Source organism: Macaca fascicularis, chromosome 4 (assembly GCF_037993035.2).
Source record: "Macaca fascicularis isolate 582-1 chromosome 4, T2T-MFA8v1.1".
Classification (NCBI taxonomy): Eukaryota; Metazoa; Chordata; class Mammalia; order Primates; family Cercopithecidae; genus Macaca; species Macaca fascicularis.
The window spans coordinates 135,935,089-136,174,303 of NC_088378.1; the positions used below are offsets into that span (position 1 = coordinate 135,935,089).

Genomic DNA, 239,215 nt, shown 5'->3' on the forward strand with positions numbered 1-239,215 from the left:
TCCTGTATCCTGTTGATTATCTTTGGCTTCAATCCCCAAGCCTGCCTTCTTCCAACCCCCTGAAAGCAATGGCTCCACACTGATTTGAAAAGCAGCAAGAGCCAGCCTGGCCAACATGCTGAAACCCCATCTCTACTAAAAATACAAAAATTAACTGGGCGTGGTGGTGGGCGCCTGTAGTCCCAGCTACTCAGGAGGCTGAGGCAGGAGAATGGTGTGAACCCAGGAGGCGGAGGTTGCAGTGAGCCAAGATTGTGCCATTGCACTCCAGCCTGGGCAACAGAGCAAGACTCCATCGAAAGAAAAAGAAAGAAGAAAGAGAGAGAGAGAGAGAGGAAGGGAGGGAGGAGAGGGGAGCCAGTCCCCCAAACATCGAAGCGGGGATGTGCTTTGGGAGATAAGCCCATGCTGTGCCACACTCTGGAGCAGAAGTTATGCTGAATGAAATCTCCATCCAGCCCTGGAAGGCCACCGACAGACAATCAAACTTCAGGAAACTTCAAGTTTCTATCCCATACTCATTTATTGGCTCTCCTTAATTTTATTCCGTGTTTTTAAAGTATGAACGACTGGGCTGGCAGGAGGAGGGCCGGGATCTCAAGTCCTGGGGATACTGCAGGCTGACAATGACCTTGCATGCCTGGATCTGAACATCCTCCTCAGGGTGGATGACCAGGGCAAGCAGTCGGTCTGCCAGTCGCGACTCTTCCCCAAAGAGGGATTCATGCAGGGACTGTTCGTTGTAATGCCATTTCACCGCGCGGTAGTGGGGTGCGTTCCGGCCCTCACTCAGCCGCTCAGCAAACACCAGTACCTCATACAGGAGACTCCCTGGCTGTGTGGGCTGGAACAGGTTTAGGAAGTTGGAGTGAACCTGTGATGGGAATAGAGAAAAAATGAGAATAAACTCCTAGGCAAGTTATAAAATTCTTGTTCTTGTATACTCCTATTGCCTAAACTCCCAAACATGCCTAAATTTCAGACTCAGGTATGTAGTAATATTTTAGTTTTTCTTTCATTATTATCCTCTAACTTAATTGCCTTGTGATAAAAAAAAAAAAGATATGATAATATTCATTCTGGAAAATTTGTTGAGACAAACTTTAAGGCTTAGTGTGTAACTTCTTAAATATTGTGTGTGCGCTTGAGAGGGCTGTGCATTTAATCCTTGTAGACTGTTCTGGGTATGTCTAATGGCTCAAGCTTATTTGTGTTATTCACTAAGAGTATATCCTCACTAGTTTTGGTTTTTTAATCTATCAGTTGCTGCCAGAGTGGTAAAAATATTCCAAATCTCCCACTGTAGTGGTATATTTGTCAATTTCTCCTTTCAATTTTTTTTTTTTTTTTTTTTTTTTTTTGAGACAGAGTCTCGCTCTGTCGCCCAGGCTGGAGTGCAGTGGCGCAATCTCGGCTCACTGCAAGCTCCGCCTCCCGGGTTCACGCCATTCTCCTGCCTCAGCCTCCTGAGTAGCTGGGACTACAGGCGCCCGCCACCGCGCCCGGCTAATTTTTTGTATTTTTAGTAGAAACGGGGTTTCACCGTGGTCTCGATCTCCTGACCTTGTGATCCGCCCGCCTCGGCCTCCCAAAGTGCTGGGATTACAGGTGTGAGCCACCGCGCCCGGCCTCAATTTTTGTCATATATATTTTGAGGCTATGTTATTAGGTGCATACAAGTTTCGAGTTGCCCTACTGTTCTGGTGAACTGAACCACTGATTATCACAGAGTAACTTTTTCTATCCCTAATAAGGCTCTTTACCATAGTAATTTCCCCCCAATATTAAAATACCTACATTAACTTTTGTTTTGTCTCCTGTGTCCCTAACTCTCAGAGTTCAGGAAACTCCTCAAAGGGGAATCCCAGCCAGGCGCAGTGGTCCACGCCTGTAATCCCAGCACTTTGGGAGGCCGAGGTGGGCAGATCATGAGGTCTGGAGATCGAGACCATCTTGGCTAACACGGTGAAACCCCATCTCTACTAAAAATACAAAAAATTAGCTGGGCGTGCTGATGGGCGCCTGTAGTCCCAGCTACTCGGGAGGCTGAGGCAGGAGAATGGCACAAACCCGGGAGGCGGAGCTTGCAGTGAGCTGAGATCGCGCCACTGCACTCCAGCCTGGGCGACAGAGTAAGACTCGGTCTCAAAAAAAAAAAAAAAAAAAAAAAAAGGGAATCCCTCTCCCAACAAAATGGCATCTCCTTCTACTGCAGGGAACAGAACAGGGATGATTTTCAATGCATTTAGTGCAGAGGCAGGAAGATAACTAAAACAACTCATCAGGGGTAAATCTGTCTGGAGATGCTATGATTCTTCCCTCCCCCTATACCTGAGTTGCCATTCATCAGCCCCTCTTCAATTTCTTTCTCACCTGGCAGTTGAGAATGTCATAGAGAAGGTCATTCTTCTGTGCCAGGTAGCTCAGCAGTCGTACGGCTTGCACCTGAATAAAGGAAAGAGTAAAGCATGAGAAGGCAGGTGAGTCTGAGCCTGAGCAAGGAAGACATGAACCTCTGCTCCTCTCTCTAAGTGCTGTGCTAGGGCTGGTCAGCAAGGCAGGGCCTTGGCCATGGTCCTCAGGCACCTGTGCCAGGATGTAGTCTGACTGCAGGATCTCCATCAAGGCAGGCATCACCCGTCGCAGCTGTGGATGCACATAGTCGGGCAGCGGAAGGTTGTTGAGGAGTCTGAGGCCCGCAATGTGCAATTCTGTGTCCCAGATGGTGGAGATCAGTTCGAGTACTTTGATGGAGTGTTCCTGGGGTGGGGGAGAACAAAAGGGCTTACTTTTACAGGTGATCACCACTATCCCAGTATCTGACTTTACTCTTCACTCTCCCCATGGATGTCCCCTGGGCCAAACTCAATAGACAATTCTCCCTAACTCTCAACATCATTTGACCCAGTGACCCACTCCCACACCTTGAAATTCTTTATTTGGCTTTTTTTTTTTTTTTTTTTTTTTAACAGACTTCTTTCCTAGCTCTTCTGCCCAACCTCCTCTTTTCTACCTTCCTCACTCCTGTACCGGTATCATCCAGACTCACAGTGTTAAATACAATCCACATGCTAGTGATTCTCCCCTTTATGTCTCTAGCTCCAGCTATGTTACCCCTCCCCTGAACTCCAGACTCATATATGCAGCTGCCAATTCCACTTTTCTCCCTGAATGTCTAACAGAGTTCTCAGAGTTAACATGCTCCCCCATCCCCAGACCTGCTCCTTCTATAGCTTTCCCTGTCTCAGCTATGGGTTACACTTTCCTTCCAGTGGCTCGTGCCAAAAATTGTTGGATTCAACTCCTTTCTTTCTCTCACACTCCTTTTCCAATCCTTCAGAAAATCCTGTAGGCACTACCTTCAAAATCTATCAAAATTCAAGCCACTTCTCCTCACCCCAACTTCTACCACCCTCTTTCAAGCCACTGGCATCTCACTGGGATTTCTGCAATAGCCTCCTGTCTCCCTGCTTCCATTCTGCATCTACTTTCAGAGCAGCTGACATGTTAGACATGTCACTCCTCTGCTCAAGAGCCCCCATTTCATTCAGCGTAAAAGCTAAAGTCCTTACAGTGGCATACGGTCCAATGTGATCTGCCCTGCTCTCCCTACTATTTCTTGGACTCCATCTTCTCTTCTCTCCCTCATGACCAAGGTTCCCATCACAATGGCCTCTTACACATTCTGTGAGCATGCCAGGTACACACCTGTCTTAGGGTGTTTGCGTAGGCTGTGCTCTCTGCTTAGCACACTCTATCCCCAGAGACTCACAACTCACTCTCACACCTCCTTTAAGACTTCATTAAAATGTTACCTTCTCAGTAAGGCCTTCTCTAACCACCCCCATCCCAGCCTTCCTTACCACCCCCCACTGTTATTTTATTTTTCTCTATAGCATTGTCATGTGTAACACACATTTTCGTTTTTTAAATTTTGTTTTTTATTATTTATTTATTTTGAGACAGTCTCACTCTGTTGCCCAGGCTGGAGTGCAGTGGTGCCATCTCGGGTCACTGCAACCTCCGCCTTCCGGGTAGAAGCGATTCTCCTGCCTCAGCCTCCTGAGTAGCTGGGATTACAGGTGTACACCACCTTGCTCAACTAATTTTTGTATTTTTAGTAGAGACGGGGTTTCGCCATGTTGGCCAGGCTAGTCTTGGACTCCTGACCTCAGGTAATACGCCCACCTCGGTCTCCCAAAGTGCTGGGATTACAAGGCATGAGCCACTGCGCCCGGCCTTTATTTTGAAATGATTATAAATTTACAGGAAGTTGCAAAAATAGTACAGCGAGGTCCCAGTGCTCTTCACCCAGTTCCCCTCTATGGTCATATCTTGCATTATAGTACAATTTCAAAACTAAGAAATTGGTGTTGGTGCAATATGTGTGCATAGTTCTATGTCATTTCAGCACATGCATATATTTGTGTAACCACAACTGCAGCCAACAGATTATCCCACCAGAACTGTCCCATTGCCACAAAGATCTCTGTCAAGAGACCCCTTTAGAGTCACTCCCACCTGCTCCCCCAGCCCAAAGCCCAAGCAACCACTTGTGTTTTCCATCTCTATATATGACCCTTTAAGTTTGAGGATATTATATAAATGAAATCACACTTTATGTGATCATTTGAGATCGGCTTTTTTCACTCAGCATAATGCCCTTGAGAGCCATCCAAGTTGTTGTGCATATCAATATTACGTTTTTATTTTTATTACTAAGTAGCATTCCATGGTAATGGCTATACCAGTTTGTTTATTCACCTATTGACAGACATTTTTGGTTGTTTCCAGTTTGGGTCTATTCCACATAAAACTGCTATCAACAATCGTGTACTGGTTTTTGTGCAGATGTAAGTTTTCATTTCTCTAGGATAAATGCTCAAGATTTCAACTGCTGGTTGGTAAATGTATGTTTAGTTCTGAAAGAAACTGCCAAACTATTTTCCAGAGTGGCTGCTCTACCATTTTATATTCCCACCAGCAATATAGGAAAGATCCAGTTTTTCTATATCTTTGCCAGCATTTGGTATTGTCACTAATTTTGATTTTAGATCTTCTAATAGGTGCACAGTAATATCTCAGCGTGGTCTTCACTGCATTTCCCTAATGGCTGGTGATATTACACATGGTTTCATGTGCTTATTTGCCATCCATATATTCTCTTCAGTGAAATATCTGTTCATGTCTTTTGCCCATTTCCTAATTGGACTGCTTGTTTTAACATTCAGGGTTGTTTTTGTTTTTGTTTTTAGACGTAGTCTCACTCTGTCACCCAGGCTCGAATGCAGTGGCGTGATCTCAGTTCACTGCAACCTCCACCTCCTAGGTTCAAGTGATTCTCCTATCTCAGTCCCCTGAGTAACTGGGATTACAGGTGCCCACCATCACACCTGGCTAGTTTTTGTATTTTTAGTAGAGACGGGGTTTCACCATGCTGGCCAGGCTGGTCTCAAACCCCTGACCTCATGATACACCATGCCCAGCCTAATATTCAGTTTTGAAAGGACTTGATATAATTTAGCTGAGTCCTTTATCAGATATGCGATTTTCAAATCTACTCCCCCAGCCAGGCACGGTGGCTCAAACCTCTAATCCCAGCACTTTGGGAGGTCAAGGCAGGCAGATCATGAGGTCAAGAGACTGAGACTATCCTGGCCAACATGGTGAAACCCCATCTCTACTAAAAATACAAAAATTAGCCAGGCGTGGTGGTGCATGGCTGTAGTCCCAGCTACTCAGGAGGCTGAGGCAGGAGAATGGTGTGAACCCAGGAGGCGGAGGTTGCAGTGAGCCGAAATCACTCCACTGCACTCCAGCCTGGGTGACAGAGCAAGACTCCATCTCAAACAAACAAAAAAACAACAAAAAAACAAATATACTCTCCCAGTCTGCAGCTTTTTTCATCCTCTTAACAGGATCTTTCATGGAGCAAATGTTTTTAATTTTAATAAAGTCCAATGTATTGAGTTTCCTTTTATAAATCATGCTTTTGGTGTCATGAACTCTTCACCAAGCCCAACATCCCAAGAGATTTTCTTCTCCCTTTTTTTTTTTTTTTGAGATGGAATCTCACTCCCATCACACAGGCTGGAATGCAGTGTCGTGATCTCGGCTCACTGCAACCTCTACCTCCTGGGTTCAAGTGATTCTCCTTCCTCAGCCTCCTGAGTAGCTGGGATTACAGGCCTCCTGGATTCAAGATTTTCTTCTTGAAAACTACATCACCCCTACCCAGTCTCCTTTATCCACTCCCCAACTTTTATTTTACTCCATGGCACTTACCACATGAAACACACTATATATTTTACTTATTTGTGTATTGCTTGCCTTGCCATGTTAGAATATAAATTCCACAAGCACAGGGATCTTCCCTGTTCTGTTTACTGCTTTCTCTCCTGTACTTAGAGAGCGTGTTGGCACAAAGTGTTCAATATTACATTTATTGAGTGAATAAAGGGATCTTGGGTCCTAGGATGCAAGATGCGTGCAGGACGCGGTGGCTCACGCCTTTAATCCCAGCACTTTGCGAGGCCGAGGCAGGCAGATCACCTGAGCTTGGGAGTTTGGGATCAGCCTGACCAACTTGGAGAAACCCTACCTCTACTACAAATACAAAAAATTAGCCGGGTGTGGTGGCGCATGCCTGTAATCCCAGCTACTTGGGAGGCTGAGGCAGGAGAATCGCTTGAATCCAGGAGGCGGAGGTTGCGGTGAGCCGAGATCGCGCCATTGCACTCCAGCCTGGGCAACAAGAGCGAAACTCCGTCTCAAAAAAAAGTAAGATGCTTAGACCTAGAGGTATTACCAAAGACAGGTAACCTCACGAGCTGCACCTTTATGAGCCATGTAAGAAGTAAGCAGAGTTCTGGAGTGGAAGTGAGCACTCCCATCAGTACCCTGCTCTTCCCTTCCCCTACCCCTCAAAAACCGTGGAGACCTGCAGGACAGGCGGGAGTCAGCAAGTCTGGGACAGGGTTTTAGAATGAGGGAACAGCAGCAGGGGAGCATGTGAGAGCGCAAAGCATGCATTGTACATTGCTGGGGTTAGGGCAAGGAGGTGCAGCCCATCGCCAATCATGCACTTTATGCTGAGAGCCTTGAGGCAGACCCAAAGAGCCTGATGGTCCAAGAGCCCCCTAGAGAGAGTGGGCTGATTTAGGGAATGGGGTGAGCTCCATTTTGGATATGTTGGGTTAGAGAACTTGGAGGGCATCTAAGTGGATATGCCTAGTAGCAGCTGGCCATGGGGAAGGCAGGGGAGCCCACAGGCTGCAGAGATCCAGAAGGGCACAGCTAGATGGAAATTTAGACCAAGGAGTAACTACTTTCACCTGAAAAGAAACCAGGGGTCAGGCCCTCAGGAAAAACACACTGGAGAAAAGGAAGAAAGGGGCTCAGGCTGCCTGCATCAGAATTTCCTGGGGGATTTGTGAAAAAGTTCTCCTGTTGAACTGAACTCTCTGGGCATGCAGTCCCAAAATCTTTGTTTTGTTTTTTGTTTTTTGTTTTTTGAGATGGAGTCTCGTTCTGTGGCCCAGGCTAGAGTGCAACGGTGCTATCTTGGCTCACTGTAAGCCTCCGTCTCCCGGGTTCAAGTGATTCTCCTCCCTCAGTCTCCCGGGTAGCTGGGATTACAGGCACCCGCCACCACGCCTGGCTAATTTTTGTATTTTTAGTAGAGACAGTTTCACCACGTTGGCCAGGCTGGTCTCGAACTCCTGACCTCAGGTGATCTGCCCAACTCAGCCTCCCAAAGTGCTGGGATTACAGGCTTGAACCACCATGCCCAGCCAAAATATTTGCTTTTAACAAGCTCTCCAGGTGATTATAATATGCTTGAGAATCACAACCTGACCAGGCGTGGTGGCTCACACCTGCAATCCCAGCACTTTGCGAGGCTGAGGCGGGTGGATCACTTGAGCTCAGGAGTTTGAGACCAGCCTGAACAACATGGCAAAACCCCACCTCTACAAAAAGTACAAAAATTAGCCGGGGTATTGATGCATGCCTGTAATCCCAGCTACTAGGGAGGTTGAGGTGGGAGGATCACTTGAGTCCTGGAGGTGGAGGTTGCAGTGAGCCAAGATCGCACCACTGCACTTGAGAAGGCTGAGGGATAAGGCAGCAAGCAGAGATCTCTCCAGGTATATTTTTCTGTTTGTTTCTCAATCTGTTTTTATTCTTTTGTGTGTTTGCTTTTATTGATATATCATAGTTGTGCATATTTTGAGGATACATGTAAAGAGAAGTTTTTCCCCAAAAAAGTTTGATACCAAAAAGTAAAATGTGGATCACACACGGTGGCTCATATCTGTAATCCCAGCAGTTTGGGAGGCCCAGACAGGCAGATCACTTGAGGCCAGGAGTTTGAGACCAGCCCGGTCAACATGGTGAAACCCTGTCTTTACTAAAATACAAAAAAATTAGCCAGGCGTGGTGGTGCACGCCTGTGATTCCAGCTACTCTGGAAGCTGAGGCACAAGAATTGCTTGAACCTGGGAGGCAGAGGTTGTAGTGAGCCGGGATCATGCCACTGCACTCCAGCCTGGGCAACAGAGCAAGACTCTGTCTTAAAAAAAAAAAAAAACGCGAAATTATCAAATGTTAGTGAGGTTATGACACAACAGAAAACTCGTGCAGGGCTGGTGGGGTGAAAATGGATACCACCCTCCTGGAAAAGTTGGGCATACCCTTTGACCAAACCATTCCACTCCTGCGTACACACCCTGTAATCCTCTCAGGCACACAGGGAAATGAACACAAGAATGTTCACAGCATAATGTGAGTGTGACAAGCACCTGGAAACAATGCAAATGTCTACCAACGGGCAAGTGGCAGAGTGTCACGAAAGAGACTGCCACAGAGCGGTGAAAGAGACCCAGGCGGGAGGATCCCTTGAGCCCAGGAGTTCAGGGCCAGCCTGAGAAACATAGTGAGGCCCCGTCTCTACAGAAAATACAAAAATTAGCCAGGCATGGTGGTGCACACCTGTAATCGTAGCTACTAGTGGGGCTGAGGTGGAGGATTGCTTGAGCCCAGGAAGTCAAGGCTGCAGTGAGCCAACATCGCGCCACTACACTCTAGCCTGAGCAACAGAATGAGACCTGCCTCAAAAAAAAAAAAAAAAAAAAAAGAAGGAGGCAGAGCTGCCCAACCACAGAACAGAAACCATCTACTTGCATGTACATGAAGCTTAAAAACATACCAGACTATATTTTACCTCTTTATTATCTGCTGTGCCCTGCTAGAATGTGCAAGGATACATACATATATGGTAAAACTACAAAGAAAATTCGGAACTGCTAAACAAAATGCAGGGCAATGACTGCCTCTGGTGGGGGCAGCTGAGATGGGGGAGGGGGCTGTGCTCTATTTCTTGGCCTGGGCATGTTCTGTTTTATTGTTATTCCTTCTACCTTACACATATACGATATTTGCGAGTTTTACGTATTTCATTTGTTTTTAATTTGGGAGAGACAGACTATTTGCCAGGAAGAGATGTGGAGGTCAAGGAAGAGGTTTTTTGGTTTATGCTTTGTAAGATGGGAGGGGTTGGAGCCTACTGCGTGCTGACGGGGAGCATAAGCAATCAGAGAGGCCCTTAAGGAAGGGGTGGGAGGCAGGATTGAGACTATCACTGGCCACAGACCAGGAGAAAGCCATTTTTTCATGGCAGCAGCAGGAAAGCAGGGAGGATGGGTGTGGATACTATAAGTTTGGGGGTATAATAGCAGGGAAAGGGGGAAGTGACATGTGGTATTTTACATTTTCTCTATGGAGAAATGGAGAAGGTATCCGTGGCCCTGACACCAACCTCCGATTAACACAGCCACAGGGGATGGAGTATAAAAAATACATCTGATCTTTGTCCCTAGTTCCAGGAACAGAGCTCCTGAAACCTTTGGAATTTCCTGAGTGACAGCAGTGTCCTTTGTTACTGCAAACCAACCCTTTTTGGTCACAACAGAGCTTATGCTAATGAAGTGACTCCAGGCAGGGCCCTTGGATAGCTTCTGGTTACCAGAAAGACCAAGGCATGATTAGAAGGTTGGGATTTTCAGCTTCGCTCCCAACTTCTGGGGAGGGGTGAGCAGCTGGACATGATTTAATTCATCAAGACTACATAATAAAAACCTCTAATCAATGGAGTTCAAAGAGCTTCCTGGTTGTTGAACACGTGGAGGTACTGGGAACAGCAGGGCGCTCCTGAAGTGGGCCTGTGGCAGGCCTCCATAACAACTGTTTCAGTGCTGACTGCGTGGTTAAGTTAAATGTTAAAAGCCAGTACCGTTACACAAAGGCTGGGATGTAACAAAAGCCCACCAAGAGTTTTGCTTAGGCCTTTCCTGGACCTTAAAGCATGACAAAATAATGAAGGAATTCTTAATGGGACCCATTCAGGATTAAACAAGTTTTACTGGGGGTCTGAGGAAGCTCCCCAGGCCTCCACAAACAAGTTTATTGGGGGTCTGAAGGAATTCCTCAAAACTCCTTCATTTAGCAGGAAACAAAATAAGGGTAATCACCTCAGCACCTGGACCCATTTAGATTAAGTAAATTTACTGAGGCTTCAGAGGAAGGTCTTTAGGACTCAGACCTTAGTTATAGATTAAAAGAAGTTAATCACTTATGTCTTTAGATAAATGCACACTTACACATAGACATATAGCTTAGAAGGTAACAAGCTCTGAAAAACTTTGTAATTTTGAGTTGGTCTGGCGATAATGTCCAGGCCTTCTCCCTGTAACCGGTTACAGAAATAAAAACTCTCTTCCTCCCCAGTTCATCTGCATCTCGTTATTGGGCCACGAGCAATAGCAGCCCGACCCTCAGTTTGGTCTGGGAACAGGCCTGGAAGCTCCGTCCCTGACACCCTGCCCTATGTGTCTCCTCCATTTGGCTGTTCCTGAGTTGTGTCCTTTATTGAAAAACAGTAGCGGCCGGGCGCGGTGGCTCAAGCCTGTAATCCCAGCACTTTGGGAGGCCGAGACGGGCGGATCACGAGTTCAGATCGAGACCATCCTGGCTAACACGGTGAAACCCCGTCTCTACTAAAATACAAAAAAAAATTAGCCGGGCGAGGTGGCGGGCGCCTGTACTCCCAGCTACTCGGGAGGCTGAGGCAGGAGAATGGCGTGAACCCGGGAGGCGGAGCTTGCAGTGAGCTGAGATCCGGCCACTGCACTCCAGCCTGGGCAACAGAGCTAGACTCCGTCTCAAAAAAAAAAAAAAAAAAAAAAAAAAAGAAAAACAGTAGCAGTAAGTAAAGTACTTTCCTGAGTTCTGGGAGCCATTTTAGCAAATTACTAAATCTAAAAAGGGAGTTGTGGGAACCCCCGAATTCACAGTGGGCCAGTCGGAAGTCAGACCTATGACTGGTACCTGAAGTTGGGGGGAAGTCTTGGGGGACTCAGCACTTAACCTGTGAGGTCTGCTCTAACTATGGATAGTGTCTGAACTGAATTGAATTGTTGAACACCCAGCCAGTGTTGGGAATTGGTTGGTGTCAGAAAAACGTGGCAGTGGCAGTAGCAGGGAGCTTGTGGGGTAGCGGGGGTCCTTCTATTTGGGGTGGAGAGATACCACTAGTGCCTCAATTCAGTTTCATCCTGAAATTCAAAGGCCTTCATGACCCTGCTGGGAATCTGACCACCGTTTTCCCACCTATTTCTGGGTTACAAATTCACACCCAAACAAACTTCTGGAACATGCCCATTTATCCTATGGCAATTAAAGGACTTAAGGACTATAGGCATCCTGCGAGCCCCACCACTCATCCCTAGGCTCACCTGGATTTTAAGCCTGAATTTTCTGATGCCAGAGAAAGCTTTAAGTGTATTCAGAGCTTGGGTTTTGACACTGTTGTCCTTGTCATCCAGCATGTAGCCCAGCAACACGATGTCATCCGTAGTACAAGCAGAGGCCTGGAGTACGTGGGGAGAGATGGAAGACGCAGGAGAAGCGGGTGTTCTGGGCCCACTGACCCCCACGTCACCAAGATCCCTCAGCATACCCCTCCCACTCTCAGCCAGAGAGAGGTCCCAGGATACAGTCTGGCCATTCCAGGGGCAGGGATCGGCCGTAACCCCCAGGGGCCGGGCCGGCTAGGGGGGACCTCCTGCTTCCCTTCCCTCACCTCAGCCTCCAGCAAGTACACACAGCGAGTGATACTGTGCAGGATCATGCTCTTGGCGTACTCATCCTGTTTGCACTCCAAAGAGTTGAGGAGCCTCCGGAGCTCACCCGAGTCCCGCCCGTGCCGCTCTCGTTCGACTGCCAGGCCTAGACAGCCACCCCAGCCCAGTTCAGGCTGTGGACTCAGAAGTGATGAAAGAATGGGGTTGGGAAGTGGGGGACAGGGACCTGGGGACAAGGCTGTCTTGCCTTTTCTTTCTTTTTTTTTTTTTTTTTTGAGACAGAGTCTCATTCCGTCACCCAGGCTGGAGTACAGTGGCGCGATCTCGGCTCACTGCAAGCTCTGCCTCCTGGGTTCATGCCATTCTCCTGCCTCAGCCTCCTGAGTAGCTGGGACTTCAAGTGCCTGCCACCACGCCCAGCTAATTTTTTTGTATTTTTTAGTAGAGACGGGGTTTCACCGTGTTAGCCAGGATGGTCTCGAGCTCCTGGTCTCAAGCTCCTGACCTCATGATTCGCCCACTTCGGCCTCCCAAAGTGCTAGGATTACAGGCGTGAGCCACCGCGCCCGGCCTGGCCTTGCCTTGCCTTTTCGGAGAAGCCTTCTCGCCATATGCAGGACCACCATGTACAGTTGAACGAATGTTTACTGCACAAGGGCACCCTATCTAATGTGGTATTGTCCATAACGTACCATCATAGATTTGTCCATTTACTCTAACAACTGTCTGGCATTTGGCGGTAACAAGTAGTATTTTATCATAACCCGTATATGGTAATGATCTTCCAGTAGATGGCAATAAAGAGTCTTGCAGAAGGGGCTCATTTTCCTACTCTGCACAAAAGAACATGTGGACTAGTGGAAGCTCTGGGCCTATAGTAAGTCCTCCAATTTTCCCTTTCCTTAAAGCCTCAAGTTCCTGGGGCAGAAAATGCGGGGAGCTGCTGACACCAAGTTTCCGAGAAGTGGAATCCTGCGAGCCAGAGGAAATGTAGCATTTGGAGACCTGCGAGATGAGTCTGAGGATCCACTTGAGTGAGATCCAGGGACCCTGAGCTAGCATCTCTAGCAGGGCCTTGCCTAGGACGCTGCAGGGTGGGCTTGAGGAAGGTGGAGAAGAGAAAGACAAAGGAAAGAGGAACTTGGAGGTGTCACCTTTGGGCCCTCCCACAGCAGAGGCCTCGGGAGCAGGTGCCTCCTGGGGCAGAGCCCTCTCCCCAGGGCCCGGACACTCACGGGCGATGCAGATGGGTGAGTTGGTACAGAGGGGCGGTTTGCATTTTATGCCGGCCTTGATGGCCTTGTAGAGCAGGTAGATCGCCCCGGCGCCTGTGGCCAGGCTCACTACACTTTTGCGGATGTCCAGTTGCCCCAGGTATTGGGGGATGCTCTTGCCCATGACTTCAGTGTTGCCCTGGGCCCGGGTGAGAGCTAGGCCCAAGGCACCTATGGGGGACCTTCCGGAACCAGAACTCTGGCAGGGTCAGGAACCAGGGTACCAGAATTGGAACCCAGGCAACAAAGGAAACTGGGGAGATGATGGGATGGAGGGTAGTGGTCAGGAAATGGGGCAGCCAGGGGTGCTTGAGAACAGATGGAGCCAGTCACAGTGGCCCACACCTGTAATCCCAGCACTTTGGGAGGCCGAGGTGGGCGGATCACTTGAGGTCAGGAGTTCGAGACCAGCCTGGCCAATATGGTGAAACCTTGTCTTTACTAAAAATACAAAAAAATTAGCCAGGCGTCATGGCATACACATGTAATCCCAGCTACTCAGGGGACTGAGGCAGGAGAATCACTTGAGCGTGGGAGGTTGAGGTTGCAGTGAGCCGACATGCCACTGTACTCCAGCCTAAGCAACAGAGCAAGACTCCATTTCAAAAAAAAAGAGAAGATTCTGCTTTAGAGACCACAGGAGATGAAACATAAGACGGAAGGGGAATAAAAGGGGAGAGGGCAGAAAGGTCCTTCACATCCCCTCTTCCTTAAGGTGGGGCCCCAGTAGGTAGTGCCAGAGGCTGCCCTTCTGCCATTAGAGGGCAGCAGAGGTCCATTTCTGGGCTGAGCCCTTAGGGCATTTCTGGGAGGGGTGTTTGGGGTATGCCTATTGACAACCCTGTTCCTTTTCTTTCCGGGCCTTCCCATCTGTGATCGCTCCACCCGAGATCTACTGCTGGGCCTTAGGGTGTTTCTTCAGGTAGGGTTCCTTCCCTGCATCAGAGGATGAAAAGGAGGGGAGCATCTTAGAAAGCATGCACAGACTCTGAGGCAAATCCACCCTTTTCCAGCATCTGCGCGTTGCCCTAAAGTTTACCTGTTTGATAAAAAGCTCTTGAGGACAGCAACCTTTGCATCTCCAGCCTAGAATCTTGTACTTAGCAGGTGGTTTAAGTCATGTTCTATCATTCTTTAAGGACTTGGGGGCAGAACAATGACAGTGTCTAGTAACTGGGGCTCCAGACCCATCTAACCAGAGTGACCTTGGAGGAGAAAGGATTGCCTTTGCCTTAGTCTGTTTCTGCATTTGTAACCTAAAGGGATTCAGATTTACCATTGTAAAACTCAAAGATTAAAATGTGAGTAAGTCTGTGCCTTTCAGCTAAATCTGGAAGTACCAACTCTCAGCCTCCCCAGAAGTACAATGAGGCTGGAGTCAGAAGATGCCACCACCCCAGAGGATGTGAGCCTACCTGTGGAGGCCTTGATCCCCACCACTAGGATGGGGCAGGTGAGACCAGACCCTTCCCTCTTCCCCACCATGGTCTCCCTACACCCTCTGACCCCACTCTCTGTCACAGAACAGGCAAGTGGCCAGCTCCAAACTAGGGTGACGCCCACGGCCAGTGCTGAGCATGCTGCACCAGAACAGGTGTTCACCCACCTGGCCCTGAGCCCTTTTCTGGGAGAACGGGGACAGATGGCTCTGAGTCCTGGGCTGCACCCAGGATGGAAGGAGGTAGAGAAACAGGCAAACAGCATATCCAATGATGCCATGGCCAGCCAGGCCTGCCCACTCAGAGCCTTGGCCCAGTACACCCTAGGCGGCAGGCGGGGAACAAGCAACACTCCTGGGTGGCCATTCTCTTCCTGTCCTCATCCTCCTCAAGGGTCATTCCTGGCACTCCACTCAGCCCCAAGGTGGATGACTGCATGAACTCCCTAGGGTGAGGGGTGAGTAGAAGCCCACGAAGCCCCCCTACTGCCATGCAACCCCATCGCATCTCCACTGAACTCTGGGCAGAAAACGGCTGCCTGATGGGAGCTGTTATTTAGGTTCCAAGACTACTTTGGTGGCTCTGAGAATAAATTCTTCAAGGCAATGTCCTTGCTCTGCCCTTCTCCAGGGTGGGACCCAGAGTTACTGGCCCCTCCATCCCATGGAGCTGATTCTGCAACCCTCACTTCCTAAGCACATGTAAGGCTCACCTGTTCTTTAAAGACCTGCAAAAAGTGTTCTTTCTTGGCTGCAACCTAACTCCCTCCTGCCACACCTAAGGCCCATTTCTTCTGGTTCTGCCCTCAAATGATTCAGAGAGATTAGAGGCAGAGTTATTCCTAGAGTGACATTTTTACTAGTCCACAGTACAACAAAAAAAGACAATGGAATATCTATTTGTTGGCATAAAGTCCATTGACCATCTTTTCTTGGGAATAATTGTTTTCCTTCTTCTTCTTTTTTTTTTTTTTTCTCTTTTTTGAGACGGGGTCTCACTCTCTCACCCAGGTTGGAGCTCAGTGGTGTGATATTGGTTCACTGCAACCTCTGCCTCCCAGACTCAAGCAATCCTCTCGCCTCAGCCTTCCAAGTAGCTGGGACTACAGGCATGCGCCACCACACCGGGCTAATTTTTTGTATTTTTGGTAGAGACAGGGTTTTGCCATGTTGCCCAGTCTGGTCTCGAACACCTGAGCTCAGGCAATCCATCCGCCTTGGCCTCCCAAAGTGCTGGAATTACAGGCATGAGCCACCGTGCCTGGCTGGGACTAACAGATTCAGATGATGTCATTCCTATTTTGAGAATTAAAATGTATTTATTAGGTCAGGCGTGGTGGCTCACACTTGTAGTCTCAGCACTTTGGGAGGCTGAGGTGAGTGGATCTCTTGAGCCCAGGAGTTTCGAGCCTGGCCTGGGCTCAAGCAAAACCCCCACTCTACAAAAAATACAAAAATTAGTTCAGCATGGTGGTGCATCTCTGTAGTCCCAGCTACTCTGGAGGCTGAGGCGGTAGGACTGCCTGAACCTGGGAGGCAGAGGTTGCAGTGAGTTGAGATCACACTACTGCACTCCAGCCTGGGTGACAGAGCCAGACTCTGTCTCAAAAAAACAGAAGTCTTTTCTTTAATGATGGTGATAATAGATGGTAGGTACGTTCTGTGTGCTCTTAGGGAGCATAAATTAAAAGCTGCAGCTCTTTATGGGAACCTGGCTTTCACTTGTTTTCTTGCTTTTTCTGTCAAATCCAGAAATCTGGAACCACTGGTTAAAGAGAAGTCTGACAGCCAAAATACACACAGCCAGCTGTGAGTTACTTACCTGCCTTACCCAGGAAAAGGACATGGGCTGCTCAAGCACACACCTCTTTGCCATCTATGCCAGCATTTTTACCTTCAAGGCCGATGTTCTCATCATGTTAAGTACATTTGAGTTTAGTAAATAAGTACGGGTTCTAGCCAGGGTTCAAAACCAGTTCAGGGCAGGGCGCGGTGGCTCAAGCCTGTAATCCCAGCACTTTGGGAGTCGGAGACAGGCAGATCACAAGGTCAGAGTGGCCAGCCTGGCCAACATGGGGAAACCGCGTCTCTACTAAAAAATACAAAAATTAGCTGGTGATGTGTACCTGTAATCCCAGCTACTCAGGAGGCTGAGGCAGAACTGCTTGAACCCACGAGGCGGAGGTTGCAGTGAATCGAGATCGCACCACTGCACTCCATCCTGGCAACAGAGGGAGACTCCGTCTCAAAACCAGTTTAGTCACGGATCTAGCTTTGTGGTCTCCTTGTGCCTCATTTTCCCCACCTGTAAAATAGAAACAATAAGACTTACTTCATGGGATTGTGAGGATTAAGTAAAGCACTTGGAACAGTGCCCAGCACACAGAGCTCAACAAATGTTGACTATAATCCTAATTATCTCCGCAGGTTTCACCTGGACAACATGTGGGGTGTGGGCAGGCAGTGAGAACACAGACGGTAGCCCTCAATGCATCCCAGCCTGAAAAGCACATGAGTCAGCCCTTCCTTCCACTTACCCACTACCTCTCACGCTAGTCGTTGTCTTTTTTTTTTTTTTCTGATACGAGTCTGGCTCTGTCTCCCAGGTTGCAGTGCAGTGGCGCCATCTCGGCTCACTGCAAACTCGGCCTCCCAGGTTCGAGCAATTCTTGTGCCTCAGCTTGCCGAGTAGCTGGAACTACAGGCGTGCACCACCGCGCCTGGTTAATTTTTGTATTTTTAGTGGATTGGATTTCACCATTTCGGCCAGGCTGGTCCCGAACTCCTGCTCTCAGGTGATCTGCCTGCCTCGGCCTCTCAAAGTGCTGGGATTACAGGCGTAAACAACCACACCAGACCTCCCTGGTCTTCTTAAAGTGAATCAATCCGAATTCCTGTAATCCATGTAACTGCTTTGAGTGACTCTGGAACCCTCTTTGAAGCCCCCACAAATACCTAAAAGAGGAGCAGGAGCGCTACAACACATTCCCCTAAACTGTGTTTCTAAGAACCATCCAACTACTGTGGAACCCTAAGGCCCCTTCCTCATCTCTTTACCAATATCCTGGCAATGGTTGTTTGAGCCTAGTTAATGACAGAAGCTCCAGCCAGATGCTGTTGGGGGTCCTCTACGAAAAGACACCGCCATTCCCGAGGGTGATACTGCAGCGGCCCAGTACTTGTGCGCATAGAAGCTAAGGGGAAATTGCCCTACCCTAAACTCCAGTGAAAAGCCCTTTGCAGTCCGACAGGCTTGCATTCACATCCCAGCAGTGTGGGGTTTGGACAAATTCCATAATCTGAGTCTGTTTCCTCTTCTAGAACGCGAGTCTATGAATTCCTGTCTACTGCCTGGAAGTGCCGCTGTCAGGACTGACTAAGATAATGTGTGTACTTTCGGTGCACAGGGGACGCTCAACACGTGCGAGCTTCCCTTGCAGAAAACCAAGAGATGAAAGGCTGGGGGCCGTCCCTGCCTTGACGTGCATCCCATACTCTCCGAGATCATCTCTCCCCAGCTAGCGCTTACTCCTGCCCAGGAACCAGATCCTGGGGCCTCCGGGTAGCTCCGGCTAAGGCGCGGGAAGCAGAGGGGGCCAGCGCCCCCAGAGGAGGAGGTTGGGGGGGAAGGAGGCCGCGCCTTTCCCCGCCCCGGGCCTCCCCCCGTCTTGCTCTCCCTCCCCGGACTACCTCCTCCCCCCGCGCGCATCCGGCGACGGGCACAGGATGTTCTTTCGCTCCCGTCCCCGCTCCGCCCCCGCTCTCACTTTCTCTTCGCTCCCCTCCCCCACTCGCGCCGCGCCCGGCGCCGGCACCTAATTTAACTCTTTCTCTCCCGCGCTCGTTGGCGCCTGTGCGCCTCCTGGGCGGGGGTCCCATCCTTCCCGCCCGCCCCCCAGGACGTGGGGCGAGGGGGCTGCCCGGGAAGGGGCGGGCCTGAGCTGAGCGCTGGGCCCAGGTTCTCAGGATCCTTTAGCCCGCAGCTGGTGGAGAGGGCTCACCGGGATCCGGCACTCTAGAACCCCCGCTAGTTCACCCGGGTAAGGGTGGGGGTGGAGATGGGTACCCACACTCGAGACAGCTGCGCGCCCAAGAAAGGCGGCCAGGCGGGCTTAGATGCTGGCCCGGCGGGGGGCGAGTAGGGTCAAGGGCCACCAACCTCATCCTCCCCCCAGGTTCGGATGCGGAGGGGCCCAGGGCACCAGCAGAGGATGGAGAGAGGCCACGCCCCTCGGCGACGTCACTGATGTCAAGGCAACCGGGGGCGGGACGGTGGGCTACTGAAGGGCAGACCTCAGGGAATTGAGGCTGCCGGTGGCTCTGGGACGGGGTGGGGGTGGGGGCGCAGCAGGGGCGGGCTTTTCAATTTGCTTCAGTCAATGATGTCCAAAAAACGGAGTGAGGGTCAGCTTCTGTTCGCTCTTTGATTCAACAGGCATTTATTGAGCGTTATGCTTGGGGCTGTGCTTAGGCACTGGGATATTGCGTGCCATCCGAACCCTGCAGTTGTTGTGAACTACGGTAGGGTGGCTCTGCGTCCCTGGAACGGACGTAATTATTAACAGTGCCCCTTTTCAAGTTTAAAGTGTCCCAGTATGGGCAGTAGTTAAGGAACACCTTTCTCCCAATTCAGAAAAGGCTCCAACCATACGGGGAAGGAATATAAACTATTGGGTACAACAGGCACTTTCCTGGTGCTTTGTATTCTCTGTAATTTTTGCCCCTCATTCTGCAAAACGAGTGTCACTAGCGGTTTTTACAGACGAAGAAACTGGCTCAGAGAGGTTAAGAGACTTACCCAGGGCCAAACAGCTAAGTGTTGGAACCAGGATCCAGACCCAAGTTTTATGTGCCCTCCAAAGTATTTCGTGCCTGCTTCTCAAAATAAGTAGATGATGTCAAATAAATAAAAGACACTGTCCCTGCCATTAAAAAGCCTACAGCCTATGGGAGAAGAGGTTTAAAATACTGCAGGACATAACTAAGCAATAAAACATAAAAAAGATTAGGTGGGGCACGGTAGCTCACTCCTGTAATCCCAGCACTTTGGGAGGCTGAGGCGGGTGGATCACCTGAGGTCAGGAGTTTGAGACCAGCCTGACCAATATGGTGAAACCCCGTCTCTGCTAAAAATGCAAATATTAGCTGGGCGTGGTGGTGTTCAACTGAAGTCCCAGCTACTCGGGAGGCTCAGATAGGAGAATTGCTTGAACTGGGGAGGCAGAGGTTGCAATGAGCCGAGATCGCCCCACTGCACTCCACCCTGGGCGACAGAGCAAGACTCAATCTCAAAAAAAGAAAAAAAAAGGAAAAGATTAAAGGCAGCTCACAGGCTCAGAGGGAAGCCACTAGTTATGCCACTCTCCTTTCCACATTCTGCCCTCCTCTGTGGTTTTGTCTCTTACTGAACAGGGACTCCTAGCAGGCATCTGCCCTCATTCTGCTCTGCACCCAAGGTTTTGCAGTTGGTATTTGCCACAACCTTCCTGATATTAACTTGGATGTCGGCCTCTCCCTTCCCCACCAGCTCCCCACCTCCAGCCACCTAAGATTTTGGGGAAATGAAAAACAGTGGCCCTTCAAAACAAAAGGGCCCCAGTGAGCATTGGGAAGCCAATAGGCTTGATGGGACTGGGGAGACCAAGGCAGGAGAGAGAATTGGAACGGTGGAAAGGGAACACCACCAAATGGATGGGTCACTTGAGGAACATTTGCTGCCCTCCTGCTGTGCAGGAGGCACTGCACTCAACCCTGTGGCCTGGACATGCCATGAGTGAATTCAGGTCCCATCTCACAGAGAATACACAGCTTAGCTAGTGTACTCACTGTGCTTGGTTGAGGAGTCTGAAGTTGATAACATACACAATAAATGATGTTTGAGAAAGATTATTCCAGCAGGGTGTGTAGGAGGAAGGAAAAAGAAAGGACAGTGTAGCAGCTGCTGTGAGAATTTGGGCCAAAGGTGGAATCTATGGGGCTGGAGGGGAGAGGGTGAAGGAGAAAAGTAATGAACAAACAATATATTTTGAAATAAAAGCAACAAAGGGAAGAATTTGATAAGATATCAGACATAAGGATGATGAAGGAGAGAAAGTAGTTAAACATTAATCTACCTTTGCAGTGAGTTTCAGGACTGGGAGGGTCATGGTGGGCAATGGGGAGGAGCTGGTGTGAGGGACATGAATATGAGTTCAGTCACTTCTAGGCCATGTAAGGGCAGGTGTCCCGTAGGTGAGTGGACTTGGAGATAGGGAAGTCCAGAAGAGCAGTGGGCTGCTGTCTGAGAGTGTCCCTGTCATAGCCTCGAGCAATCACTGACCTGGGATCACGGACAGATTTCAAGCATCAGGAAGAAGGTGGGAGTAGATGGCAGTGAAGGTGCCTCCCAACTGGGAGATGCAGTGTGCATTGGCTGGGTGAGAGCCTGTGTGGGAAGTGTGATGTATGTATGGGAAGGGGGTCCACGGCTCAGGCCTGTGTTGGCATCTTTAGCCACAGAGGGTGCCAGAGATGCCATCAGATGGCAGGAGGCCCAGGTAAGGCACTTCAGCAGCCTGAGGTCCCTCCCCTAGGCCCACCCTCAAAGGCCCTGGAGCCCAGGCCTATGCTGCCTGCCAGGGCCTTTCCCGGAACCACTCCTCCCCGCCTGCCCTGGCACTCTCCAGGCACAAAGCATCCCTCAGGGCACTGCGCAGCACCCCAGGAAGCTGGGACGTGGGGCAGGTCCCCATCCCCAGGAAGAGCCCTGCTCTGGGCTGCTGTCATCATCACAATGGCCCCACAAGATGCCAGGAGACAGCATAGGGACAGCATAAGTCCCCAGTGGGGACCCCAAATGGGACCCCATTTCCCCTGCATAGAGGTGGAAGGAGGAGGTTTGTGGCTAGGTGGCAGGATTCCTGGGTCTTTATTGTGGTTTGGGGGTGGGGGCAGAAAAGCAGGGTCTCAGGCTTCAAAACACCACACCACCTGCCTGTTCCTCCCTCCGAGGAGGAAATCTTCAGGGGCCTTGTGGTTTTGAGGGGAGGGGGCAGGAAGAGACTCTGAACTCTGGGTCAGCTGAGGACAGAGATAGGGGAGATCCTCTTGCCCTATGTCCCACTTTTCTTCTAGGATCCTCTTCCTCGGCTCCCTACTCCGCCACTACCCCAGAACAAACTCCTACCTCTGTTTGCAACTAAGAGTTACATCCCCCATGCCAAGACCTTCCGAGGCGTCCCAGAGGGGTGAGGTTTGGGGAAAACAGAACATGTACACAGCAGCTGTGTGCCTGGCCACACCTGTCGGGTGGGGTGAGGAGAGTGCTCCTCCCAGGTGGGCAGAGCCTGCTGCGCTCAGGCTGGGGGCTGGGAGACGCTTTAATACAGGGGCTAGATGGCAGAGAGATGCGCGAACCGGCCACGTGGAGGTCCAGCGCGGTAGGCTCGGGCGCAAGCAGAGGAGCGGGCCGTACGCTCGCCCCTCCCGTTCCAGGGAGCCGCCGAGTGCCGGGTCGTCGCTGACCGCAGGCTGCAAGAGCGGTTGATCTGGTGAGCGAGCACACCCACTTACCCAGCTGCTGAGTCAGGCTGTTCTCGCTCGCGCTCGCCCGCCCGCCCGCCCGCTCGGGACATTGTGTTCCAGCCCCGGCGCGCTGGCAGCGGGCCCAGGCGCTCACACCAGCCTCCTCGCCCTGTTTGTGCTCGCGGCTTGCGCTCGGCGCGCAGCCTCCCGGCCGCCGCAACCATGCGATTGCACGCTGGGGCAGGGGCTGGCCAGCAACCTCCGGGGTGCGCGTGGGCCCCGCAGCCCTGCCCACTCACCGGCCTTGGAGCACCCAGGCCTAGCCATCCCCCATTTGCCCCTGGTTGGGTACCCCAGGCTTGGGTGGCGCCTGGATTAGCACAGCTGGGGGAGGGAGCAGGTGTGGGGAGCTCTACGAGCAGAAGGAGCCACCCAGGCTGCCGCCAGCGCTCTCCAGCGCTCAGTCCGTGCCTCTCCAGCGCTCAGTCCAGGAGGCAAGAGGAGGATAGCTGGAGCTCGCCAGCCCCAGACTTGCGAGACCTGGGACGCAGTCATGTGACAACGGAAGCCCGTGTTGAGGGGGCCAATTCAAGCAATCCCCAGGAGGAGCCTCCCCTTTCCTAGCCTCCCTTCCCTGATCCTTCACAGCAGCCTGGAACACGGAGACTCCAGGGATTCCCGGGGCTGGCAAACCAAGCCCAGCCCTTTTGGACGGTTTGGGAAATCCCTGGCAGGACGCCGGGAGTAGGGAGAGCCCAGACACTGGCGGGTGGGTGTGGACGACAGGGTGGAAGAAGGGCAAGGCCAAGGAAGACGACCCCAAGCTGACCCTGGAATCTGACCCTTCCCTGTGTTTAGCTCCAAACCCCCGGTTTATTCAGAGCCACGTTTTCTCCTTACCCATCCTTCTGTGGAAAGACATCACTAAGTGCTGGTCCTAAAGATCCCACTGTCTCCAAACCAGGGAGGGGACAAAACATTTATATAGCACGTCTGCCATGAGGAAGGCTCTGTGTTGGGTCCTGCTAGAGAATGTCACTATGAGGTTAAGACACAGTCCTGAAGTCCTTTGTTCTCTCTCCTTCCCACCTTCACAGTTTGCTGTGCCATTTCTCATGCCAGGAGTGCCCGTCCTCCCTGTCTACCCATCTCTGCTGCTCCAGTTCATAAAGCTTCCTTGAAACAGTGCCAGCCAAATCTGATTCCCGTCTCCTCTGAACGCCCAGCACACTCAGTTTGTACCTTTCTCACGGCACAGCGTGTGGCCTGTCTCATATTCTAGCGATCTGTTTACTAATCCTGTTCTTCTAACCAGATTAGAAAGTCCTTGAGGCAGAAACAAAGTCTGCTTCTTCTTTGAGCCCTCTCCTCTACTGCCCCCGCCTCCCGCCACCATTCCAACTCATCCCCCACAGGCCAGGCTCGGCACCGGAGTTCATGTTCAATAAATATTGGGTGTATTGAAATGATATCCTCCCCTTGGGCAATTGAAGAGACAAACACACTGCATGTTAGGTTAAATAATAACCCAAGCCAGCAGGTGGTGAGTACCAAATGTGTGTAATAGCTATAGGGACTCAGAAGAAAGAAGGTGGTGATATGGGAGAAAGATCCCAGGAGGTTCTAGGCCTTGAGCTGTGTGTGTGTGTGTGGAGGAGGAGGAGAGGGGAGGGGTGGATGTGACTCATTCTGGTTGACATCACCACAAAACAACCTCCACGCTAGGCACTTCACATGCATTATCTCTAATATTTAAGGTTGGGGGGATAGGATTGGGAGGCTTGGAGGGCACGGTGCCCAAGCCAGGCCCGCCTTCCCAAAGCCAACCAGAGCACAGAGGCAGCCTTGGATCTGGGCTCCCCACCCTCAGTCCCTGGGCCCTGTCTGTTCTCTGGCCTGTCACTCCTACATACTACACCCAAGAGAGCTGCCCAGCACTGCCTAGTTCTGGATGCACTTTGGTCCCACCCTGGTGAACAACTGCCTGTGTGACCTTGGACAAGGCACTTCCTCACCGTCATCTGTGCCTCTCTTGCAGCCCTTACAGGCTGTGACTTCCAGCCAGTATCCAAGTGATGTTTGCCGCCTTTCCGGGTGTCACCTAGGCTGCTGTGGCTGTCTGCACCCCACATTCCCCCAAACACCCCATGCATACACACTTATTGCTCCTTCCCAGTCTGGAGCTGCTGAGAGGAACAGGGTACAGAGTGTGAGCAGGGATGGTAGGTTTCCTGTGGTTGCAAAAGGAACATCAGGACTTTCCCTGCGGTGCCCCGAGCTGTGGGAGAAGTGGGGGAGGAGGAGGCAGGGCCAACCTCGAAGGAACCTCTGCTCTCTTCCCTCCCCTTTTTAGTGCTCACAGCTCTCAAAAAGGCTGGTACAGTTTGTTACGCTGGGGCCGGAATGTACCGTGTGTTTCATATGGCCTCTGTCCAGTCCTACACTGGCCGCTTTATATTTATACTTCCTTCTTTAGCTGTGGCATCCTGCTGTCAGTTACCCCTACTCTCATCTCCCCATCTTCCACTTGGGCTCCCCAACCCCCCATGGATCAAGAAATGAGTCTCCTGCTTCCCACTCCCAGTCTTTAGGTTCTAAACTCTTGCTGGGGGTGAAAGGGTGAGGTGCAGAGAGACCCTGTAGAAGTTAAGACTCCAGAAGGGTGAAGTCCCCAGTCCTTTCTCCCATTACCCAGCCTTGAAACTGCCTCTGAAGCTGTGGAATCTCCACACCAGGTCTGGAGTTTCTCTGGACCCTTGAGGCTGATCCCTCTCCCCTTGCTAGCCTTGTTTCCCAAGCATTTTAGCAATATTCCCGAGCCCAGCTAGACAAGCCCAGTGACAGCACTATGTAAGTTGCCTCCAAAAGCTTGGCAGACCTGGTAATCACAGATCCTTCCTTGTCAGTCACAGAGAACAGAGGCAGAGGTGGGGGCCTGGCGGCAGGGAGGGGAATCTACCTATACTGTCACCGGCAGGAGTCACACATTCCTAATGGAATTTGACGCTTGATGATTTCTCAATGATTTTCTGAGTTGTGACCAGTTTAATCTCCTCAAAGTGGCTTAGATATTGAGAGACTAATATGTTTATGATCTGGCCTTCCTCCCACAGGAGCATGGGATATTATTATTCACATCGATGGCTAATCTTGATTGCTTATATGGAGAATTATCTCTGCACAGCAACCCCCACCAGTGTTTGGAACGCAAAGACTGTGGCGCAGGAGACTCACTACTAGACCCATGGTTGAGGTTCAGGTCTTTATTTACAGGATCTCATTTACTCCTCAGAACAATTCTGGGGTGTGGACGCTATGGTTAGCCCTCTTTGACAGTTAAGGAAACTGAGGCTCAGAAAAACAACAGAGCTCAGCTGAGATTCACACTCAGGTCTGTCTGACACCAAAGCCAGCCCTGTTTTTTTTTTTTTTTTTTTTGAGACAGAGTCTCGCTCTGTCGCCCAGGCTGGAGTGCAGTGGCGCAATCTCGGCTCACTGCAAGCTCCGCCTCCCGGGTTCACACCATTCTCCTGCCTCAGCCTCCCGAGTAGCTGGGACTACAGGCGCCCGCCCCTGCGCCCGGCTAATTTTTTCTATTTTTAGTAGAGACGGGGTTTCACCATGGTCTCGATCTCCTGACCTCGTGATCCGCCCACCTCGGCCTCCCAAAGTGCTGGGATTACAGGCGTGAGCCACCACGCCCGGCCTTTTTTTGTTTTTTTGAGACAAGGTCTCACCCTGTTGCCCAAGCTGGAGTACAGTGGGGAGATCATGGCTCACTGCAGCCTCAACCTCTGGGGCTCAAGCAATCCTCCCACCTCAGCCTCCTGAGTAAATGTCCCAAGTAGCTGGGATCACAGGTGTGTACCATCACACCTGGCCAAAGCCCGCACTTCAAAATAGTCTTTGAGTTTGCTCAGATTATGTACCTAAAATGCAAATCCTCCATTTCTCAAGCCTCCAGTCTTACTCCCTCCTCCCTTCAAATGAAGGAGAACTCTGCCTCCTTGGAGCTCCTACATGCCTTGAGGTGTGATCTGACAGCTAGAAAATTGTTTTTAGCCCATTTGACAGGCAGCAATCTGGATGCTAGCAAGGCCCCAGAAGACAGTCTCAGCAGTGGAGTTGGACAGACAGACCTGCTGGCTGTGGGCTCCGTGTGTCTCTTGGCTGCTTGGCATGCCTGCTGCCCCTCACCCTTCACCCAGGAATAAACTGCCTGGTTGTATTGATTTGGCTCTGGGATCCAGAAACCATGGCTGAGCCTGGTTTCCGGGGCTCTGAAGTCAGGTCTATCTGTGGCACCCAGTGACAGTGACACAGCCTCTCTTAGGACCTGTTCACAGCAGACCTTTGGGAGAAAGCACCACCATTATGTCAATCCCTGGCATTTGTATCAGGCTGTGTACATTTAATGTACCTGCCTTAACTCAGTATGATCTTAATATGCCTCTAAAGTAAGAATCAGACCCACTTTCCTGCTGGGAAAACTGAGGCAAGAGCAGCTAAGTTGCATGCCTAAGGGCAAGAAACTAGGTTTGTAGTTGCTGTCTGGGGTGCTTTGTTTCCTATCACAGGGCCTCTCCTGAGCTAAGAGAGGAAAAGTTTTCCAAGATGTCCTGATGATGTGTGGGCTTTCACTCAGCCCTATCACCCAAGGAAGGGACCACAGCACCACGCTGCCCATGCCAACCTTATCTGCCTACCCCCAGGGGATGAAGCAGGAACACCAGACATAATGTATTTAGTTGGCCTGTTCTGGTCTCTGGCAATCTGTCCTCTATGGCTTTCATGGGCACATTTTGTCTTTCTGAACTTCTTCTTTCTCTGAGTTCATTTTTCTTTGTTTATCTTTCCTTCTGAATTTCTCTCTCCTTGTTCACTGAGAGTCCTGTTTGCCTCCATCTATCTGTGTTTACTTTTTATTTTTGCTTTTTATATTTCCAGTCTTCTGGGAATTTTCCCAAGATCCCTTCTGCCTTCTTCCCTCCGACACCATCTTGTTTCCCAGAAAGCATCTTCCATTTGTTCCTACCCCCATGCCCTATGCCTCACCTTGTCCCAAGCTTCTTCCAGTGTCAGATTGCTCAGCCTTGTTAATCCAGTGGGTACTTATGGAGCACCTACTGTGTGTCCCAGGAATTGAGTTAATGCCCTAGGAACCAAAGTCTAACACCTGTGCCTGAGCATTTCTTTATTTCTTTTTATTTTTATTTATTTTTTGAGACAGAGTCTCTCTCTGTTGCCCAGGCTGGAGTGCAGTGGTGTGATCTCAGCTCACTGCAACCTCCGCCTCCTGGATTCAAGCAATTCTCCTGCCTCAGCCTCCCAAGTAGCTGGGATTACAGGCGCCCGCCATCACGCCCAGCTAATTTTTTGTATTTTTAGTAGAGACAGCATTTCACCTTGTTGGCCAGGATGGTCTCGATCTCCTGATCTCATGATTCACCCACCTTGGCCTCCCAAAGTGCTAGGATTACAAGTGTGAGCCACCACGCCTGGCCATGCCTGAGCATTTATTAAGCACCTACTGTGTGTGTGCCAAGTATTGTGCTACAAACTGGGGATACAAAACCTGGTCGCTGCCCTCCTATGGGCTACTTGGGAAGTCTGAGTCCCTAGTTTACTTAAAAACAGATCATGGCCGGGCGCGGTGGCTCAAGCCTGTAATCCCAGCACTTTGGGAGGCCGAGACGGGCGGATCACTAGGTCAGGAGATCGAGACCATCCTGGCTAACACGGTGAAACCCCGTCTCTACTAAAAAATACAAAAAACTAGCCGGGCGAGGTGGCGGGCGCCTGTAGTCCCAGCTACTCAGGAGGCTGAGACAGGAGAATGGCCCGAACCCGGGAGGCGGAGCTTGCAGTGAGCTGAGATCCGGCCACTGCACTCCAGCCTGGGCGACAGAGCGAGACTCCGTCTCAAAAAAAAAAAAAAAAAAAAAAAAAAAAAAAAAAAAAAAACAGATCATTATAATGTCTTGGGAAGTTGGGGACTGGGTGTGACCAGAGCAGAAGGTTCAGGGAGAGAGGAACTGGCCAGGCAGAGCAAGGGTGCAGGGCGTTCCAGGTAGAAGGAATAGTGTGTATAAAAGCATACAGGCGTGAAGCAGCCCGGTGTTCTCTGGTGGGCACTGGGAGTTGTTTGGTCTGGCGGGACATGGAGTGCAGGTTGGAGAGCCCGGGGAGATGAGGCCAGAGGCAGGCAAGCCCAGATGGTGCAGAACCTTGTGTTCCAACAAGAGTTGACCTTTATCCTGGAGCAGCCGAAAGCCCAGGCAGCCTCATGGTTCCCTGCAGCCCGGGAGCTTCAGAGCTGAGTCTGGGTCAGAGCCAGGCCCAAAGCACTCTCCTCTGATCCCCCATTAGCCCACATTCACAGCCCTCATCAAGGCCTGTGAGAGTTAGTCACTTAAATATAATGCTATTTCCAAAGCTCATTCATTCATTCATAAATGTTTAGCAAGCTCTGATGTTTGCCAGGTGCTGCTCTGAGCACCATGAATGGGTCATTAAACCCCACAGAGGTTCCAGCTTTCAAGAAACATATATCCTTGGCAGTTGGGAAGGGGACAGACCATAAAAAACCAAACAGAACAAAGAAAGAAAATTTCAGATCACGATATGTGCAAATAAGAAAATGAAACAGGGATGCAATGGAGTGTGATGGGCGTCTGCTGAGTAGTCAGGGAAGGCTGCTCTGAGGAAGGTTATGTTTGAGCTGAGACCTGGTTGACAAGAACAAACCAGTCATGTGAACATCTGCAGGCTGAGGGTTTCAGGCACAGGAAACAGCACAGCACATGCAAAGTCCTCAAGGCATGAAAGAGCTTTGTGTTTTCCAGGTTTAGAAAAAAGGCTGGGTTCAAATCCACCACTCTTCAGTAATCCTCTGCAAGGATTATTATACCCATTTTGTAGAGATGGAAACTGAGGCTTGGTCAGGAAGGTTAGTTTGTTGATCAGAATCACAACTGGGAGTACACATTTTGGCTGTAAAGCCACTATTGTCGGCTGGGCATGGTGGCTCACGTCTGTAATCCCAGCACTTTGGGAGGCCGAGGCAGGCAAATCACCTGAGGTCAGGAGTTCGAGACCAGCCTGACCAACATGGAGAAACCCCGTCTCTACTAAAAATACAAAATTAGCCGGGTGTGGTAGCACATGGCTGTGGTCCCAGCTACTCGGGAGGCTGAGGCAGGAGAATCATTTGAACCTAGGAGGCGGAGATTGTGGTGAGCCGAGAGCATGCCATTGCACTCCAGCCTGGGCAACAAGAGCGAAACTCCATCAAAAAAAAAAAAGCCACTATTTTTGGGGTATTTTGGGGTGTGTGCACGTATGTGTGTGTGTTTTTTTTAAATAAAAGCATCAAGTTCAGCAACCATGTGTCCTAAATTATCTAGAATGGTCAAATTTCTAAAATTCTTTTTTTTTTTTTTTAGAGACAGAGTCTCACTCTGTTTCCCATGTTTCCCAGGCTGGAGTGCAGTGGCACGATCTCAGCTCGCTACAACCTCCACCTCTCAGGTTCAAGCAATTTTCCTGCCTCAGCCTCCCAAGCAGCTGAGATTACAGGCACCTGCCACCACGCCTGCCTAATTTTTGTATTTTTAATAGAGACGGGGTTTCACCATGTTGGCCAGCCTGGTCTCAAACTCCTGACCTCAGATGATCCACCCACCTCAACCTCCTAAAGTGCTGGGATGAAAGGCGTGAGCCACCGTACCCGGCCCTAAAATTCTTACTGTCTCCTGGACAGTCATCTTGGACATGCTCTGTGTTCCATAACATGACTTCAAGCCTTGTCTTTGTCATGTACTACCAGTGGGATCCTAGACTAGCATTTCAGCACTTTAAGCCTCAGTTTCCTAATTTGTAAATAGGGAGGCATTGTAATCATTCCAATATCACAGGCTTGCTGGGAGGATTAAATGAGATCATCCACATCAGGGTTAGCACAGTGCCCGGAATGGCATACCTGTGAAATTAATGGCGATTCTTCTTTATTGTTACCTTGGGAAGTGGAGGCCAACTGCAGGATGATGGTAGCTCCAAGCAGCTGGGGACCCAAAACATGCACAGAGAAAGAGAGACCAACAATGTGAGGCCTCTGATGCATGAGACAGGCAGGGGAGTGGTGGGAGGAGAGAGCAAGAGTGAGCAGCCAGGAGGGCCTCTTCCCTTCCCTTTACCCAGCCTCTCACTCCTCTGCTAGGATCCTACATTGACACATCTTGTACTTCCTGTTTCCAGGGAAATTCCTCACTGCCAGACTGCACCCACCCTTGAGGACCTCACAATCTCTTTGGGCAGAGCAGAAGCCAGACAGAGACAGGGACTACGAAGCGACAATCCCCAGCCCTGTGTGTTCAAGGAGCCCCCCGAGGGGCAGGCAGCCACGCTGCAGAAGGCTAGCCTCACCGACCCCCAGGGAGCCCGGCGTGGGCTGCAGGGACAGAACGCTTCTCAGAGGAGGTAGGGACCCCATGGAGTACGTGACACCGGGCCCTCCAGCTGCATGCTCCAGTTAGCAGGATAGAGACCCCTCCCCACCCATTCCCAGCCTTCCCTGGCTTCCTGCTGTGCTGCTGGGAGGCCCTGTCACCACACATGCGCGTGCACGCGCTAACACACACACCCCTCCCGGGCACCCCCGGAAGACCAGCTGCAGCTGGGGGTGGGGGTGCACAGAGCACAGCCAGGGTTCTCAGATCCCTAGTCTGCTCTCCCACCCCGCCCTAGCCCCCAACTGCCGAGCTGCTTCTAGGTTTAAAGCAAAACATGACTCTGTCCTTCCTGCTGCTCAGTGGCAGCAACACTGCCTCGGGTTATTTTTAGCAGGGATGCAGGGAAGGCACAGTTCTCCTTGACTTTAACTAGGGACAACCCCCAACCCCCAGCCAAGACTCACTGGAGGAGGCCGGGTACGGAAACCCCCCTCCCAGAAAGGGGAAATGGTGTGTTTTCTGTTCCTTCAATTCACTAGAATGGGAGTTGCAGTCAAGCTTGGGGTTGAACTGATGGGAAATTCTAGGTTCCAAAGCCTATGTGTGGGCTCTGCCCCATTCCTGGTCTCTGTGTTTCCATGAATCCGGGAAGCGAGAGGCACACGGTGTCTGGAGTGCCCCGTCTGTGGGTGTTGATGGGATCCCTGGGAAACTGTTTGGTTATAGCCAGGCTCTGTGGACTACACAGGGGCACCAGGCATTGTGGGTGGTGTTTCACAGGCGCTGGCTAAATAATTCATTAAACTGAGCATGTCCATTCCTTGTATTTTTCCCTATGTGTATCTTTTAGATGCTAGCAGTGCTTTATGAGGTATAATGTACATACATTCCACATACAGTAAAATGCACAAATCTTAAGTGTACAGCTTGATGAATTTTGACAGATATATCTGCCCATGTAACCATCACCTAGATCAAGATTTCAGACATTTTCACCACCTCCAAATTCCTTTGTGCCCTCTTCCAGTCAGTCTCCACCGCAGAGGCAACTGATTCTGATTTCTATCTATCACCATAGATCATGTGTGTGTTTTACAAAGTTAAAAGAAATACAGCTGCTGTCATAGAAGAGGGAAATGAGCAATAAAGTTCTTAACATGAAAGGGAGGCCTCAAAAAAGGGGGTTACTGGAACTGGAAAAAAATGAAGGTATCATTGGCCTGGGAAACAGGAGGTTTCAGACTCAGCCCAACCCCTCAGGGTTGGGACCAGAGGGCTTGGGACACTTCTTGGAGCAGAGAGGCTGTGAGTTGGGAGGGGGCAAGGGGAGGGCCAGCCGTGGCTCAGGCCCAGCTGCCTCCTGTTCTGCTAGAGGTCCCTGCCCCTCCTCCCGGCCCTCCCCACTGCACAGTTTCAGCAAGGCCAAGGCTGCAAGGAAAGGTTCTCTCAGGGGCATCCCCCCAGAGGGAGAGTTTAGGGCCCCTGTGTAGTTAGGTTATTTGTTTTTCTTGCCTTCCTCTTCAAGGTCTGGGACTCCTACATCCTTTGTCCTGCCTGGGAAAGGGAGAGGCTGAGGCTGTCAAAGTACAGTGCTAGGGAAGAGTCACGATGCTTTTCATTCTGTCCTTCCTTTCTTCATTCAGAAACAGTTATTTGAGCACCTATGTCGTGCCGTAGATTCTGCCAGGTGCTGGGGATGGGAGGATAACTAAGCCACATTTTAGCTTGCTATGGAGTCCCAGTTGGCATTCCCAGGTGAGGCCAGGCCTTATACCTCCTTCATATTGGAGATGAGGGGCCCAGAGAGGGGAAGTGACTTATTCAGAATCACACAACTAGCTGCAGGCAGAGGAAGGCAAAGAACAGGGATCCCTGATTCAGCCCTAGATGGGGACAAGAAAGCAAAGGAAACCAAACCAACAGCCGACTCCCCGGTGTTCCCTCCTGCAAGCTTTTTAGGATAACAAAAAGCACTGACCTGGAGTAAGAGGACCTCATTTCTACTGCTAGGTCTTAGAAACACTTCCTCTCTGTGGGGGTCTCAGCTTTCTTCCATGAACACGCGGGAGGCAGCTTGCAGAGGACCTCTGACTCTCGCAAGCACACCCTGCATTTTCCTGCCTCTGTGCCTTTGCTCGGGTTGTTTCTGCCGCCTGGAATGCCCCCTTTCCCCTCCCACTTCCTTCCTCTGACATTCTCCTAATCATTTATGGCCTAATTCAAATGCCACCCCCAGAGGCCCCCCAGTCCTTGGGCATCTGGGGAGTGGTGTCACCCAGGTCTCCACTACCAGAACAGACAGAGCCTCCTCCATTTTGCAACCCTCCCATCCTAGGGCACAGCCTTCCAGGGAGATGGGGTCAGTCACTTTTGGAGGAATTTAAGGGATTTATTCCTCCCTTCCTACACTTTCACATGCCCCTTTTCAACATTCAGAGACTGATGTCGTCCTTCTGCTGGGCCTCCAAGACATTGTGCTTTCTGCTGGCCATGCCAGCCCAGGCTGGAGCATCAAACTTGGACACTTCTGGCAAAGGTGGCTGCCCTGGGAGGTGACCCCAGGAAGGACAGCGGGGCCTCAGCCAGAAGCACAGCTGCCCCACCTCAGTTGTCCATCCTCATTCACAAACACCCGAGCAGAAATCCTCCTTCCACCACAAACACATGACTCCTGTTCCCACAACCATATCCAGACCCACTCCTACCTGCCTGCCCACAACAGCAAGTTTGTGAAAATGTCCCCCACTGCTCCCACAGCTCCCCTGCCCCTCCCGTGGGTGGGCATTGTCACGGGTGCACATTCATTGCACATACACACAGGGCACACACAGACATGCACATGGGCGCATAATGGGCAACACAGATGTGGACACATGCATGCATACACACAGATGCATACATGGGCACATAGCCCCACAAACACATGTGCACATGGAGCACACACTCACACATACATGAACACACGGGCACACAGGCACATGTATGCACACACGGGCGCACAGGCACACACACTCACACGCTGTCTCATGATAGGGGGCTCCTCTCCACCCTCAGCTCTCAGGCGAGCCTAGCTCACACGCCTCGAGCTGAGGACGCTGTAGGGGAAATGTGGGCTCAGTTGCTGGTTCCCAGCTGCCTCTGGCTTTATATCCAACTGGAGTCTTTTCTATTAATTTTTCCTCCTGATGGCTCTATGGGAATGAGAGAATGCACAAGAGCTGTGGGTTTACTCTGAGACAGCACCTTGTTTGGGTGCCTGGCAGGAATGGGGATGGTGGGGCGGGGTAAGGATTCCATCACTTCTAGGAACAAAGGTCTCCAAGGAGCTGAGGTTTGGTGAGACCAGTAAACACAAGGCTGGTCTTTCCTCTCACTGCCACACTCCTCCCTCCAGCCCATCCATTCTTCCCACTGCTGCAGATGCCCCAGGCCCATGCTCTCCCCTGTGGGGAGGTGGGAAGGCTTGGAAGAGGGCTCAGTCCCAAGGTTGATGTGGCAGCTTTGGGACTGGCAGCAGGGTTCCAAGCTGTCTAGACCCCTTCAACAGAAGGGTGGCTTCTCTCAGACTCCTCCAGGGCAGCACAGCAGAAATCCAGAGACCAGCCAGTTAGGGGAAAATGTTTGCGACCCAGTTACCAGATCTCGAGAGTTGGGCAGGGAGGAAGCTTGGATTCAAGTAAACCCGATTCAGCTGCAGTCACTGAGTACAGAGCATGTACCTGGGATGGGTTGGGGCAGGTAGGAAGGGTGAGGGGTGGCACAGAAATCACAAGACACAGTAACTGTCTTCTAAGGGTGCGTGTGTCTTGGTGTGAGAGACTGGGGAACATCACATAGGCAGAAGAACTCCCGAGAACGGAACTCAAACACAACGTGCTGCACACAGGCCATCGCCTCTGCCCACCCCTCCCAGAGCATACAGACACTGCCACTTGCCTGATCTTACTGTTATCTTCCCTATTTTGTTTTTCTTTTAGAGTCAGGGTTTCTGTTGCCCAGACTGGAGTGCAGTGGCACAATCATAGCTCACTGCAACCTTGGACTCTTGGGCTCAAGTGGTTCTCCCACCTTGGACTCTCGAGTACCTAGGACTATAGGTGTGTGTGTGCCACCACACCCAGCTAATTTTTTTTTTTTTTTGAAACTGAGTCTCACTCTGTTGCCAGACTGGAGTGCAGTGGCGCGGTCTTTGCTCACTGCAACCTCCACCTCCTGGGTTCAGGTGATTCTCCTGCCTCAGCCTCCCAAGTAGCTGGGATTACAGGCATGCGCCACCATGCCCAGCTAATTTTTGTATTTTTAGTAGAGATGGGGTTTCTCCATGTTGGTCAGGCCGGTCTTGAACTCCCGACCTCAGATGATCCACCCGCCTTGGCCTCCCAAAGTACTGAGATTACAGGCTTGAGCCACTGCGCCCTGCCCTCACCCAGCTTATTTTTTATTTATTTTTTTTTTTTTGAGGCGGAGTCTCGCTCTGTCGCCCAGGCTGGAGTGCAGTGGCGCGATCTCGGCTCACTGCAAGCTCCGCCTCCCGGGTTCCCGCCATTCTCCTGCCTCAGCCTCCCGAGTAGCTGGGACTACAGGTGCCGCCACCACGCCCGGCTAATTTTTTTGTATTTTTAGTGGAGACGGGGTTTCATTGTGTTAGCCAGGATGGTCTCGATCTCCTGACCTCGTGATCCGCCCGCCTCGGCCTCCCAAAGTGCTGGGATTACAGGTTTGAGCCACCGCGCCCGGCCAGCCCAGCTTATTTTTTAAAATGTTTTTAGAGACGAGGTCTCCCTACCTTGTGCCCAGGCTGGGCTCGAACTCCTGGCCTCCAGCAATCTTCCTACCTCGGCCTCTTGAGTTGCTGGGATTACAGATTCGAGCCATTGCCCCCAGCTGTCTCCCCTATCTTGGTAACTAATGTCACATGGCAGCCCAGGACAGAAACTTCTGGGCCACCCTAGATTCTGCCCTCCCCTACCCCATCCAATCAGTCCTCACATCCCATGGGTTATTCTTGTCCCATCCTTTCCATCCAACCCCTCTTTCAGGCCTCACCACCACTGCCTTGGCATTTCTCACCACTTCCCTCCCAGGGCTTCTAATAGCACAGGGGCTAGAAGGATCTCACCTTCAGGTTTATACCATCCTCTCTCTCCGTTCTCCACACGGATGCCAGAATGATCTCAAACTCCTGAACTCAGGTGATCTGCCCACCTTGGCCTCCCAAAGTGTTGTGATTACAGGCATGAGCCACCACGCCCAGCAGAACACAGAGTATTTTTGAAGAAAATACATTTTGAGAGTAAAATGCTATACATCTTTTTTTTTTTTTTGAGACAGAGTTTCGCTCTTGTCACCCAGGCTGGAGTGCAATGTCTCCATCTCAGCTCACTGCAACCTCTGCCTCCCGGGTTCAAGCAATTCTCCTGCCTCCCGGGTTCAAGCAGGCACCTGCCACCACACCCTGCTAATTTTTGTATTTTTAGTAGAGGCGGGGTTTCACCATGTTGGCCAGGCTAGTCTCAATCCCCTGACCTCAGGTGATCTGCTCACCTCAATCTCCCAAAGTGCTGGGATTAGAAGCATGAGGCACCGTGTCTGGCCTTATTTTTTGTTTTTTTGTTTTGTTTTGTTTTTTTCTGAGTCTCACTCCGTTGCCCAGGTGGGAGCGTGGTGGCATGATCACAGTTCACTGCAGCCTGGACCTTCTGGGCTCAAGCAATCCTCCCGCCTCAGCCTCCCAAATCATTGGAATTACAGGTGTGAGCCACCTTGCCCAGCCCATCTTGCTTTTTAAATAGAATTTATGTGAATCTCCAAGCCTAAGATTTTTCTTTTCTTTTCTTTGAGACTGAGTCTTGCTCTGTCACCCAGGCGGGAGTGCAGGGGCGCGACCTCTGCTCCTGTGTTCAAGTGATTCTGCCTTAGCCTCCTGAGTAGCTGGGATTCAGGATTACCCTGAAACCCTGTCTCTACTAAAAATACAAAAATTAGCAGGGTGTGGTGGCAGGCGCCTGTAATCCCAGCTGCTCAGGAGGTTGAGGTAGGAGAATTGCTTGAACCCGGGAGGCAGGCACCATCATGCCCAGCTAATTTTTGCATTTTTATTAGAGATGGGGTTTCACCATGTTGGCCAGGCTGGTCTTGAACTCCTGACCTGAAGTGATCCACCCACCTCAGCCTCCCAAAATGCTGGGATTACAGGTGTGAGCCACCACGCTCGGCCGCCTAAGATTTTTCAAGTCAGTGAAGAGAGATGTCCTCATAACCCCCTAAGGACCTGCTTAACCATGGATGGGTGTCAGCCCCTTACTTAGCAAGCCTTGTGGTTTTATGCCCCCAGGAGACAGACCCACTGAGAAGTGGCCCCAGGCCTCAGTTGAAAGAGCCTCACATCTCAGTGGATGGACTGGGGACAGATTGTTCCAATCAGGGATGTCTGTGAGGGATTTCTGGAAGAGGTGAGATTTGGGCTGAGTCTTGACAGATTTTGACAGTCAGAAGGAAGGGAGAAGGGCAGGAAGTCAAGAAAATATTTGGACCCCGAGGCTTAGTAGTTGGACAGGCAGGGCAGGGACGCAGGGGAGACAGGATGTGAGGGTGTGAGTCCAGAGAGGCAGGTCACAGCCCTCCTGGGTGGCTGCACAGTTTTGGACAAGTGGTTGCTTTTTACATTCTCTGCTACCGTTTATGCAAATTGAGCACTTAAGTCTGGGAAAAAGCTCACATGAGAATCCCCAGGGCAGGAGCGTTTGCTGATCCCTGGGTCCCCACCCTCCAGCTAAGCTGCTTCAGCCTGGTACACTGACTTCTGAGAGGTGTTGTGGCTTAGAGTATATGTCACAGCTCCGCTGCTTGCTAGAAGGGCAGGTCTTTTAAAACCTCTGTGCCTCCATTTCCTTAACTGTCAAAGGGTGGTAGTGTCTATCTCATAAGGTTGTTGTTGGAGACTAAATTAGTTAAGGCACCTTAGACCATCTAGACCACCAGCTTCATTAAGGGCTTAGTAGACATTAGCTAATATTGTCACTGGATCCAACTGTCTTCATAATGAGGCAAAATTCCATTGGACTGTCCCTCTTCTAGGCCACAGGATTTGGCCTTGGCTGCTGCCTCATTCTAGTCCTAGGGTTCCCTCAACAAGTGTGGCTCCCGTTGACCTGAGCCACATCCTTCTCACTCACCACATGCCCCAAGGAGTCACTCCCCTCTTTTTGCCCCTGCCCACTTATGCCCACTCTACTGATACTGGCTTCTTGTTATAAGATTTTTTCTTTCTTTCTTCTTCTTCTTTTTTTTGGGGGGCAGGAACCAGATCTTGCATTGTCACCTGGGCTGGAGTGCAGTAGGGTGATCATGGCTCACTGCAGCCTTAACCTCCTGGGCTCAAGTGATCCTCCCACCTCAGCCTCCCGAGTAGCTGGGACTACAGGCACCCACCACCACACCCGGCTTTGGGATAAAATTAGTTTTGCTTTGTGCCCACGGGACCTGGACAGGACAGCAAAACTGTGATGAGAGTTTACTAAATAGTTTTGGGGAGTGACCAGGCCACACGGCCAGCTTCAGTTCTAGGGTCGGCCCAGTTCCTGCCGTCAGAAGTGAGTCTCAGAAGGCGAGGCACTGGTGCCTCAGCATTTCCCTGAGGGGAGCCATCTTGCCGCCCTGCACGTTGCCAGGCTTGGGAGATACCTGTTGGTGGTTTGCATGCCAGGGTGAAAGCAGCATCTGGCTATGCAATGGCAACCCTCAGATCTCTGGGAACTAGGCTGGGATGGTAGACACATCTGGCTCCTTGTTGTGAAGGGGCAGGTAGTGAGGGGATTGGCTTACAAAACGGAGCCTGGGCCCTTTCCTAGTGCCAGGCCCTACGAGCTGTTCCTGAGCAAACCATGAGGGCCTCCATGCTTCTCTTTGAACTTCCAGGTGTATCTCCCTGCAAGATAACTACCACCTTACCATACTTACCCTCCTTACCCACTTCTGGGGCTTTCTCCTGACACCTCCCATTCTACAAAAGCCTCCTCTAAGATTCCGCTGTAAAATGGAAACAAGCATCTCTGTGGCGAGGGCTGAGAGGATGGAGTTGGCCTTAATAGTTAGAAATTCCAGGTGACGGGCTTAATTCACTTTGGTGCAGGGGATAAAGGGAAAATAGAGAGCGGGTAACAAACAATTATTTGCAAGCTATTTTCTAGAAAATACAGAGAGGCCCCGTGTGGTGGCTCATGCCTATAATCCCAGCACTTTGGGAGGCTGAAGTGGGAGGATTGCTTGAGCCCAGAAGTTTGAGGCCAGCCTGGGCAACATAGGGACATGCTGTTTCTACAATTTTTTTTTTTTTAATTAGCCCAGTGTGATTGTATGCACCTGTAGTCCCAGCAACTTGGGAGGCTTAAGTAGGAGGATCATGAGCCAGGAGTTCAAGGTTACAGTGAACTGTGATTGCACCACTGCACTCTAGCCTGGGCGATAGAGCGAGACTGTCTCAAAAAACAAAAAAACAGACAGAAGTAGAAACATAATGTACCAGACTAGTAAGTACACACACACACCGTGTGTTTTAAATCAACTTTACAGGGGCATAATTTACATACAATAAAATGCACCTGTTTAAGTATACAGTTTGATGAGTTTTGACAAATGTTTACCTATGTAATGTCTATCACAATGTAGATTAGTTCCTCCACTCTAAAAGTTTCCCCATTTCTTTTTCTTATCTTTCTTTCTTTTCCTTTCCTCCCCTCCTCTCCCCTTCCCTCCACTCCCCTCCCTTCTTCTCCTTTCCTCTCCTTTTCTTTCCTTTCCTCTCCTTTCGTTTTTTTGAAGTGGAGTCTTGCTCTCTTGCCCAGGCTGGAGCACAGTGGCACAGCCTCTGCTCACTGTAGCCTCCACCTCCCGGGTTCAAGCAATTCTTCTGCCTCGGAACCTGAGTAGCTGGGATTACAGGCACCTGCCACCACGCCCTGCTAATTTTTGTATTTTTAGTAGAGACAGGGTTTCACCATGTTGGCCAGGCTGGTCTTGAACTCCTGACCTTAGGTGATGCACCCACCTTGGCCTCCCAAACTGTTGGGACTACAGGCATGACCCACAGCTCCCGGCCTTCTTTTTTTTCTTTTGAGACAGGGACTTACTCTGGCCGGCCCAGGCTGGAGTGCAGTGGTGATATCACAGCTCAGGGAAGCCTCCACTTCCCAGACTCAAGTGATCATCTCACTTCAGCCTCCCAAGTAGCTCGGACTACAGGTGCGAGCCACCATACCTGGCTTTTTTTTTTTTTTTTTTTTCTTTTTGTAGAAACAGAGTTTCGCCATGTTGCCCAAGCTGGTCTTGACTTCCTGGACTCAAGTCATCTGCCTACCTCAGCCTCCCAAAGTGATGGGATTATGGGCATGAGACACTGCACCGGCTGTCTTTGTTTCTTTTTGCAATCAATCCCTACCTGGTCCAAGCAAGGGCCCATCCCTACCTGGTCCAGTCTGCTTTTTATCAGTATGGATTAGATTTATATTTCCTAGAATTTTACATAAATGGAGTCATACAGTATGTACTCTTTTGTATCTGGCTTCTTTTGCTCCACATAATGTTTTTGAGATTTGTTCATGTTTTTGCACATATTAAGTAGTTTGCTCCCTTTTATGGCTGTATTGTATTCCACTAGATGGTTATACTACAGTTTATTTATTCATTCTTCTGTTGATGGACATTATGGTTGTTTGTTGTTTCGGGCTATTATGAAAAAGTTGCTGTGAACACTCTTGTACAACTCCTTTTGTGGACACATGTTTTTATTTGTCTTGGGAGCAGAATTGCTGAGTCGTATGGCAAATGTGTGTATGCTTAACTTCAAAATAAACTGCTAAACTGTGTTCCAAAGTGACTGTATGTTCTCACCAGCAAAGTATGACAGTTCCAACTGTTCCACATTTTGGCCAGCTCTTGGTATCATTGGCTTTTTATTTTTCACACTTTTTTTTTCTTCTTTTTTTGAGACAAGATCTCACTCTATCACCCAGGTTGGAGTGTAGTTGTGCAATCATGACTCACTATAGCCTCAACCTCTCTGGGCTCAGGTGATCCTCCCCCTCAGCCTCCTGAGTAGCTGGAACTATGGGCACACACCACCATGCCCAGTTAATTGTTTTATGTTTCGTAGAGACCAGGTTTCCTAAGTTGCCCAGGCTGGTCTTGAATTCAAGCGATCCTCCTACTTCAGCCTCTCAAAGAGCTGAGATTACAGGCATGAACCACTGCACCCAGCCCTGTGTTTTGCACTTCTGGTTAGGTGCGGAGTATCTCTCGCTGAAGCACACAGATGCTGCCCTGCTACCTTTTCTGAAGCTACTCTTCCTGCCCCTTGGTCTTCCGCAACTGCTCTGAGCATCCTTCTGCTTCTGCATGTGCTAGGATCATTTCCTGGAATTCTCATCATTTGGGCCTTAGCCCAGATGTTACCTCCTCAGAGGTCTTCCCTCACTACCCTCTCTAATGGAATTCTCAACACTTTTTATCACATTACCCTGTTTGTCCCGTGAGAACATAAGCTCCATGAACAAACATATCTTGTCTGTTTTGTTTACCTAAAAGCTGTGCCTTAAAGATCACAGATGCTCAATATATATTGCTGAATGGACTTGCAAGTTTAAAATGTATGTTCAACATATTGACCTTTGGGGTCCTGGGAATGAAAGCGTTTGCATAACATCACATCAGAAATATTTAAAGCCTAAGTTATTTTTATTGTCTGGGACTGTTCTCTTTTGCATGTAAATATCTTAAAATCCTACAAATATATGAAACAAGAAAGAAAAGAAAAAACAACCATAGTTTCATCAAACTATGTTGATTTCTAAAAAATCAAATTGTTATGGTTTAGAAATACAAATCATTTTTTAATTAGTTTAAAACTGATTTTTTAAAGTTCACTTTTGAATAAGTTATATTTGCACATGGTGAAAAATTCAAACAGTATATACTTCTGGAAAATGCTGCCCATATGCAAACATAGTTATATCTTTCTGCACTTTTTTCCAAAAATAGTATCATACTGTATGCATTGCTTGCACCTTGCTTTTGCATTTAACAATTTATCTTAGAAATCATTCCACGTCATTATATGTGATATGGTTTGGACCCGGTGGGAGGTAATTGAATCATGGGGGCAGGTTTTTCCCATGCTGTTCTCATAATAGTGAATAAGTCTCATGAGATCCGATGGTTCTTTAAGGGGGAGTTTTCCTGCACAAGCTCTCTTCGCCTGCCGACATCCACGTAAGATGTGATTTGCTCCTCCTTGCCTTCCATCATGATTGTGAAGCCTCGCCAGCTATGCGGAACTGTAAGTCCAATTAAACCTCTTTCTTTAGTAACTTGCCCAGTCTCAGGTATGTCTTTATCAGCAGCGTGAAAACAGACAAATATAATATGTATCAGTTAAGATTAGATCTGGCTGCTGGTGAAAGAAAATTAAAAACATCAATGCCTTGCAAAATTAGACATTGATTTGTCTCTCTAATGAAGTCCAAAGGTAAGTGGCCAGGCAATACTAAGATTCCATAATTATCAGGGACCTAGGATCCTTCTATCGTTTTTATGCCATCTTCAACATGGGGCTTCTACCTCATGTTCCAACATGACTGTCTGAGCTCCTGCCATTACATCTGCATCTATCTAGAAAAAAACAACAACAACAACAAAAAAAACTTTAACAAGAACACAGGGGCCCACCTACCAGCAAATGAGGCTGGAAAATTTATTCTTTATTTCAAATAGCCATGTACCCAGCTCAAAAATCAGAGGGGAAGAGGAGGATGGATAGTGGGACACAACTAACAATCTCTGTTATAAGTATACATAGATTTGCCTCATTTAAAAAAACGCTATATAGAATTCCATTGTACAAGGCCAGGTGCGATGGCTCATGCCTGTAATCCCAGCACTTTGGGAGGCCAAGGTAGGCGGATCATCTGAGGTCAGGAGTTTGAGACCAGCCTGGCCAACATGGTGAAACCCCACCTCTACTACATATACAAAAATTAGCCAGGCATGGTGGTGCACACCTGTCCCAGCTACTCAGGAGGCTGAGACAGGAGAATCTCTTGAAGCTGGGAGGCGGAGGTTGCAGTGAGCCAAGATCACACCACTGCACTCCAGCCTAGGCGACAGAGGGAGACTCTGTCTCAAGAAAAAGAATTCCATTGTACGAATGTACCATTATTTATTTAACCAGTTGGCAGGCCTTAAGTTATTTATACTCAGCACAAATGATGCTGCAAGGAACTAGATCTTTATACCTACCTACTTCCTTGGCATATATGGGAATATTTCTGCAGGCAAAATTCCTAGGAGTGGAATTATTAGGTCAAAGACTGTGTTAGTTATTGCCAAATTTCCCTCTGAAGAAGTTTCATCAACCTTTGCTCTTACCAATAATATTTTCCCACACCTTGACCAACCTACTGTATTACAAAACTGTAGCAATCTTCTGGGGAGAAAATGATGTATCCTTCTGACAGGTATAACATGGTCTTGGTTTACATTTCTCTTATCACAAGTTAGGTCAGAAGTCATGAGATCATGTCCTTTGCCAGAACATGGAGCTGGAGGCCATTATCCTTAGCAAACTAATGCAAGAACAGAAAACCAAATACCGCACGTTCTCACTTGTAAGTAGGAGCTAAATGATGAGAACACATGGACACAAAGAAGGGAACAACAGATACTGGGGCTTACTTGAGGGTGGAGGGTGGGAGGAGAGAGAAGGGAGAGGATCAGAAAAAATAACTATTGGGTACTAACTTAGTACCTGGGTAACAAAATAATCTGTACAACAAACTCCCTTAACATGAGTTCACCTGTATTACAAACCTGCACATGTATCTCTGAACCTAAAATAAAAGTTAAAAAAACAAGTTAGGTCAAAAGTCTTTTCATACTTACCAGTGATCTAAATTATGAAAGTAGTTCAAGTATCTGGTAATACACTTAAAACAATCTAAAGAGAAATACAATAAAAACTAGACCTTTTTCCTACCCTAGATTCCCAGTCCCATCCCCTTAGGCATAACCACCATTAAGAGTTTCTTGCATATCTTTCCGTAAAGTTCCACCGGAACTTTAATTACATTTAACTATACATATAACTTTTTTTTTTTTTTTTTTTTTGAGACAGAGTCTTGCTCTGTCACCCAGGCTGGAGTGCAGTGGCCGGATCTCAGCTCACTGCAAGCTCCGCCTCCCGGGTTCACGCCATTCTCCTGCCTCAGCCTCCCGAGTAGCTGGGACTACAGGCGCCTGCCACCTCGCCCGGCTAAGTTTTTGTATTTTTAGTAGAGACGGGGTTTCACTGTGTTACCCAGGATGGTCTCGATCTCCTGACCTCGTGATCCGCCCGTCTCGGCCTCCCAAAGTGCTGGGATTACAGGCTTGAGCCACCGCGCCCGGCCCATATAACATTTTTAAAAAGTAGAAGTGGGAGTATCCATTATATTCTGTTCTATGCTTTGCTTTTTCACCTAATATATTTTATAGATCTTTTTATGTAAGTACATAGATACATATTATATTCTTTTAAATTGTTGCATATGTTGAATGGCAAAGCCATAATTTAGTAAAACAATCTCCTACTACTGATGATCAAATTATCTTTAGTTTCTTGCTGTTACAAATACCGCAAAGAACATCATTGTATATACAGTTTGGCCAACATGTAGGAGTACAGCTATAGAATGAATTCCTGGAAGTGGAATATTAGGTCATTGAGTATGTGGGTTTTAAAATTTGATAAACATTGCTAAATTATCTGCCAAAGAGGTTACACAATCTTCACTCTCACAAATGAAAATGGCTTTGCCCTATTTCCCACATCCTTACCTATATTGTATATTATCAAACTTTTAAATCAAGTAGATACAAATGGCATATCATTATATTAAATTGCATAATTTTCATTATGAGTGAGGTTCAGTATCCTCTTATGTATTTCTTTTTTTCTTTTTCTTTTTTTTTTTGAGACAGAGTTTCGCTCTTGTTGCCCAGGCTAGAGTGCAATGGCACGACCTTGGCTCACTACAACCTCCGCCTCCCAGGTTCAAGTGATTCTCCTGCCTCAGCCTACTGAGTAGCTGGGATTACAGGTGCATGCCACCACACCTGGATAATTTTTGTATTTTTTGTAGAGACGGGGTTTTGCCACATTGGCAAGGCTGGTGTCTAACTCCTGGCCTCAAGTGATCCACGTGCCTGGGCCTCCCAAAGTGTTGGGATTACAGGCGTGAGCCACTGCATCCAGCCAGTGTTTTCTCTTATATTATCTTTATAGTTTCATCTTTTACCTTCAGATCTTTGATTCATCTGGAGCATTTTTGTTGTAAGAAATGAGGTAAGGACCTAGTTCCCCTCACCCTCCTCACCCCCAGATAGCTAATCAGTTTTTCCACCATTGTTGTTGAATACTTAAATGTTTCCTCACTGCTCTGAAACGTCCATAGGTAGTTAGAACTATTTCTATGTTTTATATTATTTCATTTGTATGATTTCATTAAAATAAATTTGCAGGCCGGGCACGGTGGCTCACGCCTGTAATCGCAGCACTTTGGGAGGCCGAAGCAGGTGGATCATGAGGTCAGGAGTTTGAGACCAGCCTGCCCAACATGGTGAAACCCTGTCTCTACTAAAAATACAAAAATTAGCTGGGTGCATTGGTGTGTGCCTGTAATCCCAGCTACTCAGGAGGCTGAGGCAGGAGAATCGCTTGAACCTGGTAGGCGGAGGTTGCAGTGAGCCGAGATCACGCCATTGCACTCCAGCCTGGGTGACAGAGTGAGACACTGTCTAAATATATATATTTATGTGTGTGTGTATATATATATATATGTACACACACACATATATATATATATTTGCATTTCACATGGCAGAATCAAATTGTTTTAGTGACAGTTTTGTACTATGTTTTCATCTCTGGTGGGGCTATAATTCTTTTTCAGAATTTTCATAGCAATCTTTACATGCATATTTTTCCAAGTGAATTTTAGAATCAGTTTGTCAAGGCAAAAAAAATATATTGTCATTGGGATTGCAAACAGTAAGTATTTTTGTACCTCAGTCTACAAAAATATACAATTTATAAACAAAGGCCTATAAGTGATATATGGTATCTATAAATCCCACAAAACATGTTGACAAGCTATTAGGCCTTCTCCTGAGGCTCCCAGTGATCTTGGTGTCTCAAAGCAGCTTCTGCAACTGGGAAATTGCCTCAGGAGCTAAATCCAGCCACCCAGATATATTCCTAGTTTTCTGAGCAATAAAGATGGAAAACCATTCTTTCCTCTTGAGGTGTCACTGGTACAACCAAGTGAAGGCAGTAGGTGCTGCATTGGAGTTCAGCACCTTAGGAAGAACAAAAAGAAGCAGCTTCAGATCTGGCAGTGGTCATCCTGGAAATACAGCGGGCAACAGGCTTCTCTGGGCTCTCAATTACTTGTCTGTGACTCTGTAGGCCTGGAGCTCCTTTCTAGATACCTGACCCCACTTCTCTATAGAAGTAGAAACTGCAGCATGGAGGGGAGAGAAATTTCTCAAGTTTGCACAACTATTTAGTGAAAGATCAGAGCCCAGAGACCAGGTGTATCATTAGTGGATCTTAGTTACAAACAACAGAGTCCTATCTGACTAGAATGAGCAGAAAGGGGACTTATTTCAGGTTGTTAGGTAACTCACAGAATCATTGGGAGGGAGGAGAGAGACAGATTCCAGGCTAAGCTTCCAGGGGTAATGCCTAAAATCACATCGCAGAGAAAATGATTGCTACCACCATTGCTGAACACTGATGCTGAGAACTTAATGTTAGCACAGCCACTCCTGCCTCCAGCACCAATGCCAAATTCGACTTCAGGAACTTGACCTTACAACCCTGCGAAACCACTTCTGTTGCCATTGTGATCACCAAGCCTCCTTCTGTGCACTTCAGAATTGAAGCCTTTCTTGGGTGTGTGATTAGTAGAACTGAGTCACATGTCAATGTTCTAGCTGCAAGGGAGGCTGGGAATCTGAGTTCTGACTTCTAGTTTGAGAGGCAAAACCCATAATAGAGGAATTTCCCCAGTACAGAAAGGTCAATTCGAATTGGACCAATACTCCAAAGACAACTACATATGCTAGACAAATATCTTTAAATCTTTTATAAAATAGATAAATAATATTAGTACATATTTATGGGGTACATGTGATATTTTGTTACATGCATGAACGTGTAATGATCAAATCAGGGTATTTAGGGTATCAATCACCTTGAATATCATTTCTATGTGTTGGGATTTAACTTTTATTTTTTATTTTTTTTTGAGACAGAGTCTTGTTCTGTCGCCCAGGCTAGACAGTGGCTTGATCTTGGCTCACTACAACCTCTGCCTCCCAGGTTCAAGTGATTCTCGTGCCTCAGCCTCCCGAGTAGCTGGGATTACAGGTGCCCAGTACCACACCTGGCTAATCTTTTTTTTTTTTTTTTTTTTGAGATACAGTCTCGCTCTTGTTGCCCAGGCTGGAGTGCAGTGGCATGATCTCGGCTCATTGCAACCTCCGCCTCCCAGGCTCAAGCAATTCTCCTGCCTCAGCTTCCCAAGTAACTGGGATTACAGGTGCCTGCTATCACACCCAGTTAATTTTTGTATTTTTTTTTTTTTTTTTTTTTTTTTTTTTGAGACGGAGTCTCGCTCTGTCGCCGGGGCTGGAGCGCAGTGGCCGGATCTCAGCTCACTGCAAGCTCCGCCTCCCGGGTTTACGCCGTTCTCCTGCCTCAGCCTCCTGTGTAGCTGGGACTACAGGCGCCCGCCACCTCGCCCGGCTAGTTTTTTTTTGTATTTTTTTTTTTAGTGGAGACGGGGTTTCACCGTGTTTGCCAGGATGGTCTCGATCTCCTGACCTCGTGATCCGCCCGTCTCGGCCTCCCAAAGTGCTGGGATTACAGGCTTGAGCCACCGCGCCCGGCCAATTTTTGTATTTTTAATAGAGATGGGGTTTCATCATGTTGGCCAGGCTGGTCTTGAATCCTGACCTCAGGTGATCTGCCCACCTCGACCTCCCAAAGTGCTGAAATTACAGGCATGAGTCACGGCGCCCAGCCTGAATTTAACTTTGAAAAAAACTTTTTTTTTTATAAAATACAATTTGTTAATGTATTATTCCTTTAGTTTCATATCAAATAAATGTTTGTTTAACGCAAAGTCACAGAGATTTTCTATGTGTTCTAGAAATGTTAGTGCTTTTGGTTTTGCATTTAGGTCCAGGATCCATTTTTAGTTAATTTTTCTATATGGTGTAAAATGTAAATCAAAGTTTATATTTTGCATGCCATTATCCAGTTGTTCCAGCACCATTTGTCAAAAGACTGTCTTTTCTTTTCTTTTCTTTTTTTAATTTTATTGTAGGTTTGGGGTACATGTGAAGGTTTATTACATAGGTAAACTCATGTCACAGGGGTTTGTTGTAGAGATTATTTAATCACTCAGGAATTATGATTTAAATCTTAAATGCATCAAAAACCTAATGAGACAGTGAGAAATTATTGGACCAAGATAGAAGAAAATGTAAGAGTTAGGTTAGGGTTGCCAGATAAAAATACAACATTCCTGGCTGGATGCAGTGGCTCACGCCTGTAATCCCAGCACTTTAGGAGGCCAGGATGGGTGGATCACTTGAGGTCTGGAGTTCCAGACCAGCCAGGCCAACAAGGTGAAACCCCATCTCTACTGAAAATACAAAAATTAGCTGGGTGTGGTGGCACACGCTTGTAATCCCAGCTACTCGGGAGGCTGAGGCATGAGAATCGCTTGAGCCTGGGAGGCAGAGGTTGCAATGAGCCGAGATCATGCCATTGCACTCCAGCCTGGGTGACAGAGTGAGACTCCGACTAAAAAAAAAAAAATACAGCGTTCCTGGCCAAGTGTGGTGGCTCACGCCTATAATGCCAACACTTTGGGAAGCTGAGGTGGGAGGTGTGCTTGAGCCCAAGAGTTCGAGACCAGCCTGGGCAACATAGTGAGACCCTGTCTCTACCAAAAATAAACAAAATTAGTAGGGCATGGTGGTGCACATCTGTAGTCCCAGGTACTCAGGAGGCTGAGGTGGGAGGATTGCCTGAGCATGGGAGGTTGAAGCTGCAATGAGCTGAGATTGCACCACTGCATTCCAGCCTTGCAACAGAGTGAGACCCTGTCTCAAAAAACAAACAAACAAACAAACAAAAACCCAGCACTCCCAGTTAAATTCTTATCTGAATTTCAGTTAATGGACAACTTTTCAGTGTGTGTCCCAATTAAATTCAAATTTCAGATAAACACTGAATACTTTTTTCATGTGCAAATTATGTTGCTGCAATATTTGGGATACACTTAACATTAAAAAAAGTATTTGTTGCTATCTGAAATTAAAATTTAACTGGACATTCTATTTTTAAATTTTTATTTATTTATTTTTAAATTTATTTTTTAGATGGAGTTTTGGTCTGTTGCTCAGGCTGGAGTGCAGTGGCCAGATCTCAGCTCACTGCAAGCTCCGCCTCCAGGGTTTATGCCATTCTCCTGCCTCAGCCTCCCGAGTAGCTGGACTACAGGCGCCCGCCACCTCGCCCGGCTAGTTTTTTGTATTTTTTAGTAGAGACGGAGTTTCACCGTGTTAGCCAGGATGGTCTCGATCTCCTGACCTCATGATCCGCCCGTCTCGGCCTCCCAAAGTGCTGGGATTACAGGCTTGAGCCACCGCACCCGGCCATTATTATTATTATTATTATTATTATTTTTTAAGACAGAGTCTCTGTCACCCAGACTGGAGTGCAGTGGTGCAATTTCAGCTCACTACAGTCTCTGCCTCCTCGGTTCAATAGATTCTCCTGCCTCAGCCTCCTGAGTAGCTGGGATTACAGGCATGCGCCAACACCCCTGGCTAATTTTTGTATTTTTTTTGGTAGAGACAGGGTTTCACCATGTTGGCCAGGCTGGTCTTGAACTCCTGACCTCAGGTGATCCACCTGCATTGGCCTCCCAAAGTGATAAGATTACAGGCGTGAGCCACCATGCCCGGCCATTTCCTCCTTTTTAGTGAGTGTCAATTATGATTTTACCTTCCTTGCCTCACCACTGTGTGTGGGGAGTGGATAACCTGAAGTTCAAAGGTCTTCAGACCGAAAGCAGCATCAATTGAAATTGAAGACTCATTCGTACCTGGCCTTGATTTAGATGAGGAAAGTATGGACGTCAAGCTCAATACTAGCACATTAATGGGGTGAGAACTTGGGGGGAATTAAGGGGCAGTGAGTGTATTGTACATGTAAGAGCAAGTGAATCATTAGGAGACAGAAGATAGACTGGGATAGAGAGTAAACTTAGTGGTCCCCAGAGAACCATATATCTGAATATTCACACCATTGTTAGTTCCCTCCCATTGAAACTGGACTGGGCTGTAACCTGTTTTAACCAAGAGAATGTGGTAGAAGCGATGCCGTGTCAGTTACAGGCGTAAACCTTAAGAAGGCCTGACAATTTCCATGCCTTCCATGTAAGACCAGTTTGAAAGTGGATCATTCAGCCCTGTTCAAGCTGCCTCAACCCTTGCCACATAGACTAGAGACCAGCTGTCCCTGCTGAATTCTGTTCAAATTGTAGAATCATGAGCAAATGATGTGGTTTGGATTTGTGTCCCCACCAAATCTCATGTTGAATTGTAATCCCCAGTGTTTACAGGTGGGGCCTAGTGGGAGGTGATTAGATCACAGGGGTGGATTTCTTATGCGTGGTTTAGCACTATCCCCTTGGTGCTGTTCTTGTGATAGTGAGTGAGTTCTCGTGAGATCTGGTTGTTTAAAAATGTGTGGCACTGCCCCGCTCCCTCTCTTGCTCCTGCCATGTGAGAGGCCTCGATCCCCTTTTGCCTTCTGCCATGATTGGAAGCAGAAGCAGAAATCGTTATGTTTCCTGTATAGCCTGCAGAGTCACGAGCCAATTAAACTTCTTTTATTATTTATTTATTTACTTATTTATTATTTTTTGAGATGGAGTCTTGCTCTGTCTCCCAGGCTGGAATGCAGTGGCACAATCTTGGCTCACTGCAACCTCTGCCTCCCAGGTTCAAGCGATTCTCCTGCCTCAGCCACCCGAGTAGCTGGGATTACAGGCTTCTGCCACCAAGCCCAGCTAGTTTTTGCATTTTTAGTAGAGACAGGGTTTCACCATATTGGCCAGGCTGGTCTCGAACTCCTGACCTCAGGTGATCCGCTGCCTCAGCCTCCCAAAGTTGGGAATACAGGCGTGAGCCACCGTGCCCGGCCTTATTATTACTATATATATATATATTTTTTGGAGTTTCGCTCTTGTTGCCCAGGCTGGAGTGTAATGGCGTGACTTCCACTCACTGCAACCTCCGCCTCCCAGCTTCAAGCGATTCTCCTGTCTCAGCCTCCTGAGTAGCTAGGATTACAGGCATGCACCACCATGCCCGGCTAATTTTGTATTTTCAGTAGAGATGGGGTTTCACCATGTTGGTCAGGTTGGTCTTGAACTCCTGATATTAGGTGATTCACCCACCTTGTCGTCCCAAAGTGCTGAGATTATAGGCATAAGCCAACGCACCCGGCCGCCTCTTTTCTTTATAAATTACCCAGTCTCAAGTATTTCTTTATAGCAATGTGAGAATGGACAAGTAACAGTGAGTAAATATGACAGCTGTTGTTTTAAGCCAGGAGTAGGCAAACTATGACCCATGGCTGGTTATTTGTTCTTTTATTTTTATTAACAACTTTTTTGAGATATAATTCACATACCATACAGTTCACCCACTTAAAGTATACAGCACAATGGTTTTTAGTATATTCACATATGTGTGCAACCATTACCATGGTCAACTTTATAATAATTTCTCAAAAAGAAATTCTGTATCCTTTACCTATCACCTTCCCATCCTCCCTTCTTTTACACCCCCAGCCCTAAGAAATCTATGTATTGTCTCTTTTCTTCCCTGTTCTGGACATTCCATGTGAATGTAATCATATAATATGAGATCTTTTGTGACTGACTGCTTTCATTTATTATGTTTTCAAGGTTCATATATGTTGTAGCATCTATTAGTACTTCGTTCTTTTTTTTTTTTTTGAGACAGAGTTTCACTCTTGTTGCCCAGGCTGGAGTGCAATGGTGCAATCTCGGCTCACTGCAACCTCTGCCTCCCGGATTCAAACGATTCTCCTGCCTCAGCCTCCTGAGTAGCTGGGATTACAAGGCATGTGGCACCATGCCTGGCTAATTTTGTATTTTTAGTAGAGACAGGGTTTCTCCATGTTGGTCAGACTGGTTTCAAACTCCCAACCTCAGGTGATCCGTCTACCTTGGCCTCCCAAAGTGTTGGGATTACAGGTATGAGCCACTGAGCCTAGTCCTACTTCATTCTTTTTTTATGGCCAAATAGTGTTCCATTGTGCAGATATATCACATTTTGTTTATCCATTCATTAACTGTTAGACATTTGAGTTGGACCCACCTTCTGGCTATCATGAATAATGCTGATATATATACATTGGTATCCAAGTATCTGTTTGAGTTCCTGCTTTTAATTCCTTTGGATAAATACCTATGAGTGGAATTACTGGAATATATGGTAATTCCATATTGAACATTTTAGGATTGCCAAACTGTTTTCCACAGCCATACCATTTTACTTTCCCATCACTAATGCATGGAAATTCCAGTTTCTCCATATTCTCCCCAATGCTTGGCACCTTTGTCAAAAATCAGTTGACCATAGATGAGTGAGATTATTTCTGGACTTTCAATTGTGTTCCATTTCTCTATAAGTCTATCCTTGTGCCAGTACCACATTGCATTGATTATTGCTGCTTTGCAGTAAGTTTCAGAAATCAGGAAATATGAACCCTCCTACTTTGTTTTTCTTCTTAAAAGTTGTTTTGGCTATTCTTGGTCCATATGAATTTTAAAATCACCTTGTCAATTGCTATAAAATAGTCATCTCAGATTCTGATGGGGATCGCATTATATCAAAAGATCAATTTGGGAAAAATTGGCATTTTAAACAATGTTAAGTCTTACAATCCATAAACATAGGATGTTTTTCCAATTTTTTTTTTTTTTTTTTGAGACAGAGTTTGGCTCTGTTGCCCAGGCTGGAGTGCAGTGGCATCATCTCAATTTATTGCAGCCTCCAACATCTGGTCTCAAGCGATCTTCCCACCTCAGCCTCCCGAGTAGCTGGGACAACAGGTGCATGCCACCATGCTGGGCTAATTTTTTGTAGAGCCAGGGTCTTGTCATGTTGTCCAGGCTGGTCTTGAACTCCTGGGCTCAAGCACTCCTCCCACCTGTCTCCCAAAGTGCTGGGATTACAGGCAGGAGCCACCATGCCTGGCCAGTTTTTCCAATTATTTAGATGGTCTTTAATTTCTTTTTTTAAAAAGCTCTGCATACATTCCACTAAAAATTGTCTTTTTTTTTTTTTTTTTTTTTGAGATGAGTCTCGCTCTGTCGCCCAGGCTGGAGTGCAGTGGCATAATCTCAGTTCACTGCAAGCTCCACCTCCTGGGTTCATGCCATTCTCCTGCCTCAGCCTCCCAAGGAGCTGGGACTACAGGTGCCCGCCACCACGCCCGCTACATTTTTGTATTTTTAGTAGAGACAGGGTTTCACCGTGTTAGCCAAGATGGTCTCCATTTCCTGACCTCCTGATCCACCTGCCTCAGCCTCCTAAAGTGCTGGGATTACAGGTGTGAGCCACCACACCTGGCCTAAAGACCATCTTTAATTTCTTTCAACAATGTTTGTTGTTTTCTAAGTTTACACTTCTTTCATTCAATGTACTCCAATAAAATGTATTTTATTCTTTTTGATGCTATCATAAATGAAATTGTTTTCTTAATTTCATTTTTGGATTGCTCATTGCAAGTATGTAGAAATACAATTGATTTTTGTTAATTTTTCTTGTATCCTGCAACCTTGTTGAATTTGTTTGTTAATTCTAATAGTTTTTTAGTAGATTCCTTAAGATTTTCCATATACAAGATTGTGTGTCCGTGAAGAGATAGTTTTATGTCTTCCTTTCTACTTGGATTCCTTTAATTTGTATTTCTTGCCTAATTGCCCTGGATACAACCTCCAGTATAATGTTAAATAGAAGTGTTTGGAATGGTTGCATGTGGTGGCTCATGCCTGTAATCCCAGCACTTTGGGAGGTCAAGGCAGGTGGATCACTTGAGGTCAAGAGTTTGAGACCAGCCTGGCCAACATGGTGAAACCCAGTCTCTACTAAAAAAATACAAAAAATTAACCAGGTGTTGTGGCGTGCACCTGTAATTCCAGTTACTTGGGAGGCTGAGGCATGAGAATCCCTTGAACCCAGGTGGCAGAGGTTGCAGTGAGCTGAGATCAAGCCACTGCACTCCAGCCTGGGTGACAGAGCGAGACTCTGTCTCAAAAAAACAAAACAAAAATAAGTAGAAGTGGTTGGAATAGACATTCTTCTCTTATCGTTGTCTTATTTCCTGGGGAAAGCATCCATTCTCTCACTGTTAAGTGTGATATTGGCTGTAGGTTTCTCACAGATGCCCTTCATCAGGTTGAAGACAGCTGCCTGTTTTTGTAAATAAAGTTTTGTTGGGACACAGACATGCCATTTGTTTATCTATTATATATGACTGCTTTTTGCTATAATGACAGAGTTGAGTTGTGACAAAGACTGTATTGCTTGCAAGTCTAAACTATATACTATCTGGTCCTTAAAAAAAAAAAAAGTTGGCTGGACATCTGTTTTAAGCCACTAAATTTTGGAGTAGTTTGCTATGAAGCAATACATAACTTAAAAATCTACCAATCTGGCCGGGCGCGGTGGCTCAAGCCTGTAATCCCAGCACTTTGGGAGGCCGAGACGGGCGGATCACAAGGTCAGGAGATCGAGACCATCCTGGCTAACAAGGTGAAACCCCATCTCTACTAAAAAATACAAAAAAAACTAGCCGGGCGAGGTGGCTGGTGTCTGTGGTCCCAGCTACTCAGGAGACTGAGGCAGGAGAATGGCGTGAACCCGGGAGGTGGAGCTTGCAGTGAGCTGAGATCCGGCCACTGCACTCCAGCCTGGGCGACAGAGCGAGACTCTGTCTCAAAAAAAAAAAAAAATCTACCAATCTTAGACTGGGACCCCAAAGAACTGCACAATTGAGTAAAGGGGAACTGTAAAACACACACACACACAAAAGAAAACAAAACAAAAACCCTTCCATAAACATAGTCCAGCTTTGAGTCATCAGGTGACTCAGAAAATCTGGAGCCCTGAAATTGAGTTAAGATGATCCCAGACTGCCAGTGCCCCTAGATGCCTGGTAGAAGCAAATGGAAATCTTTCCCAGAGGAAGATATTATTATTGTTACTTAAAATGATTTTTAAAAGTACAATGTCCAAAACATAACCAGGTATATGGTGACATGAGAATGAATCAGTAAAAACTGATAATGGGGCAAGGAGTGGTGGCTCACACTTATAATTCCAGCACTTTGGAAGGCCAAGGCAAGAAGATCACTTGAAGCCAGGAGGTGGAGACCAGCCTGGTCTCTGCAAATAGTGAGACCCTGTGTCTACAAATAAAAAAAATTAACCAGACATGTTGGCACACACCTGTAGTCCCAGTTACTTGGGGGCTGAAGTGGGATAATCGCTTGAGCCTAGGTGGTCAAGACTGCAGTGAGCCATGATCACACCCTTGCACTCCAGCCTACGTGACAGAGTGAGACCCTGTCTTGAAAATGAAAACACAAATAGAAACTGGTTGGTTGCAGTGGCTCATGCCTGTAATCCCAACACTCTGGGAGGCCAAGAGAGTAAGATGCTTTGAGCCCTGGAGTTTGAGACCAGCCTGGGCAACATAGAGAGACTCTGTTTTTCTCTCTCTCTCTTTTTTTTTTTTTTTTTTTTTTTGGTAAAAAGCAAAAACAATATCTGACAATGGAAGCAGACTCACAGGAACTCCAGATTGGAATGATCAGTTATAGACCATAAAACAACAATACTATGTTTAAGGATGGAAAAGATAAGCCTGAAAATTATAGCAGGGCACTGGGAGATACATGAAGTGGCATAGCAGATTTGAAAAAGAACCACATAGAGGCCGGGCACAGTGGCTCACACCTGTAATCCCAGCACTTTGGGAGGTCGAGGCGGGTGGATCACCTGATGTCAGGAGTTCAAGACCAGCCTGGCCAACATGCCGAAACCCTGTTTCTACTAAAAATATAAAAACTAGCTGGGCATGGTGGCATGTGCCTTGTAATCCCAGCTACTTGGGAGGCTGAGGCAGGAGAATTGCTTGAACCTGGGAAGTGGAGGTTGCAGTGAGCCGAGATTGTGCCACTGCACTCCAGCCTGGGCGACAGAGCAAGACTCTGTCAAAGAAAGAAAAGAAAAAAAGAAAAGAAAAGAAGGAAGAAGGAAGAAGGAAGGAAGAAAGGAAGGAAGGAGAAAGAGAGAAAGAACCAAATAGAAATTATAGACTTAAATAATAGAATAAACAAATGGAGCTCAATAGTTGGGGTTTAAGAAGAGTTTTTTTTTTTTTTTTTTTTTCTGAAAAGAGACTAAGTGAGCTGAAAATAGAAGAAACTTATTAGGACAAAGCATAGAAGGATAAAAGACAGAAAATACAGAAGAAAGGGATGAAGTAAGAAGGTTGAGTGTGTTTCAATTGGAGCCCCAGAAAGAAAGAAGAAAAAGGACAGAAACCGTATTTGAACACATAATGGCTGAAAATTGTTCAAAACTGAACTATTCAAAAGGCGATAGGCAGCTGTGAAATGACAGATATCTACTCTACCATGTAGTCTCTCTTTTTTTTTTTGAGACAGAGTCTCACTCTGTCACCCAGGCTGGAGTGTAATGGCGCAATCTCGGCTCACTGCAACTTCTACCGCCTGGGTTCAGGCAATTCTTATGCCTCAGCCTCCCGAGTAGCTGGGACTACAGGCGCACGCCACTATGCCTGGCTAATTTTTGTATTTTTAGTAGAGACAGGGTTTCACCATGTCGGCCAAGCTGGTCTTGAACTCCTGACCTCAGGTGATCCGCCCACCTCGGCCTCCCAAAGTGCTGGGATATGAACTACTACGCCTGGCATATTTTGACTCTTAAAAACCTTAATGTACAAAGCTGCCTTTAAAAGGATTCTGAAACCAAGATGAAGGTAGCTCGGTAGTAGGTGGAGCAGGGCTTGCCTGGGCTGAGTTCAAGTACAAGCTCTGCTACTTCCTAGCTGTGCCACCTGGAGAAAGTTGCCAAACGTCAATTTTCTCAAGTAATAAATGAGAATAAAGAGTAACACCGGCCTACCCTATTGTGTAAATCAAATGATAAGTCCGGGCAAAGTGGTTCACACCTGTAATCTTGACAGTTTAGGAGGCCAAGGTGGGAGGATCTCTTGAGCCCAGGGGTTTGAGACCAGCCTGAGCAATAGAGTGAGCCCTCGTCTCTAAAAGAAACAGAAAAAGAGAATCAAACGATAAAATGCATGTGAATGAGTCTAGTGAATTCCAAGTGCTTTTAAAATGAGATGTGGTTTGAGCAGTTCCACAAGCATGCCCAGGGTCACTACCAGTGACAGGCAGGACTGGCCACATAATTTGCAGGGCCTAGTGAAAAATGAGAGTGCAGGGCCCTTTGTGAAGAAAGTACTAAGAATTTCAAGACAGCGGCAGTAGAGCATTAAACCCAGCACAGGGCTCTTCTAAGTACAGGGCCCTGTATTCTGCACAGGTCACATACCCATGGAGCTGGCTTTAGTGACAGACCCTGCAAAGAACCATACTGTGCCTTAGGAAAGGGCTGCTCACCCCACACCCAGGTATCTGCAGCCATAGCCCATGTCATCTTTGAATTCTGAAGGGCAGCAATGTTTTGGGAAAATGCAAGCACATATGTTTCCAAACGCCAAGGAAGGCAAGTGCAGTGACCGGAGTGGTTTTCTGGGAGAGTGGGTGGGGCTAGCAAGGCTGCCATCGGAACTGTGGAACTGACTGTTCTCCACAGACTCTGGCCTAGAAAAAAAAGAACCCTGTAGCTGTATCTACAGGGCCTGTTGTTGTTGCTGCGGTGTATTACAACACAGTCTGGCAGCCTCCCCTGCCTTTCTGTCTTCCTCCTGGAAGAGCCTGGTCCCAGACATGTGACACGTCCACACAGCCCTCTGCAGATTTGCCCACACTGCTCCTCACTGTTCCCTCAATTATTAGGCTTTTCCAGGTCTGCATGCTTTTTGCTCATGCTGTCCCCTCCTGCCTGGGAATCCCTTTCCTCCTTGTCTACACTCCTCTGTCTGGCAAACACCTACTTCATCTTCTAAGATTCAGCTCTACTGTCAGGTGACCTCTTCAATGAAGCCTTCCCTGCCTCTCGTAGGAAGAGCTGATTCCTCTTTCCTTGGCGCCTTCTACTGTGCTCTATGCAGACATCTGTCACAACCCCTGTAACATGAAGAGGAGAACTGACATGTTACGTGTATGTCACTGTCTCCTAGACTGAAGCCCTTGAGGGATGGGACATATATACCCTGATAGCATAGAGCTTAATATGTGGTGTTATTTTATTTTATTTTTATTTTTATTTTATTTTTTTGAGACAGAGTTTTGCTCTTGTTGCCCAGGCTGGAGTGCAATGGTACCATCTCAGCTCACTGCAACCTCCGCCTCCCAGGTTCAAGCGATTCTCTTGCTTCAGCCTCCCAAGCAACTGGGATTACAGGCATGTGCCACCACACTGGGCTAATTTTGTATTTTTAGTAGAGATGGGGTTTCTCCATGTTGGTCAGGCTGGTCTCGAACTCCCAACCTCAGGTGATCTGCCCACCTCAGTCTCCCAAAGTGCTAGGATTACAGGTGTGAACCACCGTGCCCAGCCTAATATGTGCTGTTATTAAGCATAGTAGATGCTTAATCAATTGGTATTAGTATACAGAGGAATTTTGATCAACTTTGTCTTTCTGTGTTAATGAATGAATAAGTTGTTTCAGTGACTCTCCCTGGCAACTGGTAAACGGGGAAGCTTCTAGGCATTGAGAATAGACAAATGACTGGGACAGAACCCCTGCCCTTGAGGTGGTTTCAGTCTTGCCTTTATTTGTCTTTTCTGCAGACACCATCTCGCTCTCTTTTTTTTTTTTATCTTTTTTTTTTGAGATGGAGTGTCGCTCTTGTTGCCCAGGCTGGAGTGCAACGGCGCGATCTGGGCTGACTGCAACCTCTGTTCAAGTGATTCTCTTGCCTCAGCCTCCTGAGTGGCTGGGATTACAGGCATGCACTACCACATCCAGCTATTTTTTTATTATTATTATTTTTAGTAGAGACAGGGTTTCTCCATGTTGGTCAGGCTGGTCTCGAACTCCCAACCTCAGGTGATCTGCCCACCTCAGCCTCCCAAAGTGCTGAGATTACAGGTGTGTGAGCCGCTGCACCCAGCCCCCAGACATCATCTCGTCAAGGCAGCATGTTGATTTGTAGACGAGGTTCTTCATAAATATTTGAATGCAATATAGTGCAAAGAGAGCAGGTTTGGAGCCAGGAGACATGTTCTAATCTGGGTATGGGACATTAGGTTTCCATAGGTAACTATTAGGTCCCACGGGTAACTAGCTATGGGACATCAGGTTTCTGTTTCCTCAAAAATGAGGGCGTTAAGAGATTCCCTAAGGCCCAGGTGCAGCTCCTGCATCTCTATGGGAGCGACTCAGAGGTAGCCATCTGGTTGGAGGAAGGTAGGTTCATCCTGAACCTGCTTTTGCTCAGTAGTTTACCCTTTGGAGTTGGCGGAAGAAGTCAGCCATTTTGTTTTTGTTTTTGTTTTGAGACGGAGTCTTGCTCTGTCACCAGGCTGGAGTGCAGTGGCATGACCTCAACTCACCGCAACCTCTGCCTCCCAGGTTCAAGCGATTCTCCTGCCTCAGCCTCCGGTAGCTGGGACAGTGCACGCCACCACGCCCAGCTAAGTTTTGTATTTTTAGTAGAGACGGGGTTTCACCATATGGCCAGGATGGTCTCCATTTCTTGACCTCGTGATGCGCCCACCTCTGCCTTCCAAAGTGCTGGGATTACAGGTGTGAGCCACCCCACCCGGCCGAACTCAGCCATAAGGCCTCTTCGTGTTTTAATCTCCTGGGCTCCTGCTTGAAAGGTAACAAGCCAAGAGAAAGTATGGTCTTTACAGTTACTGGGTGTCCAGAGGGAGGTGATATCTGCTAAATTGGTTCTCGAGGTGGGATTTCCCCGGTCCCGACTGGGCGTCTTAGACTTCATGGGGTTGCTTCCTAGGGCGAACCCGGCCAGCTGACCTAACAGCCTGGCCTGCCCCTCTCCAGCCTCTGGGTAGGCCCGGTGGACAGATAGGAGGGGCAGTGCCTTCAGAGAGACGATACAGATGGGAAGTCAACTAGCTTGCTTAGGCATTAATTTCTCGGGAGGTAAGAGATGTTGTGAGGGGGTGTCAGTTTCCACCATCCCTTCTCTATGGCCCCCACAAAGGGCAAGGGCCAGACACGTGGGCTGGCGTGGAGAGGCGGAGAAGCCAATGAATGGGGGCGGGGCCTCATTTGCATGGACGGCGAGCGGCCACCAATCCGGACAGGCGGATCGACAGCCCGCGCGGCTTTTGGGGGCGGACTGACAGCCCCGGGGCCCTATGGAAGGCGGGTCCTGCGGCCGGCGGGGGCGGGACGGCGCCGGGCGCTGCCCCGGGGATTCGAGCCGGCTCGCGGGCGCTGCCAGTCTCGGGCGGCGGTGTCCGGCGCGCGGGCGGCCTGCTGGGCGTAGCGGAGCGCGGGCGAGGCGGAGAGTGACGGAGTCGGCGAGCCCCCGCGGCGACAGGTACAGGCGCCATGGCCGCGGAGATGGGGCGGCCGGCCGCGGCGCCCCGGGAGCCGAACGCCCTCCTTTCAGGTCCCGCCGCGGCCGCACTCGCTGCCTCAACTCCCACCCCCACGCGGCTTCGCAGTCCAGGAGCCGCGTGTTGCGGGGGAGCGGGGTCCGGAAGCCTCGAGGGGAGCGCGCGGGAGGCCTCAGCCCCACTGCGGCGCCCCTCGCCGCGCCCCGGGGGCTGCGGGGCCGGTGCTCCCCGCGGGAGGCGCAGAGCCGAGTGGCCACGGGCGCCGCTCCCCGCCCCCGCCCCCGCCGGCCTCTCCCGGCAGAGGCGAGGCGGGTCGCGCCCGCCCGTCCTCACTGGGCTTTTGTTTCCCGCCCGGGATGACAGGTCCCGCGCCGCCTCCGGTCTCTGGCCGCCGGTTCGTCCCGGACAGGCGGCGGGACCCTAAGTCGGCACCGCTGCAGGCGGGAGCCAAACTTCGCTTTCGGGTCCGGGCGCCGGGACGACCGTACCCCAGGGCGAGCCGAGCGCCGGGACGCCGCGGGCGCGGGGCGGATTCGCCCACCTGGCGAGGCCGTGGAGGGGAGGGTGGCGGGGTGGCCGCACTCCGGGTGTGGACGGGCGGTCCCCGCCTTCACCTGCCGCCTCGGGACAAGCGTTGGGGAACCGCATCGCCGCCGTCGGCCGCTTGTGGAGGAGTCCGCGCAGCGCCGTCTAACAGGTGATCCGCGTCACTCCCAGGCCATACCGAAGCGGCTGAACGCTGTGCCAGAGCTCCTTATGCTCTTCAGTTCTGGGACGTTAAAACGCCTTCCGCCTTATTGAGCGTCCAAAAAGGTGTACAGGTCACAGTATAAGAGTCAAAAACCGGTATTACCAAAAAGACACTTCGAGCGTCAGGGTGCAGAGTGACTTTCTTCGATCAGCGAACCGGCAGGAACATCGTAGTCACTAAAATCGGGTTCTGCAGTGGTGGCGAAAGCGTAGTAAGGTTCAAGTTGTAAGCGGAGATGCAGAACTCTAGATACCCTTCAGTGTGGTTCAGGACAGTGTGTTCAGCGTTTGGCCGCCGTTCAGTAAATTCTGCATGAAGCAGTTTGAGCTCGTGGTTTTGGATTTACTTTTCAGGAGTATGTTTTCCAGTGGAATAAGGCTTACTACTGAATGGGAGCTTTCTTTGCCTCTCTGAGGGTAGACAGGAGTGTTTATTTTCATTGTCTTCCCATTTTGTTAGATTGTGGACAAGGGAAAAGTTAAAGCATGTTTTGGTTAAGTATTTTTAATAGTCTGGGATTTTATCCACCTCCCCTATAAGGGTTTTTACTTTAAAGAATTATAAAGTAATTCTCTAAAGGGAGCTGCTTCTCTTGGTGTTTGAATCAAGAGCCAAGAATCGACTTGAAAAAATTCTTATTCTGGTGGGAAATTTTTATTGTCATACTTTCACTTCACCATTTTCTATTTATCTCTCCCCCAACTGACCTCTGCCTGACAATCTGCAATTATGGCCCTGACCAATTTAGAGATTCCATACAAATAACATTTTTAAAACGAGGGTTATTAATACTCATCATTTGTGAGAAACACTTGATTTAGTTACCAAGTTTTTTTCTCCTAATGTGTCTTGGTTGATATCTGTATTAGGTATGATTTATACTTCAGATTAAGTTAAGAACAAAGTTGCTAATCTTGATTTAATTATGCTAGCTTATTATTCATTGAATGGTCATTTTACTTATTTGCCTAGGTAATTAAAGTTAGCTGATGACTGATAAGAGTTGCCACTGAACCATCAACTCTTTAATCATTAATTGTGACTATTTTAGATTTTAAAAAAAATGGTCTTTATTGTTTTATTTCTCCAAAACAAGCTATGAGGTCTTTGTATGTTTCTGAATCTTTAATTCTTTTAGTTATGGGAATTTTGGGTGAATTTCTTTTTTAAAACATAATTTTAATCAGTTCAACATGAAAAACTTAAAATATTGCATTAGGCAACTAATTAAATCTTTAGTTTTCTGTTTATTCTTGGAAAATAATGCATATTTTGGGTTCAGTTTAGTTTCCTAAAAGCTTCTCTGCTTAGGATGAATTAGTCCGGAGAAGAAAGAACATCCTGTTTGTATACCTGTAGAAGAAGTTACTACTGTTAAAAGCTAAGTTGGCTTTTTGATGCTTAGTGTGGATAGATAGGTTGAACAATGATTCATCCTCACGTACGGAAGGCTTATTCTGTGTAAATAGTTGTAAGGAGCTGGGTAAGACTGTAGCTTCCATTATTTTTTATCATTTATATAATTGCTCTTTAGTGTACTTGAATATTTAAATACTATTCATAATTAGTTGTTTATCCTTATTCTATGATGATGTATGTATATATACCACATACAATAAAGTTGTATTTCATATTTATTTACATATAAGTACATTTTAGTATTTTAACTGTAAAAGTTAGTTTTATTAACTTTAAGTTTAATTAAAAGCCCATTTTAAAATTCAGTTTTTAGATATTTTAATTACTGACTGTTGTCTACTTTAACTTGTAATAGATGATATCATAAAATTATCAACCACAATTTCAGTTTCAAAATTAAGCATAAGTTGAATTCTCAAATCCACACAATAAACATTGGGAATGTTTTTAAAGCCATTTACCCTCAGGTTTAACTCCTTTTGTGTTTGGAGGTGATAGTAAGTATTTTTAAGTAAATAAAGCTACAGAAAACAGGGACTTAATATTAAAACAGCTAACTTTGAGGATAGATCAAATGGCACTATTATACACATTAGTATTCCCTTTTTTTTTTGAGATGGAGTTTCGCTCTTGTTGCCCGGGTTGGAGTGCAAGGGTGCAGTCTCGGCTCATTGCAACCTCTGCCTCCTGGGTTCAAGTGATTTTCCTGCCTCAGCCTCCTGAGTAGCTGGCACTACAGGCCCCTGCCACCACGTCCAGCTAATTTTTGTACTTTTAGTAGAGACGGGGTTTTGCCATGTTGGCCAGGCTGGTCTTGAACTCCTGACCTTAGGTGATCGACTCGCCTTGGCCTCCCAAAGTGCTGGTATTACAGTCGTGAGCCACTGCGCCTTGCCTAGTATTGCTTTATTTAACGGTAATATGCTTGCTGTACCTGGCATGAAGAATTCCTCTAAAGACCGTTAATTAAAATAAGTTTTCATAATTCCTAAAGAATAATCTATATTATACATATTTGACAGAGTAAATTTTGTAATTCATGTTTAACAATTAAATATCTGCATTTTATAATAATGAAACTATTTGAACTTTACAACCTAGCTGATTAATAGATTTTGTTTTTTCAGTATTTTATATTTCTAAATTTTTCTGCAGTACATTTTAGTGCATTTTAAAATTCTGACATCATATCCCCAAAAGTATAAAGAAAATTAAATCTACATTCAGTAGCGACTGGGTGGATGGTGGTATGTATGTCACAGAACTATTGATTTAAAACAATAACCACTTAAGTGTGATTTAATTTGCAAATGAGATGTTTATTTACTATGTAAAAGACAGTACTGCCAAATGAGACTGGTTAAAATAATTTACAGTACGGCCATATGTACTACCAGGTTACCAACAGATTAATAAGGATATTTTAACAATATTTAGAACACTAAAATTCCACTACTCAAAATAATTTGTACTTCTTATAGCAGTTTGAGAACCTACATTTTATGCTTAATTTAGTATTCTAGTCTTTTTTTTTTTTTTTTTTTTTTTTTTGAGTTGGGGTCTTGCTTATTGCCCAGGCTGGAGTGCTGTGGTGTGATCATGGCTCACTGCAGACTTCCCAGGCTCAGAAGATCCTCCTGCCCAACCTCCCGGTCTCAAGTGATCTTCCCACCTCAGCCTCCCAAGTAGCTGGGGTTACAGGCACACACCACCACGCCCGGCTAATCTTTAAAACCATTTTTAGTAGAGACAAGGTCTCACTATGTTGCACAGGCTGATGTCCAACTCCTGAGCTCAAGTGATCCTGCCTTGGCCTCCCAAAGTGCTGGGATTATAGGTGTGAGCCACAGTGCTAGGCCTACTTATGGCCTTTTGGAAAACATTTGGTTAATGAGAGTGAAGGTCCACCAGAGGGAGTGTGGGGTCTATATATTTGTTGTATTTGTTTTTTACCCTTGGTCTGGAATCAAAACATTTAAAAAATAAGAATAAAATTTTATTTTAGTTCTCTAAAGCAATCAGGCAAAAGGTACTGAAAATTGTGATTGTAGTTGTTTGGAGTTGCTGTCATTTTTGTGATCAAAATCAAGGCTTAATCAAGGCTGTTTTTCTTCTTAGAAAATTTCTAGGTGGCGAAGTGCAGTGACTCACGCCTGTAATGCCAGCACTTTGGGAGGACAAGGCGGGTGGATTGCTTGAGCCTAGGAGCTCAAGACCAGCCTGGGAAATGTGGTGAAACCCCCTCTCTACAAAAATACAAAAATTTCCCAGCACTTTGGGAGGCCGAGGCGGGCGGATCACAAGGTCAGGAGATCTAGACCACAGTGAAACCCCGTCTCTACTAAAAATACAAAAAATTAGCCGGGCGCGGTGGCGGGCTCCTGTAGTCCCAGCTACTCAGGAGGCTGAGGCAGGAGAATGGCGGGAACCCGGGAGGCGGAGCTTGCAGTGAGCCGAGATCGCGCCACTGCACTCCAGCCTGGGCAGCAGCGTGAGACTCCGTCTCAAAAAAAAAAAAAAAAAAAAAAAAAAAAATACAAAAATTAGCCAGGTGTGGTGGAGTGCACCTGAAGTCCCAGCTATTTGGGAGGGTGAGATGGGAGCATCACTTGAGCCTGGGAGGTTGAGGCTGCAGTGAGCCGTGATTAAGCCATTGTACTCCAGCCTGGGCAACAGAATGAGATTCTACCTTTAAAAAAAAAAAAAAAAGTACAATTACTGGAAAAATGAAAATGATGTATTTTCAAAGTGAAATAATGGGTTAAGTAAACAGTCACACATCTGTGAAAGCTAAGAAATGTCCAAATTCTTTATTTTATTATTATTATTTTTTGAGACAGGGTCTTGCTCTGTTGCTCAGGCTGGCATGCAGCGGCACAGTCTCAGCTCACTGCAACCTCCGTCAGTTCAAGTGATTCTTCCTGCCTCAGCCTCCTGAGTAGCGGGGATTACAGGTGCGTGCCACCACGCCCAGCTACTTTTTGTATTTTTGGTAGAGATGAGGTTTTGCCATGTTGGCCAGGGCCAGGCTGGTCTTGAACTCCTGATCTCAGGTGATCTGCCCGCCTTGACCTCCCAAAGTGCTGGGATTACAGGTGTGACCCACCACACCCAGCCTAGGAATGGCGAAATTCTAATAATGTTTTTTAAGATTAAAAATGTAGGCCAGGCCAGGAGGTCAAGAGTTGGAGGCCAGCCTGGCCAACATGGCAAAACCCCATCTCTACTAAAAAAAAAAAAAAATTTGCCACTCATGGCAGTGCATGCCCTTAGTCCCAGCTACTCAAGAGGCTGAGGCAGGTGAATTACTTGAACCTGGGAGGTGGAGGTTGGAATGAGCTGAGATTGCACCTCTACACTCCAGCTTGGGCAACACAGTGAGACTCCATCTCAATTTAAAAAAAAAAGTTATATATATGTATATATACCAGGCATGATGTCTCACACCTGTAATCTCAGCACCTCAACACTTTGGGCAGGCAAAGCGGGAGGGTTGCTTGAACCCAGGAGTTGAAGACCAGCCTGGGCAACATAGTAAGACCCCATTTCTACAAAAAATACAAAGTTCTCTAGGTGTGGTAGCTTGTGTCTGATCCCAGCACTTTGGGGAGGTATATATATATATATATACACACATATATATATACACATACACACACACACCTTTTTTTTTTTTTTAAAAGAAAGAGCTTGGGATATGTATTTTTATACTTTTTTTAAGGAAGATTGGGAGAGAGATATATATACACATACATACTTGTAAAGAGATTGGGTTATGTATGTTTTTAAACTTTTTTTAAAGAAATTGGGATATATGTGTGTATATATATATACACACACGCACACACATATAGCTTTTTTTTTTTTTTTTTTTTTTTTAAGAAGAGATTGTGTCTTGCTCTGTCACCCAGGCTGAAGTGTGGTGGCTAATTGCAGCCTTAACACAAACTCCTGGGCTCAAGCGATCCTCTTTTCTCAGCCTCCCAAAGTGCTGGGATCCCAGGCTCAAGCCACCATGCCTGGCTTAAAAATGTACGTTTGAATTGTATCTTTTTGAAATTGTTCATTTTTGGGAAAGAAGAATAAGAGATGAAGAAAAATCAGACTGGAAGAGGGTTGTTTTTTCCCTTTTGTAGTTGCAAATCCTAAATGGGCAGTGGTAAATTTCTAGAATCATTTGTAGCATTCTGTTTTAATCTTGGCAATTTAAAGATGTTATAAATGAGTGGTCCCCAGAAAATGGTCCTTTCATTGTCAAAAGCAGGGTTGCAAATTTCAGATTGATCTTTTCAAAAGTTAGATTTGTACTTGTTTCTCAGTGTTCCTATCTCTGAAAACTAAAGAACTTCCTCCATTGTTAGCTGAAAATTGCACAGTGAATTTGAAAGTCAAGATGTCCCAGGCACAGACATAGTGCTGCGATAGGTTACTTTTTGGAATGGAGAAGACATCCTAGAGATTGAGTCTGCATCAGAATATATTCTGAATGAGCATGGAATGTTCTTTACCCATGTTAGATATTAACCAATTAAGTTTTTCCATGTTTAACTTTTTTAAAAAAGCAAGACAATAAAAACAGTCTTGTAATCTGAACACATATTTTGGGTTTTGTTGGTTAGCATAAAAATTATTACCTAGTGGATGGTAACACTGTGTTGAAATTCTAGCTTGGAGGAGATGTTTGCTACAAGAGAAAAGGTGTTTCACTGAAACGTAACATGGCAATTTACAGGGAGAGATACTTGTTTCTCTTTTGAATTATTGTTAGGTTAAAACATAAACTTAGAAAAATTGAGATGCTCATCTTTCCCATCTTAGATTTACTTTCACTATGAACTTTATAAATTCTTTTTTTTGAGACGGAGTCTCACTCTGTCGCCCAGACTGGAGTGCAGTGGCATGATCAGAATTATTCAAGCTTATGTGTATGTGTGTATTACACATATGTTACACATATGTATAAATATCAAATATCTTTTTTACATTATATATAACAGTATATATAGTTGCTGTATGTTTTATGTGTATGTAGCAGTATCTATACTGCCTCATTTCCTAGGCATATTTATATGCAAAACTTTTTTTCAGTGAAATCTTATTGTACCAAGAGGAATAAGTGTATGTCCACAAAAAGACTGGGTCATAGCAGCTTTTTTCACAGTAGGAATAAACTAGTGATTCACATAGCAACATAGATGAATCTCAGAAATACTGTTCATAGCAAAAAGAACCTCGGCACAGATGAGTATGTGTAAGTGTTTATGATGCCATTTATGAAAAATACAAGAACAGGCAAAACTAAGGTATGGTGATAGAAATCAGGACAGTGGTTGCCTCTGGGTAGGGGTTGTGGTTGACTGGAAAGGAGCACAAGGAAACTTTCTGACATGATGGAAATATTCTGTAGCTTGACTTGGGTGATGGTAATTCAATTATATACTTTTTTGGTAACTTTGTTTTCATATAATTTTTAACTTACAGAAAAGTTGCAAGACTGGTATAAAGAACTTCCATATACCTTTATCCAGTTTTGTCAATTGTTATATACATTACTCAAACATACTGATTCAAACAAGATTTTATAGTACATAAATTTTACTTTAATAAAGGAAAGAAAGCTAAAAAAATTTGTTGAAAATGAGGATGATCTTGTTATCTAAAAAACATGAAATACCTCACTTAGGAATTAACCAGTGGTTTAATAATGATGAGAAAAATAATCGTTGACTATCTTTTGTCTTCATGTAAATGTATACTGCTTTTCACTAAAGACTCATGACATGTTTCTGTTAGAAGAAACAGGATCCTCGAAATGATTCAAGGTAGAACTGCCTGCAAGGAAAACCTGCTTTATTTTGTTATCCTACACATGTCACCTAGGGAATGCGACAAACCCAGCAATAACTTTCTGGGAATTGGAAGTTGTGACTGTTTCTGTTAAAAGAGTTGTATACCTACAGTGTGCTAGCTGTTGCACAGACATGAACAGTTTTTACTACCCTAGAACTTAACCAAAGAAGAGGAGGCATACAAATCTGGTTGTTGTTTTTGGGTGGTGCTATTTTTCATAGGCAGGAAAGACATTGGTGTTCGTAAACTATTCTTGATCATTGGTAAGTGGTAAATCTAAGTGGTGAATCTGTCACTGTCTACTAGTTTTAATGTTCCTACAGCCTCAATAGTATGATTTGATTTAGATTAAATCAACTTAAATCATAGCTTAACCAATAATGACTAAAAAAATTCAACTTTCCCATTCTGCTTATTATTTTATATAATTTTTAGTATGTGTTCATAACAATTTAGTATTAGGCATAATTAATGGATATTGGTTCTTTTTTTTTTTTTTTTTTTTTTCTTTTGAAACAGGGTCTAATTCTGTTGCCCAGTCTGGAGTACAGTAGTGTGATCATAGCTTACTGCAGTCTGGAACTCCTGGGCTCAAATGATTCTCCTGCCTCAGCCTCCTGAGTGGCTGGTACTATAGGTATGCACCACCATGTCTGGCTAGTTAAAGAAAAATTGTAGAGACGGAGTTTTGCTGGTTGCTCAGGCTGGTCTTGAACTCCTGGCCTCAAGTGATCCTCCCGCCTTGGCCTCCCAAAGTGTTAGGACTGCAGGTATGAGCCACTATGCCTGGCCTGTTTCAGTTTTTTTAATCTTTTTTTTTTTCCATCTACATCAGAAAGTTGTTTATTTGGTTATATAGTAGAGTAGAAGATGTTTGAAGTAACTGGTGGGCTAACCAGATGCTTCAACAAATTGATCATTGATATTCAAGATAAACATTTATTTTGCCTTTACTCATGAAAATAATAAAGTTATATGCCCTATATATTTTTATTTATAAGTTTTTAAATTTAATATATTTTTTATTTCAATAGCTTTTGGAGTACAAGTGGTTTTTGGTTACATGGATGAATTATATCATGGTGAATTCTGAGATTTTAGTGCATCTGTTACCTGAGTAATACACATTTTACCCAATATGTAGTTTTTTATCCCTTTCCCCTGCCCTCTTCTGAGTTTCCAGAGTCCATTATATCACTCTGTATGCCAGTTGTACTCATAGTGTATCTCCTCACTCATATAGGTAAGAACATACAGTGTTTGGTTTTCCATTCCTGAGTTAGTTCACTTAGAATAATGGCCTCCAGCTGTATCAACACTGTTGTAAAAGACATGATTTCATTCCTTTTTATGGCTGAGTAGTATTCCATTGTGTATGTATACCACGTTTTCTTTACTCATTTAACCTATATATTTTTCAACAAAAACATAATTCTTTGAAGATTGACATGTCTGATATCAGTCAACATGGATAAAAGGACTAACTTCTTCCATGTAATAAACATGTTCATGTTTCTCTGAAATGACAGACTAGGCCTTTTCCCCTTTTATGGTCCATTTCACTATGGTGTTTAATTGATCTATCAAGAATGAAGAAAACATTTGAAAAGTATCTGCCAGAATTTTGTTTAGAATGGTCAGCCTTACCTGAAGATAGGATTTAAAAAGTATCTGTAAGTAGACCTTGTTAGACTTTTTATTATGAAAGTTGCACACATACACAGAACTGTAGAGAATTGTCTAATGAAGTTCCATATACCCCACTCCAGATTCTTTAATGAACCTCCATGTACCCATTCCCCAGATTCGTTAATTACTGACATTTTGGTTATTTTTATTTTATATATGTGTGTGTGTGTGTGTGTGTATATATATATATATATTTTTTTTTTTTTTTTTTCTGCGACGGAATCTCACTCTGTTTCCCAGGCTGGAGTGCAGTGGCCGAATCTCAGCTCACTGCAAGCTCCGCCTCCCAGGTTTACGCCATTCTCCTGCCTCAGCCTCCCGAGTAGCTGGGACTACAGAAGCCCGCCACCTCGCCCGGCTAGTTTTTTGTATTTTTTTTTTTAGTAGAGACGGGGTTTCACCGTGTTAACCAGGATAGTCTTGATCTCTTGACCTCGTGATCCGCCCGTCTTGGCCTCCCAAAGTACTGGGATTACAGGCTTGAGCCACCGCGCCCAGCCTATTTTATATATTTTTTTGAAACAGGGTCCTACTTGTTGCTCAGGTTGAAGTGCAGTGGTAAAATCATAGCACGCTGCAGCCTTGACCTCCTAAGCACAGTCCTCTCACCTCAGCCTCCACAGTAGCTGAGACTGCAGGCATGCATCACCATGACCGGCTAATTTTGAAGTTTTTTTGTAGAGCCAGAGTCTCACTGTATTGCCCAGGCTGGTCTTAAAATCCTGGGCTCAAGCTGTCCTCTTGTCTTGGCCTCCCAGAGTGTTGGGATTACAAGCGTGAGCCACTGTGTCCAGTCATGTGCTATTTTAAACTGTTAAATTCTCACAGAGATCATAAAACAGTGGTAGTATTGGTGTACCCATTTTTTCTGAGTTTTTGCCCAAAATTTTGTTATAAGTAGAGAAACGTAAAAAACATTGTGTTTTAGCTCAGAGATTGACTTTGGACAAATGGTAATTATGAAACTGTTTTTGTCTTTAGCTTCTTTTTGTCAATTCATAGCCTGGAAAAGATAAAGAAAGATTAATTTTTATGCTTTTCATTAGAATAAATCAGTTTAAGTACTTGTATCTGTAGAATAAGGTACTGTTTATCTGGAAAGTTAGGTTAGTGTAATATCTTAGGAATGCAATTGTCTAAATGTTCTTCTGTTGCCTTTTCTTTCTCTAAAACCTTAATCATTGTAGTGCTTTAACTGCCACCCCTTTTTTAGGCCCCAAACCTACATCACTGTCTAACCTTGAGGTCTAAATATTTATTCACCTATGTCTTGAAATGAAATGCATTTAAATACCATCTCTGTAGCAGCTGTATGCCAACATGACCCCTCCCCACTCCCTCTAGCCAAAACACTTATCTTCCCGACTTCCCTCTTTAGCTGTTAATGACTCCATTATTCTTATTGGTCATTTTGACTTTTCCTTCTTAAACTCAGTGAGTCACTAAATTCTTTTGTTTCTAACTTATGTCTCTTTATCTTTTTGTCCTTTTGATTTTCACTACACTTGTCCTAATTTGGTTAAAGCAGGATGTTATCCTGAATCTATAATGAACTTCATACATATCAAAATTAAGATATGCCCCCGATGTAAAATAGGACGTTTTCTTCCCTTCCAGAGAAGGCCTCAGTGTGGGGGCACATGCCTGTAGTCCCAGCTACTCGAGAGGTTGACGTGGGAGGGTCACTTGAACGCAGGAGGTTGAGGCTGCAATGAGCCGTGATCGCGCCACTGCACTCCAGTCTGGATGACAGAGAGAGCCTCTGTTTTAAAAAATCAAATTACAAAAAAAAAAAAAAAAAAGGCTTCAGTCAGCCTTTAGGCAGACACATCATTTTTAAGGACTAGGTAATAATTATATTTAAACCAAGGTGATATGGAAGATTGCCAAATCACTCAGCTCAAATAACCTGGTGAATAGTGGTGACTGGCAATGCCCATGATTTTTCAAGGAGTTTGAGCAGCAGACTTTCTTAGACCACAGATTGCGGCCCAGGATGACTTCCTCCCAGCCCAGAATATCTGCAAGTGCTTTGTAGTAGGGGAAATGCTGAACTGAGTATATATAACACATTTTCAGGACTTTCTAATGTTTTTATGGGAGAAAGTACAGGTCTTTGGTTTTACTTGAAGACTCTTTTCTTATCCCATGTCTCATATTTCCTGACCAAGATAGTGCCCTTTAAAAATCCACCTTTTCTGGGCTGGGTGCGGTGGCTAACACCTGTAATCCCAGCACTTTGGGAGGCCGAGGCGGGCGGATCACGAGGTCAGGAGATCGAGACCATCCTGGCTAACACGGTGAAACCCTGTCTCTACTAAAAATACAAAAAAATTAGCTGGCTGTGTTGGCAGGCACCTATAGTCCCAGCTACTTGGGAGGTTGAGGCAGAAGAATGGTGTGAACCTGGGAGGCAGAGCTAGTAGTGAACTGAGATTGCACCATTGCACTCCAGCCTGGGCTACAGAGTGAGACTCCGTCTTAAAAAAAAAAAAAAAAATCCACCTTTGCTGAAAATGACATGACACTCTATTTCATTACTCTGCCTTCTCTTTGCAGGCTTCTGGAATTGGTTTGTCAGAAAGAGAGGAGCTTGAGCTTAGTTGGGAGGAGATAAAATAGAAATGAGATTTTAAGTGATCTCCTTTGTTCTTCCCACTAGCAGTTGTCTAGCTTCCAGGGGTCTTGGGCCTGATTCCTTTCCAGATGGTCAGCAGTTTTGACTTGTTTTTGGTCAGTTTATGGAGATTTCTTTCTTATTTCTGCCCTTTGGGGAAATGTTAAAATTTCCTCCTGGTACGAACCAAGACCCAGTTTAAGTAATTACTGACTTTGGGGATAAGAGAATGAAATACTATATTACCCTGGATAATTCAGAGTATCTGATTATTTTCTTCTGGCGGAACTACAGATAATATAGGGATTTGGAAATGCTTATGCAGAAATTAATTTAATGATTATTAAGGGTGGAAAAAGGAGAAAAATAAACCATCCCTAGGAAGCCTGGTATGGTAGGAATAGACACTGGAATGAGATTCAGGACTGTTGCCACTAAATTGCTGTATGATCTTGGGCGTGTTAAAATTACGTAACCATTCCGAGCCTTTATTTATAAAATGAGCGGGTTGGATTTTAGGTAGTGTCTTAAGGACCCTCTGCAGTTCTGAAATTCTAAGACGAGTGGTTTCTCAGGAAAAAAACTCCTAATTTATAATATGTTCCTAGTTAATGATTTTTCAGGGGCTGTTTCACATACATATTTTTTTGTTTCCATTAGCAGTTAGGAAAAGAAATAATTAAAGGAGTCAGCATTTGTAAAGTGGATTTAGATTTATCTATGTTTCTCCACTGAATTTATCCTGGACCCTTACTTTCACCTTCTATTAATATTGGTATCCACTTTCCTGCTTTTCTTGCCTTTTCTTTTTCTATTTGCTTTACAGTATGATGTCAAATCCCTCTTTTCTCTTCTTGCTGCTGCTTTTTTCCAGCTATCCTTTATTACTCATATTTCATTATGACTGGAATTTATCAGATAGATCCTTGAATCTAAGCTATTACTGATTTAATCCAGGTGTCCCAATAGTTGTTAGGATTAATAGGACCCTTCTACTGTGTTACACAGCATTTGGAGAGATGAGTCCTAGGGTTAGAGGGGGTGGGCAAGCCTGAGGGTAGAAGGAATGGTGTAAAAGAGAATTCCAAGGATTGTTTTGATTTTGCCCCTAAAATATAAGTTAAAGTCCTAAGTTTTGATGATGATGACTTTTGTAATGATAAAAGTTTGATCCTGAAGTCATAATGGACTGTGAGTTTCTTGAAGGCAGAGCTGAACTTCTAATTCTAAATCCACAGCATTCAGTAATGCTAAAGTATTGCTGCTGCTAAGTGCAAGTTGAATTGAATTGTTAGGATTGATGCTTTCTTCCCTCGAGGTGTTATGTGGTAGGCTGGGGATTAAGAGTATGGTATAGACTCTTTTTTTTTTTTTGAGATGGAGTGTTTCTCTGTCACGCAGGCTGGAGTGCAGTGGTGTGATCTTGGCTTAGTGCAACCTCTGCCTCCCAGGTTCAAGCAGTTCTTTTGCCTCAGCCTCCTGAGTAGCTGGGATTATAGGCACGTGCCACCATGCCCGGCTAATTTTTGTATTTTTAGTAGAGACGGGGTTTCACCATGTTGGTCAGGCTGGTCTCAAACTCCTGACTTTGTGATCCGCCTGCCTCGGCCTCCCAAAGTGCTGGGATTACAGGCTTGAGCCACCAGCCTATAGTATGGTATAGACTCCTATAAGACTTCAGTGAATCTTATCACTACCACTTTGTGATATGGGATAAAATACTTATTTTCTCCAAGTCTCAGTTTCCTCATCTATAACATGCGAGAGAGACAAAAATGAGCACTTATCTCAAGGTTGTTGTGAGGATTAAATGAGACAATACGTGTAAAGCGCTTAGCTCAGCTCCTAGTATGTCTTCAGTAAATATTAAATACTATTGTAGTTTCATTAATAAGTACTGCTCTGTTGCAGATATTGATTAAGTTCTGGTAGGTTCTAAGTAGGGTTAACAAAATGAACAGGACATGATCCTGCTCTCAGAAAAGACAGAACATACATGCAAAAGATAATTAACAACCTAGATCCAATGGTAAGTGGCAAAGGAGTGGTTTACTTAAGGGTTCAAGAGGCAGGAATAATTGCTCAGCAAATGAGAACTTTAGGAAGGTGACAGAGCTTGATCTCAGCTTTGAAGGACTAATTAGCAAGTTGACAGTCTCCTTGGAGCCAGACTGCTTGTGTTTGAATCCTAGTTCTGCTACTGTGTCATCTTAAGCAAGTGATATGATCTCACTCCTAGGATTGTTGAGAGAATTAAATGAGTTAATACATGTAAAACACTTAGAATAGTTCTGCAAACATTGTTAGGGCTTGATAAATTATTATTAATAAGTTGAGAGAAGGGAGAATGCATTTCAGATAGAACATTGAGTAATAATGGAGGGTTTGTTTGAAATGATGAAGCCAAATTGGCCAGAGGGATAGCTTGTGGGAAAATAGTGGATGAATACGTCGGGGCAGAGTTATGAATGATTAAGCCAAGAAGTGTGACATCTTTTCCATACGTGCTGAGGGAACTTGGAAAGATTCTTGGGTTATTTGTCAACTCTTATGTGTTACAGATAATTTCTAAGTCTGTATCTCCAGCATCTCTACCTTTCTTGATTTCAAAATAACTGAAACTTCTATTCAAGCTAATGTTGATAGTAAAGCTCATAATCTTCTAAATTGAGCCATTATGCTTCTTTATTTGTTCATTTATTTTTGTAAATGTGTTTGCCTTTCTCTGTTTCTCCGTATTCTAGTTGTTTACATAATCCTTACTTCTTTTCTTCAAAGTTTAGTGGGTTTCTGCTAGTGTTTCTTCTCTGTCCTCAAAACCCCAGTCTAGATCCTAAATCATCAAGCCATGAAGTGGAAAGGACTGAAGAGAGGGAGAAGGGGAAGAAGGAAGGGAACTATCCTCTAGTCCAGCCATCTTGTTTTACAGATGAGGAAATTGAGGTTCAGAGGAAGTAGAGACACATGCTCAAGATCCACAGCTAATGAATGAGCAGGGCTGCCCCTTTCAGGGCTAGACGAAGGCTGTTTTTTTACTATCATCTCAGTGTGATTCTCAGCCATCTGGGTGGGAATTATACTAGTACAATAAATAAATTTTTTGTTACTACTATTAAGCACCAAGACAAAAAATAATTTTACTACCAGAAACTGTAAGATAATAATTTAACCTTATTAATAAGCCCATGATTGTATTCCTCAGATGAGCCTCACTATTCTTAATGCTTAAAACCAAGACTCAAAAATCTGCTTTGAAAAGAAGAGGGTTTCTTGCTTTCATTTTTGGAGTTGTAAATTATAAATATAATAGTATTATAAACATAAATAGTATTCTCAAAAGAGTGGACTTTTGTTCCTTTTTCTTTTTTTTTTTTTTTGAGACAGGGTCTTGTTCTGTTGCCCAGGCTGGAGTGCAGTGGCACAATCAAAGTTCCTTCCCAGGCTCAAGCGTTTTTCCCACCTCAGCCTCCCAAGTAGTTGGGACTAAAGGTGCACACCACTGCACCTGGCTAATTTTTAAATTTTCTATAGAGTTGGAGTCTCACTCTGTTGCCCAGGCTGGTCTCAAACTCCTGGCCTCAAGTGATCTGCCTGCCCTGGCCTCCCAAAGTGCTGGGATTACAGGCAGGAGCCACTACACCCAGCCAGTCTCTCAGATTTTAATATATGCCACACACAACACATAATGGTATGTTATGTATTCAAGCATTTTCTTCTACATTGTTTTTCTACCTAGATGTAATGTGATAGAATGTATATATAAAGCCCTAAGCTTAGTGTCTGGTCATACCAGTTGCTCAATAAATACCATCTTCCCTTTTTACAGGGCTGGTAATTTTTTCTCATATATATTAATTCCCAATCACCAATTCACTATCATGTCACTTCCTTTTCTTCCCTCGAAGCGTATGTTTAAATACATTTGCCCTCTCTGCATTTTGAACATTTGCATATTGCCCAGGCTGAAGTGTAGTGGCACGATCTCGGCTCACTGCAAGCTCCGCCTCTCGGGTTCATGCCATTCTCCTGCCTCAGCCCACCAGTAGCAAGGACTACAGACGCCCGCCACTACGCCAGCTAATTTTTTGTATTTTTTTTTTTAGTACAGACGGGGTTTCACCGTGTTGGTCAGATGGTCTCGATCTCCTGACCTCGTGATCCACCCACCTTGGACTCCCAAAGTGCTGGGATTACAGGCGTGAGCCACCGTGCCCCGCCACAGATACTTTTTAGTTGCCATAAGCATAATCAAAATCATTTTGCAAATGGTAAACTTTTCATGTTCTGTATACTTTCCCATGATTAAAGAAGTAAAAATTGGCCTGGGTTACTAAAGATGTCCTAAACCTCTGCAATCTGCCACATTATTTCTAAAAAAAAAAAAAAAGAAAAGAAAAAAACAAGCTTCTGGACTAGATTGCTTTTTACTGAAATACTGATTTTTCTTCATTATTTTTAAACACTGTGAAGTTGAATTGTATAATTCACAAATGCCTGTACAAAACTTTTTTCCATGTCCTCAATACCTTGTATCAGATTATTTATTTATGTTTCTCATGGTTTAGTTTCTTTTTCTTGTCTTCATTTTTCTGAAGGTAAAAGGGGATTTTTTCACCCTTTTCTGATCTGTAACTTGTTTTGTATTTGGATGATTGCCCTTCACAACAAATTTTATCTTCTAATTATTCTATTAAGTGAGAAGATAGCGGCCGGGCGCGGTGGCTCACACCTGTAATCCCAGCGCTTTGGGAGGCTGAGGCCGGCGGATCACGAGGTCAGGAGATCGCGACCATCCTGGCTAACACAGTGAAACCTAGCCTCTACTAAAAATACAAAAAATTAGCTGGGCATGGTGGCGGGCGCCTGTAGTCCCAGCTTACTTGGAGGCTGAGGCAGGAGAATGGCGTGAACCCGGGAGGCGGAGCTTGCAGTGAGCCGAGAACGCGCCGCTGCACTCCAGCCTGGGCGACAGGGCGAGACTCCATCTCAAAAAAAAAGAAAAAGAAAAAGATAAATACTTCAAAATTAGATTTTAGGGTTCTTTTGAGGGCTGAGCTTGTGTGTGTGGGTTTCTCTTAGCCCCTTCATATAATGTGTTGGAACTTCTGTTTCTTTTTTTTAAATGTTTTCTTATGTTGAATTATTTTATTGCTGTTTGAAAAAAATTTGTTAAACTATGTTTATGGGTGTACTACCAATTTACATAGTAATACATTTTGCTGTTAACTTCATTCTTAGAATATGAAGTTTTTTGTAATTTAACTTCTTTAGGTATTTACCCTGCAATTCTGATAACTTGAGAGAGAGAGAGGGATAATTGACGTTTTCACTTTCATTTTATAGTTACGATTTGGCTACCTTGTTCCTTCCCTTTATTATTATTTTATTTGTGTCTCCTAAAAGTGGGGACCTTTAATATAATGGTAGGTGCTTTATAGGCTGTCTTTTCCGTTATAAAATATGTTCATTTCACTTTTCCATTTTTAATATGACTAGATTTTCTTTAATTCATTTTTTTATATATATATATATATATATATATATATTTTTTTTTTTTTTAGACGGAATCTCGCTCTGTCACCCAGGCTGGAGTGCAGTGGCCGGATCTCAGCTCACTGCAAGCTCTGCCTCCCGGGTTTACGCCATTCTCCTGCCTCAGCCTCCCGAGTAGCTGGGACTACCGGCGTCCGCCACCTCGCCCGGCTAGTTTTTTGTATTTTTTAGTAGAGACAGGGTTTCACCGTGTTAACCAGGATGGTCTCGATCTCCTGACCTCGTGATCCGCCCGTCTCGGCCTCCCAAAGTGCTGGGATTACAGGCTTGAGCCACCGCGCCCGGCCAATTCATGATACATTTTTTAAGATTTTGGCCAGATTTGTCATTTTGGATTGTAGTTTCTTTTAACCTAACTGTTTTTGTTTGTTTGTTTATTTATTTATTTTTTGAGACAGGGTTGCACTGTGTTACCCAGGCTGGAGTGCAGTGATGCTATCTCAGCTCACTGCATCCTCTGCCTCCCAGGCTCAAGCAATCCTTCCACCTCAGCCACCCAAGTAGGTGGGACTACAGGTGCACACCACCATGCCCAACTAACTTTTCTATTTTTTGTGGAGACAGAGTTTGGTTTTACCATTTTGCCCAGGCTGGTCTCAAACTCCTGGGCTCAGTGGATCGTCTCACTTTGGCCTGGGAAGGTGCTGGGATTACAGGCATGAACCACTGCAGCTGGCTTATTAATTTCATTAATACCTTGCTTTTATCTCCATTCAACAAACTTTGGTATTACCATATATGAAATATTTTCGTGTGTATGTGTGCGTTTATATTTTTTAAATATGTGACTTTTTCCCCTTTTTCTTAGATTCCTAGACTGTTTCAATATTTTTTATACCTGTTGTCTACTCTGCAGCTAATGACACAGATAGCAGTATATGAGTTTTTCTTTTCTTTTCTTTTTTTAGACGGAGTCTCGCTTTGTTGCCCAGGCTGGAGTGCAGTGGCATGATCTTTTCTCACTGCAACCTCCACCTCCCAAGGTTCAAGCGATTCTTGTGCCTCAGCCTCCCGAGTAGCTGGGATTACAGGTGCCCACCAGTACATTCGGCTAATATTTTTTTGGATTTTTAGTAGAGACGGGGTTTCGCCATATTGGCCAGGCTGGTTTTGAACTCCTAACCTCAAGTGATCCACCCACCTCGGCCTCCCAAAGTGTTAGGATCACAGGCATGAGCCACTGTGCCTGCTGATAATTTAATACACTTTATGTAAGTTAATTTTTTATGATAGTTATCTAGCTTTGCCGGACCAATTTTGTCAGTAAATTTAAAACATTAAAAAATTTTCAATCCTCCTAATTCAGTGTCTCTAATTTAGTAATTTAAGTTTTGATCCTTGTTTCATTCTGTCATTCTTTTATTTAAAAAATTGTCATTGGCTTTTCTAAAAGTGAATCATGAATTGTGAAATAATTAACTTTAAAACAGCAAAGATACCTTTTAGAACCTCCATTTTTTATAAATTGCATTAACAAGTTATGCAGTGATGTGAAGATACAAACTAAGGTCATTAAGTTTTGCTTAATTTATAATTTATATTAACCTATTCATTGAAAAGGATTTGATAGTTTGTGATTAAAGCAAAACAGGCAAAGACCATTAAAAACAAAGACAGAAAATGAGCATAAATCACTTGAGAAATAATGAGCAGAATGAGGGAATGGGAAGAAATCTTTACACCAGTAATCTGAGGCAAGATAGTTTCTGTGTTTGAATATTAAATTTAGCTCTGAGCTTCCTGGCAAGCAAGAGAAAAAAGGAAACAGGGTGGGTTTTATAGTTATTGTCCAATAAAGAAAGCTTTTTCAGTTTTTCAGAAGAGAGAAACTTTTTCTGAGTCATAAGTTAGAAGAGGTTTGTTATGTGAATTCTTACATATGGAACATAATTTATATTTCCAATTTTGAAAATTATTGAATTTCTTCTGTTGCTCTCTTAGCCATCAGGTACCATTCTATGCAGTGTAATTATATTGGTCATATTAAGTTCATGTCCACTGTTGTCAAAAGTGGAAATACCATGGCTGGGGTGTGTTTATGTATTGCCTCTAGAGCTGTAGCCACTGACGAACAGGAAACTGAAAGCTAAAAGTTCAGGAAATGTATTGTATTTAGACTGTGGAAAAAATGTATATGATACTTTACTGAAAGCCGTGCTCTTTTGAAAACTGAAAAATTTATATATGTATTTAATTAGAGATGAATATTAAGGATTCTTATAATAATGCTGTCAGATGCTTAAATGTGATAATAGATACAATATGTGCATTGTAGGCCAGGAACATTGTGCAATGCTAGAAAAAAAGGCAACAGATTATTGTATGTATTCAGCTATATTCTTTCAAGAAACAAAACAGCTGGCACATCAATTGAATTCCTCAAGGATGTCTTATTTCCAGAGAATTCCAGAGTTTTAGTTTTAGCTTAGTTCCAAGGAAGAGGAGGTCCCTGTTTTACAGGATAGCCTATTTCAGTCTTAAGGAGTTCTAATGGTTAACTTCTGTTTTCATACACTGAATTTAACTTTGTTTTCCTGTGATTTATTATTATATTCTATAGCTTTCTTAGAGTTGAGAAGAAAATGATTAATTGATCACACTTTTTTTGGAAAGTTAATTGCATCTCAAATGTTTTCTTAGGTATTGTTGCATTTTAGGTTCCTTATAAAATCCTTCCTACAGGAGTCTTTAGTTTTGAAGTTATAAAAAAAATTGTCAGAGGAAATGTGACTAATGTATATGCCTGTTTGAGCTGCATTTTCTTACTGTTTCTATACTTAGTATTTTAACAGGATGTGATTATAAGAATTGAACATTCCAATTCTTTAAGACAATCATGAAGTTCTAATAGCTTCTTAGAAATGGAAATTGTGTCATTATATATTGTTGTGTTATTGTTGTGCATTTTAACAAAAGAAATTATAGTCACACAAAATATTTAGGGGCCACATTAAGTGAAAATTCCATTTATTACAAAGGTTTTTAAAAGGATTTTTAGGTGTATTGCATGTCACTTACTTATAATCAATTTAATAGTTTCATTAAAATTAGTCTCTTTTCAAGATTGATTTTGGTTTTGGTCTGTTAGGGTCGTGTGTTTACCCCTGAACTGTTGTGGTAACCAAAGGGATAAAAAGCACTGACGGACAAAAAATGGGCACTGGGCCTAGCCTAAGAGGTGAGGAGCAGGGCTTCCCAGAGGAAAGTCCCAGGATGCTGTTTCGCATAAAGGGGAATGGGCTCTGGGCTGACACAAGGAGTCTCAGCAAGGCCAGACCATAAAGGGCCAGGTATAGTGGGAAGAAGAGTTGGATTTTATGCAGTAGCTGATCTGTTGTTGCCATAGGGGATTCTTTTTGAATAATAACTGTTACTTTCTTACTGTGTTACATACTCATTGTAGAAAAATTAAATTAGTGAAGAAAATAAAATAAAAATGTCCTATAATTTTTTTCCCTTTTTGAATGTTCTTAGCTAATTTTTGAATGTTCTTCCCTTAAACTTCATTTAACATTTAGGTTACTTTCTTTTCAAAACAGAGTCTTACTCTGTCACCCAGGCAGGAGTGCAGTGGCGGGATCTCAGCTCACTGCAACATCTGCCTCCTGAGTTCAAGTGATTCTCCTGCCTCAGCCTCCTGAGTAGCTGGAATTACAGGCGCCCGCCACCATGCCTGACTGATTTTTATGTTTTTAGTAGAGATGGGGTTTCACCATGTTGGCCAGGCTGATCTCAAATTCTTGACCTCAGGTGATCCACCTGCCTCGGCCTCCCAAAGTGTTGGGATTATAGGCATGAGCCACTGTGCCCAGCCAACTAGGTTACTTCTTGTTTATTTGAAAGAGTGCTTGTTGAGTTGTTCTTTCCACAGATTATGCTTCTAATAACTTTAAAAATTAATTATGGAGGAAATGGGTTAATCATTTTAAGGATTCTTTTTTGTTGATATAATGATTCTATTAATTAATATTTGTCTTATGGGAGCCATAAGCATAATAGGCATAATGAGAGCACACACTTGTAAGTCAGAGTGGTTCTTACAGGGGAGACAGGAAAAATGGAGTCCAAAAGGCCTTTCTGTAAGTTCCTTGGGAGCAGGGACTAGGTCTTTCTTGTTCACCATTGTGTCAGGCACAATGCTTGACGCATAGTAAGTGTTCCATAAATAGTTGAATGAATGGATGAGTTTCTCATTAAGCACTTTTAGTAGCTCATATTTCTTGTACTATGGATAATCAAGTTCAATTATATTCATCTAAGGTTAAGAGCCTTTGCTGTACTCAGTTTTCTTTATTAATGTAAATTTAATAAACTGATTATTTTTTTAAAAGGCATGCATGTATGTATGCACACACACACACACACACAAAACAAGCGAAAATTTATTGTTTCTTCCCCTGAGCCCCATTCTCCAGAATTAGCTACTATTAATGGCTTACTATATTTTTTTCTAGGTATTTTCTCTTCATATACATTTTCTTTTCTTTTTTCATTTTCTTTTTCTTTTTCTTTGAGACAGAGTCTCGCTCTGTCTCCCAGGCTGGAGTGCAGTGGTGCGATCTCGGCTTACTGCAACCTCCGCCTCCTGAGTTCAAGGGATTCTCCTGCCTCAGCCTCCCGAGTAGCTGGGATTATAGGCGCCCGCCACCATGCCCAGCTAATTTTTGTATTTGTAGCAGAGACGGGGTTTCACTGTGTTGGCCAGGATGGTCTTGATCTCTTGACCTCGTGATCCATCTGCTTCAGCCTCCCAAAGTGTTGGGATTACAGGCGTGAGCCACCGCGCCCAGCCTTCATATACATTTTCTTTACACAAATAGAATATTTATATTCTGTTCTATAAATAGCTTTTTTTTCCCCCTTCATGGCATTCTTAAACTTTCCATATCAGTTTATTTGTAACTGTGTCTTAATTTTTAATTGTATAATATTCCATTGTAGAGATGTATAATAGAAGTCTATTAAGGAAATCCACTCCCTCCCCCCACCTTTTTTTAAAACTATAATAGTAGTGTTTCTGCATGTATTTTTGCTTGCTTCTGTGAGAATATCTGCAGGTTATTTCCTGGAAGTGGTATTGCTGGGCTAAAGGATATTTGCACATAAACTTTCAGTAGATATTGGGAAATTTGCCCTTAAAAATATTCTACTAATTTGTACTCTTACTAAAGATATGAAGTGTTATTTTTCTGATAACTGTACACACTTTCATTTTGTGGATTAGAAGGAATAAACTTCTGAAAATGAATCCTTGTCATGGTAACTTGAGATGTTCAGAAGATGATAGATTAGGTAATATATATGTTCCTTGGCTTATGGTGGTTTTACCTCCTGATAAACTCATTGTAAATAGAAAATATCACAAGTTGAAAATGCATTTAATGTACCTAACCTACTGAACATCATAACCTACCTTACACGTGCTCAGAACACTTAAAAATTAGCCTACAGTTGGGCAAAACCATCTAATAGAATGCCTATTTTATAATGTGTTGAATGTCTCACATAATTTATTGAAAACTGAAAGGGAAAAACAGAATAGTCGTGTGGGTGCTTGGAGTACTGTTTCTACTGAATGTGTATCGCCTTCTCACCATCATAAAGTTGAAACTCGTAACCCAAACCATAAGTTGGGGACTATCTATAGTTCCATTGCCTTATGTGATCTGTTGAAGTTAGGTGGAAGATGTTGTACTATGACCTCCACAGACCCATAGTGTGCTTTGTACAGATTCAGATGTGGAAGATCAGAATGTTGGGTTTCTAGGTTTTTATCTTTTTAGAATGTTTAAGATAAACATTTACAGCCGGTGCGGTGGCTGATGCTTATAATCCCAGCACTTTGGGAGGCTGAGGGGGACGGATCATGAAGTCAAGAGATTGAGACCATTCTGGCGAACATGGTGAAACCCCATCTCTACTAAAAATACAAAAAAAAATTAGCTGGGCATGGTGGCTCGCGCCTGTAGTCCCAGCTACTTGGGAGGCTGAGACAGGAGAATTGCTTGAACCTGGGAGGCGGAGGTTGCAGTAAGCTGAGGTTGCACCGCTGCACTCCAGCTTGGTGACAGAGCGAGACTCCTCTAAAAAAAAAAAAAGATGGGCGGGCGCGGTGGCTCAAGCCTGTAATCCCAGCACTTTGGGAGGCCAAGACGGGCGGATCACGAGGTCGGGAGATCGAGACCACCCTGGCTAACACGGTGAAACCCCGTCTCTACTAAAAAAATACAAAAAACTAGCCGGGCGAGGTGGCGAGCGCCTGTAGTCCCAGCTACTCGGGAGGCTGAGGCAGGAGAATGGCGTGAACCCGGGAGGCGGAGCTTGCAGTGAGCCGAGATCCGGCCACTGCACTCCAGCCTGGGAGACAGAGCGAGACTCCGTCTCAAAAAAAAAAAAAAAAAAAAAAAAGATGAACATTTACTAGTAACGTTCTAAAGGAGTGGAAGACCCTGAGTGCTGGTTTGAGAAGTTTAGATTTGTTGTGCTGGGGCACTATTTAAGGTCTGCAAATTAGTGAGTAATATGGTGGGTGTGCTGTCAGAAAGCCTTCACTAGCAGTGTATACAGAATGAGTGGGAGTGAGTGAGCCGTCTGGAGGTAGGCAGGTCCTCTGGAGAACTATAGTAATTCACGAAGGAAAGGAAGAAAACGCAAAATGTGGTGATAGCTATGGAGCCGAAAGTAAGATAAGAAACACAGTGAATAGTTGGCAGGTCCTATTGATTAAGTGGAGAAAAATTATACTGAAGTTGCAAACCTAGGAGAATGGCCAGATAATACAGATTATGAAGTAAATGGACAAGGGACCAATTTTGAAAAAGTTAATTTTCCTTAAAAACATCAGGAAATAAAAGGGTCCTGAAGTGAGAGAAATCAAAGATTGGAGAAGGAAAGAGGGAGAAATTATGCCACTTTTAATTTCAGCTACTACCTCTATTAGGATTTGGGAGTTATACTAATAGAGGTAGTAGTTGAAATTAAGAGTGGATGAGTTCTGGTATGAAGTGGTTGATGGGAACAGCTGTTGATTGAGAACTACATTTTAAGGAGAGGATATTGATAGTAATGGGAGATGGGATGAAAGAATGCCCAGGCAGAGAGGAAATTTAATAATTTCAGGAGTGGGGAAAGAATAAAGAGAAATGTTACTGCGGCCTACCTTTCATTCTTTTACTGTGCATATGATATTATATTTGCTGGATGTTTTCCTGTAGATACCACCTTGTTCTTCCTCCGGGAGTGGCATGTCAGAAAATTTTGATGATTATTTTAAAGATGTTGAGTTTTATTCCTGAAATTGAATGTGGTACCTGAAAAAGGGTCTTGGGAAAGTAGTTTTTGGTGTCATATGCTGTGTTCCTTTTAGTTCATAAAATATTTTCATCTTGTTTGAATATCTGTGGGTCTAAAAAAAAATGGCTAATTTTTGGGTAGGTAAAAGTCCAGATACTTTGTACATTTTAATTGATTATTTAAAAAATATTCCCGGCATTTAAAACCTGGCAAATACAAATTATAAGAATCACCATCTTTTTAGAAGGACATACTATGAATTCAGAGTTTTTGCTGGCTTAGTGCTTGTCAGCATGGAGCCTGTTCACAGGAAATGCTTTAGAATCAGAGTCAGGGACCTGTGACACTACGGGGGAGTCAGTATGTAAAATAGTTAGAGTGCAAGCTCCGGAGTCATTCTCCCTGGTTCCACTGTTCACTAGCAGTATATCCATGGATAGATTTACTGAGCTCGTCCCTTCGATTTGCTGTCCGGACGTGGCAGTAATAACAATCTCAATGTCACATTTTTATTGAAGGGATCCATCATAGAGCTTATATTCTAGTAAGGAGAAACAGGCAGTATACAAATACTATAAATACACTGGAGGAAAACATAGTGGGGCTGATTATAGTCGATTTTTGCTTTTTTATTTCTGGTAACAGTAAAAGCAACTCTGATGAGAAAAGGTTTGAACATGAAGGCAGACCTGAAGGGAGTAAGGGGCGAGCTCTGCAGCTATCCAGGGAAGAGTTCCAGGTAGAGGGGAGAGCAAGTGCAAAGGCCCTGAGGAAAGGGCACATGGGAGGAGGCAGCAAGAAGGCCACTGTAGCCAGAGCAGTGAGTGAGGGGAGAAGGAGAAATAATTTCAGAGATAGCCAATGATCAGCATATATAGGGTATTAAGCATAAGAAGGACTTTGGGTTTTACCTGTGTAAGATGGGAAACTATTGGAGTTCCAGAGTAATTTTTTTCTTAAAGCTAGTCTGCTTGTCACTTCTTTTCTTAAAAATGCCTCAGTTCCCTGTTGCCTTTGGAATAATGTTCACATACTTTATTTTGGCACACAAGGTCCTTCACAGTCAGGCCTCTGCCTGTTTATTTAGCATCATCTGCTTCTTTCCCACATGTACCCTTCACTTCAGCCAAATGGGATCACATGAAGCTCCCTGGATGGGTCATGATGCTTTGTGTCTTCGTGTCTTTCTGTACAGTTTGCCCTGTGAGAAGCCCTCCCCCTCAGCTCATATGGTCACTGGCTCTGTTTTAGACGGTCCTCTTTGTGCTCTTGCTCTCTCATCACTTCTGCCCCGAGCCACTTTGTACTTAAGCTGCTTAGGCTTGAAGCGTGCTGTGTTCTTTTACCAGCCTTGATTTTACTCTTGCCACACCCTTGCCGGTTGAAAGTATGCCCATCCTTTGAGGACCAGCTCAGACACTGCCATCTTCTGCCTCCTTTGGACCCTCAGAAACACTTTGTAGCTCTCTTCTACTTAATCATAATTATTTGGAATTAAAATGTTTCTTTGCCTTCACAAAAAATCCTTGGGCTAACTTATTTCAGTTTTCTGTGTAGCCTCTAGAAGAGGGTCTTACAGACATTTCATATTCAGTAGGTATTCATGGTGTGTAGGATTCACAGGATAATTAGAAAACTATTGGCTTTTAAACAACTAAGGGCCAAAAGCAGCAAAAATGAATGCACAGTTGAAATGAGATTCCTATTAACAAAACAAATTTACTGTAATTATGATAGCTAGGTAATCCTTGTTCTCTTATATATTTCTATATACTTACTAGTGGCACCAAATATTAGTATACCCAGTTTGAGATATAGTTTGTTGAAATATATTTGGACACAGCCAGGTGTGATGGCTCACACCTGTAATCCCAGCACTTTGGGAGGCTGAGGTGGGAGGATCACTTGAGCCCAGGAGTTCAGGAACAGCCTGGGCAACATAGTGCAACCTCGTCTCTACAAAAAAAAATAAAATAAAAAATTAACTGGGTGTGGTTGTGCATGTCTCTAATCCCAGCTACTCAGAAGGCTGAGGTGGGAGGATCATTTGAGCCTGGGAGATTGAGGCTGTAGTGAGCCTTGACTGTGACACTGTACTCCAGCCTGAGCAACAGAGCGAAACTCTGTCTCAAAAAAAAAAAAAAAATCAGACGTGTAAATGCTCATGGTTTCTGACGAGGTCATACCACTTCTGGAAATCTTCTCAAGAAAATAATACAAACTAGCCAGCCACAGTGGCTTTTGCATGTAAATCTCAGCAACTTAGGAGACTGAGGCAGGAGGATCACTTGAGCCCAAGAATTTGAGATCAGCCTGGGCAACATAGCAAGACCTTGTCTCTCTTAAAAAAAAAAAAAAATTAAAAAAAAGAGAAAGTAACACAAACTAAATGATAATTACAACATCTACTGCTACTAATGTTGAAAGTTTACCATGTAACAGGCACTGTAAAAAGTCCTTTATGTGCATTACTTTAGTCCTCACAATCCCAAGAGACGTTGGTAAATGATAGCCTTGTGTTTTAGACAGGGAAACCGTGGCACAGAGAAGGTGAGTGGCTTGCACAACACCATACCGCTGCCGTGTTGTCAAGCTGACATTCTCTCACTCAAGCAGACTGTGTTCAAGAAGCCATACTTTTTTTTTTTTTTTTTTGAGACGGAGTTTTGCTCTTGTTGCCCAGGCTGGAGTGTGCAATGGCTCGATCTCTGCTCACTGCAACTGCCACCCGGTTTCAAGAGATTCTCCTGCCTTAGCCTCCTGAGTAGCTGGGATTACAGACATCTGCCACCATGCCCAGCTAATTTTTGTATTTTTAGTAGAGACGGGGTTTCACCATGTTGGTCGGGCTAGTCTTGAACTCGTGACCTCAGGTGATCTGCCTGCTTCAGCCTCCCAAAGTGCCTGGGATCAGGCATGAGTCACCACGCCCAGCCAAGAAGCCATACTTTCAGTTACGTATGATAAAAGCTTAGGCACAAAAATGTTCATAGCAGTGTTACAGAGAGAATTTGCCTATTCTGAACCTTTCGTATAAATGGGATCGTATAATGTATGGCCTTTCATGATTGGCTGCTTTCAAGTGAAATTAATAGTTGTAAATATGCACCTAATAACAGAGCTTCAAGATATATGAATCAGAAACTGACAGAACTGAAAGGACAAATAGATCTAAAATTATAGTTGGAGATTTCAATACCTCGCCTCTCTCAATAATTGATAGAACAAGTAGACAAAAAATAATTTAGAAGATCTGAACTACATTATCAACTAACCTAATTGACATTTACATAGTATTCTACCCAATACAAGCAGAATACACATTCCTTTCAGTTACACACAGGACATTTACTAAGATAGATCGTATTTTTGTTCGCAAAATAGTGTCAGTGTTAGCCAGGTGCGGTGGCTCACGCCTGTAATCCCAGCACTTTAGAAGGCCGAGGCAGGCGGATCACCTGAGGTTGGGCGTTTGAGACCAGTCTGACCAACATGGAGAAACCCCGTCTCTACTAAAAATACAAAATCAGCTGGGCGTGGTGGTGCATGCCTATAATCCCAGCTACTTGGGAGGCTGAGGCAGGAGAATCGCTTGAACCTGGGAGACAGAGGTTGGGGTGAGCCGAGATTGCTTCATTGCACTCCAGCCTGGGCAACAAGAGCAAAACTTGGTCTCAAAAAAACCAAAAAACCGTCAATGCGTTTAAAGTGACTTAGATCATAAAGTACGTATGCTGACCAAAAGGGAATTAAAAGTCAATAACAGAAAGATACTTGGAAAATTACTAAATATTTAGAAACTAATATGTTCCTAAGAAGCCCACAGGTCAAAGAAGAATATCAAAGATGAATTTAGAAAGTATTTTGTACTTAATGAAAATCATATCAGAATATGTGGGTTGTGTTTAATTCTAATGTTACAGGAGAATTCATAGCTCTAAATGCCTGTATTGGGTAAGAAGTAAAATCACAAATCGGTGTTCTCAGCTTTCACCTTAAGAAATTAGAAAAAGAAGAGAAAATTAAACTCAAAGTAAACAGAGGAAAAGAGTTAAGGATAAAAGCCAAAATTAGTGGAATAGAAAAAAAGAAAACTGGTAAGACAAAGTCAGTGAAATCAAAAGCTGTTCTTTAACAACAATGAAATTAATAAAACTCTAACCTGACTAATCAGGAAACAGAGAGAAGATGTCAATTACCAATATCAAGAATGAAAGAATTGCTAACAAAGCTCAGATTCTATAATTATTAAAAGGATACATAAGAGAATAATATGAATTACTTTATAGCAATACATTAGACAGCTAGATGAAATGTGCAAATTCCTTGAAAGATACAAAATACCTAAGCTCACTGAAGAAGAAACAACCTGAAGGCCGGGGGCGATGGCTCAAGCCTCTAATCCCAGCACTTTGGGAGGCCGAGACGGGCGGATCACGAGGTCAGGAGATCGAGACCATCCTGGCTAACACAGTGAAACTCCGTCTCTACTAAAAAATACAAAAAACTAGCTGGGCGAGTTGGCGGGCACCTGTAGTCCCAGCTACTCGGGAGGCTGAGGCAGGAGAATGGCGTGAACCCGGGAGGCGGAGCTTGCAGTGAGCTGAGATCGCGCCACTGCACTCCAGCCTGGGCGACAGAGCGAGACTCCGTCTCAAAAAAAAACAAAACAAAACAAATAAACAACCTGAAAAGTCCTATATCTATGAAAGAAATTGAATTAGGCCGGGCGTGGTAGCTCACGCCTGTAATCCCAGCACTTTGGGAGGCTGAGGCGGGCGGATCACCTGAAGTTGGGAGTTCGAGACCAGCCTGACCAACATGGAGAAACCCTGTCTCTACTAAAAGTACAAAATTAGCTGAGTGTGGTGGCGTATGCCTGTAATCCCAGCTACTCCAGAGGCTGAGGCAGGAGAATCGCTTGAACCCAGGAGGCGGAGGTTGCAGTAAGCCAAGATTGCGCCACTGCACTCCAACCTAGGCAACAGGAGTGAAACTCAGTCTTGAAAAAAAAAAAAATTGAATTCCCACAAAGAAAACTGTAGGCCTACGTGGTATTCCTGATTCTACCAAACATTTTAGGAAGTCATAATACCAATTTTACACAAACTCCTCCATAAAATTGATAGAGACTGAATATTTCATAAGTCAGTCTGTGATACTGGTACTACCAAATGGCAAACTAGACAAATCTAATCTAACAAAATTAGACAAATCATTACAAGGAAAGAAAATTATAGATCAATATCCCTCATGAACATAGTTGCAATTTTTATTTATGTATTTATGTATTTATTTATCATTTATTTATTTATTTTTTCCTGCGTCTCGCTCTGTTGCCCAGGCTGGAGTGTGGTGGTGTGATCATGGCTCACTGCAACCTCCACCTCCTGGGCTCAAGCCGTCTTCTCACCTCAGCCTCCTGAGTAGCTGGGACTACAGTTGCGTGCCATCATGCTCAGCTAATTTTTTTATTTTTGGTAGAGATGGGGTTTTACTATGTTGCCCAGATTGGTCTCAAACTCCTGGGCTCAAGCAATCCCACCCGCCTTAGCCTCCCAAAATGCTGGGATTGCAAGTGTAAGCCACCGCACCCAGCAGCAAATTTTTAACAAAATTTTAGTAAATTGAATCCAATAACATATAAAAACAATAAAATACAATGACCAAATAGGGTTTATTCCAGGTATCCAAGGTTGGTTTAACATTTGAAAACCAATGTCATGTACCACATTAGCAACAGAAAGCACATGGTCAGCTCAATAGATGCAGAAAAAGCATTTAACAAAATTTAGCATGCCTTGCTGATAAAAACTCAGCAAACTAGGAAAAGAAGGGAATTTCCCAATCTGATAAAGGGCATCTGTGAAAAACCAATAGCTGAAATCATAGTTAATGCTGAAAGACCGAATGCCTTCCCTATATAATATTTAGAACAAGTCAAGATATCTGCTATTCCCAATTGTATTCAGCATTATTCTGGAGATTCTAGCTAGTGCAATAGGATAAGAACAAGTATTCCAGATTGGAAAGGCAGAAGTAAAATTCTCTTTATTCACAGATGACATGATTGCCTATGATTTCTACAAAAATGCTATTAGAACAATTAAATATGCTTAACAAAGTTACAGGATACAAGATCAATATAGAAAAGTCAATTGTATCTATATACTAACAAATGAACAATCAGGAGTTGGAATTTAAAAATAATATTGACAGTAGAAAAAGATACTAAATGTCTAATGATGAATTTCACACACAAAAAAAATGCAAGATCTTTTCTAACTGCAAGCTTATGAAACGTTGAGAAAAAGAAAATCTAAATAAACGGACAGATACTGCGTTCAAGGATTGGAAGACTCAATATTGTCATCAGTTTTCCCCATAGATAATAGAAAGTTTAGAAAGTGATGGCTGGTTTTAAAATTCATATGGAAATGCAAAGACCTAGAATTGCCAAAACTATTTTGATAAAGGACAACAGAGATGGAAGATTTAACACTGATTTCCAAAACTTATAGTTGCAGTGATTAAAACATGGTATTTGTGGTAACTGGTGTAAAGATAAACAGATCCATGGAACAGAACAGAAAAGTCCAGAAAAAAAAATATGGTCAATTGATTTTTGAAGAAGCTTCCAAGGCAATTAAATGGAAAGAGTATTGTCCTTTCAAAAACAAAGGTTTTGGAACAATTTGGTCTTCATATATAAAAAAGTGAATCTTGATTCATACCTTACATCATACATAAAAGTTAACTCAAAATTGATCATAGACCTAAATGTAAAGCCCAAATTTATAAAATCTCTGGAAGAAAATCTTTGTGACTTTAGGTTTGGTAAAGATTTCTTAGGTATAACACCAAAAGCATGATTTATAAAAGAAAAAAATGATAAATTGGCCTTCATTAATATTAAGAATATCTCTTTGAATGCCGTGTTTAAGGGAATAAAGGACAAGCCCCAGACTGGGAGGAAATATTTATAGAAGATATTCTGATAAAAGACTTGTATTTAGAATATGTAAGGAATTCTCAAAACTCAACAATAAGGCCAGTCACAGTGTCTCCCACCTGTAATCCCAACACTTTGGGAGGTCAAGGCGGGTAGATCACTTGAGGCCAAGAGTTCGAGACCAGCCTGGCCAATATGGTAAAACCCCATCTCAACTAAAAATACAAAAATCAGCCAGGCATGGTGGCAGGCACCTGTAATCCTAGCTACTTGGGAGGTTGAGTCATGAGAATCGCTTGAACTCAGGAGGCAAAGGTTGCAGTGAACAGTGAACTGAGATTGCACCCCTGCACTCCAGCCTGGTTGTCACAGTGAGACTCTGTCTCCAACAAAAAAAAAAAAAAGAGAGAAAAGAAAAGAAAAAACACTCAGTAAAGCACATAACCTAGTAAAAAAAATAAGCAAAAGATTTGAACAGATATTTTGTCAGAAAAGATACATGAATGGCAAATGAGCACATAAAAGATGATCAACATCATTAGTCATTAGTGAAATGCAGACTAAAACTATAAGAATATACCATTACATCCTTACCAACACTTGTTACTGTCAGGCTTTTAAACTGAAGACATTACAGTGTCTAATCTCCAGATAAGGTTTTTCAGATTAAATTTAGAGAAGACATTACAGTGTCTTCAGTTTAAAAGCCTGACAGTAACAAGTGTTGGTGAGGATGTGGAGCAGCTGAAACTCTCATACACTTGTGGTGGGAATGTAAAATGGTACAACCACTTTGGAAAACAGTTTGGCATTTTCTTAAGGACTTAAAATTGACACTACCAAGTGACCCAACTATTTTGCTCCTAGGCATTTATCCAAGAGGAATGAATACATATGACCACATAAAGATTTGTTTACAAATATGTGGCAGGTTTATTTGTAATAGGCAAGAATTGAATCTATTCAAATGTGCATCAACAGGGACATTTGTGGTATCTTCATACGATGGAATACTATTCAACAATAAAAGGGAATGAACAATTGATACAACTTATTTTATTCTCAATATAATTATAGTAAGGAAATGAAGCCAGAAAAAAATGGCACATTATATGAAATTCTATAAAATCTACTCAAAAAGCAGATCAGATTGCCTGGAGACCTGAGTTGCAAACGGATGACTTATGAAGGAAATATTTGTGAGTAACAGGTATGTTCATCATCTTAATTGTCATGATGAATTCATGGATATATGTACATATGTCAGAATTTATCGAATTGTATATTTTAAATGTGTAATTTATCGTAGCTTAATTATGTCTCAAAATCTGTAAAAAAATATACTTCATGTGTTTATTGCTTGCTGCTCAAATTTCAGAATCACATAAGGGATTGAGACTAATTTTTAAAATAATTTTTCAGTGATTGAGTTTGAGGTAACATGCATTATATATAGCAGATTTGCCTATTATTATGTTTTTGAGATGGACTCTTGCTCTGTTGCCCAAGCTGGAGTACAGTGGCGTGATCTCAGCTCAGTGCAACCTCCGCTTCTAGGGTTCAAGCGATTCTTCCACCTCAACCTCTTGAGTAGCTGGGACTACAGGTACACGCCACCATGCCCAGCTAATTTTTTTTTTTTTTTTTTTTTTTTTTGAGACGGAGTCTCGCTGTGAAGCCCAGGCTGGAGTGCAGTGGCGTGGTCTTGGCTCACTGCAAGCTCCGCCTCCCGGGTTCACGCCATTCTCCTGCCTCAGCCTCCCGAGTAGCTGGCATTACAGGAGCCCACCACCACGCCTGGCTAATTTTTTTTTTTCTTGTATTTTTAGTAGAGACGGGGTTTCACCGTGTTAGCCAGGATGGTCTTGATCTCCTGACCTCGTGATCCACCTGCCTCAGCCTCCCAAAGTGCTGGGATTACGGACATGAGCCACCATGCCTGGCCAATTTTTGTATTTTTTTTTTTTAGTAGAAACGGGGTTTCACCATGTTGGCCAGGCTGGTCTCGAACTCCTGACCTCGTGATCTGCCTGCCTCAGCCTTCCAAAGTGCTGGGATTACAGCTGTGAGCCATTGCGCCTGGCCTTATAGCTTTATTACAAAATTGAGAAACCAGATGTTTTACTTTGTTTTCTGAATTTCTGAATGCATTTTCAGAATGATATAAAATGTTAAATTTTATTTTAGATTAGAATATTGTTGTCCAACTGGATGATTAATAAAGAAAAAGAAAGGAAAGAATGTAGTGAGACCCCCTAAGTACAAAATGGAGGAAGTCAATGGACTTCCAAGCTTGAGATAAATTCTTATGATCTTGATTGGATGATTAGGTATCGGTAGTAGAGAGAATAATGGCTCCTCAAAAATGGAACTTGTAAATATGTTACCTTGTAGGGCAGAAAGGACTTTGCAGACGTGAATAAGGTTAAAGGCTTTGAAATGGGGAGATTATCCTGGGTTACCCAGATGGGCTGAACTTAATCACATGGGTTCTTAAAAGTGGAGGAACTTTCCCAACTATAGTCGGAGAGAGAGAGAGATGGCTACAGAAGAATGATCAAAGAAATGCAGTATTCCTGGCTGAAGATGGAGGAAGGGGGCCACCAGCCGAGAAATGTGGGCAGCCTTTAGAATGTGAAAAAGCCAGGCGATGAGTTCTTTCCCAGAGCCTCCAGAAGGAATGCAGCCCTGCCAACACCTTGATTTTAGCCCAGTGAGACCCATTCTGGATTTCTGATCTCCAGAACTTTAAGATGATAAATTGGTGTTATTTCAGCCACTAAGTTTGTGTTAATTTCTTTCTTTTTCTTTTTTTCTTTTTTTTTTTTTTGAGACGGAGTCTTGCTCTGTTTCCCCAGGCTGGAGTGCAGTGGCATGATCTCACCTCACTGCAACCTCCATCTCCTGGGTTCAAGTGATTCTCCAGCCTCCCGAGTAGCTGGGATTACAGGCATGCGTCACCATGCCTGGCTAATTTTTGTATTTTTAGTAGAGATGGGGTTTCACTATGTTGGCCAGGCTGGTCTCAAATCTCGAACTCCTGACCTCAAGTGATCCACCTGCCTCGGCCTCCCAAAGTGCTGGGATTACAGGCAGAGCCACTTTGCCCGGACTGTTTGTGTTAATTTGTATGGCATCTTTAGATAACTAATACCACATGTAAGTGGGTAAAACTCAGAATTCATATTGTGCCAGAGGATTGCAATGGAAAGTGAACTCTGTATTGTTAAGATAACTTTCTATCCCTTGGGAATTGTTTTTCCTTCCACATAGCAAACCTCATTTTCCCCAGAAGTAAAACATATAAGTTACTTTTTAATGAATAAATACAAAATAATAGAGTTGGAATAAACCTTAGATATGATTCTAGTCTAACCCCCGAAAGGTATAGATGGAAAAACTGAGTGAGAGCCAAAGATTCCACAGCTAGTTACTGGCCCTTTCTTCCTTCCATATTTTCATGGTGGGGATTTAAGATGGCCAAGGTTTTTAATTCTTTCTACACAGACTCAAAATGTTATTCTTGTACAGTTTTTCTCTTAGGCATATAATGGATTTTGGGAAACAATTTCTAGAATAGTGTTTTAATGAGATAGTACTATAAGAGGATGCAGTATTTTTTTTTTTATTTTTATTTATTTATTTTTTTTGAGACGGAGTCTCGCTCTGCCGCCCAGGCTGGAGTGCAGTGGCCGGATCTCAGCTCACTGCACGCTCCGCCTCCCGGGTTCACGCCATTCTCCTGCCTCAGCCGCCCGAGTAGTTGGGACTACAGGCGCCCGCCACCGCGCCCGGCTAGTTTTTTGTATTTTTTAGTAGAGACGGGGTTTCACCGTGTTAGCCAGGATGGTCTTGATCTCCTGACCTCGTGATCCGCCCGTCTCGGCCTCCCAAAGTGCTGGGATTACAGGCTTGAGCCACCGCGCCCGGCCAGAGGATGCAGTATTATGTAAAACTTTTGTCTTGGGTTTTTTTCCCTCTGAGTCTCAAGTCTGAAACATCTCTTCCTCCAGTTGCTAGTAAATGTATACTCAAATATTGGCAGCTAGGTGTGGTCCTCTGTTCTTGACTGTCCATATTTAAACCACACTAATCCAGTTAATAAGGTAATTCTCTGTGTGTTGTGTATGCACAGGCATATTCTTATAATGCACTTCAGAGATAGATTTTAATTATGCTTGGGTGTTCTTAATTAGTACTCCTGATTAGAACAGAATTTTATTTTTACTTTTATAGTTGAACACTCAGGTACAGTGTAATTCTCCAGATTAGATTTTTCAGATTAAATTTAGAGAAGGAATGTACTCAGCTTGTAATGGTATTTCAGCACTGACTCTATAGTGTCTAATATTTTGCCTTCTTTACATTGACTGTGATTTTGAAAATTGTGATTCATCTCATCATTTATTGAGTACTGCTCCTATGTCATTTATTTATACTAGGTGGTGGGAGTACAGAATGAATAGGACACATTCTCTATATGTATAGTGTTTATAGACTTTTCTCATATGTTACCTTGTTGGCTGGTTCCTACAAATCATCAGGAGACTTAGGACCAAACTCTTCAGCCCTAGTGAATCACGTCAAGGTACTTTACCCTGTGGCACAGGTAGAAATTTGACTTTCTATAAAAAACCTAGACAAATAATAGGGGCTCATTCCTACTGTCTTCACCCTTACCAAAATGTAAGTTCTATGGAGACAGAAATTGTTTCCTGTTGTTTAATGCTGTATCTCCACTACAACAGTGCCCGGCACATAGTAGGTGTTCAGTAGATATTTGTTGAATAAATAGCTGAATGGCTTCTACTTATCCTTCAGCTTTCAATTAATTTATTATTATTATTTTAAATTTCTGTTTCTTTTTAGAGATGGAGTCTCATTGTGTTGGCCAGGCTGGTCTTGAACTCCTGGCCTCAAGTGATCTGCCCGCCTCGGCCTCCCAAAGTGCTGGGATTACAGTCGTGAGCCACTGAGCCTGGCTCACAACTACTTTTTTTTAAGAGTCAGGGTTTCACTATGTTGCTCAGGCTAGACTCCAATTCCTGGGCTCAGGCGATCCTCCCACCTCAACCTCCAAAGTTGCTGGAGGTACAGCACGTGGCACTGGACCCAGCTGCTGCCATAACTTTAACAGTGATGCCTATGGGATGTACCTTTGAGCTAAGGGGTCTCTTGTCTTGGTGCAAAGCTGGATACAGCTTATGAGAGATAAGAGGCAATGCATAAAATTAGCTGGGCATGGTGGCACATGCCTGTAATCCTAGCTACTCGGGAGACTGAGGCGGGAGAAACGCTTGAACCCGGGAGGCGGAGGTTGCAATAAGCTGAGATCGTGCCATTGCACTCCCGCCTGGGCAACAAGAGCAAGACTCCATCTCAAAAAAAAAAAAAGCTATGCATAAAGTCGAGAAAGAAAGTGCCAGAGAAGGATTCAGGTTGCTTCAGGGGGTAAAAGAGCAGTAAATAGTTTTATTTGAACAATGGTATGGTATGGTATTAAAAGACATTGAGAGGAATAGTGCAGTAACTTCAGATACTTTCTAAGTGCTGTAGATCTTTAAAAATCCATCATAGTCGTCTTGCTGACTTCTTTTTTTTTTTTTTTTTTTTTTTTTTTTTTTTTTTTTTTGAGACGGAGTCTCACGCTGTTGCCCAGGCTGGAGTGCAGTGGCGCGATCTCGGCTCACTGCAAGCTCCGCCTCCCGGGTTCCCGCCATTCTCCTGCCTCAGCCTCCTGAGTAGCTGGGACTACAGGCGCCCGCCACCGCGCCCGGCTAATTTTTTTGTATTTTTAGTAGAGACGGGGTTTCACTGTGGTCTCGATCTCCTGACCTTGTGATCCGCCCGCCTCGGCCTCCCAAAGTGCTGGGATTACAGGCTTGAGCCACCGCGCCCGGCTGCTGACTTCTTTAGTGACGATTTGAGTTTTAATTATTCAGTTATGCTGCCAAAAGTACTGCAGGTTGTCAAGTATCATTTATCCAAAATGCTTGGGACCAGAAGTGTTTTGGATCTTGGATTTTTTCAAATTTTGAAATATTTGCATATTTCTCTAAGAGAAAGAAGATATTTTGGCATGTAATGCATAATATTTGCATAATTATAATCCAGTGTTCTAAAATGATTGTACCCACCAGAATCTACAAACAATAAGGAACTGTGGTTGTCTGCTGCAAATAACTATGACAAACCACACTGTATCACATGTATTAGCCCATTGTGACATTGTCGATTGACCATATGTACATACATGTATACATAAGATACAGTATCTTGGGGATGGAACCCAGGTGTAAACATGAAATTTATTTATGTTCATATGTACTTATACACACAACCTGAAGGTAATGTTATACAATTTTTTTTATTTTTATTTGTTATTTTTTTAAAGTCAATACATTTTTATTCAAGGAATTCCATGTTGTGATTTCTTCCACTGTCCATCAAGGCCACTTTAGATCCACTAAAGAGCTGGAGTCAAAAGATTTACCTTCAAGTTAGCCCTTTTTAATGAAACTGATGCTTATTTTAATCCAGTTGTCTGTCAGCCCATAATTCTTTTACTTTGGCTTCTGTCATCTCCTTTTAATATGGATATACTGATGAAGACTTGAAAATTCACCAAGAATCTTTGGGATCTAATTTCTTAAACCAGTTTGGTTTAGGGTCCTTTTTACTGTAGGTGTGGATCTGCCTGGTTCTCAATTTGACACCCTCCCTTAACATGAATGAGTTCAAATCATATTCATTCCTAAGCAATCACACTCAGGAATAGTACAGATGTGTGGAATATGCCAGTACCTTTAACTCTGGACATCATGTTCTCAAGATAAAAGCCATTAAAGCAAAAAGCCATCGTATGTATCGTCAACATGAAATTGTAATGCAAAATTAATACTGCTGAGGATTTCCCTTATATCCCATGCTGTTTATCTATTTTACAGTCCTAGAATCAGTCTTTTTTTTTTTTTAAGAGACAGGGTCTGTCTTTGTTACCCAGACTGGAGTACAGTGGTACCATCAAAGCTCAGTGCAGCCTCCAACTCCTGAGCTCAGTCCTTTTGCGTCAGCCTCCCCTTCCTGAGTAGCTGCAACTACAGGCACATGCCCCAGTACCCAGCTAATTTTTAAATTTTTGTGAAGATGAGGTGTTTGTTACTTTCTTGCCCAGGCTGGTCTTGAACTCCTGGTTTCAAGCAATACTCCCGCCTCAGTGTAGAGATTGCAGGCTTGAGCCACTGTGCCTGGCTTGGAACCAACCTTTGCGGCTATCAATACTCCCATCAGTTAACTGTCTCAGGTATCATAATATCCCTTCTTACGTGTATCAAAACTCATACTGAACAATGAGTTCTGGGTTGCAAAAGAGGATTTATTTTTTGCACCTATCCATAAGTCTTTGTCCACAAGTTAAAAACAGTGCAGTATACAATATTTTTAATAATTTTGTGCGTGAAATAAAATTTGTGTACCTTGAACCATTAGAAAGCAGAAGTGTTAGGTGTGGAGTTTTCCACTTGTGGCATCATGTTAGAATTCAAAAAGTTTCAGAGTTTGGAGCATCTTGGATTTTGGATTTTTCCAATTAGGAATGCTCAACCTAATCAGAAGTGAGACTTGGACATTAAAAGTTTGAAAGCCACGGTTTTATTTGCTTAGTAAGTACATAATTGCAACAGTACTTTTTATCTTAGTTATTGTGTAGAATCTGATGACTCCTCGACATGTCACCCACACTTCTCTCCTGAGCTCAGGCCTTATCTCTAATAACCTTCTGGACATCGCACAAGCATCCCTTGCTCAACACACCCCAGCCAGAGTTCTCTTGCTCTCCATAAAAAGCACTCTAAAATGTTTGAATTAAATTGAAGAGAAAGAATACAAAGTCCTGATAAGTGGAACCATGAAATGTTTCATCTTTTTTTCCCTAAGTTTAAAAAGATCATGAAAGTAATACATGTTTAATGTTAAACTATTTAAATAATATAAAAATAAAATCTAAGAAGTGAAAATTCCTTCTTATCCTCCCAAATCTCATTCTCTAGAGGTAACACTGTTTTAGTAGTTAGGTAAGTTATCTTTCCAAACTTCTTATAAATAAGCAAATATACAAACACATATATACTTTTTCCCCCTTGGAAACAGGATCATGTTACAAATCATTCTGCAACTCACCATTCACTTAACAGTACATCTTGAAAATCCATCTGGTTTTTCATGTGATTATTAGAAGATTGTTTATGTGGAATGGGTAAGACCCCACCTGCTCCATATTAGTGATATTTTCCGAGGTTAGCTGTCTTAAAGGGAAACAATGAAAAAGACATTTTGGCATGTAATGAATAATATTTGCATAATTGTAATCCAGTGCTCTAAAATGATCACACCCACCAAAATCTACAAACAACTAGGAACCATGGTTGGTGGCTGCAAATAATTGCTATAAATTACACTGTTTGTGCCAGGTGCGGTGGCTCATGTCTGTGATCCCAGCACTTTGGGAGGCTTTGGGAGGCTGAGGCGGGCGGATCACTTGAGATCGAGGAGTTCGAGACCAGCCTGGCTAACATGGCGAAACCCCATCTCTACTAAAAATACAGAAATTAGCTGGGCATTGGTGGCTCACACCTGTAATCCCAGCTACTCAGGAGGCTGAGGCAGGAATATCATTTGAACCTAGGAGGTAGAGATTGCAGTGAGCGAAGATCAGGCCACTGCACTGCAGCCTGGGCAAGAGAGCAAGACTCTGTCTCAAAAGATTTAAAAAAAAAAAATTACACTGTTTGTGTTACATATATTAGCCCATTGTGGCATCATCAACTGACTTTTTTTTTTTTAATGGTCCAGATAACGAAATCATCACTGGGCACTATGCACCATAACAATACACTTCATTTACTACAATGCTATTCTTTTTTCCTTCTTTTTTTTTTTTTTTGACAATATCTTGCTCTGTTGCCCAGGCTGGAGCATAGTGGTTCAACCATGGCATGATTCTCCTGCCTCAGCCTCTCCAGTAGCCGGGACCACAGGCGTGTATTTTTTATTTTTAGCAGAGGTCGGGTCTCACTGTATTGCCCAAGCTGGTCTTGAACTCCTGGGCTCAAGCCTTGACCTCCCAAAGTGCTGGGATTACAGGTGTGAGCCACTGCGCCTGACATTCTTTTATAATGGATGAACATCTACAAAATATTTTCCGAATTCAGTTGTTTGGATGTTTTTGTTTAGACTCTTAGCTAAATGATTCTCTACTGTATAGATTTATCTCATCCTTTTTAAAAACTGTATATTTTTATAAGTATGCATTTGCCAAATTTTACTCTAACATTCCCATGACCATCCTCTTAAAGAAAAACTTTGAAATACTTTTATTTAGCCATACAGTTAAAATTTGGCTGGAACTAAGTGATCTGTGTTTAGTTGATGAACCGATCCATGCTTGCATTCTTCCTGTTCTTGCATCATGACTTTTTCATCTCCCCTTGATTCTTTCCCCTATATGCATTTAAGCCTGTCTGGTTCTTTTCTCAAGCCTTTGCTCTCTACTTCCCTTTCACCCAAAGCATTTCATGTTTCCCCTTTACAACCATAGTATAAGTATCAAACTTCTCACCTGTGACTTCTGCCTCTCTATACATCTCTCTTCTACTTTTAACTTTCATGTTCACAATATGCTATCTTTCTCTTATTTTCACTTCTTACCTTCTCCAACTTCAGAGAATCCCCACTGCCTAGTGTTCTTGGGAGATGCTAGAGGATACACAAAATGCCACCTCCCAGAAGGTCGAGGCATTTTTTTCCTTAAAAAAAAAAAAAAAACCTTTTAGCCAAACACTTCTAAGAAAAAAAAAAAAGAAAGATTCCAGAGGTAATTGCATCTACAAAATAAAGACTAAGTGCTAAGAAAATGAGCAATCCGATAAGAATATGTAAAATAAAAAACATTATTACTGAATTCTTTTTTTTTTTTTTTTTTTTGGAGACAGAGTCTTGCTCTGTCACCCAGGCTAGAGTGCAGTGGCATGAACTTGGCTCACTGCAAGCTCTGCCTCCTGGGTTCACGCCATTCTCCTGCCTCAGTCTCCCAAGTAGCTGGGACTACAGGCACTCGCCACCATGCCTGGCTAATATTTTGTATTTTTAGTAGAGATGGGGTTTCACCATGTTAGCCAGGATGGTCTCGATCTCCTGACCTCGTGATCTGTCTGCCTCAGCCACCCAAAGTGCTGGGATTACAGGCCTGATCCCAGCCTGGCCTTTTTTTTTTTTTTTTTTGAGATGGAGTTTCACTCTTCTCCTCCAGGCTGGAGTGCAATGGTGCGATCTTGGCTCACTGCAACCTCTGTCTCCGGGGTTCAAGTGATTCTCCTGTCTCAGCCTCCCAAGTAGCTGGACTTACAGGTACCTACCACCATGACCAGCCAATTTTTGTATTTTCAGTAGAGACGGGGTTTTTCCATGTTGGCCAGGCTGGTCTTGAACTCCTGACCTCAAGTCATCCGGCCGCTTCGGCCTCCCAAAGTGCTAGGATTACAGGCTTGAGCCACCTCACCTGGCCACTAAATTCTTCTAAAAATCCCTTGAGCACACTAAATGATATATTGAACATAGTTGATGACCAAATGGTGATGTAAAAATTCCATTAGGCCCGGCATGGTGGCTCATTGTTATAATCCTAGCACTTTGAGAGGATGAAGTAGGAAGATCACTTGAGCCCAGGATCACTTTGAGACCAGCCTGGGCAACATAGCGAGACCCTGTCTCTTCTGAAAAAAAAAAAAAAATTAGGTGTGGTGGCACATGTCTGTAGTCTGAACTACTAGGGTGGCTGAGGGGGAGGATTGCTTGAGCCCAGGAATTCAAGGCTGCAGTGAGCTATGATGGTACCACTGCACTCCAGCCTGGGCAACAGAGCAAGACCCTATCTCTTTTTGTCTTTTTTTTTTTTTCCTTTTTGTGGAGAACGGGGTCTCGCTATATTACCCAGGCAGGTCTCGAACTCCTGGGCTCAAGCTATCCTCCCGCCTCTGCCTCCCTGAGAGCTGGGATTACAGGCGTGAGCCACCCACGCCCGGCCGACCCTATCTCTTAAGAGACAGTAAGAAATAAAAATTCCATCAAAGATTTTCTCTTAGGGTATAAAACCAGAGACAAAGATGAAAAACGGGAGAAATGTCCAATGGTTCTCAACCATATCTGGCTGCACATTAGGATCATCTAACATGCTTTTTGAAAACACCATTACCCTGGCCCCACCACAGACAAATTAAATCCAGACTCTCTGGGCTGCACCCCAGGCATCCGTAGCTTTTTTAAGTTCCTCAGGTGATTCTATTGTTTAGCCCAGGTTTAGAAAAATACTTAAGAAACCTGAAGGATAAAACCAAAATGTCCAAAGTCTATCTAATAATACTTCTAGAAGTAGAGGACAGAGACATCAAGGGAAAAGAAATAATGCTAGAAAATTTTTCTGGAGATTTCCGCAAAGACTTGTCTTCAGCAGTTAAGGGCCAGAATATCAAGGCCCCTGCAGGAATTAAGGAAAGAAGACAAGTACCTTGACATATCCTTGCAATGGGTCTGAACTCCAAAAATAAGGATTATTATGTCTTCCAGAGAAGAAAAGATGGGAGCCGCAGTGTGCACTCTGGAGGGAAAGAAACCTACCTGGCCTAACTGATCCAAACACAGGTTCTGCTTTTTCCCCCAGATGCCGCTCTCTAATGCGTTCCCCTAGCTCACTCCTGCTTTCTGGGGCTGACCCCAGACCTAGAGCTTCTCCAGCCTCCCCTGGGAAGAGCTGCTCTTAACAGTTGGTGTTTGGGAGGCAACTTTCTCTTCTTTGCTCTCTCCTTCGGTCTGACCTCATCTGCTGTGTAGTGTTCAGAAATTCCCCCAAAGTTCTGGTTCGCTTAGGAACACTTGTTTTCCACCTCAGAGTTTTGCAAATTTTAAAAACTTTCTTGTCATCCCAGCATCTTCCTGGGGAGAGGAAGTTGATGACTTAATCCTGTCGTTCAACTTTTTTGAGGCCAAATAGGGTAAAATCATATTAAGGGGAATAATAATGTATTCAGGTTCATCCTTTAGTATGTAATAGTAACATTTGGATAGTCTAATATTTTCTGGCTTTTTTGTTTGTTTTAATATAATCCTTTGCTTTCTGCTTACTTAAAAATAGTAATTTATCCAACTCAGCACTCAGAGTCAGGGAAAGTGTGGTCTGTTAGCTTTGTTTTCTTCAGTAATTACTTGTACTGAGAAGAAAAACAAGTTTACCAAAGAAATATCTTTCTGAAAACTCTCCTGTTAGTAGCATAATCTGAGGCAAGACAATGATATTTTAACAAAGAGAACAATACAGTAATTTACGTAATACACATAGGGAATTGGTGGATATGGCTTTAAAATGACTTCTCATTTGGGGGACCTGATAGTTTAGTTATGTTAACTGAAGTTTTCAGTACACTGTTGATAAAATATTAAGTGTATTCTCATTTTTCTGTTATATCTCAGGTGTTTGCTGACTAGCACTTTGGAGAGTATATGCTTATCTGCCATGTCCATAACAGAACGAACTGTGTATTCCCTTTCTGATGTACTGGATAGCAATTTTTCGCCTTTGGACAGTTCAGCACAATAAGCTTTATCATAGATTAATATCCATAGCTACATAGTAATATTAAATCCAGAATAAACCTAGGGTGAGGGAAAGAAGAAAAGTCTCTCTTATAAAAACGGTGAAACTGTCTCAGTGTGTCATTACAGTTTTTAGGAATTGTCGGTCCTTACTGTCTTTTTTATATAACATTCAATCAAGGAAAAAGTTTCCTTTGTTTTGTTAGCTTACAAAAACTCATACTCCTAATGGCTTAGTTGGAATTAAGGGAAATACTTGGAAAATTCAGTTTATTTCTTTATTCTTCCAGCTTTATCTGCTTTTGAAAGTTCAAAAGTTTGTTTTCTTGTTGTTTTTATCTTTGTGTTTTAATTATTCATAGTACTTCTCTTCATATGGACTCAGTACCGCTGACAAGAGCCATCCTCTGAGATTACTAAGATGACTTGCATCCCTTGAAGTGTTGGAGCCAAAAAATGAAGAGCTAATTCCTTTATCAAATGGGATTTAGAAAGCTAGTAAATCAGCTTATACAGGTTGCCTATTTACTTGGATTTAAACAAGCCATTGTTTTCAAAATAGCAAGGTGTGAGAACCAAAAGAACATGTTTCTTTTTTTTTCTCTCTCTTTTTTTTGAGACAGAGTCTTGCTCTGTTGTCCAGGCTAGAGTGCAGTGGCATGACCTCGGCTCACTGCAACTTCTGCCTCCCAGGTTCAAGCGATTCTTGTGCCTCAGCCACCCGAGTAGCTGGGATTACAGGCGTGTGCCACCACGCCTGGCTCATTTTTTTTATTTTTAGTAGAAACGGGGTTTCATCATGTTGGCCAGGCTGGTCTCAAACTCCTGGCCTCAAGTGATCCCACCCGCCTCAGCTTCCCAAAGTGTTGAGATTACAGGCATAAGCCACTGTGCCAAGCCTGAAAACATTTCTTTTTTTTTTGAGACGGAGTCTTGCTCTGTGCCCCAGGCTGGAGTGCAGTGGCGCGATCTCAGCTCACTGCAAGCTCCGCCTCCCCGGGTTCACGCCATTCTCCTGCCTCAGCCTCCCGAGTAGCTGGGACTACAGGCGCCCGCCACCTCGCCCGGCTAATTTTCTTGTATTTTTAGTAGAGACGGGGTTTCACCGTGTTAGCCAGGATGGTCTCGATCTCCTGACCTCGTGATCCGCCCGTCTCGGCCTCCCAAAGTGCTGGGATTACAGGCTTGAGCCACCGCGCCCGGCCCTGAAAACATTTCTTCATTGACAGTATTTTCATTTAAAAATTTAGCTGAACTCCAAATGATGAACATTCAAAAGAAAGCATTGTCTTTGGATGTGTTGTAGTTATGTTTGCTCAGTGCTTTGTTTTGATTTTTTTTGTGACATTTGCGCATGTGCGATCTCTCTAGCACTCTGAATGATTTGAAAGCAAGTTGCAGATATCATGACACCTCAACCCTAAATACTACAGCATGTGTCTCCTATGAACAAGGATATTACTCCACATAAAACCGTAATATTATATCACACTCCAGAAGGCTAACATACAGTAATAATAAGCTAATACACAGTCTCCTTTTCCAAGTTCTTATCATATTTTGTCCCTTAATGCAGGATCCAGCCAAGGATCACTGATTACACTTTGTTGTCATATCTCTATATAGTCTCCTTCAATCCCGTCTCTCTCTCTCTCTCTCTCTCTCTCTGTCTCTTTTTTTATCTTTTAAGAGATGGGGTCTCACCCTTCGGCCCAGGCTGGAGTACAGTGACGTGATCACAGTTCACTGCAGCCTCAAACTCCTGAGCTCAATCAATATCCTTCCACCTCAGCCACCTGAGTAGTTGGGACTACAGGTGCACACCACCTTGTTGGTTCTTTATGTCATTAACATTTTTCAAGAGTCTAGGCCAATGGTCTTGTAGAATGCTCCACAATCTGTTTTTGTCTTTTCTTCTTGATTAGTTTCCGGTTAAACATTTTTGATAGGGATACCACATAGATGATAGCACATCTATATCACATCACTACATCCTATTAGGAGATAGAGTAATAGCAGTTTTTTTCATTATTGGTGATGCAGAGTTTGGTTATGATGCAGATCACTTGTTAAAGTGGTATCAGTCAGATCATTTTATTTGAAAGGCCCTTTTTCTTTTTTAATAATTAGTTATCTGTGGGGTACTTTGCCAACAACCTCTCACCTGGTGGTTTTAATTTGTTCAATGCTTTACACCCAGGTTTACCCAGAGATCTATTGATGGATGTCAGCATCTCTGTGAATCCCCAGGAAATTTTTTTGTGTGCATATATTTTCCCAGGCATACAGTCCAGGACTCTCCAAATATTTAAGAGATCTTTTCCCTCTGTTATCGAGGTGCCTTTTACAAGTTTCTGTGCATCACAGAAGCATGTTATAAGCAGTGGGTTTCTGGAAGCTGGGAACCAATGCCGTTCTTCTGATTTTCCTGATTATCTAGCCAGCCTCATGTAGAGCTAGGTACATAATTTTTGTTTGTTTGAGAACGATTTGTTCTGGCCTTTCCCTTATCCTGAGCCAAACATTTGGATCTTTTATGTTTGGTATAAACTGTACTAGAAACTAAAGCAGAGGGACTTAGCCCCTGGTTTTTGGTGTTCTCTTTGAAGATTTTGGGCACAACAATTGGATTTGTGTCTTTGTTGAACTGAAATCAGTAGTGGTCATTTGGAAATGAGTTAAAACACTACAATGTATGTTTTCGTTGTCAAGTTACAATTGTATCAATAGGACATTTTCCACAAGTGCAGAAAGACTGTTTGACTCTAGACAAGAAGGCTCAGGAGATGACTTTAGGGTGCCTTAAGTTTGTTATTAGCCTAATGTGTAATAGCTGTAGGAGTGAGTCCTTCTTGATTTTCCCTGCCCAAGCAGGGAGCAGTTGGAATTCATCATGGCAGTGGCTAGGTGTGTTTTGTTTAGCCTATGATTAGCCTGTTGGTTACATTGGCTTGCCTTACATGAAAAAAATGTCTGTCAGGTGACCAACAATAACAATAAGAACATTTGAATAGTATACCTTAAAAATACACATTATACCACTTCATCCAGAAGATTATCTGTGAAAACAGGTATTTTTATTCTAATCACATAGGTAAGGAAAAAAGGCTTAGAGAAGTTGAGGTAGCCAACATCAAACAGCTTGTAAGGATCAGAGGAAGAACCCCCCAAATTCCATTACAAATTCCTTGCACTTTTTGTCTTACCATTCTTAAAGGTAGAGGCATTCTAGGGAATCTAAATATGAGCAAAGCATGGACCTTGCTCTGAAAGATCTTTTAAACCTAACAGGCGCATAGACTTATAAATCTCTTACAGACAACAAATGGATAGAAGAGCTAAGGAAGTACATAAAAGGGCAAAATGGCCTACAAATAGAGGGTCAAGGTTGGTATGATAGAAGTAGCATTTGAGGGAGGTGGATGTTTTGGAAACGAAAGGGAGTGACCAGAAGAATGACTATGGGAAAGCCCCGGGCTTGTTGTAGAAGTGGAATTGGCCTAGTTTGGCTAGGGCATGAGCCGCATGAAAGAAAGTAAAAGAAAATAGTGGCAGCTAGAACTGAAAGGTAGATTAGGGCCAGATTGTGAAGGGCCTTGAATGCCACATGGAAGAACATTCTGTAGGTATTTTGGGCAGGAGATGAAAAATGACCCTACAGAAGGCCCAGTCATGATGATAAATGGTTAAACATGTTTAAGTTACCAATCTGTGCTAATCTTTAAACAAATGTTATCTCACTGCTGCCTCACTGTAACTCCATGAATAGTGTACTGTGTCCATTTTGCAGATGAGAAAGGAAGGCTCAGCAAGATTAAGGAAATTGGAAATGTCAAGAGCTGGAGCTAGGACCCAGACTTGGGTCTGTCACATACTAAGCCTGCTCTGTGTCTCACTGTGATTGATATATTGTCACTTCTTTTATTAAGAACCGATAAGGTCTTAACCCTCTGTCAAGAATATGGCTATAGAAAAAGGATGTTTTCAAAGTTGTGGAGGAACTGCTTCTCACCATGTTATGTTAAGGAATGTAATCACTACCCAACCTGACTTGTCCTGTTCTCTGTTTTGAGACCAGAGCTAGGTGGGAAATTAAAGAATTGGATGATGTTTTATTTACATGCCCGATGACATCATTACACGCTCATAGCAAATGCCTTTGTTTTCATTTTCAGTATCTAAGCTTATTGGCCCTAAGTAAATCTTAGGTTAGGTAGAGCTCAGTTCCCAGGGACATTGAAGATTCATAAAGAAGTGATATTTTTCCTAGCTAAAATATTTTTCTTCTTACCAGGTTCTCTACTTAAAAGACAATGACTACTGATGAAGGTGCCAAGAACAGTGGAGAAAGCCCCACAGCCACTGTTGCTGAGCAGGGAGAGGATATTACCTCCAAAAAAGACAGGGGAGTATTAAAGGTGAGGCCACAAAGCTGAATGACATACAAGGAAATCTGCTGTCTGGAAAGATTGTTTATACTCTTTCTGAGGGGGACTGGGGTGGAAAATGTTTATTGAGGGTTACTAAGTGCTAAACAGTAGAGCTAGATTCTCATTTTGTCTTCATAACTTCAAGGTTTTTTTTAAGAGTTGAGTCTCGTTACGTTGCCCAGGCTGGTCTTGAACTCCTGGGTTCAAGTGATCTTCCCATCTCAGCTTCCTGAGTAGCTGGGATTTTCTTTTTAAATTAATTAATTAAATTTTTGAGAGAGGGTATCTCATTATGTTGCTCAGGCAAGTCTTGAAATCCTGGCCTCAAGCGATCCTCCCACCTCAGCCTTCTGAGTAGCTGAGATTATAGGCACGAGCCACTGCACCCAGCTAGATATTTTAATTTCTAATCCCAGATTATAGATGTTGAAATTGAGACTGGGCTAGGTAAATTAACTTGCCCAACATCATATATCTTAGTAATGCAGGTTTACCTGGGGTTCAGGTCCAAGTTATATCTCACTCTGAAGGGCTATGTTTCCCTATTCTCAGAGCATACAAATAGGTTACTATTTTAATGTATCCTTTTAGTACACTAAAGCTAGCTAATGACAATTTTAAGACTTTTTTTTTTTTTTTTTTTGAGACGGAGTCTTGCTCTGTCGCCCAGGCTGGAGTGCAGTGGCGCGATCTCGGCTCACTGCAAGCTCCGCCTCCCGGGTTCACGCCATTCTCCTGCCTCAGCCTCCCGAGTAGCTGGGACTACAGGCGCCCACAACCGCGCCCGGCTAATTTTTTGTATTTTTAGTAGAGACGGGGTTTCACCGTGGTCTCGATCTCCTGACCTTGTGATCCGCCCGCCTCGGCCTCCCAAAGTGCTGGGATTACAGGCGTGAGCCACCGCGCCCGGCCAATTTTAAGACTTTTTAAGGAAAGAAAAGCTAACATGAAAAATTCAAAGGAGTTTATTTTATTTTATTTTATTTTATTTTGAGACAAGAGTCTCCCTCTGTTGCCCAGGCTGGAGTGCAATGTTGCGATCTCAGCTCACTGCAATCTCCGCCTCCTGAGTTCAAGCAATTCTCCTGCCTCAGCCTCCCGAGTAGCTGGGATTACAGGCACCTGCCACCATGCCTGGCTAATTTTTGTATTTTTGTAGAGACAGGGTTTCACCATGTTGGCCAAGCTGGTCTTGAACTCCTGACCTCAGGTGATCCGCCTGCCTTGGCCTCCCAAAGTGTTGGGATTATAGGCGTGAGCCACCGTGCCCAGCCCAAAGGGGTTTATTTTTATATGTAAATATTGTTCCTGTGTACAGTGAAGAAATCTTTTGAGATTTCCTCAGAGTAATATATCTTACTTTTGAATTAGCTTTCCTACTTAATAAAGCACTATACAGTCATTCACCATATAATGACATTTCCGTCAGTGACAGACTACACCTTCAGCGGTGGTCCCATAAAATTATAATGGGGCTGAAAAGTTCCCATGGCCTAGTGGTGTCATAGCTGTTGTAACATGGTAATATAGTATATTACGTGTTTGTGGTGATGTGGGTGTAAACAAACCTACTGCGCTGCAGTCACATGCAGTTATGTATAGTACATAATACTTGATAATGTTTATATTACTGGTTTATGTGTTTACTATACTTTCTATCATTATTTTAGAGTGTGCTTCTACTTATTTTTTAAAAAGTTAACTGTAAAACACCCTTGACTGAGTGTGGTGGCTCATGCCTATAATCCCAGCACCCCGAGAAGCCAAGGCAAGAGGATCACTTGAGGCCAGGAGTTCAAGACCAGCCTGGGCAACATAGTAAGATCCCTATCTGTAGAAAAAAAATTTTAAAAATTAGCCAGGCCTAGTGGCATGTACCTGTACTCTCTTCTCCTCAGGAGACTGAGGCAGGAGGATCATGTAAGCCTGGGATTTCCAAGCTACAGTGAACTATGATCATACCACTGCATTCTAGCCTAGGTGAGAGAGGGAGATCCTGTCTCAAACACAAATGAACAAACAAAAAACAGCCTTGGGCAGGTCCTTCAGGAGGTATTCAAGAAGAAGGCATTGTTATTATAGGAGACAGCAGCTCCATGCATGTTATTCTCCTGAAGACCTTCCAGTGGGACAAGATGTAGAGGTGGAAGACAGTGATATTGATGATCCTGACCCTCTGCAGGCCTAGGTTTATGTATGTGTCTGTGTCTTTGTTTTAAACAAAAAAAAATTTTTTAAGTAAAAGAATAAAAAATTTTAAAAATAGAAAAATGCTTATAGAATAAGGATATAAAGAAAGAAAATATTTTTGTACAGCTGTATAGTGTGTTTGTGTTCTAAGTGACATTAGAAGAGTCAAAGCTAAAAAAAGTCAAAGTTTGCACAGTAAAAATGTTAACGGTAAGCTAAGATTGATTTATTATTAAAGAAAGAAAAAATTTTTAAAATAAATGTAGTCTAGGTGTCCAGTGTTTATAAAGTCTACGGTAGTGTATGGTAAAATCCTAGGCCTTCACGTTCACTCACTACTGACTTGCTGACTCATCCAGAACAACTTCCAGTCCTACAAGTTCCATTCATGGTAAGTGTTCTGTATAGGTGTACACTTTTTTTTCTTTTATACCTTTTATTACTGTACCTTTTTCTGTGTTGAGATATGTTTAGATACACAAATACCACTGTTTTACAATTGCCTGCGGTATTCAGTGCAGTAACACAGTGTACAGGTTTGTAGCCTAGGAGCAATAGGCGAAACCAAACTAATGTGGGTGTGTACTAGTAGGCCAGGCCATCGAAGTTTGTGTAAGTACACTCTGCGATGTTCACACAAGAATGAGATCACCTAAGGACACATTTCTCAGAACATATCCCTGTCCTTAAGCGATGCATGACTGCGTGTGTTTCTTTACTCTATAGTTAATCATTTTCACATGAATTTTTTTGTTTGTTTGTTTCTTACAACAATGTGGTGAGACAATCAGAGCATCTCTTGATTCTTCCATCTTATAAGTGAATAAACTGAGTCTGAGAAAGCTTAAGTGGCTTTAGTCCCATTAAGTAGTTATTTCTCCTACAACATTGTTAACACATACAGGTTTTGTATAGTTAAGTTTTGTTTTTCCTGAAAAGATTATCTGACGCATTCTAAATATTACCAGGATGCTGAGTTTTAATATCTCTTGTGCCAGCAGTAGCAAATAAGAATTTTTGTTTTGTCTAACCTTGCTTATGTGAAAGCCTTTCTTCTGTGCCTGGCTCTTTTCTGAATATATGTGAATTGCCATTATGTACCAAGTCAAATTTTGGAGACTTGCAGCTATAGAATAAGGGCTTTATGCTATAGATTTACATCCTATTGTCTTCTTTTTGAGGACTTCTCAACCTTGTAGCTATAGTTGCTCATCCTAAATTCCAGGAAGCTTCTAGACACAGCGGAGACTTCGTGGCTGTCCTCAGCATCTCCCTGCCTCTGTTTAAGACTTCCCCTTGCCTCTTTTCAGGGTGCCCACACCCAGAGAACATGATCCCCAACTTGCCTCAGACCCTGTTTTGTTCTAGGGAGTAAATCTAATTGCAAGATTTTTAGGCTTATTAAGAAATGGAGATTTGAAGCCTTTTAAATTACATCATTTATCATTGTCTAGAGCCTCAGATTTCACCATGAGGCTTTTGGTTAAGATTTAAATAGGTCTAGTAACTGTGCAAGCTAGGGCAATTTAGTTAACCTCTCTGTGATTAAATTCTTGTTTTTAAAATTAGAATAATAATGCCATCAGTTTCATAGAGTTATTAGGATTAGGTGAAGCACTTAGTATAGTGCCTGTCCTATAGTAATCTATCTTATTAACTATTACGTATTAAAAAAAAAAAAAAACAGTGCTGTTTTGGAAATTCAGTAACTATCCGAGGAAGATAAAAATTGAATTTATATTTTAAAAATGAATAGAACCTAGATTGTGTCCTTAAGGCAACTCTAGATTTAGGCACAAATTCATCTTGCTAGGGAAGCCTGAAGTGATACCATAGTACCACTTGCTGGTGTGGACGGCTCTCTGACTCTCTGGTAGCCATTCATCCCAAATGCCCAGTGACTGTTTATAGTCGTAGAAATGCAGATTCCTTCCACACGAGGCTGACAGTTGAGCATAGCCTCCCAAATACCACATGCAGTCCATGAACATGAGCACTTGTAGAATATTGTGTAATGTCTTTTGATGTTTTGAAAACTATTTTTTTCTTTTGAAGTCCTAGAAGGTCAGTAATGTTTCTTTGCCTTTAAAGAATGTTTGGGGCTGGGTGTGGTAGCTTATACCTGTAATCCCAGCACTTTAGGATTCTGAGGCAGGAGAATCACTTGAACTCAGGAGTTCCAAACCAGCCTGGGCAACATAGCAAGATTTCATCTCTACTAAAAATTAAAAAATTAGCCAGGTATGGTGGCATGTGCCTGCAGTCTCTGCTACTCAGGAGGCTGAGGTGGGATGATCACTTGAGCTGGGTGATAGAGGCTGCAGCGAGCTATGATTGTACCACTGTATGCACTCTAGCCTGGGCAAAAGAGCAAGACCCTATCTCAAAAAATAAAATAAAGTTGTTTGGGCTTTTGAGTTAAGAAAGCTGTGGAATTTAGGTTCACAGTGTTTATGTGATATTTATGTTAGGCGGAGGGTATACTTGTCAAAAAAGAATTTAGGAACAAATCATTGAATCATTTAAATAAAACTCAAAGCAAACTCCTTCCCCAAAAAGATGTTCATCAGATGTTAGCTACCATCCTCTGTTATCTACCAAAAATGATTAATTTGGCATAGATGATTGACAAATTACACCATCACACACCTGGATTTGATTTTCTTTTCCCAGAACTGACCAACTACATTAGCAGCTTGCTCTGCCAAGAACAAAATAAATACACTGGATTTTACAATAGCTAAATACTTTACTAGAAAACAAGTTATTCAGTATCGTATCAAACTGTGCAGTGATACTCATTTTTTTAACAGATAGACTGTGTGTCAAATAATAGGAAATGTAACCTGTTTTAGCAGGAAATTGGGCTTTCTGAAAATAAACAAGCAGAATCTATTCAGAAGCTAATGTTTTTAGCAAAGGAGGGAAATAAAATTACACCTTTGAAGTTTTACTTAAGCTTCTTTTTGAATATTTTTAAAAGTCCACCATTCTTTCTGGTCTAAGTCAGTGCGTACATGGACTAGCTCACAAGTCTGTGTTATGAGAGTTTAGTGTCAAAATATATAGGGCATTAAACCAATGAACAGGATTTATTGGTTAATTCTTTGAATTAGCCAGGCGTGGTGGCGGGCGCTTGTAGTCCCAGCTACTCGGGAGGCTGAGGCAGGAGAATGGCGTGAACCCAGGAGGCAGAGCTTGCAGTGAGCCAAGATCGTGCCATTGCACTCCAGCCTGGGTGACGAGCAAGACTATGTCTCAAAAAAAAAAAAAAAAAAAAAAAACTTTTTTACTAAATATCTATAGATATGTCATATAAACAAAAGCTCTTTGGAGTCCTCAATTTTTAAGATGTTACGGGGTCCTGAGGAAAAAAGGTTGAGAACTACTTTTTTCAAGTATTAAGTATGATTTTTACTAATTTATTTTCAAATGCCTTTTTTTTTTTTTTTGAGGAATAAATAGTGTGATTAGCAATAAAAGTAGCTATAACATAAAAGCAGGTTGGTAAAGGACAGTTTTCTAACGATGAGTTATTGTGAGGAATGAAGGAAGGCATTAGAAAGAATGGATAATAGTATATTTGCATATCTGCCTGGATGTCTTGGGATGGACTGTGTGACCTTTTTATTCTCTGATTACAAGTAAAAAGTTTCACCTCCTTTTTCTTAATGTTTGTCTTTTCTAGATTGTCAAAAGAGTGGGGAATGGTGAGGAAACGCCGATGATTGGAGACAAAGTTTATGTCCATTACAAAGGAAAATTGTCAAATGGAAAGAAGTTTGATTCCAGTCACGATAGAAGTGAACCATTTGTCTTTAGTCTTGGCAAAAGTAAGAGGGTATTTTTTTGAGTTGTGTTTTACTTAGCTTTATTACTATTTGCAACATATAGGAGCAGAGGATTCTATCCTTTCTAAAAGTAAAGATATTTTAGAATAGTAGTACTCAAAGAATGGTCTGAGAATCCCTAGGGCTCCCTGAGATCCTTTTAGGGGGTCCCAAATGTCGTTTATTTTCATAACAATACTAAGATTATGATGGTACAAAAGCTGCAGTGGTAAAAAACTGCTGGTTCCTTAACACAAATCAAGGCAGTGGTAACCAGCTCTTCCAGTAGTCATGGTATTTTCCACTGCCACTCCTTCACTATTTACATAAAAGAAAAAGCTAGTTTCACGTAAGAATGTCGTGATAAAGAAGTAAAAATTACTAGTTTTATTAAAACCCAATCCTTGAGTTTCACGTCCCTTTGATATTCTGTGACAGAAAGGGACACACATATAGAGCACTTCTGTACCCCAAAATATGATGGTTGTCTCAAGGAAAAGTACTTGTGCTCTTGTTTTAGTGAGATCTGAACTAACTGCATTTATTTCATGAAATACCATTTTTACTTGAAAGGGCAAATCTGCTTATGCAGACTTGATTCAGTATTTGGCAGGTGTTTTTCTGAGAATGAATGGAGTGAATCTGTCACTTCAAGGAAAAACAACTGACAATGTTTTTTGCCATTAAGTTTTCAAGTAAAAATTATAGTTTAGGAGAACTCGTATTTGCCACTGTGTGCTTGACAGCTTCCGAAGACTTCTGATGAGATCGGTGGGTATTAATGAATGTGGTTTTAAATATACAATGAAATGTGTCCATTTGGAAGATCTGTATAACAAAGAACCAATATTTTCTCAGTGACCAATGCAAGATGTTACAAGATCATGTGTGAATAAACAATTCATTCAAAGTTAGACAACAGATTTTAATTTAACAGTATGAAAAGTTCACTGATACACTTTCAGTTTCCACATCGTAATTGACTTTTATGAAACTTACAACTTGTACAATTTTGATGTAGTATCAGATAATTATATTCACAATTATCTAAAAGGTTATTAAAGGGCTCCTGTCCTTTTCAACTATCCTTGTGGGTTTGGATTTTTTTTTCATGTACTTCAATCAAAATTGCAGTAGATGAATGCAGAAATAGATATGAGAATCTGGTTGTCTTGTGTTACAAGTCAAACATATTTCTACATGTATAGCATTCTAAAACAGTGACACTTGTCTCACTAATTTATTTTTGTTTTGGAAAATACAAAATATAAAAATACTTTGTACAAAATTAAATTACTTACATTAACATGGGGTTATTCTAAAATTAATTTTTAAATAACTACTTTTGTCCGGGTGCGGTGGCTCACGCCTGTAATCCCAGCACTTTGGGAGGCCAAGGTGGGCAAATCATGAGGTCAGGAGATCGAAATCATCCTGGCTAACACGGTGAAACCCCGTCTCTACTAAAAATACAAAAAATTAGCTGGGCATGGTGGCGGTCGCCTGTAGTCCCAGCTACTCGGGAGGCTGAGGCAGGAGAATGGTGTGAACCCGGGAGGCGGAGCTTGCAGTGAGCTGAGATCATGTCACTGCACTCCAGCCTGGGTGACCGGCAAGACTGTCTCAAAAAAAAAAAAAAAAAACTACTTTTTAACTAAATATCAGTAGATATGTCATATAAACAAAAGCTGTTTGGAGTCCTCAATTTTTAAGATGTTACGGGGTCCTGAGGAAAAAAGGTTGAGAACTACTATTTTCAAGTATTAAGTATGATTTTTACTAATTTATTTTCAAATGCCTTTTTTTTTTTTTTTTTTTTTGAGACAGGGTCTCGATCTGTCGCCTGGGCCGGCTCCCTGTAGCCTCCACCTCTCAGGCTCTAGTGATCCTCCCACCTCAGCCCCGCAAATAGCTGGGAATACAGGTGTGTGCCACCATGCCTGGCTCGTTCTGTCGCCCAGGCTGGAGTGCGGTAGCACCATCTCGGCCCACTGCAGCCTCCACTTCCTAGGTTCAAGTGAGATTCTCATGCCTGAGCCTCCCAAGTAGCTTGGGACTACAGGCATGCACCGCTACGCCCAGCTAATTTGTATGTTTTTTGTAGAGATGGGGCTTTGCCATGTTGGCCAGGCTGGCCTTGAACTCCTGACCTCAAGTGATCCACTCACCTCAGCCCCCCAGACACCTGGGATTACGGGCATGAGCCACCATGCCCAGCCTAATTTTTTTTGTAGAGACAGGGTTTCATCATGTTCCCCAGGCTAGTTTTGAACTCCTGGGCTCAAGCAGTCTGCCCGCCTCAGCCTCCCAAAGTGCTAGGATTATAGATAGGCATGAGCCACCAGGCCTGGCCTCAAATGCTTTTAAATGGCTTTAGTTCATTTAATATTCTTATTTTTTAATCTTGTAGGAGTAATAGCCCATACATCAAGTTAAACTTTGTAGACCATGTGGCTTATTGGAAGTTGGTGGCTGAGTTACGTCTTTTATTCTTTTCTGCCACCGACAAGCAATTGTAGTTTGTTTCTAGATTAGGGAAAAAATAAGTATTCCCCCTATTCACCACCATGGCTCAATGTGGACTTCATTCCCTTGTCTTTCAGCTCTGTATCTAGTTGAATTGCTAACTAAGCATGGATCTGGAAAGGAAATATAGTAAGCAGGAACTGAGGAGTTACTTTCTGTCTCTTGCCACTAAGTCTTCCCTGCATCCTGTATCATTTGTGTGCCTGGTAAATTCTGCTTCCCATCCAGCTGTGCTCTTTCCAAGCTCCAGTTCTGGCCATGCCCCTGCTCCCTTCTCCTTTGGGTCCTTAGTAGGTTAATGGCTCATGTGATATTAATTTTTTGTTTGAATAAGATAGCAGTAAAAATCAAATACAGTCTTGTGGCAGATAATTATGACAGTTATTTTAGAATGTTGTTGTTGTTGTTGATTTAGGGATATGAACCTCCAGGGCTGCCAGAATGGGTGTGGCATCATTATTTAGGTGACCTAAGAGTGACTGACCTTGTCAGATCCCCTTGTTCCTGCCACCCGTTAAATCCTTACTCTATCCTTAGAATTTCTGTCTTAAAGAAGTTGATAGAGTTAAGATACCAGATCGTTTTAGCAGTTATCTTGGTGAACAGAATTAAGAATTGTTGAGAATTTAGATTGCTATCTTCTGTACTGAGATTTTCTCAGTAAAACACTATGGTGAATAGTTTCAGTTTCCTATAATTTTAAGCAGAGTGAGAAGATTTTCTGAGTTATTTTTTTAAAATACAAGTTGGGAGAAAAAAAGAGATAACTTTCAGTTGACTTTGTACCTCTGACACACCTGTCTAGAGCCAGTGCGATCTCACAGGAAAAGCTTCCAGCCAGGCGTTAGGAAGCCAGGGTTCCTGTCTTCATTGTTCCTTATGGTATGTTAACATAAGTAAGCCACTTAATCTTCCCTGCTTCTGTAAAAAGAAGTCTGTAGGAGCCTGTGTGATTCCATTCTTGTTCCTTCTGTAAAGAATGCGGGAACAAAACCCATACAAGACTAATACCAACACAAAAAGACCCTTAGAGGCCTCTTTAAGATGGTAATTGGAAATACTAGGATAGAGCAATATACCTCTGGTAAAACATCTATGACGTAACGTATTTAGTTGCCTACAAAACAAGAAACATTGGTTAGGCAGTTTATAGTTTTGTGGGGGTTTTTTTCCTTTTTTTTTTTTTTTTTTTTTTGAGATGGAATCTCACTCTGTAGCCCAAGCTGAAGTGCAGTGGCGCGATCTTGGCTCACTGCAGCCTCTGCCTGTGGGGCTCAAGTGATTCTCGTGCCTCAGCCTCCCGAGTAGCTGGCACTACAGGCATGCACCACCATGCTCGGCTAATTTTTTGTGTTTTAGTAGAGACAGGGTTTCACCATGTTGCCCAGGGTGGTCTTGAACTCTTGAGCTCTGACAATCTGCCCACCTTATCCTCCCAAATTGCTAGGATTACAGGAGTGAGCCACTGCACCCGGCCTGTAGTTTTATACTTATATTTTATAGCAGTAGGTAATTTATCAAAATGAAGAAAATATAAATGGACAGTAGCATAAATATTGTTCATTGACTCCACTGATCCCTTATAATTGTACCTCTCCCAAGGGAATAAATAGAAATATTTCAATGGAAAGTCATCCTAATTTGGGAATTCTAGTATGACTTCAGTATTTAACATAGAACTATAAGAGCCTATTTGTAAAAATCCCATTGAAAAGATAAACATGTCATATGTAAACAAATTCGAGCTATACCTACACTTGCTTTGTATATGTCTGTTGCTTTTACTATACTATTTTTTTCTTTCTTTTTTTTTTTCTTTTTTTAATTTTTGAGATGGAGTTTCACTCTTGTTGCCCAAGCTGGAGTGCAATGGCGTGATCTCGGCTCACTGTGACCTCTACCTCCCAGGTTCAAGTGATTCCCCTGCCTCAGCCTCCCAAGTAGCTGGGATTACAGGCACATGTCACCAAACCTGTCTAATTTTGTGTTTTTAGTAGAGATGGAGTTTCACCATGTTGGCCAGACTGGTTTTGAACTCCTGACCTCAGGTGATCCACCGGTCTTGGCCTCCCAACGTGCTGGGATTACAGGCGTGAGCTACCGCACCCGGCCAGCCGTACCATCTTTTAAACTCTGTTCTTTACTTTCTTCATCTAAGGTTATGGATAATCATATATACTACATATATTATATATGATTTTATAAGTATATGCTATTATGTTTAGGATTAAGTAAGATAATGTACACCATCGCCTAGCATTCAGCCTAACACATGGTTAGCACTCAGATGTTGATTATTATTGTGGCAGTGTTAGGATTATTGACTGTTTTTATAATGGAAAAAGCTGTGTTATAACATCTTGAGTCCTGACTTCATCTGTTGACCATGCATGCATACAAACCTTTGAAACAATGTTCAACCATCTTGCTTAGTCCTAGGAAGCTGGGAAAGACAGAATCAATCTAAGGAAACTGATTATTACTACTGTGGAATATGTTACAGAAATTAGAGTAAAGAGGTGATGGTTTCCCTAACTGGGTTTTCTTAACTAAATATTAGAGGTTGTGAATTATTAGAACTGGTCGTAGCCCATTTACAAAAGAAGTTGAATTAAGAATGAGGATTTTCATACATCTATAATAGGGGTTCTGTTCTTTTACCCTCCTCACCCCATCAAATATATTTCACTAAAATGGAAGAGGGCAATAGATTTGGAAGATGAAAGATTTATTTCTACCCTATTCTTTTTTTTTTTTTTTTTTGAGATAGAGTCGCGCTCTGTCGCCCAGGCTGGAGTGCATTGGCGTGATCTCAGCTCACTGCAACCTCCGCGTCCCGGGTTCACACCATTCTCCTGCCTCAGCCTCCTGAGTAGCTGGGACTACAGGCACCCGCCATCATGCCCAGCTAATTTTTTGTATTTTTTAGTAGAGACAGGGTTTCACCATGTTAGCCAGGATGGTCTCGATCTCCTGACCTCATGATCTGCCTGCCTCGGCCTCCCAAAGTGCTGGGCCTACATCCCAAGAGTACTAAAGCCTCACCCCTCTCCGTTTACCCCTGTAAAAGCCTGGTGATATATCTGATACTAGGCTACTTGATTGAGGTTGTTTTTTATGTTTTTGGTATGTGACTAACATGCCTGAGAATCACTAAGATAAAAATCCTACTTTTTATACTTTTCCCTCAGATTTGAGGAGTAAGAGAAAAATAAACCAATAGTTTTGGATTCTTCACATTTCTATACTACCCTCTTATTAGTGAGAGTTAGCCATAATGAAGTAAATATGAGTACTCTGCCTGTTACATTAATAAAATCTTAATTTTTGTTGCATTATGATCTATGATCATTAGTAGAAATACCTGTTAATTTACTCAGCCAGTAGCATATTGGGGTAAGAAGGGGAAAATATATGTTGAAAGTCTAATAAGCTAGTACTTTAAGTACTTGCAGTGCCAGGCCAAGGAACTTATGTGTATTATCTCATTTAATTCACCTACCAATCTTAATGAATTAATTTTTTTTTTTTTTGAGACGGAGTCTTGCTCTGTTGCCCAGGCTGGAGTGCAGTGGCGTGATCTCAGCTCACTGCAACCTCTACTTCCCAGGTTCAAGCGATTCTCTTGCCTCAGCCTCCCGAGTAGCTGGGACTGCAGGTGATACCACCAGGCCCAGCTAATTTTTGTATTTTTAGTAGAGATGGTGTTTCACCATGTTGGCCAGGATGGTCTCAATCTCCTGACCTCGTGATCCACCTACCTCGGCCTCCCAAAGTGCTGGGATTACAGGCATGAGCCACCGCACCCGGCCTCAATCTTACTATTTTCTTGATTCTTTGTACAATTAGTATAATTTAGGTGACAATCATATTAACATTTGTGTCAAAGCTACTTTGAATGTTTTTTTTAATTGAGGTATTATTTACATATAATAAAGTTTACCCTTTTAAGTATATAGTTTGATGAATTTTGATAATATTTCTGTAACTACCACCACAATCAAAATATAAAACAATTTCTTTACTTTAAAAAGTATTTTTATGTCCTTTTGCAGTCATTTTCCTTCGTGGACTCTGAGCCCCAGGCAGTCACTAACTTGGTTTCTGTTCCTATAATTTTGCCTCTTCTAGAATTTCTATAAACAGAATCTTGTATTATCTTTGGTGTTTGACTTCTTTCACTTAACATAATGACTTTGGGATTCTTGCATGTTGAATTCCTGAGAAGTATTCTACAATTTGGGAATGCCACAGTTTGTTCACCCATTCAAAAACAGGACATTTGGTTGTTTGCAATTTGGGGCTATTCAGTTTTTCATATCCTTGCTAACATGTAGTATTGTCAATCTTTTTAATTTTAGCCATTCTAGTAAGTATGAAGTAGTATCTCACCTTGGGTTTTGTTTGCATTTCTCTGATGACTAGTGATGATTGAGGGTCTCTCTTCTTGTGCTTAGTGGGCATTTGTATGTTTTCTTTTGTAAAGTGTCTGTTCAGATCTTCTGCCCATTTTAAAACATCGGTTGTTTGTCTTATTGAGTTGTACTTAAAAGGACAAGCACTTTGGCAAATATGATCTCCCAGTCTGTCTTGCCTTTTTATTTTCTTAATTGGTCTTTGGAGAAGTAGACGTTTTTACTTCTGATGAAGTCAGTTTTATCAATTTTTTCTTTTATGGTTTGGTTACCTACTGTTATTAACCATTTTTGGTTTGAGGTGATTTTTTGTTTACTGTATTACAGACTAAGGTACAGAAAGGCTTGGTAAATTGCCCAAGGCTATACAGTAAGTGGCAGACCCAGGATTCAAATCCAGATAGTCTTTCTTATGTTAGATCTTAAGGTTTAAAGCATAGCCCAAACCAGGTATAGAAATGAAGTAGGTCCTGGTTAGCAGTATTTATCGAGTGCCTGATATACAGTAGAAATTTCTCTTTTTTTTTGAGACGGAGTCTCGCTCTCGCTCAGGCTGGAATGCAGTGGTGTGATCTCGGCTCACTGCAACCTCTGTCTCGCGGGTTCAAGTGATTCTCCTGCCTCAGCCTCCTGAGTAGCTGGGATTACAGGTGTACACCACCATGCCCGGCTAATTTTTGTATTTTTAGTAGAGACGGGGTTTCACCACGTTGGCCAGGATGGTCTCGATCTCCTGACCTCGTGATCCACCCACCTTGGCCTCCCAAAGTGCTGGGATTACAGGTGTGAGCCACCATGCCCGGCCACAGAAGACATTTCTTACCAGTATTGATATGTCATAGTAAGATTTATCAAAAGCGCTGGCGCTTGTGTTGGCTCGCTCGCTCTCTCTCTTCCTCCTCCCTCCTTCTCTCCTTCTCTCCAGAGACTTGCTCTGTTATCAGAGCTGGAATGCATCATAACTCACTACAGCATTGAACTCCTAGGCTTCAGCGATCCTGCTGCCTCAGCCTCCCAGAGTGCTGGGATTACAAGCATGAGTCACTGCCCTCAGCCAATATGTTCTTAATATCTGTTTACTTTTTTTTACATTCAGTTTAGGAGCATTCAGGAGATTTGTAAGGAAAGCTTTTAGGCTAAAATATTTAATTTTTCTAATTGTCCCCAAAAGTGTGAGCCAGAAAGACAGCAAACTTTAAGAAAGTACTTACTTTGGTTTTTCCTGGAACTTTGCGATAGAGGAGGAATGCTTCCAGTTTCCACTGCTGAGTGGATGTCAGGGAGGAGCTGATTTAGCCTGTGAAAAGCTGAGCAAATTTCTCACTCCATTTAAATTCGATATTACATTATGCCTTTGTTCTTTTTTTGAGTAAAATATTGTAGTGCTATAGTTCCAAAGAGTAATTAAAACATGACTCCTGCCTTCAAGTGTGTAACAATTTAGTCTGGCAGAGTTGATCCTTAAGGCTGTCCCAGGACAGATAATGACACCATATCTGTTTTCTTTCCCTTTTCCCTTTTTTTTTTTTTTTAATTATAAGCTTTGCAGGTGGGGAGAGGTTATCCTGTGATTAGTTCTCTTAGTAGTTAGAGAAATGACAAAAATACAATGTAGCATAAGATATGAACACTTTAAAAGAGTCTTAAACATAAATTACTGTAATCTCAGCAGTTTGGGAGGCCAAGGCAGGAGGATCAGTTGAACCCAAGGGTGCAAGACCAGCCTGGACAACATGGTGAAACCCCATCTCTACAAAAAATATAAAAATTAGCCAGGCGTGGTGGTGCCTTCTTACTCAGGAGGCTGAGATGGGAAGATCATTGGAGCCCAGGAGGTCAAGGCTGCAGTGAACTATGATCACACGCCTTCACTCCAGCCTGGGTGACAGAGACGCTGACTCAAACAAAACAAAATACATAAATTAATTTGTTTAATTCATGATTAGTTACTATTGGTAGGGGGTAGGGATGATTATTAGAGCCCTTTTATAGCTATTTTAAAATAAAACTAGGCCAGGCATAGTGGCTCATGCCTGTAATCCCAGCATTTTGGGAGGCTGAGGCAGGCAGATCACCTGAGGTTCGAAGTTCAAGACCAGCCTGGCCAACATAGTGAAACCCCGTCTCTACTACAAATACAAAAATTAGCTGGTGTGGTGGCATATGCCTGTAATCCCAGACTACTGGGGAGGCTGAGGCAGGAGAATCACTTGAGCCTGGGAGGTGGAAGTTACAGTAAGCCAAGATTGTGCCACTGCACTCCAGCCTGGGCGACAGAGTAAGACTCCGTCTCAAAAAACTAAAAACAAAAACAAAAAACCTAAAATATATGAGGAAAAAGTATATAGGAAAAATAATTTGCTTTGTTTAGTGTAAAAAGAAGAAAGGATGTCTGTATTACCTATTATATGAGGTTTTTCTTATTTTTAACATAAAAATTAGTAGAATATGCAAGTAGTTAAAATAGAGATCAGAAATTGGTACTAAGTCCTTGGAATCCCTCAAGGAAGGTGAAGCAGGAATGAATAAGATGCACTTTTAATTACCTGAAGCTTAGTAAGTGATTAACCTTAAGTGTTTGTCAACTTTTATATTTTGAAAGGAAATCTTTTACAGTTAAAATATTTACCTTTCTTGTTCTCCTTTACTACTCCCATATGAAAAAGTAATTTTTTTCTGTATGATATGGTGTAGCTTTCATCCTATAGTGTGTTCAGTATGCTCATATTCAAATGTAAATGTACATTTAAAAGGTGGTGATTTTTCAACAAGGTGCCAAGACCATTCAGTGGGAGAAAGGACAGTCTTTTCAACAAATGGTGTTGGAAAAGCTAGATGTCCACATGTAAAAGAATGAAATTGGGTCCTTATCTTACACCATCTGCAAAAATTAACTCAAAATGGATCAAAGACCTAAACGCAAGATCTAAACCTGTAAAACTCCCGTAAGAATATGGAGGAAGGCCGGGCACAGTGGCTCACACCTGTAATGGCAGCACTTTGGGAGGCTGAGGCCAGGCGGATCACCTGAGGTTTAGGAGTTCAAGACCAGCCCTGACTAACATGGTGAAACCCGTCTCTACTAAAAAAAAAAAAAATTAGCTGGGCATGGTGGCGCATGCCTGTTGTCCCAGCTACTTGGGAGACTGAGGCAGGAGAATTGCTTGAACCCGGGAAGCAGAGGTTGCAGTGAGCCAAGATCACACCATTGCACTCCAGCCTAGGCAGCAAGAATGAAATGTCTCAAAAAATAAATAAATAAAGAATATGGAGGAAAGGCTTCATGACATTGGATTTTGCAGTGGTTTCTTGGCATGACATCAAAAGTACAGGCAACAAAAGTAAAACAATTAAACATAAACTACTGTACATCATAGATTAAACAAATTGGAATACATCAAAATTTAAAACTTTTGTGCATCAAACAGTAACAGAATGAAAGGTAGCCTATGGAATGGGAGAAAAATATTTGCAAATCTTATATCTGATAAGGGGTTAATACCCGGAATACACAAACAACTCCTATAACTCAACAAAAACAACAAAATAGCCCAATTAAAAAATATGTAAAGGACCAGTTGCAGTGGCCATACCTGTAATCCCAGCATTTTGGGAGACCTAGGTGGGAGGATTACTTAGAAGCCAGGCTTTCAAGACCAGTCTGGGCAACATAGTGATACCCTATGTCTAAAAAATATTTTTAAACTGGGCAGAGGACTTGAAATTTCTTCAAAGAAGATATAAAAATGGACAACAAGCATATGCAAAGATGTTCAACATCACTGATCACTAGGGAAATGCAAGTCAAAACCACAGTGAAATATCACCCTCATACTGGTTAGAATGGGTACTATTAAAAAAACAGAAAACAACAAGTGTTGATGAGGATGTAGAGAAATTGGAACCCTCATGCATTGTTGGTGGGAATGTAAAATAGTGCAACTGCGGTGGAAAACAGTATGGAAGTTCCTCAGACAATTGAAAATAGGGTTACCATGTTGATCTAGCAATTCTACTTGTGGGCATATAACCAACAGAATTGAAACAGAGTCTTGAAGAGATATTTGTACACTCATGTTTGTAGCAGCATTATTAACAGCAACCAAAAGGTGGAAGCAACTCAAGTGTCCATCATAGATGAATAGATAAGCAAAAGGTGATAAAAACGTACAGTGGAATATTTAAGTTTTAAAGAAAAATTCTGGCAGATGCTACAACATGGATGAACCTTGAGGACGTTATACTAAGTGAAGTAATCCAGTGACAGACGAATACTATCTGATTCCACTTACATGAGTTATCTATCTAGAGTAGTCAAATTCATAAAAACAGAAAGTAGAATAGAAGTTGCCAAAGGTTAAGGAAGGAGGAAATGTTTAATGGGTATAAAATTTTAGTTTTGAAAGACGAAAAATTTCTGGAGACTGGTTGCATAACAATGTGTATATATTTAAAAATAGTGAACTGTGCACTTTAAAAAATACCTAAGGTAGTAAATTCTTTTTTTTCCCCCCACAATTAAGCAATTTTTTTTAACTCAAGGAGGAAACATTATGTAGTCAGAATGTTCTGAAGTGGTCACTATAGTCTTTATTATAAATGAAAGTGTTAAGTGATTAAAATGTTGTATCTTAAAATATGTTATATAATTTTTTTAAGCCAGAAAGAAGTATTACATTACAGAAGGAAGAAAAAGTATAATGAATTGTTTTTATACTAGGCTTTATATACTTTTAAACTTTTTCACCTGCCTATAGTTACATACATAAAAAAGCATTTAAATTTAGTAATAGCTATATTACACATTTGTGTGTGTGTGTGTGTATATATATGTATATTCTCATTTTATATTTTATTACAAATGGAATAAGACTCCTGAAGTTGATAAATTGTGTATAAGCTAGTAAAATTGAAGTCTAGATCAAGTGTAAGAATAAATTGATGTTATATATTCCCGGTGGTTTTTTTTTTTTTTGAGACGGAGTCTTGCTCTGTTGCCCAGGCTAGAGTGCAGTGGCGCAATCTCGGCTCACTGCAAGCTCTGCCTTCTGGGTTCACGCCATTCTCCTGCCTCAGCCTCCCGAGTAGCTGGGACTACAAGCACCCGCCACCACGCCCGGCTAATTTTTTATATTTTTAGTAGAGACAGGATTTCACCCTGTTAGCCAGGATGGTCTCGATCCCCTGACCTTGTGATCTGCCCGCCTTGGACTCCCAAAGTGCTGGGATTACAGGCGTGAGCCACTGCGCCCGGCCTGTTCTTGGTGTATTTTACCTACGACTGAGGTCCTAAAGATGAAGAATCTTTAAAATGTTTATGCTTTGGGGATTGGGCATGGTGGCTCACACCTGTAATCCCAGCACTTTGGGAGGCCGAGGTGGGCAGACCACTTGAGGTCAGGAGTTTGAGACCAGCCTGACCAACATGGTGAAACCCTGTCTCTACTAAAAATACAAAAATTACCTAAGCGTAGTGGCACGTGCCTGTAATCCCAGCTACTTGGGAGGCTGAGGCACGAGAATCGCTTGAACCCAGGAGGCAGAGGTTGCAATGAGCCAAGATTATGCCACTGCTCTCCAGCCTGGACAACAAAGTGAGACCCTATCTCAAAAAAAGGAAAATATTTATGCTTTTGGTGCAGTAATTCTACCTCTAGGAATTTAAGGAAATGTGATGTAGAAGCTTGCTTAACCCTCTCCAGACTAATTGATGCTCTCCATTCTGTTTGCAAATATACTGAGTGATACAGCTGGTTTCCTGTTCTGCGGTGTGGTCCCACACACTGCTCCCATCAGTTGAGTGGGCCTTATCAGTGCCCTGCAGCCACAGACTACTAGGAACACACCTATAGTTGAACACGTTGGTTCATTAGTTGCGAGGGAGGATGCATACCATGCGAACTGTGGAGTATCTCAGTAAGAGTGTTAGAAGGAATATTTTATAGGACTTGGGCTTGTATTAGGTGATTTTGGGGAGTTTTAAGAAAGCAGAGCTTTCTCGGTTGGATGCTGTTAGGATGTGGGTTGATTTATGTTTGAGTATCTTAATAAATCTTATTAGGAGGTGGGCCAACTAGAGTGAGACCAAAACTAGAACTGGTAGAGAAGCAGCAGTCACTCATATTAGCCAGGAGAGGGGGATGTTTGGTATTTTGTAAAATGCACAGTGACCTTGTTCTTTTCCTCTGGGCTTAGACAAAAAAAAAAATTTTTTTCTTTTTTGAAATGGGACTGGAGTGCAGTGGCATGATCTCAGCTCACTGCACCCTCCACCTCCCAGGTTCAAGCAATTCTCCTGCCTCAGCCTCCCAAGTAGCTGGGATTACAGGCATGTGCCACCACGCCTGGCTAATTTTTACATTTTTAGTAGAGACAGGGTTTCACCATGTTGGCCAGGCTGGTCTCGAACTCCTGACCTCAGGTGATCCACTCGCCTCGGCCTCCCAAAGTGCTGGGATTTCAGGTGTGAGCCATCATACCCAGCCAGACAAAATTTTGAAGTATTTTTGTTTTGTCTCACTTGGACACAGTCTCAGAGTGGCCTTGTCTCATGTTGATATTTTGCGAGATTGTTTATGTCGCACAGGAGAATAATATGGCCTCCCTGTGATCCCTAGGCCAGCTTCAAACAACACTGAGGTCTAGCTGTAAGTGTTCAAGCAGTTTCCAGATGTTGGGGAGGCTACTTTTTCTTTCTCAAACTCTTGTTAAGAATCAGTTGAAGCCAAGTGCCTGTAGTCTCAGCTACTCAGATGCTGAGGTGGGAGGATCACTTGAGCCAGGAGTTCGAATCCAGCCTGAGCAACATAGCAAGACCTTGTCTCTTAAAAATGAAAAAAAACTGGGCTGATGCAATGGCTCACACCTGTAATCCCAGCACTTTGGAAAGCTGAAGCAGGAGTATCACTTCAGGCTAGGAGTTCAAGACCAACCTGGGCAATGTAGCAAGACTCCATATCTACAGAAAAATTTAAAATCATGGTGGTATTCACCTGTAGTCCTAGCTACTAGGGAAGCTGAGGCAGGAGGTTCTTTTGAGCCCAGGAGTTCAAGACCAGCCTGGGCAACATGGTGAGACTCTGTCTACAAAAAAAATAAAGAAGAAGAAAATTAGCCCAATGTGGTGGCACATGTCTGAGGTCCCAGCTACTTGGAAGGCTAAGGTGGGAGGACTGCTTGAGCCTGGGAGATTGAGGATGCAGTAAGCGATACTCATACCACTGCACTCCAGTCTGTGTGACAGAGCAAGACCCTGTCTCTTAAAAAAAAAAAAAGCCATTTTATAAAGACAGTTGGGCAATAACTATCAAATTTAAAATGCATATCACCTTTGCACTTCCAGGAATTTACCCTCCAAATATACTTATGCAAAGTAGGCAAACATAAATGGACAAGTAGTCTCATTAGATTATTGTTGGTAATATATGCATCAATAGGAGATTGTTGTATTATACACCCAATAATGTTTTTCCTTTATCAAATACATATTATGTGCCAGGCACCATGCCGTGCATTTGATGTGTTTTGTCTAATAATTCTTAAAACAACTGAAAACATATGGCAAGTACTGTTATTATCTACATTTTGCAGGTGAGGAGACTGCAGCACAGAGATTAAGTAACTTGCACAAGTTTACACAGATAGTAAAAGGCAAACTTGGTATTTAAATCCAGGTAGTCTGAGGTTAGAGTATGCTGCATTTTTGACCTCTAAAATGTACATCCTCCTTTCTACTGTTGGAGAAAGAGGATGAAGATATATATTAAATGAAAAAGTAGTTTAGAACTGAATGTCTAGGTCACTGTCATTTGTGTTTTAAATTTTTTTAAAAAGGTACAGCACACAGTAGGATACCAAAGAAACAAAACAGTGACTTATAAGGAACAAATGGATGGCCTTTCTGCTTTGACTTTCCATCTCTTTCATGGGTGTTTTAATAATAGGCATGTATTACTTGAATAATTTTTTTTTTTTTTTTGTAAGAGACAGGGTCTCGCTGTGTCACCTAGGCTGGAGTGCAGTGACATAATCATTGCTCACTGTAGCCTCTTACTCGTGGGCTCAAGCTATTCTCCTGTCTTAACCTCCAAAGTATCTGGAACTACAAGCATGTGCCACCATGCTGCACTAATTTTTTAAATTTTTGTAGAGAAGGAGTTTCACTGTGTTGCCCTGGCCGGTCTTAAAACTCTTGGGCTCAAGTGGATGCTCCCACTTGGCCTCCCAAAATGCTGAGATTACAGGTATGAGCCACTGTTCCTGGCCACTTAACATATATTTTTAACTGAAATAAATGTAGCTTACATTTGGAAAAGTTGTAATATTTAATGAAGATTAAGCTAAAATCATGAATGACAAATGGTTTATCCATCCCTGCTTACATACGGTTACGTAGGGTTTCACTTGTCCTAATATCCTACCACCAGCTCACTTCAAATTCACTTCCTCTGGGGTTCATCTCTTATCTGATCCCACTTTGAATACTTACATTTTTGTTTTTGTTTTTGTTTTTTGAGACAGGACAGGGTCTCACTCTGCTGCCCAGGCTGGAGTGCAGTGGCATGATCTCAGCTCACTGAAACCTCGACCTCCTGGGCTCAAGCAATCCTCCCTCTTCAGCCTCCTGAGTAGCTGGCAAGCACCACCACGCCTGGCTCATTTTTTCAATATTTTTTTGTGGAGATGGGGTTTCACCATGTTGCCTGGGCTGGTCTCAAACTCCTGAGCTCAAGAGATCTGCCCACCTTGGCCTCCCAAAGTGCTGGGATTACAGGCGTGAGCCAACGTGCCCAACCCCCAGATACTTAATGTTTTTGATTAACAAAGTACCTCATTTGTAATATAGCCTTTTTTTTTTTTTTTTTTTTTTTTTGGGACAGTGTCTTGCCGTGTTGCCCAGGCTGGAGTGCAGTGGCATGATCTCTACTCACTGCAACCTCTGCCTTCCAGGTTCAAGTGATTCTCCTCCCTCAGCCTCCCAAGTAGTTGGGATTACAGGCACATACCACCATGCCTGGCTAATTTTTGTATTTTTAGTAGAGACGGGGTTTCACCATGTTGGCCAGGCTGGTCTTGAACTCCTGGCCTCAAGTGATCCACCCGCCTTGGCCTCCTAAAGTGCCAGGATTACAGGCGTGAGCCACTATGCCCCACCAAAATGTAATTAGCCTTTTAAATTGCCTGAATTTTCTATTGTTTCCCAAAGGACTTGATACTGCTTACAGTAAGATAATGATGCACATCATAGGAACTGTAAACATTGAGATTACAATTATATAGCCTAATATAGTCCTACAATTGAGCAGTAAATTTAACTTAGTTTCCTGGAAGTAGGCAAAAAATAAAACATTTTAAGTTCTGTAGTTGTGGTTTGACAAAAAGACACATACGTTTTTGTTTAAAGAAACCTTTTTCTGATTCTAAATTTCGAGAAGAAATGTGTTTCATAGACCCTTTTATGCAATTTATATTGTTCTGGTTACTTCTTGTTTTGTTTTGTTTTGTTTTTGTCTACCCAACTAAATTACAAGCTTCCTTAGGACAAACTCTGTTTTTCAATACTATTTTTGTTCTATCTTTGCCTAGAAAATGTGTGCTTATTATAGTTGAAATGATAAATTAAGCAACAGTTGCAACACAGCCATATTTCATGGATAATGTTACCACCAGTTTTCAAAGACTTAATTTTTGAGTAGTTTAGGAATTTATACTACTTTCATCCCTTTCAGCAGGGAATCCTTTTTGAGACAGGTCTCACTGTCACCCAGCCTAGAGTGCAGTGGCATAATCTTGACTCACTGAAGCCTCAACCTCCTGGGCTCCCGGGCTTAAGCAGTCCTCCCACCACAGCCTCTGGAGTAGCTGGGACTATAGGTGTGCACCACTATACCCAGCTGTGTTCCTTGGGGTTTTTTTTTGTTGTTTTTTTTTAAGAGATGAGGTCTTGCTATGTTGCCCAGGCTGGTCTCAAACTCCTGGACTCAAGCGATCCTCCCACATCAGCCTCCCAAAGTGCTGGGCCGATCAACAGGGAATCTTTTATGATAGCCTTGAAATAAATATTTATTTATTTATTTGTATGTAGCACTCGGTCATCTTGTAGCCCATACTTTCTAGCTGAATATGTAGTATGAAAAACTGGAAATTTGAACTTTTGTTTAATGAAAGTTAAATATTTTTAAATAGGGCTGATAGCTTTCAACTACCTTTTCCTTTCTCTTAGGCCAAGTTATCAAGGCATGGGACATTGGGGTGGCTACCATGAAGAAAGGAGAGATATGCCATTTACTGTGCAAACCAGAATATGCATATGGCTCAGCTGGCAGTCTCCCTAAAATTCCCTCGAATGCAACTCTCTTTTTTGAGGCAAGTATGTGTGTGATGTTGCCTTGTCAGCATCTGCTCTACAATAGGAATGGCTTTGAAGCAACAGGCAGTGGGAAAAGGAGCTATAGAGAATCACATCCAACTTACTTATTTTGGAGCATGGCTTCTTGGATTGTTTCCCACAAACCCAAGGGTGCACGTGCCAGTGCTTTTTGAGAAACGTGTTTCCACCACAAAAAGGTCATATCCAAATACACAAAAGACACTACACTTAGAAATAAAGAATCTGGTCCATGGTGTGAGTGTGACATACTCAAAATTGACCAGAATGCAGGATGGAAATGTTGGCAATAAATGTTGAAATATGCCTATGTCAAGTTGCAGGGTATTTTCATATTATAAAGGTTTATATGTCACAGATCTCACTTCTCTAGAAGTGTTTGATGGTGATAAAACATTATTCAACCTGTGTTGAAATTACATATATTTGGCAAAACTTGATTTTTAAGAACTACCCCAGCTAGGTAAAATATACCTTTAATCAGTCACAGGCCACATTCATGAAATTTATGTTTACATTTTGAGAAGGGAACTCCATAAATCCAGGGTGGGAAAGTTGTGGCCTCAGACAAACTGTTCTACACCAGCACCTTGTAAAGCTCTGGGTTTTTGCCCACAGGGTAGTGTTCCTAGTATTTCCTGTCTTTGCACCGCAGTCCCTTAGGATATAGTCCTAGACATTATCATTATGTGAAATTCTTTCCAAGTATGGAAAAGTATAGTGGGTTTTTTGTTTTTTTTTTTGCTACTTTTCCAATAATTAAGATGCATAAATGAATGTATACATTTTGAAACAGCTTTATTTTGTAAAATGAAATAATTGGTTGCCCTTGCCTTCACATATGTTAAATTGGCTTTATTTGGTCTTTTCTCATCTGAATTCCTTTTTTCTTTCTAGATTGAGCTCCTTGATTTCAAAGGAGAGGACTTATTTGAAGATGGAGGCATTATCCGGAGAACCAAACGGAAAGGAGAGGGATATTCAAATCCAAACGAAGGAGCAACAGTAGAAAGTAAGTATTAAAGTAAGAGGGAACTAGTCCTTAAAAGTTGGACCATTTATGTGGACGAAATGGAGACTTAAAAAAAATATGTTTATGGAAATGAACATATCGGCTGGGCGTGGTGACTCACGCCTTTAATCCCAGCACTTTGGGAGGTGGAGGCGGGCGGATTGCCTGAGCTCAGGAGTTTGAGACCAGCCTGGCCAGCATGGCGAAACCCCATCTCTACTAAAAATACAAAAAACTAGCCAGACGTGGTGGTGCATGCCTGTAATCCCAGCTCCTTGGGAGACTGATGCACAAGAATCACTTGAACCGGGGAGGTGGGGGTTGCAGTGAGCCAAGATGGTGCTACTGCACTCCAGCCTGGGTGACAGAGCGAGACTCTGCCTCAGAAAAAAAAAAAAGTATTGAATATATCTCAAAGATAGTCTTAGCCGGGCACAGTGGCTCACGCCTGTAATTCCAGCACTTTGGGAGGCTAAGGCAGGAGGATCTCTTGAGCTTAGGAATGCGGCAGCAGCCAGGGCAACATAGTGAGGCCCCATCTCTACTAAAAAGCATCAAGAGAATTAGTCAAGTGTGGTGACACGTCCCTGTAGTCCCAGCTACTTGGGAGGCTGAGGTGGAAGAATCACTTGAGCTCTGGAGATCAACGCTACAGCAGAGAGCCGTGATTGTGCCATTGGCTCCGGCCTGGACAACAGCAAGATTCTGTGGGAAAAAAAAAAAAAAAAAAAGTCCGGGCGTGGTGGCTCGCGCCTGTAATCCCAGCACTTTGGGAGGCCAAGGCGGGCGGATCACGAGGTCAGGAGGTCAAGACTAGCCTGCCTAACACTGGGAAAGCCGTCTCTACTAAAAGTACAAAATATTAACCAGGCATGGTGGAGGGTGCCTATAGTCCCAGCTACCCGGGAGGCTGAGGCAGGAGAATGGCGTGAACCTGGGAGGCAGAGCTTGCAGTGAGCCGAGATGGCGCCACTGCACTCCAGCCTGGGAGACAGCGAGACTCTGTCTCAAAAAAAAAAAAAAAGAATAGTTTCAGATTCAACATTTATTTAATAATTTTATTTAGTAAACATTAATTCAACATGTGTGCCAGGCATGCTACCAGCCTCTACAAACTCAAAAATGAATACAAAGTAATTCCATCCACAAGAAATTCTCAATCTATGGACTCTTTGGTGTGCCAGCAACTATATTTGTTGCCTGATATATTTGTTCGTTTATTTCTCACAGCCTTAAGAGGTAAAATTTCCTGTCCCCAGATAAGAAAAGTTAATTCAGAGATCTTAAATAAATTGCCCAGGGTTACAGAGTTACTAAACAGAGCAGTAGATTATAATCCTCTTTAGGACTCAAATCCATCTCATCAGCTGTCATCAAGATAAAAAATAGTTCATCATTTAGATCAATATTGGATAATAATGTTCATTCTATTCCCTATCAGTAGACCTAGGTTCAAGTCCTGCTTTGGTGTTTATTGAGTAACCTGAAGCTTTTCCGTTTCTTCATTTGCTAAGTGGGAGAAGGGGCATCTCTGAGGACTGAGATAGCTAACTCTTCTTCCCTCCCAGAGCAAATTATATATACCACTGTGTATACTACTTGTCACTTTACATTGTAATCAGTATTTGCCCATTTATCCCAATATACTATGAGTGCTTGAGGACCAGAATCTTTCTTCATCCTTTTGTTTTCAGCATTACCTGCAGTGCCTGACACACATTTGGTGTTCAGTAAAGGCTTTCTTCATAGATAAATGCTTGAGAAGTGTCATTAGTGAGCTGAAATCCTTCAAAAGAGAGTTGTGAGAAAACAGAGAAATACTTCCATTAAGAACAAAAATCAAATCATTCAACAAGGATGGGAACATGAACTATTATAAAAGTTCTGTTTAAAATAAAGATTTCAAAAAGCTAGGTGTAATGGTGTACACCTGTTGTCCCAGCTACTTGGGAGGCTGAGATGGGAGGATCACTAGAGGCCAGGAGTTCGAGGCTATAGCATGCTATGATTACACCGGTGAATAGCCAGTGCACTCTAGCCTAGGCACCATAGTGAGACCTTGACTTTAAAAAAAAAAAAAAGTAAAATAGAGTTCATTTAAACAGAAAACAAGAATAGCTGAGTTTCTTATATTTAAAGTATATACTATTTTCGGCCCATATTTCACTTCTACGAGTTTGGAAAGTCAGTTAAAATTCTGTTGTTTTGGGAAGCAGTTACAAATATTACTTATCCCAAATTGTCATTTAAGATAAGTTTTAGAATACATGAAGAGCTTTAAATGTAGAATATCAGGGAAGTAGCTCCAGACTAGGAGTTGGGAGATAGGGTTCCAGCCTCAGCCCTGGTCTCAGGCTGGCTCCAACTAGACCTCACCTCTGGGCATTAGCATCCTTCCTATGCAGTGAGGCAAGGTGGAACCGCTTAATTTTTAAGGTCCTACTAGCCCTAAAACTCCATCATAGAATTCTAAACATTTACAAAAGTTGTAGGAGTGATAGAAAATCATCTTCACTATATTAGTAAGCACTTAAGCTTGTCTATAATGTGTATTTTAAATTTTTATTATGAAAAATTTCAAATGTATATACAAAGGTAGAGGTTTACTCCTATGGATATAGGAACTCCCTAGATTCAGTAATTTATATTTTTTAACTGGAGGGTTTTGTCAACTAAGAGGGAAAACTTTTCCCAATTATGGACAATACCACAACATTACTACTGTGGAGACAACTTTAGAGCAGACTAAATTAAATCAAATCTTGCTTTTGGTAATCCTTGTGATGGGAGTCAATTTTTTTTAACTTTTTGTTTTGAAATAATTTTAGAATTACAGAAAAGTTGCGCAACTAGTATACAGTGTTCCCTTATATGCCTCACACAGCTTCCTCTAAATGTTAACATCTTACCTAATCACAGTACATTTATCAAAATCAGGAAGTTAACATTGATGTAGTACCAGTAACTGTTTTCCAGATCTTATTTGAATTTCACCAGTTACTACACTACTGTCGTTTTCTGGTCTAAGATCAAACTCAAGATCCAGCATTGTATTTACTTTTTTTTTTTTTTTTTTTTTTTTAGATGGAGTCTTGCTCTCTCACCTAGGCTGGAGTGCAGTGACGTAATCTCAGCTCACTGCAACCTCCACCTCCTGGGTTCAAGCAATTCTCCTGTCTCAGCCTCCCAAGTAGCTGGAACTATAGGCGCACGCCACCATGCCTGACTAATTTTTAATTTTTTTTAGAGACATGGTTTCACCATGTTGTTCAGGCTGGTCTTGAACTCTTGACCTCGGGTGATCCACCTGCCTCAGCCTCCCAAAGTGCTGGGATTACAGGCATGAGCCACCGCACCCGGCCTACTCTACTATTTTGAATACAACTGACCATTTTGTAGAAAATCCCTCAGTTTGGGTTTCTGGGATGTTTTTAATTAGATTGAGGTTATGCATTTTTTGAAAATACCACTGAAGTGATGTTGTACCTTTCATCATTATCAAGAGGTACATGATACTGATGTCTCATTACTGGTGATGTTACCTTGGAACACTGGGTTAAGGTGGGAAACCATGTTTCACTACTGCAAAGTTACTATTTTCCCTTTGTAATTAAAAAATACTAGGAGGGAAGTACTATCTTGTTTTATATCACAACTTTACACACTCATTTTGACATTTGCTGATTTTTGCATGCAACAGTTATTACTGTACCTTTTGACTAATGGTAAATTCTCTATTGCTGTTATTCTCTCTACATTAATTTGAATCCTACTGTATATTTATTCAATTGATTTATATCATTATGGACCTGTGTGTATTTATTCTGTAAGTTATTATTCATTACTATTCTTATTTATTTTGTTGTTCAGATTGTCCCAGATTTGACCATTGGAAACTCCTTTGAGTTTGTTTTTGTGTCCTTTCAATATTATCCCCATTTTTTTAAAGCACTTCCTTACTTTCTGGTACCACAAGACACTCATGGCTCGTCTTAAAATTTTCCTGCCCCAGACCTGGAACCGACCATTTCTCCAAAGAGCCCTGATTCCTTGTATTGGAGAAAGGCATTTAGAAACTAAGATCTGAGTGCTAGGTTTGCTCCTGCTATGAGATGTCATCATTCCTAGACCCTCTTAGCAGACAGAGAGATAGAGAACATATGAACCTCAACATACATACATATACATCTGTATGTATTTCTATATCAGCCTGTGTGTGTGTATAGTGGTTGTTGTTGTTTTGTTTTGTTTTTTTGGAGACAGAGTCTTACTCTGTCACCCAGGCTGGAGTGCAGTGGTGCAATCTCAGCTCACTGCAACTTCCGCCTCCCAGGTTCAAGCGATTCTCCTGTCTCAGTCTCCGGAGTAGCTGGGATTACAGGTGCCCACCACCACGCCCAGCTGTTTTTTGTATTTTCAGTAGAGATGGGGTTTCACCATGTTGGCCAGGCTGGTCTCGAACTCCTGACCTCATGGTCTGCCTGCCTTGGCCTCCCAAAGTACTGGGATTATAGGAATAAGCCACCGTGCCTGGCTGGCCTGTATATATATGTGAAAAACCATGAATACTCACTGGCAGTTGCAGTTCCAGTTCCAATCCAACACTGCAAGTTTACTTGCCCTTTGCTCATTTGAAACACCATTCTCCAGAAGTGAGAAAGTGCTCTCATTCTCCACAGCATACTCATGGCTCCATCCTAGTGTATATGTAAGGTGGTTTTAGAATTGCTAACCTAGACCCCTGTGACAAACTGACTTTAGGAAATATTTGTGTATAGTACCTTTTGTCATTGACCTTATAGTGTATATTCAAAACACTTGCTTTCCAACTGAGGTAACTTCTTTCTTCCTCACCCCCTTCAATGTGATTGTGTTACTCAGTTGTAACAAATTGTTCATTTGTTACTGTTTATATTCCATTTTGGGTTCCTGCCATGCTCTGGTTAATTTTAATTATTTGTTTTATTTTGGATATGTGAAACATTATCATGATTTTAAACTAAACAAAAAACAATATACTCAAAAGTGTCATTCCCCCCCTCATCCCTATTAACGTGTTCCCATTTCCCCATTATTTCCACCCTATTCCAGTCTCATTAGTTATGTCATTAGATCCTGGTTTTTCTTCCTGTATTTTATTATGTTTTATGTCATTTTATTTCTTCTGTTTCTGTCAACAAAGGGAGCCAGGTATGGTGGCTCACACCTGTAATCCCAGCAATTTGGGAGGCTGAGGCAGGAGGATGGCTTGACCTCAAGAATTTGAGACCATCCTGAGTAACATAGAGACCTTGTCTCTACAAAAAATTTAACATTTAGCCACGTGTGATAGCACATGCCTCTAGTCCCAGCTACCCAGAAGGCTGAGGCAGGAGGATCTCTTGAGCCCAGGAGTTCAAGGCTGCAGAGAGTTGTGATCATGCCACTTGTACTCCAGCCTGGGCAACAGAACAAGGCTCTGTCTCCGCTTAAAGAAAAAGAAAAAAAGAACAAAAGAAAGGGCAATGACTAATCTTTTGTCTTTCATCTTGATAGAATGTACTTTCCTGGGAAATTTTAGAGTAAATGGTTGATTTTACTTTTTCACTCAAAAGACTTCCTTGGTTTTCTGGAACAAATCTATTTTATAGAAATTTATTGTGTCATACTTTCATTTATCAAGGTTAAAATGTCCTGGTTTTTCCTCCTTTAAACAAGTTAGCTGTCTGGGGGAGGAGAACAAAGATTACCCTAAAGGTGGTCCCTGTTCAAAACCAAGATCACCTTGTTCTTTTTGAAATCTTCTCAGTCTTTACTGGTTTGCCTTTTCTTTATAGCATTACCAGATACACTTAGATGTGAAACCAGATATAAAACCTGGAACTAGGCCAGGTGTGGTGGCTCATGCCTGTAATCCCAGCACTTTGGGAGGCCGAAGCGGGCAGATCACCTGAGGTCAGGAATTCAAGACCAGTCTGGCCAACATGGCAAAACCCCATCTCTACTAAAAATACAAAAAATTAGCTTGGAGTGGTGGTGGGCACCTGTAATCCCAGCTATTTGGGAGACTGAGGCAGGAGAATCATTTGATCCTGGGATGCGGACGTTGCAGTGAGCAGAGATCACACTACTGCACTCCAGCCTGGGTGACAGAGTGAAACTCCGTCTCAAATAAAGAAATAAAATAAAATACAATAAAACCTGGAACTAAAGTCAGCTGTAGAGTGAACAAGAACAATAGACACTGATCACCCATTACAATTTGTTGTTATAGATACGTGATTTACTAAATTTCTGCCATTTCTGTGTAAAGAGACAATGAAGTGGTGTGGAGGAGGGGACAGATAGGCTTTGAAAGTGATGGACTTGAGTTTCGAATCTTGGAATTGCTCCCTGATATTTTTATGACTTTAGACAAGTTACGTAACTACCTGGAGCATCCAGTTTTTTTAAAATCTGTAAAATGGGAATAATTTTCACTCCCACAGGTTGTGTGACAGTGATATGGTTTGGCTATGTGCCTACCCAAATCTCATCTTGAATTGTAGTTCCCATGATCCCCACGTGTCGTGGGAAGGACCCAGTGGGAGGTAACTGAATCATGGGGGCAGTTTCTCCCGTGCTGTTCTCATAATAGAGTGAGTTCTCACAAGATCTGATGGTTTTACAAGTGTCTGGCAGGGAAACCCTGCCGGCCCTTCTGTCTCCTCCCACCATGTGAAGAAGGGCATGTTTGCTTCCCCTTCTGCCGTGATTATAAGTTTTCTGAGGCTTCCCCAGCCATGTGAAACTGTATGTCAATTAAACCTCTTTTCATTATAAATTACCCAGTCTTGGGCAGTTCTTCATGGCAGCATGAGAATGGACTAATACAAATAGTTATGAACAAGAATGTCAGACATTTAGTGGACACTTAATTTTTTCTACCCTATATATTGTGTTTCACTAATTTGTTTTGCTTCCTTTTAATTGATCTAAGGAAAAAGATCCTTGACTCCTCTTTTTCTTTTTCTGTCGCCAAGGCTGGAGTGCAATGGCACATCTTAGCTCACTGCAACTGTGGCCTCCCAGGTTCAAGTGATTCTCCCACCTCATCCTCCCGAGTAGCTAGGACTGCAGGCACATACCACCACACCCAGCTAATTTTTGTATTTTCAGCAAAGATGGGTTTTTTTTTGTTTGTTTGTTTGTTTGTTTGTTTTTTGAGACGGAGTCTCACGCTGTTGCCCAGGCTGGAGTGCAGTGGCGCGATCTCGGCTCACTGCAAGCTCCGCCTCCTGGGTTCACGCCATTCTCCTGCCTCAGCCTCCTGAGTAGCTAGGACTACAGGCGCCCGCCACCGCGCCCGGCTAATTTTTTGTATTTTTAGTAGAGACGGGGTTTCACTGTGGTCTCGATCTCCTGACCTTGTGATCCGCCCGCCTCGGCCTCCCAAAGTGCTGGGATTACAGGCTTGAGCCACCGCGCTCGGCCAAAGATGGGGTTTTGCCATGTTAGCCAGACTGATCTTGAACTCCTGACCTCAGGTGATCCACCCACCTTGGCCTCCCTAAGTGTTGGGATTACAGGCGTAAGCCACTGTGCCTGGCTGTCTCCTCTTTTTCTTATCTACTACACGTCATCCATCAGCAAATCCTCTTGGCTCTACCATGGTTATTAGAGACCTAATTTGCCTTTAATAACCATCTTCAAATTAATCATGTATCTTAATAGTAATCTTATCTAACTCATATTTCTCTAGGTTCTGGGGGAAGAATAACATTATGGACTCAAGAAGGCTTTTACTGAATTGTAAACTTTTACTTCCTTTTCATAATTCGTCTGTGTATGGAGGAGATAGCTTAGGTTAGTTTGATGGGATTATTCTTTCTCAAAGAAATTTTCATTTTTACTCTTTATATGAGGATCCTAATGGTTGCAGATCAGTTTCTAGAATCTGTCCCACTATGCTTTTTCTTGTGTCAGTTAAGATGACCATCTTGTAATTTTTATTCAAAGTTTTCCTTTCATTTAAAAAGTTACTGTGTCCTAAGGTACTCTAATGGATATGATTATGATGACTGATACTTCAGTCCTTATACTTAAGTTTAATTGCAAGTCATGGCTACATTGCTACTTTTAAGCTTTGCTTTCTTAGAAAATCAAATCTGACTTACATAAGGTTCTAAATAGTTACCAATTACTCTTCCCCCATCCCCCAGTCTCTCACATCGTCTGATTTGTCAACTTTAGTGGTTGGAAGAGGCCCATCAAAATGCTGGCTGTGTGTGGTTCTCTTGCCTCTCAGTACTTTCAGCCACATTTGAATGCAAAGAATGCAGATAGTCAGCAGTATTTTTAAATGTGAAATTTTCAACAGAGTGTTCTACAGGTTCCAGTTGTTGGTGTACCTCCTTTCCCTCTCCAAATCTCACTGAAATGATAGATGGAGGGAGCAAAGATTTTCAAAAGAAGAAGAAGAAATCAATAATAGTGCTGGAAAGGGGAGGAATGTAACAGTGGATCAGAAATTATAGAGAATTTCTGGAATATGTAAAGTTGATGGAGTTGGACCAATGGAAACTAGTCTCAGCAAATCCAACCCAAGACAGGTGTAAAGAGGACTTATGCAGAGGTACATACTGTTCCTCTCAACAGGCTTAGGCGGAACTCCAAGCTCATAGTCAGCTGGTATGAGGCAGCCCGAGCAAGCTGTGCAGCAATCATCAGGGTTGTTATAAAACAAGATGGGAACAGCGGGGCCAGTAAACCTCCAGTGCAGTAGTTCTCAACTTTTCCTGAATTTAGAATTACCTAGGGGGCTTTTAAAAATTCTGACACCCAGACCAGTTAAATAAGAATCTCAAATCTCAGAAGGTGGAACTCTAGGCACAAGTTTTTTTTGTTTTTGTTTTTTTGAGACGTAGTCTCCCTCTGTCGCCCAGGTTGGAGTGCAGTGGCGCGATCTCGGCTCACTGCAAGCTCCGCCTCCCAGGTTCACATCATTCTCCTGCCTCACCCTCCCGAGTAGCTGGGACTACAGGTGCCCGCCACCGCGCCTGGCTAATTTTTTATACTTTTAGTAGAGACGGGGTTTCACCGTGTTAGCCAGTATTGTCTCGATCTCCTGACCTTGTGATCCACCCGCCTCGGCCTCCCGAAGTGCTGGGATTACAGGCGTGAGCCACAGCGCCCGGCTTTTTTTTTTTTTTTTTTTTTTTTTAAACTCCCAGATTATTCTAGTTTGCAGGCAAGGACTGAAAACTACTAGACTAGGGTCTGGCTGTGACTTTTTCTCCCAAGCTAAAACCAGTAAGACCAGGTTCTAAAATAAAATAGAAAAATAATAAAATACATTTAAAAATAAATAATAAAATCAAATGTGCCTCAAAAGACTCCAAGTGTTGGGACTTAGACTAGGGAAAATGAATGCAGTTTTTGAAACCTTTTTGGTTTTTTTGAGATGGAGTCTCACTCTGTCACTCAGGCTGTAGTGCAGTGGCACCATCTCAGCTCACTGCAAGCTGCACCTCCCAGGTTTACGCCATTTTCCTGCCTCAGCCTCCCGAGTAGCTGGGACTACAGGCGCCTGCCACCACGCCCAGCTAATTTTTTTGTATTTTTAGTAGAGACGGGGTTTCACCGTGTTAGCCAGGATGGACTCGATCTCCTGACCTCGTGATCCACCTGCCTCGGCCTCCCAAAGTGCTGGGATTACAGGCATGAGCCACCACGCCCGGCCTTTTTTGAACTTTTAAAACAAATTTAAAGGGGAAAAAAGTGAAAAGACAGCATTTCACAGTAAATAATGCTAAAGTATTCTGCTCCTGAAGTCAGCTTTCCTGTGCCATCATGCCCAGCTCATAGTAAATGCTTAATAAATATTTGTGAAATCTTCACCCTTAGATCCCTGCAATCAGCCCATCCTTTTGCAGAAAGGCCTGCCATGGAAACATATCCAATTGCTTAGAAAAATGGTGCCAGCTAACCATAGTCATTTGATCATCCCAAATCCTTCCTTTATAATATGGCCAGACAATAAAGAATCATCAGCAAATCTCATGAAAAAAAGCACCACTAAAGTGGACTAACAGAAGAAGTAGAAGAGAACTTTAAAAATACTAATTATTGTCTTCAGAAATTGTTAACAGGACATCAAATTCACAAGTCAAAAAGCCAACTTCCCTGAAAAAGGAAAGGGAGGACAAGAAAGTTTCTGGAAATTAGACCATGATTAATCAAAACTGAAACTCAGAGGAAGGGTTGAAGAGCAAAATGGACAGTCCCTGAAATCTGGTGATCTGAAAGACAGCCAAGGATTTCTCAGAACACAGGAAAAAAGAGGGATGAATAGTGAAAAAGAAATTAGAAGATACGGATAATAAATCCAGGAGAGGTAATATGCATCTAATCAAACATCTAATAGAAAATTTCCTATAGGCGATGAAAGAAAAACAGTCTTAAGATTGAAAGGGCCAGTTGATAGTGGTACCCACGAGGAAGGAGTGATTTTTCACCCAGATACATCCTGGTGAAATTTCTGAATTCTGTAGCTTACAAGAAAATTCTGAAGTCTTCCAAGGAAGAACAAGCTATGTGCAAAGGAATAAGAATCTTACTCATTACACCAAAGACAATGCTTTTGATCATTGTCTATAGCTATATGTATTTTGAACCTAGAATTCCGTACTCAGCCAAACTATCATTTATGTACGAGAACAAAATTAACTTTTTGGAATTTGCAGGCTCATATTTTTGAAAAAAATACTGTGAGATGTACCAAAACAACAAAAAAATAAGAAGCAACAACTCAAGGCATAAGAAACAGTAGCGAGAAAAAAAAAGTAATTCCCATATCAGATACATTTATCCTGAAAGATCTCTGAAGCAGTAGAGCTGTAATGTTAAAAGTAATATTAATAGGCCGGGCGCGGTGGCTCAAGCCTGTAATCCCAGCACTTTGGGAGGCCAAGACGGGTGGATCACGAGGTCAGGAGATCGAGACCATCCTGGCTAACACAGTGAAACCCTGTCTCTACTAAAAAATACAAAAAACTAGCCAGGCGAGGTGGCGGGCGCCTGTAGTCCCAGCTACTCAGGAGGCTGAGGCAGGAGAATGGCGTGAACCCGGGAGGCAGAGCTTGCAGTGAGCTGAGATCCGGCCACTGCACCCCAGCCTGGGCGACAGAGCAAGACTCCGTCTCAAAAAAAAAAAAAAGTAATATTAATAATGAAACAGTCTGGACTGGGCACAGTGGCCCACACCTGTAATCCCCACACTTTGGGAGGGCAGGGTAGGTGTGTCACTTGAGGCTGGGAGTTCAAAACCAGCCTGGCCAATATGACAAAACCCCATCTCTACTAAAAATACAAAATTTAGCAAGGTATGATGGCACATGCCTGTAATCCCAGCTACTCAAGAGGCTGAGGCAGGAGAATCACTTGAACCCAGGAGACAGAGGTGGCAGTGAGCCAGGATTATACCACTGCCTGGGTGACAGAGGGAGACTCTGTCTCAAAATAATAAAAAAACAATAACAACAGTCTGGATTCTGGGTTATTTTAACAAAAGGTGGTGAGGGTAGGAAATGAAGAGGGGAAGGCAAAATTGTCTAAAATTATTTTATTTTTTAAAACATTTTTTGGCCGGGCACGGTGGCTCACGCCTGTAGTAATCCTAACACTTTGGGAGGCCGAGGCAGGCGAGTCATGAGGTCAAGAGATCAAGACCATCCTGGCTAACACGGCGAAACCCCATCTCTACTAAAAATACAAAAAATTAGCTGGGCGTGGTGGGGGCGCCTGTAGTCCCAGCTACTTGGGAGGCTGAGGCAGGAGAATGGCGTGAACCCGGGAGGCAGAGTTTGCAGTAAGCTGAGATCATGCCCCTGCACTCCAGCCTGGGCGACAGAGCAAGACTGTCTCAAAAAAAAAAAAAAAAATTTTTTTTGGAAATGAGGTCTTGCTCTGTCGTCCAGGCTGGCATGCAGTGGCACAGTTGTGGCTCATTGCAGCTCAACCTCCTGCCCTCAAGCCATCCTCCCACCTCAGCCACCGGAGTAGCTGGGACTGCAGGTGCACACCCAGCTAACTTTTTTTATCCTTCTAGAGACTGGGTCTTGCTATATTGCTCAAGCTGGTCTTGAACTCCAGGGCTTAAGCGATCTGCCTGCTGCAGCCTCCCAAGTAGTTGAGATTACAAGCTAGTGTACTGCCACAACTAGCTGTCTTAATTTCTTGTTCCAGGGGAGATTATGCTGATTAATTCTTTTATTTTATTTTATTTTATTTTTAAGATTCAGGGGAGACATGTGCCAGTTTGTTACATGGATAATTTGTCTGTAATGCTGAGGTTTGGGCTTCTATTGAACCCATCATCCAGGTAGTGAACATAGAATATAGGCCTTGTACCTACCCCTCCATCGTTTTTCACTTTTGGAGTCCCCAGTGTCTCTTGTCTCCATCTTTATGTCTGTGTGTACTCAGTTTAGCTCCTACTTATAAGTGAGAACAGGCAGTATTTGGTTTTCTATTTCTGTGTTAATTCACTTAGGATAGTGGCCTCCAGCTGCATCTGTGTTGCTGCAGGGGACATCCTTTCATTCTTTTTTATGGCTGTATAGTATTTCATGGTGTATATGTACCACATTTTCTTTTTTTTTTTTTTCTTTCAAGTCTGTCAAGCTATTCTTTGGAGAGAGGGCAGGGCAGAGTGCTCTGTCCTTCTTGGCAGTGGCTTTTGTCACGGTGGCCAGGACATTGCTCACCTCCTCCTGCTTCCTCTTGGTGCGGATGTGCATCCCCACCCTTGTCTTGATGAACTTGAGGGCCCATTTGTCCTTGGAAACCTTCAGTAACTCCATGGTGCACGGCTCGTATGGGGTGAAGCCACACACCTCTCAGATCATATCCTGCACGAACTTGGTGTATTTGGTAAGGTGCCTGCCAGGGCGGCTGTGCCTAGGCTTCCTCACGTTCTTGTCACCTTGTGGCCCTTATTGAGGCCCATGGCCATAGGGTAGCACAGAGCCATGGCTGCTGCTCTCCAATGGTGGCCGTAGTGGAAGGAAGCCCACATTTTCTTTATCCAATCCACCGTAGATGGACACCTAGGTTGATTCTGTGTCTTTGCTACTAAGAATATAACTGTACTTAAGAGTAAGTGCTGTGCTGGGCATGGTGGCTCATGCCTGTAATCCCAGCACTTTGGGAGGCCAAGGTGGGAAGATCACTTGAGCCCAGAGTTTGAGACCAAACTGGGCAACATAGTAAGACCCCATTTCTACAGAAAAAAAAAAAAAAGAAAAAAAAAGCCAGGCATGGTGATGCATACCTGTAGTGCCGGCTACTCAGGAGGCTGTAGTGGGAGGATCATTTGGGTCACATTTATACCACTGCACTCTAACTTGGACAACAAAGCTAAACCCTGTCTCAAAACAAAACAAGCTGGGTGTGGTGGCTCATGCCTGTAATCCTAGCACTTTGGGAGGCCGAGGTAGGCGGATCATTTGAGGTCAGGAGTTTAAGATCAGCCTGGCCAATATGGTGAAACCCTACCTCTACTAAAAATACAAAAATTAGCCAGGCGTGGTGGCGGGTGCCTATAAGTCCCAGCTACTTGGGAGGCTTAGGCAGGAGAATTGCTTGAACCTGGGAGGTGGAGGCTGTAGTGAGCTAAGATCATGCCACTGCACTCTAGCCTGGGCAGCAGAGTGAAACTGTGTCTCAAACACACACACACATACACACACACAATGCTGCAGTAAACATGTCAGTGCAAATGCTAGCTCTCTTTCTGATAGAACGATTTATTTTCCTTTGGTTGTATACCCAGTAATGGATTGCTGGGTCAAATGGTAGTTTGATTTTTAGTTCTGTGAGAAATTTCCAAACTGCTTTCCACAGGAGTTGAACTGATTTCCATTCTCATCAACAGTGTTTAAGCATTCCCTTTTCTCCACAACCTTGCCAACATCTGTTATTTTTTGAGTTTTTAATAATAGTCATTCTGACTCAGGTGTGAGATGGTGTCTCATTATGGCTTTGATTTGCATTTCTCTGATGATTGGTGATGTTGAGCATTTTTTGCAGGTTCGTTGACTGCTTCTTCGTGTCGTTTGCCTACTTTTTAATGGGGCTATTTTTTTTTTCTTGTTGATTTGTTTAAGTTCTTTATAGATTCTGGATATTAGTCCTTTGTCAGATACATAATATGCAAATGTTTTCTCCCATTCTGTAGTTTGTCCATCTGCTTTGTTGGTAGTTTATTTTGCTATGCTGAAGCTCTTTAGTTTAATTAGGTCCCAACTGTCAGTTTTTCTTTTTGTTGCATTTGATTTTGGGGACTTAGTCATAAATTCTTTGCCTAGGCAATGTCTGGAAGAGTATTTTCTAGGTTTTCTTCTGGGATTTATATGCTTCGAGGCCTTACATTTAAGCCTTTAATCCATCTTGAGTTTGTTTTTATATATGGTGAGAGGTAGAGGTCTGGTTTCCTATTTGGATGCCTTTTATTTCTTTCTCTTGCCTGATTGCTCAGGCTAAGACTTGCCATATACCGATTGCTGTGGCTCAGTACCATGCCGAATAGGAGTGGACACTCTTTTTTTGTTCCAGTTCTTAGGCAGAATGCTTCCAACTTTTGCCCATTCGGTATGATATTGACAGCTCAGTGCAGCGGTTCACACCTGTAATCCCAGGACTTTGGAAGACCGAGGCAGGAGGATTGCATGAGCCTAGAAGTTCAAGACCAGCCTGGGCAGCATAGTGAAACCTTGTCTCTACAAAAAATAAAAAAAAATTAGCTGCACATAGTGGCATGCCCCTGTAGTCCCAGCTTACTTGGGAGGCTGATGCAGAAGGATCACTGGAGCCTGGGTGATAGAGGCTTCGGTGAGTTATGGTTGCACCACTGCACTCCAGCCTGGGCAATGGAATAAGACTTTGTCTCAAAAAAAAAAAAAAAAAAAAAAGATATTGTCATCGGCGGCTCTTACTATTTTGAAGTATATTCCTTTGATGCTTAGTTTATTGAGGGTTTTTTTATAATGAAGGGATGTTGGATTTTATTGAATGCTTTATGCTGACTGATTCTGAACATTGATAAATATGTGTGTGTGTGTGTGTGTGTGTGTATATATATATATATATCTTTAAATGATTTGTTCAGACTTTAATGGAAAGTACTAGTAAGAATAGCATGTAGAATTTCCAAACCACCCCATGTGGAGTGGGGAAATAGAGGAACAAGGAAAACTTCATCAATTGAGCAAAAGTTGTTTTAAAAAATAAGAAAACACTGGCCGGGCGTGGTGGCTCACGCCTATAATCCCAGCACTTTGGGAGGCCAAGGCAGGCAGATCATGAGGTCAGGAGATCGAGACCATCCTGGCTAACATGGTGAAACCCTGTCTCTACTAAAAATACAAAAAATTAGCTGGGCATGGTGGCAGGCGCCTGTAGTCCCAGCTACTCGGGAGGCTGAGGCAGGAGAATGATGTGAACCCGGGAGGCAGAGGTTGTAGTGAGCCAAGATCACGCCACTGCTCACCAGACAGAGCGAGACTGTCTCAAAAAAAAAAAAAGAAAAAGAAAAAGAAAAAGAAAACATCGTGTGAAAAACCTAAGACAAGAATAAAACCACTCATGTCAGCGATTACAAAAAATATGAGTGGGGTAAAGTCACCTATTAAAGGAAAAAGGTCTTATAAAGTGAGAACAACAATAATGTCTAGCTACGTGTTCTTTATAAATGAAACACCAAAAATGTACCAAAAATTGAAAATAGAGGAAAGATTACATCTGTCCATATTGAGATCTGATGGAGCTGTGAGACTTTACATTTTTGTTTTTCATATGCTTTTGAAGTATTTATGAATGTCCTGGGATGTAAGTCCAGGAACAGAGAGCAAATTCTTAGAACCACTTTATTATATGTTTTCACAAAATAATGTCATAACGGTACTTGGTCTAAAGTGGCCAGTGTTTATTCTTTCAAATACTTTGGATTTATGTAATTTCTTTCTTCCAAAAAGGTATCTTCAAGTCTTCAGGTAGAATAAAAATCATAGTAGAAAATAAGTCTTTCTGGCCAGCCATGGTGGCTCATGCTTGTAATCCCAACACTTCGGGAAGCCAAGGTGGGAGGACTGCTTGAGGCCAGGAGTATGAGACCAGCCTGGCAACATGGTGAGACCCCATTCTTAACAACAACAACAGGCCGGGCGCGGTGGCTCAAGCCTGTAATCCCAGCACTTTGGGAGGCCGAGACGGGCGGATCACGAGTTCAGGAGATCGAGACCATCCTAGCTAACACGGTGAAACCCCGTCTCTACTAAAATACAAAAAAAATTAGCCGGGCGAGGTGGCGGGCGCCTGTACTCCCAGCTACTCGGGAGGCTGAGGCAGGAGAATGGCGTGAACCCGGGAGGCGGGGCTTGCAGTGAGCTGAGATCCGGCCACTGCACTCCAGCCTGGGCAACAGAGCTAGACTCCGTCTCAAAAAAAAAAAACAAAAAAAAAACAAAAAAAAAAAACAAAAAAAAAACAACAACAACAACAAAATAGCCAGGCGTGGTGGTGTGTGCCTGTAGTCCCAGCTACTAGGGAGGCTGAGGAAAGAGAATAGCTTGAGTCCACAAGTGTGAGGCTGCAATGAGCCATGATCACACCACTGCACTCCAGGCTGGGCAACAGAGTGAGACCCCCAACTCAAAACAAAAAAATAAAGAGGCTGGGCACAGTGGCTCACACCTGTAATCCCAGCACTTTGGGAGGCCGAGGCAGGAGGATCACTTGAGGTCAGGAGTTCAAGACCAGCCTGGCCAACATGGCGAAACCCTGTCTCTACTAAAAACACAAAAATTAGCTGGGCATGGTGGTCCCAGCTACTCGGGAGTCCAAGTCACGAGAATTCCTTGAACTCAGGAGGCAGAGGTTGCAGTAAGTGGAGGTTGTAGTGAGGCAAGATCACACCACTACACTCCAGTCTGGGCAACAGAACGAAACTCTGTCTCAAAAAAAGAAAAAAAAACAGTCTTCTGTTGCTGCTGCTGCTGCTGCTGTTGTTAAAAAAAAAAAAAAAAAAAAATTCCAGCCAGTTGGTCATTTATTTTAGAATAGTATTAAAAAACAAAGGTTCCATGTCAATATAGAATTTGTATAGCTTCCTAGAATTTATTAAAATAGGAATACTAATAGAGTCAAAAAGGAAAATTTATATAAATTAGTGAAAATTACCACCCTGTCCTTAATGCCCTATTTTAAGATTAGTCACTAAATAAATATTTACTTGCTGGCCCTGAACTCTGTGCTGGGTATTGTGAGGCACAAAAGGAGTACAAGATACTGCCTTTGCCTACTAAGAATTTTATTCATACTTTGACAGCTTTCTGTGTTGAGCCATTAAATGTTTTCTTACACAGAGCTCTCAAACATGTTTAATCTGGTATAATTTACCACTAGGTGGAGGAAAATAATTACAGCTAACATTCATGTAGTTCATCTCTGTATATCCACACTTTACAATAGCGTTTTCACATGATAGACACCCTAACATATGAATGAATGAATGAATGAATGAATATCAGGTGCTAGATTAAAAGCTGTAATTCAGTATCTAATTTAATCCTCTCCACAATTATCATTTAGCTAGTATATTATGCACATTCTATCAGTGAAGAAACTGAGCTTCAAATCACTTTAATTACCTTGCCCAAAGTCATAATCAAAGTGCCAGAATGGGACTGGAATCCAGGTCTAACGCAAGTGCTATAGTGGTGTGAAGGGAAGACTGGTAAGGGCTGGTGTTCATGGAGAATTTGTTGCTAGATGTGTACTTCTTGTTTAGACTAAGGAAAAGAAATCATTTGCATAAATGTTACTCAGTTCCAGGAGCCAGGTTTCATGCCTGTTAGCATCTAGCATCTGTCCGTCAGTTCCAGAAGCAATCTTACAGTGGTGTGTGTTCATCCTAAATAATACAAAACAGTGCAGAGGAGGAAGGGGGACAGTTTAGGGGAAATCTGACCACCATGCATGATGGAAGTGTTTCTCTTTTTCTCCTGCTTTTAGAAAGCCATCTCTGCTTGCTTTTTCAGGGGGTTATTAAGATCCTACTCTCTTGGATACCATGCTCTGTTAGGCAGGAGACAAAGGCAGAGAGAAACTCACTTGGCATGAATTAACCAACAGAGAAAACCTTTGCTCAGTGGGAGTAACCTGTCACAACCTGGTTTTCTCTGGCCACATAACCAGTCTTGTCTAGTAGTAATGCCATTACAACATTCCCATTCAGATCCCCATGACCCAGTAATTGTTTTGAGAATGAGTGCAAAGCTATCAGACACCAACTACTATAATTAGAAAAGGAAAAATAGACACTTACCAGAGCTAATGTCTTTAGGCTGGAGCATTTACAGCTTTTTGGGTTTTTTTTGTTTTTTAAGTTATGGAGCCTCTTTCTCAGTTTTGCTTCCTAAAATACAAATTGCATGGTTTAGGGGTTCTTGCATTTCATTTTTGTTACTGCTGTGCACTCTCTTTCCTTTTTTCCCCCCTATTTTAATCGGAGTACAAATTGCTGTCAGCACATCGAGTTCATGTGCCAGCCACATTCAGAACAGGGTGTTCTGTGCTCTTCAAAACAAAATTGCTCTAGGGCAGTAAGAGAACAATAAGTCAGAGCTCCAGTTTAAGTGATGTTTTGCAGCTCGCTTGATGTGGTTACACTCCGATTGCGCAGCTAAGCTTGGGTAATTTGGTTTGGTTTGAGTTTGTGGGGATTTGGAGGACCTCCCTCCCCCTTTAAGTTACATAGTCTTTAAGTCAGGAAAAAAATGTTGTCTCTTTTTAACTTGTTTATTTCTTTCTCTACCAAAAAAGCCCTAAGTAGAAGCATCCTGTATGTACTTTTATTCTCTTTGGGCACGTCATAGATGATTTACTTCCCGTAAATCATGCTGCTTGGGATTAGCAACAGACCTCCTGAGCCCTAGAGGCTGCACTCCCAGTGAGTCATGATGGTTATTATTAAATATTTATTAAGTTAGTATTTGCACTAAAAGATGCCAGGTCAAAAAGCAACCACAGGTCTTCCACAGCCAGAGCTGCCATGGTTTTTGTTTTGTTTTGGCTTTTTTGGTAGCAGTTTTAAAGATAACATTAAAAAGAATAAGTGGAGCTATAGGAACTAGTCACATCTGCATCTGTTACCGCAAGTGGGGCCCCTGACTGTGGCAATCAGCAGTCTTTCGTGGCTCCAAGTAGTATGTGAGTTCTTGTCAGCAGTCTTGTAGAACTTGTCACATCAGTGTTCCAAGTTTAGAAACCAGTTAACCCAGCAATGCCCTTTGCTACTTGTAGATGGAGAGAATCAATGGGCTGTATTCACCATGAGGCTGTGATACCTCCTTTTACTCTGATATTCCGAATATTATCAGTATTACAAAGTGATGGTTTTGGTTTTTTTTATATAAACTGGGGTGTATGTATCTGGATGTGTATCCATTTAAGATTTTATAGTACTACAGGGTCCAATTTTGAAGGGTTAGATTTACCAGGAAGAAAAAAAAAAAGATTAGTCCACATGTAAAGTAGAAAATATTTATAAGAGCTACCACAAATGTTTACTGTCCTATTACAGCATCAGACACTAGTTCTGTCATTTATTGTCTCTCTGAGAAAGACGAGCTACAATGAATGTTTTGCTTTCTTAATTATGCCTTTGTTACAGTTTGACTTTTTTTTTTGGCACAGTTACTTCATTTATCTTTCCCAACATGTTTATTAGTAGCCATTCTTTTTCCCTCACTAATGATGGGTTATCACATCTAAAGAGAACTTCTGAGATTGCTTATATAATTTTAATATCAAGTACATACATCAAGCTGAAAAACAGCCTAGGAAACTAACTCACAGGCAGGAATCCTTGCAGAGTCTCTGGATTTCCTGTTTTGAAAACATTCAAACTCGATCAACCAAAAGCCACAACAAATGTACTGATAATTTCCTCCCCCACTAAATGTACTCTCCTTAAGGGAGGAAGATGATACTTCCAACAATAAACTTCAGACAAAAAAAATCTGTCAACTAAGTTGTGAGCTACTAGGACAATAAATCTCTATGCTTGAGACATTCCACAATACGTGAGCTGAAATTTACTTTGCTCAGCAAATCTTTTTTTTTTTTTAAATGAAAAATGTTATTAGTCTAAATTTCTTGGGCAGAGTTTTAAATATTTAGAACTCGTAACCTCTTTAGAAACATCCATTTTTACTCCAGTAAAAATATCTTTTTTTTTTTTTTTAATGGAGAGAGGGTCTCACTCTGTCACCCAGGCTGGATTGCAGTTCCCGCAATAATAACTCAATGCAGCCTCGAACTCCTAGGTTCAAGCAGTCCTCCCACCTCAGCCTCCTGAGTAGGTGGGACTTACAGGTGTGCGTCACCACCCTCAGCAAATTCAATAAAAATATCTTAAACCTCAGACTCCCTGTAGAACCTCTCTAGTATGCATGTACAGTCATATGCTGCGTAACATTTTGTTTAACAGCAGATTGCACATCGGACAGTGGTCCTATGAAATTATAATTCCTTATTTTTACTCTACTTTCTCAATGTTTAGATATGCAAATACTTACCATCATGTTACAGTTACCTACCATATTCAGTACAGTAACATGCTATACCGATTTGTAGCCTAGGAGCAATACGCTATACCACTTAGCCTAGGTTATAGTAGGCTGCTCCATCTTGATTTGTGTAAGAACATTCTAAGATGTTCCCACAATGATGAGAATACCTGATGACACATCTCTCAGAATGTATCCCCATCCTTAAGTGAAGCATGACTGTATTTGAAAATTTTAAAGTTGAATTTATTTTTTAAATGTTTTCCAATCCAGAATGAACTTTCAATTTGCCACAAGTTAATTTTATCTAGAGCATTCTAAAAGTAAGTATAACAGAAGGAATTACCAGCTTTTATGACTATGGGACATAAACTAAAATGCCGTATTCCAGCTCTACCCAGACACTCCAGCTCTAGCCCTTGTTTGGAGGAGCTGACTCAAGAGTTAGGCCCTTTCTAGTTTGACCCAAGTTTCCTAGACCCCATTTTGTGTCTGCAAGGGGAACACGTCAAGATGGTATTAATACTGGTGAGTTAAAAAAGGATAGTGAGTACTCACTTCGGCAGTACATATTTGGAACAATACAGAGAAGATTTAGCAAATCAAAAGGAAGAAGAAAAGGTTAGAAAGCTTTAGAGCATAAATGTCCTGTGGACATTCTGGCACCTAGTGTCTACACCATTCCTGTTCATTTTTCAGTTTTTCTCATTTCTCAGACCTGGGCTAGAGGTAATTCAATTAAATGATTAACTGCAGGAATTCGATTTGAAGCTGGTTTCTGGGCTATGTTGATATTGAGAGTGATATTACCAGGTCATAGAATCATAGAATTTTAGAGCTTCATTGAGATCATGTAGTTCAAAAGTAGAATGAGTTAGATTTGAATTTTTATTTGGAAGATAATAGTTGTCTTATTGGGCATGAAATGAGTATAACAGAACGAGTGATTTTTAGTCTCTCTACAAGTCATTGATCTAAAGTAGATCAGCCAGTGTTAGAAGCATTTTAGGAAATCTCTAATTTTGAATATAGGCTGTTATATTACAGAAGTAGAAATAAAGGATTTTCTCTTTCTTTTCTTTTTTTTTTTTTTTTAGACAGAGTCTCCCTGTGTTGCCCAGGCTGGAGGCTAGAGTGCAGTAGCATGATCTCGGCTCACTGCAACTTCCGCCTCCCAGGCTCAAGTGATTCTCGTGCCTCAGCCTCCCCAGTAGCTGGGATTACAGGCACGTGCTACCACACCTGGCTATTTTTTGTATTTTTAGTAAAGATGGGGTTTTGCCATGTTGGCCAGGCTAGTCTCAAACTCCTGACCTCAGGTGATTCGCCTGCCTCGGCCTCCCAAAGTGCTGGGATTACAGGTGTGAGGCACCGCGCCCAGTCAGGATTTTCTTATGAAATCCAAATTACCATATTGCTTGATGACTGTTATGCTATATTACCAGCCATCCATTTTTCTTATTACATCAAAAACTTAAATAGAAAGAATAAATACCCTTAATATTAAAAGTAGTTGTAAAGTTTCAGAGTATTGTTTTTCCTAGAAATGAAGAGTCTAGGCCAGACGTGGTGGCTCACGCCTGAAATCCCAGCACTTTGGGAGGCTGAGGCAGGTGGATCACCTGAGGGTCAGGAGTTTGAGACCAGCCTGGGCAACGTGGTGAAACCCTAAAAATACAAAATTAACCGGGTGTGGTGGCACACACCTGTAATCCCAGCTACTTCAGAGGCTGAGACAGGAGAATTGCTTGAACCCAGGAGGTGGAGGCTGCAGTGAGCTGATATTGTGCCACTGCACTCCAGCCTAGGTGAGACAGAGCAAGACTGTGTCTCAAAAAACAGTTTAACTGATCAAGAAAAAATAGATATCTGTATGCATTTTTCCTATTTTGTCTTAAGATAAAAAGCCTCTTATTTTAATATGAAATTACCCTGGTAATGAGCTTGGTAAATTGGGGTGGAACAAGGAATTAGGCCTCCCAAAATTGACCTCCTAACATTTCAGGGGAGGTTATTAAGTAATTTGATTTGTGAAGTTATAGTAGACTCTTGATTCTTTCACACTTTATTATTTCCAGTAAGGGATATAGCTAAGATAGTTATTGATGTTGTTGTCTTTGGATTTACCATTGTTATTCAGATATATTTGTGAATGAGATTAGGACTCTTAAAGAAGAAGGAGCATCTGTATTCATTTAACCTTTGTGTATCATTGGAGAAATAGCCATTTAGTTTGGTTTTTTGGCATCTGAAGCCAAGATGCAGTTACAGGTGTTTAAGCCATTATATATTTGATATTAAATTTGTGGCATTTGATAACTATTTATTAAATAATCCAGCATGTCTTGACGTTGTATTATAGGTGAGGAAACTTCTGTCACATAGTAGGCTTAGAATAAACCTATGTTTCTGGTTTATTACCTACTAAGCTGTCTTATTGATACAAATATCAGTAATTACAAGTTTAACCCAAAACAGAAATATGGTTGCTCCTAAACTTTCAGACTGGGTAGACTAAGCTTCACCAAGACATACTGTGTATGTCTCTTGATGAAATGAGAAAGGGGAAATGGTATTTGCTACATTGTCAGCACTCATTTATCACATCACTGAATTAGCCAGTCCTAAGAAGCAGCTCTGTTGACTCCTGTCTCCTTGCCCTCAGTCCACCTGGAAGGCCGCTGTGGTGAAAGGATGTTTGACTGCAGAGATGTGGCATTCACTGTGGGTGAAGGAGAAGACCACGACATTCCAATTGGAATTGACAAAGCTCTGGAGAAAATGCAGCGGGAAGAACAGTGTATTTTATATCTTGGACCAAGGTAAGCAGCATACCAGTTTGGAACACAGTTTAGGAAGTCACCTAAAGGACAGGAATATGCTTGCTTTTTCATTCAGTGTTTTGGCATTTTCAGTGAAGTTAATCCAACAGCGGAAACAATTAAATCAGGCTGCAGTTAGTCATCACATAAATTAATGGACCTTACAATATCATAGAGGTTTGTGAGCATGTTTACTTGATTGATATATGTTCAGAATAGGACTTACAGGCACTTTTTGCTTTTGTGATGATTTGTCTTGCCTGCATTATTGCCAAGACAGGCAGTTATGGACTCTTCTCATATGTGGTTCTCTCACCCCCTCTTTCCTTTTCACAGGAAAACATGGGGGTTGGGATCAAAGAAGCATTTGGATGATTTACTACCACTTGAACTTGTGTCACTTGGTCTTATACAGAGTCCCTAGAAAAAAAAAAACAAAACAAAAAAAAAACACATTCTTCCTGGATCTAAAGGCAACGGAGATGACTCATTTTTTGCCTAAATTTTTCCCATCATAAGGATATCCATTAGCACTTCCAAGCTTAGAGCCATCAGACACTGACAGTCTCTCTTATGAAAACATGTTTAGTATTATTTTTAGATCTAAAATTATACCATGAATCCAACCCTTCTGTCTTGAGAAACAGACCCCTGAGAGAACCCAGGGTGTTTTGATTTTGTCTGCATGAGAGTGCATCTGCTTATCTAGTGTATCCTGCCCCTGGCTCCATGGATTTCAGACAGTGGGATTCTGAGTTACTGAGAATCTTGATGACCTGCACTTGCCAGTAGGTGATGTTATGCCTTTGGTGGTGTCATTTTGTAGACTCTGTAGTAATCCAACGGCAGTTTACCTTTGCCCCAGCACTTGATCCATAATCATATATATATATTTTTTGAGACGGAGTCTTGCTCTGCCACCCATGCTAGAGTGCAGTGGCATGATCTTGGTTCACTGCAACCTCTACCTCCGGGTTCAAGTAATTCTCCTGCCTCAGCTTCCCAAGTAGCTGAGGCTGAAGATTACAGGCACCCACCACCATGCCCGTCTAATTTTTGTATTTTAAGTAGAGACGGGGTTTCACTATGTTGGCCAGGCTGGTCTTGAACACCTGACTTCAAGTGATCTTCCCACTTCGGCCTCCCAAAGTGCTGGGATTACAGGTGTGAGCCACTATGCCCAGCCCATGATCATATTTTTGAGGTGATGTTTTAGCCATGCAACTACCACTTGAAAATCCTTCCAAAATGCTCTACCTTGAACTCTTTATAGCCCTCACTGAGGCACCCTTTGTATAATGCCTTCTTTTTCTCTACCTGGTTCCTCTTTCCACTAACTGTAGCCGCCACTTCAATGTGTCTTATTTATATTAATATTTACTCTATATTTGTAGTTTATTCTTAGGTAAAACTAATTCTGTTTCTGTGAGATACTTCTTAAAATTCAGATAGAGCATAGAAAAAGCTATCTCTTCCATATCTAAATAATCTCTAATTACTTTTTTTTTTTTGTAACAGGATCTCACTCTGTCGCCCAGGCTGGAGTGCAGTGGCACAGTCACGGCTCACTGCAACCTCAGCCTCCAGGGCTCAGATGATCCTTCCACTTCAGTCTCTGGAGTAGCTGGGACTACAGGTGTGCACCACCACACCCAGCTACTTTTTGTATTTTTTGTGGAGACAGGGTTTTGCCATGTTGCCCAGGCTGGTCTCCAACTCCTGGACTCAAGTGATCTGCCTGCCTCACCCTCCCAAAGTGCTGGGATTGATTACAGCCACTGCGCCAGGCCATATCTGATTATTTTTAATCAGCATTTCAAAATTACAGTAGTTTTAAACTCAGAGAGGTGGATTTATGTGTAATGTATGTTTTCAAAATTTAAGCTTCCTTGGGATAAATTCTGTATGTATTATGACAATGTAATGTTATATGAACCAGTTTATATACATTACATTTTAGCCTGGCTGACAAGGCAGTTGTGGGGACAGATGTCTCAAGTGTAATGGCAAAGAAAAATAGAAATTGTCTTTATATTTTTTAACGCAAACAGTTCTTTTCAGATTTAAACTTTGTTGTCTCATTAGTGGCTAGACCCTGCTCTGTGCACTTGGCCAATGCACTTAACCCTCCTAAGCCTCAGTTTCCCCTCTGTAAATAGGGATGACAGTATCCACCTCATAAAGTTATGGAGAGCTAAATGAAATCCTGCACGTGTAGGGCACAAGTGAGCCCGCGGTGTGTGAGCTTTTGTTGGTATTGTGACAGCTTGCCTTCTCTTCCATTTTACCCTCGGACCACAAGAAAAAGGAAATCCTGTTTAACATGAGATCGATTTTTCAGATCTTTTCAGGCATAAAAGTTGTCAATAGGTTTTCATAAATTTCTAGGTATAAAAATTTTTCATGTGTTTTATGGAAATAGTTTAGCATATTTAGAAAGGAACATTATTTTTGTTCAAGGTGTTGGTATGTTGAAGAATTATGTGAAGTGCATTCTCTGTAATACGAGACTGCTGCATATGCATTATGTAGTACTACATATATATGTAGAAAAGCCCTACATGCTATATATGTGTGTGTGTATATATATGTACTTATATGCATACCCTGTGTGTGTGTAGAAAACCCCTACATGCTAAGCATGTTTTCAGTGCATGCAGTGAATTTACTTCTTTTATTCAGGTTCCCACTTTCATAAAACATTGTAGCTAAATGTTGCTATAAGTATGGCTGTTGCAGAAAAAATCTGCAAATAGCTCTTAGTGTTATCTGTATTTCATTCTCCAGAAAATTTCCAAGACAGACCTTCTCTTTGACTCTGATACTCTGATAGACTCTTGGAAAGAATGTTTTCTTTCTTTCCCTCGCCCACCCTCCGAGACAGGGTCTCACTCTGTCGCCTAGGCTGGAGTACAGTGGCATAATCGGTAGCCTCGAACTCCTGGGCTCAAGGGATCCTCCCACCTCAAGCTCCCAGGTAGCTGAGGCTATAGGCATGCTCCACCCTGCCTGGCTAATTTTTTTCATTTTGTAGAAACAGGGTCTTACTAAGTTGTCCAGGCTGATCTCAAACTCCTGGGCTCAAGCAGTCCTCCAGCCTCAGCCTCCCAAAGTGCTTGGGATTACAGGTGTGAGCCACCACGCCCGGCCTAGAATGTCTTCATAGTAAGAAATTCATAAAACATTTCCAGACAATCCATTTTTCTTTCTCCTCATTGGGACAATATCTTCCCTTTGTATTGTTTTAAATACTGAGACTAATAAATCTTTTGTTTTAGGTAAAGTGTATATAGTTTTAACTTTTTTTCCTTCCTTTCCTTATGTTTCTTTCATGCATGAACTCCAAACAAAAACATAGGCTATTGGTCGGGCAAGGTGGCTCACACCTGTAATCCCAGCACTTTGGGAGGCCAAGGCAGGAGGATCACTTGAGGTCAGATATTCAAGACCAGCCTGGCCAACATGGTGAAACCCCGTCTCTACTAAAAACACAAAAATTAGCTGGGCATGGGGGCACATGCTTGTAATCCCAGCTCCTCAGGAGGCTGAGGCAGGAGAATCACTTGAACCCAGGAGGCGGAGGTTGCAGTGAGCTGAGATCGTACCACTGCACGATGCCTGGGGTGACAGAGTGAAACCCTTGTCTCAAAAAAAAACAAAAAACGGCTACCAAGAGCCATAGTGTCTGGTTATGAGGCAGTATGAGTCAAAAAAAACCTGATTTTCTGGGGACACACGGGGTCTGAATTTAAACCCTGGCTCTACCACTGCCTCTTTGTGTGACTTCTCAGGAAGCACTTATCTCTGAGCTTCTGTTTCTTTATCTGTAAAAATGGAGCGATTGATAAGAGCTTGTAGTCCAAGTGCTTCTTATATGCACATTAAGGCTTAATGGTCATTAAAAGTCATTATTTGTATCTCTGATCTCTGGAGGAAACTTAATTCAAGGGCATTAACACTGAATTCCTTTTGTTACTGTAGTCTAGATTATTTTTTGGTTGGGTCCTGGGATTCCTCTTGTGGTGTTTTGTTTTTCAGTCACATGAGTTGAGTGCCCTGGTTCCTTCTTTACGCAGGCTGACAACTTTCTGTGTAATATGGAAGTCAGGATAGGTGCTGCCAGAATATCTTGCCGTGGGCTTTCACCTCTGCAAGATCATGTGCGCCACATGTATCTTGACTGAATCCCTTCATTTTAACCTGGGAGAGAGTGTAGAAATAATATTTTTCTTTAGTCTTCTTTCATCCCATCAATAATAGGACACTTGGTGCCTCTCTTCATTCAACCCCACACTCCCCACCCACCTTCCTCTAAGGCAGATTTTCTCATCCTCAGCACTGTTGACACTTTGGGCTTGCTAATTCGTGGTCATAGGGGGCTGTCTTGTGCATTGTAGAATATCCAGCACCAGTAGCACCCCCATAGTTGTGACAACCCATAGTATTTCTGGACATTGCCAAAGGTTTCCTGGAGGGAAGAGGAGTTAAAATCACCCTGGTTGAGATCCACTGGTCTAAGGCAAATGCCAGATCATTTGTTGTATTTGCAACTGCTTAGCACAAGACTCCAAATATAACATGCTGTCAGTAAACATGTGCTTAGCAAGGACTCACCTACCTACCTGGGTAGTTAAGGATTTTTTTTTTTTTTAATTTATCAGATGGCAGAAACAAGATAGTAGATATATACATCTAAGATCTCAAAGTAGAAAATTAGGCATCACTTCTTAAAATTGGTCATTGGTAATCATGTCCTTTTTTATGTCTTTGCGGAAGATACCCTTTGCCCAGCTCCTCATTCCCAGCAGCTCTCGTATCTCTATTCCTCTTTCTGGCTCCAGCTTCCATTTTCTGTGTAGCAGTGGAGGTGAGTGAGTAAGCATTTTTATTCCTGGAAAATTCAGGCAAAGGGTAAATAAAGTGGTGCAAGCAACAAAATTTGAGTGTTCCCACTCTAGTCCCTTTGCCCCAGAGAAAACTGGAGGTATTAGATAACTCGGTTTTGACATCTTTCAACCTGTACCCTGAAAGCTTGAGTTTACTAAGTTTTTGTAATACCGTTTCATATATTAAAGAACAGCTTGACTTGCAACAAATGGGAACAGAATATATTCCGGTGAACACTTGACTAATATGCTAGGCCTTGTTCTAAACACTGGGAAACAGTCGAACCAGACAGAGCTCTGCTGCAGCTCCCATTCTAGTAAATATCTGCTTCCGGAATACATTTAATTTGCTGGAGATCTTACATGATCCCAAAAAAGCAAATTTGTATGTCCTCAGTTATTTTTTTCAGTAAGTTTTGGCTAAAAGGTATAGAATCCTACACTCTAATAGCTACAAGCCATAAGAATATGTCTCTAGAGGAGGTGTCAGAACTTGCTAGGACAGCTATTTTTGAGTATATCATTATGTTATTTGTGTTTCTTCATGTGCTTTTACAAAACTTAAATAGTGTGAAAACTTTTCTCTCCTGATGTGTGAGCCTTTCCCCTTCACTTACGTGACTGGAAGTGATACTACTAGAAGGTGACAGCACTTTAAAGTTAAAAGCTTATTAAAACATCCTTCCAGCGAGTACCACTCTAACAATTACAGTGACTGTGTCCTCTCTGTCCTTTCTGCTGATAAAACTTAGGGGAAAATTCCTGGCAGCTAAATCATGGCCATTTTATAAAAAGAAAAAAAAAACCAGGCCGGGCGCGGTGGCTCAAGCCTGTAATCCCAGCACTTTGGGAGGCCGAGACGGGCGGATCACGAGGCCAGGAGATCGAGAGACGATCCCGGCTAACACGGTGAAACCCCGTCTCTACTAAAAAATACAAAAAAACTAGCCGGGCGAGGTGGCGGGCGCCTGTAGTCCCAGCTACTCGGGAGGCTGAGGCAGGAGAACGGCGTAAACCCGGGAGGCGGAGCTTGCAGTGAGCTGAGATCCGGCCACTGCACTCCAGCCTGGGTGACAGAGCAAGACTCCGTCTCAAAAAAAAAAAAAAAAAAAAAAAAAAAGAAAAAAAAAACCACTAGATATAAAATCAAGTAGAGAAAAAGGCAGTGACATTTAAAATCCCATGAATCAAGCTGCCCCAAGGAGTACAGGTGTTGCATTACATGTGAATGTGAAGGAAAAAAGAAAACTAGCCTGGTTTCTAAGAAAACTGTAGCAGTGAAGATACTTCACACTGTATCTTCTGGTCAACATCTGGTTTGTCTTCAGGGTCTCTGACATATGTAGCTTGCAAATGATAGCTCTGTTGATGCCTCAAAATACTGAAGGAAGTGCCTGGAAATACACCAATTCTTTTAAAGTTTTATTTTTTACTCTCCATTTCAGATATGGTTTTGGAGAGGCAGGGAAGCCTAAATTTGGCATTGAACCTAATGCTGAGCTTATATATGAAGTTACACTTAAGAGCTTCGAAAAGGTGAGAAAATACCAACTTCCTTAAAATCATGGTAGATTTCTTCTCCATCCACTTCCTATAAATCAGTATCTTATTTTAGTAGGTGGTATAGATAGATGGTGTTTATTCATTATCAAGTTTGTCTCTTGCCTCCAACACTACTGCTGAAGAATAGGACAACTGACATAGCACAGCTGATATACAACGAAGGAGCTCCGTGTTCTTATTTTGTTCCTATGTGTCAGCTTTTTTTTTTTTTTTTTTAACTTTTTTGGGTAGAATCCAAGACTTGTTCCCTTATTTGTTCCTAGACTTGTTCTTTTTGTACTTTTTTTTCCCTGGGTTGAGGACAGAAAGGTTCACGTTCTGCCAAGTGGCTCCTTGGGGGAGTGGGGTGCAGCTTTTCAGAGCTGAACGGATTGTACCCTTCACAGGAGTCACGAAGGGGCCTGCACTGTGACTTCAAGTTGTTATCCCAACTGCAAGTCCTCGAAGGCCTCTAGGCTCTGTGACCAGGGATACGAGAAAGAAACTGGCTAACCCGAAGTCTTTTTTTTTTTTTCATACTTCTCCAAGTAGAGATGAGAGAGAATTTGTCAGTTGCCTTGGATTCCAGAAACAGTATGACTCCTTGAACATATTTTCATCTCAGTTTCACTCTGGAGGCTCCCAGCAGCAGCTGAACTGGACACACACAGCATATACCTGAGCTAGGTATGCTGTCGTCTTCGGCCACATGCCCCTGGCATTTCCAAAGCCCTGCCCTTTGTGGAGCTTCTCAAGGACTGCATTTGTGTTCCTTCTTTATTCCTGCACAGTGCTACCTCCACTTTCTGTACATTAAGGATTTTTTTGTTGTTTTTTTTTTCCTTTTTTTTTCAAGACAGGGTCTCACTCTGTCACCCAGGCTGGAATACAGTGAGCACAATGATAGCTCACTCCAGCCTCGACTTCCTGGGCTCAAGCAATCCTCCGACCTCAGCCTCCCAAGTAGCTGGGACTACAGGCACATGCCACCACGCCCAGCTAATTTTGTTTATTTTTTGTAGACATGGGGTCTCACTGTGTTGCCCAGGCTGGTTTCAAACTCCTGGGCTCGAGCCATCCTCCTGCCTTGGCCTCCAAAAGTGCTGGGATTACAGGTGTGAGCCACTGTGCCTGGCCACCTTAAGCACAGTAATATAAATGGAAACGTGACCATTTATATTTTGTTAGATTCAGAAAGGAAATCCTGGTCCTATGGGCCTGTACCTTTGGGTTAAGAAAGTGAGGGGAGGCCTGCTTTGGGATTCACCCCCAACAGTGACATTCCTAATCATACCCCTTCCATTTCATGTTCCCCTAGACAGACATATGCTCTGGTTATGACCACTGATTGTCATGTAACCTCTTCTGAAAACCTGCTAGCTCAGCACTGATGCCCCAATGCTGTCGTCATCGCATATTGTGTTTTTTTTATTGTTAAAGAGAGAGAAGATAATCTTTAGCATGTGGTTATTTAGACCTCTGGCTTTACTATTTCCATTTTTATAAAGCAGCCTCTTGCCCCTTCCCTCTCATCGCCCAGTGGACATTGCTTATTTAGGAGCACTCTCCCAGTGACACCACAGCAAGCCTGTGCTCTGTCATCACTCCAAGAGTATATTCATGCACTGCTGCTTGGTATATTTGAAATCACATGAAGGTATGTGATGTTGTTCGGGGCAATGTGATTTAATCCTTTGCCTTGTTAAGAATAGACTAGGCCTGGCCAGGTGCTGTGGCTCACGCCTGTAAGCCCAGCACTTTGGGAGGCCGAGGTGGGTGGATCACCTGAGGTCAGGAGTTCGAGACCAGCCTGGCCAATAGGCTGCATAGATGGGTGAAACCCCATCTATGCTAAAAATACAAAAATTAGCTGGACGTGGTGGCAGGTGCCTGTAATCCCAACTATTCGGGACGCTGAGGCAGGCGAATTGCTTGAACCCAGGAGGTGGAGGTTATTGTGAGCTGAGATCGTGCCACTGTACTCCAGCCTGGGAGACAAAAAAAAAAAAAAAAAAAAAAGAATATACTTATATTCCAGGCATGGTGGCTCACACCTATAATCCCAGCACTTTGGGAGGCCGAGGCAGGAATACTTGAGCCCAGGAGTTCAAAACCAGCTTGGGCAACATAGTGACACCCCCTCACTACAAAAAAATTTAAAATTTTCCTGGGTGTAGTAGCACGTTTCTGTAGTCCCAACTACTCAGGAGGCCAAGATAGGAGGATGGCTTGAGCCCAGGAGTTTGAGACCAGCCTGAGCAACATAGAAAGGCCCTGTCTCTACAAAAAAAAAAAAAATTAGCTGGACATGGTGACACACGCCTGTGGTCCCAACTACTCGGGAGGCTGAGACAGGAGGATTGATTGCTTGAGCCTGGGAAGTCGAGGCTACAGTGAGCCATGATCGTGCCACTGCACTGCAGCCTGGACGAGAGCAAGATCGTGTCTCAGAAAAAGAAAAAATAAAAGAGTATACTTATATTCCATAAAGACTGAAGCCAACCTAAGAAATACAAAGAGACTTATTAACTAGGTGTTCTTTGTTTTTGTTTTTTTGGGTGCTAAAACCTGGAATTGAACCATAACTAGGTTTTTGAATAATTGAGCTACATTATTAGGAAGCAGAATTATATGAGTTGCCAGCAAGACGAGTAACCCTTTCATTATTCACTTTTAAAAAATAGAGGATAGTCGCTGGCACGGTGGCTCACGCCTGTAATCCCAGCACTTTAGGAGGCTGAGGTGGGCAGATCACCTGAGGTTGGGAGTTTGAGACCAGCCTGACCAACATGGAGAAACCTCGTCTCGACTAAAAATACAAAAAATTAGTGGGGCGTGGTGGCACATGCCTGTAATCCCAGCTACTCTGGAGGCTGAGGCGGGAGAATCACTTGAACCTGGGAGGCGGAGGTTGCGGTGACCTGAGATCACGCCATTGCAGTCCAGCCTGGGCAACAAGAGTGAAACTCCATCTCAAAAAATAATAATAGTAATAATAATAATATAATAAAAGTAGAGGATAACAGGGGCTGTGACACCAGGAACACACACTCCTTATCTTTTGAATAGAGAGAATTTTAGTTACCCATTTAAACTTCATAATTTATATGCAGTAAATAGCACTGACCACGCCCACTGTCACTTTTCCTAAAGGATCCCAGATTGTTCTCTTGACTCTATGATCCTTCTAAATCCAGCTTTTAAATGGCAAGTGCAGTTATTTCTGGATTTGTATCTGTAATGGTAGAAGTAATAATACACACAATACAAGCTAGCAGATGATAATGAAATCATTTATTTATGGCTCTAAAGTGATATTTTTGCATGAGCTTTAACTCCCAGTTATATTTTGCTTGAAGTCCCCCAGTATACATCTGCAAGTTGATGCAATTTAGCAGTATTATTAGTATATCTGGTTGTTTTAGAGTGACAAGACAACCTGACCCAGAATTTTGAAAATTCTGTATGAATATACAAACTACAACTTGACTACAGTCATGTTCCCATTTTAGAGTTGAAAAACTGAGGCTTGAGAGAAACAGCCTAGTGGAGAGGCTTGCAAGAGGGAGGATATAAGGCATGACCTTAACTTTGTGTCTTCACCTTATATTTCTAAAGATTCACTTTGTAGCAGTGCTTACCAGAGTGTGTTCCTTGCTGTGTTTTTGCGGCTCCTCCCTCTTGAGCAACATTGTTCAAGCTGCAGCTTGGTCATAATGGAAAGTGAGTTCTTAAAACAGTGTAAAGAAGCACTGGCCTAGCAGTAAATTGGCACTGACACACAATTTCAACAGCCAGAGTGTTTTCAGTTTGGAGTATCTTCTAGAATTAGCTGCTCTTTGTTCTAATAGGGCTCCACTGATGCTTTTCTCTCTGTTCATCTAACCATTGTCACAAATTTACACACAGGCCAAAGAATCCTGGGAGATGGATACCAAAGAAAAATTGGAGCAGGCTGCCATTGTCAAAGAGAAGGGAACCGTATACTTCAAGGTGTGTGAGTCCCTGTACAATCCTTTCCATCTCAAATAATTTACTCAAGTGTCAGTGAATTGTGCTGATATTCCCTACTCTGAATTTTATCAACACTCTGCTTGGTAAGAATAAGCTGGAATTTTTACAAATCTGTCATTTTCAATATGAAAAATGGTGAGAAAAGAATAATGTGGGAAAAAAAAGGTACATATTCCTCTTTTACACATTCTGCTCTAGATTGTAACCTTCCACACAGGCAGACCAGGTCTGGTATCCCCACCCACCACAGTATCACTTACTCCTAAAGCATCTTGCTTGGTGCATACTTGGCACTCAACAAGTGTTTTTGGAATGAAAAAAGAATGAATAGAATAATTATTAACAAAGAATGGAATTCATAGGGGTAAGTTTCTCATCATTTTTCTTCCTTTTTTTTTGTATGAGAGACAGGGCCTCCTTTTCTTTCCCAGGCTGGTCTCAAACTTCTAGCCTCAAGCAGTCCTCCCGCCTCAGCTTCCCAAAGTGCTGAGATTACAGGCGTGAGCCACTGCACCCAGCCCATCTTCCTTTATACTGTCTTGATGAAGTCACTAGAGCATATGACAAAGGGAAAGAGAACATATACAGATTTTAAAAAGAACTGACAGGAGAGTATTGACTGCTTCTCACAGCCAAGATGATTCGTGCACACTTGCTTTTGTGAGGAATCTCCAGATATTCCTGAATGATATTCATCGTAGATTGCTTCTCAAAAACCCTTCTTGGAGCATCTGGAGTGTGATATTTTCTCACTTAGATCTTAAACCTCTAGATGTAAGAAGAAAAGAAACTGCACTTTATTCTGTTGTAATCAGTGTTCTACCCATTGCTTCCCCACCCCAAATATATGCCTTCTCCATGTCAAGCAGAAAGGGCTTAGTGATGAGAATTAGAGGGAGAATGGGAGTTTTGTCAAGGTTTCTTTCATTTTCTACCACTGCAATACATGCAGTGTTTTTCAGCAGTATAAAGCAGTGAGGCGTAAGTGTACTTTAACAAGTCTTTATGGGGCATCTGCTATAAGCCATGCTATTATTAAGTTACAACCTTGTCAGGAGGGAGGGGTGGCAACATTAATCCAAATGAAACAACTAGAGAATTATGTAAGAATATATAATCAACCCAAAATTAACACAGCCAGAGGGCACCATGTGTTTTCAGAATTTGAGCCAAGACAATATTGGGTCGTGAAATCAGTTTTGTGGAAGTGTATTGCAATATAAGGATCAGTTTTGTTGCATAAAACTTTACGTGTGTATGAGTAAGTACTGGATTGCACATTTCTTACTGTAGGTTGTATTCAAACAAATTTAAAATCATGGGTTTAGATAACATTTATATATTTATACTTATTTTATCATTATTTACTATGTGTACTAAACTCTTTTATGGATCACCAGAAAGCATTGGGGTATGATAGAATAAGCTCGGAATTGGGGAAAATGGGCTTTATTTTAAAGTCATTTAAGGTCCAAAGAGGTTATATTTTCAAGTGAAAAATAGGGGAGTTAGATGTTCCTCAAGTTTCCTTCCAGCCTGGATTTCTGTGAGTTTCTAAACTCTCAAGAACGAGGAGGTTTTTTTGTTTTGTTTTGATTTTTTTATTATTTTTTTTTTTTGAGACGGAGTCTCGCTCTGTAGCCCAGACTGGAGTGCAGTGGCGCAATCTCGGCTAGCTGCAAGTTCCACCTCCCAGGTTCACGCCATTCCCCCACCTCAGCCTCCCGAGTAGCTGGGACTACAGGCACCTGCCACCATGCCCGGCTAATTTTTTGTATTTTTAGTAGAGATGGGGTTTCACCGTGTTGGCCAGGATGGTTTCCATCTCCTGACCTCATGCCCACTTCGGCCTCCCAAAGTGCTAGGATTACAGGCGTGAGCCACCGCACCCGGCCTGTTTTTAATTCTAATTGAGGTATATGGATACTTCTAAACTATTCAAGTAAGATTCCAAATGGGTTGTTTGTATATCCAAATACGTAATACACTAGAGTGAAAAATGTTTCTACAAAATTTCTTAAGATCATGGGTCCTTAACGGTATTTTCTATATTTCTGAAGTCCGTAAAAATCCTGAACTGTATTTTATATATTTTACATATTTCTTAATACTTCTAAGTAGAATATTAACAGTTTGGGAAGATTTGAGGCTTTTGGCCTTTGAGTAGAATCATATCGATTCAGTGTAGTAAAGCAGCTCAGCTATTCAGAGGCTCTAATTGGTTGCTATGATACAGAATTTTGGAGAACATTATTGGTAATGAAATAATGTTATGAAGCCATGTGTCATATAGCTGTGTTCTGAATATATACAGAGAGATGGCCAGAATTAGTAATCAGTAGTGGAAAGCAATGAGTAAGTGTCTGTACAGTTACTTAACTTTGTTGCTTATTAGCATCACAACTGCAAGAGTGATACTATTATGAACCTTCTTAAAATTACCAATCTTTGGATAAAAATCTGGATCAGCAGTCACACATACGGAACAAATTATTTTTAGCATGGAATTTGATAGGCAAAATCTTTCAAAACATTAGTCCATTGGGGAAAAATTAATGAAAGGTTCAAAACCACTGACCTAAGATTTTTCTCCCAGAATGTCTCTGAACATTTTGTACCACTAAAAACTTCCCTGGAGGCACCTTTATAATTATAGGTAAAAGATCCCAGCAGTAGTCCTAGCTTTAGCTTCAAAATGGTTAGTAGATAGTTTCCTGTACATATTCCCTTACCAACTTTCGGGGAAGGTTTCCAGCTGCCATACTGCCCTCCTGGGCCTTGTCGCTCCAGGGTGTCTGACTCGGCATGTTATGCATTTGCACAGAGTCCAGATGTGTAGGTGAGAGCAGAGATGGGCTGAACTAAAAATCTGTATTTCATGCCATCTGCATCTTGGAATTCTGTTTCCATTGATCTGTTGGTTTGGTTTATACCTAAATGGGTAAAGCCTCTCTCCTGAGTAGGGTTGAATTGTACTCAGCTTTTAAGTGGGAATGATTTTGCCATTGAAGATGTAAAATCCTCATTTCAACCTCTGACTACCAAAGAGAAGAAAAATAGAGAACTCTTTATTTGGTTCTGAAAATAATTATTAAGTACAGGTAACAGCATAATATTAAGCCAGGCATTGTGCAAGCCAGTTAAACAGACACAGTTTTTGCCCTCATAGCTGACAGTGTTCTGCAGGACAGGAGCATTAACTCACACCTGGTCAGTGTTTTGTTTTGTTTTGTTTTGTTTTCTGACTTGGCAGCAGAGTGGCAAGAAGGCTAAGGACACTGAAGTGATGTGGGATTCTTGCGCCCCCTTGTGCTTCTCCTGGAAAGAAACATTTCTAAAACAAACTAGTTGAGGAGAATCGTTCAACCTCTGAACTCTTCAGATAAATCGGGCTTTGCTATATTTTCACCACCCTTGCTCTTCCAAGATACCAGTAGTGTGATTTAGAAACAAGCCATTTATGACTCCAGAATTTGAGATTTTAAAAAATTCCTAAGAGGAGTCCACCCTCTTTTATCTCTTCTTTTAGTGCAGAATTTTTCAACCTTGGTACTATCAACATTTGGAGTGGGATAATTCTCGGTTGTGTGGGGCTGTCTTGTGCATTGTAGAATATTTAGCAGCATTCCTGGCCTCTGCCCATTAGATGCCAGTAGCATCTTACCCAGTTATGACAACTAAAAATGCCTCCAGACCTGCCAGGTGTTCCCTGGGGGGGCAAAATCACCCCCTGGTTGAGAACTGCTTTAGTACCTCAGAAGCAGGGAGTACAAGACAGATTTTTCGCTCATTGGAAGTTCAAGTCTAAATAAAGTTACATGATATATATGCAAGAGCTTTCAAAGAATTTAAATGCCCTATAAATGTAAAGGGACTATTAAGAAGTCTAATACCTGTTTTTTTGTGTTTTGTTTTACCATAGCCTTCTACCATTCTGATTATTCAGAACTTACTGAAATGATACGATCTAGGTTTTTGTCCTCCCTGGCTCTTCTTTTCTTTCCCTACACAATGTATTAGGAGATAATCAGAAAAGTTAATAGGTACATTAGAGATGGAGGAGGAGAGAGGATGAAGAAATGAGGCATGACAGGGGAAATGCCTGTCCTTCCCATCTCATCTCAATGAAACAGCACCTTTCATTCCCACCCACACGTTTTTGCTCCCAATGATAGCAAAAGGTTTTGTTGTTGGTATTGTTTCTAGAGAGAGACAGGGTCTTACTCTATCACCCAGGCTGGAGTGCAGTGGCACAAGCATAGCTAACTGCAGCTTCGAACTCCTGAACTCAAGAGATCCTCCTGCCTCAGCTTCCCGAAGTGCTGGGACTACAGACGTGAGCCACTACACCACTTTAGAAAAAGTTTTGTTTCCATACTTACATTCCTTTGATTTCAATATTTACTCAACAAACCTTTATTAAAGACCTCTTGGTGGCCGGGCGCGGTGGCTCAAGCCTGTAATCCCAGCACTTTGGGAGGCCGAGACGGGCGGATCACGAGGTCAGGAGATCGAGACCATCGTGGCTAACACGGTGAAACCCCATCTCTACTAAAAATACAAAAAACTAGCCGGGCGAGGTGGCGGGCGCCTGTAGTCCCAGCTACTCAGGAGGCTGAGGCAGGAGAATGGCCTAAACCTGGGAGGTGGAGCTTGCAGTGAGCTGAGATCCGGCCACTGCACTCCAACCTGGGCGACAGAGCGAGACTCCGTCTCAAAAAAAAAAAAAAGACCTCTTGGTGCTAAACCCTGAATATTCCAAAAGGGAGAGGAGAATGCTGCCTGTCCTCAAAGACCAGCAAGAGAATAGGCAGTGACAGAAAGAAAATTTCGACCTGAAACTGGTGAGGACTTTATTCTTATTTTTTTGTAGCATCCAAAAAAGGAGGGGGTAGGCCTAAGGCTATGACAAAATGTAAGTATTGTCTTAGTCAGCTTGGGCTGCCACAGCAAAATAACTACACTGGGTGGCTTCAACAACAGGAATTTACTTCTGGAGACTGTAAGTCCAAGATCAAGGTGTTAGCAGGGTCAGTGCCTGGGGAGGGCCTCTCCTCTGGTTCCTTGTAGCTCCCTTCTTGCTGTGACCTCACGTGGCCTTTCCATGTGCACGTGAGTGGAGAGAGGGCAGAGGGCAGCCAGCACCGTGTTTCTTCTTGTAAAGGCTCTAATCCCATCATGAGGCCCCACCCTCATGACCACATCTAACCTAATTCCCTCCCCAAATGCTCCATCTGCAGATGTCACATTGGGGGTGAGGGCTTCAACATAGGAATTTGGGATGGGGGACACAATTTAGTCCATAGCAAATCTAATGTCCTCAAGAATTTCAGCATTTATAATAAAATGCCCTGGGTCCTTATGAATAACCTGTATCACACATTTCTGAGGCAGAGAGGGTGACAGTCTTTGATTTTAGTGCCAGTCTCCTCTCTCCTAAGCGAGTGACTTGGGAAGAAGGATGTTCGAGGATGTAGCCTGGCCCTCATTCACACCCAGGCCCTCCAGCTGGAACAGGTCTGCCCCATCTTCATCACCAGAAAATCTACACCGGGGCTTCCTTTCTACAGGCAGAGCGCATTTCTTATGTCACCCGCTTTAAGTCCTGTGTCACAGGCACATCCTTTTACACCTGCTCTATGGTTTTTCTCTTACTCAGAGTCCTTGGGGGAGGGTTGGAGTATTTGTGGGGAGAGACAACGCGGCGGTGAGATGTACACGCTCCTTTGACGGTGGTAAATCCTAGTAACATAGTCTTAACACTGTTGGTCAGGCATTGAATTTAATGTCCTAATAGGTCTGGCTGCTCCTCTGCCATCTGGCAAGATGTGTCCTCTGTGGTTTTGAGCTTATCGCCTCCTCAAAGGAGAGTCCCCAGTTGCACTCCTGTTTCTATTTGCGTGTTTACCAGCGATCCCCCAGTTCTTTCATTCATCTTAAATCTCAGTGAACACATTGTCTCAGCCCTAGAGGGGTTTTGTTTTGTTTTGTTTTTGAGAAGGAGTCTCGCTCTGTCACCCAAGCTGGAGTGCAAGTGGCATGATCTCAGCTCACTGCAACCTCTGCCTCCTGGGTTCAAGCGATTCTCGTGCCTCAGCCTCCTAAGTAGCTGGAATTACAGGCATGTGCCACCACACCTGGCTCATTTTTGTATTTTTAATAGAGAAGAGGTTTCACCATGTTGGCCAGGCTGGTCTCGAACTCCTGGCCTCAAGTGATCCGCCGGCCTTGGCCTCCCAAAGTGCTGGGATTACAGGTATGAGCCACCGCGCCCGGCCCCCAGAGTTTCTTATATGAGCATGCATATATATATGTATATATAATTTATTGATGTGATTGTTAAAATTGTTAGAATTCTAATTCTAATCAGGTAAGAACAAAAATATGAGTAGGAGAAAGATTTTTCTCACATAGCTGAAAGACCTTTCTGATGTATATTGTTTTGTAGTTGTGATTTATGTTGTATGCTACTATCCAACTATTCGTATTCCCATTGCCTATAGATCAGGGGTCAGAAACTACAGTTTGCTGGCCAAATCTGGTCTCTGCCTGTTTTTGTAAGTACAGTTTAACTGAAACACAGCTGCACCTATTGATTTACATACTGTCTAGAGCAACTTTTGCACTATGAATGACAAGAGTTTAGTAGTTGCAACAGAGATTGGTTCAAATAAGATTGGCTGTGTTTGGAACTAGCACTTGCCAGAATGTAGTATTTGCTGTGAAGTGCTGAAGAGAAAAGTAACTTCCTCTTCTTTTTTTTAGTGGCATGGTCTAAAACTGCTCACAGTCCTTTTGAAAGACTAAAGAATAGGCCAGGAGCAGTGGCTCATGCCTGTTATCCCAGCACTTTGGGAGGCCAAGGCAGGCGGATCATGAGGTCAGGAGTTCGAGACCAGCCTGGCCAACATAGTGAAACCCTGTCTCTACTAAAAATACGAAAACTTAGCTGGGCGTGGTGGTGGCCACCTGTAGTCCCAGCTACTCAGGAGACTGAGGCAGGAGAATCGCTTGAACCCGGGAGGCGGAGGTTGCAGTGAGCTGAGATCACGCCATTGCACTCCAGCCCTGGAGATAGTCGAGACTTCGTCTCAAAAAAAAAAAAAAAACCAAAGAATATTGGCATCAAAGAACGTAGCCCAGAAGCCTTGCTCTGCTACACCAAAGGATAGTACAACCGTAGTACTCTGGCTGTACTACGCCAAAGGGATGGATGGAAATGCTGGAGAGAAGCACTAGACAGTGCTCAGGCACTGCCCCAAACCAGCTCGCAGGCCACCGAGGCCTCCAAGGGAGTGGGAAAGGCACCTGGAGAGCCACCTCCAGAAGGAAAGAAAGAAACCAGCTGTACCAGGGTTTGCTGGAGGGGTTGCTTCCCTTTGAGGATTTGCTTTTCTTTTGTACACCCTCAAGACCGAGTACAAATAATGACACTTTTTTCTCCTAGGGAGGCAAATACATGCAGGCGGTGATTCAGTATGGGAAGATAGTATCCTGGTTAGAGATGGAATATGGTTTATCAGAAAAGGAATCAAAAGCTTCTGAATCATTTCTGCTTGCTGCCTTTCTGAACCTGGCCATGTGCTACCTGAAGCTTAGAGAATACACCAAAGCTGTCGAATGCTGTGACAAGGTAACGCCGTGTCTCCTGTGAGATAGACTTGAGATATTCCAGATCTTTTCTCCATCTCTGTCTTTTGCTTCCTCTCAGCCAAAGATTGAAGGATTTTTCATTTTGTTTTGTTTATTTGAATGTTTGGGATTATTTGTTTCTCAGTATGAATTGGGAAATTGAGCAAGATTTTTATTATAGCCAGACTTTTATGATACCTAGGACTGTTTGTCATAATGCATTCTGAAGAAAAATTTTGATTAAAATTAAATAATTTTATCCGTGACCTTCCTTATAACTGTAGTATATATATCAGAGTAGATGTATAACTTCTCAGGTTCAGTTTAATAAGAGCAGATTTAACTTAAGCTTTTCTGGACTTTAACAGACTGCAACTGTTCATATAAAGCATATATGTAGGTCAATTTTTATTATAATCATTTATTCACTGATATGCATAAATAATTTGAAAGGTCCACAGAGCATCAGCAGCCTTTTCATTTTTACATTTGTCTTATTAATACTCTCTTTGGTCTTTGAGTACTTACACACAGTAATAACAATGGTTTATCATCTGTATCGTTATGTGTCATTCTGATATACACCAGCTGATACTATTTTAGGTATCTGGTCTCAGGGTGAACAGTGTATATTATACTGTGGGTAAAAGTAAAAACTAATCATTGGATGTATCTTAAAGGTAGACATAAAAGGAAAAGAAAAACAAGGCAACTATTTTGTACATTCTTTGTGAGATTATTTTTTAATTTTGTGGATCAGTGTTTCCTATCGTATCCTGTCTCCCAAGACCGGTTATTAATTTTATACATATTTTTTCATTTTTTTCATACACAGTGGAGAGAGAGTGTGTGTGTGTTTTGTTTCTGTTTTAGAGACAAGGTGTTGCTATTTTGCCCAGGCTGGTGTGCAGTGGCTATTCATAGACATGAACATAATGCACTATAGCCTCAAACTCTCAGGCCCAAGCTGTCCTCCCACCTCAGCCTCCTGAGTAGCTGGGATTACAAGTGCATGCCACTACACCCTGCTAATTTTTAAGTTTATTTTTGTAGAGATGGGTGTCTTCCAAAGAGCTGGGATTAAAGTTGTGAGGTATCACACCCAGCACAGCCTTGACTACATTATTTGTCTGTCTTCTATTGACAGAAGCAGTCATATAGCATCACTGTTAACCCTATTTTTGGCAATAGGAAGCCTGTTCTCCTTTTTTTTTTTTTTTTTCTTTTGGAGATGGAGTCTTTCTCTGTTACCCAGGCTGGAGTGCAATGGCACAATCTTGGCTCACTGCAGCCTCCACCTCCCGAGTTCAAGCGATTCTCCTGCCTCAGCCTCCCAAGTAGCTGGGACCACAGATGCCCACCACCACGCCTGGCTAGTTTTTGTATTTTTAGTAGAGACAGCGTTTCACCATGTTGGCCCGGCTGGTCTCGAACTCCTGACCTCAGGTGATTTGCCGCCTCAGCTTCCCAAAGTGCTGGGATTACAGGTGTGAGCCACCACACCCCAGCAATTTTCTTTTAGCTTTGTTGATTATATCATTCTCTTTAAAGAAGGTTTTAATGTTTATGTAGTCAAATTTATCTTCTCCTTTCTAGTTAGAAAAGACTTCCCCACACCAAGATTATAAAAATAACTGAGGCCAGGCACAGTGGTTTACACCTGTGACCTGTAACCCCCAGACTTTCGGAGGCTAAGGCGAGAGGATTGCCTGAGCCCAGGAGGTAGAGGCTGCAGTGAGCTGCGATTGAGGCACTGCCCTCCAGCCGGGGCGACAGAGTGAGACTCTGCCTCAAAAAAATAATAATTAGATTTTAAATATCTTAAAATAAAAAACAATAGAAACATTTTATGGTTTTTTATATGTAAATATGATTGATCTAGAATTTATTTTTATGCTTACAATATGAGGTTAGAATTTAACTTTTTTTTTTGGAGACAGAGTCTTACTCTGTCACCCACGCTGGAGTGCAGTGGCATGATCTCGGCCCACTCCAACCTCCACCTCCCTGGTTCAAGCAATTCTGCCTCGGCCTCCCAACTAGCTGGGATTACAGTCGCGTGCCACCATGCCTGGCTAATTTTTGTATTTTCAACAGAGACAAGATTTCGCCATGTTGGCCAGGCTGGTCTTGAACTCCTTACCTCAGGTGATCCACCTGCTTCAGCCTCCCAAAGTACTGGGATTACAGGCATGAGCTACTGCACTCAGCCTTAACTCTTATTTTCTACGTGGATAGCTGCTGTCCTGGCCCCATTTATTTTAAAGTTAACTCTCCACTGATTCATATTACCACCCTTGTCATTTTCAAACGTTTTTATATGCAGACACGTGACTGTTTCTGAATGATTCGTTCTGTTTCACTGAGCTGTTTGTCCACATACTAGTAACCACACAGTCTTAATTTCAGTAGTTTTAAAGTTTGTCTTTTTCTCTGGTAGGACAATGCCTCTTAGTTTTTTCTTTTTTCCCATTTTTTTTCAGCCATTCTTGGGCACTTACTTGTTCCAATGAACTTTAAAATGAACTTCTCAAGAGCCCCCTCTCAAATCTCCTTGGTATCTTTCTAGAAATTGCATTAAATGCAGAAAATAATTTGGGTAGTAAATTTTGATCAGTAGTATATAATTATCTTGAGCCCCATTTTTTAAATACACTTTTTCCATCTCCTTTGGCAAGAGAACTTTGGTAAGCTGTTTGCTGAATTTATTAAAATTCATCCTTTCTAAAATATAAACCATCTATTCCTAGGCCCTTGGACTGGACAGTGCCAATGAGAAAGGCTTGTATAGGAGGGGTGAAGCCCAGCTGCTCATGAACGAGTTTGAGTCAGCCAAGGGTGACTTTGAGAAAGTGCTGGAAGTAAACCCCCAGAATAAGGCTGCAAGACTGCAGATCTCCATGTGCCAGAAAAAGGCCAAGGAGCACAACGAGCGGGACCGCAGGATATACGCCAACATGTTCAAGAAGTTTGCAGAGCAGGATGCCAAGGTGTGTGCAGAGCCCGCTGAATGCAGGTGGATCAAGAGCCTGCCGTGCCCCTTTGATTTTAGGGGACAGGAACAGTTAACCCAAGAGGCTCAAGAGTAGGAAAAACAATTTCCAATCTGATCTGAGGCTGAGTATGCTTTGGATCCAAAGGTTGAGTAGGGCAGTTCTAGTCACCAAAGGCACATGTCGTGAGAGATGAGAAAAGTAAATTCCCTTCAGATGTATTAGATTGGTTCAAAAGTAATTATGGATTTTACCATTACTTTCAATGGTAAAAACAGCAATTTTGCACCAACTCCCCACCCCCAAGTTAGAATCTCACTCTGTCACCCAGACTAGAGTGCAGTGGTGCTGTCATGGCTCACTGCAGCCTTGACTTCCCTGGTTCAAGTGATCCTCTCACCTCAGCCTCCTGAGTAGCTGGGACAAGCACACCACCACACCCGGCTAATTTTTTTAAATTTTTTGTAAAGATAGGGTTTCACTTTGTTGCCCAGGCTGGTCTCGAACCCCTGGCTTCAAGGAATCCTCCTACTTTGGTCTCCCAAAGTGCTGGGATTATAGACATGAGCCACCATGCCTGGCCCTTTTGTCATTTTTGAAAAATTGTAAACCCATCAGGATTTTTTTTTTCAAGTAATACTTCCTCATTAAGACTTCTAATTTTCCTAGGAAATGGGATGTTATAGGAGCCCCAACATCACGCCTGTTATCTTGAGGGTTGGCAGCCAGGCTGGCAAGTGTGGCAGGAGAGGTCTGTCTGGAGAGAGGGCGGCCTCCCTACAGCATAGTTGGCACTCTGGTCCTGTCCCCAGTCTCCAGGAATGCCCAGACTTCATTATCTCACAGCTGTCCTGTGTGTCAACCAAAGAAAGGTGAAGCTCCCGTAGCACAGCACTGACCTACCCTGCTGGATAACCTAGAGAAGATCGTTGCAATACCCTTGTGTTTGGGACCTGATACACAGTCTGGAGGAGCCAGGAATTATTTCACTTCTTTTTTCTCTGACCTTCTTGATTGCTTATTTCTTCCTTAGGAAGAGGCCAATAAAGCGATGGGCAAGAAGACTTCAGAAGGGGTCACTAATGAAAAAGGAACAGACAGTCCAGCAGCGGAAGAAGAGAAAGCTGAGGGCCACGTATGACGCCACGCCAAGGAGGGAAGAGTCCCAATGAACTCGGCCCCCTCCTCAATGGGCTTTCCCCCAACTCAGGACTGAACAGTGTTTAATGTAAAGTTTGTTATAGTCTATGTGATTCTGGAAGCAAATGGCAAAACCAGTAGCTTCCCAAAAACAGCCCCCCTGCTGCTGCCCGGAGGGTTCACTGAGGGGTGGCATGGGACCACTCCAGGTGGAACAAACAGAAATGACTGTGGTGTGGAGGGAGTGAGCCAGCAGCTTAAGTCCAGCTCATTTCAGTTTCTATCAACCTTCAGTATCTAATTCAGGGTCCCTTGAGATCATCCTAACAATGTGGGGCTGTTAGGTTTTACCTTTGAACTTTAATAGCACTGCAGAAACCTTTAAAAAAATGCGTCATGAATTTCTTCTTTCCTACAGTTGGGTAGGGTAGGGGAAGGAGGATGAGCTTGTTTTTTTTTTAAATGACTGAAGTGCTATAAATGTCATCTGTTGCATTTTTTTTTTTTTTTTTTTTTTTTTTGAGACGGAGTCTCGCTCTGCCACCCAGGCTGGAGTGCAGTGGCCGGATCTCAGCTCACTGCAAGCTCCGCCTCCCGGGTTCACGCCATTCTCCTGCCTCAGCCTCCCGAGTAGCTGGGACTACAGGCGCCCGCCACCTCGCCCGGCTAGTTTTTTGTATTTTTTAGTAGAGACGGGGTTTCACCGTGTTAGCCAGGATGGTCTCGATCTCCTGACCTCGTGATCCGCCCGTCTCGGCCTCCCAAAGTGCTGGGATTACAGGCTTGAGCCACCGCACCCGGCCCATCTGTTGCATTTTTAACCAACAGAACCCACAGTAGAGGGGTCTCATGTCTCCCCAGTTCCACAGCAGTGTCACAGACGTGAAAGCCAGAACCTCAGAGGCCACTTGCTTGCTGACTTAGCCACCCCCCAAAGTCCCCTCCTCAGCCAGCCTCCTTGTGAGAGTGGGTTTCTCCTGCACGAAGCCTGTCCCTGGGGGAGTAATTCTGTCATTCCTAAAACACCTTCAGCAATGATAATGAGCAGATGAGAGTTTCTGGATTACCTTTTCCTATTTTCGATGAAGTTCTGAGATACTGAAATAAGAAAAGAGCAGTCAGAATTGTGCTTTTTCTCCCTCCTCTATTCCTTTAGGAAATCATATTCAATACACAGTACTTCCTCCCAGCATTGCTACTGTTCAGCTGCTTCTTTCATTCTAATCCTTGCTATTAAGAATTTAAGACTTGTTCTTACAATATTTTTGACCTGGAGTGGATCTATTTACATAGCCATTTAGGATCCATGCAGCTTTTTTTGTCTTTTTAAGATTATTGGCTCATAAGCATATGTATACTGGTTTATGGAACTTTATTTACACTCCTCTATCATGCAAAAAAATTTTGACTTTTTAGTACTAAGCTTAATTTTTAAAAAACAAAATCTATAGGGTTGACAAATAAGTAGTTGCTCTTCTCTGGTAGGGGTTTCACCCTCAGGTTTGACACACAGTTGCTCGCTTTTCCTGCCCTGTCAAGCTTCTCTGTTCTGGCGTGAGTTGTGAAAGAGCTGCAGACAGCTTCCCATGCCGGGACCCAGCCAGCAGCCTCAATCTCCAGTACTTGAGCTGAGCATTGAACTAGGGCAAGGCTTAAAATAAATGTGTACATGTAGTTGAATTTCAGTCCTTACGGGTAAACAGATTGAGCATGGCTCTCTATTCCGTCAGCCTAAGAAATACTCATGGGAATGCATTTGGCAACCCAAGGAACCATTTGCTTAAACCTGGAACATCTCACTTTTTTAAATCCTAAAAAACACTGGCAGTTATATTTTAAATTAGTTTTTATTTTTATGGTGGTTTTATCAAAAGACTTTTATTATTAGATTAGGACCCCCTTAAAACCTAAAAATCAAGTTATTACCTTTTATAATACTTTTCTTCTCCACGGAATGAATGGAATCAATTTGTGAGTTTTTTCCTTTAATGATAACTAAAATCCCTCTAATTTCTCATTTATGCTTTTGTCTTTTTTATGAAATATTTCTTTTAAAAGCCCCAGTCTCACCTACGAAATATGAAGAGCAAACGTTGATTTTGCTTACTTGTTAAACTGTTTGGAGAGCTCTGTAGAGTATGGTTCCAGTGAGGCCAAGATTGAAATTTGATACTAAAAAGGCCACCTAGCTTTTTGCAGGTAACAAACAAGAAAGCTATTCCAAGACTCAGATGGTGCCAGCTGTCTCTCACGTGTGTATTATGCTTCACCAGGGGGAACTGGCAAGAGTGTGCGTGGGGAGGGAAAGGGAGTGTGAGTGGTTCTGGGCAAATAACTACAGGGTGCCCATTACCATTCAAGAAGACACTTCACGTATTCTGGTATCAAATTCAGTCATCTTAAACAATTTGTGTAGAAGTCCACAGGCATCTTTCAACCTTTTAGGCTGCATATGGATTGCCAAGTCAGCATATGATGAATTAAAGACTTTTTTTTTTTAATCATTTAGATGCACTTTTTTGTGTGTTCTTTAAATAAATCCAAAAAAACAAATGTGACTTCCCATTGTTTTTGGTTTTGCTTAAGTGATTTTCAGGGAAAGCTATATTGGTTAAAAAACCATGGTGGGGGCCAACTTGAAGAAATTAGACATCAGAGAGGTCAAGCTCAGTGGCTCATGCTTGTAATCCCAGCACTTTGGGAGGCTGAGGCAGGTGCATCACCTGAGGTCAGGAGTTCGAGACCAGCCTGGCCAATGTGGTAAAACCCCATCTCTACTAAAAATATAAAAATTAGCCAGGTCTGGTGGTGCACACCTGTAATCCCAGCTACTTGGGAGCCTGAGGCAGGAGAAGTACTTGAACCTGGGAGGTGGAAATTGCAGTCAGCTGAGATTGTGCCATTGCACTCTGGCCTGGGTGACAGAGACTCGGTCTCAAAAAAAAAAAAAAAAAAAAAATCAGAAAATTGGCAATGGACAGTATCGTCCTACACTTTGCTCTAAGGTGCACCTGAAACCAACATTGGGGTGAAAGTGGCGGAACAATGCATCACTGCTAAAAAGAACCAAGTAATCAGAAAAATAAAAGGGTTCTGTTTTTTCATTAGCCAGTGGATATTTCACCTTTTTAAGCTGATTTTAAGGTAGGTTCAATTTGCAAAATAAAATTTAACTGTGCCCTTTAATATATGAAACATAAAGTAAGCATATCTCAGGTGGTGGTCTGTATTGAGCGTCCATTTTCTTTCTTAAGTAGCATGTATCATCAGTACCCATCATCACAGACTCTCAAGGCCTAAGGAGATGTCACATATACTGCAAATCCTAATTTTCACACTGCAGAAGAAAGTGGTACGGTGCTGGAAAGGTATTTAGTAGGACCTCTGAGGTCTATAGACAGGTTGATGCAGGTTCTAGTCACCCTTTATTCCCTCTGAATTGTTGGCTTCATCTCTGGATTTGAATTATATTTCTCCCTCCTGGCTGTTAAATTATTTGGTGATGAAATAAATTCCTAGCTGGGTGCAGTGGCTTGTGCTTATAATCCTAGCACTTTGGGAGGCCAAGGTGGGCAGGTCGCTTGAGCCCAGGAGTTCGAGACCAGCCTGGGCAACATGGCAAGACCCTCTCTCTACAAAAAGTACAAAAATTAGACGTGATGGTTTGCACCTTTAGGCCCAGTTACAGGCTGAGGTGGGAGGATCACTTGAGCCCTGGGAAGTTGGGGCTGCCGTGGGCCATGATCACGCCACTGCCCTCCAGCCTGGGTGACAGAGCAAGACCCTATCTCAACAGTAATAAATTCCCTTTATTTGCATGCTTTTTTTTTCTAAGAAAATAATGATCACCCTAGGGACCTTGAGGATGAGCCAGAGAAGATTCCTGGCTGTAAATTTATATCTCAGTAATTCAGAGGCAGCCTGCACAACCTCCAAACATGAGGACTGCCAGTGAAGGGCTTTGTCTAGACTCACTTGGCCTTAGCAGCACACTGAACTCTGCTTTTAGTATGGTACATTTGAACCCTGTATTCTCTGAGACTGGAGACTATCTCCAATATTGGTGACAAAACTCATTGAATTTGAGCCAGTTAGTCAAAATCCTGAAACTCAGAATTTCCCAACCCAGCTGTATATTTTTTCCGTCAGCTGGCTACTTATGCATTTGAATGACAATGGCTGACAAAAGTGCATAAAAGGACGGTCTCTGATGGCTTGAAAAGTTTTGGTAGACTTTCAGTACTTCCCTTCAGATTTTTCTCTACTACATGTCTGACGTGGAGATTTCTGTGGGAGGAGAAGGCACTCTCTGTAATTGCCCAGAATCTCCACGTGTGACCTTAATAATATATGGCAAGAAAGAGACATTGTTAAATACAACTCCTAAGATTTTTGACAGCATCTTGTTTGGGTAACTATAGTTAGAACAATTCAAGCACAGTTTGTAAGGCAGGGATTGTCTTCTAAAGATGAGGGAACCTTGGAGAATCAAGAATGGGGAGGACCCAGAATGGTGATACAGCCAGCCCATGGCCATCCAGGTCACCTGATGCCCTTGTACCATCTTAAAATAAGTCTTTTTCTAGTATGACGAATGATGCTCTTGGTGTATGGAAGGAGATGTTGGTACTTCCTTAGAATTCCCGCACATTCGGTGGAACTGAAATGGCAGCAGAGCCACAGGCCTCATAGTCTACTTTGGAACAGAGCTATGGTGGGAAGCTCGCCAGCGTGTTAAGCAGAGGCATCTTTTAAAAATACACTTTAGGGGCCAGGGATGGTGGCTCACACCTGTAATCCCAGCACTTTGAGAGGCTGAGGCAGGAGGATTGCTTGAGGCCAGGAGTTCAAGACCAGCCTAGGCAACATAGCAAGACCCCATCACTACAAAAAATATATATATTTAATTAGCTACACATGGTGGTGCACGCCTGTAGTCCCAGCTACTTGAGAGGCTGAGGTGAGAGGATACTTGAGGCCATGAGTTCAAGGCTGCAGTGAGCTATGATCACGCCACTGCACTCCAGCCTGGGCAACAGAGTGAGACCCTGTCTCTAAAATTAGAAAAAAAAAAAAAATGTGGCTGCTACATTATTTCCACTTCTCAAATCTCCACAAGGTCATTGGTCCTTGCTAACCCATAACTAAGCAGGGAAGGAATTCTGGGATGTGTGTTTCCATCTTGGCTTAGTTGACACATTGCAAATACACCATGTGGCTAAGCCTTTCTTTTTTGTTTTTGTGTTTGAGAGGGAGTTTTGCTCTTGTTGCCCAGGCTGGAGTGCAATGGCACAATCTCGGCTCACTGCAACCTCTGCCTCCCGTATTCAAGTGATTCTCCTGCCTCAGCCTCCCAAGTAGCTGGGATTACAGGTGTCCGCCACCATGCCCAGCTAATTTTTTTGTATTTTTAGTAGAGATGGGGTTTCACCATGTTGGCCAGGCTGTTCTAGAACTCCTGACCTGAGGTGATCAACTTGCCTTGGCCTCCCAAAACGCTGGGATTACAGGCGTGAGCCACCAGGTTCGGCCTGTGTCTAAGCCTTTCTTGAGGTATTAAATATTTCCAGCCTGGGTCTGCTCTGGGATAACGTGTTTTCATAAGATAAATCCTTATTGTAGGCATTGTTCTTGGCTTAAAGTTATCTCCTTAAAGCTTCTAAGGAAATAAATGGTAAGAATAAATAGTTAATGATATTGAGTATTTGGTTATGCAATGACTAATTCTAGTGAATGATTTGATGAGTTTGTATTACATCTGCTCACAACCATGTTACCACACTAAGGACTCCTGAATTTTTTTGTCTTAAAAACTTAGGCCGGGCGCGGTGGCTCAAGCCTGTAATCCCAGCACTTTGGGAGGCCGAGACGGGCGGATCATGAGGTCAGGAGATCGAGACCATCCTGGCTAACATAGTGAAACCCCGTCTCCACTAAAAAATACAAAAAACTAGCCGGGCGAGGTGGCGGGCGCCTGTAGTCCCAGCTACTCAGGAGGCTGAGGCAGGAGAATGGCGTGAACCCGGGAGGCGGAGCTTGCAGTGAGCCAAGATCGCGCCACTGCACTCCAGCCTGGGTGACAGCGAGACTCTGTCTCAAAAAATAAAAATAAAAATAAAAAACTTAAACCCATGTATATCCTATTGCCCTTTGTGGATACCAGAGTCTTCCTAACATGACACCAGCCTTTACCTGTAGTTAATAAAATGTGATTCCCCTTCTCCCACTGAGGGATCAGGAACACTGCCTCACTCATCACCATCCTCAGCACCCAATCCGTCATCCCCCATCTAGAACATACCAGATGCTAAGTTGGCTTTGTCCCTCCTCTGAAGGCAGCCTCTTGTCTGTATTCCAGTGGCCCTTCACTCCTGTTACCTGAGATGTGGAGGCCAAAGCCCCATGATACTCTGGCTGTCCCTGCAGCCTGATTTTGTGTCTTGAATTATTTTCCAAGTGATGAACCAGCAGCAACTTGAATTTTGGGAGCCCATAACTGTAAAATGGGTCTATGGTCTTCAGGCTATATTGATCTTAAATCTATTTTTAGTCACAATCGATAACTCAAAGTTTACCAAATAAGAAGATCAAATGTATTTTCCTTAAAAGTATTCTAAGACTACCCCGCCCAGTCTGGTGCCCTGGTCAGCCAGCCCCCAAACATTTCTGGCCCATCTGTTGTGAACCGGATACTGTTCCATTGAGGTGAAAGATGGGGCCCCCTTGGGCTGAGCGACTCGCAGGCAAGTGAAAAATGAGGCAGGCAGACGGCTGCACCACCACAGAGCATCTGCCGTCTGCAGCTGACACCTACAAAATAGGGAACAGCAGGAAACTCAAGCCTGCCTCTCCAGCTCTCCCCACTCATTCAGAGCCACACTGGAGACCGTCAAGCCAGGGCCCACCCCACTGCTGACATCCAGCCCAGTGCTACTGGGCAAGCCCTTCCTCAACGCTGCCCCCAGCTGGCCACTGTTCCACCTCTGTGCTTCTCTCCAAGTATCTGGGCTGCGAAAAGTGCCCAGCCCTACCCTGATCTACACCATCCCTCTTGCCCTGGGCCCAGCCAGGATGGTTTCTCCTGGTGGCAGGATGTTCATCTCTTTGGCACACCAGGCGGAAGTCTGGGAGCAGAGAGCTATGTCCTTATATCTGTTTTTCAGTTACCTGCCTACTGGAATACAGCTGCAAAAAACCAGTTTCCTTTATTTACAAGGCAACTGTACAGATACACCACACCTAACTTTGTTTACTACATGGTCACTAGCATGTACTGAATTTCAAGGAAATACGTTTTTGCTACATCTTAATTAGCACTACCCCCTTAGGTGAAATTTGGGCTAGGTGCAGTGGCTCACACCTGTCATTGCAGCACTTTGGGAGGCCAAGGCAGGAGGATCACTTGAAGCCAGGAGTTTGAGACTAGCCTGGGAAACAAAGCAAGACCCTGTCTCTATTTTAAAATCAGCCGGGCATGATGGCGCACGCCTGTAGTCTCTGCTACTCAGATGAGGCGGGAGGATTGCTTGAGCTCAGGAGGTCGAAGCTGCAGTGAGCTGTGATCATGCCACTGCACTCCAGCCTGGGTGATAGAGAGAGACCCTGCCTCAAATAAATAAATAAATAAATAGGCCAGGCGCAGTGGCTCATGCCTGTAATCCCAACACTTTGGGAGGCTGAGGTGGGTGAATCATGAGATCAGGAGATCAAGACCATCCTGGTTAATACAGTGAAACCCTGTCTCTACTAAAAATACAAAAAATTAGCTGGGCATGGTGACGGGCGCCTGTAGTCCCAGATACTCAGGAGGCTGAAGCAGGAGAATGGCATGAACCTGGGAGGCGGAGCTTGCAGTGAGCTGAGATTGTGCCACTGCACTCCAGCCTGGGCCATAGAGTGAGACTCCATCTCAAAAAATAATAAATAAATAACTTCCTGACAGTTCTGGGAACCCTCACCTCTTTGTCACCAACACACTTCCCCTGCAGAGAAAGCTACACTGCTTGAGTGAGTTGGTAAATGCTTCTCTCTCTCCCCACTCTGTCTCTCACAAAGTCACGCAAGGCTTTCTACATGGGCTTCTAAACTTTCTCTGAACCCAGCCATGTCTGGTTGACAAGAAGCAGATTGTAATAAGACAGTACAGTGAGGTTTGCACCCTTCTACCCTTCAGCTGTTACCAAATGTGACAGTAGGTAAACAAATAAACCAAGCCACCCTCAGGCTGCAAGTCTGGGCCTCAGAACCAAGTTATAACCTGAGACAACCCCAGCTGACTGGATGATCACCAAGACCAGACTTCCTACAGAGTGCTGCCCGCTTCTGCAGTGTGATTTCTTAGGTGATAACTGCAAAACAGGGCCCCTCATAAGGTCCTCATCAGGACCTCCTCAGTCTGAGGAAGCCAGAGGCCTCCAATGTTTGGCAAGAGCACTGGTTTGGGTCCAGCTCTGTGTTGGGATATCTTGTTTCCTCACCCGTGAAATAACAATGGCTAATATTTATACAACTATTTAAATTATAGTAGAAAACACATACCATGATATTTATCATCTTAACAATTTTTCAGGGTTTTTTTTTTTCTTTTTTGACACAGTCTCGTTCTGTTGCCCAGGCTGGAGTGCAGCGGCATGATCTTGGCTCACTGCAACCTCTACCTCCCGGGTTCAAGCAATTCTTGCTCCTCAGCCTCCCAAGTAACTGGGCATGGGCCACCATACCTGGCTTTTTTGTATTTTTAGTAGAGATGGGATTTCATCATGTTGGCCAGGCTGGTGTTAAATACAGTAAGAAGTTCTTCTTCAAAGGTTTATCTTGTTTCAGTTTCCTTGTCCTCTGTTCCCTGCTTTCAAGGCCAGACTTCCTTACTTTGTGTTCCCCTGCCCTGGTAAACGACCTTCCCGCCAGTCCTTATCTACAGAGCCCAAATTCCACATCTGCTACCCACACTGTGAATTACCCCTCCCATCGCAATGACCCTTCCTGCGGAAACTGTCCCCCACCCCTGCAAGTGTAACCACATTCCTGCACTTTTCAAGTTAGCCAACTGGGTTCAGCTTAGATTGATCCAGCTCCAGCCAATGGAGACAGGACACAGCAGCAGGGACAAGCTGCGTTAGGAATAAAAACCCTTCCCTCCTTTGTTCGGGGTGCTTTCATGGCAACCAGACCTACGAGAAGCACCCTTCTGCAGAAGCAAATTTGCCTTGCTGAGAGATCCTTTGTCTCAGTGCTAGTTCTTCTTTGCAGCACCAAGCATTTGTTTCCAACAAATTTGGTGGCCCGTATGAGGACCTCATTCTCCTCCGGGAAAGGGTCTCTGATCACCTCTTGTGAGGAGACGCGTCTCGCTGCCTTATTGTGGTAGCCTCAGGGGTAAAGAATCAGGACCCACCCGGTACAACAAATAAACCCAGATTCTCAGCAACACGGGAAGAAAAGATCTGCAGTTACCATGGTGACCAGGTAACTCTAGGCACAGACCAAGGTAAAAACAAACTGTGGGGGTGGGGAAGTACTTCCTTGGTGGTCGGGACAGTTTGGAGGTTAAAAGTGTGTGAATGAGACACACAAGTAAGTGCAAAGCGAGTGTGGAGTAAAAGGAGTGCAAGAAATCTCCAGTGTGGGGGTTGAGCCTCCAGGGAAAGTGAGCAAAAAAGAAAAAAAATCTCTAGTAAAAGAGGATTGAGCCCCACACACACTCAGGTTGAGCCTCCATGGAAAAGGGTGCAAGAAATCTCTCATACGAGAGACGGAGCCCCCATTAACTTCCAGGATGGGAAATACCCCTAGTAAAACAGGAACTACAAAGGACCAAACATAAGGAAAAGCAACAGATGATAAAATAATGTTGTTTTATTTGGACCAAAGAACCTATTCTTAAACGTTCAGTTTTCTGGCCAAGGTTTGGGTCAAATAAGGATTAGATTTGTCAACTTTTAATAAAGTATGTAAATAACCAAAGCCCTGCCTCCCGGGAAGCAGCAGACTATGCCCTGCGCTGGTGGCAGGGGCCTGTCCTCCTCTATCCCCTAAAAACTGCAGGAAACAAGCCAGAAAATACCTCCCCTAAGGAAATTAAAATCCCTAACCCCAAACAATCCACTAGCATGTGGGATTCAAAATTTCCCTTTCCCCTCCTCCTCAAAAAAGTCTACCCCAACCCTTTTTCCCTTAAGCGAAGTGCCTCTAGGAGGAGGGGGAAACTGGCTTTGTAAATGCCCCCTTAACTAGTTCAGAGGTCAGAAACCTAAGGAAGAAACTTAAACCACTATTAGATGATCTTTTTAGGGTTGCGGATCAAATTAACCAATTTTTAGGACCACACGTATATACTTGGGCTGAGCTAATGTCCATCTTAAGTATTCTCTCTTTGGGGGAGGAAAGAACCATGATCTGGCCAAGCGTGGTGGCTCAAGCCTGTAATCCCAGCACTTTGGGAGGCCGAGACGGGCGGATCACGAGGTCAGGAGATCGAGACCATCCTGGCTCACACGGTGAAACCCCGTCTATACTAAAAAAATATATACAAAAAATTAGCTGGGCATGGTGGCGGGCACCTGTAGTCCCAGCTACTCGGGAGGCTGAGGCAGTTGATTAGCGTAAACCCGGGAGACAGAGCTTGCAGTGAGCTGAGATCCGGCCACTGCAGTCCAGCCTGGGCGACAGAGTGAGCCTCTGTCTCAAAAAAAAAAAAAGAACCATGATCTGCAGGGCGGCTGTGACAGTCTGGGAGTGCAAACACCCTCCCAGTCAAAATCTCCCTGCAGCAGAACAAAAATCATCGGCCCAAAACCCCCAGTGGGATAATAACAGCGCAGCCCACCGAGAAAACATGAAAGGTCCTAGGAAAATGATAGTTAAAGGGATTCGGGAATCAGTGCCTCAAACCCAAAAGATTTCCCGACATTTAATATGCAGAAAGGAAAAAACAAAGGGCCCATGGAGTTTTTAAACAGACTCAAAGAACAGGTAAGAAAATATACAGGCTTAAACCTAAAGGATTCCCTTGGACAGGGGATGTTAAAGCTCCATTTTGTTACTAATAGCCAAATATCACAAAGAAATTACAAAAAATAGAGAATTGGAAAGATCAACCTATAGAGGGAGTCAGGGAGCAAGAGAAAAAGAGGCAAAGAGAGACAGAGAGGCAAGGAGAGACAGAGAGACAAAGAGAGACAGAGAGGCAGAAAGAGAAAGAGAGAGAGGGAGGAAAAGATAGAGAGCCAGATGGAGAGCGAGAGAGAGGCAGAGAAAGAAAGAAGACAAATGTTTCAAATGTAAAAGAATAGGTCACTTCAAAAGATAATGTCCCAAATGGGAAAAAGAAACAAAAGTCGTATATAAAAGCAGATCAGCTAATATTAAATTTCTGTTAATTCCAGAGGCAAGAACAAACCTATTAAGGAGAGATCTAATGCTGAAATTTGGCTTAAGCCACTATATTAATCAGGGAAAATTTCTCACCTCCCTAAACTTACTCACCACCACAGATGAAAAGCGTATTCATCCTGATACATGGTCAAAAAAAGGAAATCGAGAGAAATTATGAGTTCCTCCAATCGAGGTCAAATTTTAAAATCCTGGGAAAATAGTAAAAAGAAAACCCTTCCTTTGAAAGCTGGGGAAATAATCTAGCTGACCAAATAGAAAGCGAGCTGCCTTTTCCCGAGTGGTACCCATTTTCCATTTAGCCCCTTGCCTCCCCTTCCAGCTGCTGTCCCCATCTTCTCCCATAAAGACCAAAAAAAGGTTAAAGGAAATAGGAGCCAAGAAAAGCTCAGAGGGAAGGTGGGTACTACCAGATGGGAGGAAAATGTTGTCTAAACCTCTCATGAGGGAAATATTGTCGCAGCTCCATCAAGGATCTCACTGGGGACCTCAAGCCATGTGCGGTGCAGTCCTCAGAGTTTACAGGTGTATAAGAATATATACTCTTGCTAAGCAAGTAGTAGATAGTTACAGGGTGTGCAGAAAAACTAATAAACCCTAAAAAGGCAACCTCCTGGGGGCAAAAATCCAGGGCTAAGACCATTCCGAAGTGCTCAAATTAATTACACCGAGATGCCCCCAATCGGTTGCCTGAAGTACTTATAGGTAATAGCAGACCACTTCACTCACTGGGTAGATACTATTCCATTCTCAAGTGCAACCACCAGTCATGGAGTTAAAGCATTAGTTAAAAACATTATACCCTGGTTTGGACTAATAGAAAACATGGATTCAGATAATGGAGCCCATTTCACTGCACATGTCATTAAAAATCTAGCCCAGGTGCTAGACATAAAATGGGAATGCCATATCCCTTGGCAGGAAGGGTAAAAAGAATGAACCAGACTCTTAAAAAACCAGCTAACCAAATTAATCCTAGAAACCCAGCTACCCTGGACTAAATGTCTCCCCATTGCCTTGTTAAGAATCAGAACCATCCCTTGGAAAGATATCAGCTTATCCCCTTATAAAATGTTATATGGGCTATCTTATTTACACATTCCACTACTGACATTCCTACACTTAAAAGATCAGTTTCTCAAAAATTATGCACTTGGTCTATCTTCCACTTTCTCTTCTCTTAAAACCAAAAGTCTCTTAGCACAGGTGCCGCCCCTGGAATTCCCAGGACATCAACATCAGCCGACATCACATCCTCATCAAAGGATGGAAAAAAGGAAAGCTTGAACCAGCTTGGGAAGGACCTTACCTAGTACTCCTGGCCACTGAAACTGCAGCCCGAACAGCGAAAAAAGGATGAACTCATCATACTCGAGTGAAAAAACATCACCACCTCCGGAGTCACGGGCCACTATTCCAAGGGAAAGTCCTACCAAACTAAAGCTAAGAAAAGCCTAACCCTCCTATATCTACCATATTATTCTACCGTCTTTTCCCACTTCGTAGCTAGTCACCTTATGATTATCATAACTAAATCAAGCCTACCTCAAGTTATCACTTTTATGCTTGCCTCATTCTGCCCTGAAGGATCTCCAAAACCAAGGAAAGTTAGTCTCTATCAATAAGTACCTTTGCCCCTCCAAAATAAACAAAACTGCTAATAATCATAAAACTTGTACCAGATGTGCACACAGCGCGGGGTGGAGGTTCTGTCATGGTTAGGGAGATGAACTCTGGACCACCAAATATCAAGGCTAGACCTCCCCAGCAGGAGGTTGCATTAATCTAAAGCCCTACATCCACCTTACCAAAGGCATAACTCCCTGTAATTGTCAGCCTTAGCAGTGTCACCCTGTACAAATCTTTATCACTGTCCCCACCTCCACTGATACTAACCCCACTCTAAGGCATTTCTTTTTTTTTTTTTTTTTTTTTTTTGAGGCAGAGTCTCGCTCTGTCGCCCAGGCTGGAGTGCAGTGGCGCAATCTCGGCTCACTGCAAGCTCCGCCTCCCGGGTTCCCGCCATTCTCCTGCCTCAGCCTCCCGAGTAGCTGGGACTACAGGCGCCGCCACCACGCCCGGCTAATTTTTTTGTATTTTTAGTGGAGACGGGGTTTCATTGTGTTAGCCAGGATGGTCTCGATCTCCTGACCTCGTGATCCGCCCGTCTCGGCCTCCCAAAGTGCTGGGATTACAGGCTTGAGCCACCGCGCCCGGCCTCTAAGGCATTTCTATGGCCTAAAAGCTAATTTTCGTTCTGGGACAGACGCAATAGGATCTTTTGAAATGCGCTTCATTGATCCCCCACCCCCTTCCCTTTCTCCTTCTCCAGACCCTTCTTTCAATCAAACTGTTAATTTTTCCAATAACAAAGCCATAGTCGACATTATAAACATTAGAGATTTAAAACAAACTTTAGCAGTTGAGACAGGATACCAAAATGCAAATGCCTGGTTGGAATGGGTTAAATATTCTGTTCGCACACTAAATAAAAGCAACTGTTACCCTTGTGCAAGACAGGCCAGGGGCTCAAATAGTCCCTTTCCCACTCGGATGGTCTTCTAACGAATTGGGCATAAGCTGCACGGTAAGTTTCTTCCAAAACCCCACAACCTGGGGCAGCAAGCCACACAAGACTCTCACTGCTGTTCCCCAAAGTCAGAGGCTCTGCGGATCAGCCCCCAGGGGCCATCCGGCCTCCAGCCTCAGATGTTAATTTTGCCTCGTGTCTCTCACAGCAGGGGGAGAAATTAATGTCTCTCAAAGACCTAAAAGGGTGCAGCGAGACTAAGCCTTTCCAGAATTTACCAGTCAAGCTGCCCTTACTCACTCCCGAGCAGACGTGTGGTGGTATTGCGGGAAACTACTATTAAGTTCTCTGCCGAGTAATTGGAGTGGCACTTGTGCTCCAGTTCAATTGGCCATCCCTGTCACCCTGGCATTCCGCCAACACAGTAAGCAAGAAAGTCAGAACCGAGTTTAAAAAAAAAAAAAAAAGGGCTTCACCGGATCTTTTAACCCTCACGTTTATATAGACGCTATTAGAATTCCACAAAGAGTAACAGATAACTTTAAAGCCCAGAATCAAATAGCTGCAGGATTTTAATCTGTGCTGTTTCAGTTGTCAACTATAAACAAAAATGTAGATTACACAAATTACGTTTATTACAACCAACAACGATTTGTTAATTATACTAGAGATACTATGATAGCTGAACAATTAGGACCCACCAGTCAAATGGCCTGGGAAAACAGAATAGCATTCAACATAATACTAGCGAAAGAGGTTGGATTCTGTGTCATAATGAAAGTCCAATGTTACACTTTTATCCCTAATAACACAGCCCCCAACAAAACAACAACAAAGGCTTTGCAAGGCCTAACCTCCTCATCCAACAAGTTAGCAAATCTTCTAGACTAAACGGCCCCTTCACAAATTTAATGGGAAATTGGTTCAGCAAACGGAAGGGACTTATGTCCTCAATCCCCACCTCTCTTACCATGGAAATAGGGTTGCTTATTCTTGTAGGATGCTGTATCATACCCTGTGCCCAAGGATTAATACAAAAGCTTGTTAAAACAGCTCTCACCAAAACCTCCCTCAATCCTCCTTTTCCTCCTTATTCAAATAAGCTTTTTCTTTTAAAAGACCACGTAAAACAACAGAGCCAAATTATATTTTAAAAGTTTGAAGAAGCACTATAAAATATTGAAGGGAGGAACTGTTAAATACAGTAAGAAGTTCTTCTTCAAAGGTTTATCTTGTTTCAGTTTCCTTGTCCTCTGTTCCCTGCTTTCAAGACCAGACTTCCTTACTCTGTGTCCCCCTGTCCTGGTAAACGACCTTCCCGCCAGTCCTTATCTACAGAGCCCACATTCCACATCTGCTACCCACTCTGTGAATTACCCCTCCTGCCGCAATGGCCCTTCTGGCGGAAACTGTCCCCCACCCCTGCCAGTGTAACCACATTCCTGCACTTTTCAAGTTAGCCAACTGGTTCAGCTTAGATTGTGCAATCCAACTCCAGCCAATGGAGACAGGACACAGTCGCGGGGACAAGCTGCATTAGGAATAAAACCCCTTCCCTCCTTTGTTCAGGGTGCTCTCGTGGCGACCAGACCTACGAGAAGCACCCTTCTGCAGAAGCAAATTTGCCTTGCTGAGAGATCCTTTGTCTCAGTGCTGGTTCCTCTTTGTGGCAGCGAGCATTTGTTTCCAACAACTGGTCTCAAACTCCTGACCTCAGGTGATCCACTCACCTCGGCCCCCCAAAGGACTGGGATTACAGGTGCAAGCCACTGTGCCCCGCTTGTTTTTTTGAAACAGGGCCTTGCTCTGTCACCCAGGCTGGAGTGCAGTGGCACACGCATGGCTCACTGTAGCCTTGACCTCCCAGGCTCAAGTGATCCTCCCACCTCAGCCTCCCAAGTAGCTATGACCACAGGCACACACCACCATGCACAGCTATATTTTTTGTTGTTGTTGTTGCTGTATTTTTAGTAGAAATGGGTTTTTGCCATGTTGCTCAGGCTGGTCTCAAACTCCTGGATTCAAGTGATCCTCCTGTCTTGGCCTCCCAAAGTGCCCAGCCTAAACAGTTTTCAATGCACAGTTAACTATATTGACATTGTGCAACCAATCTCAAACTTTTTCATCTTACAAAACTCACACTGCACCCATTAAACAACTCCCCATTCCCCTTCCCCCCAGTCCCTGGCAACCACCATTCTACCGTTTCTATGCATGTGACTGCTCTAGGTTCCACAGATAAGTGGAATGCTATGGTATTTATCCTTTTGTGACTGGCATATTTCACTTAGCATAATGTCCTCAAGGTTCATCCATGTTGCAGCATCTGTCAGAATTTTTTTCCAGCCTGTCCCTGGATCTAAGAAAGGAATGTTTTCATTTTTTAAGGCTGAATCATGCATTGTACATATACATATATCATGTTTTGTCTATTCATCTGTCAATGGGTGCCTGGATGTTTCCACCTTTGGCTATTGTGAATAATGCTTCTATGAACGTGTCTACACAAATATCTCCTAGAGACCTTGCTTTTAATTATTTTGGTTCTATGCCCTCAAGTAGAATTGCTGGATCAAAGGGTAACTCTATTTTGAATTTTTTGAGGAACCGTCATACAGTTTCCACAGCAGAGGCACCATTTTACACCCCCAGTAACAGTGCTCAAGGATCCCAGTTGCCCACGTCCTCACCAACACTTGTTATTTTCTGTTCTTAGAGCAGCCATTCTAGTGAGTGTGAGATGTTACCCCTTTGTGGTTCTGATTTGCATTTGCCAGAAAGTTAGCGACATGGAGCATCTTTTCATATGCTTGTTGACCATTTGTGTATCACCTTCAGAGAAATGTCTAATCAAGTCTTTCCCCCCTTTTTTTCCTTCTGTTTTTTAGAGACAGGGTCTTGCTGTGGCACCCAGGCTTGAGTACAGTGATGTGATCATAGCTCACTGTAACCTCAAACTCCTGGGCTCAAGTGATCTCCACACTTCAGCCTCCTGAGTAGCTGGGGTTACAGGCGTGCACCACCACATCCTGCTTTTTGTTTTCATCGACAGAGTCTCACTGTTGCCCAGACTGGTCTCGAATTCCTGGACTCAAGTGATGCTCCCACCTTGACCTCCCAAAGTGCTGGGATTACAGGCATGAGCTACCACACTGGGCATTTGCCCATTTTTTATTTGTTTTGTTGTTGTTTCTTTTTTTTTTTTTTTTTTTTGGTCATTGAGTAACAATAGCTAATATATATTACGCTCACATTATGTTCCAGAAAGTATACTCAGGGCCGAGCTGAGATGTGGCAACCCTGACAAATTCACAATTTGGTCACCTTTCAAACCTATAGTCTTTAAATATTCGCTAAACATTTATGGGGTAGGGGTGGGAAGGTGGACAGGGAGAAACTGATATCCTATTATTAAAAATCATATATAGGCCAGGCACCGTGGCTCATGCCTGTAATCCCAGCACTTTGGGAGGCTGAGGTGGAAAGACTGCTTGAGCCCAGGAGTTTGAGACCACCCTGGGCAACACAGTGAGACCTCGTCTCTACAAAAAATTTTAAAATTAGCTGAGAGTGGTGGTGCACGCCTGTAGTTCCAGCTACTTGGAAGGCTAAAGTGGGAGGGTCACTTGAGCCCAGGAGTTAGAGGGTGCAGGGGGCTATGATGGTGTCACTGCACTCCAGCCTGGTTGACAGAGCAAGACCCTGACTCAAACGAAAAGAAAAGAAAAAATCATATAGAAACACACTAATTCATTCCTCCTGGATGCAGTAGAGTCAATGTTTGAAGAAAAGCTTTTTTTTTGACAAAATCTTTCCCACTTTTCTGAGATTCTTGTTCTCTCTTCTCTTCTTGTCTCTGATTTTCCAAACTAGATAACTTTCAGAAGGCTTGTTCAGGGGCTTACATTTTTTTTTTTTTTTTTTTAAAGACAGAGTCACTCTGTTGCCCAGGCTGGAGTGCAGTGGTGCAATCTCAGCTCACTGCAACCTCCACCTCCTGGGTTCAAGCAATTCTCTTGCCTCAGCCTCCCAAGTAGCTGGGAATTTCAGGCGTGCGCCACCATGCCCAGCTAATTTTTGTAGTTTTAGTAGAGACGGGTTTCACCATGTTGACCAGGCTGGTCTTGAACTCCTGACCTCAAGTGATCCATCCACCTGCCTCAGCCTCCCAAAGTGCTGGAATTACAGGCATGAGCCACCACACCCAGCCTAGAGACTTAGAATTCCAGTAATGAAATGAATCACTCCTTTCCAGTAACCAGCACTAGGCCACGTATTCATCAGCCTCACAGTTTCAGCAGAGCGCCCTGCCATTCTCACTGAGAATGCGACACATGGAAAGACAGGCAGGTGAGAGCAAGCAAAGCTTTTTACTTCCTTTGGTGGGCACAGGGCTAATTCACAAGTAAATAGTCACATAAGGAAACACCTCAGAGACCTGAGCTGCTTGGGACATATTTCTGATTCACTGAAGTAAATTTTTTCCATTTGAAATTAGGAAATATTTCCGTAAGTATAGAATATAGTGATAACCCATGTACCCACCATTAGCATAGACAGATATTAACATTTTTGCCTTCTTTGAGAGGTTTTTTTTTTTTTGAGACAGGGTCTCACTCTGTCACCCAGGCTGGAGTGCAGTGGCTTAATCACGGCCCACTGCAGCCTTCGCCTCCTGGGCTCAAGCGATCCTCCCACCTCAGCCTCCCTAGTAGCTGGGACTACAGGTATGCGCCACTATTCTCCGCTACTTTTTGTTTTTGTTTTTGTTTTGTAGAGATGGGGGTCTCACTATATTGCCCAGGCTAGTCTCGAACTCCTGGCCTCAAGCAATCCTCCCGTTTTGGCCCCCCAAAGTGCTGGGATTACAGGTGTGAGACACCACGCCCAGCCCAGAGGTTTTATTTTTAAGAAACAAAATGTTACGGATACAACTAGAGTCCCACATCTTTTCCTTTACCTTCCCTTCTCAGAGGTACCTACACTCCTGGAGTTAGTGTATATCATTCCTATTAGTGATTTATACGTTAACAAACCATCTCCGTATTCACCATCTAGTCCATTGCTTTGGGTGTTTATCAGTTTTACATAAATGATAGCGATGTGCCCATTTATCATTCTTTTTAATTATTTATTTATTTTTTTTTTTTGAGATGGAGTTTCGCTCTTGTCACCCAGGCTGGAGTGCAATGGCATGATCTTGGCTCACTGCAACCTCCACCTCCCGGGTTCAAGTGATTCTCCTACCTCAGCCTCCCAAGCAACTGGGATTACAAGCGCCTGCCACCACATCCAGCTAATGTTTGTATTTTTGGTAGAGATGGGGTTTCACCATGTTGGCCAGGCTGGGCTCAAACTCCTGACCTCAGGTGATCCACCCGTCTCGGCCTCCTAAAGCACTGGGATTACAAGTGTGAGCTACCACGCCCAGCCCCATTTATCATTCTTTTAGCTGCTCAGTGTTTGAGACCCCCTCCTATGTAGGAGGCTGAGCCCACTTCCACCATAAAGGCTAAAAGGCCACCTGCCCACCGCCCTTGTGATAGGGGTAGGCATGTGACCTAGGCTCTGCCAGCCAGACCCACTTCCCCTAACTTGGCATTCAGCACTAGAGTTGCAGAGACTGCACGAGGCAGAGCAATTGTGGAAAGTTTCCAGGGTAGCAGAGGCAGCTTCCCTTGTACCTGCCCAGAGCTGACAGGTGATGGCTGTACCCGCCGAAGGGCTGGGGCTTGACTGCAGAAATGGTTTAGTCTTGGATCGTGGTTCCTCAGCTCTCAGTGATTCTGTGAACTACCCAATATCCTTCCCATGAATCCTCTTCCTGCTTAAACTCAGAAGGATTTTCTGTTGCTTACAGTTAAGGATCTGGTTGAAAAGGGTGATGCTTTTGCAACTGACTTTTAAAATTTTTTATTTTAGAGACAGGATCGGCCAGGCATGATGGCTTATGCCTGTAATCCCAATACTTTGGAAGGCTGAAGTGGAAAGATCCCTTGAGCAGGAATTCAAGACCAGCCTGGGCAACATAGTGAGACCCTCGTCTCTTAAAAAAATAATAAGGCTGGGCGCAGTGGCTCACGCCTGTAATCCCAGCACTTTGGGAGGCCGAGGCGGATGGATCACAAGGTCAGGAGACCCAGACCATCCTGACTAACACGGTGAAACCCCATCTCTACTAAAAATACAAAAAAAAAAAAAAAAAAAAATTAGCCAGGCATGGTGGCGGGCGCCTGGAGTCCCAGCTACTCGGGAGACTGAGGCAGGAGAATGGCTTGAACCCGGGAGGTGGAGCTTGCAGTGAGCAGAGATCTCGCCACTGCACTCCAGCCTGAGCGACAGAGCGAGACTCAAAAATAAATAAATAAATAAAATAAATAAAATTAGCCCGTGTGGTGGCATATGCCTATAGTCCCAGCTACCGGAGAGCTGAGGTGGGAGGATCACTTGAGTCCAGGAGTTTGAGATCAGCTTGGGAAACACAGTGAAACCTCATCTCTACAAAAAATGTAAAAATTAGGTGGTTAGGGTGGCATGCCTCTGTAGTGCCAGCTACTGGGGAGGTTGAGGTGGAGGATCGCTTGAGCCCAGGAATTTGAGGCTGCAGTGAGCCATGATTGTGTCATTGCACACCAGACTGGGTGACAGAGCAAGACCCTTTTTTTTTTTTTTTTTTAAGAGACAACTTATCAACTATATTCATTCCATCTTGGGGCACAGTTAGGTTGTTTCCATATTTTTACTATTGCAAAGAGTGCTATGATACATATCGTTGTACATCTGTCTCCTTGTATCCATGTATGAAAGTGTACATAGAGTCTAAGCATCTGCAACTTCACTAGGTATTGACAAACTCCCAGGTAGTTGTACCAGTTTACCCAACCATCAGTGTGAGTAGGAGTTCAGGTTTCCTACATATTTACCACCATTTGGTTTTAGCAAATCCATTAATTTTTTTCCAATTTTATGGGACATTATATCTCACTGTTGCTTTGATTTTTACGTTCTTGATTATAGGTGAGGCTTAGCAACTTGTCATATGAAAGGTTATTAGGGGCCAGGCACGGTGGCTCACACCTGTGATCTCAGCACTTTAGGAGGCAGAGGCAGGAGGATCGCTTGAGCCCAGGAGTTCAAGGCCAGTCTGGGCAACACAGCGAGACCCTGTCTCTTAATAGAAAAGAAAGGTTGTTGGGAAGCACCAGAATGGAAATCTCTGTGTCTCTTTCCTCTTGAGCTGGTCCATTTCCCCAGAGAGGAATTTTCCTGGAACTCAGCATCCACTCACCCATGCTCTTTCCAGGCTGTTACCTCCTTCCATCCTCAGCTGAGTCTGGGATTGCCAAGGTCACCAAGTCAAGCATGTAGATGGCACAGCCTTGCCAGAGAAGAGGCCAGAGTCCTGCTTGGGGCAGGGAGGGGCAGCTGCCTGGCTGCATGCGATGGGAGTGGTCTCTGGAAGACTTTCAGCTTCTCCTCTCTTTCTGCCCCATGCTGAACCCCTGCCTTCAGAAGCACCTGCTGCCTCGCGCAGGCTCTGCATTACAAACCCACTTCTTTTTGGCTGGTCAGGTCGTCTGCATACTCGGTGCCACCTTCTCCCTGCTGCTGACTCTGTCACCCTCCAGCCATCCGCTTTCCAGCTTCTAAAATTCTGCCAGCACTGTGTGCTGCTCTCTCCTGTCCTGTTCATTCCCTTTGTCCTTTTGGCTTTATAATTCTTAAATTCCTTTACTGTCTTTAAGAGGAAAGGGGCTTCCATAGGGAGGAGTGTACGTTAGGCCCACCTTTTTTATTTTTTATTTATTTTTATTTATTTTCAGATGGAGTCTCGCTCTGTTGCCCAGGCTGGAGTGCAATGGCGTGATCTCAGCTCACTGCAAACTCTGCCTCCTGGGTTCAAACGATTCTCCTGCCTCAGCCTCCCAAGTAGTTGGGACCACAGGTGTGCGCCACCACACCTGGCTAATTTTTGTATTTGTAGTAGAGACAGGGTTTCACCATGTTGGCCAGGCTGATCTCGAACTCCTGACCTCAGGTGATTCGCCCGCCTCGGCCTCCTAAAGTGCTGGGATTATAGGTGGGAGCCACCGCACCCCGCCCGGCCCTCTATATTTAAATGGACACTGTGTAGGTATTTAATCTAGAATGTACTTTGTATGGTGGACGGTAAGGATCTAATATTAGCTTTTTCAGCACCATGTGCCGCTTAGTCCATTCTTTCCTTCGTGGTTTGTTATGCCACCTCTCTCACAGCCAAAGGCCTGCACGTGTTGGATTTCTTTCTAGGCTGCCAACTCTGTTCTATTAAGATGGATAGAGAGAGAGACAGAGAGAAAAAGAGCTATCCATGTGCCAAGACTATAGTTTTAATCATAACAGCTGGTGGTGAAAGCTTATTCTTGTTCCTCTTCAAAATTGTTTTTGTTGGGTCAGGCGCAGTGGCTCACGCCTGTAATCCCAGCACTTTGGGAGGCCAAGGCGGGTGGATCACCTGAGGTCAGGAGTTCAAGACCAGCCTGGCCAACATGGTGAAACCCCGTCTCTACTAAAAATACAAAAATAGCCCGGTGTGGTGGCCTGTGCTTGTAATCCCAGCTACTTGGGAGGCTGAGGTACGAGAATCGCTTGAACTTGGGAGGCAGAGGTTGCAGTGAGCCCAGATCCCACCACTGCACTCCAGCCTGAGTGACAGAGCAAGACCCTGTCTCAAAAAAAAATAAATAAAAATAAATAAATTGTTTTTGTTGGACTTCTGGTTTGTGTATGGTAGAATAAAATTAGCATTTTCCTCCCTCCTCTCAAAAATCACTAGAAGCAACATGGAGAATGAGATACAGAAACATAAAGTCCATTTCCAGTGAACCTAGGAGCTACCCAAGATCCTGAGTACTAAAATAGGCCAGAGTGCTGAAAGCAGCAGGGATCCAGCAGAGGGACAGAAGGAAGATCACAGAGGGTGCCTGTGGCTGCAGATAGAGAAGCAGCAACTGCAGAAGCAAATACTTGCATAGCATTTGCAACGACACTGAGGCTCAGAAAGATGATGTGACTGCGCACGGTCACACAGTAAGCAGGATTCAAACCTCAAACCCAGGCCATCTGGCCCCAGAGTCTGTGCCTATGACCTCTCTGCCTGGTTTCGCATCCCCCTACATACACCCAAATGTGAGAAGCAGTAAAGTGCATGCCTTGAGGGCGAGGGGCACACCCTAGTGTATTAAAATAAAATCTTGGCTGGGCGCATTGTGGATCACCTGAGGTTGGGAGTTCGAGACCAGCCTGACCAACATGGAGAAACCCCGTCTCTACTAAAAATACAAAATTAGCTGGGTGTGGTGGAGCATGCCTGTAGTCTCAGCTACTCGGGAGGCTGAGGCAAGAGAATCACTTGAACCCAGGAGGCAGAGGTTGCAGTGAGCTGAGATCACGTCATTACACTTCAGCTTGGGCAACAAGAGCAAAACTCCATCTCAAATAAATAAATAAATAAATAAAATCTTATTTGCAGCAACTAGAGCAGATCAACAGCAGCTGCAAGAACACCCAAGAAACAAAGGAAAAGCGGCCAATTGAGGAATCATGCAGGCAAGCCATATGTGATGGAATAAAGATGGCTGCAATTTCTTTGCCACTCCTCCCATGAAGAAGTGGAGTCTGTTTCCCCTCCCCTTGAATTTGGACAGGCTGTGTCGTGCTTTGATCAATAGAAGGCGTCAGAAGTGATGCTGTGTGACTTTTAAGGCTGGTCTCCAGGACATCGGCAGCTTCCACTCTCAATACTTGAAACACTCCTTCTTGAAATGCAGTTGCCATGCTGTAAGGAAGCCCAAGATGGCACAAGGAAAAGCCCAGAGCTGAAGCCCCAGCTAACAGTCAGCACCAACTACCAACCGTGAGTGGAACATCTTGGAAGTTACAGCCCCATTTGAGCTTCTGTGTGGCTGCAATTCCAGCCACCACCATGTAGAGGCAGAGTTGAGTCATACCCACAGAGCCTGCCTAAAATACAGAATTTTTATTTAAATGGTTGCTGCTGTCTTAAGCCACTATGTTTTGGGGTGATTTGTCATACAGCAATAGATAACTGAAACACCATATTTGCAGAAATCAGACTGTATAATGGGAGAAGAGTAGCTTTGCATTGTCAATTTTGTTAATCTTTTTAAAACCCAATTCTTGGTCTCATTGATTTACTCTGTTGTTTTTCTATTCTCTATTTTACTTATCTCTACTCTAGTTTTTATGGTCTTATTCCCTCTTCTTGCTTCTGGTTTAGTTTGATCTTCTTTTTCTAGTTTAAGATGGAAGCTAAAGTTACTGATTTGAAATATTTCTTTTTTCTTTTTTTTCAGAGACAGGGTCTCACTATGTTGCCCAGGCCGGAGTACAGTGGTCATTCACAGGCATGATCATAGCACATACAGCCTGAGACTCCTGGGCTCAAGTGATCCTTCTGCCTCAGCCTCCGGAGCAGCTGGGTCTACAGGTACACACTACTACTCCTGCTCAGATCTTTATTTTATTTTTTTTTTTATTTTTATTTTTTTTTTTTTTTTTTTTTTTTTTTTGAGACGGAGTCTCGCTGTGTCGCCCAGGCTGGAGTGCAGTGGCCGGATCTCAGCTCACTGCAAGCTCCGCCTCCCGGGTTTGCGCCATTCTCCTGCCTCAGCCTCCCGAGTAGCTGGGACTACAGGCGCCCGCCACCTCGCCCGGCTAGTTTTTTTTTATATTTTTAGTAGAGACGGGGTTTCACCATGTTAGCCAGGATGGTCTCGATCTGCTGACCTTGTGATCCGCCCGTCTCGGCCTCCCAAAGTGCTGGGATTACAGGCTTGAGCCACCGCGCCCGGCCGGATCTTTATTTTAAAAAATTTTTTTAGAGATAGGGTGTCACTCCATCACCAGGACTGAGGTAAAATGCCATGATCATAGCACCCTGCAGCCTCAAACTCCCAGGATCAAGTGATCCTCCTGCCTCAGACTCCTGGGAACTGGGATTAGAGGTGTGCACCACCATGCCTGGTTTTTTTTGTTCTTGTTTTTGTTTTTGTTTTTGTTTTGTAGAGACGATATATGTTTTTCTGGGAATGTCTTCATTTCCATCTTCCCTCTGCCCTCTGATAGATCCTGATGGGGAATTACCTGTGAATCTTACTGAGGATGGTTGTCTGCAATGAGTATCTTCTCTCTTGCCATTTCTTGCTACTTTCAAAATTCTCTTTTTTAAGACAGTCTCTCTCTGTTGTCCAGGCTGAAGTGCAGTGGCATGATCTCAGCTCACTGCAACCTCCGCCTCACAGGTTCAAGCAATCCTCTTGCCTCAGCCTCCCGAGTAGCTGGGACTACAGGCACCCACCATCATACCTGGAATTTTTTTTTTTTTTTTTTGGAGATGGAGTCTCACTCTGATGCCCAGGCTGGAGTGCAGTGGCATGACCTCGGCTCACTACAACCTCCACCTCCTGGGTTCAAGCAATTCCCTGCCTCAGCCTCCCAGGTAGCTGGGATTACAGGCGCCCACCACCACGCCTGGCTAATTTTTGTATTTTTAGTAGAGACAGGGTTTCACCATCTTGGCCAGGCTGGTCTCGAACTCCTGACCTTGTGATCCTCCCACCTCAGCCTCCCAAAGTGCTGGGATTACAGGCATGAGCCACCACACCCAGCCAATTTTTATATTTTTAATAGAGACGGGATCTCACTATATTTCCCAGGCTGGTCTTGAACTCCTGACCTCAGGTGATCCACTGGCCTTGGGCTCCCAAAGTGTTGGGATTACAGGCGTCAGCCACAGCAACTGGCCATCAAAATTCTCTTTGGCTTTGACTTTCAGTCGTTGGATTAAAATGTGTCTAGGTGTGAATGTCTGAGTTTATTCTGCTTGAATGAAACTATTAATGTTTTTGATAAAATGTGAGACACTTTTGGCCACTTTTTTCTTCAAATTTTTTCCTAACCTTTCTCTGTCCCTCTCCTTTGGGGACTCCCATTTTGTGTATGTTGGTATGTCTGACAATGTCCCACAGATCTTAGTCTGTTCCTTTTTCTTCATTCTCTCCTTTCCCCCTTCCTCAAACTAAATCATCTCAGTTAACTTATCTTCAAGGTCACTCATTCTTTTGCCTGCTCAAATCTGTTGTTGAGCCCCTCTAGTGAATTTTTCATTTCAGTTATTGTACTTTTCAACTCCAGAATTTCTACTTGGTTCTTTATTATAATTCCTATCTTTGTTGATGTTTGGTAAGTTATTCTTATATTTTCATTTAATTCTTTAGACAGTTTTCTTTAGTTTTTTAAACTTTTTTTGAAATGGAGGTCTCGCTATTTTGCCCAGGTTGGTCTCAAACTCCTGCAATCCTCCCACTTCAGCCTCCTGAGTAGCCAGGACTACAGGTGCCCACCACAGTGCCTGGCTAAACATATTTGAAATAGCTGGTTAAGTATTTTTTTCAAGTGGGTTCGTTGTTTGGATTTCCTCAGGAACAGTTTTTGTTGGTTGTTTTTTTTTTCCTGTGTGTGGGCCATACTTCCTTATTCCTTTTCATGTCTCATTTTTTTTTTGGAAAAATGGACATTTTAAATAACAAGATGTGGCAGCTCTAGAAATAGATTCTTCTCCCTCCCCAGGATTTGTTGTAATTGCTGTTGTTTGCTTAGTGACTTTTCTGACTTAATTCCTTAATTCTGTAAAGTCTATATTCTGTGTTGTGTATGGCTACTGAAGTCTTTTCTTGGTTAGCTCAGTGGTCAGCTAATGATTACACAGATTTCCGTCACCACCTGGAACCAGCAAGCCACACAGCCTTTGCCCAGGGGCTCTGTGTGCATGTTGGTCGTGCCTTCCACAGTCAGCCTGGCAGTTGACAACTCTGCCCTAGCATTGACTTACTCCTTGGAAAAGGCCCTGGCTCTTATTCCACTTGAAAATCTCACCCTCTCGCCCGGGCACGGTGGCTCACACCTGTAATCCCAGCACTTTGGGAGGCCGAGATGGGCAGATCACGAGGTCAGGAGATCGAGACCATCCTGGCTAACCCAGTGAAACCCCATCTCTACTAAAAAAATACAAAAAACTAGCCAGGCGAGGTGGTGGGCGCCTGTAGTCCCAGCTACTCGGGAGGCTGAGGCAGGAGAATGGCGTGAACCTGGGAGGCAGAGCTTGCAGTGAGCTGAGATCCGGCCACTGCAGTCCAGCCTGGGCGACAGAGCGAGACTCCGTCTCAAAAAAAAAAAAAGAAAAGAAAAGAAAAAAAGAAAATCTCACCCTCTCAAATAAATTACAGATGATTCAGTAGGGGATCTACGAGAAGACACTAGAAGAAAAAAGGAGGAAAAGGGCCAGGTTTGGTGGCTTATGCCTATAATCCCAGAACTTTGGGGGGCTAAGAGGGAAGGATCACTTGAACCCAGAAATTTGAGGTCAGTCTGGCCAACATAAGGAAACATTGTCTCTACAAAAATTAAAAAAAAAAAAAAATTAAAAAAGAAAAAGAAAAAAGGAAGGAACAAGATAAATATACAAAAACTGAAGAATACTTATTAGAAAATTTTTGTCACTGAGCAGGTGAAAAATTCAAATAAGTATTTCATTTAAAATTTTTTAAAAAATAAACTCTTCCATAAAGCCAAAGCACAACTAAGAAACTAAGGTTGCCTGGCACAGTGGCTCACGACTGTAATTCCAGCACTTTGGGAGGCTGAGGCAGGTAGATTGAGGTCAGGAGATCGAGACCAGCCTGACCAACATGGTGAAACCCTGTCTCTACTAAAAATACAAAAATTAGCCAGGCGTGGTGGCAAGTGCCTGTAATCCCAGCTACTTGGGAGGCCGAGGCAGAAGAATCACTTGAACCCAGGAGGCGGAGGTTGTAGTGAGCCTAGATCATGCCACTGCACTCCAGTCTGGGTGACAGAGCGAGACTCCGTCTCAAAAAAAAAAAAAAAAAAAAAGAAACTAAGGCCAGGCATGGTGGCTCATGCCTGTAATTCCAGCACTTTGGGAGTCTGAGGGGGGAGGATCACCTGAGGCCAGGAGTTCAAGACCACCCTGGGCAACACAGTGAGACCTTGTCTCTACAAAACATTAAAAATAGGCCAGGCCTAGTAGTTTCTCGCCTGTAATCCTAGCACTTTGGGAGGCTAAGATGGAAGGATTGCTTGAGGCCAGAAGTTCTACACCAGACGGGGCAAGATGGCGAGATCCCATCTCTACAAAAATTTTAAAAATTAGCTGGGCATGACATGCACCTGTGGTCCCAGCTACTCAGGAGGCTGAGTGAGGAAGATTGATTAAGACCAGGAATTTGAGGCAGCAGTGAGCTATGATCATGCCACTGCATTTCAGCTGGAGTGACAAAGAGGGACCCCATCTCCTAAAAAAAAATTATATATATATATGTGTGTGTGTGTGTGTGCGTGTGTATTTTTTAATGGCCAGGTCGGTGGCTTATGCCTGTAATGCCAGCACTTTGGGAGGCTGAGGCAGGTGGATCATGAGGTCAGGAGTTCAAGTCCAGCCTGGCCAACATGGTGAAACCTCATCTGTACTAAAAAAAAAAAAAAAAAAAAAAAAAAAATGGCCGGGTGCAGTGGCTCAAGCCTGTAATCCCAGCATTTAGGGAGGCTGAGGCGGGCGGATCACGAGGTCAGGTGATCGAGACCATCCTGGCTAACACGGTGAAACCCCATCTCTACTAAAAATACAAAAAACTAGCCAGGTGTGGTGGCGGGCGCCTGTAGTTCCAGCTACTCGGGAGGCTGAGGCAGGAGAATGGCGAGAACCTGGGAGTCGGAGCTTGCAGTGAGCCAAGATCGCTCCACTGCACTCCAGCCTGGGCAACAGAGCGAGACTCTGTCTCAAAAAAAAAATACAAAAATTAGCCGGGCCTGGTAGTGGGCACCTGTAATCCCAGCTACTTGAAAGGCTGAGGCAGGAGAATCACCTGAACCCAGGAGGCAGAGATTGCAGTGAGCCGAGAAAGCACCACTGCACTCCAGTCTGGCCAAAAGAGTAAGACTCCATCTTGAAAAAAAAAAAAAAAAAAAAAAAGCCAAGCATGGTGGTGCATGCCTGTAGTCCCGGCTACTTGGAGTCTGAGACGGGAGGATCTCTCGAGCACAGGAGCGCAAGGCTGTAGTGAGCTAGGATTGAGCCACTGCATTCCAGCCTGGGTGACAGAGTGAGGCTCTGTCTCAAAAGAGAGAGAGCTGGCAAAACCCAGGAAATACATGGAAGAGAAAAATTAAAGTAGCACAGAGGAGAAGAGAAAATAGAAAGTGACACAGGAAAAGCAGATGCCACCGGAAACACAGAGAGGACTGTAACAAGGCGAGTGAGCAAATGGAAAGGAGACAGTTAAATGGGAAGTTTACCCTATAAGCTCTTCTTCCGAGATAGCTGAAAGGAAATGACGTATGGCAAATGGGCAAGAGAGCGAATAGATATGCAGTTGTAGTTCCTAAGGAAACAAAAGAACGAACTTGAAGACAGAATCCTGAAAGTGTTTCCAGCACTAAGAAAACAGGATTATGCATCTTCCAAGGCCATGTCCCAGGAAAAGTGGATATAAATAGTCAACACTTCCAAATGAACTGACTCTCAAAGATAAGGATACTGACTGGCTAACAGACCAAATCACCTGGAAGAAAAGAATGTGCGGGGCTCACTCATCTCTGCAACTGCGACCCAACGTTATAAGAAAGCGCAGCAAACAACGCCTAGAAATCCTGAAAGATACAAATATAACCCAAGACGTTTATACCCAGCCCAAACATTTCTGAACAGGCAAAACTCAAGGAATGTTGCTCTTGTGAGCTCCTCCTGAGGAAAATACTCAAAGGTGGAGCTCAGCCATCCAGGACCGGAAGCCCAAGCCAAAGATCTGGCACAGCAGAGCTCCCGCGATGGCTGAGCAAGTCCCACGCCCGGGCTCAATGCAGAACTCGCACTTTTCACACCCTGGGGGACCATTCCAACGCCCGCTTCTCTATACAAGACATGATTTTCAGTTAATAATCATGTTCTCAGTAATCATTATTTTCTTCTTCATTGTTTAATTTTAAAATAAAAGATTAACTTCAAATTTTAAAAATACTGTTCAGTCAAATGAAATATTTCATGTACCAATTAAAATTTATAGTGATTAAAAAAACTACACCTTAGGCTGACATTCTATTTTGTTTTAAATTCAAAAAACCGACAAATTTATGGATTTGGGATGGGATTACAGGCATGGCAGCAGGAACCTGTAATCCCATCTATTCAAGAGGGGTGGGCAGACCAGGTGCGGTGGGTCACGCTTGTAATCCCAACACTTTGGGAGACTGAGGCGGGTGGATCTCCTGAGGCCAGGAGTTCGAGACCAGCCTGGCTAACATCGCAAAACCCCGTCTCTACTAAAAATGCAAAAATTAGCTGGGCATGGTGGTGGACATCTGTAATCCCAGCTACTCGGGAGGTTGAGGCACAAGAACCACTTGAACCCGGAAGGTGGAAGTTGCAGTGAACTGAGATTGTGCCACTTCACTCCAGCCTAGACAACAGAGCAAGGAGGACTCTGTCTAAAAAAGAAGAAAAGAAGAAAAATGAAAAAAAGAAGCTAGGGCAGGAGGATGGCTTGAGCCCAGGAGTTCCAGTCCAGTCTGGGCAACATTGCAAGACCCCATCTCAACCAGGAAAAAAAAAAAAATTAAAAACAAATTAAAACTCCAAGCAATCATATAATTGAATTGAAATGATTCAAGTTGTTTAATCATTTTTACAAGCACAGCGTACAATCACTACTATACACTCTGTGTACCATCATTTATTTCATATTCACTAAATGCAAGAGGATGCCGTACGGTGGGGCTAACGACACAAGCCACACTGGAGACAGCAGAAAGCATTTCAAATCTTTAGGGACCTACTCTCCAAGTAAGTAGCTGTGTTTGGTGGGGGGCGGGGAGTAATTTTCCGAATTAGCTTCCATGTAGAATATAAAGGATAAGTAATTAAAATGTGCCAATTTGAAGGATATAGAGGGTATTTTTAAATAGTTTCATTTATTTTAAGTTCTTGGGTACATGTGCAGGATGCACAGTTTTGTTACATAGATAAACGTGTGCCATGATGGTTTGCTGCACCTATCAACGTATCACCTAGGTATTAAGCCCAGCATGAATTAGCTATTTATCCTGATGCTCTCCCTCCCTGCAGATAGAGGGGATTTTTTTTTTTTTTAATTGAAACTCAAGGCTGGGCGCAGTGGCTCACACCTATAAACCCAGCACTTTGGGAGGCTGAAGCAGGCAGATCACATGAAGTCAGGAGTTCGAGACCAGCCTAGTCAAAATGGTGAAACCCTGCCTCTATTAAAACTACAAAAATTAGCTGGGCATGGTGGCGCATGACTCTAATCTCAGCTACTCAGGAGGCTGAGGCAGGAGAATTGCTTGAACCCAGGAGGTGGAGGTTGCAGTGAGCTGAGGTTGCTTCATTGCACTCCAGCCCGGCAACAGAGTGAGACTCTGTCTCAAAAAAAAAAAAAGAAACAAACAAACAAACTCAACAATGACCAAAGCAATTATATAAAACTTAGATCCTAACAAAAGATTTTGAGAGAGGAACATTTTATCACCAACATTGTTTAGGTTTGCCAGCACAGGGTTTTACGATAAAGAGACGGGCTAATCAGTTGCATTATTGGTTTTAGGTTCTCTGCAGACCATGGACCCCTACCTATTGCCAGCACCTGGGGCTGACCCACCTGCTGCCCTGCCCTTAGTGCCTCCCACCCCCACCTTCACCCCCATATGCCATATGTGATCTTAAGGTTCAGATCACTTTTTTAGGTGATGAGATCTCTTGGCTGAGTTGAGATGGTAGAAAATCAACTCCAGCATAAGGAACAGGCAGGGGTGCCCTCAGGCAAGGGAGGGAGATGAAGTGGAATGGGGCAGGGGTGAGAGGGGAGAGGAGTGGAGGTAAGGGCCAAGTGGAGTCTGGAGCCCGGTGAAGGGGAAGAGGACTGGGAGGGTGATGAGGAAGATACCCTTGGTTCCCTTGGGCTGGAGATTGGGCTTTGGTGGCTGAGTCACAGGGCTGGGGCCTGCAGGGGCTCCGCCACCCTGCCCTGCCCTGCGGGTGGAGGAAGAGGGAGGGAATAGTTCAGGCAGGAGTAAAGACTTGCCTGATGGCTAGAACCAGATAATAACAGCACCCGATCTTGGAGATGCAAGAAGATCCTCTCCTCCCACTCCCCCTGCCCGGTCCCTGTCCCCTCTCCTCTTCTTGCTTCACAACCTCCTCCTCCCCAGCTCTTAAATATGGTCCTGGGCCCTTGCCCCAGGCCGCCGCAGGCCACTTCTGGAATCTCCCCAGTCCTCCTCCACCCTCCTGCCCTTGTTCCCTGACCCTTGAACTCACCTCTCCAGATGGCGTCCTCGAGGTGGAGAGGTGAGGAGGGAGCGCTTCTGCTCGGAGGCAATGCCATCCAGGTGCAGACAGACATGGACACACCTGCAGGGGAGAAAGGGTAATCACTGGCCGGCCCTGAGACCCACGCAGGAGCAAGCAACAACATCCGGAGGACACTGGAACTGAACAACCATCAATAAGAGCGCAAGGGTCAGCGCCCGGAAGAGAAATGACAGGACGCCACCAGAGAAGGCGGAACAAGACCTCAGATGGACAGCCCTGAGGAAATTCCACCTGTCAGGAGAGGCGTGTGGTTTGCAGACGAGCTGAAAGGCATCAGTGTTTGAGAACAGGGCTGGGAAACAACACAGAAGAGCTGCCCGCCTGCCAGCCAACCAGAGTGCGGTGGTTTTGGATTTGGAATCCCTGGTTTTCGTGGAGCACCTTGGGAGCCTCTAATGAGAATTGGCACATTTGGCCATTTTCTTCTGGGGACCTTTCTTTCCCATAAAGAGTAAAAGATCTGAAGTGATTCAACATCAGGCTCTGCAGAAATGTTTTAAAAAGTTAAGTAAAAGATGTCATTTTATTAACAGAAGAGCAAAAGTTATGATATATTTTGAAGAAATCAAGCTACAGAGGGAGAATTTATTGAAGAGGTCGTTTTACCTACAATCAGAAGGATATGAAGCAAACATGAGAGAAAATCTGCCCCTGATTTGGGGGAATCGAGGAAGAAAAGAATGTAAAGAAGACATGGGTCACTGGCTCAGGCCTGTAATCCCAGCACTTTGGGAGGCCAAGGCGAGTGGATCACCTGAGGTCAGGAGTTCGAGACCAGCCTGGCCAACATGGCAAAATCCTGTCTCTACTAAAAATACAAAAATTAGCTGGGCCTTCTGGCACACACCTGTATGAGGCATGAGAATTTCTTGAACCAGGGAGATGGAAGCTGCAGTGAGCCAAGATTGTGCCACTGCACTCTAGCCTGGGTGACAGAGTGAAACCCTGTCTCAAAAAAAAAAAAAAAAAAAAAACATGGAAAGCCAGTACTTCATGAAAAGATTATAATAAGGAATTTAGTAAAGCTTTAGGAAGGAAAAGAGAAACCCTTAATGAACCCCAAAGCCAAGCAGAGAGAAGATTAAGTCTGAACACCGTAAAATTGAAGAGAACAAAACATACCGGACTTAAGAGCACGGAACAGTTACTACAGGAAGTGAAAGATGAGTGAGCGACATTCTAAGCCTTCGTACTTCTCCAGAAGCCTTTATGCAGGAGTTCTCGCTGCCTGTGCATTGAAGTCACCTGGCGCGGCTTGAGAAAACACTGATGCTGGGCCCCGCCCCCAGAGTTCCTTGGCTAAGTGGTCTGAGGTGCACTTGATCACTGGGATTTTAAAAGCTCTCCAGGTGATTCTAACAGGCAGCCAGGATGAAGCTGGAAGAAAGAAAGTGGAGAGGGAGGAAAAAAAGAATCACTCAAGAACAAAATACTGGCTAAGAAATGTTGTACTTAAACTGGCCAGGTGCAGTGGCTGACACCTGTAATCCCAGCGCTTTGGGAAGCCGAGACGGGAGGATTGCTTGAGGCCAGGTGTTCAAGACCAGCCTGGTCAATATAACAAGATCCCATCTCTATACAAAAATTAAAAATGGCCCAGCGCAGTGGCTCATGCCTGTAATCCCAGCACTTTGGGAGGCAAAGGCGGGTAGATCACTTGAGCTCAGGGGTTTAAGACCAGCCTGGCCAACATGGTGAAACCCCATCTCTACTAAGAATATAAAAATTAGCCAGGCATGGTGGTGGGCACCTGTAACCCCAGCTACTGGGGAGGCTGAGGCAGGAGAATCACTTGAACCCGGGAGGCGGAGGTTGCAGTGAGCCGAGATCATGCCACTGCACTCCAGCCTGGGCAACAGAACAAGACTCCGTCTCAAAATAATAATAATAATAACAACAACAACAAATGTACTTGAACTGAAAAAACTCAAATGTCCAACAACAGGAGAATGGATAACCAAACTGAGATATATCGCCCCAGTAGAATACCACTCAGCAATACAAAATGCTCCTATATAGAAAACAAGGATAAATCTTTAAAAACATTATGCTGGCTGGGTGTGGTGACTCACACCTGTAATCCCAGCACTTTGGGAGGCTGAGGCGGGTGGATCACCTGAGGTCAGGAGTTCGTAGACCAGCCTGGCCAACATGGTGAAACCCCATCTCTACTAAAAATACAAAAATTAGCCGGGCGTGGTGGCGGGTGCCTGTAATCCCAGCTACTCGAGAGGCTAAGGCAGGAGAATCACTTGAACCCAAAAGGTGGAGGTTGCAGTGAGCCGAGATTTTGCCACTGCACTCCAGCCTGGGAGCCACAGTGAGACTCTGTCTCAAAAAATAAATAAATAATTTAAAAATAAAAATAAAAAAAAGAACACTGTACTTGAAAAAGAGTCCATTTCAAATGCAAACTGAGTGGTGAGGTGTGAGCTGGACAAGAGCAGGCATCACACACAAAGCATCTGGCCACGGTGGCAGTGGAGAAGGAGTATAGAACCTTGCCACAGAGACCCTTAAATACTGAGTCAGCAGAGGAGGGGCTCTGCACGAGGCACCGACTCAAGAGAGAATGAGTAAGAGGACAGAGTGGAGCAGGCAGAAGTTCTTAGCTGCAGAGGAAGCAAAAAACTGAGCAAAGTGTTCCAGAACAGGAAGGAAAATTACAGAAGGGACAGAGAGAGAGATAAGTCTAATGGAACTGATTGTTCTTCATGATCAGTGAGTCCATGACAATACATGTGTTGCTGTTGCTACCAAAACAACACTTGTTGGACAGAAGCAGCAAGCTGCCAGCCTGGGACAGAAATTAATGTAAGTAAAACCAAAGATGGCGATGCTTCTAACACCAGCGACTGTAAAACCAATTCCAGAAAGACAAGATTATGAAATCCTACTATATTTCAAGAAAACTCTATCTACAAAAACAGATGGCAGATTTTTGCAAGACAGGCCAAGATGGCTGACTGTATTCCAGTCAAAAGGGACAGGAAAGAAGAGATGGGCCAGCACAACTTAAAGCCGCACACATTAGGCCGGGCGCGGTGGCTCACACCCATAATTCCAGCACTTTGGGAGTCCGAAGCAGGTGGATCACCTGAGGTCGGGAGTTCGAGCAGCCTGGCCAACATGGTGAAACCCTGTCTCTACTAAAAATACAAAAAGTTAGCCAGGTGTGGTGGTGGGCGCCTATAATCCCAGCTATTCAGGAGGCTGAGGCAGGAGAATCACTTGAACCCAGGAGGCGGAAGTTGCAGTGAGCCGAGATCATGCCACTGTACTCCAGCCTGGGCAACAAAGTGAGACATGGCCTCAAAAAAAAACAAAAAAAACAAAAAAAAAAACAGTTGCACACATTACTTTCATTCATAATCATTGGCCAAAACTTAACCCTTTGGCCAGGGTTAAGTTGAAACTGGAGGTATGGTCTATACTATGACGAGCCATGTGTCTATAAAAAAATCAGGCATCTGTCACAAAAAAAAAAAAAAAAAAAAAATTAAAGCTAATAAAAAAGTTAGCAAAGTTGCAGGCTACAAGATAAATATACAAAAATTGGCTTTATTTTACCTGGGCATGGTGGTTTATGCCAGTAGTCCCATCTACCAGGCAGGCTGACGCAAGATAATTGCTTGAACCCAGGAGTTTGAGGCCATCCTGGGCAACATAGCAAGATTATGTCTCTTAAAAAGAAACAAAGGTTGTATGTTTATATATTAGCAATGGACAATACAAATGAAAATAAAATTTTAAGGACAATTTCATTCATTATAGCATCAAAAAGATAAGATACTTAGGAGTAAGTTTAACGAAAGAAGTGCAAGACAGGTGCACTGAAAATTACAAGCATTATCCAAAAAATTACAGAAGACCTAAATAAACAGAAAGACAAATAAATGAATAAAAAGACCTAAATAAATGGAAAAATTTTGTGTTCATGAATTGAAAGACTTAATATTGTTAAGATGTCAGTACTCCCCAAATCACTCTACAACTCAACGTAATCATTATCAGAATTCCAACTGCTTTTTTGTATGTGTGAAAATGGACAAGCTGATTCTAAAATCCATGTGGAGGCCTGGTGCAGTGGCTCATGCCTGTAATCCCAACACTTTGGGAGGCCGAAGCAGGCAGATCACTTGCGGTTAGGAGTTTGAGATCAGCCTGGCCAACATGATGAAACCCTGTCTCTACTAAAAATACAAAAATTAGTTGGGCGTGGTGGCGCATGCCTATAATCTCAGCTACTCAGAAGGCTGAGGCATGAGAATCCCTTGAACCCTGGAGGCAGATGTTGTAGTGAGCTAAGAACGTGCCACTGCACTCCAGCCTAGACAACAGAGCAAGACTCTGTCGCAAAAAAAAATAAAATAAAATAAAATAAAATTTATATGGAAATCCAAGAGACCCTGAATAGCCAAAATCTTCATGAAAAAGAACGAAGTTGGAAGACTCATACTTCTGCTTTCTAAATTTACTACAAAGCTCCAATAATCAAAACTGTGTGGTACTGACATAAGGATAAACATATAGATCAAATAGAACTGAATCCAGAAATAAACCTATATATCTATGGTCAACTGATTTTTGACAAGGGCACCAAGACCATTCAATGGGGAAAACAGTCTTCAACTAACAGTGCTAGGATAACTGGATATCCGTGTGCCAAAAGAATGAAGTTGGGCCCCTACCTCATACAAAAGTTAGGTCAAAATGAGTCAAAGACCTAGACGTGAGAACCAAAACTATGAACTTATTAGAAGAAAACATAGGAGTAAATCTTCATGACATTGGAGTAGCCAATAAAACAAAATTCTATGGATAGAATCTCACCTGGAGCATAGGAATCCGGCAAGAGTGGATGCAGCTGAAGAAGGAAACTGGCTAGCTGGAAGCTAGGAAGAGGGAGAGTTACTTTCAACTGTATATTCTTTTATTTTGAATGTTGTACCATTTGCATATAATGCTGATTCAAAAACTACAATTTAAATTAAAAGAAAGAAAAAAACAGATGGCAGGCCAAATTTGGCCCTAGGGCTATAGTTTGCTGAGTCCTGCTCTAAGCCAAAGTGGCTCCTTTGGCCCACCACTGAAATCAGCAGAACACTCTACCCCTAATCATGATGAATCTGTAGTTCTAGAATGTTGTGTTAATTAGGACAGGCCAGCTTTATCTCCACCATCTGACTTGCTCAGGCCTTACTAAGGAATCTAAAGTCCTTGCCACTACCTGCTCATCCGGTCCAAAGAAAACAGTATCATTCATGCAATGATGTTCTGTGAGATAGTAAAATGATTAAAACCTCTGCAGACTACATTATGAGTGAACAAGAGGGTTATCAACCTTGAGGCAAGACCGCGAAAGTATGCTGTTGGCCCTATCAGATTAAATTAAACGGCTTTTGTTAATTTTTGCAAATTGTTATTGAGAAAAAAATCATTTGCCAGATCAAGAGTGGTTTATCAGGGGACCAGCGAATATGCTGATTTGTTCCAAAAAGATATCACATCTGGTAGAGAAGCTATAGTTGGAGTCACTATCTGATTATGTTTACAATAAATTACAGTAATTCTCGAAAAGCCTTCTGCCTTCTGCACAAACCAAACAAGTGAGATAAATGAGGGCATGAGGCCGGGTGTGAGGCCAGGTGTGGTGGGTCTTTATCCCAGCACTTCAGGAGACTAAGATGGGAGACTCACAAGTCCAGGAGTTCGAGACCAGCCTGGGCAACATAGCAAGAACCCTGTTTGTACACATGTACAAAAATTAGCTGACATGGTGACATGCACTGGTAATCCCAGTATTCAAGAGGCTGAGGTGGGAGGGTGGCTTGAGCCTACAAGTTCAAGGCTTCAGTGAGCTATGATCATGCCAGTGCACTCCAACTTGGGCAGCAGGGTGAGACCCCGTCTCAAAAAACAAAAATGAGGGACTGACAGGTAGCCTTGTCCCGGAAGTTTCCCCAGCTGGCAGCATTCCTTTTAGTTTACCATCCAGAGACAGAGAGAAAACTCTTGCCTCCTTTCTTGTGATCCTTCATACCACAATAGCCTTTATTCAATGGTTCTGAGAGCCAACATCAGGATTCAGGGATTCAGGTTTCAGGTTGGTTTGTTTGTATGTTTTCTTTTCTTTTCTTTTCTTTTTTTTTTTTGAGATGAAGTTTTACTCTGTGGCCCAGGCTGGAGTGCATGGCATGATTTCGGCTCACTGCAACCTCCACCTCCCGGGTTCAAGCGATTCTCCTGCCTCAGCCTCCAGAGTAGCTGGGATTACAGGTGCGCGCCCCTGCACCTGGCTAAGTTTTTGTATTTTTAGCAGAGACGGGGTTTTACCATGTTGGCCAGGCTGGTCTTGAACTTCCAACCTCAGGTAATCCACCCGCCTCAGCCTCCCAAAGTGCTAGGATCACAGGCGTGAGACACCACACCCGGCTGTTTGTTTGTTTTCTGAGATGGAGTCTTACTCTGTCACCCAGGCTAAAGTGCAGTGGTGTCATCTCGGCTCACTGCAACTTCCACCTCTCAGGTTCAAGTGATTCTCCTGCCTCAGTCTCCCAAGTAGCTGGGGTTATAGGCGCCCACCACCACACCCAGCTGTTTTTTTTTGTTTTTGTTTTTGTTTTTGCTTTTTTTGGTATTTTTAGTAGAGACAGGATTTTGCCATGTTGGCCAGGCTGGTCTCGAACTCCTAACCTCAGGTGATCCACCTGCCTCAGCCTCCCAAAGTGCTAGGATTATGGTGTGAGCCACTGTGCCCAGCCCAGTGTGAAGATCCAATTGCCACTTGCCAAGTACCCATTCGAGAACTAAGGAAATAACCACAGAATGGGTCTGTGGTCCTACTTGACTCTCTGTGCTTTTGACTTTAGCCAAAATTGCATTTATCATCTGAGCCCTATATGCCCCTACTAGTTTGTATAGTTTCCAGAAATCAATGACAACTCTAAGCCAGAATCTAGTCATCTCCAAAAAGTCTGAGAATGTTCCTTTTCCCAGGATACAGTTACCCTAGTAAGTGACTGCGGGGTCCTTTAAGGAAGGCTTTGGAGAAGATTTATAGTACATGCACATGAAATTTTGCAAGATTTTATCTCAAAGGGACCCTGATGATTCAGTTCGGGGGCTCTGGGCCCATGAGCTGCCTTAGGTCCAAAAACTGGGTGAGAGGCTGTGACTATTATTCTGAAACAAAGTCAGATTGCTGGCTACCAGACTTGGGATTTTTCTGTTCTATAGATCAAGTGATATTTTAGTAGGTTGCCCATCTATTTTATTCCTAGGGACACCAGGATTAATTAGCCACCATCAAATCTGTACAGGTCAAACCATCCTGATTACCATTCTCCAATGTCCAATATGTCTGTCCCTGGGGACTAAATGTGGACACTTGACCTTTGCTACTTCAGAACTCCAGCTTTCCTATAGAAATATGGTAGCCCATCTCAATGGTGGGTCTCCCAAATTACACCTGGCCAGCACAGGGCTTTTTTTTTTCTTTTGAGATGGAGTCTCACTCTGTTGCCCAGACTGGAATGCAGTGGCTCAATCTTGGCTCACTGCAACCTCCACCTCCTGGGTTCAAGTGATTCTCCTGCTTCAGCCTCCCACACGGCTGGGATTACAGGTGCCTGCCACCACACCCCACTAATTGTTGTATGTTTTTAGTAGAGACGGGGTTTCATCATGTTGTCCAGGCTGGTCTCGAACTCCTAACCTCAGATGATCCAGCTGCCTTGGCATCCCAAAGTGCTGGGATTATAGGCATGAGCCACCATGCCCAACCGCAGCCAGCACAGAGCTTCATGTGGATATCAGTACTCCCCTTACTAACATATTTCTAATGCCATTGGGTTGGGTGTGCCCTTGAGGCATCCCAGGGGATGCAATGGAGAGGGGACATGCAGGTCACATGTGATAAATCCACTTCATATTTCTCTCTTCCTGCATTTTTGGAGTCCTTTTTCTACATTAATTCAGGGAACTGCTAGTACCTCAAGTTCACTGAATGGAGGCCATTATTAAGACTAAATTATAGTCAATCAACGAAGCAAACTTCTAACTCCTCTCTCAATTGCACAAGCTAACAAACTGATAGATTATAAAATAAAATGGCCACAAATCCCTATCCTTTCTGTATGCATGCACCTGTGCAACGTGACTTGACTGCAACTCCCCTCAAGAGGCGGGGTCTACTTCTCCACCCACTTAAATCAGGGTTGGCCTTGGGCTGGACAGCTGGGACCAAAGCATGTGGTAGCAGTGACTTTGTGGGTGTTTTTTGTTGTTGTTGTTGTTGTTTTCGATGGATTTTCACTCTTGTCGCCCAGGCTGGAGTGCAATGGCACAATCTCGGCTCACTGCAACCTCCACCTCCTGGGTTCAAGCGATTCTCCTGCCTCAGCCTCCCAAGTAGCTAGGATTATAGACATGTTCGGCTGTAATAGCCCACCACACCCAGCTGATTTTTTTGTATTTTTAGTAGAGTCAGGGTTTCACCAATCAGTCAGGCTGGTCTTGAACTCCTGAGCTGAGATGATCCACCTGCCTCAACCTCCCAAAGTTCTGGGATTAGAGGCGTGAGCCACCACACCCAGCCACTCTGTGGGTGTTCTGAGCCAGCTCTCCAGAGCCTTGCAACTTCCCTCTCTCTGCCCTGAGACTACCAGGTAAGGAGTCTGGGGTGGCCTCCTAAAGGACAAAAGGCCCCATGGAGAGACAATCGGGCTAACTCTCTTGGTCACGCATCCATCCCCAGTCAAGCCACAAGATGACTGCCACCGCATGAGTGACAGCAGAGGAGACCAGCGCAAGACTTGCCCACAGAGCCAAGCCAAACAGCTGACCCACAGAATCATGAGCAAATAAAACGGTGGTTGTTTTATGCCGCTGAGTTTTGCAGAAATAGACAGATGCTCATGTCAGCTCAAGTCCCCGTCAAGTGATCTCATATTGGTGAACCCAGTACAGTAACAGAAAGCCTATCTTTGATAAAAGTAAGAGATCGCCAAAACCCCAAACTACAAAATGGCTGAAACGGGGTGCCCAAAGCAATGGAGAGGAAGAAATGGTGGGGAGGGAAGAGGGAAAGGGCAGCTGCAGCTCGGATCTCAGGTGGAAGCAGCACCTAACAGTCCCAGGGACAAGAAGCCTGTCCAGGTCTGATCCTGAGGGACGGTGCTGAGGTCAGGGCAAGGTGAGGCCATGCGAGGAGGGACCGAGGCTGGGGTAGGAAGGGTCACCTACATGGACACCGAATGAACTGAACCTCAAGAGCAGTGTTAGAGAGGACAGTGAGTTTGCTGCTAAACTCTTTTTCTTTTCTTTTTCTTGAGATGGGATCCACTCTGTCTCCCAGGCTGGAGTCCAGTGGTGCAATCATGGCTCACTGCAACCTTGACCTCCTGGGCTCAAGTGATCCTCCCACCTCAGCCTCCTGAGTAGCTGGGACCACAGACACATGCCACCATGCCTGGCTATTTTTTTCATTTTTATTGTTTTCTGTAGAATGGAATCTCACTATTTTCCCCAGGCGGGTCATGACCTCCTGGGCTCAGCCTCCCAAAGTGCTGGGATTACAGGTGTGTGCCACCTTGCTTGGCCCAAACTCTTCAAGGAATGAGGTGACTCCTCATTCCTTGAAGAGTTTAGTCGTGGAATGTCTGCAGCAATGGTGCTGCCAAATAACACGAGATTGAAAGCTGGGGGTTTGGGGGAAGAGGGGGAAGCTCATGTTCTGCAAGCGGAGCAAGGAGGGCCTCCTTCTGCCGGCCCAGTAGCAGGGGAGGGAGGGAGGCAGGGAAAACAGTCACCACTTGGGCTCACAGTAGGGGAAGCAGTGTCAGAAGAGCCAGAAGGTGAAGGAAGCATTCAAAGAAGACCTCCTGTGCCTGAGTTCCGGGGACTTGGCGGAGAGTTTCAGTAGCTGGGGGTGGGGAGAAGGGAAGCAGAGCCAGATGGGGATTAGATGCAGGGAGGAGGGCTGAGCAGGGATCTGGGCTTCTTGTGATGGGCGATGTAAACAGGGATAAACAGAGTAATGAGATTAGTCCCGTGTCTGCAGCAGAGTAGTGATGGGGCTGAGGGGCTGCCAAGGTTGTGAGGGAGAAAAGCAGAGTGCAGAGACGTGCGTGTGATCATGCAATGCAGAAACAACCCCATACAGGCAGGAGGAGGGGGTCTCGCCAGGAGCACGCGCTAATCTGGGCTGCCCACCTTCAGCACAGGTTCCTGTCTGGCCAAGGGTGCGAGGAGAGACAGAGTTTTGAGACTCTGACCCCTGCCAACACCTTCTAAGAATGGTCAAGAAAAAGATGACAACATCAGTGTAACAGAAGAGGAACAGATCCCAACAGAGAGTTGATGTAATATATAACAATGGTGGAAGCCGGGCACAGTGGCTCACACCTGTAATCCCAATGCTTTGGGAGGTTGAGGCGGGTGGATCGCTTGAGGCCAGGAGTTCAAGTTTGCAGTGAGCTATGATCAGGCCACTGTACTCCAGCAGCCTGAGTGGCACAGCGGGACCCTGTGTCTAAACAACAACAAAAAACAATGGTTGAATGTTAATTATGTGAGAAAGGATGATACTTTGCTTATTTGCAATTTTTGTTTTTCTTTCAGACAGGACATCATCCTCTGTTGCCAAGGCTGGAGTGCAGTGGCACAATCATGGCTCACTCTACCCTTGACCTTCTCGGCTCAAGCAATCCTCGGCTTCCAAGTTGGGACTATAAGTGTGTGCCACTACACACCCGCTAATGCTTGTATTGTTTGTAGAAATGAGGTCTCACTATATTGCCAGGCTGGTCTCAAACTCCTGGGCTCAAGCAGTCTGTCCGCCTCAGTCTTCCAAAGTACTGGGACTACAGGCGTGAGCCATCACACTCAGCCCCATACTTTCTTTAATAAGCAATGCTGACCCAACTGGCTATCCCACTAGAAAGAAAACGAGGTAGAATCCCTGCTTCTCACCAAAACCATATAAAAATAAATTCCAAATGCTTTAAGCACATAAATGTAAACAATATTCAGAGTATATAAAATATATATAATTTTTTGAGATGGAGTCTCTCTCTGTCACCCAGGCTGGAGTGCAATGGCATGATCTCGGCTCACTGCAACCTCCACCTCCTGGGTTCAAGCGATCCTCCTGTCTCAGCCTTCCGAGTAGCTGGGATTACAGGCACCTACCATCATGCCCAGCTAATTTTTGTATTTTCAGTAGAGACGGGGTTTCGCCATGTTGGCCAGGCTGTTCTTAAACTCCTGACCTCAGGTGAACCGCTCGCTTTGGCCTTTCAAAGTGCTGGAATTACGGGGGTGAGCCACTGCACCCGGCTAGAGTATATAAAATATTTTAAACTAAGACCCAAAAACCAGAGCTATAGGAAAAGAGATACACACATAAAATTACATAAACATTTAAAATTGTATACGGCAAAAGATATCTTCATCAAAGTCAAAGGGAATAATAAAATGGGGAGACATTTGAAATCCATGTGACAGATTAGTTAATATCTATATTATACAAAGAGCTCCTACACACCAATAAGAAAAAGAAATAATCCAAGGACAGAAATAGATCGTTCAGGCCAGGAATGGTGGCTCACGCCTATAATCCTAGCACTTTGGAAGGCCAAGGTAGGAGGATTGCTTGAGGCCAGGAGTTTGAGGCCAGCCTGGACAACATAGCTAGGCCCCTTCTCTACAAAAATAATCAAAAATTAAAAATTATCCAGGCATGGTGGCATACACCTGTATTCCCAGCTACTCGAGAGGCTGAGGTAGGAGGATCGCTTGAGCCCAGGGGATTGAGGCTGCAACGAGCTATGATCACACCTCTGTTCTCCAGCCTGGGCGACAGAACAAGACCTTATCTCTAAAAACAAAACAAACGACACACACACACACAACTGTTTTGCAGAGGCTGGAGGAGTATACGGTGGTAGAAGAAGAGAGACGGCCTGGTAGACCAGAGGGGAGGAGGGGTGGGTAACGATGGTTTGAATTAGATGTCAATTTTAAACTGTGTGAAGGGCTGCATGGTTTTATAAGGAGTATAAAAATATGAAAGCACAGGCCGGGCGTGGTGGCTCAAGCCTGTAGTCCCAGCACTTTGGGAGGCCGAGACGGGCGGATCACGAGGTCAGAAGATCAAAACCATCCTGGCTAACACGGTGAAACCCCGTCTCTACTAAAAAATACAAAAAAATAGCCGGGCGAGGTGGCGGGTGCCTGTAGTCCCAGCTACTCGGGAGGCTGAGGCAGGAGAATGGCGTAAACCCGGGAGGCGGAGCTTGCAGTGAGCTGAGATCTGGCCACTGCACTCCAGCCTGGGTGACAGATCGAGACTCTGTCTCACAAAAAAAAAAAAAAAAAAAAAAAAAAAAAAAAAAAATGAAAGCACAGGTGTGGTCAACCCTTAAAAGTATGGCTATTAATGGGAGACAAAGTCGATTCCAGGACCTGGAGGGGTTTGGGGAGGTTTATTCTAAGACACGGAGACTTAGCATGTTCACAGGCTTATGGGCATGGGCCAGCTGGGAGGGAAGGGGACCGAAGGGGCTTGAAAAGAGAGAATGAAAAGAGACCATCCTGGCTAACACGGTGAAACCCCGTCTCTACTAAAAAAATACAAAAAACTAGCCGGGCAAGGTGGCGGGCGCCTGTAGTCCCAGCTACTCGGGAGGCTGAGGCAGGAGAATGGCGCAAACCCGGGAGGCGGAGCTTGCAGTGAGCTGAGATCCTGCCACTGCACTCCAGCCTGGGCGACAGAGCGAGACTCCATCTCAAAAAAAAAAAAAAAAAAAAAAAAAAAAAAAAAAAGAGAGAATGAGTGCAGCGAGGTGGGATGGGATCTGCACATCAGAGCCACCAGGAGCTTTGTCAAAATTCCCATCTGGGCTCACTCCAGAACTACTCACTCAGACTCCAAAATGTTGAGCCAGAGAACCTGGGCTTTATTTTATTTATGTATTTATTTTTAAACAGGGCCTTGCTCTGTCCCCAGGCTAGAGTGCAGTGGCACAATCTCAACTCACCACAACCTCCGCCTCCCAGGTTCAAGTGATTCTCCTGCCTCAGCCTCCTGCACAGCTGGGATTACAGGCACCTGCCACCATGCCTGGCTGACTTTTGTATTTTTGTAGACATGAAGTTTCACCATGTTGGCCAGGCAGGTCTCGAACTCCTGGCCTTAGGTGATCTGCCTGCCTTGGCCTCCCAAAGTGCTGGGATTATAGGCATGAGCCACCATGCCCGGTCAGAACCTTGATTTTTTAATTACTATTATTATTATTATTTTGAGATGAAGTCTTGCTCTGTCACCCAAGCTGAAATGCAGTGGTTCAATCTCAGCTCACTGCAGCCTCAGCCTCCTGGGTTCCAGTGATTCTCCTGCCTCAGCCCCCCAGGTAGCTGGGATTACAGGCATGCAGCACCATGCCCAGTTAATTTTTGTATTTTTAGTAGAGACGGGGTTTCACTGTGTTGGCTGGGCTGGTCTCGAACTCCTGACCTCAGATGATCCACCCACCTCAGCCTCCCAAAGTGCTAGGATTACAGGCATCAGCCACCGCGCCTGGCCAAGAACCTGGGCTTTAAATAAGCTTCTTGAATAGAATCAAATGATAAATCGATTACACAGGAATGAATGTAACAAAAGATTTGCAAAGAACACTACAGAAGGCCAGATGCGGTGGCTTATACCTGTAATCCCAGCACTTTGGGAGGCGAAGCGGGTGGATCATCTAGTTGAGGTTACAAAGGGGTTGACTTTATAGTAATACATTAACTTGTACATTTGTGTTTTATGCACTTTTCTGTAATAAGTATGTTTTACTTCACATAAAGGTTTAATAAAAAAGAAATCTTCCCATGTAATTCTTCTTTTTTTTTCTTTTTATTTATTAATTTTTTTGTGTGTGTGACAAGGTCTGGCTGTGTCACCCAGGCTGGAGTGCAGTGGTATTATCTCAGCTCACGGCAATCTCTGCCTCCTGGGCTTAAGCGATCCTCTCACCTCAGTCTCCTGAGTACCTGAGACTACAGGTGTGCACCACCATGCCCGGCTAATTTTGTACTTTTTGTAGAGACAGGGTTTTACCTTGTTGTCAAGGATGGTCTCAAACTTGTGAGCTCAAGTGATCTACCTGCCTCAGTATCCCAAAGCGCTGGGATTATAGGAGTGAGACACCTTGCCTGGCCCCAAATTATTCTGATGGGCAACCACATTTAGAGACTCCTGCTCTAGACCCTGCTGGAGAGACACGATAAAAGTCAAGTCTGTGGCCGGGCGCGGTGGCTCACACCTGTAATCCCAGCACTTTGGGAGGCCGAGGCGGGCAAATCCCCTGAGGTCAAGAGTTCGAGACCAGACTGGCCAACATGGTAAAACTCCATCTCTACTAAAAATACAAAAATTAGCTGGGCATGGTGGCGCATACCTGTAATCCCAGCTACTTGGGAGGCTGAGGCAGGAGAATCGCTTGAACCTGGGAGGCAGAGGTTGCAGTGAGCAGAGATCGCACCATTGCACTTCAGCCTGGGGGACAAGAGCGAGACTTCATCTCAAAAAAAAAGGAAAAAAAAAAAAAAGAAAAGTCACATCTGACCGGGCACAGTGGCTCATGCCTGTAATCCCAGCACTTTGGGAGGCCAAGGTGGGCAGATCACCTGAGGTCAGGAGTTTGAGACCAGCTTGGCCAACATGGCAAAAAATACTAAAAATACAAAAATTAGCTGGGTGTGGTGGTGCGCGCCTGAATCCCAGCTACTGGGGAGGCTGAGGCAGGAGAATCACTTGAACCCTGGAGGTGGAGGTTGCAGTGAGCCGAGATCGCGCCATTGCACTCCAGCCTGGGCAACAAGAGGGAAACTCCGTCTCAAAAACAAAACAAAACAGAAGTCAAGTCTGTTTCAAGTGATGTAAACCAACTCTGACTCACAGATCTCAAATACTGACTCACATACAGAATCTGAAAAATCCAGAGTAGTTTCAGGAACTAGTTTCAGATACTCCAACAAGATCATTAGGAATTGGTTTCTTTATCTCTTTGCTCAGATTTTCTCAGTCTCCTGGAGGCTCCTCACTAAGGACAGCTCTCAGCAAATCCAGGCTATGTCCTTCCAGTCGAGCCACCTGAACAGAAAGAAAACATCCCCTTCTTTGGAGTGTTAGCAATAGTCCTGGGGCCTATTCTCCCTATACTGGCTAGAGTCACATGCCCATGCTTGACCAATTGCTGAGGCCAAAGGACCAACATAGGATGGGTGACCAGATATGGGTCATGGTCTGCCCCTCTAGTTGGGGAGAATGGAGTCAGCCTCAGCTGAATCTGATTATCCATATGGGGGGAAATTGGATTTTCCTCAAAGGAAAAGTAGGTGCCATTACCAAGAGAAAAGGGAAAAGATGCTTGGGCAGAAGAACTGGGAGCTATGGGCTGGAAGTCCCAATGGGGTCAAAGAAGAGGTGTGGTGGAGGAGACTGTTGTCAGAGAATGGGCGTCTGAATTGTAATTTGAGAGGTGGAGCAGTTTCGGGTGATGACAGGGTCCAGGGCATGGCCATGGCAGTGGGTGACCCAGCTGTCAAGGAGCCAAGACACCAAGGTGTTGGTTTTCCAGTCCCATGAGGAGTCTTCATTAATAAGGGTGTCACCCTAATAAAGCTCAGTCCCACATGCTTGAGTCTCAGAATAGTATCTGATTCAAGACATACAACTTGGCTGGGTGTGGTGGCTCACACCTGTAATCCCCGCACTTTGGGAGGCCAAGGTAAGAGGATTGCTTGAGACCAGGAATTCAAGACCACCCTGGACAACATGGCAAAACCCCATCTCTCTACAAAGAATACAAGAATGAATTATAGTGGCGCATGCCTGCAGCCCCAGCTACTCAGGGGGCTGGTGTGGGAGGATTGCTTGAGCCAGGGAGGTCAAGGCTGCAGTGAGCCGAGATCCTGCCACTGCACTCCAGCCTGGGCAACAGAGTGAGACGCTGTCAAAAAAAATAATAATAATAATTGCCTAAAGTAATTAAAAAGCCATTTCCTTTAAAATATTTTAAAATGATTCATATACATATACATAGTCAAAACCACGCTAATAAAAATCCCCTTTCCTTTCTCTTTTCTTCCTTCCTAAAGCAATGCTGTGCCATTCATTTCAATCTCTAACTCCCACCAAAAAAACTCTCCTCTTCCAAACCCACCTCAACTTAGCCACTTTCCCAATATGGGATGATCAAGTTTTTTTGTTTTGTTTTTGGTTTTGTTTTTGTTTTTTTGAGTCAAGTGGTGCAATTATGGCCTACTGCAGCCTTGACCTCCTGAGCTCAAGTGATCCTCCCATCTCAGCCCCTCCAGTAGCTGGGACTACAGGCATGTGCTAATTTTTGTATTTTTTTGTAGAGAGGAGGTTTGTTTCTCCATGTTACCCAGGTTGGTCTGAACTCCTGAGCTCAAGCAATCCACTCGCCTTGGCCTCCCAAAGTGCTGGGGTTACAGGCATGAGCCATGGTGCCTGGCCCTTCCTTCTTTAGGAAGGAGGTGAGATGGCGGAGAAATTATGGGGCTCTGGTGGGCCAGGATGGGAGAAGTTTGCCCAGCCTCTCCTTGACCATTTTTGTCCTATCACAAGGGGAGTGACCCAGGAGCCACCTAATACCAGCAGGTGGAGCAGCAAAACAGCCCTGAGTCGGCTGGACGCAGTGGCTCACGCCTGTAATCCCAACACTTTGGGAGGCAGAGGCAGGTTGATCAGGAGGTCAGGAGATCAAGACCATCCTGGCTAACACGGTGAAACCTCACCTCTACTAAAAATACAAAAAATTAGCCAGGCATGGTGGCGGGCGCCTGTAGTCCCAGCTGCTCAGGAGGCCGAGGCAGGAGAATCACTTGAACCTGAGGGGTGGGGGTTGCAGTGAGCCGAGATTGTGCCATTGCACTCCAGCCTGGGTGACAGAGCCAGACTCCGTCTCAAAAACAAACGAACGAAAATGGCCCTGAGTCTAAATGAACAGCAGGGGTTTTATTTAAGTGCTCCCCATCACCATCCCTCTGCCCTAAGAGCCTCCCTGTGAAAACCTGGAACTTCTGCTGAATAAGGAGGAACAGTCAAGGCAAGAGCCGTCTCCTCCTTCAATCATAGCCCTAGCAGTTTTTGTTTTGCTTTGTTTTGTTTGTTTGTTTGTTTGTTTGTTTGAGACAGAGTCTCATTTGTCACCCAGGCTCCGTGCAGTGGCATGATCTCAGCTCACTGAAACCTCTACCTCCTGGGTTTGAGTGATTCTCCTGCCTCAGCCTCCTGAGTAGCTGGGACTACAGGCGCCCGCCAACACGCCCAGCTAATTTTTATATTTTTAGTAGAGATGGGGTTTTGTCATGTTGGCCAGGCTGGTCTTGAACTCCTGGCCTCAGATAATGCGTCCACCTCGACCTCCCAGCACCTCGATCTCTCAAAGTGCTGAGATTATAGGCATAAGCCACCCTGCCTGGCCAACTTAGTAGTTTTATCAACTTATTTTAACAATAACCATGGGTTTGTTTTCTTCAGTATATTATAAATTGGATACTAACATTTTGGGGAAAATCATTCTGAGGCTGTCAAGGACAGTAGCAAATTCTGGACATTTTACTTTAGATCTAATAAATGTTCACATAAATTTAAACAACAATAAAGAACGATCAGCCTGGCATGGTGGTTCACACCTGTAATCCCAGCACTTTGGACCACTGAGGTGGGTGGATTGCTTGCGCCCAGGAGTTTGAGACCAGCCTGGGCAACTCTGTGGGACATAGTCTCAATAAATAAATAAATAAATAAATAAATACATAAATAAATAAATTTAGTCAGGAGTGGTGGCAGGAGGCTGCAGTGAGCCATGATCATGGAGCCACTGCACTCCAGCCTGGGCAACGGAGTGAGACCATCTCATTAAAAAATAATAATAATAATAATCAGGATCAAGCGTGGTGGCTCATGCCTATAGTCCCAGCACTTTGGGAGGCCCAGGCGGGTAGATTACCTGAGGTCAGGGGTTTGAGACCAGCCTGGCCAACATGGTGAAACCCCGTCTCTACTAAAGAAGTACAAAAATTAGCCAGGTGTGGTGGCAGGCGCCTGTAATCCCAGCTATGCAGCAGGCTGAGGCAGGAGAATTGCTTGAACGTAGGAGGCGGAAGTTGTAGTGAGCTGAGATCGCGCCACTGTACTCCAGCCTAGGCTACAGAGCAACACTCCATCTCAAAAAAAAAAATCAGACTGGGCACAGATTGTCTCATCTGTGTGTGTGTGTGTATTCTGGGGTTGCACTGCCCTTTGCTCTGGGTGTATGTGTATGATAAAATATGCATGACATAAAATTTACCATCTTAACCTTTTTTTTTTTTTGTAGGGACAGAGTGTCTCACTATTTTATCAGGCTGGTCTTGATCACTCATGGCCTCAAGTGATCCTCTTGCCTTGGCCTCCCACAGTGCTGGAATTACAGGTATGAACCACTGGGCCCAACCCATTTTAACTATTTTTCAATGTAACATTCACATTGTTGTGTAACCAACACCACCATCCATCTCCAGCATTCTTTTCATCTTGCAAAACTGAAACTTTGTATCTATTAAACAGTAACTCCCCATTCCCCCTACCTCAGCCCCTGGCAACCACCATTCTTTCTGTGTCTATGAATTTGACTACTTTAAATACCTCCTGTAAGTGGAATCATACAAAATTTGTCTTTTTGTGTCTGGCTTATTTCACTTAGCATTATGTCCTGCAGGTTCCTCCTGTAGCTGGGTCAGAATGTCCTTCGTTTTTAAGGCTGAATAATGTTCCACTGTGTGGGTACAGGACATTTTGTTTACCCATTCATCAGACGATGGACACTAACTGGTGTTGCTTCCACATTTCAGCTACTGCGAATAATGCTGCTAAGGACGCGAATGTACAAGGATCTCTTCGAGATCCTGCTTTCATTTGAGCACAAACCCAGGATTGAGATTGCTGAGTCATTTGGTAGAGGATCTCGTCCTTGTGGAGAGCGGCCTGGCTTCTGGACCAGAGGGTGTTAGGAGCCTAGATAGGAGCTTAGAGGGGATTGGCTGTGTGACTGTGGGCAGGTCACTTTCCTCTCTGGAAACAGATCCTTATTTCTAAAACAGGTGCTCTTGTGGTTTTTATTGTTGTTGTTTGGGTTTTGTTTTGTTTTTTTGAGACAGGGTCTTGCTGTGTCACCCAAGCTGGAGTGCAGTGGCGTAATCTTGGCTTACAGCAAACTCCACCTCCTGGGTTCAAGCGATTCTCCTGCCTCAGCCTCCCGGCTAGCTGAGATTACAGGCGCCCGCCACCACACCCGGCTAATTTTTGTATTTTTAGTAGAGATGGGGTTTCATCATGTTGGCCAGGCTGGTCTCGAACTCCTGACCTCAAGTGATCCACCTACCTCGGCCTCCCACTGTTGGGATTACAGGTGTGAGCCACCACCCCCGGCCTTTAAGTTTTTCTTTAAACTGAGACAGGCTCTCACTACGGGCTCAGGCTAATCTTGAACTCCTGGCCTCAAGTGATCCTCCGTCCTTGGCCTCCCAAAATGCTGGGATCACAGGCGTAAGCCACCCCGCCCGTCCAGGTGCTCTTAACCACACACATTCTCAGGCCTCTTTTCCCAGGAGATTCTAATTCAACACTTGGCCTGGGGCCCAGGATTTTTTTTTTTTTTTTTTAAGAGCCTTGGATGATTTTTATCATCAGACAGGTTTAGGAACCGCGGGACCTGACGCTTTCCCTTGCAGCTCTGACTTCTGTGACTCCCTGGTCAGGAAGCGGATGTGGAGTTCACATCCTAGTTGCCAGCACCACCTCAGTTTCCTCACCCGCTAAAGGAGGGCAGTGGCGCCACCACAGGACTGTGGCACGAAGTCAATGGAAATGAAAGAAAATAAGCTGTAAGTATGTAGCTAGTACTAAAACCAAACCAAACCAAACCAAACCAAACCAAAACCGAGTCCTGTAACATGCCCCGTATTCCCAGTTATCCTCACCTTCCGCGCGGCAAGTGTCCTCCCCCGGTGGGTATGTTCGTGTCGCCACCTGGTGGTGAGGATGAGTCAGTGCACCCTCCCCGCCCTCCCACTCCAAGCCTGGGCTGGCGCCCGTAAGGAGCCTTAAGCTCCCTGAAGACCTGAAAGCCCACGGTGGAGAGCCTGGGGTCCGGGGGTCCCAACACATTCCACAGACCCATCCCAGCGATGGTGAGTCGTTGACGCCGCTCTGCCAGCCTAGTCTGTTCTGCCCCCTCCTTAATAGTAAGGATGGAGCCTACCTGCTAGGGTCCTTGCAGACACTCTCATTCCACCCTCACAAACCCTTTGTAAGGTAGAAGGACTTACCCCTTTTCCACAGCTGAGGACATTGAGGCTCAGAGAAGTTAAGTGACTGGCGCAGAGTCACACAGCTTGAAATGACGGAGCCAAGTCTCAAGCCCAGGTGCGTCTTAACCCACAACTATTTCCACTAAGCCACAAGGCCTCTACCCTGGTAGTTCCTCACCTTGGCTGGACACTGAATTCACCTGGGAAGCCCTGACGAATGCTGATGCCTGGTCCCTACACCAGGGGTTCTGAGGAGCCAGTCTAGGGGACTGTAAGGCTCAGGAGAGATCCTGATGGGCAGCCAGTGTGACAGCCACTGCTCTGAACTCGCCCATTCTGTTTCGGGGTTCTGTCCTCTGCTCTGGGGGTGCTAGCAAAGTGTTCGGCTCTGGGGGCTCACAAATACGCAGCTGCAGCAGAGGATGTGCACCTCGGGACAGCCTCCAGCCTGCAGCAGGGGCTCTGATCCTCCTGCACTGGTGAGGCGGCTCCTGTGCGGTTCTGGAGGGAGACTCTGCTGCGTACTGACCTGCAGCAAGTGACTGCACATTTCCGTGAAGTTTCCTCCAATGTAAAACAGGTATGAAAACTGTAGCAAGTATCGTGTAAAATTGCCGAGGTTTTTTTTTTTTTTTTGCTTTTTTTTGTTTTGTCTTTTGAGTTGGGGTCTTGCTTTATTGCCTACGCTGGAGCGCAGTGGTGTGATCCTAGCTCACCGCAGCCTTGAACTCCCAGCCTCAAGCAATTCTCTTGCCTCAACCTCCCAAAGTTCTGGGATTACAGGCGTGAGCCACCCTGCAGGGCCTAATTGTTAAGTATTAAACAGGCTAATACAGCAGATAAAGCACTTAGAGCAGTGCCTGGAACCTAGCAAGCTCTCAATGAATACAGCTACTGCTACTGCTAATAGTAGCATTACTATTTCATCAGTCGCACCCTGTTTGGACTACTCACCAATTATCAAGAGAACAGCTCTTTTCTGTTCTAGAAAGATCACTGTCCCATAGGGAGGGGCTAGCCATCAAAGAGAGTGGGCACAGCGGCAGGCACAGGATCCAGTCAGTAATCTGAGTTTCCCATCACTGGACTCAACCGACTGAGCCAGTGTAAGCAAGCAGGGCAGTCAGGCCCCTCTTGGGGGGACTGGCACGGACACAGGAGGTGTGTGGGCACCTTTCCTGTTAACACAGAGGGAAGTAGAGATGGGACGAAGAGGCTCAAGGACATCTTTTGAGTCTTTCAGGGGCAGGGACTTTGGTCTGTTTTGTTCACTGCTGTGGGTGAAGTGTCTAGCAGCGCCCTGCATACAGTAGGGGCTCAATGAATAGCTATTGAATGGACCTCATTCCGCACCACAACAGCCTGACCTGTCCTGTTGTCTGTCCTTTGGCTCCAGCCCTCATCCATCTCTCCTGTTGGTCTCTGCCTGACTGGACAGAAACAGATCTGCAGATCTGGTCCCCGTTCACTTGCTCTGGGTATAGGAGCTGAGGACCAGGGGACTGCTGCTCTTTCTACCCCTGGGTTCTTGGGGGTTGGGAGGGTGGAGGCCCCTCTCTGGCTGAACTAAGACTGTGACTATCCCACTGTGGGGGGACCAGTGGACCACAGAGGGGTGCTGCACTGAGACAGAATTGGCCTCATGGGTGGAAGAGCTTCCCAAGCAGCTGTCCCTGTGCAGCATGATGGCTTCGGAAGACAGTGAGCAGCCTGTGCCTGGGCATGTGTGAGCAGAGGGAAGAACTGTGTCTACCCAGGGATTCCTGACTCTGCTGGGGCCAGCTCAGATTCACATGGATTCTGTGAAAAGCCATGGAGTCCCCCAGTAGCATCGCTTGTCAGATTCCACTTTCTTTCTTTTTTTTTCGAGACAGGGTTTTACTCCCATCGCCCAGGCTGGAGTGCAGTGGTGTACTCTCAGCTCACTACAACCTCCACTTCCCAGGCTCAAGCGATCCTCCTGCCTTAGCCTCCTGAGTAACTCAGACTACAGGCATGCATCACCACTCCTGGCAAATTTTTGTATTTTTAGTGGAGATGGGGTTTTCACCATGTTGATCGGGCAGATCTCGAACTCCTGACCTCAAATGATCCACCTGCCTCAGCTTCTCAAAGTGCTAGGATTACAGGCGTGAGCCACTATGCCCAGTCCAGATTCCACTTTCTTTCTTTCTTTCTTTCTTTTTTAGAGAAGTCTCACTCTTGTCCCCCAGGTTTGAGTGCAATGGCTTCATCTCGGCTCACTGCAACCTCCGCCTCCCAGGTTCAAACAATTCTCCTGCCTCTGCCTCCCAAGTAGCTGGGATTAAGGTGCCTGCCACCACACCCGGCTAATTTTTGTATTTATTAGTAGAGACGGGATTTTACCATGTTGGCCAGGCTGGTCTCAAACTCCTGACCTCAGGTGATGTGCCCGCCTTGGCCTCCCAAAGTGCTGGGATTACAGGCGTGAGCCACTGCGCCCAGCCCAGATTCCTCTCTGGAGGAGACATGAGTATCCTTGTTTCATTCTCTGTACACGCCCACCAGCAACTCATTTCCCAGGCTGTGAGCTCCATGAAGGCAAAGACTGGGCTTGCTTGCATTTCCAGCTCCTGCAGCCAGTGCCCAGCAGCCACCCAGGCTTTGTCTGACCAACAGTTGAGAAGCCCCTCTGAGGGCCAAAGTGGGGCTGTGCCCGGGATCTGAGCTCAGAGAATCTGCCCGAATCCCACTCACTCACTACCCACCTGGGAGAGCCGGACAGTGACTTAACCTCTCTGAGCCTCCAAGAAGCAAGGATAACACAAGAACCCTGGCACTGGACTCCTAGGGTTCCCTTAGAGAAACTTCCTTTTAGAACAGTCGGCCAGGGGCTATGTGATGTAACAACACAACCTGGACAAAACTTAAGCCTGCTCGAGCCCGATCACAGCTCAGCCCTACTTTCTATTTCACAAGAGCCCGGACACACCCTCAGGCGACCGCAGTTCCTATTTCTGATGTGCCTACCTGCATGGATCCTTTTGAGATGCAAAAGTGCCAGTTTGAGACACTGATGTCCAGGCTGGAGCCTCCAAGCAGGGGGAATGCTTGCCCAAGGCCACCAGCAGAAACTTGGGGAAGCGGGACACCGGGTCTGTTTCTAGGCAAAACCACTCACCTTTAACTTTCTCCAAAGTCCCCTCCTTTCACCTCTGTGCCAGGTAAGCTAAGCCCTGAAGGCCTGAGGTAGAGTTCCTTTAGGGACCTGGGCCTCCATTTCCTTACTGGTGAAATGAGGGTAAAACAGCACATAGCTGACATTCATAGGACACTTGCTCTGTGGCCAGCACTGTGCTAAGCACTGCACATGTTTCAATCTATTCAGTTTTCACGACAATTTCCATAAAGTCGATTACCAGATTACAAATGTCGTCACCATTTTATGGACTAGAAAAACAGAGGCACAGAGAGGTGAAGAAAAGTGCTTGCTTGCCTTTTGAAGTTTCCGTAGGGACTAGAAATAACACAAGTAAAACTAGACAGGCGCATAGTGGGTGCTTGGTCGTCGAATGGCTCCACTACACTGGCTGTGTGACCTTGGGCAAGTTACTTAACTTCTCTGAGTCACAGATATGTGAGTGTGCTGGTGAGGATGAATTGAGAACACCTGGCGCACACTGTGCCTGACGTGTGTTAGGAGACATTATTGATCAGTGTCAGCATTGCTGGTGGTAGCAAATCTTCATCTTCTAAAAGTAGGTTTCACTTTAGGAAACAGATAAAATTCGTATGGAATTAAGTCTGGGAACTAATGCCAGTGATCAAACTGATTTTTGTTGTTGTTGTTGTTAATAGAGACAGGGTCTTGCTATGTTGCCCAGGCTGACCTGGAACTCCTGGGCTCAAATAATCCCTCTGCCTTGGCCTCCCAAAGTGCTGTAATTACAGGCGTGCTCCACCACACCCCGCCAGAAATGTCATTTTTAGGCCAAACAAGGTATAATTATAGAGCCTCAAGCCTGTTTTTCTGGAAGCCTGGAGTACCTATGTCAGATCAAAAGGTGCTAGAGGTTATCTCTGTTCCTGATCTGAATCTTATCCCTAAACAGAAGTCTCGCTTTAACTAAAATCTTGCCTCCTGTTCCTAAACACACCCCTGACCCAAATCTGGATGCTTATACTGCCCCTGAGTTCCCTCCGCATGCTCACCGGCTCATCAGTGGAGCTGCACCAAAACCTCAGAGTTTCTTTCTATTCTTTTTTTTTTTTTTTTTTTTGAGAAGAAGTTTCGCTCTTGTCGCCCAGGCTGGAGTGCAATGGCACAACCTGGGCTCACTGCAACGTCTGCCTCCTGGGTTCAAGGGATTCTCCTGCCTCAGCCTCCCGAGTAGCTGGGATTACAGGCGCCCGCCACCACTCCTGGCTAATTTTTTGTATTTTTAATAGAGACGGGGTTTCACCATATTGGTCAGGCTGGTCTCGAACTCCTGACCTCAGGTGATCCACCCACCTTGGCCTCCCAACATGCTGAGATTACAGGCATGAGCCACTGTGCCCGGCCTCTTTCTATTCTTTTCCAAACTCCACTTTGGCACTTCCTGTTTCTATCATGATCCCAACCTGTACTTGTTCTTGAGGGCTGAAAACAGATGGAACTGCATTCAAAGTATGAAAAACTTGAATACATTCTCCTCAAAAGTGACTAAAGTAAGACATTTTTAAATTAAAATTTTTACATGCATTCAAAAGTGAGTTTTCTTTTAATATATTCAAAATTTTGTATTAAAATTAAAAGGCAAAATATGGCTTATGCTTAATAAATATCAAAAATTTAATAAAATGAGTTTTTTGAAATTTTATTTTATTGTGTTATTTTGAGACAGAGTCTTGCTCTGTTGGCCAGGCTGAAGTGCAGTGGCATGATCTTGGCTCACTGCAACCTCTGTCTCCTGGGTTCAAATGATTCTCCTGCTTCAGCCTCCCAAGGAGCTGGGATTACAGGCGCCTGCCACCACGCCCAGCTAATTTTTGTGTTTTTAGTGGAGATGGGATTTCACCATGTTGGCTAGGTTGGTCTCGAACTCCCAACCTCAGGTGATCTGCCCGCTTTGGTCTCCCAAAGTGCTGGGATTATAGGCATGGGCCACCATGCCCAGCTGGGCTTTTTGAAATTTTAATTCCATCTTATTAAATATTTTTAGAAAAACAAAACTTGGCCAGGCATGGTTGTTCACGCCTGTAATCCCAGCACTTTGGGAGGCCGAGGTGGGCGGATCACAAGGTCAGGAGTTCGAGACCAGCCTGACCAACATGGTGAAACCCTGTCTCTATTAAAAATACAAAAAATTGGCCGGGCACAGTGGCTCAAGCCTGTAATCCCAGCACTTTGGGAGGCCGAGACGGGCGGATCACGAGGTCAGGAGATCAAGACCATCCTGGCTAACACGGTGAAACCCTGTCTCTACTAAAAAATACAAAAAAACTAGCCGGGCGAGGTGGCGGGCGCCTGTAGTCCCAGCTACTAGGGAGGCTGAGGCAGGAGAATGGCGTAAACCCGGGAGGCGGAGCTTGCAGTGAGCTGAGATCCGGCCATTGCACTCCAGCCTGGGCGACAGAGCGAGACTCCGTCTCAAAAAAAAAAAAAAAATACAAAAAATTAGCCAGGAGTGGTGGCGGGCGCCTGTAATCCCAGCTACTTGGGAGGCTGAGGCAGGAGAATCCCTTGAACCCAGGAGGCAGACGTTGCAGTGAGCCCAGGTTGTGCCATTGCACTCCAGCCTGGGCAACAAGAACGAGACTCCGTCTCAAAAAAAAAAAAAAAGAAAGAAAGAAAGAAAGAAAAACCTGTTTGCAAATTAGCTTCCAGCGTCCCTCTAGTTGTCAATATAAAGAATTGCTATCAGGCCAGGCAAGGTGGCTCACACCTGTAATCCCAGCACTTTGGGAGACTGAAGCAGGAAATCCCCTGAGTCCATGAGTTCAAGACTAACCTGGGCAATATGGAAAAACCCCATCTTTAAAAAAAGAAATACAAAAATAAGCTGGGCATGGTGGCACACGCCTGTATTCCCAGCTACTTGGGAGGCTGAAGGGGGGAAGGATAGCTGGAGTCCGGGAAGTCAAGGCTACAGTAAGCTGTGATCAGGCCACTGCACTCCAGCCTGGGTGACAGAGCAAGACCCTGTCTCAAAAAAAAAAAAAAAAAAAAAGTGCTATCATGTGTCACATATGTTGAGAGTTACATATATACAAATTTAACAGTGGTTGAGTATTGTCAGATGCTTCTCAGCTGCCATGTGCAACTGTTAGGAATAGCACATGAATACATGAAAACCTCCAGAACATGGAAAGAAGCAAGAAAACGGACACTTGTTATGCAAATATCCATCAGACCCATGCAACCTGAGAAGAAAGGTCTGAGAAATTATTTTTTCTTTCACCTAAGAGCTTCTGCAGCTCAAATCCTCCCCTTACTCCAAAGTAGTTTCCATCTCTGACGTCACTACAGCTCAACCCGCATACCTCTCCCAGATTTGGGTGCAGGTACCTGTGTTTTCTATTTTTTTTTTTTTCTTTCAGAGAGAATGTGGCGCTCTGTCACCCAGGCTGGAGTGC

At 43.9% G+C, this 239,215-nt stretch overlaps 2 protein-coding genes, 1 long non-coding RNA gene and 2 pseudogenes across 18 annotated transcripts; 1 reads left to right on the plus strand and 4 right to left on the minus strand.

The window, feature by feature from the left end:
• Positions 1 to 504: 504 nt before the first annotated feature.
• ARMC12 (armadillo repeat containing 12) lies at positions 505 to 32,924 on the minus strand. Of its 11 annotated transcripts, XM_074038274.1 has the most exons (7): positions 17,910 to 18,139; positions 16,979 to 17,157; positions 12,140 to 12,285; positions 11,793 to 11,927; positions 2,587 to 2,760; positions 2,374 to 2,445; positions 505 to 874 (listed from the first exon to the last, which is right to left on the minus strand). In XM_074038274.1, the coding sequence occupies exons 3-7, from the start codon at positions 12,185 to 12,187 to the stop codon at positions 542 to 544; spliced, it is 762 nt and encodes a 253-aa protein (XP_073894375.1). In that variant the 5' UTR covers positions 12,188 to 12,285; positions 16,979 to 17,157; positions 17,910 to 18,139; the 3' UTR covers positions 505 to 541. The 11 variants fall into 11 exon arrangements, with proteins under 11 accessions (XP_073894375.1, XP_073894376.1, XP_073894371.1 ...); XM_074038275.1 differs by lacking the exons at positions 12,140 to 12,285; positions 17,910 to 18,139 and adding an exon at positions 32,784 to 32,924; XM_074038270.1 differs by lacking the exons at positions 12,140 to 12,285; positions 17,910 to 18,139 and adding an exon at positions 32,784 to 32,924 and having other exon boundaries at positions 16,675 to 17,157.
• Positions 22,240 to 182,435, plus strand: FKBP5 (FKBP prolyl isomerase 5). 6 transcript variants are annotated; one of them, XM_065542942.2, is made up of 13 exons: positions 22,240 to 22,381; positions 30,612 to 30,833; positions 42,027 to 42,137; positions 109,770 to 109,893; positions 115,784 to 115,928; positions 133,089 to 133,231; positions 134,151 to 134,265; positions 157,519 to 157,675; positions 164,007 to 164,097; positions 168,013 to 168,096; positions 175,565 to 175,750; positions 178,500 to 178,739; positions 179,776 to 182,435. In XM_065542942.2, exons 4-13 carry the CDS (start codon positions 109,789 to 109,791, stop codon positions 179,881 to 179,883), a joined length of 1,374 nt encoding a protein of 457 aa, XP_065399014.1. In that variant the 5' UTR covers positions 22,240 to 22,381; positions 30,612 to 30,833; positions 42,027 to 42,137; positions 109,770 to 109,788; the 3' UTR covers positions 179,884 to 182,435. The 6 variants fall into 6 exon arrangements, 5 of the variants coding, with proteins under 5 accessions (XP_065399014.1, XP_065399015.1, XP_065399016.1 ...); XM_065542943.2 differs by lacking the exons at positions 22,240 to 22,381; positions 30,612 to 30,833; positions 42,027 to 42,137 and adding exons at positions 60,590 to 60,690; positions 69,249 to 69,366; XM_065542944.2 differs by lacking the exons at positions 22,240 to 22,381; positions 30,612 to 30,833; positions 42,027 to 42,137 and adding exons at positions 60,590 to 60,690; positions 79,497 to 79,619.
• LOC123573240 (small nucleolar RNA SNORA40) lies at positions 100,144 to 100,260 on the minus strand (annotated as a pseudogene).
• LOC123572924 (large ribosomal subunit protein eL36-like) lies at positions 146,821 to 149,193 on the minus strand (annotated as a pseudogene).
• On the minus strand, positions 171,335 to 174,288 carry LOC141410115 (uncharacterized). The gene is made up of 2 exons (XR_012433869.1): positions 172,851 to 174,288; positions 171,335 to 172,544 (listed from the first exon to the last, which is right to left on the minus strand). It is a non-coding gene; the product is annotated as an uncharacterized lncRNA (long non-coding RNA).
• Positions 182,436 to 239,215: the final 56,780 nt, after the last annotated feature.

Coding starts and splice junctions, on each gene's coding strand:
- ARMC12 (XM_005553212.5), bottom strand. CDS start 13,538: ATGGGCAAGAGCATCCCCCAATACCTGGGGCAACTGGACATCCGCAAA. Junction 11,928..12,139: donor TGTACTTGCTGGAGGCTGAG/GTGAGGGAAGGG, acceptor CACGTACTCCAG/GCCTCTGCTTGTACTACGGA. Junction 2,446..2,586: donor CAGACTACATCCTGGCACAG/GTGCCTGAGGAC, acceptor TCCTTTATTCAG/GTGCAAGCCGTACGACTGCT.
- FKBP5 (XM_065542942.2), top strand. CDS start 109,789: ATGACTACTGATGAAGGTGCCAAGAACAGTGGAGAAAGCCCCACAGCC. Junction 164,098..168,012: donor CACTTAAGAGCTTCGAAAAG/GTGAGAAAATAC, acceptor ATTTACACACAG/GCCAAAGAATCCTGGGAGAT. Junction 168,097..175,564: donor AGGGAACCGTATACTTCAAG/GTGTGTGAGTCC, acceptor TTTTTCTCCTAG/GGAGGCAAATACATGCAGGC.